Source organism: Nomascus leucogenys, chromosome 7b (assembly GCF_006542625.1).
Source record: "Nomascus leucogenys isolate Asia chromosome 7b, Asia_NLE_v1, whole genome shotgun sequence".
NCBI classification, from domain to species: domain Eukaryota; kingdom Metazoa; phylum Chordata; class Mammalia; order Primates; family Hylobatidae; genus Nomascus; species Nomascus leucogenys.
The window spans coordinates 85,521,097-85,764,889 of record NC_044387.1 but is presented as its reverse complement, the minus strand read 5'-3'; the positions used below and the strand labels follow the sequence as shown (position 1 = coordinate 85,764,889).

At 39.3% G+C, this 243,793-nt stretch overlaps 3 protein-coding genes, 1 non-coding gene and 2 pseudogenes across 7 annotated transcripts; 3 read left to right on the top strand and 3 right to left on the bottom strand.

Moving 5' to 3' along the window:
- The first annotated feature begins 16,229 nt into the window (after window positions 1-16,229).
- LOC101178815 lies at window positions 16,230-16,810 on the top strand (annotated as a pseudogene). Its single transcript, XR_001116062.2, has one exon. The product of XR_001116062.2 is annotated as a histone H2A.Z pseudogene (transcript).
- Window positions 16,811-19,093: 2,283 nt separating this feature from the next.
- Window positions 19,094-34,686, bottom strand: MSMO1 (methylsterol monooxygenase 1). 2 transcript variants are annotated; one of them, XM_003257934.4, is made up of 6 exons: window positions 34,545-34,686; window positions 28,595-28,880; window positions 24,291-24,439; window positions 23,464-23,590; window positions 21,858-22,012; window positions 19,094-20,484 (listed from the first exon to the last, which is right to left on the bottom strand). In XM_003257934.4, the coding sequence occupies exons 2-6, from the start codon at window positions 28,847-28,849 to the stop codon at window positions 20,289-20,291; spliced, it is 882 nt and encodes a 293-aa protein (XP_003257982.1). In that variant the 5' UTR covers window positions 28,850-28,880; window positions 34,545-34,686; the 3' UTR covers window positions 19,094-20,288. The 2 variants fall into 2 exon arrangements, with proteins under 2 accessions (XP_003257982.1, XP_030672156.1); XM_030816296.1 differs by lacking the exon at window positions 34,545-34,686 and adding an exon at window positions 34,177-34,389 and having other exon boundaries at window positions 19,285-20,484.
- A 4,784-nt stretch (window positions 34,687-39,470) lies between these two features.
- KLHL2 (kelch like family member 2) lies at window positions 39,471-154,521 on the bottom strand. Of its 2 annotated transcripts, XM_030816294.1 has the most exons (15): window positions 154,180-154,521; window positions 141,959-142,084; window positions 133,121-133,227; window positions 123,105-123,226; window positions 98,894-99,056; window positions 68,242-68,351; window positions 64,823-64,939; window positions 62,890-63,039; window positions 56,829-56,946; window positions 51,802-51,999; window positions 50,981-51,082; window positions 49,217-49,345; window positions 48,417-48,557; window positions 44,622-44,765; window positions 39,471-40,597 (listed from the first exon to the last, which is right to left on the bottom strand). In XM_030816294.1, exons 1-15 carry the CDS (start codon window positions 154,203-154,205, stop codon window positions 40,569-40,571), a joined length of 1,782 nt encoding a protein of 593 aa, XP_030672154.1. In that variant the 5' UTR covers window positions 154,206-154,521; the 3' UTR covers window positions 39,471-40,568. The 2 variants fall into 2 exon arrangements, with proteins under 2 accessions (XP_030672154.1, XP_030672155.1); XM_030816295.1 differs by lacking the exon at window positions 133,121-133,227 and having other exon boundaries at window positions 154,180-154,383.
- Window positions 69,400-69,585, top strand: LOC115836200. Its single transcript, XR_004031178.1, has one exon. It is a non-coding gene; the product is annotated as a U2 spliceosomal RNA (small nuclear RNA).
- LOC100602690 (glycerol kinase 3) lies at window positions 83,008-84,831 on the top strand. Its single transcript, XM_012508132.2, has one exon. It carries the CDS (start codon window positions 83,011-83,013, stop codon window positions 84,670-84,672), a length of 1,662 nt encoding a protein of 553 aa, XP_012363586.1. The 5' UTR covers window positions 83,008-83,010; the 3' UTR covers window positions 84,673-84,831.
- On the bottom strand, window positions 109,632-109,810 carry LOC115836215 (annotated as a pseudogene).
- Window positions 154,522-243,793: the final 89,272 nt, after the last annotated feature.

Sequence of the window (243,793 nt, the reverse complement as noted above, 5' to 3'; positions counted from 1 at the left end):
ATAATACTGAATGGGAAAAAGTTGAAACCATTTCCTGTGAGAACTGGAACAAGACAAGGATGCCCACTTTCACCACTTCTATTCAACATAGTACTGGAAGTCCAAGCCAGAGCAATGAGACAAGAGAAAGAAATAAAGGACACCCAAATCGGTAAAGAGGAAGTTAAACTCGCTGTTTGCTGATGATATGATCATATACCTAGAAAACCATAAAGACTCATCCAAAAAGCTCCTAGAACTGGTAAACAAATTCAGCAAAGTTTCAGGATACAAAATTAACGTACAGAAATCAGTAGCTGTGCTATACACCAACAACAACCAAGCTGAGAATCAAATCAAGAACTCAACCTCTTTCACAATAGCTTAAAAAAAAATACTTAGGAATATATGTAACCAAAGATGCAAAAAACCTCTACAAGGTAAACTACAAAACACTGCTGACAGAAATCATAGATGACACAAACAAATGGAAACACATTCCATGCTCATGGATGGATAGAATCAATATTGTGAAAATGATCATACTGCCAAAAGCAGTCTATAAATTCAATACAATTCCCATCAATTCCCATTCTTCACAGAACTAGAAAAAACAATTCTAAAATTCATATGGGAACAAAATTCTAAAGTTCATATGGAACCAAAAAAGAGCCTGCATAGCCTAAGCAAGATGAAGCAAAAAGAACAAATCAACATTACCCAACTTTGAACTATACTATAGGGCCATAGTCACCAAACTAGCATGGTACTGGTATAAAATATGTACATAGACCAGTGGAGCAGAATAGAGAACCCAGAAATAAAGCCAAATACAGCCAACTGAAATCTTTGACAAAGCAAACAAAAACAAAGTGAAGAAAGGACATTCTATTCAACAAATGGTGCTGATATTTGGCAAGCCACATGTAGAAGAATGAAACTGGATCCTCATCTCCCACCTTATACAAAAATCAACCCAAGGTAGATCAAAGCCTTAAATCTAAGACCTGAAACCAGGAAGATTCTAGACGATAACATTGGAAAAACCCTTCTAGACATTGGCTTATACAAAGATTTCATGACCAAGAACCCAAAAGCAAATGCAACAAAAACAAAGATAAATAGGTGGAACTTAATTAAACAAAAAAGCTTCTGTACAGCAAAAGAAATAATCACCAGAGTCAACAGACAACCCACAGAGTGAAAGAAAATCTTCACAATCTCTATGTCTGACAAAGGACTAATGTTTGGAATCTATAACACAAAGAAGTCAAATAAATCAGCAAGAAAAAAATAAACAATCCCATCAAAAATTGGGCTAAGGATATGAAAAGACAATTCTCAAAAGAAGATATACAAATGGCCGACAAACATATGGAAAAATATTCAACATCATTAGTCGTCGGGGAAATGCCAACCAAAACCACAATGCAATACCATCTCACTCCTGAAAGAACGTCCATAATCAAAAAAATCAAAAAATAATAGATGGTGGCATAGAAAGTAAACTAGTACAACCACTATGGAAAACAGCATGTAGATTCCTTAAAGAACTAAAAGTAAGTCTACCATTAAATCCAGCAATCCCATTGCTAGGTATCTACCAAGAGGAAAAGAAGTCATCATATGAGAAAGATACTCGCACACACATGTTTACAGCAGCACAATTTCCAATTGCAAAAATATGAAACCAGCCAAATGCCCATCAATCAATGAATGGATAAAGAAAATGTAGTATATGTATACCATGAAATACTACTCGGCCATTAAAAAGAATGAAATAATGGCATTTGCAGCAACCTGAATGAAATTGGAGATTTATTCTAAGTGAAGAAACTCAGAAATGGAAAACCAAACATCATATGTTCTCACTTGTATGTGGGAGCTAAATTATGAGGATGCAAAGGCATAAAAATGATACAATGGACTTTGGGGACTCAGAGGAAATGGTAGCGGGGGCAAGGGATAAAAGACTACACATTGGGTACAATATACACTGCTCCAGTGATGGGTGCACCAAAATCTCAGAAATCACCACTAAAGAGCTTATTCATGTAACCAAACACCACCTCTTCCCCCCAAACCTATTGAAGTAAAAAAGTAAAAAATTAAAAAATAAATAAATTTTAAAAAGTATCTTATTCTTTTTGATGCTATTGGAAATGGAATGTTTTCTTTATTTTATGTTTTGTGATATTCATTGTTAGCATATAGAAATACTATTTTTGTAGATTGGTTTTGTATTCTGCAACCTTGCTGAAACCATTTATTCATTCTAATAGTTTTTTAAATAGATTCCTTAGGATTTTTTAATATAAAAGATTATTTTGCCTGCAAATAGAGGTAGTTTTGCTTCTTCCTTTCCAAACTGAATGCCTTTCATTTCCTTTTCTTGCCCTAGAACCTCCATTACTATGATAACTAAAAGTGGTAAGTATAGACATCCTTGTTTTGTACCTGATCCTAGGAAGAAAACATTCCACTTTTCACCATTAAATATGTTGCCTGGAGGGTGGAGCCAAGATGGCCGAATAGGAACAGCTCCGGTCTCCAGCTCCCAGCCCCAGCGACACAGAAGACGGGTGATTTCTGCATTTCTGCTTGAGGTACTGGTTTCATCTCACTAGGGAGTGCCTAACAGTGGGTGCAGGACAGTCGGTGAAGCGCACTGTGCGCGAGCCGAAGCAGGGCGAGGCATTGACTCACTCGGGAAGCGCAAGGGGTCAGGGAGTTCCCTTTCCTAGTCAAAGAAAGGGGAAGCAGACGGCACCTGGAATATCGGGTCAGTCCCACCCTAACTGCGCTTTTCCAACGGGCCTGGAAAACGGCACACTAGGAGATTGTGTCCCGCACCTGGCTCGGAGGGTCCTATGCCCACGGAGTCTCGCTAATTGCTAGCACAGCAGTCTGAGATCAAGCTGCGAGGCGGCAGCGAGGCTGGGGGAGGGGCGCCCGCCATTGCCCAGGCTTGCTTAGGTAAACAAAGCAGCCAGGAAGCTTGAACTGGGTGGAGCCCACCACAGCTCAAGGAGGCCTGCCTGCCTCTGTAGGCTCCACCTCTGGGGGCAGGGCACAGACAAACAAAAACTCTGCAAGAACTTCCACAGACTTAAATGTCCCTGTCTGACTGACAGCTTTGAAGAGAGTAGTGGTTCTCCCAGCACGCAGCTGGAGATCTGAGAACGGTCAGACTGCCTCCTAAAGTGGGTCCCTCACCCCTGAGCAGCCTAACTGGGAGGCACCCCCCCAGTAGGGACAGACTGACACCTCATTCAACCTGGTACTTCTCTGAGACAAAACTTTCAGAGGAACTATCAGACAGCTGAATTTGTGGTCTCACGAAAATCCGCTGTTCTGCAGCCACCGCTGCTGACACCCAGCCAAACAGGGTCTGGAGTGCACCTCTAGTAAACTCCAACAGACCTGCAGCTGAGGGTCCTGTCTGATAGAAGGAAAACTAACAAACAGAAAGGACATCCACACCAAAAACCCATCTGTACATCACCATCATCAAAGACAAAAAGTAGATAAAACCACAGAGATGGGGAAAAAACAGACCAAAAAAACTGGAAACTCTAAAAAACAGAGCACCTCTCCTCCTCCAAAGGAACGCAGTTCCTCACCAGCAGCGGAACAAAGCTGGATGGAGGATGACTTTGATGAGTTGAGAGAAGAAGGCTTCAGACGATCAAACTACTCTGAGCTACGAGAGGAAATTCAAAACAACAACAAAGAAGTTAAAAACTTTGAAAAAAAATTAGAAGAATGGATAACTAGAATAACCAATGGAGAGAAGGGCTTCAAGGAGCCGATGGAGCTGAAAGCCAAGTTTCGAGAACTACGCGAAGATTGCAGAAGCCTCAGTAGCAGATGCGATCAACTGGAAGAAAGGGTATACTGATGGAAGATGAAATGAATGAAATGAAGAGAGAAGGGAAGTTTAGAGAAAAAAGGATAAAAAGAAATGAACAAAGCCTCCAAGAAATTTGGGACTATGTGAAAAGACCAAACCTACGTCTGATTGGTGTACCTGAAAATGATGGGGAGAATGGAACCAAGTTGGAAAACACTCTGCAAGATATTATCCAGGAGAACTTCCCCAATCTAGCAAGGCAGGCCAGCATTCAGATTCAGGAAATACAGAGAACGCCACAAAGATACTCCTCGAGAAGGGCAACTCCAAGACACATTATTGTCAGATTCACCAAAGTTGAAATGAAAGAAAAAATGTTAAGGGCAGCCAGAGAGAAAGGTCGGGTTACCCACAAAGGGAAGCCCATCAGACTAACAGCTGATCTCTCAGCAGAAACTCTACAAGCCAGAAGAGAGTGGGGGCCGATATTCAACATTCTTAAAGAAAAGAATTTTCAACCCAGAATCTCCTATCCCGCCAAACTAAGCTTCATAAGTGAAGGAGAAATAAAACACTTTACAGACAAGCAAACGCTGAGTGATTTTGTCACCACCAGGCCTGCCCTAAAAGAGCTCCTGAAGGAAGCACTAAACATGGAAAGGAACAACCGGTACCAGCCACTGCAAAAACATGCCAAATTGTAAAGACCATCGAGACTAGGAAGAAACTATAGCAACTAACGAGCAAAATAACCAACTAACATCATAATGACAGGATCAGATTCACACATAACAATATTAACGTTAAATGTAAATGGGCTAAATGCTCCAATCAAAAGACACAGACTGGCAAACTGGATAAGGAGTCAGGACCCATCAGTGTGCTGTATTCAGGAAACCCATCTCACATGCAGAGACACACATAGACTCAAAATAAAGGGATGGAGGAAGATCTATCAAGCAACTGGAAAACAAAAAAAGGCAGGGGTTGCAATCCTAGTCTCTGATAAAATAGACTTTAAACCAACAAAGATCAAAAGAGACAAAGAAGGCCATTACATAATGGTAAAGGGATCAATTCATCAAGAAGAGCTAACTATCCTAAATATATATGCACCCAACACAGGAGCACCCAGATTCATAAAGCAAGTCCTGAGTGACCTACTAAGGGACTTAAACTCCCACACAATAATAATGGGAGATTTTAACACCCCACTGTCAGCATTAGACAGATCAACGAGACAGAAAGTTAACAAGGATATCCAGGAATTGAACTCAGCTCTACATAAAGTGGACCTAATAGACATCTACAGAACTCTCCACCCCAAGTCAACAGAATATACATTTTTTTCAGCACCACACCACACCTATTCCAAAATTGACCACATAGTTGGAAGTAAAGCTCTCCTCAGCAAATGTAAAAGAACAGAAATTATAACAAACTGTCTCTCAGACCACAGTGCAATCAAACTAGAACTCAGGATTAAGAAACTCACTCAAAACCGCTCTACTACATGGAAATTGAACAACCTGCTCCTGAATGACTATTGGGTACATAATGAAATGAAGGCAGAAATAAAGATGTTCTTTGAAACCAACGAGAACAAAGACACAACATACCAGAATCTCTGGGACACATTCAAAGCAGTGTGTAGAGGGAAATTTATAGCACTAAATGCCCACAAGAGAAAGCAGGAAAGATCCAAAATTGACACCCTAACATCACAATTAAAAGATCTAGAAAAGCAAGAGCAAACACATTCAAAAGCTAGCAGAAGGCTAGAAATAACTAAAATCAGAGCAGAACTGAAGGAAATAGAGACACAAAAAACCCTTCAAAAAATTAATGAATCCAGGAGCTGGTTTTTTGAAAAGATCAACAAAATTGATGGACCGCTAGCAAGACTAATAAAGAAGAAAAGAGAGAAGAATCAAATAGATGCAATAAAAAACGAAAAAGGAGATATCACCACCGATCCCACAGAAATACAATCTACCATCAGAGAATACTACAAACACCTCTATGCAAATAAACTAGAAAATCTAGAAGAAATGGATAAATTCCTCGACAAATACACCCTTCCAAGACTAAACCAGGAAGAAGTTGAATCTCTGAATAGACCAATAACAGGTTCTGAAATTGTGGCAATAATCAATAGCTTACCAACCAAAAAGAGTCCAGGACCTGATGGATTCACAGCCGAATTCTACCAGAGGTACAAGGAGGAACTGGTACCATTCCTTCTGAAACTATTCCAATCGATAGAAAAAGAGGGAATCCTCCCTAACACATTTTATGAAGCCAGCATCGTCCTGATACCAAAACCTGGCAGAGACATAACCAAAAAAGAGAATTTCAGACCAATATCCTTGATGAACATTGATGCAAAAATCCTCAATAAAATACTGGCAAACCGAATCCAGCAGCACATCAAAAAGCTTATCCACCATGATCAAGTGGGCTTCATCCCTGGGATGCAAGGCTGGTTCAACATACGCAAATCAATAAATGTAATCCAGCATATAAACAGAACCAAAGACAAAAACCACATGATTATCTCAATAGATGCAGAAAAGGCCTTTGACAAAATTCAACAACACTTCATGCTAAAAACTCTCAATAAATTAGGTATTGATGGGACGTATCTCAAAATAATAAGAGCTATCTACGACAAACCCACAGCCAATATCATACTGAATGGGCAAAAACTGGAAGCATTCCCTCTGAAAACTGGCACAAGACAGGGATGCCCTCTCTCACCGCTCCTGTTCAACATAGTGCTGGAAGTTCTGGCCAGAGCAATCAGGCAGGAGAAGGAAATAAAAGGTATTCAATTAGGAAAAGAGGAAGTCAAATTGTCCCTGTTTGCAGATGACATGATTGTATATCTAGAAAACCCCATTGTCTCAGCCCAAAATCTCCTTAAGCTGATTAGCAACTTCAGCGAAGTCTCAGGATACAAAATTAATGTACAAAAATCACAAGCATTCTTATACACCAATAACAGACAAACAGAGAGCCAAATCATGAGTGAACTCCCATTCACAATTGCTTCAAAGAGAATAAAATATCTAGGAATCCAACTTACAAGGGATGTGAAGGACCTCTTCAAGGAGAACTACAAACCACTGCTCAATGAAATAAAAGAGGATACAAACAAATGGAAGAACATTCCATGCTCATGGGTTGGAAGAATCAATATCGTGAAAATGGCCATACTGCCCAAGGTAATTTATAGATTCAATGCCATCCCCATTAAGCTACCAATGACTTTCTTCACAGAATTGGAAAAAACTACTCTAAAGTTCATATGGAACCAAAAAAGAGCCCGCATCGCCAAGTCAATCCTAAGCCAAAAGAACAAAGCTGGAGGCATCACGCTACCTGACTTTAAACTATACTACAAGGCTACAGTAACCAAAACAGCATGGTACTGGTACCACAACAGAGACATAGATCAATGGAACAGAACAGAGCCCTCAGAAATGATGCCGCATAGCTACAACTATCTGATCTTTGACAAACCTGACAAAAACAAGAAATGGGGAAAGGATTCCCTATTTAATAAATGGTGCTGGGAAAACTGGCTAGCCATATGTAGAAAGCTGAAACTGGATCCCTTCCTTACACCTTATACAAAAATTAATTCAAGATGGATTAAAGACTTATATGTTAGACCTAAAACCATTAAAATCCTACAAGAAAACCTAGGCAATACCATTCAGGACATAGGCGTGGGCAAGGACTTCATGTCTAAAACACCAAAAGCAATGGCAACAAAAGCCAAAATCGACAAATGGGATCTCATTAAACTAAAGAGCTTCTGCACAGCAAAAGAAACTATCATCAGAATGAACAGGCAACCTACAGAATGGGAGAAAATTTTTGCAACCTACTCATCTGACAAAGGGCTAATATCCAGAATCTATAATGAACTCAAACAAATTTACAAGAAAAAAACAAACAACTCCATCAAAAAGTGGGCAGAGGACATGAACAGACACTTCTCAAAAGAAGACAATTATGCATCCAGAAAACACATGAAGAAATGCTCATCATCACTGGCCATCAGAGAAATGCAAATCAAAACCACAGTGAGATACCATCTCACACCAGTTAGAATGGCCATCATTAAAAACTCAGGAAACAACAGGTGCTGGAGAGGATGTGGAGAAATAGGAACACTTTTACACTGTTGGTGGGACTGTAAACTAGTTCAACCATTGTGGAAGTCAGTGTGGCGATTCCTCAGGGATCTCGAACTAGAAATACCATTTGACCCAGCCATCCCATTACTGGGTATATACCCAAAGGACTATAAATCATGCTGCTATAAAGACACATGCACACGTATGTTTATTGCGGCACTATTCACAATAGCAAAGAGTTGGAACCAACCCAAATGTCCAACAATGATAGACTGGATTAAGAAAATGTGGCACATATACACCATGGAATACTATGCAGCCATAAAAAATGATGAGTTCGTGTCCTTTGTAGGGACATGGATGAAACTGGAAAACATCATTCTCAGTAAACTATCGCAAGGACAAAAAACCAAACACCGCATGTTCTCACTCATAGTTGGGAATTGAACAATGAGAACTCATGGACACAGGAAGGGGAACATCACACTCCGGGGACTGTTGTGGGGTGGGGGGAGGGGGGAGGGACAGCATTAGGAGATACACCTAATGCTAAATGACGAGTTAATGGGTGCAGGAAATCAACATGGCACATGGATACATATGTAACAAACCTGCACATTGTGCACATGTACCCTAAAACCCTAAAGTATAATAAAAAAAAAAATATGTTGCCTGTAGGTGTTTAGAACCCTTTATCAGGTTAAAAAAGTTCCCTACTATTTCTAGTCTGCTGAAAATTGTTGTCATGATAGAGTGTTGGATTTTGTCAAATGCTTCTTTCTGCATGTATTGAAATGATCATATGGTTTCTTTCATTCTGTTAATATGGTATATTACAATGTTTGATTTTGGATATTAAACTAACCTTTACATTTCTGAAACAAATTCCATTTGGTAATGGTGTCTAATTCTTTTTATATGTTACTTGATTTGGTTTATTAAATATTTTGTTGTGAATTTTTGCATCCAAACTTACAAGAGATATTGGTCTCTGGTTTTCCTCTCTTGTATTGTTATTCCCTGGTTTTAGTATCAGAGTAATACTGATTTTACATAATGAATGTTAACTGAATTTTAAACAATTGCTATTCTCCATGTTTCTCTGTCTCTGTCTCTACCTGACTCTCTCTTTCTCTCTCTCTCTCCTTATCTATAGGGTCACTGCCAAGTATTTTCACTTTCTCAAAAAGTCTACATACCTATAGGTATTCTGATTTTGGTCAACAATAATTGATGGATCATGTATTCATTCAATAAATACTAAAATCACTTTTCTCTTAAACATTTTTTGTCAGCCTGTCTGGTTTCATTCCAAAGTAGCCATGCTTTTATTTTTACTTAGCTCCTAGGAAGACCCAGTCACTCTGTAGGAACTGAGGAAGCTAAGTGAATAAAACAAATACTATGACACTACCTGAGTAGTTTATAATCTAGTGAAGGATACAGACAAATAAACTGACCTTATAATCTAGGTGCTAAGTACCGTAATAGGGGAAGTAAACAGTGTCATGGGAGTACATCAGAGAGGTACCTCAGCCAGACGTGGAGAGAATGTTCTGGAAAATGATCACCAAAAGTGATATCTGAGCCAAGACCAGAGTATGTGTGGGAATTAGCCAGGTGAAGAGGGCAGAAGTGCACGGAGAGGAAAGACTGTTCTAGGTATCATAAAGAGAAAGTGAAAATGCCAAGAAGCAAGAGAGACACAGCTCTCTGCAGGAACCCAAAGTAGCTAAATATGAATTAGGCTAGAGTGGTGCAAGTAGCATTGATGAAAACAAAGCCTACTTTTGGAGGCCAAGTTAGGTGGATCACTTGAGTTCAGGAGTTTGAGACCAGCCTGGCCAACATGGTGAAACCCCATCTCTACTGAAAAAAAAAAAAAAAAAAATACAAAAACTAGCCAGTTATGGTGGTGCATGCCTGTAGCCCCAGCTACTCAAGTGGCTGAGGCAGGAGGATTGCTTGAACCCAGGAGGCAGAGGTTGCAGTGAGCTGAGATTGTGCCACTGTACCCCAGCCTGGGCAACAGAGCGAGACTCCATCTCAAAAAACAAAACAAAACAAAACAAAACCTACCACCACCACCACCAACAAAAAAAAAAATCTTGTAAACTTTATTTAAAAATATTTGCAACAGTAAACTAAAATATCTACATTAGAACCATGGTAAGCTGGAAGTATCATTAGAAATAATCCAGTTCAGGCCAGCTGTGGTGGCTCGTCCCTGTAATTCCAACACTTTGGAAGGCCAAGGTGGAAGGATAGCTTAAGGCCGGGAGTTTGAGACCAGCTTGAGCAACATAGCAATACCACATCTCTAAAAAAAAAAAAAAAAAATTTTTTTTTAAATTAGCTGAGCATCTGAGCATGGTGGCACATGCCAGTAGTCCTAGCTACTCAGGAGACTGAGAGAGGAGGATTGTTTGAGCCCAAGAGTTTGTGGCTGCAGCCGCCATGATCATGCCACTACACTCCAGCCTGGAGGACAGAGTGAAACCCTGTCTCAAAAAAGAGATATAACCCAGTTCAAATTCATCCTCATTTCATGATAAGTGTTTGAGGTGATGAATGTGCTAATTCCCCTGATTTGATCATACACATCGTATACAACTATATCATGAAATATCATACTGTACCCCATAAATACATGTGATTATTATGTGTCAATTAAAATTCATTTTTAGGCCCGGTGTGGTGGCTCATGCCTATAATCCCAGCACTTTGGGAGGCTGAGGCAAGTAGATCACTTGAGGTCAGGAGTTTGAGACCAGCCTGGCCAATACGGTGAAACCATTTCTCCACTTAAAAAATACAATAATTAGCCCCAGGTGTGGTGGCACACACCTGTGGTCCTAGCTACTCACGAGCCTGAGGTGGAAGAATCACTTGAACCTGGGAGGCGGAGGTTGCAGTGAGCCAAGATTGTGCCACTGTACTCTGGGCAACATATTGAGACTCTGTTTCAAAATAAATAAAATAATAAAATAAAATTTATTTTTAGAAATTCATCCTCATTTTAAGGATCTCTTTCGTTATACACTGACTAAGAATCCTATAGTTGCTGCCTAAACCATCAATGAAGGGGAAGATAACTAGCTCTAATTTTAAGAAAGTTCTTCCAAAGTTTGAATTTTTAAACAGCAAACACCTAGAACTTTATTTCCTGATACACTTATGCTTTCTGGGGCAATAATGAATGACTCACCCTATTTTACATAATTTCATTTCAGACATTTGAACACAACTTTGATATTTCTATTTAGTCCTCTTTGACCAGTTCTGTCTAAGGGAACTTTCTGTAATGATGGAAATGTTCTATAATGTGTACTCAGAGATGTCAATGACCACATCAGCTCATGACTACTGTACTTGACAGAGCTGCTCTAGACCATCCCTCTGTTTCCTTAAATTATTTTGTGTAATTACTGCTAGACCTTAAGCAATTCCTTGCTGGACACAGTGGCTCATGACTGTAATCCCGGCATACTGGAAGGCTAAAGTGGGTGGATCACTTGAGGCCAGGAGTTCAAGACATGTCTGGACAACATGGCAAAACCGTGTCTCTACTAAAAATACAAAAATTAGCTGGGTGTGGTGGTGCGCGCCTGTAGTCCCAGCTACTTGGGGGACTGAGGCATGAAAATCGCTGGAACCCAGGAGGTGGAGGTTGCAGTGAGCTGAGATCACACCACTGGACTCCAGCCTGGGCAGCAGAGTGAGACTCTGTCTGAGAAACAAAAACAAACACAAAACAACAACAAAAATCCTGATTACTCTCTTGTCTCCTGTGGATGCTAGTCATATACGATGCACTAAGCATAATATGCTTTTCCACCCGTGACCAATCAAAGCAAAATAAAAGGAGATTGTCTTCTCTGTAATTTAGGTTTACCTTTAATAATTTAGCTTACGGTTGTCTTAAGTTGTGGGGAAGTGAGCACTTGTAGTCCACTAAAATCCTTATGGCTCTTAGGTATATATTGCTATTAATCCTGGTTATGTTTCCTCTCCTCCATTTGTGCAGCTGAACTTTTAAATCAAGGCAAACATTTTGCAGGATCTTGATTCTGTCCTGTAGCACAAAGTGTCAGCTGCTGTTTTTCCTCTGCCTCAGTATTAAATTTGATAAGCTTGGCATCAGCGGCTTTATCTAGGTTAATGATAAACATGTGTAACAGGACAAGGCTACAGGCAAAGCCTCAAGTCACAACACTAGAAACTCTCCTTGGTCAAGAGAATTCGGATTCAGTTGCTGAACCAGGTAAGACTCTAACTACATTCCTGGTCCAAAGTGGACAATTGACAAAGGAAGTAGTCACGCTCTTGATTGTGTAGTGATCACATGAATGTAACCATTCATCAAGCTGTGCGCTTTTCTGGTGTGTTTGTATGATGTAGTTCCATTAAAAATTAAATACCATGGTATTGTGTCATACTAAAAGCCAGCATTTCAATTTCACTTCAAAACTCTATTACAAAGCCTTTAGGCCACAGGTCCCTTTTCCAACTCTGTAGAGCCACACTTCCCAAGGGGCAGATTTATTCTTTGGAGAAATGGAACAGAAGAGGCTCAGGACTCTCCTGATGCTGAGGAGGCCTTGGGTGAGGTAGGCAGGTGGCAGAAGAGGGATTCTGTGAAAGGGAACCCACTCAACTGTCAGATCCTGTCTCCTCCCACATATGTGATTCCCAGCATGAAAACATATGAGCAGTTTCTGCCCCAGACAGTGATTGGAAGATTTTTTTGAAGAAACTGAACCAAACCCACAGAAAAATACTTAACAAAGTTGGAAAAGATTGACTTGCTGCCTGATCATCTATGGCTTTACAATCACATTTGCAAATTCTATCACCTGGAATGCAAATTATCTGACTTTGGAGACTTAAAAGTTTATTTAAGGCCAGGCGCGGTGGCTCACACCTGTAATCCCAGGACTTCGGGAGGCTGAGGTGGGCGGATCACAAGGTCAGGAGTTCAGACATCCTGGTTAACACAGTAAAACCCTATATCTACAAAAATACAAAAAGTTAGCCGGGCATGGTGGCAGGTGCCTATAGTCCCAGCTACTCGGGAGGCTGAGGCAGAAGAATTACTTGAACCCAGGAGGCGGAGGTTGCAGTGAGCCGAGATCACGCCACTGCACTCCCGCCTGGGTGAGAGAGCAAGACTCCATCTCAAAAAAAAAAAAAAAAAGTTTATTAAAATGTATGAAGCACTTTGCTAAAAATTCCCTCCCCTTTGGGATTTGGTTCCCTTTGAACAGGGCTAGTTTGTTTCCTTTTCCAACTTGAAAATGATTTTCCTGTGACCTAGAAATGCAAGAAGTAGGTAGCTCAGCCTCCCATTCTAATATCCTAACGGTATATTACCTACTCCTGGGCAGTGACCAGTTCCTTACTCTTCTACCTCTATACCATCATGATATTTTATTATTATCAGATAAATTATTTTATAGCAAAAGAAAGCTCAGAGAACCTTCATGGAATACAAGAGGTCTGATTGAAATCTGCCAAGAGACTAAATAGTTCTAAATTTTCTTTATTAGTTGGACACGAACTTAAATGGACATGAATGCGCTCTAATATATAATTTGTTCCCTCAAAGAGCATGTCAAGCTGCATATCCCACAAGAACGTGACCAGTGAAATCAAAGTTTAAGATGCCAAAGCATTAGAATGTAGCCAGACTTCAACTGAACCCGGCAGCCCCTGCACCTGGTTCTGACTCTGGCTTGTATTTCAAGAACCCTCTTCTTCCCTTGTCCTCTCCTTCCCCACCGTTTGCTGTTAATTACTAAAAACCTTCTGAACTGCTTATTAAAATGGCAGCTTAATTACCGCTCCTATATTATGATGCTATTACAATGTCCTTTCTTTGTTTTAATTGACAGATATTTATTGAACTCCTACCATGTTCAAGGCAAGGTGCCAGGTATACATAACAAGGGAGAAAAATACACAGAGTGGGAAGATCTCAGCTCTGTAGTCAGCTTTGCCATGAACTACCTGCGTGCCTTTGACCATATTAATAACATTCACTGGCTGAGGGTTAGGCATGAGCAAATGTGCAGAAGAACAAAAGCACACAGTGCAAAAGAGAAACCTCTGGCTAAAAAAGTGGTAGCAATAAAATTTGCAAACGTGATTGTAAAACCATTTTAAATAATCAGGCAGCAAGTCAATCTTTTCAAACTTTGTAAGTATTTTTCTGTGGGTTGGGTTCAGTTTCTTCAAAAATATCTTCCAATCTCTGTCTGGAGCAGAAAACACAAGGTGGCGTATGCTGAGAGGTGATAGAGATGAGTGTTACAGAACTGTGAGTGAGGGAGAGTGGGAGAGATTTCTCTAATCTGAAGCAGAAATAAGACCTCAGAAAGCAGAGTGGGGCTGATGGAGTGGTGCGGTGAGTCTTGAACCGGATCTTTAAATAAAGGGAGGGAATTTAAAAAAAAATAGCTAACATTCATTACACGCATCGCATACTTCACATGGTGCATCTTACTGAATCCTCACAAACCTCCCCATGAAGTATTATTATCCTCATTTCATAGATGAGGAAATAGCTCTCCAGACAGAGGAGGGGGAAAGGCTTTCCAGGGAGTGAGCCAATCACCAGCAGCCAAGGAGTTTCCTAATGCAAGGGAGCAAGACCGGCTGGCAGTGCACACACCACAGTTTCTCCTGTTACTATCCCAGCAGTGCTGGTTTCAGCATCCTATGCGCAGCTTGTAGGTTAGTTATCCCATGTTCTCATTCCGTCATGGTCCCTTTCCTTTTGTGAGTGCACAATAAGCAGCCTGTGTCCCTGAGTTGAATTACTTATCTTCCTAATAGTTTGAAAGTAACATTTCATATCTTAGATTCTAGCCATACATGTCCTTTTTCTTTAGTCCTTTAGAATGCAACAGACCTCTAAGCATATGTACTAAAGACATTTTACCACGGCCCTCTGATGATTTCATGTAAGAATGTCAACATTTGGCAGTCACTTGCAGAGACAGCATTCATTAGACTAATGGCATGCTACTCTTTCTAACATTGGCTGAAAAATTCTATTCTTTTGCAAGAATGGATTAGGAGCTAAACCTTCAGAAACAAGGTGCTCACTCTTCAGGAAGAGCTTAGATACTATCTCTCTCTATGGAAATACAGAACTTAAATGTGGAATTAAAAAGCCCTAGTAGGCCAAGCGCGGTGGCTCACGCCTGTAATCCCAGCACTTTGGGAGGCCGAGGCAGGTGGACCACGAGGTCAGGAGTTCAAGACCAGCCTGGCCAACATGGTGAAACCCCATCTCTACTAAAAAATACAAAAAATTAGCTGGGCGTGGTGGCAGGCACCTGTAATCCCAGGTACTCAGGAGGCTGAGGCAGGAGAATCACTTGAACCCGGGAGGTGGAGGTTGAGAGGTTGCAGCGAGCCAAGATCGTGCCACTGCACTCCAGCCCGGGTGACAGAGCAAGACTCCATCTAAAACAAAACAAAACAAAAAAACCTACTAGGTTTTATATAAGAGCATGAGAATTCGAAGTTGGGGTAAGAGTCTCCACAGAACCAATCTTGTCCGAAGGTCTAAATGTCGTTAGCCAAATATGTAGCAAAGAGTAAAATACTAGTTAATTATAATTCTAAGCATACTCTACAACTAATTTTTAAATTATAATATTAACTAAACTTTTAAACAATTAGTAAAATCCAAATAGATAATCCAAGAAACAAAGAGTATCTCTTGTCAGCTGGGCACGGTGGCTCACGCCTATAATCTTAGCACTATTGGGAGGCTGAAGTGAGAGGATTGCTTGAGCCAGTTCCACGATCAGGCTGGGCAACATAGTGTGGCCCTGTCTCTACAAAAAATAAACTAGCTGCATGTAGCGGCACACACCTGTGGTCCTAGCTACTCAGGAGACTGAGATGGGAGATCACTTGAACCCAGGAGGTGGAGGCTGCAGTGAGCCAAAATGGCACCATTGCACTCCAGTGGGAGACAGAGCAAGACTCTGTCTTAAAAAAAAAAAAAAAAAAAAAAAAAAAAAAACTTGTCAATTATTTGCTACAGTCAGAGTTATGTACTCCATTTTGTATTCTAGTCTTCCTATTTATTTTATTTTTGTCTAATTATCAAATGCCAGTATAGTTAGAAGCTTAATTTAGGTAATTTTAAAAAGAAAGGTTTGGCTGGTAAGTTAGCTTAAAGTCTGTCTACTCCATACCAACATACCTGTATGTGTCTTACCACTTCCTGGATGATTACTAGTTTAGAACTTTATTTCTCTTCAAATATCACTTTTAAAAGTATTCCCTGGCAGTTTGAATCGCGGTGCGACGAAGGAGTAGGTGGTGGGATCTCACCGTGGGTCCCATTAGCCTTTTCTCTGCCTTGCTTGCTTGAGCTTCAGCGGAATTCAAAATGGCTGGCGGGTAAGGCTGGAAAGGACTCCGGAAAGGCCAAGACAAAGGCGGTTTCCCGCTCGCAGAGAGCCGGCTTGCAGTTCCCAGTGGGCCGTATTCATCGACACCTGAAATATAGGACGACCAGTCATGGACGTGTGGGCGCGACTGCCGCTGTGTACAGCGCAGCCATCCTGGAGTACCTCACCGCAGAGGTACTTGAACTGGCAGGAAACGCATCAAAAGACTTAAAGGTAAAGCGTATTACCCCCTCGTCACTTGCAACTTGCTATTCGTGGAGATGAAGAATTGGATTCTCTCATCAAAGCTACAATTGCTGGTGGTGGTGTCATTCCACACATCCACAAATCTCTGATTGGGAAGAAAGGACAACAGAAGACTGTCTAAAGGATGCCTGGATTCCTTGTTATCTCAGGACTCTTAAATACTCTAACAGCTGTCCAGTGTTGGTGATTCCAGTGGACTGTATCTCTGTGAAAAACACAATTTTGCCTTTTTGTCATTCTATTTGAGCAAGTTGGAAGTTTAATTAGCTTTCCAACCAACCAAATTTCTGCATTCGAGTCTTAACCATATTTAAGTGTTACTGTGGCTTCAAAGAAGCTATTGATTCTGAAGTAGTGGGTTTTGATTGAGTTGACTGTTTTTAAAAAACTTTGGATTTTAATTGTGATGCAGAAGTTATAGTAACAAACATCTGGTTTTGTACAGACATTATTTCCACTCTGGTGGATAAGCTCAATAAAGGTCATATCCCAAACTAAAAAAACAACAACGAAAAAAAGTATTCCCTACAGGTTTTATAGAAGATGCAACTCTCCAGCATAGTGAACATAGTAGCCACAAAAACAGCTTCAAAAGTCAAAGACCAAGCCCGTGACCTGAACCTCTCAGACAATTATCTCATCTATCAAATGGGGACAATAGCATCTACCTCAGAAATTAAATAAGAACGTGCAATAAAATCACAGCACACTAAACATAGCACAATTCAGGACACAAAGTGCTCAATAAATGTGTAGTATGAAGCATGAGTTGGAATTTACCAAGTTGTTTTGAAACGTTTAGCAGAGCTTCCAGCAGCAGGTGTCACTCTCTCCCCAAGTGCTGTCAGGGAGTCACCTTTTATTGCTAATTCAGATGCTAGGCATTCCATGAGTATTAGGGAGTAAAAGGTAGAAAATAAAAGAATTCTTATAGGTATAACTAAACAGCTCTTTTTTTTTTTTTTTTTTTTTTTTTTTTTTTTTTTTTTTTTTTTTTGAGATGGAGCTTCCTGCTCTTGTTGCCCAGGCTGGAGTGCAATGGTGTGACCTCGGTTCACTGCAATGTCTGCCTCCCAGGTTCAAGTGATTCTCCTGCCTCAGCCTCCCGAGTAGCTGGGATTACAGACGCCCGCCACAACGCCCGGCTAATTTTTTGTATTTTTAATAGAGGCGGGGTTTCACCATTTAGGTCAGGCTGGTCTCGAACTCTTGACCTCAGGTAATCCACCCACCTCGGCCTCCCAGAATAACAGCACACTCTTTAAATTGACATACAGTTGTACGTATTTGTGGAGTACACAGTGACATTTCAATACATATAATGTATAGTGATTAGCATATCCATTATCTCAGACATTTATCATTTGTGTTGGGAACAGTCTATCTTCCTTCTAGCTAGTCATCCTACAGTGGTATAGAACATTAGTATCTCTGCCTTCCAACTGTTAATTTTATATTCTTTAACAATTCTGTTTCTATCCCTCTGTGCTCCCTCCTCTTCCCAGCCTCAAGTGTCCTCTGGTCTACCTTTTACTCCTGAGATCAACTCTCTCTAGCTTCCACGAGAACACGCAGTATTTAACTTTGTTCCTGGCTTACTTCACTTAACAGAATGTCCTCCAGTTCCTTCCATGTTGCCACAAATGACAAGATTCCTGTTTTGTGGCTGAAAAGTATTCCATTGTGTATATATGCCACATTTTCTTTATCCATTTCTTTATCCACGCCTACGTTGGTTCGGTATCTTGGCTATTGTGAAGTGCTACAATAAACTTGAGGGTGCAGATGTCTCGTCCATATACCGATTTCATCTCCTTTGGATAAATGCCCAGTAGTGGGATTTCTGGATCGTATGGTAGCTGTATTTATAGCACACAGCACAATTTTAATTGCAGCCAGCCCCAAATTTGTTGCTTGAGGGTTATAACAAATGTACACACACACACACACACACACACACACACACACAACACACACACACAAAGGTGGGCATATGAACCACAAGGTATAAAGCATGACCTACAGACAAAACATTCTCAGTTTTAAGTATCTGAATCCCTTACCTGGACATCTTTACTGCGTAAGGTTTCAAAAAAAGAAAAAAAAAAAGGGAAGTTACCAGATAATGACTCCACAGCTTAAAAAAATAAAAATAATTACCACCATATACTAAGAATTCCCAACCCTTAATGAGTTACAACCTAGATACTTGAGATTATATCAGCCCTGAAAAGTTTAGCTCTATTCTTCAACTGTACAGAAAACATACATTATCTAAGCAGGGCAAAGAGCTGCTTCAATATGTATTGCTTTACTAGGTCAAGACGATTTCCCACAATAGTTAAACCTGAAAAATTCATGTTCAAACAGCCAGGAAACATTTCAGCAAAGGAAGCACTTAAAAAAAAAAAATAGAAACCAATCCTTTTATTGTACAACTTAATAATTTAATAATTTCTATACTTTCAATTTTAAGAATAAAAGGTGACAGTTAATGTTTAAAACTGGAAACCAGATAATCACACAAAAATCACATTTATTTCAAGAGCTCAAAGTGCAAATACAGCAAGTCGGTTCACAAAGTTTCAAGATACAGTTTTTAATGACAATGGAAATTTGATATACAAAAATGAAACGGTAAATAGAAATAAAGCTCCTCAATTTTTTAAAAAATTCAAGTAATTTGAAAAGCCTTTAGACTAAAATACTCCACTTACATCCATTCAGAAATGCCAGTACTGCACTGCAATCAAGAAGGACTCTTCAAAGAGAGAATCAGCTCAAACTGGTCAGCTCTAGATTAGAATGGAAGTTCTTGGTGCTGGCTTTTCTTGATTTGGAAACTTCAGTCGCTCACTGCTATCAATTGATAAGGTTCAATCCATGACATTTTGATCTTTAGGCAAATTCTAAAACATGTTTAAAGTTAAAAAGGCCGGGCGCAGTGGCTTATACCTGTAATCCCAGCACTTTGGGAGGCCAAGGTGGGCAGATCACTTGAGGTCAGAAGTTCGAGACCAGCCTGGCCAACATCATGAAACCCCATCTCTACAAAAATTAGCTGGGCGCGGTGGCGGGTGCCTGTAATCCCAGCTACTTGGGAGGCTGAGGCAGGAAAATTGCTTGAACTGGGAGGCAGAGGTTGCAGTGAGCTGAGACTGTGCCACTACACTCCAGCCTAGGAGACAGAGTGTGGCTTCGTCTCAAAAAAAAAAAAAGCTAAATATAAGGCCAATACGACTATGAAGAATTTTCTGAAATGACCAGTATATATCTAAAAGATTTAAAGACCAATGTCAACTTCAGGCCTATGGTTTTACTGGGAGAAAAGCCATAGATTAATACTTCTAGTACCCAAAACCTTCTTGGAAGCTTAGGAACATGGCCTTTTAAAACTTCCTCATGAAAACTGTACTTAAATATATATTTATTCATTTCTACATATATAGAACTTGTAGGTAAAGTAGAAAAAGTTCCCACTAGGAAGGTAATTAAACGTTGTTAATGTTCTTTTTATCACTTAGTAGCCAGAAGACATGCTTATTTCTGCTCTCCAGAAGCAACGTTAGCTACTAGTTTCTGAATTCAGGAAAACGTTTATCTTTCAGGAAGGTTTACGTGAGATACTTATTCAGTCTTTTTCTCAAACTTCTTCCTCTTTTCATTATAGGCATTATACTGAGAGTCTGTTCCAAACATTCGATCCCACCATGTAAATGTTGAAGCATAGTTTCCAATGAAGTTCATGTGGTGGAAATCATGATGCCGAGAACCAGCATAGAAAGGGATGAGATTTAAAGGGTTGAGAGGAATATCATAACCACTGAAACAAAAATGATAAAGATTATTAGGGAATAAATACATCTCAAATAATTGTTGTTTTTATTAATAATCATGTGTTCACATTAACCAATTTAGATAACATTCCACTTTGCCTAGACCACTTGATTTCTAAGATGTTCACAAACAGCAAACACAGAAAATGGTGTATATTCTAGAAACCACTCTAAGAAAAACAAATCTTAAAAAAATCTATGAAAATCATTTATTTTATGACAAAATATGTGAATGATGGAAGAGAGGGATTATAGTAATGAATCTTTAGACACAGATTTTTAAGAATTAATTTTCTTCTATGTTTTAGAGGAAGCTTTCTCACCATCATCTATAACAGTTGTAAATAAATCCCAAAATACTAAATAAGTTTTTTAGGAAAAGTCACATAAAATTAGTATCAAGTATTAAAAAGGGCAGGCCCATGAATCCCTGTATAGCAACTTCATTTACTTTTTTAGGCAATGACAAGTTGGAATCAAATGTACCACAATTAATCAAAATACCAGTGTACTTTTCCATAGTTGGGAGAAGACAAATGGCTTCAAAAAAGAGTCCCATTTAAAGTATGCTCCTTTATTTCTAACTATATATCTACAATCAGACATCCAGTTATGCTTATTAGAATCACTCTAACCCTCTCTTCCTTTGAGGGGCTTAGAGGAAGGAAGGCAGAAAGAAACAATGGATAGAAAAAAAAAGAAAGAAATGTCAATTACAATTTTTCTACAGAAGAATATTCTCTGCCTGGGACTAGAAGCATTAATTTTGCTACTTTAGCACTTTAAAAATAATTCTTAGAATTTTGATATTCTGCATTCATGAGTACAGAAGTACGTCCCAAGTCAAAATGCAATGAACATATAATTAAAAAATAATGATTAGGATAAGCATTTAAGAAGGCATTCAATATAAATAATTTACCACAAAATGTTTTCCAATCAACACAAAGGATGCATTTGAAATATGTACGTATTACAAGCAGTAGTTTCATCTTGCAAGTGCTTTTATCAGTGCTGAACAGTAGAGATTAGAAAATCTTATTCAATGAAGGCTGAATGCGTTGATATTTTTTTCAAATATGAGTTAGGTTTAGGTTTATTACAGAAGAATAAAGAAATTGCTGGTCCTAAATATATATTTGCCCTAATAACACATTATCACTGTAAAAATTGTAACAGCATAGGCTAGAATGTAAAAACACCTATTATTTAAACTTTTATCCAACAATTATGTTTTCTTAATATAACATTAAGAAGATTAATTTCTACTATTAGTCCACTTAGAAATATGATAATCTTATGGCCATGAAAATAAATATATTCCATTATACTTTATACCTGAACAGAAATCAATACTCACCTATGGACATCAATAGTTTCTAATAAACGAATGGTCACCCATGCCCAAAGAAGAATTACATGATCACACAAAAGCACAATTCCAATGAAAAATCCAGTTCCAAGAATTAGAGTCTCCAAAGGATGTGCATATTCAGCTTCCATTCCAAATGGAGCCTAAAACAAACAGATAAGAAATTCTTAATTTCTTAGCTATTGTGACGGTCAACTTTATGTGTCAACTTGGCTAGGCTATGATAGCCAACTGTTTGATTAAATACCAGTCTAGATGTTGTTGTGAAGGTATTTTTTAGATGTTGTTAACATTTAAATCAGTAGACTTTGAGTAAAGGTGATTACCCTTCATAATGAGGGTGGGCTTCATCCAATCATTTGAAGGCCTTCAGGACAAAGGCTGAGGTTTCCTGAAGAAGAAAGATTCTCAAGACTGCAACACCAACACCCTGCCTGAGTTTCCAACTTGCTGCTCCATGGAATTTGGACCCAAGGCTGCAACAATTCTTACCTGGATTTCTAGTCTGTAGCCTGCTTTACAGATTTCAGACTTGATAGCCCCACACTTGCATGAGCCAATTCCTTAAAATAAATCTCTCTCTGCATATATATACCCCAATGATTTTTGCTTCACTGGAGAACTTCACTAATACATATATTCTATTTATGCATAAAGTTTTACAAAGTTATATTGATTCTATATGTAGTGATGATTTATCTAGTCATACACTTATAAATAATACTAGCAATTCTCAATAAAAATACTCTTTTGGCCTTACTCAACATCAAAAGTCTAGGGATATAAAATCTTGCTTTCTTTGATGGTTTAAGATAAAGGCATTAAATAATTGACTTGAACTCTACTTTTGATTTATGTATTTATATTTGTTCTTCTAATAAAGAGATGCTTGATTTGGCACACCATGTAATCACGGTCAATGCAAAACATACTCACATAACCAGTTTGACAAAGCTACATCAAAGCAATTCTAATAGGCCGGGCACGGTGGCTCACGCCTGTAATCCCAGCAGTTTGGGAGTCCAAGGCGAGTGGATCACCTGAGGTCAGAAGTTCGAGACCAGCCTGACCAACATAGTGAAATGCTGTCTCTACTAAAAATACAAAATTAGCCATGTGTGGTGACGCATGCCTGTAATCCCAGCTACCTGAGAGGCTGAGGTAGGAGAATTGCTTGAACCCAGGAGGTGAAGGTTGCAGTGAGCTGAGATCATGCCATTGCAGTCCAGCCTGGACAACAAGAGCAAAACTCCGTCTCAAAAAAAAAAAAAAAAAAGCAGTGCTAATAAAAGTTACTGTTTTTGTGGGAGTTAGCAATGTGAGGATCTAGCTGTGCCAGTGCAGCACTGTCCACAAGGATGGAAGTCCAAACTTTCATGTAATATTTTTCTTTCAGATCTCAATTTACCATGAAATTTAAATAATGAAGACAAGGTATAGAAATGGCTTGTTTGTATGTGTGTGTGTTGTTCTGAATAATCATGCCAAAGGAAAAGAAAATAAAAACATCACCAACAATTTTAGAAAAATGCTCAGGCAATTAAAATAGACATTTTGCTTGGAACAGAAAGAATTAAATATAACTCTCACATACCTGAAACTCATGATGAACTTTATGAATATACTTGTATATTCTTTTGTGGTGTAAGAGTCTATGCAGAAAATAGTGCCAAGTATCTTCAATGACTGCACAACCAAAGCATCTTGCCAAAAGAAAATACCTTTAAGATAAAAATGTTGTAATGTGTAAGAAATAATTTTTACTTAAACTATCCAGACTTTCAGTTGGGATCAGTGCTTGAGACATTACATAAAACCACCTACCCACTTACCAGGTTGACCTAATTGGATATATTCATAAATAAATTCTCAAAACCACCAGATACAGCTACATAACTTGATATAAGGTTAAAGAGAGTGCCCACTAGACCAATTTCATTTCATTACAACGTTTGCACAACTTGCCTAATGACACATTTCTCAAGAGATATCCCTGTTAAGTGACATGAGTACATATGTGTGTGTATATATGTGTGTATATATATATATACACACACATACATATTTTTGTTTATATAAACACAATTTCTATAAACCTCATAAATGATTCTCATATTTCATTCATTTTAAACTTAAAATGTAATATATTTTTGTCAACATAAGCACTTATATATGTATATAAACATACAAAAGACATTATGGAAACTTCTGATACTAGAAGCTCACCTTCCAATAAAATATTTAAAAGATGTAAAAATGGAAACATTTTAAGATTTTACTATGGCTTACTTTTCTACTATTTATTTACTTCCAAAGTTTAGAACAAACGTTAATTAAAATTAAGAAAATGGGTAAACATTAAGTATAACTTAACTGAATAAGCCACAATTGGGTGTAAAAGCCAAATTTTTATCTACATACCATCTTGGCATTCTTTCCCAATCATAAGGAATATTGAAGTACTCTGTAAAATAATAGGTTCCACAAATTAAAGGCAGCTGGATACAGAAGTGATTAAAGAGAAGAACTTTGAAACACTTCCATTGGTTTTCCCATGTCTCTGGCTTATCCTACGAAGAAAAATCACAATATCTAATATTAGTCTCTGCTATCAGAGTTTAACTTGACCTAATTTTTTCTCTGTTTATGTTGGACCTTAATTCTATGTCAGTTATGTTAACTTTATATAACTAAGACTCAGGAATCTTTGCCTTCTAAATTCTTGACAACTATTATCACTACTTTAGGTGAAGAAACTGTTAACAGATGCACCCAGCCATAATGATCTCAAACAAACTAAGAAACACTATGGAATGAATAACTCTCCAGTCTTTGCTGCCACAGATCATTCACTTCACTTCTTTTACCAGAAGTTTCAGAGAAGAAGAAATATAATATGCTAAGATTACAGTTGGTTGTCCACAGTTGAAGAAGTTGTACACGAAGCATTGGAAGCCTTTTACACAGTAAGTCGATGCTTCCAGGCACTCAGTGGTATTCATTCCAATAAATAAGTGCACTTTTGTTCATATCCAATGACAGAATTATAAACTCTCTGAGTTGAGAAGTACAGAGATGTGTCCTGATTATGGAGTTCACAGATTCAAGTCAAAATGAGAAAAGTTAGATCAACATGAGATGTTCCTAAGACCTCATCAGGATACCCATTTGCTTAGCAAGCCACTATAAAAAACAAAGCAAAACAAAACAAAACAAAAACTAACTAAATGTATTCAATTTATAGGACTGCACTTAAAAAAAAGTGCTTTGGGTTTTACAAAACGATGGTGACATTATCAGTTATTGCTTCGTTTTAAATGTCACTGCTGAAAAATTCAGATATCTGCCGACAAAACTCTTTTAATTGAACCACGATATCCAAAGTACAGGAACTACTGCGCATCAGCAGAAGCCCAAAGAGGTCAACCAGCTTGGCAGGGTCACACATGCAGTTATTGGCAGAAGTTGGACTAACTAAAATCTAGGTCTCCAGATCCAGTTCTGTCTTGAAATTCTTTAAGGGTTATCTTCCTGACAAAAATAGGAAAAGCACTGAACTAAGAATCAATCCAGAGATTTGTGCTCTAATACCAGGGCTGCTACTCACCAGTTAACTAGCTCTTGTGATGTTTACAACTCAGTTTCTTCAACAATAAAATGGGAGGATCTGACAACTGCCTTTGTATTTCTAATCTGAGCATTATCTAACCTCACTCCTCTAAACCTCCACTCTGTAATTGGGGAGGAAATAAATGAAGGATTCAGGCTTCAATTGGCAATAGTACTGTCTCCTACAGCAACTATGGTTAATGGACTTAATTTCCCAGGTAGACTGTGATTATCGATGCAGTTACAGAAATTACAAAGTTAATCAACTATAATAAAATCACATGCTATACCATTTAGAGTATACATAAATTAGTTACAAAAACAGTTAGCAATACAAATTCATACCTAGTGCAATATGAAAGTTTACCATATTTTACTTTCTTTATGCATAACTGTACTTAATATAAAGGAATACCTTTACAAGGGCCACAAACTTCAGAAATATTATTTGTAGTACATTTATCTTTGAGGAAAATTTTTGGAGAATTACTAAGATGTATGATTTTTTTGGAAAGAAATAGATCCTGCAAAGTCTGCTTTACTTTTTCATTCCTGTGAAATTTCCCCTAACTAGCAAGGATGTGCATTAGCTCTCCAGTTGTCTGTTCTGTTTGAAAGCAGAAGGTCTTTAGTACTATTTCATCACCACCACCAACTTCTTCTATTCTTTTTGACAATTTTAAGAATAAAAACATTTATTGCATATGTTAAATATAATTCTCAAATATTTTATCTTAAACAATTGATACCCTCAATGTTAATCAGGGTATCTGCCTTCAAAATGCATAAACCTGTAATTAATTTATACTGATATTTTGGTTTCTTTTAAAACTCCTTTAACTTGTGAAAACTATCCTGATTTAAAATCACATTTTTTATCAAAAATGCTCAAAGCATGAACTTTAATGGTTATGAAACATAAAGACTTGCTGAGTACAGACTTGAAGTCAAATTACCCAGCCTTTCAATCTGTTCATAAACAACTAGCTCTGACCAACTAGACTACAGCTTATTCTTTCCTTTGCCACACTATATTTTAAAGCTGCTCATATACCCTTGCCTGAAAAAGCTCTTCGTCTCTCTGGAAAGGTGACTACTTCTAACCAATGAGTCAGTTGCAAAGCACAGTGACGGAGAAAAAGGATGCTTTTGCCTGGCCAGCCATACAATGAATTACAATGAATGAGCCCTATAAATAAATCATTGGGTGACACATGGCAGCCACAATCACCCTAAAGGTGCATTAGAACTTAGACATCCAAACTTAATTCTGCCTTTCAAAGCAGGTGATTTTCTAAAAAGCACGTTGGAACTTCTGTGACCTTAATTGAGGGTCGCAGAGTACTCTCCTTTGGGTTACATTATTTTTTATTTCCTTCGCCTTTACCCTTTGCTCTTTTCTCCTTTGGCCTGGAGTCCACAGTCATCTGACCCCTGCATTATCCCCAGAGAGGACTAATATTAATACCTGCTTAAAGTGAGACTCTGGGAGAGGCTGTGAAACTAACAGAATGATAACAGAGAATGTGTACAGACTGCCATCCAAAATATACACAGTTGTCCTTTGATATCTTTTGGGGATTGGTTCTGGGACTTTCTGCAAATACCAAGATCTGAAGATGCTCAAGTGCCTGATATAAAATGACATAGTATTTGACATAACCTACACGAATCCTCTCGTATACTTTAAATCATCTCTATGGCACTTATAATACTTAATAAAATGCAAATGCTCTATAAATAGTTGTTATTTTGAATAATAACAAGAAAAAAAAGACTGTACATGTTCAGTATAGACAATTTTTTTCCCCTGAATATTTCTGATCTGCAGTTGGTTGGATCCATGGATACAATAACCCATGGATATGGAGAGCCTTGTACTGAGTGAATGTAAATTACTTTCCATAGATGAATACTCTCAATGGTCTACTTTCTACCAAGACTGTGTGCCCTTGAGTTTTAGTTTGGAATGACTTTTTATGAAAAGTAAACAGCAAACACTAGAAACTATCATCGGCTTACCAAATGCTGACAAATAATTCATCTTTCTAATAAGCTACTCCAAATTCTCACATCACGCTCATAGGCTACATATTAGATTTCACCTTGTCATGTACATGGTGACCTCTCAACATTTAGTGCAATGAAGCAAATAGCCAGAAACGAGGAGCATCACCTCCTTATTTGGGATGATATGAATGCTGCAGAACTACCTACCACATATTTAGGGAAAAAAAAACTTGAATAGCCCTGATCAAGGTCGTAGTGTATTAACAGTCCCTTAGATTTGCTGGAACACAGAGTTGGGGTGAACTGCAAAATATGCACAAATCACCATACCTTTCCTTTCCAGCTAGCTTAAACATTGAAATTTACAAACTTAAGTTAGATAACCATCACATCTACTTAAAGCCCAATTTAACAAACTATTCTTGAAATATTATCAATAATGACCTAGGACTGTGTTGTTCAATTCAGGAGCAACTAGTAACATGTGGCTACCAAACACTTTAAACATGGCTAGTCTAAATTGAGGTAGACTAAAATTAATGTAAAATACACACGGGATTGCGAAGACTTATTAAATATCTCATTAAGTATTTTTTAGAATTTGATTACTGATTGAAATAATAATTTACATTTATTTCTTATTTTTTTGAGACAAGGTCTCTCTCTGTCGCCTATGCTAGAGTATAGTGGTGCAATCCTTCTGCTTCAGCCTCATAAGTAGCTAGGACTTACATCACCATGCCTGGGTATTTTTGTATCTTTTTTGTAGAGACAGGGTCTTGCTATGTTTCCCAGGATGGTCTTGAACTCCTGGCCTCAAGCAATCCTCCTGCCTTGGCCTCCCAAAGTGCTGGAATTACAGGCATGGACCCTGCACCCAGCGATAGTTTACATTTATTGAGTTAAATAATACACATTATGAAATTAATTTCCTTATTTCTTTTTACCTTTTCTACGTATTCTACTAGAAAATTTAAAATTACATACGTAGCTTCACATTTCTATTGGATAGCACTGCTTTAGCCTCACAAAACAAAGCCCTATTTACTTTTAAAACATTCAGCAACATTAATGATAATATTCTATTTCTAGTCCCTTATACTCACCTTTTGAATTTTGTATTTTTTCATATAAGGTATAAATTGAAATAAAAATCCAGGTAAACAGAACAAGAAATAAAGGGCTTCATGAACTATAAGGGATCCCCATGTTGCAATCTGGAACTTTGTATAATTATTCAACATATAGTTCCAAGCATTTTTAAATGGTTCTTGCAGAGGATTCTCAGGTAAAAGTGAGTCCACATATTCCACAGCCAAGGATGCTGAACTAAAGATGCTGACACTTTCATTTGTTGCCATTTTTCAAATCTCTGCAGACAGCCTTATAATTCTGTAGAAATGAATACATATATAATAAGTTAAACAATGAGCTTTCAAAAAATAAAACAGTTAAAAAATGCATCCTCTGATCATTTTAAAAATGATAATTACTAAAGGAGTATAAACTTTTTACCAAAAAATTACTAAAGGAGTACAAATGGTTTTACACCATTTTAAAAAATTTGCTGGATATCATCACCATTTCCATTTGTAGATATTCCTTTAAAAAACATATTGTTTTCAAGAACAATAGCTAAAAGAACAATATGGGAAAAATTTTTTCAAGCTATATTTAAAGAAATCGTCAGTGTGGTTCTCATGGAAAAGCTTCTAATTTAAATGAGCAATAGCTGGGTTTAAAAGTATCACTTAAAGCCAAAAGAACCTATAAAGAAAAAGCCTGCCAAATATGAGCACATACAAATTAAGTACTTCCTACTGGGGAACAGAAAGACAGTCATAAACAAAGTCAAAGATTAAACGACAAACTGGGAAAAATATTTCCAACATTTTACAACAAAGGGCTACAAAGTGTGCTTTAGAAAAAAGACTAAAAAGACAATAGAAAAATGACAAATGCCATTCACAAGCAGTTCACAGAAAAATAAAGGCAAATGGTCACTTCAACAAGGAAGAATCTTCACTTCATTAAATGAGGAAACGCACCCTAAAACAAAGAGACACTTTTAGCCTGAGTAGCAAATTTTTAAAAGTTTATTAGTGCTCAGTGCCCAGTGCTGATAAGAGGGTGAGAAAACAGGCATGACCATACACTGTGGGCAGGGGGGATACATCAGGGTATCATCGGAGGAAAAATTAGCAACACCTATCATAATTCAAAATGAATACATCCTTTGATCCAGCAACTTTCTCATTCAAGGGTACAAAGACAGATACACTAAGACGGAAGGAAGCATTGCTTGTAGTAGCAAAAACAAAGAGGAAAAAATAAAAGCAAAACGCAAATAAGCCATCAGCAAGGTATGGGTTAAATGAATTAAGTCCTTCCATAGACAATTATACAGCCATTTAAAAGAACAGGGAAGATCTATACGCTCTACATAGAAAGATGTCTAAGATACAGTGTTAATCCAAATAACAAGTTACAGCATAATATGTATAGCAAGAGCCCCACTTAAGATTTTTTTGAAAAGGATATGTATTTTATCTATGCCCTTTTATGCATATGTACATACAGAGACACACAGAAACAGAAAATGTACATATGGATACAAAGGGAAAAATTTACAGTGGTGACTTCTAGGAAAACAGAGGTGTGTGGTGGGGTAGGAGATAGTGTTAATGAAGACAGCGTGGTGGGGTAGGGGAGGGTGTTATGGAAGACAGAGCATGGTGGGGTAGGGGAGAGTTCTGGAAGACAGAGTGGCGACTAGGAGATAGTTTTATGGACTAGAGTGTGGTAGGGTAGGGGAGACTGTTATGGAAGACAAAGCATGGCGGGGTAGGAAATAGTGTTATGGAAGACAGAAAAAAAAATCTGACTTATGTCTTTTGCAGAATTTAAACTTTTTAAATGAGCATGTTTTACTTACCTAATAAATAAACTCAATAGGTCACTAACCAAAAAATAAACTTTTCAAGAGTCACTTTCCTAAAAATGTTCACCACTGCTGCTTCTAATTTATGAATTTTTTGGGACCATTTTAAAAATGAGTATTTTAAAGCCTCAGAAGCATTCTAAATAGTGCTTTAGAAGTCCCCTTCCCCAGCACTTGTCAAATTGACCTTTTATCCCATTCTACAGAAGGAATATTGAGAACCTAGCCAACTCCTCCTTCAGGCATCTGAGTTCACTTCATGCCGTCCTTCTTCTGTCCTACTCATCTTAAATGACTTACACCACAGTGACTATAGTGTTCCATCCTGTGTCATTACAAGCCTTAAAATTTCTTTGCTCATTCATTCTTTCCTCTAAGACTGACCAGTCTTCCTGTGTTCTTATCTTACCTCAAGAACTTGTCCATCACTTATCCTTTCTCATCTTTTGTCCTTCTCCCTTCATGGAATCCATTCCCTCAGGTCTAAAAACACATTCACGTCTTGTCTTTTTTTTTTTTTTGAGACAGGGTCTCACTCTGTCACCCAAGCTGGAGTGCAGTGGCGCAATTATGGCTCACTGCAGCCTCGACCTCCCAGGCTCAAATAATCCTCCCACCTCAGCCCCTTGTAGCTGGGACCACAGGCACATGCCACTACGCCTGGCTAATTTTTTTATTTTTATTTTTTGTGGAGACAGGGGTCACCCTATGTTGCCCAGACTGGTCGTAAACTCAAGTGATCCTCCCATCTCAGTCTCCTAAAGTGCGGGGATTACAGGTGTGAGCCACTGCGCCCAGCCTACACCTTCCTTTGTTGATAAACACCTTCCTAGCCTCCATTACCTCTTCCAAGCCACTGTCCCATTTATCTTTCTTTGAACCAACCAACTTCTTTTTCAAAGGAGAGCTCTACGTAAAGATTGCTTAACTCAGCTGGGCGTGGTGGCTCACGCCTGTAATCCCAGCATCTTGGGGAGGCTGATGCGGACAGATCACCTAAGGTCAGGAGTTCAGGTGAATCGCTTGAACTGAGGAGGTGGAGGTTTCAGTAAGCTGCCATTGCACTCTAGCCTGGGCACCAACAGCAAAACTCTGTCTCAAAAAAAAAAAAAAAAAAAAGATTGCTTAACTCACCCACACAACTCACTGAGCTACTTGCAATCTGGCTCCCCACCTGCACCAAAACGTCTTAAACCATCTTCTAAGTTGTAAAATAAGACAACCATCCAATCTTAATTTTTCTCAAGGTGATTAGTAAATTTGACAATAATGAACCAAGACCACTTACTAGTCCTGTCCTGTGACCTTGGGCAAATTAGGTAACCTCTCTGTGATGCAGTTTTATCAGCAGCAAAAATTAAAACAGTAGGTCCTCCAATGAGTCCAAGAGGTAATGCATATAAAGCACTTAGCACAGGACCTGACATGTGATAGCTACAAGAAACTAACAATTATTGGGCACTTTCTGTGCCAAGAACTGTGTCCAAAGCATGCTACATGCTCTCTACATTTGAACTTTAATCTTTACCACACCTTCGTGAGGTAGGTATTATTTTATCCCCATTTTATAGATAAAATAACCGAGGTTTAGAAAGATTAAGCAACCTGCCCGAAGTCTAATGCTTCGGGCATTAACAAATGCTTAATGTTAAGTTAATGCTTAACTTAACAAATGCTAAGTGGGGAAGCCATGCACTCATCCATTGTATTATACTATAATTATAAATAAAACCCATAATAAGTATTAGAGTACAAGGAGAATAATTCCTATAGTTTACCTAAGCCCTATGAAAAGGTATTCCACATGAATTGTCTTTATCTTCTTATTTCCTGTTTATATTCTAGCAACTGCAATCTGCATTCTATTGTCATCACTGTGCTGAACTTACTCTTACTAAAATCACTAAGGAGGCCAGGTGCGGTGGATCACGCTGGTAATCCCAGCACTTTGGGAGGCTGAGGTGGGCGGATCACAAGGTCAGGAGTTCGAGACCAGTCTGGCCAATATGGTGAAACATCTCTACCAAAAAAATACAAAAAAAGTAGCCGGGTGTGGTGGCGCATGCCTGTAATCCCAGCTACTGGGGAGGCTGAGGCAGGAGAATCGCTTGAACCTGGGAGGCTCAGGTTGCAGCGAACCTGGGAGGCTCAGGTTGCAGCGAGCCGAGATCACGACACTGCACTCCAGCCTGGGCGTGAGACTCCGCTTCAAAAAAAAAAAAAAAAAAAGAAAAAGAAAAAATCGCTATGGATCTCCAGCTGCCAAATCCAATAAACCTTTTTTTTTGGAGTTTATTTTATTTGACTCATCTGGAAGATTTGATACTTCTCTTCTTGAAATACTGCCTTTCCTTGGTTCTTGGAACTCAAATGCATTCACTCTGACAAGTATTGTGCATTCATCGTGCTAGCTGCTGCCCTTACCCCTGAGTTCACAAAACATAAAATTTAGTGAGGAAAAACAACTAGTGTCCAAATCATCAAAAATTATGTGATAAGAATAAAGGGGGGAATACACAGTGCTATGAACTTCTAGAGAAAGGTGCCATCTAAACTGAGACCTAGAACAGGAGAGGGAGGTGACAAATTAAAAAACAGAGTGAGGGACAGAGGGTCGAGGGAGGGGTTTTGCATACACAGAACAGCAACTCCAAAGACTCAACCAGGAGATTAGAAAGAATATGAGAATCGAAGCTGGAAAGTTTCCCAATAATGCCTTCCTTACTCCCTTCTAACGATTCCAGATTGTCTTGGGTGATCTTAACTATTTTCTGTTTTAAAAATACGCTGATAGCCATCCTCTCTATCTCTAGCCCTCTCCCCTAAACTCCAGGATATAATTATTCCAAGTTTACTGGTCATATCCAATCAGAGAGTTCAGAGGCACATGAACTCACTCAACAGGTCCAAAGGTTCAGTATGTGCTCCTCGCAACCCCCGCCCAAATACTAGGCCTCCTTTAATGCCCAATTCTCAGACATAACGTTTTAAGTCTCTCCCATCTCTGCTGTCTTAATTATTAAGTCTTCAAACTCTTACCCAATTTAGAAACACTTGGTTTAGTTAACATTCAGGAATTTACTTTTCACAAAGGAGCGAGGAAATGGATACACTGTTGCTAACTGAACAAGAATTAAAGAGGAGAGGGGAAACAAGGTCTTGGAAAATCGAATTTCCTTTTCCTGTACTCATTCTTGGGCAACCTAAATGACTGGAAGCCTGCTCTGGAGCAGGCTGACTAGATAAATTTAGTTATTTGTGGATTCTCAGAAACCTCGTTTAGCTGTCAGCCAGTCTCTGTCCTTTGGCACTTTAACACGGATTTCACCAGCTCCTTCATTTTCTGGACTTGTCCTGCCTCCAAGCTTGCCCTTCTTAAACCTTATCTCTAAGATGCAATGCCAGGATCTATATAAATCTAAACATCAGAGATAACCTCCTTAAAACACTCAAAAGTTCAAGGGAGCGCTTGTCCTAAGCATAAAGATCAAGCTCCACTGTGATTGATGCACACGAGGCCCTTCCAGACTTCTTCACTCTTCATTTCTTACATTCTCGCCATCCTATACTTCACATTTTTGCAGTATCTGATCACTCATGGTTGCTACTGCTTCATTCCTCTCTGCCCACGGAAATATCGTTCCCTTACAGGTGATGTCCTCCCATCCAACTCCTAGTCATCCTTCAGTAACCTTCTCTCGGACGCCCTTCCCAACCCCACAACTCCCAAAGCACATTACATCTTACCTCCTTCTAGTGTTTCCTGCTTTTGTATAACTTTCGCCAGTCTATCACCGTGTGCTGCAACTGTCTTCTACGTCCTGTGTCCCGAAGACAACACTCTTTAAAGGGTAAGAAACGTGCTCTAGCCTAGTTTCCTCAGTTAAGAATTTCACTCTGTTTTCATCCGTTTTCCTCCTTTCTAGCACGTACCTTACCCTAGGCCCACCTTCACTCCAGTCTCCCTCCGCTCCCTCTCGGGTACCACTGCCAGCGTCCCGCCCCGCGCGCGCATCCGCACCCCGAACTCGCTCCCCTCGATCTCACGGAGCACCGGGTGGGAGCCCGCCTGCTCCCCCTTCCTCGCTCACGAGCCACTCCCCCGACCCCCTCACCTGAACGGTCGCGAGATGACTGCCGGCCACCGTCACCCAGGATCGGCCAAGTGTAGCGACCTCGGAACCTGCCTGGCCTGGCTCGGGGGTGGAGCCGGGTGGGCCGGGCGGTCCGTCCTGTCGTTATTGGCCTGCGAGGGCTCACGCCCCGCCTTCTCGGCGCGGTGATTGGTCTGTGCAGTTACCGACATCATGTGACTCGCGTTAACGAGCCCCTGGCGGTCCCAGCCATTGGCTCCGCGGATGGAGTGAGGATAGTGAGACCCGCAGGGCCAGCCAATGGCCGGCGCCGCGGAGCGCCCGGAGGCGGGGAAGCGTGAGAGCGCGTCACGGCGTGAGGGGGCGGGCACAGACGGATGGCCGCCTCGCCCTGCCGCGCGGAGTCGCTTTGGCAATTGAGGTCCAGGCAGATTTCCCAGTAAGATCCTGCGCTGTGCGGGAGAGACAGTGTCGCGCCAGCCGCCGTCCCAGGACTTTTATTTCAAATGTGACCTGTGTAGCAGCCGCAACTCCCAAACCCGGGAAGAAAAGAATGTAAATGAGTCTTAAAATCTATGTTGACTGTTTTGTGTTTCTAGACACCCTTGCCTTCCTTTTTCTGATCTACCTTTTAGATTTAAATCTTTCGTCTCCCTTGTTTCCCCAGCCTACGTATCCTTTAATAAATCCCTGCATTTTGAAAACGGAGAATTGTAAATGCTATTATCGTCATTTTGCAGATGAGAAATAGAGGCCGGGAAAGATTTAAACAGATGGAACATCAAGGGAGATTTCGGCTCCCAGGACCTTGACCTCGCTACATGGGTTGAGGACGCCCAGGTGTTGTTGCAATTGCCGTGCTGGACCATGAGTGCCCGGCGGCGGGGGCGGGGGGGGGCTTGACGCAGGTCTTTGCAGCTCTAAGCTCAGTTTACACCATCTCTCAATGTTAAAATATTGTGTACTGGGGTATAATAATAAAACTGTGTACAGATGTGATAATATACTAAAACTTTCGCTTAACGGAAAAGGTGCCTTTAAAGAAAAAACCGCACAGGGGCATTTGGGCTAGTGAAGGCCCTTTTTCCTCCTTCTTTATTAAGGTATAATTGACAAAAATTGTGTTTACGGCGCACACATGATGTTTTGATTATGTGTATATTGTGTCAAATATATACATCTTCTGAAAACAGAATACTATTGTTTCACTTCTCCATGCTTTTACTCAAACTGGCCCTTCTGCCTGGAATAATCAGCCATCTCCATGCCGCCCCATCAATTCAGGTACTATCTCCTTGAGGAAGTTCCCTCTTGAAAAGTGTCTTTTTTAGATTCAGTGTGTCCTGTACTCGTTCGTCTATCCCTCATGTTTGGCACACACATTCTTTGTAAAGTATCATGACAGAGGTCACGTCAAATGAAAAGAAATGGGATCTGTCCCTTGGTTGTCAGTCAGCCCTGTGTTTAGGATACCTTTACAGTGGTGTCTGAAACGGTCCCTATATACTTTATGAAATTAATCTGGAAAAAGGGGTGGGGGGAACGAAATTAAACCAAGCTTGCAGCACACTGAGGATTAATAATTAGGTCAGCTTGCTGTCTGACCCCTTCCTCATAATTGTTTGCCTATTGCTTCAGAATCATGTAGACTCTGTTACAAGGTTATAGTTTCCCCTAACTGCTCTATAGACAACAACTTGAACATTATGAAACGTTAAGTTTGTGCTTTGAGATAACCTTTCAGGTCCTTCATACTGATGAAACTACTGACTCAGCTGGTCTGAAGGACCACAAGGAGCTGACTAACCAAAGAATGCAGTTCCCACATCCTGATGATTTCATCCCCCTTATCCCAGCCAATCAAGGACCCTAATTTTCCAGCCCCTTGCCCTCCAGGATCCCCTTAAAAGCCCCAGCATAGAACTCCTCAGAAAGATGAATTTTAGGGTCTCCTCCCATCTCCTCTTGACATCACTAGACTCTTTCTCTGCTGCAAACCCTGCTGTCTCAGCGTATACTGTGCAGTGGGCATATGAATCTGTTGGTCCTGTAGTGGATGCCGTGGCACACCACCCAGATCCCCCTCTTCAAGACCTAAGCAGGCATTCCTCCAGCTGCTGAGTACTGCCAAAGAGAAGAACCTCTCCCCACGGGTATACCCCCTTTCTGGGCAACAGCTAGTCAAGTTAACTGGTTGAAACAGGGGCATAAAAGCCTTTAAGCCAATGTAGGGCTACTTTGCTTGGCCATCCCAGCTCCAGAGCTCCCCATCCTATTTGTTGTGTGATGACTGCACTGCCACCCAACTTTTCTCTCTGCCCAAACCTGCCATCCTCTATCAGGTAAGCATCAATAGCACACACTATCAGGCCACACTTAACTTGGCATTTTATTAGTAGTGGATAAGTTACTGCTCTGTCTTATCTGGTACTTCTGTAAAATAATAATACCTACACCTGGAAGAGTTATTTATGATGATTACATGAGATAACGTATGTAAAGCCCTTTGCACAGTCTCTGGCATACAAGATATGATCAGCAAATGTCAGCAATTATTTCTGATCTGGAATTCTACCACAGTATTACATTTTCTAAATCAGAGCAGGTGTAGGTGTATGGAGGGGTCAGATTATTTTAAACCTTGAAGGCTTAGAGCTGGAAAAAATGCTGATGCAGCAGCTCAACTCACTTATTTCTCTATAATGAAGATTAACAGGGGGCTCAGGGAACAATGGCTGTAATTTATTGAGGGCCCTCTGAATTTCAAGCATATTAACATGCATCATTTCTTTCAAACGCAACAATAACCTTGTGACACAGACACTACTATTGCCATTTTAAAAACAAAATAAGGGTTAGAGGTTAAGTAATGTGTTGAAAGTCACAGCTAGCAATTGATAGAGGGAGCTGCAAACCCAGAACCCTTTTGTTTTTATGCCCATGGGCTTTCCAATATACCACACGGCTTTTTTCCTTAAAGCCAGGATTAGAACCCCAGAATCTTGACTCAAAGTATAGTTCCATTCTCCAACGTAGCCTCCTCTCCAAAATGAGACACTGGCAGCCATGGAAGTCAGTAGAAGGCAATCTGCTTAAGACAAAACTGAAACAAGATGGTGTCAGCACACTGCTATGTAATATCACGTGACCCTTTTACACCTCATAAAATAAGTCTCATAACGTATCAGCAGTTAGGATTACAAATACCTAGGTTCTTATGCTATAAGGAACGATAAAGAGATAATAAATACCAGGAATCATATACCAGACTCCGTAAGAAACGGAGAGAACTGATACTCTTCTGACAGTAAATACACCAACCGCCTTAACCATAGTCATCACCGCTTTCAGCCAAGGAGGCATACATCCTAACAAAGCAGGCAGACAAGTTGCTTCACAACGCAGGTATGTGGATCCAGCCTTGAACTCTGCTCAAACCTGGGGCTGCTTCCTTGGCAGGATTTCTAAGACACCTCTCTGCCTTAACTTCTTATTTTTCATACAATAATGGAACAGGCTGAGAACACTTCCATATGCCTTTAAAAAAAATTTCAAACCGGAAAGACAAAGGTTGGCATAGGGGAAGGAGGTATGTTTAAAGTCTCTGAAATCATAGATATGAATCCAGCTACTGACAAACCTTGGCAATTATAGTATAGCTATTAAAGCTTCAAAGATTAAGAAAGTAAAGATAGAGGTATTTGACATGCTATGTAGTTAAGTCTTTGTTACTTTAATAGGCTGAGATATTTTAAGAAAAGCTTTTAAGATTTTTCAGATAAATCTTTAATTGATAGATTCATACAGTTTCATAGAACATTAGTGTTTGGAAGTGATCAGGAAAGACAAGAGACCTCATACATTTTTCTTGGTGCCTCTGTCAGAAACAGCCGACTACTCCAAGTTCATTAGACCTTCAACATGTTTGTTGACAATGATGTGCTATAAGGCCACACTAAGGCAGAAATTCATGTTTTCATCAACTGAGCATAGGCTTTTTCTGATTAAATTCTTTTATAATGGAAAGTTGAACTAAGTATTAAATGTGGTTCCATGTTTAAATTTGAATCGAAATGTTATCATAGCAATCTTTCCTCTTGATTATCAACTGGTCTTAGCAACAGCTCATGCCAACTTTTTTAATTCCTGAGGAATGGTCACAATATCCTATCACCTCCTCCTTCCCCTTCTTCCCTTCCTCTGCTGTGTCCAGCACCTCAGCTGCCTACCTGACTCCACTGTTCTATTTCCTCAATTCCTTTTGTTTTTTGAGACGGAGTCTCGCTCTGTTGCCCAGGCTGGAGTGCAGTGGCGCAATCTCAGCTGACTGCAAGCTCTGCCTCCCGGGTTCACGCCATTCTCCTGCCTCAGCCTCCCGAGTAGCTGGGACTACAGGCACCCACCACCACACCTGGCTAATTTTTTTGTATTTTTAGTAGAGACGAGGTTTCACTGTGTTAGCCAGGATGGTCTCGATCTCCTGACCTCGTGATCCACCCGCCTCGGCCTCCCAAAGTGCTGGGATTACAGGTGTGAGCCACCGTGCCCGGCCAATTCCTTTTATTTGGTATCAAAACCACAGTTTATTTCTCAGTTACTTTGGAGTAGGTATTTTTTTCTTTGCCTTTCTTTTTGGTCTAATGCTACTTGTTTTATCCTTATCTCATGCCCTACCCATATCAGGGACACAAAAATATAAAAAGTTTAAATTTTACCAATCCTTGACAGACCTCTCCTTGATAGTTGAGGTTACTTTTCTTTGGAAAGAGAACCATTTTTATTGACTTCAGTTATTCATTTAATAGTTTGTCTTGTAGAGGTCAGGTCACTTTGGCAATAAATTAAAAATGCAGATTTGTGAAGTGACAAAATACATACTTTATAAAAGAGCAAAAAAACTAACAGGAAACTAACACAAAACTAAATAGATAAAAATCAAGAACACTGTGAAACAAATAATATACAAACTTTTATTCAAAGATAATTCAAGAAAGACATGTTTTGGTCATTTTTAAAGTGAGATTAATTGAAGATCTCAGAAAAACTGTATCTGATCAACACACATGGCTACTCACAGAAAGTTCTCTCTTCTGTTAATAGCAGCTAAATGTATACACACAGAAAAAATTCGAAGACCATGCAAATTCAGTTGACTTCCATACATTCATTATATTCATCAAAAACCTGCAGTAATGTTCATGCCAAAGTGTTAAATTTAAGAAAAAAAAATTAAAAATACACACCAAAACATGACCAAGATTAAACTAAAGAAAATAATAAATAAGCATAATTTATATTGTATTTTAAAAAGTTTGGCATCACACATATTCAAGTGTGTTACACCAGGTCCATTCCTCGGAAGTGGCATTTAAAGTGTTAAGCATTGTTAAATATCAAAAAATACAACTCTGTTTTACAATGTAGTACTGGCATAATTCAAAGTACTGTGCCAATTATAAATAGTATAATCAAGTTTCAAACATCTTTTCAAACATATTTAAAGGAAAGCATATAGACACACATTTATATGCACATAATTTATTATATTCATGTAATCAAAGTCATTTTATAAAAGCAAACAGTTTATCCCTCAACTAGTTTGTATACTTACGTAGATTTTAATATCTGTTCAAAGATTTTCAGTTCCTGGTATACAGATTTTTAGAAGAAATAAAGATAAAATTTAATTTTACAAGAACACACATTACTTCATCCTCCTCCACAAAATAATCTGTAGTCATTCAAGGTTGATAAGAACTAGTCTTTATGAAAGCAACTGTTGTCTGAAGACTACAGATTAAGTCCTGCAGTCCAAGTTTCTTATGAAAATTCAGTCAGCTGCTGCTCATTGCAGAAAAAGCCTACACGGTGCTTCTACCAAAAATAATCTTCAGTATCCGAGGCCTATAAAGGCAGACGATCTTATCTTCTGCTGAGACTTAAAGTGCAGCTACAAGTGGAGAAGTGCTAGATTCTCAGTCACTTCACAAATACTTGTTGAAGGCTGTTTCTCATGTATAAATATGCTGAAAATGTCCTTCAGGCTCATAATGGTTTATCAATAACTGTGACCCCTGAGCAAAGAAATGAAGAGATAAAAAAGAAGTCACAGGCAGCATTCTGTATCTCTGAGAAAACACTCAATTCTTTATTATAATACGAAGGCAGGAGGAACCATACAAATCATGTATCAGAATCTCTTTCTTAAACTTTAGTAGTAGTATCATTTTAATCTAAATGACAGTGAAAACTCTGTTTAGTTATGGACTAGTTAAATATAAGACTAATCCAGAACTAGTCTTTTCCTCTTTGTAACAATTTGGAAAATATACTCAAAAGGGAACACAGAAACTTTTGAGCGTGATGGGTATGTTCATTATCTTGATTGTGGTGATGGTTTCATGGGTATATACTATGTCAAAAGTAATAAAATTATATACTTTAAAAATACAGTTGACCCTTGAACGACATGGGGGTCAGGGGTGCTGACCCTCCACGCAGTCAAAAACCCATGTATAATTTTTTACTCCCGCACAATTTAACTACTAATAGCTTACAGCTGACCAAATGCCTTACTGATACAGTCAATTAACACATATTTTACATGTTATGTCATACATGTTGTGTTATATATTGTATTCTTAAAGTAAGCTACAGAAAAGGAAATGTTATTTAAAAAGTCATAAGGAAGAGGAACTATATTTACTATTCATTAAGGGGAAGTGGATCATCATCAAGGTCTTCATCCTTGTCTCTTCACATTGAGCAGGCTGAGGAGGAGGAGAAAGAGGAGAGGTTGGTCTTGTTGTTTCAGGGGTGGCAGAGGCAGAAGAGGTGGAGGAGGTGGAAGGGAAGGCAGGGGAAACAGGAGAGGCAGACACACTTGGTGCAACTTTAAGGAAATACACTGTAATTCCTGTCTGACTTTTTTGTTTTTTTCATTTCTCTAAAAATGTTTCCACACAATACCAATCCTCCTTCCACCACTGTCTTCAGTTACAGTGCACATATCATAGAAGGGCCCATTTCATAAAATAAGTCATAAACAGTCTTGAATAACCAGAACCCTTTTGCCAGACTGTCTAATGTCAATTTGTTTCCTGACATTGCTTCTACGTCTTCTTCATTGTCTGGCAGTGGTTAAGAAGCACTCATCTCCGTCGAGTCATGTTCTGTTAATTTCTCTGGTTTGGTATCTATTAGCCCTTGAATTTCTCCAAGATCCGTACCTTGAAACCCTTCACCATCAACCTTTATAGCCACATCCATGATCTCTTTCATGATTTCTTTGACTGGCTCTGTCAAAACTCCTGTGAAGTCATACACAACATCTGAACACAGCTTTTTTCCAGCAGGAATTTATTGTTTTGGGTTTGATGACTTTCATAGCTTTTTCTATAACAATGATATATTCAATGGTGTAATCCATCCAGACTTTCATGTTTTCTCTGTTGAGATTCTCTTCCATAGCACTGGCAATTTTTTCCAAAGAGTGCCATGTATAATGAACCTTTAAGGTTCCTATGGTCACTGATCTAGAGGCTGAATTACACACATTGTGTTTAGGGCCAAGTAGACCACTTCTATGCCTTTGGTGTTGAACCCATGGGGTTCTGGGTGGCCAAGGGCACTGTCCAATATCAAAATAAAAGGCAGTCCCTTACTGGCAAGGTACTTCCTGAACCTGAAGCATAGATGGAACCAGTCCAGGAAAAGAGATCTTGTCTAGGCCTTCTTGTTATACAGTCAAAAGACTGGCAGCTGGTATTTATATTTTCCCTTCAAGGACTGGGGGTTAGCAACTTTTTAGATAAGAGCAGTCCAAATCATAAACCCAACTGCATTTGCACAAAATAGTAGAGTTAGCCTATCCCTTTCTGCCTTAAATTCTGGTGCTCGCTTATCTTCCTAATAAATGTCCTTGGTGGCACAGTTGTCTGCATTAAAAACTTGTTCAGGCAGATATCCATTCTCCTCAATAACTTTCTTAATGGCATCTGGGAGCTCATCTGCTGGCCCCTTGGTTGACAGAAGCTGTTCTCCTGTTATCGTGACATTTTTTGAGCCAAACCCCTTTCGAAAATTATCAGGTCATCCTTTGTTTGAGTAGGCTGAGGAAATTCTCCAGCTTTAGATCCTTCACCTTCCTTTTGCTTCAGGTTGTCATATAATGACTGTGCTTTTTCTCAAATCATGTTAGAGTTGACAGGTATGCCTTTCTTACAGCAATCCTGCACCCACCAAAAACCAAAACCAAAAAGTCAAAAATAATAAAAGTAATAAAAATTTAAAAATTAGCTGGGTGTGGTGGCACACCCCTGTAATCTCAGCTACTCAGGAAGCTGAGGTATGAGAATCGTTTGAATCTGGGAGGCGGAGGTTGCAGTGATCTGAGATCACGCTATTGCACTCCAGCCTGGGCGACAAGAGTGAGATTCTGTCTCAAAAACAAAAATCCTGCACCCACATAAAAGCTGCATGTTCAACACAAGATAAAAAGGGATTTCACAAAAAGTGTGAAGTTTTCAAAACTGCTGGGATGGCTGCAGGGATGGCTTCATGAATTTCCTTTTTCCTTTTTACAATGATCCCTACCCTGGATTCATTTATTTTGAAATGGTGGGCAAGTGCAGCAGCTGACCTCAATCCATGGTATATCTCAAGCAATTCAGCTTTTTCTTGTAATGTCATGACTCTTCTCTGCTTCGTTGAAGCACTTCCTAGCATCATCACCAGTGGCACTTTGTATGGGTCCCGTGGTGTTATTGAAGGTTTATGATATTGCAGTAAACATGATGAAAAATAAGGCAGAACCATGAGAGAGAACTTTTTACTGAGATACGCATCGCTGAAGAGACAAATTGCTCTTTCGAAGGTGATTAGCGCCCCACAGCTTTTTAAGTGGATACTCACAACAGCTGAGCTCACCAATACAGCAACAGGAGACAGCTATAAAATTATTATAGTAGTACAGCAACATACTATAGTTAATTTCATGCAGTTATGATTTAATCTTGTATCTTTGTGGTTTGTTCACATTTCTCTGGACTGTGAATGACACCATCTATGGTTTGTGGGTGTTTGTTCCCATAAGAGTTTGTGTGCATGTGTTTTGATAAATTTTAACTTTTTGTAATAGATTTGTGGATATTTTGTAGTAAATGATAAAACAGACTAGTATCTACATATATTTTATGTGTTCATAATCTTAAACTTAATTTTTTCAATATTTCTAGGTTATGCAGTTCATCTGAATTTTTTCAAACTGTTACAAATCTCCAAAAAAATTTTTCCAATTACTGAAAAAAATCCGCATATAAGTGGACATACACAGTTCAAACCTGTGTTGTCCAAGGGTCAACTGTACGCTATGTATTCTGTCAGTTTATACTTCAATGAAGTTGTTTTAAAAATTCATCTAATATTCAGCCATGTTATACTGGAATTCTACTGTACACAGCTCTTCTAAGTACTGTTTTGAATGATACATAAGCAACAGTGATGGTTAATGAGTTTAAACATTTTCTTCCTCCACTATTGGATCAATTTTGTTACAGAAATATTATACTATTAAAAGCAAGATAAATATAATTGAAATAAATAACAAAGACTCGCCATAATATTTATTAAAATTATCATTTATCTTACTAAGACAATGGACCAAAAAATCACATTTTATAACTCAAGCAGTACTATGCTTAAGAAAGAAAAATTATTCCACAGCCTCACTATAATACTATCTCACAGAGCTGCACCACGGCGGAATCCTATCCTATTTCTTGGACATCTCAGGAATTAAAGCCTTGCCACATATGAATTCTTCTCCTCTGCATACAGATTTTAGCTACATTAAATTTTATTATGTGATTTTGTATATCAAAGATTTGGGATTTTGAATACAAATGACTGTAGAATGACAAAAGTATACTGGTGCTTTATTTCAGAATATACACAGCCAATGTTAATCATCTTAAGAATAAGATATAAACTACACCTTGAGAAAAGACTTTATTCTTATAACAGAAAAAGTTCGTTAATATAAAATTCATAATGAGGTCATCTTTTTGTACGGAAATTGACTTTAGAGACAATTGTTACCTGCGTAACTTCTCCCTGTGCTCATACACGATGACACAACTGTCCATTTATCGGTTGTTGGGTTATAATATTCTACTGACGCCAAGTTACAGGAACCATCATCCCCTCCGACAACATATAACAGACCATTAACTGCACAAACTCCTTTAAAAAATTACACAGAGAGAAAACAATTATTTTAAAAATTTGGATGAATATGAGTATCACTGTACATGTCTAGTGAGGTAATCCCGAGACACTAATTTCTTTGAAAGGAGGCAAGAAGAGAAAATAGTGAGCATGTAAAGAATTCTTTTTATATTAGGATAGCCAGGCACCATGGCTCAAGCCTGTAATCCTGGCACTTTGGAAGGCCGAGGTGGGCAGATCACTTGAAGTCAGGAGTTCGAGATGAGCTTGGGCAACATGGCGAAACCCTATCTCTACTAAAAATACAAAAATCAGCCAGGCATGGTGGAGTGTGCCTGTGGTCCCAGCTACTCCAAGAGGCTGAAGCTGGAGAATCACTTGAACCCAGGTAGGCAGAGGCTGCAGTGAGCCAAGACCACCAAGACCACACCACTGCTCTCCAGCCTGGGCAACAGAGTGAGACTCTGTCTCCAAAAAAAAAAAAATTCTTTCTATATTAGGAGACTATAATACCACTTCTAAGCTCCCACTGAGTGTCATTTATGCAGTAGTTACTTTATATATGCATTATTCTACTTAATTTTCACAACATTATAGGTTAGAAACTATTTTGACCCTCATTTTATTTTTTTTAAAAAATAAAAAGTCAAAGTCAGCTACTTAGGGAATCTTAAGGAAGAAAATATATGTTAGTAGAAGGTAAAAATATTCTTAATTTTAATTATCACGCTGCATGGTTAGCTATTTTATCTCCCTTTAAAGAGAACAATATTATTTATCTATTAAAATAACTCTTTTCTTTGCAATAATTCAAAACATCTAGAAAAGTATAAAGAAAAAAAGATGACCTCCAACCTTACGTCTCTTAGAATAATGACCATTAAAATTTTGATCTCTACTCTGGCTAACTTTTCTCTATGCATATATACTCAGATACTTTCTTTTTTAACCCCAAAGTAGCTCACACTACACATGCTACTTTATTAAATAACTTACCCACCCTGGCCAACCAACCTACCTTGGACATTTCCTCAAGTTAATAAATATAAATGTAATTTTTATGTATGATAGTTTATTTAATCATTTTTTTACTGATGGATATTTAAGTAATTTTGATTTTTTTGCTGTTACCAATGATGTTGCAATGAACAAAGATACCCTGAATAGTGTTTTGAATACTTGAGCAATTTTTCTTAATATAAATTATTAGAAGGAAAACTCCTGAGTCAAATGGTAAATGCCTTTAAAAAGCTATTTCAATGTAATTTTTTAAAAGTACATTTAATATCTTATAAAAAGTTCAGTGCTGCTATGAACTTATACTAGAGGGCATCAAAGAATCCCAAAGAATGCTGCCCAAATCTATAAAACTTTGTAGGAAAAAAACTCATACCATTTTAAAGTTGTTCAAATACTTAAAAGCAAGAACCAAATGCTGCTGCCACACAAGCTCCACACAGTAGTTACATGTGTATGCAACACTCTATTTCAGCCTATTGATGGACAACATAGGACTGTGAGAGAAAAAATGATCTCAAAAATGGCCCTGCTATGATGGAAGGCATGAACAAGAAGACTACATTGTCCTAAAGAGTTTTCCCAATTATATCTACGAGGGGCTCACAGATTAAAGAGCATCCCACTGCAGAAAGGGAGGTTGGTCCATACATCCATTTGAATATATTAGCTATAAATTCAGAAGACATCAATTTTACTAACCCACTAACTCACAACACCAGATTCCTTTTAGGCGATTGGAGCCGAATCACTTTGCCAAAAGGATGCACTTTCCTGCAGTGTTTGATGGCTCCAGTTTATTCAGTTTACTTCAACACAATCAAATTCATATTTAGAACCTATTACAGAAGTGCTAGGTATTAAAGCTCTATACATAATCATCTAATTCAAATTTATTTCATTTTTACTCCACTCTTGGTGTCATAATTTACCATACTTATGAAAACTTTTGAAATCTGGCTTGTAAGCTGCTTGCTATTTCAAATTTATATGGATGCTTTCACCTCTCCCCATTTAACATTGAATACATGTCCTCCACTCTTTGCCAGCTTAGTTCTTTCTTTCCAATAATTTAGGTGCTTGGATGAGGTTCTTAGCTTAGGTTATTAAAAAGGAAGAGCTGAATAGATCTTATCAGAAGTTTGTTTCAGACTATTAGGAATATGGAATGAGGCTGAGATTTTAAAATACTCTTATGAACTTAAATAATTTTAAAATAGATGCTCAATTGGATTACATTGTATCTTGTAAATTATAGAAGTAAATAATTCAAATTTTGTTATTTGCATAGAAAATAAACATAATTCATTGAGAAGGAAAAACAAACTGAAAAACAAGCTTTCAGATTTCTCTCTCTTTCTGATTATCAAATAAACTCAAGTAATGTTGTCTAAATCAAAATATGAAACAACTTTTCAACAGAGACTTATATCTTTTTCCTAAATCCTACCCTTTCCCACACAATTTTTTGAAGAACAGGATAATGATAGCTCTATATATACAAATTATCTCTTCATTCTTCTACCTAAATGAGTGAATTTTGATATGAAAACAATTAACACATATAGAGAAAAAATAAGATTAGTCTAACCTTTAAGAAAATATTCATAAAAAGCTCAAATTGCAACTAAATTTCCTAATCCAGGAAGACACATGCACAAATCACCATGGCTTTTCTAACTTAATGTATACTGGAGTCACTTATTCTACTAAGGACCCAGATTTGAGGGTCTTAACATCGAATGAACTGATTACCATATACAACTGACTAGATGACGTGCAAGGCCAAACAGAATTAATTATAAATTCTGGTCTGCTGCTAACAGTATCTGCAGTTCCACACACTTAGTCTCTCTTAGTAATCACACTTCTTTAAAGAGAAATTAGGATGAGCGCTGATGGAAGGGGGGTGTCCAATGGTGTACAGTAAGTTTGAGACTCACCACGAACTTATTTTACACTATGAGAAATGACACGAAGATAATGGCATTTTGAAGAATCCTAGCATTTCCTGAAAGGCTATGTAGCTATCTTGAGTCTATTTCCCATTTGTATTTCCCTTCCTTGATTCTTCTTTGTAAGTGGTTAGTTCCCTAATCTTGCAGTTCTCTACTTTCTTAAAATTATTTGTTGTTGTTGTTGCTTTAGTTTTTCCATTTTTCTGGAAATCCTGAACTGTACTCAGCTAGGGTTACCTTTGCAGACTTCCCCTCTAGCTTTAGATAATCAACTAGCTTTTTAACCTAGTATAAATATGTACTCAACTAGACTAAATTTCCTGAGAACTAGGATCTCCAGTATATGATAGATACATAGTAGGCACTAAAATATATCTGTTGTAAGAATGAATGGATTCAAGTATCATTTAAAGGGTCTACTCCTAATTTAATTAGTCTCCACATTTATCACCAAAAAGTAGCAGCTAGTAGAAATGATGAGTTTACTGAAGTGTCACAACAACCTGTTATGTTCCAGAGACTATGGCAGGCATTCACTTTATAGGATTATTATGTAAGTTTCTGTCTTTAAAGAGGTCAAAGTCTATCAGGGAACCCAGATCAGTAAAAGAACAATGGAAACACACAGTGATACCAGTGAAACTTAAAATAAAATTCAGCTTAAGTTTTATAACCTTAAACTGGCAGATACCTGCATTTCTTCTGCACATGTTCATATCTGCAACCTGTCTCCATGCGTTAGTGGTGGGATCATACACTTCAACACTTTTTCGTACTAAAGGGCCATCATGACCTCCTACAGCATACAATAAATTGTTTAACACACCAACACCTATAAAACACCACCAGCCAAATAGAGGGGCAAAAAGAACAAGAGATTTATATCATATTAGGTTTATTTAAATGACTTGTAACTAAAACTTTTGAAGTTATAATTCATAATAAAAGCAAGCTGATACTATAGCCTACAATTTAAGAAATGGAAATCAATAGAATTGATGATTAAATAAGCATCTCAACAAACTATTATTCTGAAAAAAGAGGCATGTCAAACAGAATAAAAATATTAATAATATGTAGGTGAAACACAGGGAGGGAAAAAGTCCTTTAATGTAATCCTTTTGAAAACAATATCCATAATAAAATAACCCCATATTAAAGCACAAAATTTTAAGAAATATACATGAAAAGACTTGATTATTAAGCAAGTTCCCCAATAAGCACTAAAAACAAAAAACTAAAAGGAGTGCTAACAACGTGAATATATAAATGAAACAGAAATGTCTATGGCACTTAGACATTAAATTTTAAAATAAAATTACTTTGTAATTACTCCCATTACCTGCACAATTCAAAAGACATTTAGCAGTGCCATTAAAATTAGCATATCATATATTTTCAGATAATGTAAAGTGATGCCACTGAATCATTTTACTTTAACTATTTTCCATAATTTTTGTGCTTCAATTGCTGAAACAGGTTCACATGTACCTGCTCCACTCCGCCTGGTGCTCATTTCTGCTATATAGGTCCACTCGTTTGTTGTAGCATTATAGCATTCTACTGTGCTAAGACACTGACGTGATGCTCCATCATAACCTCCTACAGCATAGAGCAAACCTACACATAAAATCACAAAGAAAGCCAAATTTATTAAAAAACAAACAAACAAAAAACACTATTTTTTCAAGCCAGAAAATATTAATATATTTTCCTTCATGGCAGCAGAGTTTCCCCTTAAAGTGCTGCTGATTTTTATGAACTATATTAGGGTCTTGCCGAATGGTGACAGATGGAGTAATCAAATCATATTATGAAGATCTGCAGGGTATAGCTGATGCTGTTAATTTTATACTTTCATCAAGAATCTGATAAAATAGCACATTCATTATATCTTTAGGCAACACTATTTGATAAGTGAACAACATCCTGTAAAACAGAATTAAATAACAAAGTTATCCTAGGAAATCGGAAAAAAGGTTAAATCAAAAATTAATATCAGAATGCAATGCAATATTACTTGGCATTAAAAAGGCATGAAGTACTAATAAATGCCTCAGTATAAATAAACAAATCTTGAAAACATCACCCTAAGCTAAAGAAGTGAGTCACCAAAGATCACATACTGTATGACTAAAATGTTCAGAAGAGGCAAATCTCCAAGTGATAGAAAGTAGATTAGCAGTTGCTGAAGGTTGGGTAAGATATGAGTAAGAGCTAAGGGAAGCAGGATTGCTTTTAGAGGATAATAAAAATGTTTTAAAATGAATTGCAGTGATGGATGCACAATGAACTGTATACATGAAATGGGTGAATTGTATTGCACGTGGATTATATCACAAAAAAGCTGTTTTTTTCTAAGTGCAGAGATTACACCTACGATGAGGAGGGGGTGGAAACTTGCAAATTTGCCCAAGTTAATTAAAAAAAAAACACCAAAAAATAATACTTAGAGCCTTCCTTAACTTTTGTTGGGAGACAAAGTAGGATATAAATAAATAACTGTGGCAATCCATCCCTTAACAGCCAGATATAAAATTACACATTTATGTCACCTGAATTGTTCCCCAAAACAACTGTTAAAATCAGTTGACAGTCTTATATAGCAGCAGTCCTCAAACCGCAGGCCATGGACCGGTACCTGTCTGGAACCTGTTAGGAACCAGGCTGCACAACAGGAGGTGAGCGGCAGGTGAGCAAGTATTACAGCTGAGCTCTACTTCCTGTCAGATAAGCAGTGGCATTAGATTTTCACAGAAGTGCGAACCCTATCTTGAAATGCACATTTGAGGGACCTAGGTTGTGCACTCCTTATGACACTCTAATGCCTGATGATCTGAGGTGGGAACAGTTTCATCCCAAAACCATCCCCCCAACCCACCCCTGTCCATGGAAAAATTGTCTTCCACAAAACCAGTCCCTAGTGCCAAAAAGGTTGGGGACTGCTGTTATATAAGTCAAACACACACAGTTATATAAGTCAAACACACACACATACACACACACACACACACAGAAAGGAGGAGGGATAAAGGGAGGGGGATAGAGAGGGAGAGAAAAGGCCTTCTATAGGTTGATTTATATAGAGAAGCTAATTTTAAAAAGAGGATAACTGAAATTTTACAGTAATTACGACTTTTCTTTTTAAAATGATAATTAGCTTTCCCATTCAGAAAACTAAAGTTGAGCTTACTGGAAGAACCACTCTCAAGGATCAAAAAGCCATATGTACCTGAAAGAACTGCCAACACCTACCTCCAACAACACCCACACCAACACTGCTCCTCCTTGTATTCATGGGAGCTACATGAAACCACTCATTAGACTTTATGTTGTATGCTTCCACAGATGACAAACCTATAATAAAGCAAAACAGTCTTCATTTCCTTCTCTAAAAAAAGTCAATAGTTCATATATATGGAAAAATACTTCAGGTATGTTACATTGGGCTAAAATTAAGAGAAGAAAATGGTGGAATGTAAACACAGCAATTACATGAAAAACAGGCACAGCTTGTTTTCCAGAAGGCTCCTACCTAAGCTACTGACATTTATAAGCTTTTAAAACTTGATGACTGATACTGCTGCATAAGAAAGAAAATTTATATACTCAGCACTCATATCATTTAAGGAAATTCTTGATAAAATTTTAAACTTATCTTTAAATACCAGTTAAAACCTCACATGTTGTAATCCCAGCACTTTGGGAGGTCTAGGCAGGCAGATCATGAGGTCAGGAGATTGAGACCATCCTGGCTAACATGGTGAAACCCCGTCTCTACTGAAAAATACAAAAAAAATTAGCCGGGTGTGGTGGTAGGCACCTGTAGTCCCAGCTACTCAGGAGGCTGAGGCAGGAGAATGGCATGAACCCGGGAGGTGGAGCTTGCAGTGAGCCAAGACTGCGCCACTGCACTCCAGCCTGGGCAATGGAGCAAGACTCCATCTCAAAAAAAAAAAAAACAAAAAAAAAACAAAAAACCTCACATGTGCCCTAATGTTGCCACAATTTATTCCATAAACATGACTACTACGTTAATTTTAGCAGCAATGTAGAAGAGATGAAAAGGAAATTACCTGTACTCCCATCAAAGCCTCCCACAGCGTATAACAATCCATTTAACACAGCAGCTCCCAAAGTGCTTCTCCGGTCTCTCATGTTAGCAACGCTGGTCCACTGGTCCTTCACAGGGTCGTAGGAATCTACAGTGCGAACTCTTAATGAGCCATTAAAGCCACCAACAGCAAAAACAAGTCCAGCCATGTAGACCATGCCTGCAAAAGGAGTACAGCATTTAATGATCAACATGCAACTCAACTACCACCAATATCCAAAGATTGCTTTCTGATAAGTCTATAGCTGTTGTCAGAACATGCTACTCTTAGGAGGAGCCTGATTAAATAAATCCTTGAAAATGCTATTCATTTGCAAGAACATCCAATTACTAAATTGTCTTTCTTTCTAAGATTATTATTATTTATTTATTTCTTTATTTTGAGACGGAGTCTCACTCTGTCGCCCAGGCTGGAGTGCAGTGGCGCCATCTCGACTCACTGCAAGCTCAGCCTCCTGGGTTCACGCCACTCTCCTGCCTCAGCCTCCCGAGTAGCTGGGACTACAGGCGCCCGCCACCACGCCCGACTAATTTTTTGTATTTTTAATAGAGACGGGGTTTTGCTCTGCTCTCGATCTCCTGACCTCGTGATCCGCCCGCTTTGGCCTCCCAAAGTGCTGGGATTACAGGCGTGAGCCACTGCGCCTGGCCTTCTTTCTAAGGTTATTAAAAAATGCAATGGCACAGCCTAAAGTACCATGTTGACTCTTGGTTTTTTTAAATATCAATTTACAAGCTTAAATAATGAGCCATTATTTTCCAACTACTTGAACCTGTACTCACCTCCCATAGCTTTCAATTTTGGATCTTCTAGTGGATATTCTTAGAATGAAACTCTATACGCTTATAAATTTATTTGCATAACGTATTCCTAGTTTATCATGTTAGTGGGCTAAATCAGGGGTCGGCAAATTTACAGCCTACAGGCTAAATTTGGTCCACCAAACTATTTCTGTAGAACCCATAAGCTAAGCATGGTTTTTATATTTTTAAATAGCTGAAAAACAACCAAAAGAGGAATATTTCATGACATGTAAAAAGCTATATGAAATTCAAATTTCACCATCCATAAATATAGTTTTATTGGAACACTGCCACACCCATTCACTTACATATGGCTGGTTTTGCACTATAGCAGTAGATAAGAAGCTGTGACAGAGACCATATAACCACAAAGCCTAAAATACTTACTCTCTGGTCCTTCAAGAGAAAGTCTGCTGATCCTTAGGCTAAAGAGATATTACGGAATCAGTGAATGGAGAAACTGGACTGCTTGACTCAGGTTTCAACCATCTTTTCACTTTTCTCAACTTTTTTCATGCTGCTGTCCTAATCGGACAGGCTCCTATCACCATCCGCTCTGTTCTCTTTAACTCTGAATCCTCAGTTAAAGTTCCACATTCTCTATGATGCCTTCCCTGTCCACTTTAGCCTAAAAGGGATTATGTCCAGCTCCTGAACCCTAGAGCAAATAACATCTATATCGTGTACTTGAGGTTTAATAAATGTACCGTCTATAATATAATTACTTTAAATTGTTCAAATTTTTATTGTTCTTAGTTCTATAATGTTTATGTCCCTGTGCCAGCCTGAGGGCAGGCAATGTGGCTCACAGTTCTCTGAATCCCTGTAGGGAGAACTGGAATCACCAGATATGTTTGACGAGCTCAATGTCTTGCAGATGTTATCAGGCAAGAGATGCACCTCTACCCCTTATTGTCTTACCCTCTAGTGCTTTATTCCCCCACCCCTGTAAAAATACACGGAAACGCAGTCCTCCATATAGCAACAAGACATTTCCAGTTCAGACGAAGTTGCCTGTTTTGGCCCCCTGCTAGCACAGAATTTAACAGACCTCCTAAGAGGGCCTGGAGACTCGTGAGCAGCAACATAGCAGGCAGCATGTTTCGGCATGAAACAATCCTGTATCCCAAAATCATAACTAACTCCAGGGAATGTTCATTGTGGGAATTTTGCCCATTGCAATTTTCATTTTCCTTTCTCTACCCACAAAATAACACTACAAATATGCCATCTCTTAGAAGTAATGTAGCATGCTTACCAAGTTTTAGAGAATTTTAGGTCACAGAGAAGAAGAAAATAAATGAATCAATCTATGAAGTGCCCCCCACCAAAGGCTCTGGGTCTAGAGAAGGGACTGAACTAAAATAAGTATGAGAACCTCCCAAAGTTATCAGGAAACTGAAGTGCCCAGAAGTTTCATTACACAGTTTATTAAAAATTGGCCAAGTTTACACAGTTAAGGACATTGGCTCTAATCTAAAGGAGGCAGAGGGAAGAGGGCATGATGAAGATAAAATTTATTCATAGATACCCAATAAGTAAATAATACATTTTGCAATAAAATGAGTCAAATGACTTATGGCCCCAATGAAAAGGGAACTGTATTAGGAATCAGATATGAATCAAGAAACCAGTTAGTAAATGGCAGACAAGACTCCACTTCCAATAGTAACGATAAAGATAAAATACCTGAAAATAAACTTGCCAAGAAACACAGAGAACTATTGGAAGAAAACGTTAAAAATCTACTGAAGGATATAAAAGAAGACAGGAGTCCTATCACTAGTTTCATAACACAGTAAAACATATTATAAAGCTCAGTAACTAAAATTGGCTTTGTCTTGATGCATGAATAGGCAAGACAAATCAATGGAAGAGAACAGAAAATTTAGAATAAAACCAAGTAAATGTGGAAATTTAATACATGATAAAGGCAGCATTTCATCAAATGAATGGAGACAGATAAGTCAATAAGGGGTATTTGGACAACTGACTAGCCATTAAAAACCAAAATCTATACCTTACATCTTAGACTAAAATACAGCCCAGAAATCTTAGATATATATATTTATAAATAAAACTGTAAAGGTACTAGAACAACAAATGTTTTTAAAATATAATTTTGTCATAGGGTAGAAACCTGGCAGATACCACCTTAACCAAGAGAACAAGGTTACCCTCACAAAAAATAATCATACTAAGTCAATTTAACCATGGAAAAATATCAGACAAATCCAACTTGAGAGACATTCTTCAAAATATTTGACCAGTCCTCTTCAAAGAATCAAGGGCATAAAAGATAAGAAAAGACTCTGGGACTATCTCAGATAAGAAGATATGACAACTAAACGCAAAGCAGGATCCTGGAACAGAAAAAGGGAATCAACGGAAAAATGGTAAATATGAATGAAGTCTGTATTTCAGTTAATATTAATATGCCAATGCTAATTTCTAGTTTTCATAACTGTATCACAGTAAGATATTAATATTGGGGAAAGAATATACCAGAATTCTCTGTTCTATCTTTGCAACTCTTCTGTAAGTAAAAGTATTTCAACATAAAGTTTTTTTGGTTTTTTTGTTTGTTTGTTTGTTTTTTGAGATGGAGTCTCACTCTACTGCCTAGGCTGGAGTGCAGTGGCGAGGTCTTGGCTCACTGCAACCTCCGCCTCCCAGGTTCAAGCGATTCTCCTGCTTCAGCCTCCTGAGTAGCTGGTATTACAGATGCCTGCCACCATACCCAGCTATTTTTTGTATTTTTAGTAGAGAAGGGGTTTCACTATGTTGGCCAGGCTGGTCTCGAACTTCTGACCTTGTGATCCACCCGCCTTGGCCTCCCAAAGCACTGGGATTACAGGCATGACCCACTGCGCCCGGCCCAACATCAAGTTTTTAAAAAATATGTTTGTGTGTGTATACACACACTCACACACACATACAGATAATTTTGGCATATGGCTTTCTATGCAAGAAACAAATTTTTAAGTCCAGAGACAAAAAACGTTGGTATACAGGACTACATTAAAAGATAAAGTTTTTACATGGCAAAAATAGCACAAAGTCAAAAGATAAAAGATTAATACAAATAAATATTCACACTACATATCACAGACAAAAAGGCTACTTTCCTTAACTGTATCTGTGACATCAATAAAACTATTAAAATGGCAAAAATCATGAACTGACAATTCAGAGAGAAAGATATTTAACTTTCCTCATAATTACATAAGTACAAATTAAGGCATTTTTCACCCACCAGATTGGCAAAGCTCAAAACATTTAATTACAAAGTACTGTCAGGAGTTTAGGGAAACTGGCACCTTCATATTTTACTGTTAGTGGGAGTAATAACTGACATATCCTTTTAGGACATCCTTTGAATCAGTAAGTCTAGTTTTAGAGTTTTATCCTGCCAAAATATATTAGCATATGTACGCAATGATGTAGGTATAAGAGATTTGTTGTAGCATTGTTTATAACATTAAGATTAAAAACATTTTTAATGCTCTATTAAAAACTAGTAAAAACTATGTCCAGACCAAAATAAAACACTAGACAGCTCTTACTGAATGAGGTAACTCCAGATATGCTGATATGTAACAATCTCCAAGATGTATTGTTAAAGTGCTACCATCATAGAAATGTTCCATTACATACAGAACTCATTTCGCTATGGGAGACAGAAATTATGGATCCAAGTTTAAGTCCCAGGAAAAATCCCGAGTTTGTATAATAACTGCTTCTTTTGATCACAGCTTTGGCCAAATGAAAGTCTATTTCAACAAATGTTTGTAAAACAGATGCCTTGAAGAAGGCAATTATGCCTTATAACTGAGGGACTTAACAGTACCTTATAGCTGAGGGAATCTCCTAGAACTAAGGGTCCCAACCTAAAGAATTCCCCTCTCAACACTTCCGGCAAATGTAACTAGGAAGTATCCGGCAAATTACTAGCTCCTCCACCTTACACTGAACAATCAGAAAGATACGTAAAGTTGGAGACAGAGTAGCTATCCCATCAATGTCTTGAGAGGCATATGAGGCCCCTGAATTACTGTTTAACTACATAGCTATTTTACTCAAAGCTTTTTTGATATAGATTTTTCTAATTAACAAAATAAGAACTAAAAAAGAAGCCCCCAACGACCCAGGAGTAGAGAATTGACCATGATGCATGATGCTTACCTGCCCTGCACCTCCTGGAAGGCAACTCTGCTACTTGGTGCCACCTTTCTTCTTTAAAGTCATAGCATTCCACACTCCGGATAGCCTTTGGTGCTTGGCCCCCAACCACCACCATCAACTGCAAGGGCAGAAATGTAAGCACTTGAACAAATGACTATTACATATTGAGGATTTAAAATGTCCTACAAAGACACTGGTGTGGGAAGTGTTAGGATGAAGATGATAGGGTGAGCTGGCGAATACAAACATCTAACCATCTAACCAACATTTCATAAACATCAACAAAGGGGGCACATGTTAAAACTACAATTCTATCATCCAGCACATTTAGTCAAAAATAAGGACTTCAGAAACTAAGTTTCTGATCCTTCAAGCAAAAGCAGTTATTTAAGCCAAAAAACAGCAGGTAGTCATTACTGGCAAGGCTGCAGTATGTCATAGGGCTTGCTATAAACTAGATCCTAGTTTTGCAATGACCAGGCATTAGAACTCCACAATCCAGGAGAGAAGATAGAAATGAAACATATGTTACTGGGTAGGTGAAGTGAAAAAGACAGTAAGTATTAAAAGAAAGATGGAAGAAGGAAAAAAAATATTGAAAAAGGAGGAGTAATTGAATTGGAGCTCACAAGAGTACAGATTCCCGAATCTCCAGTAGAGACCTTTCCTGATGCCCCACAAATAAAACAACCTAACAGGACAGGTAATGGAGATGCTGGATATCATAATGAACAAATACATAATAGGCTACTTTTGAGAATAAATGAGGTCTATAAGTTCCCTCAACTCAATCCAACAACTATTTACTAAATGCCTACCGTCTATATGTGTCCAGAACTATGTTAGGTGTTATACATAAGAAATATAAGACATGGTCTCTACCCTTCAGGACTTGATAGATCTCACTAAGGAGACAAGACTTATGAAGTAACTCAAGAACAATACACAATTACATATGATCAAAAAATTATGTGATTAGTATAGACGTAACTGCTACTGCTGATCAGAAAATGAAAAGCTGCTGTAATTTAGTAAAAGCTTCCTGGAACCTGATCTATGGTCTTGCTAAATGGATAGAATTTAGAAATCAATGTGTCTGTCTTTTACTGAGTATACACAGACACTCTCGGGCAACAGTGAAAATACAGCTGTCAAATCAGAATAATGTAAACATTAATGATGTCTCAAATCAAAAACTGTAAAGAATGGCAAGGACCTTCAGGAAAAGATGAGATAATGATTGGAAAAACAGATGTTAGAAAGAAACAAAAAATAAAAACAAACAGAATATGGAGTAACTCATATACACAAAAAGAGGAGATTTGCAACCTTGACTAGGCAATGACCTATCTGTACTTAGAATTAAAGAAAGATGGGTACACAGCAAAAAATGATTGCTGAATCAGAGAGAAAATCCCAAGTTTCCAAAAAGAAGCCCATTTTAGTTTTTGGTAACTGGAGAGCAGAATGAATTTTAAGTCTTAAAAGAAGACTGAACATAAACCAACTATGTAATTTTTTTCAGGCCTGTTACTCTTCTTGCCGGGTGTGGTGGCTCACGTCTGTAATCCCAGCACTTTGGGAGGCTGAAGCGGACAGATCATGAGCTCAGGAGTTCAAGACCAGCCTGGTTAACAGCAAGGCCCCTTTCTCCACAAAAAATAACAAAAATTAAAAATTGGCCGGGCATGGTGGTGCACACCTGTAATCCCAGCTACTGGGGAAGCTGAGGCATGGGAATCACTTGAACCCAGGAGGTGGAAGTTGCAGCAAGCCGAGATTGCACCATTACACTTCAGCCTGGGCAACAGAGTGAGACTCTGTCTTACAAACAAACAAACAGACAACATTTTGGTTGGCCAGGCACGGTGGCTCACTCCTGTAATCCCAGCACTTTGGGAGGCCAGTGCAGGTGGATCGCTTGAGATCAGGAGTTCGAGACCAGCCTGGCCCAGGTGGTGAAACCCCATCTCTACCAAAAATATAAAAACTAGCCAGGCATGATAGTGCGCGCCTGTAATCCCAGCCACTTGGGAGGCTGAGGCATGAGAATCGCTTGAACCTGGGAGGCAGAGGTTGCAGTGAGCTGAGATTGCACTAATGCACTCCAGCCCGGGTGAAAGAGCGAGACTCTATCTCAAAAAATAAATAAATAAAATAAACATAATTAATAAAGAAAATATACAATACCCTCACCTCTGACCACCCAAAAACAGTGCGGGAGCAAGGTTGTAAAAATTACAGAATTGGGATGCATGTTAAGATAAACCTTGTATTTAGGGTTCTGTTCAAAAATTCAAAACTGCCCAAGAGACAATAGTTGAAAGAGTCTTAGATGATATATCTGATGAAGAATAATTTTTCTAAAATTTCAGAAGGGAACACTTTTTAAATTTTTTGAGAAATAACACTGTTATAGATTTCATAATCCTCAAAGTTTGAATATAAGATTTCTATTTCCATGCAATAGTTCACTTTTACACATTAAAATGAAGATGAAAAGGAAAACTGTGCTATTACATACAAAGAACAGTAGTAATATTTGTCCTTTACTCACCCAAGAGAGGGAAAGTGGGGTAAGGATTTGGGTCTCCAGGAATCAGGGATAAAGGAGACAAGGAGAATGTGCAATGGGGGGACAAGAAGGCAGGAATATTTATATAAAACCAAGAGACTGTGTCATAAACCATTGTGTGGCTACCAAAAGAGTTGCTCATAATGCTGACATCCCAGTTATCTGTAAAAGACACAGATATTTGAGAAACACCATACTAATTATGCTATGAAGGAACAAGAAAAGAAGACCTTTTGTAAGGAAAAGTTAAACGTAACATATTTGAAGAGGGCAAGGGGTAGGAGGTTAAGCAAATTCAGTAATCATCCTGAAATGTACGTCAATTAAACTTTGTTCTTTTTATTTTCTTTACCTATTAAATAAATATTAGTTGAAAATTAACTCCTGAAAAATCAAGTTTCCAACTGAAAATTTCAATAAATATACTGGGTAAAAATATTTTTAAAATATAATATATACCCAGAAATATGACAGCACTTATAAAAATATAGATTCCAAAGAGACAAGCTAACAAAATACAAAAGAAGCAAAACACACACAATTTTTATTATGATGTACAAATCCAAGGATGCCTTGTACAATCTGTTTATTGAGAAGCCAAAACTAATGTCTGAGATATGAAAAGAATCATTCATGCAAATTAAAAATCAGAGCCTAATATAAAAAGTACTAATTCACTCTCATGGTAAAATATTATCAAAACCTTGTAATTTCTTCAGCACGACTACCACATTTTGTTCAATTTGACTCATTATTACGATGATAAAAGGCATCATTACTATGAAACAATAAGCATAAGAAATTAATCTTTGCTTCATTCTTACCCAACTCCTTAGACTTAATCTGAACATAACAACTCTAAAATGACAAATGGTGGTGTTGGAAAATTGTTCATCACCAGCACCTTTTCGAAAATATGTGTGGATAAACAAACACACTGAGAAGGGATCATACAAGTAAACATGCAAAGTCAAAGCAACAGGGCTGCTCACTGCTATCCAGCAAGTCTGCTGCCCCTCCCGCCGCCCCGATAGAGCAGAATGAAAGAGAACCTCCAGGGACCCACATACCCAGCACAAAATAACAGCTAGAAAACTGAGAAATCTAAAAGTATAACACAGCTATAGGAGTCCTACTCCAAAACCACCACCAGAGTCCAGAAACAATGTAAACACAACACCACAAAAGAGAAAGTAAGTACTTGATAGGCTTTTACCGAGAACTCTAGAAGGTTTCAAAAATGACATGTTTATTCCAGAAATCAAAAATGAATTCATTTTCACTCTAAAGGTCTCTGCAGCATAGCTAAATATAGGAAAGTTTGAAGATGCCAGAAGAAGGAATATACAAGAAGAAATTCTTTTTTACAAATATGAAGTATTTAAAAAGTATTAAAGATATAGCACATTATTTAGAAGGAACTTGGAAAGACTTACATAAAATAATAAAATAAAATAAACGGCAACCTTAAATTTACTGCCAAGACTGAACAATTTTTATAAATGGATCATTGTGTAAGAACAAAAACTGACACCAAATAAGATGGACAAATATGAATTAATGAAGACTTAAAAGATGGGTACTTATAAAAGCAGGTGTAAGGGTATTTGAGAAATGTAAACACATATAAAATCAGCAGACCTGGCATGAATACTGAGGTATTAAGGGAACTAGCTAATGTACTTACTGAGCCACTTACAATTATTTCTGAAAAATCTCAGAGAACTGAGGATAGATCGGAAAATTTAAAGAAAGCAAATACCAAATTTTCAAACCAGGATAGGCAGTGAACACCCTGTAAATACACTTTGTTAAGTGATAATAATTCTGTGTAAAAATTTAGAAGATTTTGAGAAAAGCATTTGAACTTCTAGGGACCAATAAAATAACATGCAGAAGAATGTTTAAAAAGTCATGCCAAATTTGAATCCATTTGATCCTCAACCTCATCAGATGTTACATGCCAAATTACTTATTTTGGCTTAGATAATAATCACATAGAATGAAACTTTCCACAAATAGACTGTGTCAGTGGCTGGGTACTTCTAACAAGGTGCCACCAAGAGAGTTTTGAGATCAATTCTAAATTAAAATATTTGCTAACCATCTAGAAATTAAGTCAACAGCACCCTGGCAAATCTGCAGTTAGTTTTAAATTGAGAACTGCTGTTAGTAATAGGCAAAACAGAAAAACAATACCAATAGATTTGCAGCAATTAAAAATGTAGACTCCAAAGTAAAACTTAGAAAAATATTAAATAAATGTATTACGGTGAAATAATTTAAAAAACATAATTCAATGGAAAGGAGAGAGTAATAACTAAAGACGACATAAGAAAACAAGAGAGAACAGATTCTTATTTCTTAATCCAGCATTGCCCGAAACATACACAAGAGTTATAAATAAATACATAAATAAAGTCTTTATACTATGAGTCATTCTGATTAGACCACGCACAAAATGGTGCTTAAAGTATTGGTCGTACTATAAAGATGTAAACAGAGCAGAAGGAATTGCCAACAGAGACAGAAATGAGGGGTTATTTCATAAGAAAAATTGAATTGGTAAAATATGAATGGCCACAGCTAAAAAGACCAAGGTAGAATATAAACATTCACATAAGAAAATATGAACACGAGAGACATGGGAAGACATGGGAATGTATGCTGAAATGGCTACATATGATGTGCAAGGAACCATCAAATGGTATACAACAGGGAACAGCAATGAGATGAACTGAACAAGCTATTTTCTCATCCGTAGTTCTAACGTGTAATTCTGTGAAACTACTGGGTTTTCAGTTATTAAACAAATACCTAGCTTACAAAATAAATCTTTCTTTCTTTTATTTATTTTTTTCTTTTTTTGAGACAGAGCCTGTCGCATTGTTGCCCAGACTGGAGGGCAGTGGCACGAGCTCAGCTCACTGCAACCTCCGCCTCCTGGGTTCAGGTGATTCTCTGCCTCAGCCTCCTGAGTGGCAGAGATTACAGGCACCTGCTACCACACGTGGATAATTTTTGTATTTTTAGTAGAGCCACGGTTTCACGATGATGGCCAGGCTGGTCTCAAACTCCTGACCTCAGGTGATCCGCTGGCCTCAGTCTCCCAAAGTGCTGGGATTACAGGCACGAACCACAGCACCCCCGGCCTACAGAGAAACCTTTCTACCTGGTCTGATTTTTTTGGACTATAATTAGAGCTAATAAAACTCAGAGGGGACAAAAACCAGTTGTCTTCTGTTCCAGAAGAGTGACATCATGCAGTTTATAAAAATTAAACGGACCAAACAATCCCCACCCTTAACATATAAAATCAATAGAGGTTGAATTACATATACTACAATGCATTCTTAGGCACATTTTCTCTTGAAGGAAAACTAAAACAAACAATCAATCATGGAAATTCAAATGAGCAAAGTACTAACAGCTTCACTTATAAGCCTTTCGCATGAGGTAATAACAAGCATGAGCAACAGATCCTACTTTGGGAAGGTTCATGGGTGTCCTCAGCCGGGTCCGGACACTCTTCATTAATATACGCTGCTCTGTTGGCAGCAAATGATACTTCATTGCTTCAATGAGGTAATCTTTGCAAGCACTGCTATTCTTGACCAATGCTTCCTCTTCAACCCTCTGTAATAAGAAATCAGACACACCCCCTGAGGGTAGGGCTATTTCATAATTAAATTGCCAAAGAAAAAGAAGTAAAGGAGAGAAAAAAAGCAGTAACTATATCCTTTAGTTTAGTCTAAAAGTACATAAGGAAAGTTTATAAATACAACTAAGAGAAAAATAAATAAAACCCAAAAATGCTCAAGTATCTGGCCTGCAGAGAAAAACATACATAGGTAATAAAAAGAACTGCAATGAAATGATAAACTTCAATGTTAGCTATGGAATATGATGAAGTCTTCAGATATTATATCCACCTGTTTATCTTTAACCTTTAAGCCAAAAAGTAAGCAAAACAAGAAACAAAGCTTAGGTAATGCATCCTTCAGGTGAAGACAATACTAATAAGTTAATGATATCTTTTTCAAACACAAGTGGGCAAGTAAAATATCCCAAAAAGAGATTAGAAATAACCTTAAAGCAATGTACCTATAACACAAATAAATCTTGTACTGCCTAGCCTGACCTCAAACACAGGACAGGCTTTTGGGTTCGTTTTCTTTTCTCCTTTTTTTCGGGGGGGGTGGTGGCAGGCGGGAGAGTCTCACTCTGTCGCCCAGGCTGGAGTTCAGTGGCGCAATCCTGGCAAACTCCACCTGCCAGGTTCAAGCAATTCTCCTTCCTCTCCTTCTTGAGTAGCTGGGACTATAGGTGCCTGCCACCAAGTCTGGCTAATTTTTTGTATTTTTAGTAGGGATGGGGTTTCTCCATGTTAGCCAGGCTGGTCTCGAACTCCTGGCCTCATGCGATCTGCCTGCCTCAGCCTCCCAAAGCGCTAGGATTACAGACGTGAGCCACTGACCGCGCCTGGCCTTTTGGATCATTTTCTCAATACCAGAAGACCCATGATTACACAGATCACAAAAAGTAATGAGATTTCAAGAAATCCTAAAATGTTCAAATCTAATTTCTTAATTAATGATTCTTTCAATGGTTTCAATTATTAAAATAATGCTGAAATGTTCCTAGCAGGATTCTAATAAAAAAAGAGTAAATTTCAAATTATTTGGAGACCACTAAAGAATAATTTGTTCACATTTATTTCAAATAATGTTTTCCCTCAGCTTAGAAATAAAGACAGAAATCAAATGCATGCCACTATTAAATTACGAAGTAAAATTAAACAGTATTTGGGTCAAACCTCAAAATTCCAGGTCTGCAGGGGAATCAAAAGAGACTATCAAAAGAAAAAAACAGTAAAAAAGATGCAAAGCAATGACCGCCACAGGGACATTTACTTACATGTATTTAAATGACCACAAATACTACCTTGATAAGCTCTAGTACTTGCTTACCCAAATCAAAAATAGGGGCAAAAGCAAATTTCTAAGAACGGGGAATGGTGGCTGGGTGCGGTGGCTCACGAGGCCTGTAATCCCAGTACTTTGGAAGGCCGAGGCAGGTAGATCACTTGAGGTCAGGAGTTCGAGACCAGCCTGGCCAACAGGGCAAAACCCCAACTCTACTAAAAATACAAAAATTAGCTGGGGTTGTAGCATGCACCTGTAGTCCCAGCTACTCAGTAGGAGAAGGTACAAGAATCACTTGAGCCCGGGAGGTGGAGGTCGCGGAGAGCCGAGATGACGCCACTGCACTCCAGCCTGCGGGGTCCTTTACTGTCTTCTGTCCTGTACTCCACAGATCTGCATTCTACAGCTCTTATCACTGTTTGACAGGGATCTACATGCTGTCAGGCCAGTGACACAGTGCTGTGTGGATTCATATGTTTTGCATATGCATTTACCTGAACTAAATATTCCCGAGGAAGCAAAGGTAACCGTACATGTTCCATCAGTCGGGCCATAAACTCTTGCCTCACATCCTTATCGTGGTTCACCCACGCTATTACTGCTTCAAATACCTTGCAGAAAATATAGGAGAAGAAAAAACAACAAATGAGTTGTGTATCAAGGCATCTGGATAAAATATGAGACTACATTTTATATATAACTCTTGCTAAGACATCCAAGTTTAATTCACAGCTCAAATGTTTCCAAAATCCTGACTTGCAATGTACTTACAAAGCCATTCACCCCATTTCTTTTCTGTTCTTTTTTTTTTTATTTACCCAAAATGATAAAGCAAAGTGTTATTCTGGAATGAAAATCACGTATTTTTTTTTCTTTTTTTCTTTTTTTTTTTTTTTTTTGAGATGGAGTCTCACTTTTTCACCCAGGCTGGAGTGCAGTGGCTCAATCTCGACTCACTGCAAGCTCCGCCTCCCGGGTTCACACCATTCTCCTGCCTCAGCCTCTCCGAGTAGCTGGGACTACAGGCGCCCGCCACCACACCTGGTTAATTTTTTGTATTTTTAGTAGAGACGGGGTTTCACCATGGTCTCGATCTCCTGACCTTGTGATCCGCCCACCTCGGCCTCCCAAAGTGCTGGGATTACAAGCGTGAGCCACCGCGCCCGGCCGAAAATCATGTATTCTTATAAACAATTCATGTTTGGTTTTTTCTTCAGGTTTACAAACAAATGTTAGACCATACACGTAAATCGAAGGTTTGTACAATAGATCGACTCAGCTCTGTAATAGCAGAATATATTAAAATGTAGTATTTTGAAAATCTTTTTTACAAATTAAAGGGCATTATTTTTTACAATACGTAATTGTGAGAAAGCTAATAAGCTAATATGAAGACACCGTTTGTCTACATAATTTCCTTCTCAACTGATGAATATATCACTTAATAATCTTTAAAAGTTTGCAGGAAATGTTTGACAATATGCAAATGGATAACTGAGACCAAAAATAGATTATTTTGATCCAGGAATAAAGCAAGAAACTAAAAATAATGCACAATTAAACACTCTTCTTTAATTCATTCTGTCAACAAGTATTTATCAAGTGTCTCTACGTGCCAGGTGCCAGAGATTAAGTGAACAATATAGTCGGCCTTCTGGCAATTCTATCTAATATTTCTCAGTTCTGTCTTCTCTCCCCACTGCTTCTATCATCCCACATCAGAACCTACTGCTCACTGGTATGACTTCAACATCCTCTCATCTGGCCCTCACCTCATTTTTGGTCCACACTGCCCACCACCACCATGATAGCTAGTCTCCAAAGATAGCCTCCCAATAAACCACATTTCCCAGATCCATACCCTTATATAGTAACCTTCCACACTGAATCTAAGCTGGCCCTGTGTAACAAGTAGAGTATGGGGGAAGTGACACTGTGTGATTTCTGAAGGTAGGTCTTAAGCAGCCTCACTATTTTTACTCTGCTTTCTTGAAATGCTCATTTAAAGGAAGCCAAATGTCATACAAGAAGTCTGGCTACTTGAAACCATCACACCGTGAGAAATCCATGCAAGTTACAGAGAAGAAAAGAGGGGAGAGGAGGGAGACCTAGAGAGAGACCAATCAACCCTGAGCCCCGGAGCCAGACAAAAGTGAGTGGAGGAGCCACCTTGGACATTACAGACCCATAAGATGCCATGTGCAGAAGAACTGAAGCTCCAGATCTGTGGCTCCAGTAGAACCATGCCAGGTATCTCCAGGCATCTGGGTCACCTTAGCTGAGGTCTCATACACTGTGGACCAGAGACAAGCTGTCCCTATTCTGTATGAATTCTAACCATAGAATTGTTAGCATAAAATGGTTATTGTTTATGCTTTTACATTTGGCCATGACTTGAGTAGCAGCAGAAAACCAGAACAATCCTCATATTTCTATAATGCAGGTTTTAGCATGGTTTTCTCCTCTTGCTTGAAACCCTTTTAAGGCTCATCACTACAATACAGTTAATTTTCTTTAACATAGCTGAGAAGATATTTTATTATATCATCTTCCCATTTTATCTTCCACCAATGTCTCATATTCTAAACTCCCATCATACTGAACACATTGAATACAATTACTCTTTCACACCTCTTTACATTTGTATATTCTGTTTCTTCTACCTGGAATGCCCTCTGCATTCCCACCCATCCCTATTTCTCTGGCAAACTCAGACTCATTTTTAAAAGACTTGAAATATACATCTGAACCAAGTTGAACTACCATCCCCATCTCTATCCCATTCCTGGAAAAGTTAAATGCTCCTAAGGCACCCTTTACAGCATTCTGTAATCAATTATTTACTCTACTGGTTGTCCCACTAGTCTATGAGTAACAAATTCTATTTTGCTAATCTTCTCTTCTCTAGGAGCCCATGGCAGTGTCTGGTACATGGCAGGCACTCAATACATGTCTATTAAGTATGAAAGTAATGTCATCTTCCTCTGTATTTCTAGGATGCTAAGATTATATATGTCACAAATGCTTTCACATTTTTTAATACTGTAAATATTAGAGTAAATGTGTCTTTTACCCCCAGGTGAAATGAATATCCTTAAGAGAATCAGAATTTACACAACTTGAAATGCAAAGCACACAAAGGAGAAACTCAAGTTTCATTTCCTCTAAGCACAGCTTTTGTGCTCTGATTCCCATGTGCTACAAAACCCACCCAAGGAAAAACAGCCTACTAAAAGGAGCTTCTCTCTCCAACTATATGAAAAGTGCAGGTGGATGACAAAGGTAATCCAAAATGTGGAGAGACAAAAGACTACAACCAGAAGCAGTAGCTGCACAGAGAGGGAGGGAGAGAGGGAGGGAGGCAGGGAGGCAGGGAGGCTGAACGGACTGGCAGGGGTGAGGTATTATGTCACAGGAAACCAATCTAAAGGAAGGTGATGATCAAGAATGTTCAGTCTAGAACTACCAAAACTTCGCCATCCTAGGTAACCTCTTTCAACTCAGAAGACAAGGAAACTAATTTAGTGACAAATAGTATGTTCACATCATAATTCCTATAGGCATCGAATTGTAGGAAGAAACTAGTTTCCAAAAAAGCATTTGTTTTAGATAATGTGCGCAAGCTCTTGCTGTGGAGGTCAAGTACAAAACTGTAGTGGCTAAAAATTTAGGGAACCTCCCACAAAGTGAAGACCGGGAGTAATTTACATAGACAATCAACAAGTCCTGAGTTTCTTTTTTTTCTCCTGGAATCTTTTCCTGAAGTAACTACCTGAGTTTCTTAACTTCCAGTTGAAACATCACTGGCTGTCACTACACATACAGGATCACAAAGCTACAAAAAAAAAGTGAAATTTAAAAAAAAAAAAAGGGAAAACATCACTGCACACTGGGAAAAGAAAAATATCCTTACCTTCTCTTCTGAAGAAATGGTAAGTTTGTCGCTTGAGATTAAGCTGCACACTTGTTCGATGCCAAGATTGAGAAATTCTTCACTAAGTACGACATCCGCAAAATGTTGCTCTGTTTGGGAATTAAAAAGAAAATCCACTGACATCAACATTCCATTATCATAGTTTCAAACTGCTTAAAAAAGGTTTTTCTTAATTTAATCTAACTTAAGAATGAGAAAACCAGTTGCACACCTCCAGGCAAGAACTAACAAGACAAACCCAGACAAACTCAGAGACACCTGGGGATGTACCTTCAGTGATTTGTTTACACAACAGCACAGTAGCAGTGCAAGTAGGGAAGCTGCCTTAATATACACGAACTTAGTTGAATCACTCTTGTTTTACATGGTGGTATTTTAGGCCTAAAAAATCTATTCCTTATATGGTATGACACCATCAGTACTTAAATTTGTAAAACCTTTTGATTATATAAATCAGATAAAGAACATGATGTCATATTGTCATATCCTACATGTCATATCATGTGAAACATTAGAGGGTTGTTCTTTATGGAGTAAGGAAAAAAGCCCTGCTTTATTTGGAAACTAAAGAAATCTCAAATGCTAGTCAGTCTGAATATATGACCAACATTTTTTTAAAATAAGAGAATTGGGCCGGGCGCAGTGGCTCACGCCTGTAATCCCAGCACTTTGGGAGGCAGAGCGGGTGGATCACAAGGTCAGGAGATCGAGACCATCCTGGCTAACACGGTGAAACCCCGTCTCTACTAAAAATACAAAAAAAAAAAAAAAAAATTAGCCGGGCTGGTGGTGGACACCTGTAGTCCCAGTTACTCCAGAGGCTGAGGCAGGAGAATGGCATGAACCTGGGAGGCGAAGCTTGCAGTGAGCTGAGATCGCACCACTGCACTCCAGCCTGGGTGACAGACAGAGCAAGACTCCGTCTCAAAAAAAAAAAAAAAAAAGAGAGACAGAATTGGTTTATGATATAGACAGCTCTGAATTCTAAATAAATAGTTTATTTCAGGATCAAATTCCAGGATTTTATGCCTCAACCCATTTCTAGAAACTTGTAAAAACTTAGTAATTCTTAAATACTTACAAATATTTTTTCCCTTGATTTCACAAATATGGCCACTCTTCCCAAGGGGAAAAAAGATCGCTTCTTGGCCTTTTAGCTAAGATCAAGTATAGTATCTGTTCTTATCAGTTTAATATCCGATATGTCCTCCATCCAAGGGGGGAAAAGACTATCAGTGCAATGATTGAAAAACTTACAAAGAACGAATCTTTTACAAAATAACCTTTCTTGTAAATCCACCTCACAAGGGAAGGTGGTGGTTTGGGCTGCAGATTCAGACATACCAGGGTTGAATCCCAGCTCTGCCACATGCTAGCTTGTACAACCTTGGGCAGTTATGTAATTTCCCTAAGCCTTGGTTTTCTCATCTGTAAAATGAGGATAATAAAAATAATAATAAGATTGCTGTGAGGATTAAATAAGCTAGTGGTTTATAAAGCACCTAGAACTGTGTCTGTAGAAAGTAAGGATTCAATAATTTAGCTCTTGTTAATATTATAAATTCTAAAGTAAAATTTTGCTAGAAAATCTAGGTTAATTTCTAGGTCATCACAATGAACCATATTTATTTCACCTTATAAAACTCTTATAAATAGGGTTTATAAAACTGTTTTATAAGGTGAAATAAAAGATTCATTTCAAATATGTATTTCTACATACCACGAAAAGGAACAGTTGGCTTCCCCTTCAATGACATTTGAAAACTAAAATCTGCATTTTCATAAATCTCATGAAACACTATTCAATTTACAAAAGGTTGGCAGGGCATGGTGGCTCACACCTGTAATCTCAGCACTCTGGGAGGCCAAGGTGGGCAGATTACCTGAGGTCAGGAGTCCAAGACCAGCCTGGACAACATGGTGAAACCCCATCTCTACAAAAAATACAAAAAGTAGCCAGGAACGGTGGCACACACCTGTACTCCCAGCTAATTGGGAGGCTGAGGAGGCAGGATTGCTTGAACCTGGGAGGAGGAGGTTGCAGTAAGCCAAGATCACGCCACTGCACCCAAGCCTGGGCAACAGAGTAAGATTCTGTCTCAAAAAAAAAAACAAAAAGTTCACCCCAAGGTAACTATAAAAATAATAAGCAGCTCTAAAATGTTTGTATTTACAAAATTTTTTGAAACTCAAAAATTTTTTGACACACAATTGTTTGAAACTCAGACTTGACCAAGCAAGGAATTGCACTGAAATAAATATGAACTTGAAGATGTAAATGACAAACACAGTTGGATCTCCATATCCACAAGTTCTACATCTGCAGATTCAACCAACTGGTAGTTCAACCAACCTCAAATCAAAAATATTAGAAAAAAATACAATAAAAAACAACTATAGCACATACACTATATTAGGTATTATAAATGATCTAGAGATTATTTAAAGTATATGGGATGCCGAGCACAGTGGCTCACACCTGTAATCCCAGCATGTTGAGAGGCTGAGGCAGGAGGATTGCCTAAGCAGAGGAGTTTGAGGCTGCAGTGAGCTAGGATCACACCGCTGCTCTCCAGCCTGGGCAACTGGGTAATGGCTTGTCTCTTTAAAAAAAAAAAAAAAATTAAAAATAAAGTATACAGGAGGATGTGCGTAGGCTGTATGCAAATACTACCCCATTTTATATAAGGGACTGGAGAACCCATGGATTTTGGTACCTGTTGGGGGTCCTAGAACCAATACCCCATGGATGTAGATACCAAGGAATGACTGCAGATCGACACAACAGAATAGAGAGCCCAGAAACAGACCCCACAAAAACACAGGAAACTGATCTGTGACAAAGAAGCAAAGGCAATTCAATAGAGAAAGAACAGTCTTTTCAACAAATGATGTTGCAACAACTGAACATCCATATGCAAAACAGTAAATCTAGACACAGACTCCACCTCTCACAAAAATTAATCAAAATGGATCAGCGACTTAAATGTAAAACACAAAACTTAGCTTCTAGAAGATAACATAGGAGAAAATTTAACTAACCATGGGTATGGCAATGACTTTTTACATATAACATCAAAAGTATTATCCATGAAAAAAAAATGGTTAAGTTGGACTTCATTAAAATTAACAACTTCTGCTCTGCTCTGCAAAGGATGCTCTTAAGATATTAAAAGACAAGCCACAGACTGGGGGAAAATCTTTGCAAAACACGTTATCGGACAAAGGACTGTTACCTAAAATATAAAAAGAGTGTTTAAAGCTCAACAATAAGAAAATAAACAACTCAACTAAACAATGGGCAAAAAGATCTAAATGGACACTTCACCAAAGAAGACATATACAGATGGCAAATAAGCATATGGAAAGATGCTCAATATTAATTTCATTAGAGAACTGCATACTAAAACATCAATGAGATACCATTTACATATCTATTAGAATAGCTAAAATCCAAAACACTGACAACAACAATTCTGACAAGGATGTGGAATGACAGGAACTTTCATTCACTGCTGGTAGGAAATCAGTTTGGCAGTTTCTTCCAAAATCAAACAAACTCCACCCCCTGGGTTCAAGCGATTCTCCTGACTCAGCCTTCTGAGTAGCTGGGATTACAGGCGCCTGTCACCTCGTCTAGCTAATTTTTCTACTTTTAGTAGAGACGGGGTTTCACCATGTTGGCTAGGCTGGTTTCAAACTCCTGACTCAGGTGAAATTCCAGGCTCAGCCTCCCAAAGTGCTGGGATTACAGGCATGAGCCATCGCACCCAGCCGGATTATAGATTTTAAAAAGCCATCATGATTAATTGCAAAAGTACCTTCTATATCTAAAATATAATCCCACTAATTCCTGACTTTACCAGAAGTTTACATAAAATTAGAAAGTTTTCTTTATATACTAAGAAAAAAGGGGAAACTTTTTCAATAGTTGATTTTGTTTTTTAAAGACTGAACATATTTAAACAAACAAACAAAAAACAAGGTTCTTTATATTAAAGAGTTCCAAAGTAGGCCGGGCGCAGTGGCTCACACCTGTAATCCCAGAATCCTGGGAGGTTGAGGAGGGTGGGTCACTTGAGTCCAGGGGTTCAAGACCAGCCTGGACAATATAGTAAAACACCATCTCTACAAAAAATTAGCTGGGCATGGTGGTGCATGTCTGTAGTCCCAACTACTTGGGAGACTAAGGTAGGAAGATCACCTGTGCCACTATACTCCTGCCTGAGTGACAGAGTGAGACCCTGTCTCAAAAAAAACAAATAAAAAAAGAGCTCTAAAATATTGAGAAATAAATTCATTTTAATGAAAAGCTGGCAAACAGCATATAAATTTAGAAACATTTATGAATACCAACTTAGAAATTCAAACAGAAAACACAGTAGTCACTGAACAAAAGAGAAGCTAACATAAATCTTTCTATCCGTTATAAAAATATTTTCACCTTCAAATGTATGTCTATAGTGATTTTGGGTTAAGCTTCTTCTGTATATTTTAAATCTGAATTGAAGCAAGAGATTGCTGGCCTCCTTATGCTTTTCATGAGGGGAAAGAACTCTCTAGTGGTAGCAAACATAACTGAGAGAACTTTTCTATACTGTGACTACATGTTATCTTAGTCTCTGCTTCACTGATCAGAAAAAAATGGACTTGCTAAAAAGCCAACTTGGTGGTGATTTTTTAAAAGTCAGCAATTACATAAATGTAGAAGGGCACTGGTAAACTCTATCCAAAACCAAGTCTGGGATCTAAATTCATTGTGTATTCTTTCCTAGTGTATCAAAGAAGGTTAAGAGGGCAAGGAAAATAGTCAACTATTACAACTTTACTGACAAAACCATAACACAGCTGTCACTCAAACAAATACCACCCCTTCACCATTTACCAAAAAAAAAAAAAAAAAAACCCCAAAATTAGCCTAAGAGTGAAGCAGAAATGTTCAAATTGAAAGTAACTTTCATTGTGAACATATACATGTTTTTAAATACTTCCAATTCTCAAATACTTTTATTTTCTATTGGAACAATCCCTCCTCCTTAGAAAAATTTTTAAGTATTGATATCTAATGTTTACATTCTTATACTGAACTTTCTTTGGAAAGGATGTAGTTAACACATATGGAGCATTATTAAAATATAGAGGGCACTATTTGGCAACATCTGGAGTAAATTAGTTTACTTTAGGGCCTGCCTTTCTTCTATTTATATTAACTGTATATTCCGTCAAGTGTTCTACAGCATTAACTGATAGGCAATTTAATGAGATTGTTGCTTGTAACACACTTCCTAAGGACCCAACACTTCACACAGTCAGGAAGCACTAGATGACTGGCAAAGTCACTCTAAGGCATGCATGGAAAATTCTACAGGAAGAAAGGCAAGAAGGCTAGTGCAGCTCACCTGTTATTTTATATGTTCTTGATGCAAATCACTATTAGTCTCTCTGGTGCTTAGTTCATGACATTAAATGCTCTTATATTACCACTAGTACTAATAAAAATGATATAACATGAACATTCCTTCCCCGGCCTCAAGCCACAAAACTATGAAGATCAAAGTTAAAAAAAAAAAATGCAACAACCCTATTATGAAACAGTATGCTATTTCATACTGCTGGTGGGAGTATAAATCAGCACAATCTCTACAGAGAGCAATTTTGAAATCTCCTACAAATATACTTGACCACTCATGAAATGACACACTCTGAGTTATTCACTGTAGCACTGCTTGTTATTTAACAACTACAAAAGAGAGTTCATCAGTAGACACTAGTTTAAAACATAGTATATCCATACAATGGAATATTCTACATCTGTAAAAATGAACAAGGAAGCTCATAATATGAAAAAAGCTTTAGGAAATACTGTCAGCTTAGAAAGGACGCAGGACAGATGTGAGAACACATTTTTTCAGTGGCTAGATTGTTTGTTATATGAACCATGTGAATGGATTACTTATCCTCTCCACGCAAGAAAATAAAACAAAACCGAGAAACTAATAATAGTGATTATCTTTAGGGGGGAGAGAAATGAGGAACAAGGGTGAAAGGATGACTGTTTCAATGTATACCTTTCAAATATTTTTAAATCCTCATGTATATGGTAAAATGATCTTTGACAAGAGTGCCAAGACCACTCAATGGGAAAAGAACAATCTCTTCAACAAATTGTGCTGGGAAAACTAGACATCCACATGGAAAAGAATGAAGGTGGATCATATACATCATACACAAAAATTAATTCAAAATGGACTAAGGATCTAAATGTAAGACTCAAAACTATAAAATTCCTAGAAGTAAACACGGGGGAAAGTTTCGTGACACTGGATTTGTCAATGATTTCTTGGAAATGACACCAAAAGCTCAGGCAACGAAGACGAATGGGACTACATCAAAGTCAAGAGTTCAGTGCATCAAAGGACACAATAAAGTAAAAAGGCAACCTGTAGAAGAGGAGAAAATATTTGCAAGTCATGTATCTGACAAAGAGTTAATATCCAGAAGATAAAAATATCTCCTACAACTCAACAACAACAAAAATCAAATAACCCAATTTAAAAGTGAGCAAAGGACTGGAATAAACGTTTCTCCAAAGATGATATACAAATTGCCAATAAGCATATGAATAGATGATAGATGTTCAACATCACTAATCATCAGAGAAGATACAACTCAAAACCACAATGAGATATTACCCCATACCCACTAGGGTGGCTACTACAAAACAAACAAACAAACAAACCAGAAAATAACAATTGTTGGCAAAGACATGAAGATACTAGAAACCTCGTGCACTGTTGGTAAGATTATAAAATAACGCAACTATTATAAAAAAAAAGCATGGAGGTTACTCAAAAAATTAAAAGTAGAACTACTGTATGATCCAACAATCCCACTTCGGTGTATATATCCAAAAGAATGTAAAGCAGGGTCTTGAAGACATATTTGTACACCCATGTTCACAGAAGCATGACTCACAACAGCAAGAGGCAGAAGCAGGTATCCACTGATTAATGAATGGATAAATGAAATTGGTATATACATACACTATATACATACATACAATTCCTTAAAAAGGAAGGAAATCCTGTCACAATGCAACATGGATGAAGCTTGAGAACATTATGCTAAGTGTAGTGAGCCAGTCACAAAAATAAAAAAATACTGTATGATTCCACTAATATGAGGTATCCAAAGGAGTCAAATTTATAGAAACAGGAAGTATAATAATACTTGCCAGGGACTAGTGGAAAGTGGAAAAGACGAGTTGTTTAAAAGGTACAGAGTTTCAGTTTTGCAAAATGAAGACGTTCTAGAGATCTGTTTCACAAGAAAGCAAATACTTACACATAACACTACTGAGTGGAACACCACTTAAAATGGCTAAGGTGGTAAATTTCATGTTATATGTTCTTTACCACTAATACTTTTAAAAGTTTATAACCATTTGAAAACACTGGTGATGAAAATTAAAAAACAAAAACAAAACAAGGAACTAGATCCAACTACTTTACTTCCCCAGTGAGAAAGGAAGTGTTGCTATAGACAGTCAATGCATGTCACTGTCTTGACTTCAGTGGACAAATACCTGCTCTGCTAAAAAAGAAAGATCACTGGGTTAACATCCCTATGTTTGGCCGCTGTCCTACCTTGTCAGCCTCCACACCAGACTTCTCAAGAGCAGACCTTAATTCTGAAGCCTCTGTGTGCTGATGCACACTCACATCTTTATGTTATGGCATAGCCTCTGGCTCAATTTTACCTTGAAATAGTTCTTTGGAAGTCTTTTTCTTGGCATTAGTCCTTCTCAATCTCTCTGCTGATTTTGACCTTAATGGCCTCCTCTACTGGTTAGGATTCTATATATTTTTCTACCTTTCTGACCACTCAATCTGCCTCCTTTACCTCCCTAAAACTAGGTATTACTATGGTCCTACCTGCCTTGAGCCTCCTTTTGATTCTCCACTTGTTCTGTCTTAACTATCTCATGTACATTATTGTCCACAGTTATCTTTATTACTCTAATATTGTTGCTCCCAGATCCAACCTCTCCCCCAAACCCCAATGTTTGAATTTCTAGCTGTTAGTCTCCACATGAATATGATCTAATCGTCATGGCCCTTTTAAACAAGACAGAGCCACCCACACACCATGAAACCAGTACCACATACAAGCAGTCCTCTAGAACCCTCACATTAATTACGACCTTAGGCCACTCACCTTGGCCTGTTTTGAGCTCTATGGTCTGACTTTTCATCATGGTGCATTTTTCCAGTGATGCTTTGCTTCACACTTTGGCCTGATACTTGATAAAGATTCTCTGTATCTGCTGATATTCCTCTCAACATAAATCAAGTTCTTCCTCTGGCCAAGCTGTCTTTGGCTACTGTTAAACATCTTGCCCAATCTGAGAACCTTTAAAATGATACTGCACTTCACTGCTGGCTCTCCCTCAAGCAAACAAGATGAGGATATACCTATATTTCAAACCGTTTCAGTGCCCTCCTCCAGACACCTGATGGACCTCCCGTGTTCCCTTTGTGTCCTAATGGCTTCACTCTGATTCCAAGGCTGAATGAAGTCTTAGTCACAGTCATTCTTGCCTCCCTCCCTCTCTTTTATTATGTGATAAAAACAATAAAATTTACCACCATAACCATTTTTAAGTGTAAAGTTTAACAGTGTTAAGTATGTCCACACTGGGCCAGGCACAGAGGCTCACGCCTGTAATCCCAGCACTTTGGGAAGCTAAGACAGGTGGAACACCTGAGGTCAAGAGTTCGATACCAGCCTGGCCAACATGATGAAACCCCGTCTCTATTAAAAACACAAAAATTAGCCAGGGATGGTGGCGGGAGCCTGTAATCCCAGCTACTTGGGAGGCTGAGGCAGGAGAATTGCTTGAACCCGGGAGGCAGAGGTTGCAGTGAGCCGAGATTGTACCACTGCACTCTAGCCTAGGGAACAAGAACAAAACTCCATCTCAAAAAAAGTAGTATATTCACACTGTTATGAAAAAGATCCAACATTTTCATCTTGCAAGTATGAAATTCATTAAATAACTACCCTTTCCCTCGTCATCTCACTTTTTTAACCCCTAATGTGAATTGTTTCATAAACCCTGTTAATTCTTTCTCAGTAATTCCATAAAAATCATAAGATTTAATGGTATAAGGGATCTGAAAGGTCACCTGACACATCTTCTATATTATGTATGCGTAACCTCAAAAATTTTCACAATAAATGGTTATCTGGCTATAGTTTGCACACATCAACAGATGGCAAGACAGTCATATCATCCTTGAACACTGATAAGGTTTGGCTCTGTGTCCCCATCCAAATCTCATCTTGTAACTCCCATAATTCCCATGTGTTGTGGGAGAGACCCAGTGGGAGATGATTGAATTATGGGGGCAGGTCTTTCTTGTGCTGTTCTCATGACAGTGAATGGGTCTCATGAGATCTGACGGTTTTAAAAATGGGAGTTTCCTTGCACAAGCTCTGTTTGCCTGCTGCCATCCATGTAAGATGTGACTTGCTTCTCCCTACCTTCCACCATGATTGTGAGGCCTCTCCAGCCATGTGGAACTGTTAAGTCCAATAAACCTCTTTCTTTTGTAAATTGCCCAGTCTCAGATATGTCTTTATCAGCAGTGAGAAAATGAACTAGTACAGTAAATTGGTACCAGTAGAGTGGGGTGCTGCAGAAAAGATACCCAGAAATGTGGAAGCAACTTTGGAACTGGGTAACAGGCAGAGGTTGGAACAGTTTGGAGAGCTCAGAAGAAGATGACAGAAAAATGTGAAAAAGTTTAGAAGTCCCTAGAGATTTGTTGAATGGCTTTGACAAAAATGCTGATAATGATATGGACAATGAAATCCAGGCTGAGGTGGTGTCATATGGAGATGAGAAACGTGCTGGGAAATGGAGCAAAGGTGACTCTTGTTATGTTTTAGCAAAGAAACTGGTGGTATTTTGTCCCTGCCCTAGAGAACTGTGGAACTTTGAACCTGAGAGAGATGATTTAGGGTATCTAGCAGAAGAAATTTCTAAGCAGCAAAGCATTCAAGATTTGACTTGGGTGCTGTTAAAGGCATTCAGTTTTAAAAGGGAAACAGAGCATAAAAGTTTGGAAAATTTGCAGCCTGACAATACAACAGAAAAGAAAATCCCATTTTCTGAGGCAAAATTCAAGACAGCTGCAGAAATTTGCATAAGTTACAAGGAGCTGACTGTTAATCACCAAGACGATGGGGAAAATGTCTCCAGGGCATGTCAAGAGAACTTTGCAGCAGCCCCTTCCATCACAGGCCCAGAGGCCTAGGAGGAAAAAGTGGTTTCATGGGCCAGGCCCAGGGTCCCTGTGCTGTGTGCAGCCTAAGGACTTGGTGCCCTACGTCCCAGCCACTCCAGCCACAGCTGAGAGGGGCCGACACAGAGCTTGGGCTGTAGCTTCCAAGAGTGCAAGCCTCAAGCCTTGGCAGCTTCCACGTGGTGTTGAGCCTGTGAGTACACAGAAGTCAAGAACTGAGGTTTGGTAACTTCCACCTCGATTTCAGATGTATGGAAATGCCTGTATGCCCAGGCAGAAGTTTGCTGCAGGGGCAGGGTCCTCATGGAGAACCTCGGCTAGGGCAGTGCAGAAGGGAAATGTGGGGTCGGGGCCCCCACACAGAGTCCCTACTGGGGCACTGCCTAGTGGAGCTGTGAGAAGAGGACCATCTTCCAGAACCCAGAATGGTAGATTCACTGATAGCCTGCACCATGTGCCTGGAAAAGCCGCAGACACTCAACACCAGCCCCTGAAGGCAGCCGGGAGGTAGAAGCTGCCCAAGACTGTGGGAACCTACCTCTTGCATCAGTGTCACCTGGATGTGAGACATGGAGTCAAAGGAGATCATTTTGGAGCTTTAAGATTTGACTGCCCCACTGGATTTCAGACCTGCATGGGGCCTGTAGCTCCTTTGTTTTGGCCAATTTCTCCCATTTGGAATGGCTGTATTTACCCAATGCTTGTATCCCCATTGTACCTAAGAAGTAACTAACTTGCCTTTGATTTGACAGGCTAATAGGCGAAAGAGACTTGACTTGTCTGGGATGAGACTTTTGATTGTGGACCTCTGAGTTAATGTTGAAATGAGTTAAGACTTTGGGGGACTGTTGGGAAGGCATAATTGGTTTTGAAATGTGAAGATATGAGATTTGGGAGGGGCCAGAGGTGGAATGATATAGTTTGGTTCTGTGTCTCCACCAAATCTCATCCTGCAGCTCCCATAATTCCCATGTGTTGTGGGAGGGACCCAGTGGAAGATGACTGAACTATGGGGATGGGTCTTTCCCATGCTGTTCTTGTGATAGTGACTGGGTATCATGAGATCTGATGGTTTTAAAAATAGGAGCTTCTTTGTATAAGCTCTCTTTGCCTGCTGCCATCCACATAAGATATGACTTGCTCCTCCTTGCCTTTCACCATGATTGTGAGGTCTCCCCAGCCATGTGGAACTGTTAAGTCCAATAAACCTCTTTATTTTGTAAATTGCCCAGTCTCGGGTATGTCTTTATCAGCAGCATGGAAACGGACTAATACAAACACTTACTATTAGAAGTTCTTCTGTACGTTGCTCTAAAATCTTTTTCACTCTTATTTTGTAACACTGATAATTCTGCCACTACAATAAACAGAACAAGATTAACTAATCTGTCTCTTATGAAATTCCTCAAAATCTTACAGAGAGCATTATATTTTCCCAAATTGTCCTTCAATGGTCTGTACAGTCCTATGTCCTTCAACCACTGCTTGCACAACATGATTTGGGGTCTTCATCATCATCCTGGCTATAAATTCAGGGCTCTAGTGCATCAGTCTCTCTCAAAACACTGAAGCTAAAAGTAAACTCAATTTCATAGCTATGGTCTGATCTGAACAGAACAGAACAGGATAATCACCTTACGCCTTTCTGGACACGATTACCTAATTGGTTCCCATTGAATATGCCATCAACTAAAAGCCTAACATCTTTGCATTAGTTTGGTTAATATAAGCCTAACACAACACAGCCAAAGTGAAAAATTCTTCCTTTTCAGTGAATGAATTCTTTCTCAGCCTACTGTATCTCAGTAAGGTACAGTAAAAATCAGCAGCTACTGCACACTGGCTATAAATATGCACACACTAAAATGTACCCACAAAGAATTTACCAAAAATGTAATGCTAAAAGGCAGGTCATCTCAGAGTTTCATCTGTTTCCTCTACTTATACTCAGAGTTAGTTCCCATACCTATGATCTTGCTTCATTCACCTCCTCTCTATGTTCATTACCCTAGTTCTAACCTTATTACCAACCTCAATTATTGCTTCCAAACCTTTCACCCACATATTGACAGGTCATTTTGTTTATGGATCATAGCTTGTGACATTAGTAGTTTACCTTCAGTAGTTCACCACTGGCCACTGAATAAAGCCCAACATAGTTATACTGACATTTAATCATCAGTTTCTTCTCTCTAAACAAATACCGTAACTGCAATAGGGCACAATTCCAGGTAGTAAAGACTACGCCATCAATATGCTATATATGTTAAACACATAAACTACACACACGTAATGTATAATATACATATGCATCCTTCCATATATGTATATGGAATATACATTCCATTCCTTCCATAATGAGCATATATGCTCATTACTCTCTAAAGCAATTGAATTTTTCTGTTTCCCTCCAGGAAATAAAATAAGCTAATCATGAAATGAAAGACAGTCCCTAGAATTTGCCATACCAGGTCAAGAGAGAGCATCAGGGCTGGGAGCGGTGGCTCAGGCCTGTAATCCTAGCACTTTGGGAGGCTGAGGCGGGTGGATCACAAGGTCAGGAGATCGAGACCATCCTGGCTAACACAGTGAAACCCTATCTCTACTAAAAATACAAAAAATTAGCCAGGCGTGGTGGTGGGTGCCTGTAGTCCCAGCTACTCAGGAGGCTGAGGCAGGAGAATGGCGTGAACCCGGGAGGCAGCACTCGCAGTGAGCCAGGATCGCACCACTGCACTCCAGCCTGGGTGACAGAGCGAGACTCTGTTTCAATAAAAAAAAAAGGCATCAGGTTAGGACCCTCATCCCAAATAAGTGTAATAAAATCAACAACATAAGTCTCAAGTGTTATGTTCTGTTTTGTATCCTGTAATAAGGTACAAAGTACCCTTTGTATTTGATTTCTAAACACCAAGTACCTTTTGGAACAAAATTAAAATGCCATGATGGGTCTCCACAATTCCTCTATACTCAATGCAGAGTCCCATTTGAGAAGTGAGGGCAAAAGTATGAATAACAATAGTATCTTAGATCCACAAGCAGCTCATCCCTAACAGACAAAGTGATTTTGGGAAAATAGAAATATCTCTGGTCTTCATTTTCCTAATTAATAAAATGAAAGTGTTAGACTAGATAACTGCGAAGATTTCCTATAACATTAATACTCTGTGATTCTTTGACTTTCAACACTATTAATCTTTAGGAGAAAAAAAACCATATATGTCTCCAGCAGTTCTATTAACATAAGGCAGTTTTAATGAAACCTGAAAACACTTAACTCATGTAAGCTAGAAAAAAAACCTGTCAACAAGGCACAGCAGAGACTGCATGTAGTTTACTAAGGAATAAAGAGGATCATAATGAATGCATGAATATACAAATAATTAACTCTTTCAAGAAGCATCATTTGAGTTGGCATGACTTCAGCTAAAAAGTGCTGTGTATCAAGTGCTTTCACAGTTCTCCAAAGGAAGAATCTTCTGTATCAGTAAATTAACATTGCAATAGACCCTTGAATAATCAGCATCTATTCTTTGGCATGCATATTCCATGGCTAAGGCTAGTAATACTATTATTAAAACCACTCACTCAACACAAATTTCTTTCAAGAGGGCAGCATTCAAATCATGAGCTTATTCTAACCGATGTTTATTCCAAGGAGTGATTCCTAGCCTAAATTATAGAAAGGTGGGCAAATGATTGAAGTAAATTTTCTGTAGAAGAAACTGTTATAAAAACTGGTTTTACAGAGAATAACGCATATTCCAAATATACTTAGTTAGGGTGTGAGTTTATTGTTACTGGACTATAAAGTTAGATTATAAGCAAGGGTTAAATAGTACTGAGCCTGTTATCTGTCACCCACAACAGTGTGGGCAATGCCAGGCACATAAAGAGGATAGCTTTGAAATGACTGACTACTGGGTCTAGGCTGAACGGCGAAGAGTTGGCTGGAAGAACAAGGGCCAAAGAGCACAGATTTATGAAGAAATACAAGAGAATGAGAAGGCACACATCTAGTCCGAACCAAGGTGGGGACCCCAGAGTTCTAAATACCAGAAAGGTCCAACAGACCCTGGAAGTGTAGTCTAAGGTGATGAATGGGTTTGTGGGGGGAAGATGATGGTCACAAGGAGCTATGAAGAAGGAGTCTCACGTGAGCCAACAGTATAGATTCTGAAGGCGTTGATGGCAGGAGAAACAAAATACACAGGGAAAGATAATCTCAGTGTTCAAGACAGAAGTATGCCTGGAGGCCAAGAGAGAAAATGAGCTGCAGAGAGAATGCAGTAGCCTGCCGGCCAGCCGGTAAAGAAGTGAGGCTGGTTCAGCGGACGTGCGCGGCCTCGCTCTTTGGACTCGTCACCCGCCCCTCCCCCTCCCGCCGCCGTCACCCAGGAAACCGGCCGCAAACACGGGCTGACCTGAAGCTGGTTTCATGGCAGCCTCAAAGAAGGCAGTTTTGGGGCCATTGGTGGGGGCCGTGGACCAGGGCACCAGTTCCACACGCTTTTTGGTTTTCAATTCAAGAACAGCTGAACTACTTAGTCATCATCAAGTGGAAATAAAACAAGAGTTCCCAAGAGAAGGATGGGTGGAACAGGACCCTAAGGAAATTCTACATTCTGTCTATGAGTGTATAGAGAAAACATGTGAGAAACTTGGACAGCTCAATATTGGTATTTCCAACATAAAAGCTATTGGTGTCAGCAACCAGAGGGAAACCACTGTAGTCTGGGACAAGATAACTGGAGAGCCTCTCTACAATGCTGTGGTGTGGCTTGATCTAAGAACACAGTCTACCGTTGAGAGTCTTAGTAAAAGAATTCCAGGAAATAATAACTTTGTCAAGTCCAAGACAGGCCTTCCACTTAGCACTTACTTCAGTGCCGTGAAACTTCGTTGGCTCCTTGACAATGTGAGAAAAGTTCAAAAGGCTGTTGAAGAAAAACGAGCTCTTTTTGGGACTATTGATTCATGGCTTATTTGGAGTTTGACAGGAGGCGTCAATGGAGGTGTCCACTGTACAGATGTAACAAATGCAAGTAGGACTATGCTTTTCAACATTCATTCTTTGGAATGGGATAAACAACTCTGCGAATTTTTTGGAATTCCAATGGAAATTCTTCCAAATGTCCGGAGTTCTTCTGAGATCTATGGCCTAATGAAAGCCGGGGCCTTGGAAGGTGTGCCAATATCTGGGTGTTTAGGTGACCAGTCTGCTGCATTGGTGGGACAAATGTGTTTCCAGATTGGACAAGCCAAAAATACATATGGAACAGGATGTTTCTTACTATGTAATACAGGCCATAAGTGTGTATTTTCTGATCATGGCCTTCTCACCACAGTGGCTTACAAACTTGGCAGAGACAAACCGGTATATTATGCTTTGGAAGGTTCTGTAGCTATAGCTGGTGCTGTTATTCGCTGGCTAAGAGACAATCTTGGAATTATAAAGACCTCAGAAGAAATTGAAAAACTTGCTAAAGAAGTAGGTACTTCTTATGGCTGCTACTTCGTCCCAGCATTTTCGGGGTTATACGCACCTTATTGGGAGCCTAGCGCAAGAGGGATAATCTGTGGACTCACTCAGTTCACCAATAAATGTCACATTGCTTTTGCTGCATTAGAAGCTGTTTGTTTCCAAACTCGAGAGATTTTGGATGCCATGAATCGAGACTGTGGAATTCCACTCAGTCATTTGCAGGTAGATGGAGGAATGACCAGCAACAAAATTCTTATGCAGCTACAAGCAGACATTCTGTATATTCCAGTAGTGAAGGCCTTGATGCCCGAAACCACTGCACTGGGTGCTGCCATGGCGGCAGGGGCTGCAGAAGGAGTCGACGTATGGGGTCTTGAACCCGAGGATTTGTCCACTGTCACGATGGAGCGGTTTGAACCTCAGATTAATGCTGAGGAAAGTGAAATTCGTTATTCTACATGGAAGAAAGCTGTGATGAAGTCAATGGGTTGGGTTACAACTCAGTCTCCAGAAAGTGGTGACCCTAGTGTCTTCTCTAGTCTGCCCTTGGGCTTTTTTATAGTGAGTAGCATGGCAATGTTAATTGGAGCAAAGTACATCTCAGGTATTCCATAAAACCTACCAACTCATGGATTCCCAAGATGCGAGCTTTTTCCATAATGAAAGAACCCAGCAATTGTCTCTTTTGCAATGACACCATTCATAGACTTTCATTTTATTTATAAGCCACTTGCTACATGACCCTCCAAGTAGACCTGTGGCTTAAAATAAAGAAAATGCAGCAAAAATAATGCTATAGAAATATTTGGTGTGTGTGTGTGTGTGTGTGTGTGTGTGTGTGTGTGTGTGTGTGTGTGTGTTTTAACATCCACAGTTAAGGTTGGGCCAGCTACCTTTGGGGCTGACCCCCTCCACTGCCGTAACATCCTGCTCCATTCCCTCTAAGATGTAGGAAGAATTCTGATCCTCACCATTGGAATCTTCCATCAAACATACTCAAACACTACTGGACCAGGATTTGAGTTTCTGCATGACATATACTTGATTAAAAGGTTATTACTAACCTATTAAAAATGAGCAGCTCTTTGCTTTTAACAGGCACCCCAAAAGTCTTCTTTTCTACATAGTAGAAGATGGCAACACCTTCACTGAATTTTTGAATAGAAACCTCTACTAAATTATTAAAATAGACATTTAGTGTTCTCATAGCTTGGATATTTTTCTGAAAAGTATTTGCCAAAACTGAAATCCTTCCGATATTTTCCATGGTCCCACTAATCATAATGACTTTCTGTCTGGATCTTATAGGAAAGGATACTTTTTATTTCTTCCATCTCTATTTTTTACTTTGTATGTATAACATATATGCCTATATATTTTATACACTGAGGGTAGCCCATTTATAAATTAAGAGCACATTATATTCAGAAGGTTCTAATAGGGCTGGTCTTAAGTGAACCACTATGTATATAAATATGTTGGAAAACAGCTGTATACATTTTTGGGCAATGGTTATGCATAATATTTACCAGGAGAATTTTTTTCTTAAAGAGCCAACATTTAAAATTTATGTTTTATGTCCATAAAATATACTTTATTGTGACTTCAACTATATTTCTTATCCCTTACATTTTTATTTAATTGTCTTAGCCTAAAAAAAGAAGAAACTGCGGAATATTACAGTAAATATTGTTTTCAAGCACAAGCAATAATTCAAATAGTTATTTTTCTTTTGAATTAATTTTAGACATATTTTGGATCCTATTGAGGGGATAAGAGGATGTCAAAAAAGTTAAATACCTAAGTAGAAAAAAATATAGAAATAAAGCCAAGAATCTCTTTCAGTTCAAATGTTATCAATTGTTAATAAGAAATTGCTATCTGGGATGACAGAATTAGCTCTGCTTAGTATCTTAACTGAAAAAAGGTTTATCATCACAAATGCCTTCCAATGAAACCAAGAATTTCTCAAAATATTTAATGTCACATATTATAAGAAGTTACCTAATCTAGCTTCTTAACGTCAATTTTAAAAAATTTCTTAAAATTACTTTGTTAGTAGTAAACAGTGAAAAAAAAAGAGTGAGGCTGACGGCAGTGAGAGAGCAATGGTCTGGAAGTGGTACCCTTCTACCTAGGTTCCCAGTGAGATGTGGGGAGCGATCCCTTTGAGAAGTCTGCCCAGGCCATACAGGTTTGGGGGAAACAAAAAGTTTCATTTACAACAAAGACAGAGGGGACACACATGAAAATAGCTGCGCATATAAAAAAGTTTGATCATTTTATAGGCCTAGTGGAAAGGACAGAAGCTGGACAGTGAGGGGTGCCTGAACAGGCCTGGGTAAAGTAGTTACTACCACCGGGGCCTGGGATATATAAACTAATAACAGAGTTAAGAGCCAAAGAATGGAAAATAAAATGAAAGCACATCAGTAACTGGAGGACGTTTTTTTTTTGTTTTGTTTTGTTTTGTTTTGTTTTGTTGAGATGGAGTCTCTCTGTCGCCCAGGCTAGAGTGTAGTGGTGTGATCTCAGCTCACTGCAACCTCTGCCTCCTGAGTTAAAGTGATTCTCGTGCCTCAGCCTCCCGAATAGCTGGGACTACAGGCACATGACACCATGCCTGGCTCTTTTTTTTTTTTTTTTTTTTTTTTTTTTTTTTTTATATATATTTTTAGTAGAGACCAGGTTTCACCATGTTGGCCAGGCTGGTCTCGAACTCCGGGCCTCAATCTGCCCATCTCAGCCTCCCAAAGTGCTGGGATTGCAGGTGTGGGCCACCATGCCCGGCTCCGTAGGAATTCTCCACAGATAGTCCTGTTACCGAGGACTGCTGAGTGCTTACCAAGCCCAGAATTTCAGCTACAGCTCTAGTTTGAAAATGATAGTCAGTGAGAGAATTTCAGCTACAGCTCTAGCTTGAAAATGATAGTCAGGCTGGGTGTGGTAGCTCATGCCTGTAATCCCGACTCTGGGAGGCCAAGGCAGGAGGACTGCTTAAGGCCAGGAGTTCGAGAACAGCCTGGGCAACACAGCAAGAGCCTGTCTCTATTTTAAAAAAGAAAAAGAAAATGATACCACAAACTTCCCCAAAGATCAGTTAGAACTAGTATTAAGTAGTTTCTCAAATTTTCAGTATGGGAAGTGGTGAGGTATAGGAATGACTAAAAATCTGAAACAATTTTTTTCCCCTTAAATGTGCTTGGCTATCAACAAGAAATACTGAATAAAATTCATATTTCAAGTTATAATTAAAATCCAATTTCCAAAGAGTCTTTTGCTAGAACTATTAAAATGCATCTAAACTGATGAGTTCAACTTTTATCTCCTCTATATTTTTGGCCTGCCAAAAATGCTAAAAATGAAGGTGCTAATGATTTGAGAAATGGTTAAAATATAGATACCACCCAAAAAACATGAGAAGAGTCCACAAACCAGCACTCTCTGAATAAGTCAGTACTCTTGGGGTTAACTGAGAAAAATTTCATTTTTAGACATGATACAAAAAATAATTTCATACAGCTTGTTAAGCTAAAATAAAATAAATCTTTCAGGAGTATAACAAAGGCTGACCATAGTCCAGAACACCATGCTTCAGCACGCAGGCCATTTAACCTGGGTGGTCTGGTCACACTGAGCTGTCACTCCACGCCTTGGAGAAGCAGAGTGGTCAGTGTGATGGGCTGTCACTGCCAGTGCCATGCTGCTGAAGCCATGAGAGCATCTCAGGGTGAGCAGTGTGGATTCCACATCCTCCCCTGCTCTCACTCTCTAACCTACCCATTTGGTTCCTCACATTTTTACTTTCCCTAAAGATACTGATGTTATTAAAAATAAGCATGAGTTCATGGAAGAGATCTCCATGGAACACTGTTAATTTTTTCATTATACCGATACAATTTAATTTAATTATAATGCATTCTAGAAAGCTTGTTTCCAGTGGGCAAGAGAAAGAAATGAAGCAGTTCTTATGTCCAGAATCTCTGGTGAGTTTTCAAAGGATAGAGAGTGCTCTTCTTATGTGCACCATGGACCAGACAATACCCCGAGGTCCTGGAGGCTTTCTCTCCTTATCCATCCTTTTCTCCCTTAGCTTCTTACTCCTCCCTTCTGCTTTACATGTATATATGTATGTATGTATTGAGTCATATATTGCTATTTATTTCTTCCCTTCCTTCTTTTCTTTCCTACCTAGAAAAGCCTGTCACAAGTCCTACTGCCTATGATAGGGAAAAGAAAAAGAAAAAGAAAAATATTAACTTTACTGCCACTGTGTCCCGTCACGCTCTTGGAGTTCTTCACAACCTATGTGATATGACTTGAAAGTAATTTGAAGGTTTGGGTAAATTTTCTGGACAAATAGAGTGCTTTAAAGACAAATCACCTAAACAACAATTATTTGTTTATGGTAGAAAAGGAGCTAGAGACATCTTACTGCATGGACTCCTTATCTCCCCACCTCCTGTTTGCTTAAATGTCAACAATCAGATAGTTTCACTATGAAGAATGTGGCTTCCATGTGGCTGGGGAGGCCTTACAATGATGGTGGAAGGCAAGGAGGAGCAAGTCATGTCTTACATGGATGGCAGCAGGCAGAGAGAGAGAGCTTGTGCAGGGAAACTCCCATTTTTAAAACCATCAGATCTTGTGAGACTTAACTCACTATCACAAGAACAGCAAAGGAAAGACCTGCCCCCATGATTCAACTACTTCCAATTGGGTCCTTCCCACCACACATAGGAATTCAAGATGAGATCTGGGTGGGGACACAGCCAAAACATATCAAACTGTTTTATAGTATTATTCTGGATTATTTTGGAAAGTTTGTTGCAACTAGTTATCAATACACCAAAGATATGGAAATAGCTTCATTATACAAGCATGGTCTTTGTAATGGCATTTGTTTAAAATATAAGGATGAAATACATAGGTAAAGCATGACAACTGCTTCAAGATAATATAAGAGGATGTATAAAATTCCTCAAGCTGTAGACATGATTTGTGTACTTTTCTATATGTACATTAGACTTCAGTAAAATGTTTGCATATAAAAAAAGGGAAGGGGAGTAATGAGGGTTATAATTAAAACAAAATTGTCCCTGAGTCGACAACTGTTGAAGTTGGATGATGAGTACTATTCTATTCTTGTACATGCTTGCAATTTTTCATAATGAAAGATGTTTTAAAATGTTACCTAAAACCTAAGAAACTCAAGCAAATACAAGATTCAGAAGCATGGTATAAAAGCAGTACATCCTTTAAAGCTAGATTCAGATGCAAAATATAGTGCATTAAAAATGAAGAATCAATGCTTCTTTATGATTTTACTGGAAGTGAATAATTTTTCATGAAAAATTCTTGGCATAATTACAAAGGAGGACTCTACAAACTAAGAAACAGAAGTGTTCTAATTCTGGTGGAAAATTTTTTATATTTTGTAGTATACTAGAATAAATTTAAGATTTTAAATAAGAAAGATTTTTAAAAATCTAATGATCTCCTAAAAACACAGTAAATGAGTTGCTTCTGACATAAGCAAAACTAAGAGTTCTAGTACATCATATGAACTATGTTTGGATATCCTGTGCATTAATCCTACTTTATTCATTCTCTCCCGAGGCACTGACCCTCCTCTCCCCATTAGCAGTCAGTAACATTTATCAAGCACTTTAGAGAAAACTGGCAGCCTAGGAAAGACAAAAGGTTAAACAGTGATTGTTTCATGCAGCAAAAAATATCTAAAAATATGAAAGCTTTCTTGGTTTTCCTAATAGAAGTCACTTATAACAGGTGCATTAAGTCTAGCAGTTAATGGAATCTGAATTTAGAAGTAATATTTTCTACTTAGTTAAACAGAATTGGTTGCATTGGAATATACCAATAAATTCATATTTGTCTTTGGTTTTTCATAAAATGCTTCATTCTATTCAAAAGTGCTGCATGAATATTGTTACGCACTACAGACATTCCCCAACTTACAGAAGGGTTGTGTTCTAAAAGCTCATCTGTAAATCGGCTTCCTAGAACTCAGACCACATTTTTTCACTGAAATAATTTTCTAAAGGGCAGTTAGGCCATCAGGCCACCCAACAGAAATCAATAAAGTCTAAATTTATTGGACCTACTGTGATTTAGTGAAGCACTGTGGTTTTTGTTTTTTCAACTAACCACTTTGAACCATTATTTATTTGGTAAATGAAATAGGGATTCTAGGAATACTACTCTCCAACACTCTGTGCAGGCAGACACACATATATATACGCACATGCATTCTCCCTTACCCAGATCTATGTACCAAAAGCTTCCTTACTCATCAGAGTAAGCACACTGAAGCAGTTTAGACAAAACGCTCTTGCATTTGAAAGCTGGGGAAGTTACAGTTCTAGAGCCTATTAAAGGAGCAGTGAACATAGAAGCTTCCATAGGAACTATTCCTATTGAGTCTCATAGATGCAAAGCAGAGTCTTGCAGGCAGTTGGTGGATTGTAACTTCTACCAGATTTATCTTCCAGAAATATGGTTTAAAAACAAATTAGCAACTTTCATAAGTCCTAGACAGAGTAATCAGGCAAAAGAAAGAAATAAAGGGCATCCAAATTGGAAAAGAGAAAGTCAAACTATCTCTGTTTGCTGATGATATGATCTTATACCTAGAAAGCCCTAAAGACTCCTCCAAAAGGCACCTAGCTTTGATAAATGAATTCAGTAAAGCCTCAGTATACAAAATCAATATACATAAGTCAGTGGCATTGCTACACACCAACAATGACCAAGCTGAGAATCAAATCAAGAACTCAATCCCTTTTATAATAGCTACAAAATAAAATAAAATAAAATACTTAGGAATATATTTAACCAAGGAGGTGAAGAACTCTACAAGGAGAACTACAAAACACTGCTTAAAGAAATCATATATGACACAAACAAATGGAAATATATCCCATGTTCATAGATTAGAAGAATCAATACCATGAAAATGACCATACTGTCCAAAGCAATCTACAGAGTCAATGCAATTCCTATCAAAATACCATCACTCTTCACAGAATTAGAAAAAAAAAAAATCCTAAAATGCATATGGAACTTTTTTAAAAAGGCCCAAATAGCCAATGTAATCCTAAGCAAAAAGAACAAATCTAGAGGCATGACATCACCTGACTTCAAATTATACTAATATAAGGGTATCATAACCAGAACAGCATGGCACTGGCATATAAGTAGATATGTAGACCAATGGAACAGAATAGAGAACCAAGAAATAAAGTAAATATTTACAAACTGATCTTCGACAAAGCATACAAAAACATAAACTGGGGAGAACAAAAGGCAGCAGACAGCTTCTGCAGACTTAAACGTCCCTGTTTGACATCTCTGAAGAGAGCAGTGGTTCTCTCAGCATGGCGTTCGAGCTCCAAGAACGGACAGACTGCCTCCTCAAGTGAGTCCCTGACCCCTGTGTATCCTGACTGGGAGACACCTCCCAGTAGGGGATGACAGACACCTCAAACAGGGGGGTGCCCCTCTGGGATGAAGCTTCCAAAGGAAGGATCAGGCAGCAATATCTGCTGTTCTGCAGCCTCTGCTGGTGATACCCAGGCAAACAGGGTCTGAAGTGGGCCTCCAGCAAACTCCAACAGACCTGCAGCTGAGGGGCCTGTTAGAAGGAAAACTAACAAACAGAAATGGCATCAACATCAACAAAAAGGACATCCACACCAAAACCCCATCTGCAGGTCACCAACATCAAAGACAAAAGGTAGTTAAAACCACAAAGATGGGGGAAACCAGAGCAGAAAAGCTGAAAATTCCAAAAACCAGAGCGTCTCTTCTCCTTCAAAGGATCGCAGCTCCTCGCCAGCAAGGGAACAAAACTGGATGGAGAATGAGCTTGCCAAATTGACAGAAGTAGGCTTCAGAAGGTTGGCAATAACAAGCCTCTGAACTAAAGGAGCATGTTCTAACCCATCACAAGAAAGCTAAAACCCTTGAAAAAAGGTTAGACGAATGGCTAACTAGAATAAACAGTGTAGAGAAGACCTTAAACGACCCGATGGAGCTGAAAACCACAGCAAGAGAACTTCATGACACATGCACAAGCGTCAACAGCCGATTCGATCAAGTGGAAGAAAGCATATCATTGATTGAAGATCAAATTAATGAAATAAAGTGAGAAGACAAGATTAGAGAAAAAAGAGTGAAAAGAAATAAACAAAGCCTCCAAGAAATACAGGATTATGTGAAAAGACCAAATATATGTTTGATTGGTGTACCAGAGAGTTATGGGGAGAATGGAACCAAGTTAGAAAACACTCTTCAGGATATTATCCAGGAGAACTTCCCTAACCTAGCAAGGCAGGCCAACATTCAAATTCAGGAAATACAGAGAACACCACAAAGATAATCCTCAAGAAGAGCAACCCCAAGACACATAATTGTCAGATTCATCAAAGTTGAAATGAAGGAAAAAATGTTAAGGGCAGCCAGAGAGAAAGGTCGGGTTACCCATAAAGGGAAGCCCATCAGACTAACAGCTGATCTCTTGGCAGAAACCCTACAAGCCAGAAGAGAGAGGGGCCAATATTTGACATTCTTAAAGAAAATGATTTTCAACCCAGAATTTCATATCCAGCCAAGTTAAGCTTCATAAGTAAAGGAGAAATAAAATCCTTTACAGACAAGCAAATGCCAAGAGATTGTGTCACCACCAGGCCTGCCTTACAAGAGCTCCTGAAGGAAGCACTACACATGGAAAGGAATAACCAGTACCAGCCACTGCAAAAACATGCCAAATTGTAAAGACCATCGATGCTATGAAGAAACTACATCAATTAACAGGCAAAATAACCAGCGAACATCATGATGACAGGATCAAATTCAAACATAACAATATTAACCTTAAATGTAAATGGGCTAAATGCCCCAGTTAAAAGACACAGGCTGGTAAACTGGATAAAGAGTCAAGACCCATTGGTGTGCTGTATTCATGAGACCCATCTCACATGCAAAGACACACAAAGGCTCAAAATAAAGGGATGGAGGAAGATCTACCAAGCAAATGGAAAACAAAAAAAAAAAAGCAGGGGTTGCAATCCTAGTCTCTGATAAAACAGACTTTAAACCAACAAAGATCAAAAGAGACAAAGAAGGCCATTACATAATGGTAAAGGGATCAATTCAACAAGAAGAGCTAACTATCCTAAATATATATGCACCTAATACAGGAGCATCCAGAATCATAAAGCAAGTCCTTAGAGACCTACAAAGAGACTTAGACTCCCACACAATAATAATGGGAGACTTTAACACCCCACTGTCAATATTAGACAGATCAACGAGACAGAAGGTTAATAACAAGGATATCCAGGACTTGAACTCAGCTCTGGACCAAGCAGACCTAATAGACATCTACAGAACTCTCCACCCCAAATCAACAAGATATACATTCTTCTCAGCACCACATCGCACTTATTCTAAAATTGACCACATAATTGGAAGTAAAGCACTCCTCAGCAAATGTAAAAGAACAGAAATCACAACAAACTGTCTCTCAGACCACAGTGCAATCAAATTAGAACTGAGGATTAAGAAATTCACTCAAAACCGCACAACTACATGGAAACTGAACAACCTGCTCCTGAATGACTACTGGGTACATAATGAAACGAAGGCAGAAATAAAGATGTTCTTTGAAGTCATTGAGAACGAAGACAGAACGTACCAGAATCTCTGGGACACATTTAAAGCAGTGTGTAGCGGGAAATTTACAGCACTAAATGCCCACAAGAGAAAGCAGAAAAGATCCAAAATCGACACCCTAACATCACAATTAAAAGAACTAGAGAAGCAAGAGCAAACACATTCAAAAGCTAGCAGAACACAAGAAATAACTAAGATCAGAGCAGAACTGAAGGAGATAGAGACACAAATAACCCTTCAAAAAATCAATGAATCCAGCAGCTGGTTTTTTGAAAAGATCAACAAAATTGATAGACCGCTAGCAAGACAAATAAAGAAGAAAAGAGAGAAGAATCAAATAGACACAATTAAAAAATGATAAAGGGGATATCACCACCAATCCCACAGCAATACAAACTACCATGAGAGAATACTATAAATTCCTCTGTGCAAATAAACTAGAAAATCTAGAAGAAATGGATAAATTCCTGGACATATACACCCTCCCAAGACTAAACCAGGAAGAAGTTGAATCTCTGAATAGACCAGTAACAGGTTCTGAAATTGAGGCAATCATTAATAGCCTACCAACCAAAAAAAGTCCAGGATCAGAAGGATTCATAGCCAAATTCTAACAGAGGTACAAAGAGGAGCTGGTACTATTTCTTCTGAAACTATTCCAATCAATATAAAAAGAGGGAATCCTCTCTAACTCATTTATGAGGTCAGCATCATACTGATACCAAAGCCTGGCAACAGACACAACAAAAAAAGAGAATTGTAAGCCAATATCCCTGATGAACAACGATGCAAAAATCCTCAATAAAATACTGGCAAACCAAATCCAGCAGCACATCAAAAAGCTTATCCACCACGATCAAGTCGGCTTCATCCCTGGGATGCAAGGCTGGTCCAACGTACGCAAATATATAAATGTAATCCATCACATAAACAGAACCAATGACAAAAACCACATGATTATCCCAATAGATGCAGAAAAGGCCTTTGACAAAATTCAACTGCCCTTCATGCTAAAAACTCTCAATATAGGTATTGATGGAACGTATCTCAAAATACTAAGAGCTATTTATGACAAACCCACAGCCAATATCATACTGAATGGGCAAAAACTGGAAGCGTTACCTTTGAAAACCAGCACAGGACAAGGATGACCTCTCTCACCACTCCTATTCAACATAGAGTTGGAAGTTCTGACTAGGGCAGTCAGGCAAGAGAAAGAAATAAAGGGTATTCAATTAGGAAGAGAGGAAGTCAAATTATCTCTGTTTTCAGATAACACAATTGTATATTTAGAAACTTCATTGTCTCAGCCCAAAATATCCTTAAGCTGATAAGTAACTTCAGCAAAGTCTCAGGATACAAAATCAATGTGCAAAAATCACAAGCATTCCTACACACCAATAATAGACAGAGAGCCAAATCATGAGTCATTTCCCATTCACAATTACTACAAAGAGAATAAAATACCTAGGAATACAACTTACAAGGGATATGAAGGACCTCTTCAAGGAGAACTACAAACCACTGCTCAAAAAAATAAAAGAGGACACAAACAAATGGAAGAACATTCCATGCTCATGGATAGGAAGAATCAGTATTGTGAAAATGGCCATACTGCCCAAAGTAATTTATAGATTCAATGCTATCCCCATCAGGCTACCACTGACTTTCTTCACAGAATTGGATAAAACTACTTTAAATTTCATATGGAACCAAAAAAGAGCCCACATAGCCAAGACAATCCTAAGCCAAAAGAACAAAGCTGGAGGCATCATGCTACCTGACTTCAAACTATACTACAAGGCTACAGTAACCAAAACAGCATGGTACTGGTACCAAAACAGAGATGTAGACCAATGGAACAGAACAGAGCCCTCAGAAATAACACCACACCTCTACAACCATCTGATCTTTGACAAACTTGACAAAAACAAGGAATGGGTAAAGGATTCCCTATTTAATAAATGGTGCTGGGAAAACTGGCTAGCCATATGTAGAAAGCTGAAACTGGATCCCTTCCTTACACCTTATACAAAAATTAACTCAAGATGAGTTAAAGACTTCAATGTTAGACCTAAAACCATAAAAACCCTGGAAGAAAACCTAGGCAATACCATTCAGGACATAGGCATGGGCAAAGACGTCATGACTAAAACACCAAAAGCAATGGCAACAAAAGCCAAAATTGACAAATGGAATCTAATTAAACTAAAGAGCTTCTGCACAGCAAAAGAAACTATCATCAGAGTGAACAGGCAACTTACAGAATGGGAGAAAATTTTTGCAATCTACCCATCTGACAAAGGGCTAATATCCAGAATCTACAAAGAACTTAAACAAATTTACAAGAAAAAAACAAAAAACCCCATCAAAAAGTGGACAAAGGATATAAACAGACACTTCTCAAAAGAAGACATTTATGCAGCCAACAGACATATAAAAAATGCTCATCATCACTGGTCATCAGAGAAATGCAAATCAAAACCACGGTGAGATACCATCTCAGGCCAGTTAGAATGGCGATCATTAAAAAGTCAGGAAACAACAGGTGCTGGAGAGGATGTGGAGAAATGGGAATGCTTTTACATTGTTGGTGGGAATGTAAATTAGTTCAACCATTGTGGAAGACAGTGTGGCGATTCCTCAAGGATCTAAAACTACAAATACCATTTGACCCAGCAATCCCACTACTGGGTATATACTCAAAGCATTATATATCATGCTACTATAAAGACACATGCACATGTTTATTGCAGCACTATTCACAATAGCAAAGACTTGGAACCTCCCAATGTCCATCAATGATAGACTAGATTAAGAAAATGTGGCACATATACACCATGGAATACTATGCAACCATTAAAAAAGGATGAGTTCATGTCCTTTGCAAGGACATGGATGAAGCTGGAAACCATCACGTTGTGCACATGTACACATTTTACATATGGTGAGAGATCCCTATCTCTCACCATATATAAAAATTAACCCAAGATGGATTAAAGACTTAAATCTAAGACCTGAAACCATCAAAATTCTAGAAGAAAACTTAGGAAAAACTTCTGGGCATCGGCCAAAACAAAAAATTTATGACAAAGACCCCAAATGCAAATGTGACAAACACAAAAATAAATAAATGGGACCTAATTAAACAAAAAGAACTTCCACAAGACCAAAGAAATAATCACCAGAGTAAACACACAACCTATAGAATGGGAAGAAATATTTGCAAACTATACCTCTGACAAAGGACTAATATCCAGAATCTAAAAGGAACTCAAACAAGTCAGCAAGAAAAAAACAAATAATCCCATTAAACAGTGGGCAAATGACATGAACAGATATTTCTTAAAAAGAAGGTATACAAATGGTCAACAAACATGAAAGAAATGCTGAACATCACTAATCATCAGAAAAATGCAAATTAAAACCTCAGCGAGATACCACCTTGTCCCAACCAGAATAGCTATTATTAAAAGTGAAAAAACAATAGATGATGGTGTGGATGTGGTGAAACGGGAACGCTTATATGCTGCTGGTGGGAATGTAAATTCGTACAACCTCTATGCAAAACAGTCTGGAGATTCCTCAAAGAAATTAAAATCCAATACAGCAATTTCACTACCGAGTATCTACCTAAAGGAAAAGAAATCATTATCTCAAAAAGACACCCAGACGTGTATGTTTATCACAGTACAATTCACAATTGCAAAGATATGGACTCAACCTAAGTGCCCATCAGCCAATGAGTGAATAAAGAAAATGTTAAATATATATATACACACACACACACACACACACATATATACACACATACATATACGTAGACATATATGTATATACGTGTGTACATATACAAATGTGTATATACGTACGTGTGTGTGTGTGTGTGTGTGTGTGTGTGTGTGTGTATTATGGAATACTACTCTGCCATAAAAAAAGAAAAAAATAATGTCTTTTGCAGCAACTTGGATGAAACGGGAGGCCGTTATTCTAAGTTAAGTAACTCAGGAATGGAAAACCAAAAACTACATGTTCACACTTATAAGTGGGAGCTAAGCTATCAGTATGCAAAGGCAGACAGAGTCGTATAATGGACAATGGGAGACTCAGAAGTGGTGAGGTTGAGAGGATGGTGATGGATGGAAAACTACCGATTAGAGTACAATGTCTACTACTCAGGTGATGGGTACATTAAAATCCCAGACCTCGTGACTATACAATTCATCCATGTAACCAAAAACCACTTGTACTCCTAAAGCTATTAGAATAAAAAAAAAGGATGTAATAATTAAATGAAAGCATAAAGAAACTAAAAAAAGAAATTTCCTAATAATCACTTTTAATATATATTTTTGTTTATAAACTCAAATAAAATATAGATTACATTTGTGAACTATGTGTGTGCATTCAAAGCTATAACAATCTCCCCTCCCCAACTGCAGAGATGAGGGGCCTGAAGGACCTGAACAGCAGCTAAAGCAAGGGCTCCTTGAAAACAGTAACAGGCCCTCCCTCTGCCACAGGGAGATGCCAGCAGTAGCAGTAGGCCATGGAACCAGCATGCAAGGAGTGGGCTGCTTCTATTGGTGGTCTGCTTTTCTACTCCACCAAACTTATCTATATTTCACTGCTTTGAAGATTTTTTAAGCCACAAAATTGTTTTCATGGATGCAAAAAAAAAAAAAGAATGTAAAAAGTCAGAGCTAAAATAACTTCACATGCATACACTTTCTCATATGCCTATTCATTTAACAATTTGAAAGAAAAATACATACAGCTATTCTTCTTAAACCCTGGAGACGGAGGTTGCAATGTGCCAAGATTGCCACCACCACACCACAGCCTGGGTGACAGGGCAAGACTCCATCTCAAAAAAAAAAAAAAAAAAAAAAAAAAAAACCTAGCTATTCCTAGCTATTCTATTATTCAGGCCCAATCCCAATGTATAGTTGCTTGTCTTTTAAGTTCAGAATTTTATGAGTATGCTTCAGTTATGCAGTGTGACCATTATAAGATTTTAAATGTATTTTTATAAAGCCCAGATCCAGAAATACAACATAACTTTCCAGAGACCACTGTAGAACCATATCAAAAACCAAGCAGTTTCCTCCCAAATTCAGCTGAGGTCTACTCCACTTGCCTGCATAGGTGTTGGCCTTGTTCAGAAGGTCGGTGCATGCATGCATATCAGCAAAAGCCCGGATTCCTAAGCAGTTGACAGGGTGAAGCTGGGATTCCAAAAATTCACAACAAGTCTTCTTCACATCCTGTAACTGTAAGAGACCAGCTGCTGGGAGAAGTACCTGCAACACACACATCAATATTCTTAGGCACTTGGCTGGAAAAACACTGTCTCTTTGACTACTTCTACAAAGGACACAAGATGTTCAGCCATAGTTTATTGTCTGCGTCCATACCCCCATATTCCCCAGAAAACAAATATAAAAATTATTTTCAATAACAATGATGAATCTTCACATTCCTCATAATTTCCATGTAATCTTCCAAAGGCCTCTTCTCCTTGGTCAGAAGAATATGAGATATCAGATCTTATTAGATTAATGGTTTGTTTATAAGCACAAACAAAATGTTCCTTTGACTTCTAAAAACACAAATTCTTGGCTGGGCAAGGTGACTCACACCTGTAATCCCAGCACATTGGGAGGCCAAGACAGGAGGATCACTTGAGTTCTGAAGTTTGAGACGAGGCTGGGCAACATAGCAAGACCTCATCTCTACAAAACATACAAAAATTAGCCTGGTGTGGTGGCACACAACTGTAGTGCCAGCTACTCAGGAGGCTGAGGTGGGAGGATCACTTGAGCCTGAGAAGTCGAGGCTGCAGTAATCTGCGATCACCCCACAGCACTCCATCCTGGGTGACAGAGTGAGACCCCAACTCAAAAACAAAACAAAACAACAACAACAACAAAAACCCATAAATTATTAGGATGCTAGGGGGTGCTATGATTCAATGAAAATGGTTTTGTTCTCTTAGTTCAAGCAGTAATGCGCTTCAGTGATTTGTGGGGAAGGAGTGGCCCCAGAGTAATCCATATCACAACAAAGCCTCATTTTGCCGAAGGCCCGTTTTTCACTGTACGAGTATCATAACAACTGCTTTCCTTACAGGGTAGAACAATTTAAAGTTCAACAACAGTCTCTACCTATAAGCAGACAGTTTCTCTAGAATGTAATATATGTGCTAACAAGGAAAATGTAATAGGTGATTATCTAATAACTTTTTAATTTGCATTTTTGAGTAACTCCAAGCAATTTTATATTAATTATAGGTTATTCTGTGGGATTGAACCACTATCTTCACTATAAATACTATATCCAACACTACAAGTGCTTTTCAAATAAGTCAATAATAGAAAAACATTTTTCCTTGTAAGTGAATTATTACAGTGCTATATAAAGGACCATATTTGAAAGTCAAATTAAGGAGAAAAACTTCAAAAAAAGGTTATCAAATATCTGGTGATCCTTTATAAAAGCCAAAGAAACCCCACAAAAAAACCAACTATTCGAACAATGGTAAATTTTAGAAAAGACTACATTAGCATTAAAAAAAGACCTAAGTTCCTTCAGAAATTGACTTTCATATATGCCACATTGCAGCCCAAAGACAGAAAAATAATACTGGTTTATGACTATATGTTATGACTTTCCTAAATATATTCAGTAAGTCCTAAACATAGAAAAGAAAGACATCATTCACATCTCTCTGTAACAAACTTCTTACTTTCTTAAAGGAAGCACAGAAGCTTTAACTCCTGAACCTAAAGGCTCAAGAAAAACCAGAAACAGTACCTAGACATAAGGCCTTTTCCTTCTGAGTTTAAGAAAAATAGGTCAGGTGTGGTGGCTCACGCATGTAATCCTAGCACTTTAGGAGGCCAAGGCAGGTGGATCACTTGAGGTCAGGAGTTTGAGACCACCTGGTCAACATGGTGAAAGCCCATCTCTACTAAAAATACAAAAATTAGCTGGGTGTGGTGGCACACACCTGTAGTCTCAGCTACTCAGGAGGCTGAGGAAGGAGAATCACTTGAACCCTGGAGGCAGAGGTTGCAATGAGCCGAGATCACACCACTGCACTCCAGCCTGGGTGACAGAGAGAGACTCCGTCTCAAAAAATAAAAATAAAAATAGAAAATAAAGTATAAATAACGTTACAGCCAAACTTTTTGCATGATATGTATAGTAGGTTGCATTATGAGAATGAATATCCACAGAAGGCTTTAATTTGTTGATAATTTTCAAATTGCAGGTTTTTCCATGCCAGTGTAATTGCGCTCTGAAGCAACATAAAGTGCGTTCCAAGATGCTTAACAGTACAGCCATTTAATTCAGCAAATTAAATTTCTACATATAGTTTAGAAAGTGGTCTTCAGTGTAATATTCAACCTCTGTGAAATTGCACAAATAGTATGATCACCCCTCTAATTAGCATTTTCCTAGCTAGAGAAAACAGTGTAATACTTAAATTGTTTGCTCACACAGAACGATGAGGAAAAAGTGGTTGGCAGAAAACAGGCTCACTTACACATTGCTGGTGGGAGCACATACTGGTCTAACCTCCGTGAAGAACAATTTGTTTATTTCAAATTCAAAATTACAAATGCACATGTTCTCTGACCCAGCAATTTAACCTACAGATATGCTAACATATGCACAAAATCTCACATGCGCAAGATATTCATTACAGCATTATTGTGGCTAATAGAAGCTAGAAAAAAACCCTTTAATGTCCATCATAAGGAGACTGATTAAATAATTGGAATCATCCATTCAATTGCAGTCATTCAACGAAAGAGGAAACTAATAAATGAGATAATTTCTAAAATATATTCCTGAGTGAAAAAAAAATTAGTCGTTGGTATATTATGCTAACATACACACACACACACACGTGTGTGTGTGTAGCAGGCTTTTTAAATTTTATTTTGCTTTATTGATTTCAACCTAATCATTACCAAGTTCAGATCTACCTTATTAACAGACCAAAATTCATAAAATTGTAGATTCTCCTATCTGGAAGGGGCATAACAAGTCATCTAGGTAGAAATATAAAAGTTATTTCTACAGTGGTCCATGTGGCTAGATTATATTCACATATAATTTTTATTGATGACAGTGAAAAGTGGTTACATGCTTGACAAATATATACTAAACACAAAATAAATGTAAGTCAAATGTACAAAAAGTTTGTTCATATTTTTCTTTTGTCAGTAAATCTTTTGAAATTGCCTTGGTTTCATGATGTAATTTTACTAGGACTAAACTTCAATAGCTCATAATTATGTAATTAATTATATACAGCTTCAAAAGCAATTACTAATTGACCCAGCTTGCTCACATGACGCCTGGTGACCATCAGTCACTCATAATGAAAACAGGAAAACAGCTGGGGCCACATCAACTCCTAGCTTATTTTGTGTGTCAAATAGCCACTTAAAACAAAATTTAAAATGCTCTGACTTCAGATGAACCACATCCCATGATCGAAACCATTCAAACAGCTGGCACCCTGCAAGTCGAATGTCTTGAGATCAAATCAAATCAAACCTTCTAATTTGTGTGATGAAGAAACCACACCCTAGAGGGGTTAAACGGCTTGACCAAGTCATACAGCGAGTCATGGAAAGCTAGGGATATAATCAAATTGGTCAACTCTTTGGTCTACTGTTCTAATACCTTCAACCCCAAATTTAGGTGCAGAATGGAAGTATTTGTATAATTTCTAAATCTCCAACACTGTCCTTTTCATGAAGAATAATAAAGACAACAACCACTTCCACAATGCATTATTGCAGTTGCTTCCATTTACTGAGTAATTACTACATCAGGCACTGTGCTAAGCACTTGTCAGACAACAATATCTCATTATTTCCATCATACACAAGTGAATACAGAGGGTGGGAGAAGTTGGGTAACTTGCTAAAGGTCACACACCTGGTATTGGGCAGGCCAAGCCTGCTATGAGAGCAGTACTAACCAAAATGTGCATAATGATTTTAGATGACATACAGATAAACTTCTTGCATTAATAGTTAAGAATATAGGTTCAGGGCAGGCTTGGTGGCTCACACTTGTAATCCTAGCACTTTGGGAGGCTAAGGTGGGCAGATCATTTGAGGTCAGGAGTAGGAGTTGAAGACCAGCCTGGCCAACATAGCGAAACCTTGTTTCTACTAAAAACACAAAAATTAGCTGGGCATGGTGGTGTGCACCTGTAATCCCAGCTACTTGAGAGGCTGAGGAAGGAGAATCACTTGAACCCGGGAGGCGGAGTTTGCAGTGAGCCAAGACAGCACCACTGTACTCCAGCCTGGGTGACACAGTGAGACTCCATCTCAAAGAAAAAAAAAAAAAGAATATAGGTTCATAGTTAGAAATATATTTTTTAAAGTTATTTTCCATTTATTTCAATAATACGATAATATAAACATTCCTTCTAAAGTAAACTTATTTAAGCAAAAATTGACTCACTGTAGAGAAAAACATTAAAAATTTAACAGCATCAGCACTTGTAGAATATAGCAAAATCTTGAAGCTGGCCCACAAATGATTACAAGTGATCAGAATTTGGAAAACCCTGATTTAGGAGATCAGATTTAATATTCTAATCTTTCAATATCTAATATAATGCTGATCCCGTGATTTTACATATCACTGAAAAAGAAGAATGTGCTTTAATCTGGAGCTATCATAATCCCATGGCTTACTTTCTACTGAAGTGCATAAATTGTACTACTGGTAACAAATGTGAGAAACACCTAGCAATGTAAAGAGCTGATTTCTTAATTTGCTATTTAGGTCACAAAAATATCTTGGGCATTGTAACTAAAAGGTCCAATGAATAAATTTATGTCTTTGAAACTTATTTTCTGAGCTCTCTGAAGCAAAGGAGCAGTTGAACAGTGCTGCTTCTCCTATGAAGTAGAATTACATTGATACAATAAACCCCCAGCCACCATCAAATGGAAATTTCCATCTAGTGCGGAGTTGCACTAGTGTTAACCCTGAGATTGATTAAAAATAACCCCAAGGCACTCTATGATCCTGAAGTACATTCCAAAACATCAAAGATGGAGCAATTATAATTTGATATATATTTTGAATGTTAATAATATTTCCTAAGAATCTAAGAGGGATTAAATTCCATATAGTGTATATACGGAGGGAAGGCCACACTCCAAAAGCCAAAATATCTCTCTTGAGTACATCTGCCTCTAGGAAAAATGTAAAGCAGATAGTGAATGTAAAGAGGCCCTCGCCCCTCCTTCCTACATCCTTCTCCTTTAGTTCTATTCCATCAACCCAACCCTGAGTCTCTTCACTCTCAGTTTATCTGTGTGCCATCTAAAATCATGAGAATCCTGGTGTTCTCACCATGGGCTCAGTCCCTTTCAAGTCACTACTAACAGCACTGCTTCATTTCATTTGCTTCACAGCACCTACTGCTGTCAGCGCTGATGTTATGTATTTGTTCCCATGTTTACTGTCTTCCTGCAAAGAAATGTAAGCTCTGTGGCAGTAGGATCACGTCTGTTACCCGCTGCCACATCCTCAGGTCTTAGAATGTGTACCTCATAAATGAATCAACCTGAACATAATTTTATGACTCCCATGTGTATTTGTATTTTAAGAGATACAATTCTGCATGTCCTTTGAGACAAAATTACAAACTGTTTCTAGGAATGTATATGTACCAGACACTTCTTGTATCCTACTACAAATCCTTGAGGCCTTACTTCTTGCCCAAGCCACCACTGCAGCAACCAGGCCCAAGCATGCTTTGACCACCTTTCTGAAGATGTAATGTAACAGGGCCTCACTCCAGCCCCTGGCCATACCTCTCTCTGGCTTCCTATCCTAGGACTTCAGTGATGCACTGGGCTCATACCCACACAGTCTGGAAGCATGAGGGAAATAATGCTGTGGGACCACCCTTGACTAGTGGAGAATGGATCAAAGGAAGATAAATACTTCCCCCTGGTATTCTCCTAGAAGACAGTTCTGAGACATATTTCATAAGGCTTTCAAAGGTCCTGTCACATGTAGCTATGGCCAGATCTGTACTGCACCTACGAACCGGTTTTCCCTCCTTTCCAGCTCAAGTCCTCCATTCACTCACTGTGGCTCCTTGGGATCACTTCCCAAATAAATGAACTACACATAAGCCTTGCTTGCAGAAGGACCCCAAGCTATTATATTACACAATGGAACAAACTGTGAATGTGAATATACTTAGCTATAGAACTATTAATTATAGTGCTGTTTAAATTATAAAAAATTGAGAAGAACTTAAATGTCCAATAACAAGAGAAAAATGAAGTCAATTCTATAATATCAATGAAATTGAATATTTTGCAGCTCTTAAAAGAGATATAGTAGACAAATATTTAATGACTTGGAAAAATGTTTCTAATACATTTAGTATAAAAAGCTAGTTTCTAAAAGAATCTACAGTATGACCCCTTTTTTGGGTAAACACATGTGTACATAACAACAGACAGTACTAGAGGGCTATACCACAATTGTTAATACGGTTTATCTCTGGTTAGTGTGATATGAACATTTCCTATTTATTTTTACATATTTGTTAAATTTTATGTATTTGTTAAGTGGTGCATTTTCTATGTACCATTTAAATGGTCAAATATTATTTAAAAGAAAGTCAGGGAGAAGCAAGTAAAGGAATGTCTTTCTGGATCTCTACAATGCTAGTAAATATAACAAGGGTTAAGGGGAGCTATATACGGACTGTGGCTTCTCCGGGAAATATTACCCACCACTCACTAGAGATTGCCTCACTTTGGCGTGTTGAAAGGCCTTTGGAGTCTGAGAGGCCTTTGATCATCAAGCCAGTGTTTTGTAGAGCAGTAACCAGGCTCTACACGTTACTCTTCCTGTTCGGTGAACAGCAACAGTTTTAAGTGTTTGGAGAAACATGAAGTAGAAGGACATAGCCCCTGATTAAATAAATCTAACTTAAAATGTTGTCATTTTGAAAAATAGGGGAAAAAAAAGTTGTATTTGTATATGTTGATTTGCAACCAATGGAGACAAATAAAAGGCTGCACATTTTTTACTGTGGAGATGCTGTCTGCAATGAACAAAGAAACCAGGGGGGAGAAGCCACCACTGATTAGTGAAGACACTGTAGAGCATCAGAAATGGAAGACACCCAAGCCAAACAATTAGCATCCGTGTGACACTCTCACACCAGCTGCACATTTTAAAGTAAGATGCTTTCATCCTACTTCACATTGTTTGACAAGCCAAATTACATATAAGATGTTTCGCTTAGACAAGTATACTCCTCCTGCTTGGCTATTAGGATCTGTAGTTTATTTTCAGCTTGGGCATTTATTCCATAGGGGGAAATAATTTATGTAGTATGTCTTTTAAATCCTGTGCCATTAGCAGTTTGTTTATTAGGAAGAGACTACCAAAGGGTCCGACTGCTCCATATATATAACTTCTAGATATCTAAGAAAACATGCAAGCATGAAAAGACAGCTTTTGTTGTTGCTGTTGTTTTTGACTAGGCTAGCCGTAGCTATCTTGCAAGGTGGAGCTTGGGGAGGAGTGTGGGGAGAAGGCAGGCAAGGGGGACGTGTTTAGAAGATGAAACGCTTAGTGACAAGAAAGGCAGATCTGGGTGGAGAGTCATGGTTGGATGCACATAGCAGAGGGCTGGGTTTTGCGGCCAAGGCGTAGGGTTTTGAGATGTAGAAGTATGAATAAGGAGATGGCAGGATACCAAGGACAAACATTTCCTATGTCAAAACTCTGCACCGGGCCAGCCCCCTACATCCCAGAAAGAGGAAGGAAACTTTCTTCCTCCTTCTTTCCTGTACCCCACATGCAACCTCGCCTGCCTCCTCCCAACACTCCACCCCTAGGAATAGGTATGTCCCACAGAGTTTAAAAAAACAAAAACAACAACCTCCCCCCACCAAAAAAACTGTCTTATTAGCTCATATGAATGGCTAATAACACAAGATCTTCCAGAATAAATCCCTTCTAGGGGTTTTTAACATTTTAAGAGAGGTTGACTCTTAAGCAGACTACAACTGCAATTGGTGGAATCTCCAATGTTATAATTAATGAAGTAGAAAAGCAAAGGTAGTATGGAGAGAAGAAAGTTGGGGGCAAAGTAGCCTCAGGCAGACTGAAAGCCATCTCTCCTAAACTATCCTTTTTCCAGTTGCTACCTCTACTACTTTTAACTCAAGGTTTTTCTTAAAAGTCCAACTTATTTGACAGTGGCTCAAATGGATAATGAAGACACCACCTACCTTTCAGGGTTGTTGAAAAATTAAATGTCAGTCAACCATTTAACACAATGCATGGCAATGACCATGTAGCACATCAACTGTGACTCAGGGCTTTTTTTCTTGGATTGAACATTCTACCCCATGAGAATGGAACAGCAAGATTTACTCTCTCCCGCATAAGATGATGTTTTATCCCAGATCATTCACAGTATAGGTAGCTTCCTTTTTTGATAAAATATTCTCAACATAAAAGATGTAATCAGGGAAAATTTGCAAAAGAAGAAACATAGCATACAAAAATGAGAAATGTATTTGATGCCTCATTAGTTATCAAATAAATATAGAACCATGAGAGTGCATTTTATAACAATACAAAATGTTTTTAGTTTTCTTTCTAGCACCTCCCAATTCAAACAACAAAATGTTTCCAGACAATATATATTCAAACTAAAGTACAGTAAGCCTTGGCCCTTAGCATATTTTTGCTGTCACTGTAAACTAATCAACTCTCTTAGAAAACAAATAAGGAACATTGATCAACAGACACCAAAAAATATAAACGTTTAAAACATTTGACCCTAAAATTATGTTTCTGAAGATCCACCTTGAGAAAAAATTTCAAAAAATGGAATAAGATACGTAAATGACTTTTACTTTAGCATTACTTATGAGAGTAGAAAAAAAACCAGAACCAACTAAAGATCTAACAATATGGCAACAATTAAGTAAAATATGATAAATCCACATGATGAAATGTTATAATCAGTAATAATAAAGACTAATAATGGCTTTAAAAATAACTAACATTTCTAAAGTATTTGCTGTAACAAACAATCCTATTATAAAACTAAATGGACTTGGCACACAGCTTTAACCTATCATCATATTAGAACAACTTAATGGACAACAAGCTCCTCTGATGTTGACACAAACAGAACGAACTAGTGAACGCTTCCACACCAAGTATTTTTAACACATAGTGGACAGAGTAAAGAAAGTGTTCTACTGATTTTTTAATGACAGCTTGGCTCCTGCCCTCGCATCCATCCTTCACTCCTACAGCTGGCAGCACTGGATCTGGATCCCATCCTGTCTCTAGTCAGAGAAGACACATGTCCATTAACATGCTAAACTGTAATAAACCCTTACAATGCAATACTCATCAATAAACAGGGACGACTACTGAAATACACAACAGCATAGATGACTCTCACAAATATGTTATGAGGAAGAAGTCAGCCTTAAAAGAAATACATTCTGTATGATTCTATTTATATGAAGTTCAAGAACAGGGAAAACTAATCTATTATAATAGAAATCACATCAGTGGTTGCCTGGAAAGGGAGTGGGAGATTTATTGGGAAGACACCTGAGGTTATAAATGCTCAGTACCTTCATTTGGGTGTGGATTGATAGATGTGTACATTTGTTATAACTTAGCAAACTGTACAGTTAAGATCTACGGTATGTAAATTATATCCCACTAGGGGAAAAACAATCAAGTACAGTCAACCCTCCATGGGATTCAACCAACCTCAGATCAAAAATATTCAGGAAAAATAGTGCATCTGTACTGATTATGTACAAACTTTTTTCCTGTCATTATGCCCTAAACCATACCATATTAATGATTATTTACACAGCATTTACATTGTATTAGGTATTGCACATAAACTAGAGATGATTTAAAGTATACAGGAGGGGCCGAGCATAGTGCCTTACATCTGTAATCCCAGCACTTTGGGAGGCTGAGGCGGGTGGATCACCTGAGGTCAGGAGTTTGAGACCAGCCTGGCCAACATGGTGAAACCTGTATCTACTAAAAATACAAAAAGTAGGCCGGGCGCGGTGGCTCACGCTTGTAATCCCAGCACTTTGGGAGGCCGAGGCAGGTGATCACGAGGTCAGGAGATCGAGACCACGGTGAGACCACGGTGAAACCCCGTCTCTACTAAAAATACAAAAAATTAGCCGGGTGTGGTGGCGGGAGCCTGTAGTCCCAGCTACTCGGAGAGGCTGAGGCAGGAGAATGGCGTGAACCCGGGAGGCGGAGCTTGCAGTGAGCCGAGATTGCGCCACTGCACTCCGGCCTGGGCGACAGAGCGAGACTCTGTCTCAAAAAAAAAAAAAAATAATACAAAAAGTAGTCAGGCATGGTGGCGGGTGCCTGTAATCCCAACTACTCAGGAGGCTGGGGCAAGAGAATTGCCTGAACCCAGGAGGAGGCAGAGGTTGCAGTGAGCCGAGATCGCGCCACTGCATTCCAGCCTGGGCAACAGAGCGAGACTCCGTCTCAAAAAAAATAAAAAATAAAAAAGTATACAGGAGGATGTGCATGCGTTATATGCAAATATTAATACTATGTATGCCACTTTAAGTCAGGGACTAGAGCATGCTTAGATTTTGGTACCCAAGGGAAGTTATGGAACCAACCTCCCACTGAGGGACAACTGTACCTTAAATCCATACTAATAGATTAACCAGAGGTCAACAGACAGCATTTATAAGCCATGAAATAAATTTTCAAATAGAAAATAATAATCCTACCTGACAGAATCCAAAATAAGAGGCAACCCCACAAAAATGCATTTACATGACCAAATTGCTACACTAGCATTGATAAACTTATTTTAAAGCAGTAGCTTGTGCATCCGTGTCAGTGATATAGCTATATTCTATTTTCACAAGAAATAGTTTTCAATTAGCAATAATCATGCCCCAGATAAACTTCATTGGCTACGATACTGCCACTGTACAAAGCTAGAAATAAAGTTTTCATAAATTATATAGCCTAAGAAAAGGCACAATATACTTAAAGCAGATTATCAGAAGCACATTAATTTTACTAACCTAACAATGAGATTAAGACATTAAGGTCCAAGAGGTAATATTTTTAAGACTATATGTCAATAATGCTAGGGTTTATAAAACCTTTGGCTGGTGTCAAACCAAACATGCCAGAACCACATATAATTTAACAACTCTAGACGGTGACCACCTGGACTGGATTGGAAAGGCATACCCTGAACACTGGCAACTAGCCTGATACAAATGTGCTATCCCACACACAGGCTCCATACCTAAACAACATCACAAATCAAGAAAAAGAAATCCACTTTGAACTGGATTTATTTCTAATAAGGACTTTGATTTGTTTCTATTTTTCTTGTTCTAGTTCAAATTACAAAGATGCTGTTATAACATGCTAAATCATAATCAAGATGGAGTCATTTTTTGTTCATCAAGATAAATGCTTTTATGTACCACATGAAACTACTTAAAACATGAATCTCAAAATGATTCAGCTGTGGAGACATCTTCAAGGACCATATATTTTAATAATACAAAGCCACAAGTAACTCAATTACTAACGCTTCTAGAGTACCTAGCCTTGCTCCGAACAATAAATTTTTTTAAAACCACTTTGAGTTTCATATCCATCTGGTTTTATAAGATGCTCTTATACTAAGGTTTCTAGGTTTTCTCAAACTAGCTGACCTCAATGGCCTTTCCATATTAAATTTTAAATATGACTTTTTAATTCTGTATTCTTATATTGAATAAAAATAATTTAACTAGAATGGAGAATGGATGTTCTAGTTGGTCTAATGTTTTGATTAAAACTATGAGGATTACCAAATTCAGACTTAAAATATAATAAAATACAATTAACATCAAAGCTCAAATGGTAAATAATTTAAATTTTTATGCCTCTGGATAATAATAAATTAGTACTAACCAGGTAAAGTGATAAAATATCAAGGTAACTGATTTCTGGGTGCTAGAATGTCAGATAAAATTCATTACAATGATATAAGTACCCATGGTTATATCATAAACAACCACTAATCCTGAAGGTTTGATTCAGGAATTTATGTATTTTTTTTTTTAAGTTTTAACCTGTGTTTTCCAAGCACATCATCTGCCAAACCCTTTTACTCACAAAGGACTTCTATCTCATAAGAGAAAGAAAACAGAAATGGAAAAGCAATAAGCCCTCCATAGACACTGCTGGGAGATACATAACTTTTTCTCTAACCACTACATGTCAAACCAATGGAACAGGTGATTCTAAATCAAAGATTTAGCATGGTACTACAATCACCCAAGTGTGGACTCCATGCCAACTCAAATGCACAAGAGGGAGAGAACTCTATAGCAAATTAGGGACATTTTTTATATGACCTGATTCAGAATATAAAGAGGGAAGGAAAAGTCATATGAGCTATTTTCTACCCAGTGATCCCAAATAATTTTAATGAGTTATTCTTTTTCTTGGTCTTAAGTCTTTTTATTCCTGCCCATCTCTTATTTCTGCTCAACACTTATAGAGCATTTAGATATTTTTGCAAGCTTTAACTGGTATATTTTTACACCATTTCAATGCAGTGGCAAAGCACTGTTGGCCTCATTTAATAGCTGAGAAACAGAAAGATTAATATCTTACTCAAGGCCCTTCTTGAAGTCAGTAATAAATTCAAGATTTGAGCTCTGAATTTTAGTACGATAATTAGCCAAAGTCCACTGGGCCATGAAGTTTACTAGCAGAAACCCAACCTAAGGGTTCCTTACTATTTTCTGAGTTGTTCCACATTAATGTAAATGTGCAGCATTATATGTGTAATTCAAATGATTTTACCTTGAGGATTTATTAACAACATTTTAAAAAACTGCTCAGTAGATGTTTCTGTTCACCTTGAATGAAGATGAACTTTCTACAGAACTCCTTGCTACTTGGCAACTTCTAGATGTGTGGCTACGAATGAAGCATGGTCATCCGCTCAAAATGGGTGGAGGGCAGTGTTGGAGGAGCAGATCTGGAACATGACTGTAACAAAGCTCAAAACATAATCAAATATATAGTGATAGTCTCTGTCTGAACAAACTATTTTTTTTTTTGAGATGGAGTCTTGCTCTGTTGCCTAGGCTGGAGTGCAGTGGAGTGATCTCGGCTTGCTGCAAGCTCTGCCTCCTGGGTTCATGCCATTCTCCTGCCTCAGCCTCCCTAGTAGCTGGGACTACAGGAACCCGCCACCACACCCGGCTAATGTTTTGTATTTTTAGTAGAGACGGGGTTTCACCGTGTTAGCCAGGATGGTCTCAATCTCCTGACCTCGTGATCCACCCACCTTGGCCTCCCAAAGTGCTGGGATTACAGGCGTGAGCCACCGTACCTGGCCAGAAGAAACTATTTTTAACATGAGGTTTAAAATGGTCCACATTATTAAATCTCCACAAGGAGATGAATAAGAATTAAAAATACCAGGGCACCTGCCCTCTAGTTGAGAATCTCTGTGTCAATGAACCACTGTGTCTGCTGGAGTTTGGCACATCCTCAAGTGCTTGGGGACAGAAAAAGACAACTACCAGATAACAAAAAAATTCAGAAATGGGTTATCCAAAGAGCAATTATTTGTCAGAGTTTTCCCAGTACCATGAAAGATAGGGAGACACTGGATTTCACAGTATGTAATCAATACTCAAATCACTAGAAAGGTATATTTTGCAGTGGGATGCCAGTTTAGTAGGACTTTCCATTATCCCTTTGAAGTAAATTCCCTTTCCTTGTGATTCCCTGCTCACCAAATGAGGCTCTGATTACTAATTCTATCACTTAGGTATCTAGATCCTGAGAATGATGCACACCGGATAATGTAAACACAGTCCCTAGAAACACCTGTTACCCCACTGAAAATTCATGTTCTACATGAATTCATGTATTAGTGTTCTGATTTTGGCTAGTCTGAGCTATTTCCCAAAAGTCTGATCAATTCTGAAGGAGCTAACAAAATAGTTTCTAGACCTGCAAAGCCAAGAAATAGACTGGGCAAGTGATGTCTAACCCCCACTGTGACGTCACCTTCATTGCTCACCATCTCAAGCAGGTCCATCTGAATCTCTGTGCCCTGTTCCAGGAGCTGCACCACGAGCCAGCATAGAAAACAAAGTATACTTTCTGGATTACCAGTGAGTACCTATGTCTTCCTGATATCTAAGCAGTCAACATCTATTAGTCATCTATTGGGCATTTCCATGCTAAAGAATACAGTCTAGAAAAATAAAATATATACACAAATAACATAAAAATCACTGTATTTATGCATAATCAATAACATATATTCAGTCACATCTCTACTATTTATGGATCTTTTCTCTCCCACACTCCAAGTAACTTACAGCTGAATTTTCCAATTCTTTTGACCACACTGCATAGTAAGACTTTTTACCTCACAACCTAGAACTCAAAGTTTCACAAAACATGCAGACTTGCTAGGATCTGCTATTTTCTTCTGAAACAGACCTTACGCTTGAACAGCATTTCCTACTCTTGTCTCTAATTTTTCTTTTAAGTGCTAATAACGACCTACTAAGTTTATTTCTTGACCCATTAGTTGATCGTCATCCACACCTGAAAAACAAAAATGCTGCTTTAAGGCCTGGAGATGCAGCTCCCCATTGCTACTTCCTTTCTCCTTTCTCCAAAAACCCCTGCTCCTTGGAAGCACATGTCTGCTCACCTTCCTCATTGGGACTATCTAACAACACCTCAGTCACTCCTACTCATTTACAGATGATTTTTTTTACTTGGCCAACTTCGCCTAATATACTAAGATGGAACAGGTGGTTCTAAATCAAAGATTAAGTATGGTACTACAATCACCCCAGAGTGTTGTCGTCACGCTAACTCAAACACACGAGAGAGAGAACTTTTTAAAACCTAAATCACCATTCTCTCCACTACAACTTCTGACAATTTTTGATGACATAAACATCCAAATAGAACATCTCAGTTTCCTGAGTTCCAACTACCACTTCCTCCTCCACTCTTTCTCAACTACGCACTCATGTAGTCTTGTTCTAGACTTTCTTATCCCAGAATAATTTTTAAAACATGGTGTAGAGCCAATCACCCAGCCAACCTCAGCCTGGATTAGTTGATCCTCAGCCAACCTGCAAATCCATAAGAATAAATGATTTTTTATTAAGCCACTGAGTTTCGGCATACTTTGTTTTGTGGCATTTTTGTGGCAATAGCTATCTAACACATTCATCATCTCTATACTAAGTATAAGTGGTTTAACATGGCTGAAGAAAATCACGCAACCATTCTACCTGATATTTATGACTGCAAATCTCAAATGAGCTCCCAATATGGCCTGACAATTCGACTACACTTCACTAGTAAATTCACCTACATCCTTTGCAAGACAATGATTTATCATCTTTAGTTCAAATCTCTAGCATCCCTTTTCCTCATCTTCCTTTTGGCTGATTACTTGCCACAGCCTTTATAATTATATGCAAGCTGATAAAATACCTACCTTTCCACCATCCAAGCCACTAACTTGTATCTGACAACACAGTCTGCCTTCTCTCTGGTTAACAGAGAAGTCTTCCTGCTCCCATCTAAGGTAAACCCCTTCATTTTGTTTTAGATGCCAACCTCTCTCACTTTTGCAATTATACCCTTTGTTTCTTTCTCCCCTTTATCACATCAACTTTTGCTTTTCTACTAGGTTATTCTAATTAACATAAAAACTTGCTTTAAAATATTACCCATCAAAAAACAAAACAAAACAAACAAACAAAAAAACACCCTTAAACTCATCATCCCCTTCAGCCAGCACATTCTCTCCCCTTTCATAGCAAAAGGCATCGAAAGAACTTTCGGTACTCTCTGAGTCCACTTATTCTTAGTCCACTCCAAACCAGTTTTCATTCTCACCATCACCTCTAAATAGCTTTTCCCAAGGTCACTAATGACCAGTGTGACCATATAATTTATCATCCACATTGGAACATTTCTGAGTAAAATAAACACTAATCAGACAAGACACCAGATTAACAGGCATAAAATAGGACTGTCTCAGGCAAATGAATGTAATGACATCTACACTGATATGGCTCAATTCACTTTCTTGACCTATCAAGAACATCTGACACAGCCAAACACTGTCTCCTTGAAGCACTTTCTTCTCTAGAACTAGCATCCTGTGACACCACATACACCTGCTTTTCCTCCTACATCACCAGTACTCCATCTCCCTCATCTGCTCATCTAAAATCTGGAATGCCCCAGATTATGTCTTTGGCTTGCTTGCTTTCTCTATCTACACTACCTCTTAAAGTGACCTCATCCACTTCAATATGCCACCAATATGCCAAATCTACCTCCCTAACCTGACCCCTTCCCATCACAGAACCAACCTATTCAGCATCTCCACTTGTAAGTCCAACTGGTAAAAGTTAACATAACCAAAATAGAACCATTAATTCCCACCATCCCGAAAATATGTCCCCATCCCATGTCTTCACCATCTCAGACAATAGCACTATAATCCACCCAGTTGCTCAGGCCAAAAACGCAGGAGCCATTCTTGATCATTCTCCTTCCTCCATCCGTCATGCAAATCCATTAGTAAATTCCATTGGCCCTACCTCCAAATATCCCCCAAATCTATTGTTCACCATCTCACGCCAACAACCCAGGCCCAAGCCACTAGTCTCTCACTTAGCCTACCCCAACAGGTATCTAAAGGGCCTCCAACTTCTTCTACTGCCCCCACAGCCCATCCTCCACCTAGCAGATGGGAAAGGGGAACAATCTGTCTAAAACATGAATTCCCTGCCCAAACTACAACTGGAACAAAATCAAACCTCCTTATCATAGTCTACAAACCTACTTTGGCCCTATTTACCTTTCTAATCTAATCTCATCTTCCTGCACTCTCTCATCATTTACTCTCCTCAAATAATAATTGTCCTTTTCTTTCTGGCCCATAGAACATGCCAAACTTATTCACATCTCAGGTCCTTTGCTCTTTCTGCTTGGAATGTTCTCTGCCTTTACTTTTACATCACTCCCTTCTCTTCATTCAAGTCTCTGCTCAAATGACTCCTACCCAGAAAATAATGTAAAATTTACCTGTTTCTCTATCTATGGGTATATTATTTGTCTCGTCCCTACCCCTCCTCTACAATGTAAAGCCTTTCAAGACAGGGACCTTATCTATCCTGCCTGACACCAATGGTTGGAACAGTGTCTGGCATAGAATAGATACCCCATAAATATTTAGTAAACTATTGATTGAAAGATGGAATTCATCAGGATCAATACTGGCAGTGAAAAAAACAGGTAACCTCAACAGCTTAGATATAGGGAAGGGAAAGAGCAAGCCATGTATAAAAAGCAGTAAAGTGGTTCTTCATCCATACCTGATCTGGCCTGATCCAGCTACAGGTCTTAAAAATCTTAGATCTTCACGTGCAGTTCAATTCGGTCCTAAACTAATCCTGACCAATACCACAAAGCTTATTGGGCACCATGTCAGTGTTTACAGTCTGGCGTTAATCTTGCTGCCCTAAACATGATGTGCTCCCCCAAGTACCCTCATGCTTGCCAAGCCACAGCGTGACTCCTAATGCCCCACATAACAAGCCCCAGATCCTGGGTTTGCTGCCCAGTTTCCTATGGGAATGCAGACCCTCCACAATCTCAAACTTACTTGGTTGTGGTCATTACAATTGCCCAGCCCTTACCAAGTCTCTTTCTAGACAAGCCAGAAATATAAGAGCTGTAGGCTTGAGTGTTCACCCAGGGCAGCTCTTCCTGGATAAAGGCACTGCCATCAGCCTAAGAGTATATGCCACCACCACTACCAACACCACAAAAGTCCTGCTGCCAGGATCTCTGCAGCATCTCATTCAGACCTGAATCTGTAACTCACCTCTAAACATTTCAGTTTGGACTGCATGCTACCCTCAGTTTTTTTGTTGTTGTTGTTATTTTGAGATGGAATCTCACTCTGCTGCCCAGGCTGGAGTGCAGTGGTGCGATCTTGGTTTACTGCAACCTCCACCTCCCGGGTTCAAGCGATTCTCCTGCCTCAGCATCACGAGTAGCTGGGACCACAAGTGTGCACCACCATGCCTGGCTAACTTTTGTAATTTTAGTAGAGATGAGGTTTCACCATGTTGGGCAGGCTGGCCTTGAACTCCTGAGCTCAGGTGATCCACCTCCCTTGGCATCCCTCCCAAAGTGCTGGGATTACAGGTGTGAGCCACTGTGCCCAGCCTACCCTCAGTTTCAAAATTATTTTTTGAAAATATCAAAAAAAACCACACACACAAACACAAACACAAAAAAAATACTTGTTGAGTGCTTGCTCCGTCAGGTGAGTGCTCCTACGCCTAGCCCTATTCATCTCTGGCTCAAGCTCCAATGCCAACCAGAGGTTAAGCAACTTAGGCAAGGTCACATGGCATTTAAACAGCAAAGCCAAGATCCAAACCCAGTCTAAGTATAGACTCTATTCATTACGCTTTGTTCCCTGTTCATTTTTTTTGTTTGTTTGTTTGTTTTTTTGTAGCACCAGGACCGAGTACTTATCAGATATTCCATCAATGACTGTTTAACTGATAGGGTATCAAATATTTTTAAGACAGATTTTTAAAACAAATCTCCACCTAATGAGAATTTCATTTCAATGTTTACCCACACAATATAGAAATACACAAAGCAAAAGCACTCTTCACCAAAATCCACTTTACCTACTCACCTGATGAAACAACTCTCTCCATGCCCTCAGTAAGTACACTCTACTGTGCTTGCACACGTCTGTTCCTCCAGCTGGGATGCATTTTACCAACTCATACATGTTGGATTTGCTCCCACATCTGTTTATGACACTTGCACTTATTGAAATTACACAATTTAAGTAAATGAATTCAATGAAATGTGAATGTAAAAAGAGCTCTTTCTATGAAAACTAAGTTGGCTGCTTTGAAGTGGCTTGATCAATGTGTTACTGGAAAAAAAATAAATGTTTTCAATCCAATTAGACATGGGAGGAATGAAAGAGAAACTGTGTAATTCAAAGAAGATTTTGCGTTGAGATTTCAAGTGTCTCAGTTCTTGCTGCACTTAAAGAAAAAAGCCTGGAAATTATAGTTGGTGCATGATTATGGTGTGGTTTGTGCAAAAAAGGACATGTGGCTCTCGAAACAGCTGACCATACTTAGTTTTACAAACAAAGATTGGAATACAATTGTAAACTTACATGTTTGAGGTTAAAATATTGAGGGTACACATGTATTCTGTTTTGGTGACTTCTCTACTTTGGCAGGCTTTTTATTGATTAAGCCAACTTAAAGCTTTTTCAACTATATCAACAGGCCTGGTACCATGTAACAAGCCCCTCCACGTGATGTCCTCCTTTTGGGAACATGCAGAGTAAAACACTATCTATACAGCATACTCCTAGCAGTTCTGGTTTGAAGCAAAACAATAACAACCTGCCCTATACCACTAATCAAATGGACACACTATGTTGAATTTTCTACTATACTGAGACTGTGTTAAACATCTAGTCTGTTTATTACCAATAATTGATTTTGGATGTCCCTTGAAAAACTCTCATTTAAATTTTGTTTCATTTCTAAAGAGATAGAAAGTTTCTGTCTCAAATAAGTCCAATTCATCCAACATATGTTTCATGAACTTTTTAAAACCCATCCATTCAAAATTATCAGACGTTTCTCAAATTCTTCTAGATGATAACAGTTCTAATATAGAAAATATCTGTAGATGAGTACTTATAATATTAATTTAGGAATGAGAGCATTTACTTTCATGGGCACTGTTTATTAACAGCATTACCTTTGTTTTTAACACTTACATCAAGTGAAAAACTCTTACCTACTTTTAGGAAGCCAAAACAAATAACCAAAGGCAGAGAAGTCAAACTCATGTAACAAAACTACAAATTTAGCAATGAAGTAAATGCTTTAAGAAGTTCAAGATCCTTTAGGATTCTCCAAAAGTGTTAATTAACACATCTAATGACATAGCATATATCTTGAATAATTTTTGGATCGTGAAAAAAAATTTTCAGTTATAAAGCTATTTACATTTTTGAATTTATAAACTCTCTTTGTAAGCAATACTAGTTAATGACGATTTAATAGTTGCTGTGTGACGTTGAGCAAATTAACCTTCTTAAGCCTATTTCTTCAATCACATTGGGGTAACACCTATCTTATATGGAGGCAAAAACATCAAATGAGCTACATATAAAATGCTTAGTATATAACTAGAGATATACCCATGTGAAAATCCTTCCTACACGCACATACACACACAGACTCACACACACTTACATATTTATATTTTTTATATCTAAAGCCAAGTATTCTTGGCCAGGAGTGGTAGCTCATGCCTATAATCCCAGCACTTGAGGAGGCCAAGGTTGGCAGACTGCTTGAGCTCAGGAGTTCAAGACCAGCCTGGCCAACATGGCGAAACCTCATCTCTACTAAAAATACAAAAATTAGCTGGGTGTGATGGTGCATGTCTGTAGTCCCAGCTACTTGGAAGGCTGAGGTGGGAGAATTGCTTGAACCTGGGAAGCGGAGGTTGCAACGAGCCAAGATCACACCAGTGACCACAGCCTGGGCAACAGAGCAAGACACTGTCTCAATAAAATAAAAAAATTTAAAAATAAAGCCAAGTATTCTTAACAGTGGAAGGTGGGGCAAGCAGCAAGGTACACGGATTCTCTGAAAGTGTATTGAAAATGTATGCAAACTTTGTGTAGATAAGCTAATGTGCCCTTTCCTTAGAAAAGGGTTGACAGTTTTTCGTCACATTCTCAAAGGTGTCCATAACCACCAAATGTCAAAGAGCATACTTTTCAATAGCCTTTGGCTGTATTTTCTATATTTCCCAGATTTATGCAGTTAATAAAGTTTGCTTTGAAACTCTAGACATAAGTTAAATTTTAATTCACTCAGCAACAACAACAAAAAAGTTGAATTACAAGTGTAGTCATAGGTAAAATATTGGTTCTCCTTTTATCTCCCTTTAAAAAAAACTGTAAATTCATTTAGCTCAAATTATCCTCCAATTTTGCCATAAATAAAACCAAATATCCAAACTTAAAGCCAAAGTTTAAAAACCTAAACAAACAAAAAAACAACAGCAGCAACAAACACACAAAAAGCTAGGAAACCTGGAATGGCGAAGAATTAAAGCCCTATTGCTTGTATAAATCAGAAGGGACTATAATAACAATAGTCCCTTCTTTGGAGTTTATTTTTTAAATTACTCATTCCCTCATTCTGACTCCAAGTTAACAACCTTCACTTCAAATAGCTATTATATTGTTTAAAATTAGTGTAATAAGGAGACCATATGGTATCATGGAAGAGACCCTACACTAGTAATCTGGGAAACCAGGGTTATAGCCCTGTTCTGTTGCCAACTGACTGCCAAAAGATGGCTGGACCTCAGCATTCTAAGGCACAATGATTCTACATCAAAACATGCAACCCCAAAGATACTTTCTAGCCCCATATTGTACTTTATTACTAAAACAGAAACTTACAAAAGGGAGGTCACCTGGTAAAAGATTTGAGTCTAGGTCCAGTGAGAAAAATATATCACCAACAAGAAACATTTTAATTACAGAAACTTCTGTTCCCACTGTCAGCACCTTCAGGGCATGTAAATTCAGAGCAGGGCTTCCAGTTATGGCCACTTAAAACTTCAGCTTAATATTAATAACACCAGACACCTTCTTCTTTAAGGTGGACAGCACTTTACAAGAAAGATTTAACATAATATAGATTGACAAAAAATATACAAAACAGGAAATAGGAGTCTGGTGTATCTTTATATAGTATAGTCTTATTTTTTTCTTTGAAAAACACATGTTACGGAAAAAGTAGCTACTTTCAATCTAATTTATTTCTCAACTGCCTTTTCCAAAACAAGTATTTTTCGACTGAAAATAAAAGAAAGCTTTACAAACCAGGATAGCCCTATGCTGAAGAGATATCCCTCTCCCTCTTAAAAACAAAACAAAACTATACAAATGTTAAGCATTTAATAAGCCTGCCAAATGTACCCCTTAGAATGTATTCCTGCATATTTTAAAAGCTAAGCAATATAATACACAAGAGGCAAATTAGGATGGCAAGAGTTTTCTGAAAGGCTGTGATGACTAATATTTCAGGACTGGAACATGATAGTTATTGAAAGAAACATGAGAGGCGTTCTCCTGATTCCTAATAGGCCCATGTCCCCACCACAAGAACTACTACAAACAACATTTAGCGCTGAATTCACACAGTTTAGTCTCTAAGGCCTAAATGATTTTTCTCAATTTTCTCCCATGTGGCCCATTATGTGAATCAAAGAAATTAGTAATTCATTTGTTGAAGGTCAAATATAAGGGCATAATGGGGCCCATGCACTAAAATGAATAAAAAGAATGAACAAAAAGAAACCAAGATAAACTCTTGTTGAAAACAATGCCCCAGAATCTAGTAAATAGTCTAAATGTACCAAAAAGACCAGAATGAGATGACATATTAGTACAGTGATCTCATGACATACACCACTTTCTTCCATGTTAAAAAAAAATGTTCATCTAGTATCTGATGCATACATTTAGAAACAACCCCAATATTGACCACGGTTTTTCAAATGCCTTACCTCATAACTAGAACTTCCAAGCAAAGGCTAATGAGGCCACCTGGGAAAGATCACCAGGAGGCCTTACTACTGCCAATATTTCGCATGGAACAATCAATAGCATGTCTTAACAAGCGCAAAGATTTCAGTCACCGAATTCATTTTGTAGTATATTTCAACTAGTTAGCAGGGATAAGGATTGAGCCAACAACTTCCTATTTGTGCAAGTAGAATTTAAAGATTATTTCTTAAGAATTTAGTCCTAGTTATTTTTGTTGTCCTCAAAACACAGTGTCCCTGTTAGAAGAAATATAAATAAACACATATTTTCAGATGGCAATTTGGCATCGCTATCAAAAAATTAATATACGCATGTACTCTTTGATTCACCAATTCCATTTTGAGGAATCCAGCTTATAAAATTTGGAGATTCGAATATAAAAATGTCCACTCATTGCATTGTTTCTATAAAGGTGAAAAATCATACATACATGTATAACTGATAAACATGAGTTAGACTCATATACACTAATGTGTAAAGACCCCTAAGACACTGTTCAGTTCAAAAAGCAAGTTTCAGAACAAGTAGAGTATTTCTTATGTAAAAAAATTGTGTGTATACGTGTGTGTGAATAAATGCATGTAAAACGGTCTGAAGGGATTCACAGTAGATAACAGAAGCTACCCTCTGGGGAAGAAGAAGTGAATCAATGTATGTGGACTGGGGTAGGTTCGAAGAGAAGGGCAGTTTTCTAAAGAGGAATTTTCACCTTTTACTCCACACCCATCTGTATTATTTAAACATTTAGGTAACATACATAAAACATTTGTTCTTTATAGAAAATAAGATGCAATATCAACTTTTAGCTAAACTCCAGAATCACTTAAAGAGGATGCTCAAATAGTAAAACAAAGAATAGGCTGGGCATATGGTGGTTCACACCTATAATCCCAGCACTTTGGGACGCTGAAGAGGGTGGATCACTTGAGCCCAAGAGTTTGAGATCAGCCTGGGCAACAGTGAGACCACTCTACAAAAAAATAAGAAAATTGGCTGGGCATAGTGGCACACGCCTGTAGTCCCAGCTACTTGGGAGGCTGCGGTGGGAGGACCGCTTGAGCCTGGGAGGTCGAGGCTGCGTGATCCATGATCACGCCACCGCACTCCACTCTGAGAGACAGAGCAAGATCGTGTATCAAAAAAAAAAAAAAAAAGACAGAAATAAAGAATATTGGCAGTCAAAAACGTTCTTTGTAGAGTATATCCTTCCAAGGAATAAAGAAAAATTGTGGGCTTATCAATCAACAGTTATAAATGAATATGACAGTGCTTTCATGAAAGAACAAGCATCATTCAGAGAACTAAAGGATTTGTATCTCAGATCTTAAAGAATATAAAAGATACTGAACTCAGAAACATTACTAAAAAGGTGTAATCATTCCAAATATTTTTTAGAAATACAATTTTCACAATGAATCCTATTATTTTGGTGCAAAATGTATACTGTGTGGGTATGCTTTTTTTATTAAAAAAAACTGTATGCATAAAGGGCTAGATGGTGTGAAGTGTTTATTCTTACCTGTACATTTTCTTCTGTAACCTGAATTTCTGCAGTGTAAACGTAATCAATTAGCATCCTCAGGGTCCAGCCATCTACCTCTTTTATTCTAACTCTCTTTGCTCGGCTCTCACTCATCTCACCTAAAACACAAAGGAATAAGAGTGATGTTACAGCAAGACACTGCTGTGGAAGTTCCAATGCCAACACAGATTGATACATCTTCTAGCCACTCACTGTATTCAATAGGCAGCATAATCAGCCACTTTTTGCAGGCCGAAAACACTCTCCTTCCTCTTCCAAAAGCTTACCTGAGCAAATCATAAAATGTACTTTTGTTACCCACTTGCACCTGAAAATCGTATCACAACAATGAATGTGCCATATGTCCAGCTGCATGAACTATTCTTGTGGCTACAGGATCAGTAGCAGAGGCTGTCCCTGCTTTTGGGCATTTGTTGTCTTTATGGATTTCTAGTCATGACTAGAAGAGTAACGATGTTACTGCCTTTGGCTAATAGCAATGAATGGCTGCTGAAAAGGACCCACCTGGTTAGCATTACTCCTTCAACAAACACACAAATGCCTGCAGGGGCATGCATAGCCTGCACCAGACACAGAGGCTCCACCCTCAGTGAGAGGTCACAACCCTCATGCCAGAGACAACAAGAAAACAAATTACTTATGATGCTTAGAGAATACAAGGCATAACAGGGATCACAATAATAACAAAGGGTTAGTCAATAACAAAGCTTGTTACAGAGATCTTCTAGCTCAGATTCAGTTCCTGTTTGTCATCTGCAGCAACTTCACACTGAAGTCATTTCCATACCAGCTTTATTACTAAAACCAGGTATCCTTCTACAGAACTGCCTGCTAAAAAAACAGTGCAAGACTTTCTTCCTAATACCCACTTATGGAAAAGAAATAGGGAAGGAGGAAGGCGAAGGGATGGTCCCTAAGCCAAGGAGACTTGGGGAGAGTAGGAGGCAAGTTTAAGCACCTAGGTGTGACAACATAAGTGAACTATTATACACGGAGACACAAGCAATTGAATGGGGGTGGGGAGGGATTCAATTAAAAACTAAAAGGACAGTCCAAGAATAATGCTGAGGGCCATGGGCAAAAAAGATTTGGCTCTAGAATTCACTAACTTTCAAAGATAAAAGAAGCATGAGAACGTGCCACCATTCATCACCTTCACTTTAACCCAGCATCTCTTATTAAAACATAACATGGCCTCAAGATTTCTTGAAAGCTCACTTCTTTTTCTGATGCACTGTCAGCGACCATAAACTATCAGAAAAGTCTATGGGAAATCATAATTACACAAAATTCCTTTGTAAACAAAACCCTGGGAGAAGAGAAATAACAATAGTGGTGTACATTTAACTGCGTGCTTCCCTGGAGATTATCTCTGACAAGATCTCAGAAAGAAGCTGTTCACCACAGAGCTAAAATATCCCAAAAAACTACCCTGCTACTTCCCAGGAAGAAAAACATCTCTTTGTATGACAAGGGAAGTAGGAGAGTTAACGAGAAAGATGCACCTATACCTACATAGCAGGATGAAAGGGGACTGAGTTGTATGTCTGGTGCTACAGCAAATGTTTTTCCCCTGCTTACAGAAAGGGGGAAAAAGGAAGGTCAAGGAATACAGAAAAATAAGTCTTCAGCCACATATAAGGCACCTTCCTCTATCCTATTCTTGCTGGATCCTGTGGATAGTTGGGGTATAAACTGATAGTTTGCATAAACTGAAGCCTTTTTTGTGCCAAAAGTTAAGACATTCTGGTGATTCCCACTCGGACTTGAGACAAAGGCCATAACTGATTCACCTACAGGGCCCCAATAATATGCAAAGCCCTTCAGGGCCTGGGGCCACATGAGCACAAAGCCAAACAGCCAGTACTCAGTTAAGCGTGACTTACCTTAGGCAAAACCAAGTGGGACTTTAATTTACATGTATGACTGAAAAATAATTAGTTCTCTGCCAAACAGTTTTTAATATTATAGTTTTTAAGGTATTGCTATAAGATGCATTTTGCTAGTTCAAATATCTGTCATTTTTAAGATTATTTTTCTCCCCAGAAAACTGTATCTCCTTCCAATAAATTCAATTTCAATTATGTACTGTTTTGAAAACATTTTAATATTTTTATATTAATTTTAAAAAACAGTAAAAAACCAAAAAATGTGCCCATGACTGTATTAATGGTTTAAAAATTCTAATTACTATGAATCAAAGCCTATACTAAAGAGTATTGTAAAAGTTATTTATATCTAATTGCAGTTGTTACATATTACCTTAGTTTTTGCCCTTTGCTGTGTTTTCAGAGGAAATCTTTAAACAGTATGGCTTTGTGAGATTTATGATTGCTAATGCATTTTAAAAACTATCAATGAGAGTCAGGTGCTGTGGCTCACTCCTGTAATCCCAGCTACTAGGGAGACTGAAGCAGGAGAATCACTTGAGCCCAGGAGTTCAAGACCAGCCTGGGCAACACAGCAAGACTCTGTCCTATTTAAAACAAACAGAAAAAAAACTAGGCTATCCAATGATACTGTACATAGTTTATCCTTACCATTTGTAACCTCCCATAGTCTCTGTAGAGATTATAGTTTCTTGTTTATGTTTTGATCACATAACTCTGAGGTTATATCAGAACTCTGAAGCTACATTATGCTGTACATACAAACACCTATACTAAAAACCTGAGTGAGAGTCATCCTTGATTCTCTCCTCTTCCTTACCCATCAGTCCCACAGTTCACTAAAACTTGCAGAATTAACCTTGGATAGATCTCAAATAAATCTTCTCACCTTCTCATCATTGGGGATCCTATAATCTCTTGCTAACATCAGTGTAGCCACCTCCTAATTATTTTCCTGCCTCCAGTACTGACTCCACAAATCTGAGCACGGAGTTCAAAAATCCTTTGGTTTCTCCCAGTCCAAGCACACATGTCCAGCCCCTGATTCATTATCTAGCCTTCTCTCTCTCCTCCCACTATTTCTAAACTTGAAATACATTATTGAGAAGCTGTTTGTTGTTTTCTACAGACACCAAGCAATGTCTTACCCCTGATGCTCTTGTTGAACATTGTCCTCTCTGTCTCCCCACCCACTCATTTCCCAGGCTAATCTCCACTGGAACCTCTCTAGGTAGCCTTATCTGTTGGTGGCCCAAGGCTGGATTAGGTACAGTTGTGTACCTCATGCAAATCCACTCTGTCATAATCAACTCTTTATCTAGTTCTCCTCCTCTGAATTCTTAAGCTCACTGAGAACAGGGATGAAGCCTTTCTTATCTCTGTATAACATGTCTGACATCTAGTAGATACCCAATAAATACTGGTTAGATAAGTAAATGACTAGATGAATAAAAAGTAAAGCAAGTGCCAATTTAAAATGTAGCATTTTGACTGGGTGCAGGGGCTCACACCTGTAATCCCAGCGCTTTGGGAGGCCAAGGCAGGCGGATCATGTGAGGTCAGGAGTCCAACACCAGCCTGGCCAACATGGCGAAACCCTATCTCTACTAAAAATACAAAAATTAGCCAGGCATGCTGGTACATGCCTGTAATCCCAGCTACATGGGAGGCTGAGGCAGGAGAATTGCATGACCCCGGGAGGTGGAGGTTACAGTGAGCTAAGACCGCACCACTGCACTCCAGCCTGGGTGACAGAGCAAGACTCTATCTCACCAAATAAATAAATAAGTAAATAAATTAATTAACTGAATAAATACATAAAATATAGCATTTTTACTTAACATAACTAATGGCACTTTAAAATTAGTCTTAAACATGGATATTCTAGCTATGTAGGATTTCAGTCAACAAACATTTATTGAACATCACTATACATTACAGAGTGAGCCAAGCACTTTCACTAGTAAATACCACATCATCTCTACCTTTTTTTTTTGAGACAGAGTCTCATTCTGTTGCCCAGGATGAAGTGCAATTGTGTAATCACAGCTCACTGCAGCCTTGAACTCATGGCCTCAAATGATTGTTCCACCTTGGCCTCCCAAAGTACTGGGATTATAGGCATAAGCTGCCACACCCAGTCTCCTATCTACTTTTATTGAGAAAAAAAAGAAGTCCTCCAAATCATGAAAGTGTAAGAACACATATATGGCTAAAAACATTTCCATCTCGCATGCCTATAGTCCCAGCTACTCAGGAGGCTGAGGCAGGAGAATCGCTTGAAACCGGGAGACGGAGGCTGCAGTGAGCTGAGATCATGCCACTGCACTCCAGCCTGGTAACAGAGCGAGATTCCATCTCAAAAAAAAAAAAAATTCCATCTCAAGGATCTTTAATCAGGACTTCTGAAGCCCAACATAAACTGGTAACTTCACTTATCCACTGCAAAATGAATTTATCCAATGAATAAATGAAAAGTGAATAGGTTTTAAAAAATAAACGCTAAAATTCGTTTCATTTTAAAAATTCTATGATTCTAATTTCAGTTATTTAGCACACAAAACATCTGGAAAAAAAAAAAATAAAAGTGTAACGCAGAAACTCTATGCTGAAACCCTAAGAAATAAATAACAAATTTATAGCTATGTTTAATAAACAAATTTTATTCCATTACTTTGCAAGTTCCACTTGTCATCTACTCTAATCACTACCACCTTTTTGTTCTTGAGTTACAAAGCAGTTACTGACACACAGGCATTTTCAGTTTGGCAAGCTGACCCGGGTGGCCCACCAGCCACTCTCTATAATGGTCAGAGTATGTAACTCTCCAGTTCTACAGCAAATCTAAGGCCAACATGGTAACTGCATTGCCCTGCCAGTTTTGGTCTGGTTGGGGTAACTTCTGAGAAAGGTTTCTTAGCTCCTAAAAGAGAGAGTCCTCCTTCCTTGAGATGTTGGGTCCACTCTGTAGGCATCTTTCATTTAGGAGGGGAACAAACCTTAGGATATTTTTATTGAGGATAGAAGGGTAGAGAGACAGAAGAAGAAGATTCTTGATGAAATTTTCAAGCTGTAGATCCAATCACGTCTGGTGCCCAGCCTGCTTTCTTACTATTTAAACCAGTTTGAGTGGAGTTTGCTGTTACAGGCAGCCTAAAGCATTCCAACTTAAGTTCTTTGTGCAACATTCTATTTAATTTTTTTCAGAGCCATCATCAATACCAGAAATTATCTTTTGTGTGTTTACTTACTGTCTAACCTTTCTTCTTCTTCCTAACTAGAATCATGAGAATAGGAACTTACCTGTTTTATTCATCACTCTAGTTCCCAAAGCCCAGGACAATGCCTAGCAGAGAAGATGCTCAGTAAATATTCCTTGATGAATGAAAGCATGAATCTTAGACAAACATAACCATGTATATAGCTTTTTAAAATCTTACTTCTTAGTCACTCAAACAATAATCTGTCTTTTCCTATTCTAATTTATTTTACTGAATCATGTTCAATATGACAAAAGAAATCAAAAAGCACACCAAAAAAAAAGGCTAAAAATAAAAATTTAGCATTCAGTACTTCCCACCAGATTTCAGAAATGTTAGCCTGTGGCACAAATAAATCTCAAAGTATGTGTTAGGCAAACAGTTTTCTAAATGCCACATTTGTAACCAAGAAGTAATCTAAAAACACAAGAACCCAATTTGGTGTGTTCTTTCTTAAGTAATAGTTAAACAACTTGGCCTTGCTCTAAATAGGCCCATACTTCACAAAGTAAAACCCTGTGACTACATCACAGAATTACTTTTCACTTCCCTTCTCTACTCAAATACTTGGAACTATGATGAGTAACAGAATTATTTCTTAGGTGATATAATTTAAATGAAAACTTCACCTACAGTTTATGAGATTAAAAGTAAGACCCAACAAAGAACATCTGCATATTCCCCATTTCCTAATAGGTTAGTCACAGGAAAACAAAAGAAGAGTAGGGAAACTCCCTGTCCCTGAGCAAGAGAATGTAAATGTACATGATGTTTGGTGGAATGAAAGCATCCAATGGTCTACTTGTTAACCTCACCACAATTTTTACCAAAAAAAAAAAAAAAAGCTTAACAGGGCTTCAGACCATGAAAAACAAAGAAATAAAGTACTCACACTCTGGCGAATACCTAAATGAGTCCACATACACTAAATTACCTAGGCCCAATTCCCATGTCTTCTTTTTTTTTTCCTTTTTTGAGACAGGGTCACATTCTCACTCTGTTGCCCAGGTGGAAGGCAGTGGCATGATCTCAGCTCAGTGCAACCTCTGCTTCCTAGGCTCAAGCGATCCTCCTGCCTCAGCCTCCCCAGTAGCTGGGACTGACTATACAGACACACATGTGACCATGCTCGGTAAATTTTTTAAAAAATCTTTTTAGAGATGAGATCTCCCTATTTCTACCAGGCTGGTTTAGAACTCATGGGCTCAAGCAATTCTGCCACCTTGGTCTCCCAAAGCGCTGGGATTACAGGCATGAGCCACTGCGCCCTGCCTTTATCTTTTTTTTTTTTTTTTTTTTTGAGACAGAGTCTTGCTCTGTCGCCCAGGCTGGATTGCAGTGGTGCTATCTCGGCTCACTGCAAGTTCCACCTCCTGGGTTCATGCCATTCTCCTGCCTCAGCCTCCCAAGTAGCTGGGACTACAGGCGCCCACCATGACGCCCGGCTAATTTTTTTTTTTGTATTTTTAGTAGAGACAGGGTTTCACCGTGTTAGCCAGGATGGTCTCGATCTCCCGATCTCGTGATCCACCTGCCTCAGCCTTCCAAAGTGGCCTTTATCTTTTTTATCTAATTTCTGCCAAATTGTTGGCTAAACAGTAGATTCAAAAGTAGAAGAAAAAAGAAACAGTACAAAGATTGCTAGAAAGTCAAATAACATCTACTGCTGAAAAACCATAAAAGTTTAGCCTAAATAATAAGCACATAGAAAGATGCTTGACATCATTGGTCATTAGAAAAATGCAAATTAAAACTACAATGCTATACTACTTCAACACCCACTAGAAGGGCTATAATTTTTTAAAAAGCGGTAGCAAGTGTTAGCAAGGATGTGGAGAAATAGGACCTTGCTAGTCGGAATGTAAAATGGTACAGTAACTTTGGAAAAATAGCTTAGCAGAATTTTTTAAGCATAAATTTACCATGTGACCCGGCAATTACTCTCCTAGATATCTACTCCGAAGAGAAATAAAAATATATGTCCACACAAAGAACTGCGCATGAATGTTCATAGCAGTATTATTCATAATAGCCAAAAACTGAAACAACACAAAAACATCCATCAACTGGTAAATGGGAAGTCAAAAGCAGTCTATCCACACGGAATGCTATTTAGCAATAAGAACAGCAAACTTTCCTTTGAAACATCTACAACACGGATGAACCTCAAAAACATTACGTGAGAACAAAAATGTTCTAAAATTGATTTATGGTGATGGCAGTATAACTCAGTAAATTTACTAAAAATCAGTGAGTTGTGCACTTAATATGGGTAATTTTTTTTTTCTCACTCTGTCACCCAGGCTAGCATGCAATGGCACCATCTTGGCTCACTGCAACCTCTGCCTCCCAGGCTCAAGTGATCCTTCCACCTCAGCCTCCTGAGTAGCTAAGACTATAGGCTAGTGCCACCACACTAATTTTTTATATTTTGATAGAGATGGGTTTTCACCATGTTGCCCAGGCTGGTCTTTAACTCCTCAAGCAATCCACCTGCCTCAGCCTCCTAAAGTGCTGGGAGGCTGTAGGTGTGAGGCTACAGCCTCACCTGTAGGTGTGAGCCATTGCATCTAGCCCTGAAATGGGTAAATTTTATGATATATAAAATATGCCTCAATAAATTAGTAAAAAAAAAAAGTTAGGTACTCAATTCACATTTTGTATATGTGCCAGAAATTAACATAGTATTCCTATTTTCAACTACTTTAGGGCATAGCAATCTAAAATTTGACTAAGCATAAAAGGTATATTCTCAGACAGAAACCAGTTGAACTGCAAAAGCACCTACCTACTAGTTAGTTGCAATACACTATAAATACTTAGAAAATCAGAATGTCTTTAATGCCTCATTCCCTTCATTAGGCAAAGCTCACATATTCATAAACCACGTGTCAGCTAAATCATGAAACATAAAGAACCGTTAGACAAAAACAGAAGAGGGAAACTGAAATGCAGTTTAGATTATAAAGCAAACAGAAAAGAGAGCTAAAGACATAATAAGCTCTCCTATCTCTACCTAGCATCCATTTCACTGGATGTCTAAGGCTCAAGGAGTTTGGAGACACTAAGTCTCCAAAGCCTTTTGAGGGGAAAGGAAACTAACCTTGATCTTACAGGTATAAGTTAATCACTCTATTTTTGTCACTCTGTGGACAAGAAAACATTTATCAAAAAAAAAAAAAAAAAAAAGCCTAGCTTAAAGCTTTCCAATCTTGTACAGAATATAAAGAAATTTAGGAAGTTAGAGTAAAAAAGAATGGTGATGATGACCATAATAATTACCGTCAAAATTAACTGATCATTTTCTATGTGTCAAGTGCTAAGAAATTCACACATATGATCTCATTTAATCTTTACAAAAACTCTAGGATATGGGCAATATTATTATTCCCTTTTTCCAGATGGGGAAACTGAAGCACAGATTAAGATTTCCAAAGACCTAGTAGTTCCAACAAGTAAGTGGCAACAGCAGTGTCATCTGAAGGAAGGCCACCAAGGGGACAGCACTTCACAAGGGAATTCCTAAAGTAGCCCAACACATTCCAGATCGAATCCTTCTCTTACAAGCCTTAGAGACTCTCTCCCTCTAGAAAAGTGTCCAGCAGTAATAAATAAGATGTAAATCAAGAGACTAGAGTGAACCCCAAGACATAAAAATCTGACTAGTCTCACTTCACGGGTATTGACTTTTCAGATCAACCTCAGCTCTCAGCTGAAAGGCAACCCTCCCAAACTTGGCTAGAGCCCACCTGCTATCCTTCTTCATTCCTGATTATTTAACTCTGTTCTGGAACAGCAAGATCATAAAAGGCTGAAAACCAAGCGGGGCTCTGGTCTCCTCACTACTCCCAAGACACCCAGAGAAGTTTTCACTCAGTCCATCTTCTCCATCTGACCTTCTACACCCATCTTCATCTGTGTAAACCCCTCAGTCCATCAGGTCTGGGGAAATCCTTCTCTCAGTGCTGCCCATCACAGCCCTCAATGTCTGACCACTGCTATGAGCACTCAGATCTTCCATACACTATTACCTATTAAAGGGTGCACATCCATCTGCCTAGCTACACAGGAAGCTTTTGGGGCAGAAAGCATGTTCACATTGTTTTTGTATGCCTTGAAGTATCTAGTAAAACAGTAGCACCAGAAATACTTAATAGTTTCTAAAGTAAAAAGAGTTTTGTATTTTTGCTTTTTGGTATAACTACATTTCTATTTGTATTTTCTATTTGGCATACCAATACCCTAAGATTATAAACTCATTGATGTAACAGATAAAAACTTCATTTCTTTGTACAGTATATTTTAAAAAAGAATGAAAGTAAGGGATTCAAGTGTGACAGACATAAATTACCTCTTTTCCAGAAGTACTAAAATCATTCTATATATTTTCACAATTGCCAAAGTAAAACCTAAGCTTGTAGATAAATCGTTTTATTTTCTTATATTTCCAAATGAAGGATATTAAATAAACATCTTTTTGTTCAATGTACCACTAGATGAAACAAATGTAAAAATCATTTTAAAAAATGTAAAGTGGTTTTTTTTTGTCAAAATAATAAAGTGTCAAAAAGCTATTACAAATGGCAGGAACTAATATACGTAAGTATAACTTACAGGGAGAAAGTTGAGCATAAAATTGTGAGTGTACCTATGTATAGGCTTACTGACCCCCAACAATGAAAAACAAAGATGAGGAGGAATTTGGAACAAAGCAAGAACATTTTCTTCCATTATAATTCTTCATTTCATAAGAGTAAAATGTTAATAACAAAAGAAAATGTGGTAAGAAAAGCGCAGATCTGAATACATTTTTTAAAATGCCCATAACTAAAATATTTCATACCTGTAAACATGGCATGAAAATAAGGACTACAGGCGGCCAGCACCACTCTATGAGCAGAGATTTCCATGTCTTCTGCTACAATCGTGACATCGCATAGCAAATTTTGACTGTGTAAAAAGCAGAGAGAAAAAATTTAAATGATATCAACAATGAATGTATTGAACATCCTATGTAAAAATATTACAATAAAGCCCACTTTTATCAAGTGGAGACTAACGTAAAAGACAGCCATCCTTTGGGACATGATCCCTAAACATGAAGTACATAGAAAATAGCTGGGATAAAGGCCCAACATGCCTTGGACCTTCACTAAGAATCCTGCCTTTGAAAAACACAGTCATCTTCCCAAACTTGATTATTGATTTTTCAACCTAAAGGCAATTACTGGCAGCAAACCATCAATGGACTGCAAAAGAAGAGGCTGTCTGAATAAGAAGTAGCAGGTGTAGTGTGACGTGAAGATGAAGAAAAACACATGCCGAAAACTAAATTGGGTCAAATACCCACCCCCTCCCAAAAAAAAAAAAAAAATCTTAAAAGACTCTAGTTCATCAAACAATGGTAAAATTATATTCAATTACACTTGCTGCTTAAAAGGCTTTGTGCATTTGAAGCTTAACTTAATCACAACATTTTACCAACGCAAAATATCTCATCCCTCAAGGCCAGAAAATATTACATCTAAAGTTAAAAAACACTTTGGCCAGGTGCAGTGGCTCATGCCTGTAATCCCAACACTTTGGGAGGCCAAGGTAGGTAGATGGATCACTTGAAGCCAGAAGTCTGAGACCAGCCTGGCCAACATGGCGAAACCCAGGCTCTATTAAAAATACAAATATTAGCCAAGCATGGTAGACCACACCTGTGATCCCAGCTACTGAGGAGGCTGAGACACAAGAATCACTTGAACCTGGGAGGCAGAGGTTGCATTCAGCCAAGATCGCACCACCGCACTCCAGCGGTGGTGACAGAGTGAGACTCTGTTTCAAAAAAAAAAGCGTTCTGTTACCTCAAAACCATTATTCAGCAACCATAATTATTATATCTCTAATTTTAAAACATCCATTGTAATTCACTCAAAAACATGTGGTGAGCATTTTTGACATGCAATATGTGGTGCCAGATCATACTCTCCAGGTAATTAATAATGTCACAGACTATTTTTAACAGAAAACGTTGCTGATGCTTATTCTAGAACAAGCAAGAAGGCTCCAAAGCCTAAAACCTGCCTTGCTGGTAGTCATACTATGAATGACTGAAACAGGTGTGGTGAAAGCAAATGTCCCTTCCACACCTCACACACCCAAGCACTGAATTTATGTCTATGTGCATAGTGCATGCAGGTCACACTTGGCACCCTCCTCTACTGTTCTATTTCCTAAAACGGTGGACTGCTCACTTCTGTAATTTTCTAGTAGCTTACAAGCAACATTTTCCATGAGCTTGACCAAGTCCTTGAAGTTTTCCACCTGTCCTTACAAACTTGTTCCCATGAAGTTCATGCCAAAACTTTTTGGAGAGCCTACTGGTAACTATTCTCCTTCCAGTTCAGGAGAAATGGAAGAAAAAAAGAGTACCCCGGCATCAGTGATGACTGCATCCCAAGGCCTCATTGCTGATGAGATTGCTATGCCATTTAGATTATAGTATGGCTCGTGTGCTACCAGTTTAATGGCTCATGATGCTGTATGAGACATAAGGCAGGTCCCATATTGGAGTCATAAAAGGTGGCACAGTATCACTAATTTATAATTCCTCCAGATCATTTTAGAGAACTGACAAAGTTTACCATCTGCTCTGAGAATATAAAACCATAAAAGCAATTCTATGAATTCTATGGGTTCACATATAACTAGGATGGAAAAGTCAGTGGTGTCAGTGGTGTTTTCAGGAAGGTACTATGCAAGTGTTTTACCTGCATGTATTATTCCATTTAGTGCCCACCACAATGTTATAAGGTATTATTTTTATCCCCAAATTTATAGCTGGGGAAACCAAGGTTAAAGTCCTCCAACTAGAGGCAGTGCCAGGATTCAAATCCACAGGCTGACTCCAGAGCCTCTCGACCACTACACAAAACCTAAAGCTATATGGTTTTAAGATCTGTTAAAGTTTGAATAAAACAAGAAAGGGAAATAATAAATAAATTATAAATAACAACAATTTATTTTTTGACATACTATATACTAGAAAGTATTTTTAAGTTCTATATATAGCTAATAAAAGCTCCAAATTTAGTGGGTTTTAAGTACACCTCTACAGAATATTTTTAAAAATCAAAGTTTGTTCATTCATTCAACAAAGTACTGCGAGACCATCTCTGCCCTTAACAAGACCAGCAGAAAAACATTGGCAACGCAAAAATTATAGGATAAAGTGGAAAGCACCGTAATAAAGATGTTATGGAAAGGCTGTTGGGGGGGCTGCATTTAAATCAGACTGGGGATCAGAAAGGGCCTCCTGCAGCTATTGGCCTTAAGCTGAGTTCTAAAAACAAGTAAGAGTTAGCTGGATCGAGAAGGAGCAAAAGAATCCCAAAGAGAACACGATGTACTATCGCATGGAGACCTGAAGCAGCAAAGTAGAATGCAGAACTGTGGGCCGAGAAGAGTGGGGAAAGAGAAGGGTGGGAGCGAAGAAACTCTGGAGGGAGGTAAGCAGGTCAGCAGAGCATGCGTGGTCTCTCTAGAATAAAGCAATCCAGGTTTCTCTTTTGTGACCTGGGGATTTGAACACAATTCAAACATGAGTCAAGTGCATCTTTATGCCTATTTTCCTTTTGTCAGTAATCCCTCCTAGTGCTTTAGTTTCAAGATGGAACACAAGTGGAATTACACCTGAACACCTCAAAAATCACATAACTAATTATATTTGGCTTCAATTACAATTATTCATTGATCCAAACCTTCTAACATAATACTTGCTGGCTGTCACTTACATAATTAACTTGGCCTTACTGACTTATTAGTTGATGTTAGTTAACTAATAAGGTTAAAACACTGCTAAAATATTATGCAGCCGCATCCTGGGTTAGGTCTCAGAGCCACTTTACAAATTAAGGACAGGCTTAGTTTCAGTATTCAATTTTTTCTCTGTCTTCAGTAATAACATATTTTAAAACAGTATTCAGAGACGAGAGCTAACAAACTTACTAGTTTATGTCACTGAGTATACAATGAGTGTATATCAGTGTGTGTACATTGAGTCTGGCCCTTACCTCTTTCCAAATTTGCGTGCTTACAAGAAGATGAATGACTTTTGAGTGAGAGAGCTACGAATGAAAAGTCTGGCACTAAAAATAAGAAAAACTTCTTTTAGCAGCCCATATGCAAAGTCTTCCATTGTGAATTTCTAAGTTTATGTTCCTATTACTGGAAATATAATGAGGGAATAAACTGTAGGAAAAGAAGGCCTCCAAAATAATGGTATAAGTAAGTTGTTATTTAGCAAAATTTGCATTTATTCATTCATTTATCAAGGACTGTGTGAGCTTACCAAAATAAACAAGATTAACAGCCATGACAGTATGAAGTTTACAGTCATGTGAGGGAGACAGACAAGGAAATAAGTGATTGTAAAATGAACCCGTGACTTTAAGATGGGGCAAGTGTGGGATATTTGGAAACACACAGGAGAAGCTAGGCCCAACCTTATGGAAAAGCTTCAGAATGAAGTGGCTTCTAAGCTAAAATCTAAAGGGAAAAGAACAGGAGTTAGATAGGCTTAATGTAAAATTCAAATAGCACAGAATAAAGAAAGGCACTCCATCTCCTAAATAAAATTATATCATGAAAATTGGTCCTTCTCAGGAAAAAAAAGAAACTGCTTTGAAAAGGTATGAAACATGCCTGAACATACTAATGCATCCTTGGGTCTTCTGATATAAAATGAATGAATTCCTAAGACTGAGAAAAACCTGTCACTGCTTTTAAAATGCACGGTGTCTATCTTCTTAAAAGTAAAATATGTCTCACAACGGGGTGATTATAGTCAATAATAATTTAATGATACATTTAAAAATAACTAAAAGAGTATAACTGGATTGTTTATAACAACAGGGATAAATGCTTGAGGTCATGGATATCCCATTTACTCTAATGTGATTATTATACATTGTATACCTGTATCAAAATATCTTAGGTATACCTGAAGAAAAAGGGAGACTCACTTAAGTTCACTGTTTAATTCACTTGCCATCTAAGTAACAAAGTATGAATTCATACAATAGCCACAGTAACAATTTAGTCAAAATTCAACAGCCACAAATCAAATGTTTTTATGGATGCACAACAGATAATCTAATCCTAGCAGTGATATAGGTCCCATGATGCCTAAAATCCTGGAGGAAAAACACAATAACCATTCCCTTAAGAGGGCATGTCAGACTATTTTGCTTAAATATCTTCTGGAATGTTAAGAACTGCTGTTATGAATGAACAACTCAATATTTATGAGTTATACAGGATATAAAGGTGAACATTTGAATTGCTTCATACGATTCATCCTTACTGAACACTTTCAACTCCTAAATATTAAGGATCAAACTTATATTTCTTGTAAATAAAGCTAATAGGTTGTACCCCCACCACTAATACTCATTGAAATTGTTAAAGCTCAAGTACAGTCTTATCCTATAGCCTAAAAAACAGTAGTTTTTTTTTTTTTTAATTTATTTTAAAGACAAAATGCCACCTTTCGACAGTTGCTCTTTGGTCCTCTCCAAAAGCTAGCAATCTAATTTTGTCAATAAAACTTATCTGGGCCAGCCTGGCCAGCATGGCAAAATCCTGTCTCTACTAAAAATATAAAAAATTAGCTGGGTGTGATGGCACGCACCTGTAATCCCAGCTACTTGGGAGGCTGAGGTGGGACAATCGCTTGAACCCAGGAGTCGGAGGTTGCAGTGAACTGAGATCACGCCACTGCATTCCAGCCTGGGTGGCAGAGTGAGATTGTCTCAAAAAAAAAAGAAAAAGAAAAAACTTACCTGGGGTACAGTCTGCTTCTCTATCCCCTCTATAAACCTAATATAGTGTGTCGCACATTATAAGCACTCTGTGAAGATCTATTGGGTTTATTTTGAAAATGTTGGTGTTTTGAAAAATTTCCCCCTATCCACACTTGGGAAATTTAGAGTTACGATCTGAATTTCCCACCAGAGATGCATTGCTGACCTAAAAGCCATCCTTTCACAACTCCAACATCATCATTAATCTTAGCATGATGCTCCGTTTCTCAAAAGCCTTCACTGAATCCCACTGCCCAGAGGATTAAGTCCGAATTCATCACACTATTTAAGCCTGCCACAATTCTGCCCTTGCTTCCTAAACTTTTCTGCACAGACTCCCCAGGATGAACCCTTGATTCACTTTATCCAACAGATGATGTTTATTCCCTCCCTGGCTTGTGCAATTAATCGTACCAGCAAAGACCTTCCCACTCCACTCCATCCCCTCAGTGAATCCTGCCGCACTCCCATCAAGGCCCAACTGAAGCCCACCTCTGTGGGCTATGTGAATTTTCCCCATGAGAATCCTTTTGGGCACCCACGATTTGCACACTTTTTCACTGCCTCATCCTCCTCTCTGTATGTGTCCAGCAGCTCTCTAGGCACTCAAAGGTCATGGGCTAAGTCTGATACTGTTTTTGGATCCCACACAGCCTTTCAGGCATATTAGCTGATTAGGTGCTCACCAATACTTGTTGAATACATTGTTTACATATGACTGCAGGGTTTTTAAACCAAATAATTTTAAGATATTCAAGCTCTTACCAGGCTGGGATATAAAGCTAGGTCTCTGGGCCTCCTGTCTAAAAACAATTAGTTTAAGAAAACAATAAAATGTCAAGTACTTTTTCTATCAAACAATTTTAATTCTGTAACTTAAACCTTACAGAACTCCTGTCTTCCTATCCCCATTCCCACAACCACACCTTACATCAGCCATAATTGAAAGTGACTTTTACTCCTAAAATTTTGCTTCCATCAGCCAAAGGTTCACATTAACATTCTTCAGAGTACAGCTGTTGTTCTACCACTTTGAGGTTAGAGCCCAAGGGCAGAGTGGTGAGAACAAGGAAGTTCTCCCTTCCCAGAAGTCAGGAAACCACTCTCAGCTACCCTTTCTGGGCAAGAGGAAGTTGACGCAAGGACAGGAAATAATTAATGATTTTCAGCTGTACAAGGAATAGGCCTCTTCGAGATTTTTTTTTTAAAGAATTACTCAAAATGGCTATAAGATTTAAGAGTGGAAGGGAATGACATTTTTATAAAGGTCTGATGAACCCCAACAACAGTGCATTTTTAAAAATACTGTTGTTGTTGGCGCTTTCATTAAAACAATACAGGTTATAGGCCTGGCAGCCAACACTCTGGCTATTCAAAGGTCATTCTTTGTTCTGAAAATCAGCATCAACTACCAGCCCAGTGACATACTAGCTGCTGAAAGGGTGCCACACAAAGAACAAGAAGGTACTATCTCACAGTTATAGAGTTCATATCCAAAAAGGGGCAAACAGATGAATGAAGACTGGAGCTTATAAATAATCCTAGGGCCAGGCAAGGACACCACAGGGCTTGCAGGTAAGCAGGAAAAACATCTCTAGGCTGAGAATGTCAGAGCAGCACTGAACCTTAGACACCATCCTGTCCATTCCTCTCATTTTATAGTCAGGCTCAAACAAGTAAAACAATTGGCTCGAGACCAGAGTCTGTCCCAAAACTCAGGTCGTTCACCTCAAAGGAAGGAGCCCTTGGTGTTACCTCCCTTGCAGTTTAGTGAGTCATGCTCAGGTCAACAGAGACCCACTCACATTAACACCAGCAGAAAGCCAAGGCTACCCATGCCCCACCCATAGGAGTGCAGAAAAAGAACATTTGAATAGTCCTATTAAAAGTCAGTCTTTTTAGACTTCTCGAAGGAAAAAAGAGCCATTAAAGATCCCAGTCTTAAAACAACCAGACTATTTTTCTTACTTTTCTTGCAGTTCCACTTAGTAACCAATGCATTTTACATTCTAATAACTACTGTCAAAACAGGATTAAAAACCTGAAACAACACCCTCAGACTTGCTGGATTATCCCAGCTATATATTCTCCCAAAGAATAAGCGAAAACCCACATTTCGAAAATGTTGTCAAAGCGGTACTAGAAAGCAAATCAAATGATCCAATATTCAGTTTAACTTTCTCTTATCTCTCTCCAACCCATTCTCCACCCAGCAGCCAGTGTGTTCAAAATATAAATCTGATCAGGTCACATTCCTGCTTAACACTCTCCACTGGCTTCCTCTCAAGGCAACTCTTGCTCAAGACCAAAATATCAGGACCTCAGTCCAATGGCCCCTCCTACCAACCCAGCTGCCTCTTCTGTGTGATTCCACTGCCATGTGCACTGCAGCAACATTGTCAGTTCCTCCAATGAGGCCAGCTCCTTCTTACCCTAAGATGTGGCACAGCATTCTCCATGCCTGGAACACTGTTCTCTCTCTCCTCACTCCCATCCTGACTTTATCCCCTTATATTCTTTTCCTTCTAGATATCAGCATAATTATTCCTGTCTTCTCAAGAAAGCCTTTCCTGACCACTGTTAACCACCTTTCTAGCACCAGCAGCCCTCCTTTGCAGCACTTACTGTCATTACAGTAAATTATTTTTGTGATTCTTTGATGAATGCCTGCTTCCTGCAGTCAGCTATGGGCCCACAAGGGTGGCATCCATATTTGTTCTTGCTCACCATTGTACCTACAGTACCTGGCAGATAAATATTTATTGAATCCCTAATTTAATTAAAGAAGAAACAAACAAATGATGGACCTAAAAGGGAGAGCTTTTAGGAAGCACAGAAAGATTAAGGGAAGGTTTAATCCCTTCTTAGCCAGGCTTTCAGCATTTCAGATAGATATACGTAGAGTACTTTCACAAAGGGAATGGTGGGAAAAAGCAGATCTTTCATAAAGTGCTAAGAAAATAAAACCAAGACTCTTAATACATACATTACCCTTTTAATTTAAAAAAAAAGCTACTCATTTTTCAATCAACTTTTAATACTACTTAAAAGTTGCAGTGATCCTTAGTACACTTGAGAATTACCTCAGCAACAGGCAGGTCACTGCCCCCCAAAACTACCACCACTCCCACAAAAAAAATGGTTACATTTTTCTCTAAAAGTTTCTTTCCATATTCTTTACCACGGTAAGTTAGAAGCCCTAGACAAACACTGTCCAATATAAACATAATGCAAGTCACAATTTTATAGTAATCACATTAAAAAGGTAAAAAGAAACAAGAGAAATTAATTTCAATAATATATTCTCTTATTTTTAACTTCAACAAAAAGAAAATATGGACAAAGTCTCACTGTGTTGACCAGGCTGGCCTCAAACTCCTAGCTTCAAGTGATCCTCCTGCCCTGACCTCTCAAAGTGCTGGGATTATAGGCATGAGTCACCGCACCTGGCCTACTATATTCTTTTTAACTCAAAATATCTAGTATATTATCATTTCTACATGGAATCAATATATTTAAAAGTATTAATAAAATATTTACATTTCTTTTTTCTGCATTTAGAAATCCCCTGTGTGTTTTTCACCTCCAAACTATCTCATCAGACTAGCTGTACGTGGCTAAGTGGCTACCACACTAATAGAGGAGCCCCACACCATCCACACTTCTGATAAATTATTTGTTCTCTTCCTTTAAAAAACTTGCAGAAAAAGCTTTTAATGTCCTGTGTACCAGACAAAGCAACAATGGAAGGTTGATTATATATTCACTACAAACAACTGAAAAATAAAGGGACGAAACCAATGGTTGCATGTACATTAGTATAATGATACCTTCTTAATTCGTTCATGACTTTGAAAGCTTTCTTCATATGCCAAGGATTCACTGTCACTGGGCAGTGTTTTTCGGTATTATCATCTTTTGAATCGAGAGGCTTCTGATGACCCTGCTTTGTGCATCTGTACATAAAAGAAAAGAACAAAAACAGAGAAAGATCTTATTAAAGATAATTTAGTTCAGCTTATCAAGCTACAAGAGAGACAATGAATGTCTCCTTCCCCTACTTATTTAGAGGAAGTCTCATGGACAGAATATCCCAACGTAAGGTTAAGACAACTGAGAACAGTTTCTGATGGACACTATGGTTTCAATTAAAAAGTGGGTAATTACCTCCCTGGTGTCAAAGTTCCGTCAAAGATCAACACAGAATATTCAGTAGAAGTGACTTAACAGATATCTCCAAATAAAACTGTTGAGAAATGATCTTCTCCATTGGAAATTAACTTGCTTTTACAAACTTCTATAGTAATACGTTATTAACAAACCAAGACAGAACAGGATCATATTTTACACAAACTTCAGAAACTTAGAATCTGATTTAAATTTTGCTCTCTACCTGCCAGGATATATTTATCCTATATATTTTGGACCTATACGAACAAGAGATTAATCGAGATTAATCATGTGAGTTAATAGTTATTGAGTATTTACCATATGGCAGCCACTGTGCTGAGTAGTTTACTTTCGTTATTTGGTTAATCCTCACAACAACTCTCTGAGCAAATTACTGTTATTATCCCCATTTAATAGATGAATAGTTTGAGTAACGTGGTAAATGGTAGGGCTTGGTAAGAGTATGGCCAGTCTGATTCTCCATCTTGTTCTTTTCACTAATATTTCAGTACCATTTCCTACACTGAACAGTGAATATTTAAATTTACATTTTGTAAGCACACAAGGCTATACTAGCATTGCTACATGAATTATTCTTTCAAGACTTAGGACCATAAAATTAACCAAAAAAATCAGGGTCCCATGAGGAGGGGGGCAGAGAATTAACTGCAAATGAATGAACACAAGAGAACTTCTTGAAGCAATGGTTATAAAACCTTATGAATTTAATAAAAATCATTGGATTGCACAATTATAATGGGTGGATTTATGGTATGTAAATTATACCTCAATAAAGCTATTACATAAAAAATCAGGGCACCAATTTTTTTAACCAGGCTTAAAAAATGAAGTCTAAAAATATCATACTTGTATATATATCAAAGAACAAGCAAACATCATTATTAATTGCTGCACTTCTCTTCCTTTCCTGACCCACTTCTAAAAGGATGATTCATTTTTAAACATTATCATTCATTAATTCATTCAGCAATTTTTTTAGTGCCAACCATGTACCAATCACTATTCTTAAGGCACTTGGAATATACCAGTGAATAAAACAAAGATCCCTGTCCTCATAGAGCTTGGAGTCTGGTGGGGGGAAAGGGGAAGACAACACAAGTTAGGGAAGCAACTGGCATGTTAGGAAATGGTGTTACGGAAATAGAAAAAGCAGGGCAGGGTGAAGAGAGTGAGAAATGTGGGGATGGTGGAGGGGTGTAATCTGCAGTAAATAGGGTGCTCAGGGAAGGCCTAGTTGAGAACTGAGATTTGAACAAAAGACTAGGGGGTGTGGGAACGTCCGGATGGAAGTAGTAACTACAGCAAAGGCCAGTATGTACCTGGTATGTTCCAGGAACTGTGACCCATGCAGCTTTGGCAAAAGGCTGGCGCTGAGCAGGAGAGGGGAGTGCAGATCACAAAGGGCCTTTTAGGATATCCTAAGGCCTTTCACTTTGAGTGAAATGAGGAGACACTGCAAAAGAGTGACACAATCCGACTTATGTTTTCCAAAGACCACTTTGGCTGCTGTTTGAGAACAGTCTACACGGGTCAAAGATTAAAAGGGGGCAACTATTTAGTGGTCTATTACATTAATTCAGAAAAAGATGACGGGGCTTAGGGAGGATAGTCGCAGTGGAGGTGATGAAAATTGGCTGGGTTCTGGACATTTTGAAGATACAGCCAACAAGATCTGTTGAAACAACCATATGACATGTCAAAGAAAGTCAGAATGACTCCAAGTCTTTTGGCCTAAACAAGAGAAAGGACTCAGTTTCTGTTCATTGAGATGGGGAAGGCTGCAGGTGGAACTGTTTGAGATAGGAAGAGATCAAGAGCTGTTTTTATACATACTGGTTTTAAAACATCAGATGTCCAAATGAAGGCATCAAATCATCAGATAAATATTGGAGTCTAGAGTTGGAGAAAAAAGTTTAGCTGGAGGCAGAAATGTGGGAATCACTGGTTACATGGATGGTACATGAAGCCATGAAACAGGTACTCAACATTAATATAACCTCTAAAATTAAGCAAACCCCAAACCCCAGAATCAGCACTAGTTGAAGCACCTGACTCTCTGAGGGCTTGCCTACTACAAGTGCACATCAGTTCTACTTCCTCACCACTTGAGACTTTTTAAGGGTCCTAACAAATGAATTAACCCAAGGCTTTACCTCTACAGGGAAAGCCCACAGCTGGAGTGGGAGAATAAGGAGGTGCCACTCTACTCCCTATGGCCTCTTGAAGGTGTGTGTGTAGGGAATTAGTTACACCCAGTCTAAGAAAGGAAAAGCACTGATAAGTCTAGAAGCCAAAAAGATGGCAGAACATTCACGTCTGGAGGGAGAGGACTGCAGAAACACTTTATAGTATAAGACAGATATTCTCATTCTACCTATAAAGGAAACAGTAGGAAACCAGGGAAAGTGAAAACTGTGTAGATATATGCAACCCATGCAAACTTTCTAACCATGTAACACTGCATGTCCATATATGATAGCAAGGTAATATTTATTCTATATTTGCTTCTAGTTTAATAATTTAGAAGGTGCAACAAAGGAAGACTGTTATACTGAGGATTGGCAAAACTATCATAAAAGAATTTTCCATGCTTGAAAGTGGAAGCAAAAGCAACTCTGCCCCAGAAAGAATGTCATGATTTAAGAGTCAGGAGTGTTTATATTTGCTTAAGAACTTAGGAATTAAAATTCCCTGCATTGGAGAATTCACTTTAAGACAGCTGCCATACAACAATCAATGCCCACATTGGTCCTCTCTTAAACCTATTTTCAGCTCCTCCTTTTTCTGATGTACTACAGAAACTCTGCAAAGACGACTTTATTCAAAGGCTTAAAGGAATAAGTAAGAAAAAACACTGAATTTTGTTAAGTGTTCTCTGTACTGAGAGTCACTTACAAATACATCACCCCTTCTGCACACGTCCATTTTCAAAACGAATGCCCTTTCCATAAATTTCCATTCCCTGTATGGCTTTGTGTTAGATGGCTTCTCATTCAGAAGCAGAACAGAAAATGATGCATAATGTCTAAAACTATAGATGTGAGATATATATACATATATATGAGTATATATATATGTATATGTATATACATATACATATATATGTGTATATATATATATATATATATATATACTAGGAATAATTAGTTAAGTGAGAGGTAAAGGTTTACCCTTTAGGTTGTACCACATTAAATGAAGAATTACACCTTTGCCCTGCTTCCCTTCTGAAGCAAAGTGCTAGCCTTTTCCAGAAAAGCTTCTCATTCTGAGAACTGTCTTCCTTAAAATACCTGAAGAAGATATTTTTCCAAGTTCCTTTCACCTTTAAGTCTTTCCCCAACTCTTAGACTCAAGTAGTCTGGCAATTATCCAATAGCCTATTGTTATCAACACATACTCTAAAATAGTTGAGGTTTCCCAGGGTTTGGATCCCAGCATACTGCTATGTTTTATCATAGATATCCTAAAGCCTTCCTTCAGTGACTGACTTCTGCAAATTCCCAGCTGTGGACACAGGTGACTTCTCAGATGAGGTGACTTTCTGACTCTGCCTAAGAATACACTATTGATGATAACTGAATTCTCAGACAGGAAGAAAATAAAGACTCTAACAGGGCTGTCTCCTTCAAATAGTCAAGGTTTCCAAACCAGGCAAAGGTTTAAACCTACTGTAACAATTCTGAGAACACCACAGAAATGAAGTAAAACTGCTTTAGATATTTATTATTGGCTTTGAAACAATGGTTTTCAGCAGAGTGAAAGAGAAAGATCAGAATCACCCAAGCAATTTTTTCAAGCCACAAATAACCACCCCTTCTCAAATGAAGAGTCACACAAGCCCTTTTTAGAATTAGCTATATGTACATGATGGCATCTCCAGGAGTATAGGGTAAAGCCAGCAATGCGTGATTTTTAAAAATAATAATAACAAAAGTCATGTAATATGTCCTGCCACCAACTTACCTCCCACCTCAGAATCATCCCAGATTAAAAACAAATGCTTTAGAAAATATGTTGCATTTTTAGAAAAAAAAAATGCAACTATTCATGTGAATGACGCAGCTGCAAAGTTTAACAGGCAATCAAAGACATTTTGACATTTAGGACATAAATACTTGGCCCTTGGGTGGCCACCATCACTGTTTTCCCCTTTGCCTGTTCACCTCAAAAGCTGCAAGACTCCCCCGCTTGCAATGAGTCACCCACCATTACTCACAAATTTCTGCCAAGTTCACATCAGCAGCTGTTGTTTTCAAAGTCAACATCCATGCTGTACTGTTTTGAGGTTTCTCCATTACTTTATAATATTTCTTATATTTCTCTGCTGTCTTCTCAGCTAAACTTGCATTCAGAAGCAGGCATCTTACTAGCATTGTTCTCATACACAAATCCAGGATATCAGCAGTACAGAGTCAACCATAACTAATATTTTAACTAAAATTTGTTATGTCATTCTACAGTTTCTCAACAAAATACTCTCACATCCTTCAAACAAATAACCACTATATTACTTAGAGGCTGTGAAGGTAGAAGACTTTCTCAATTGGAAACACGTTTGGGTCTATGGTAGGGTTGTGATTTCAATTTTTGCAGTTAGCTAAGGCGAAGAGACACACTGCAAATCTTCTCCACATGTCTGGAATTTAAACTTTTATTAGGTATGGAAACAGTAGACTAATCTACAAACATATGTTCATATTACCAAATAAATATAGCTTTTTAAAAATGTTAACATTTGACCTATAGACACGTAAGAACTTGCATTAGGTCTTCAGTATGTAGAACTGAATATGAGGTATCTTGTGAGATAAAAACTTCGATCTCTTTTTTCTTTTTATTACTAACTTTCCAAGAAAAAAAAAAAAAAAACTTCTGATCTTGCATCAAGTCACAGAATGCCTTTCAGACAATATCATAATGCCACTGAATACTTTAAATATATATAGTTAAAAATTATTTTTCCAATTTTCCAGAGCTGAAAAGGAAACATCTAGAAAAGCTTGAATTGCCAAACTTTACTAAAATATATTAGCAGTTAAAAAGCAGAGCCCTGAACTCACTGAAGGGCAGGGGGAGGTATTAAAGAGCACCCTATTCTCCCAGGAGAACTCGGTTGTGCGGCTGTATGTTAAGTGTGTGGGGAAGCAGTGGCAGGAGGAGGAGGGTGGGATGTCTGAGGTGGATGGAAGTTGGAGTATAATTGCTCTCTGATAGTAGAACAATAGAGCTGTAAAAAGCTCTGCTTCAGTTCAACTCAGCTTTCTCTCCCTCTTTCCCTCCCACCTACATGACAAACAGAACACAATCAGGCACTTTTTGTCCCTGACAGTGACTATTACCAGGAAAAGGACCAGGGTAAAAGCATGTCTTATGCAAGATCAATCTCCTAAGGAATATTTTATAAATAACTAACAAAGCATTGTCAGAGTGGGATATTTGTGAGGTGCTAAAATAGGGAAAAGGAGGTCGATGATCCATTTCAAACATTTCCATTTATTTTATCACTTATATTTCTGACTTTTCTTTTGCCCCTCTTCCTAGTATTGCCATCACTTGCTTGGTAAGGGGGCGGCAATATGACTCCGCAATTCAGTTGACTGGGATACATTTTCTAGCACTCAAATGAAAAGGTACTAGATGAGGACCAGAATCAGAAAGAAGCCCTAAACTGTAGTTCTGTCTATGCCAAATACTAACCAAGAGACCCCGGATTAGTCACTTAGCCTCTCTGGGCTTCAGACTACTTATAAAATTCATTTCGCAAATATGTCTGATGTGAAATGTAATATGAAAGTCAAAGATAATAATACCTCACCTACTTATCTCAGGGAGCTGTATAGGCACTAGGCACTATATGAATGTAAACAAAGTTTAGAAGAAAATTGTTGAGTTCAGGAGCTAAACTGTATATGCAGATACATTTTTATGGATCTTATTGGCCTTCATTTTTAATTGCAACATTCAATTCAAAGTTAATAGCAATATTCAAAATGACCAAAGCTAATAAATTAAGTATTTAAGTGCTGCCTAGATGCCCACTGCATGCCTTGTACTAAGAAGGGTAAGAAGCATTAGGAAGCCTGAATTGAGATCTTCCTCCATTTACCATCTAAATGGGAAGGTACATGGGAAACCACTAAGGAATGGCACAAGTCAGTACATAGGTGCAGTGACAAACACTATAGGAATGCAACGACGAGCTGGAATGAGTTGGAGTAAAGAGGAAAGACTTTGTGAAGCAGATAGGGCTCCAGTGGGCCTCCAATGGGGCCTTGGAGGAACTTCAAGTTGTTATAACAGGGGAGAGAAGAAGAGAAGCATAGGAAAAGGCTGGAGAATCCTGGCTTGTGGACAAGGAAGAGTTTTAAAAGCACATGATGATCTTGGATATGTAGGATAAGATAAAATGATGGAGGGCTGTGACTGCCTGAGGCTCCGGTTTTGGTAAGTCACTTCACATGACTCTAAGATGCTGGAGGGTTAAAACAGTGTGGGCACTGAAGGATGGGGAGAGAATACATAGAGCTCAATAGGAGAAAGTGAGTGAAAAAGTTCAGGTATCAAGTGATGAAATCCATTCATCAGAATAGTGGCAGCCAGAATGGACACTTGAAACCAAGACTACAGTTCCTGGGGACTGATAAGATGTGGAGGATGAAGAAAGAGAGAGAAATCAAAGACTATTCCAATGTTTTGGTTATCAGGAACCAGAAGAATGGTTATCCCATTGAATAAGTGGAAATGTTATAAAATGAAGTCAGTTTGTGAACAAACATCAGTTTTGGATATATTGGGTTTAGAGGCATGAGCTAAGAGTAGAGCCGTGAGAAGTTCAAAATTCCACATCAAAGCACAGACCTAGAGCCCAGACTTAAGATACAGATGAAGCCAGAACTCAGAGATTAACAGTTGATTGAAAAGAACTGGCCAAGGCCTACTTCTGTGAGGAAATACTGCCCACAGTGGTAGAAGAGAGGCCACGCAAGACAGAAAAAAGTGATTCAACAGAGAGATCAGAATCCCACTTTTTCTAATACTTGATAAGCTTGATAAGCTTATTTATCTTCAGTTGATAAATAAGACACCTACCAGTATAAGGTTGTTGACAAGATTAAGTGAGATTAAGTGATAAAATATGCAAGTCACATTTAGCAACCTAAAAACCAGAGAAGGAAAACAAGAAAGAGAGCTATCATAAAAAGCAGGGGCTTGTTTTTCAAGGTAAAATCAGAGAATGGAACTGGTCAAAGGAATATTTTAGCAAATGCCAACAGTCCGAAATGTAAGAAAGTACGGTGCATAACACACAAAAAGTATACTGACCCACTCACTGCAGCAATTATCTCATCAGGGGAAGAATTCAAGAATGCCTTTGCGCTTGCTATTCTCTCTACCTGGAATGCTATTCCCCCTCTGGATTGTGCTAAAATACCACCTCGTCAAAGACACCCTGACCCTATCTGAACTATTATTCTTATTATTCTCTACCCTTTTATCCTGCTTCATTTTTATTTACTGTAATACAACTAACAATATTACATATTTGTTTGCTGTTAGTTTCAATCATAGGAAAAGGAACTTTGTTTTCTAAGATATCCCCAAAATCTGGCCATAGTAGGCACTCAATAAATATAAATTAAAAACTCAAACTACCTCATCATAAAGAGTAAATGCATTTGGATTTGGTAGAACACTACAGAAATGCAACTTAAAGTGAATTTCCTTCTCTGGATCACCTTGAAAAAACCTTCTGCCTGATCTTAAGAAAGAAGTTCGATGGTCTTCATAAGCACTACTAGTGTAAATCCGTAACAGCCATAGATGAGTAAACTTACAGTCACCTTCAGAAAAGCACATTTACTAATATTTACTGAATGCCTACCATGTACATCAGAAACAAAAAGTTTGGGACATTTTGCAGGGAGTAGGTGGAGTGATTTCCCAGCATCAGAAATTTTTTAAACTACTACATAAATGCTACCTATTTCCAGAATTCACTTCTCAAGTTCCCAAACGCACCTCAAAGTTGTCCCTATATGTAACACTTCCTTCGACACACATTGATCCACATGTCTTCTTTCACCATTACCTTGTTTGTGGGCCATTATTACTCCTAAATATTTTAAACATCTTTGTCTGTCACTGGGGAGATTCACCCGTGATATGAGAGAGGCCCAACGTACATTTAATTAAACAAAAATAAGAATACACTCCAATGCACTATAACAGACAAACAAATGAATACTGGGTAACCTGTAGCAAGGTTCCAAATTCATAGCAATTGAATCTTAGAAAAAACATTAAAGGTCATCTGGTCCAGTGGACTGCAAATGTCAGGCTTCAATGAACTTTTTACTGATCTATGTCAAAACGAGGACAATGCACTAAGTTTTCATAAGGCTACATTTTTTAAATTTAAAGACAATCCTTTAGTCAGATTATATCCTTCCTTATATTTGAGAAAGGATATTAAAACGTTTTTTTCTTTCATAAAAAGATGGTGATAGTTGATCATTGTTGTTTTATAAATAATTCTTTTACTTAGCAAAACAAAAAATTTAGCAATTGTTAGACTTCAATTGTTTTTTTCTTTTTTTAATTTTACAGGTCAGTGAAATTCAAAAATGTGAGAATCTCTGCTCTAATCCAACCAATCTTCTGCTGCCTAAATGCCTTAGAACATGGTCAACAAGTTGTTTATCTGCCTATGCATGAACACCTCTGATGACAAGTCTCTACTAATGTGGAACCATCAACTGAAAAAAGATATGGTTCTATCTGAGGAATGTTTGCTTAGTTTTGTTAAGGAAAAGCAAAAAAAATCAAGGCTTATAGAGAGTAAGCCGACTTGTGAAAATGAAGCCAGTAAAAAAACAAGTGCCAAGAAAACTGATCAGTAAGAGATCAGAGGGATGCACTCAGGCCTATACCTCACAGTCTTCCTTCAACTTATTATGAAAATCCTTTATACAAATAACTATAAAAGCCAGACTGTGAAATACATTCCTGAGGTCAGGGCTGGTCAATTTACATTTCCTTTTGCACATCTCAGTTTACCACCTGAAATTCCTTTACTAATCTACATCTAAACTGCATCTCTCAATTTACTACCTGAAATTCCTTTACTAATCTACATCTAATTTTTTAATTACACATCCTTCAGGTTTGATCAGAAGCAAATGTAACCCACAGTCTCGATATCACCCAGACCCCAGAATGCAACAGAATCTAAATGCCACATATACTCAAGTATGCAAAAAACAATAAGCAGAAATATATAGTCCAACGACAATTTTTAATTATATGAGAATTAAAAAGGATGAGAAGTTGGAGGCAAGGAATAGAAAAAGCACAAGAGATCAGAAGCTAATTTCAAGGAGTCCATCCTGAAGGAAACAGGAATGGTGGGTACAGATGCCTGACATCCCTCCAAGACAATATGCCAACAGGCCAATGGAGAACAAGGTGGGATCTGAGAACAATGTAAATTTGGATGTTAAAAGAGAAACACAAGCAAAAGCACCACGCACAGTGCCAGGCAGAGATAGGCATTCAAATATTTGCACATTTAATGAATTAATAAATAGACACTTAAAGAGAATCTGGGGCCGTGCTTCCAACCACATCATCTAAGGCACTTTAAGTCCAGGTCAAACATCTTCCTTTGCCTTAAAGCTCAGGCTAAAAATCTAACTTTATGAAAAGCTGAGTCTTCCTAATAGTTTCCACTGGCCTCTGTCCTAGCCCAGCTCTGGCACTGAGGCCCGGTAAAGTTCCTTCCTAAAGACACTGCCTGCAAGTCTCAAATCCGGCACACGGGATCCATGGTGGAGGGATGTTAATGGGAGTGGAGGCAAACAGGCCAAGGGGTGGCAAGGAAAAAAACTATTTCTGATCCACCGAATGGCAAATAACACCATAACGAGTTCTTGAATTAGGTTTAATCCTGGATAGAGCCAAATGAAAATAAAAACCTATTTGTATTTATAATTAAATAGAAACAATGAAAAAGTCTCACCAACTTTAGCCACCCATGATTGAAAGGAGTTTTAACAATTCTTTCATCCATGCTGGCATTCCAGGTTTTCCATTATATCCAGCCTCTCACTGTTCCAGCACTATTGATGGAATCTCAATGCCAAAAAAATGGTGCTGGTCATCAAAATCATGATTAGCTGATCTACCATAGAGTCAGTTTATCAATGTTTGAATGCATACATCAATTTCATTTTTTATTATTTCAATTTAAATCATCTGTGTCTCTACTCCCTCCCTCCAGAGCCTGCTTTTTCACACCCTTCTTTTCACCTGCATTCTAAGATTCCCTTGTTCTTTCCTTTAGTTCCCTCTGTTCCAAAAGTAAAAAGGAACTGCAGGAACTTATATAGAAGGCAGGTTTACTACAGATAACATACCTACATGTTACATATTATATACCATATGTTGTCTAAATACAGCTAGCATATCCTGCCTTAAGTGCTTCTGAGCCTCGGCAGACCCCCGTGTGCTCATGCTGCTGACGTGAACCATCCACCATCATATTTCCTAGGGGTTCAGGTGCCTTCCTCCAGCCTGCTGAAGAACATGACCAAATCTCAGAGCCCTCAAAGTCACAGCTATCGAGAGGTGACTAAGCCCCTGCTTCTGTCAGCCCAGGAAGGCCAAATCAAGTCTTATCATCTACCCCCTAGATTTCCACGACCTGTTCCACTCAAGCTAAAAATTCTGAAACGCACTTTTAGAAACTGTCGTTCCAGAATCCCATTAGCTCTCCTAAAAGGGCTGAACATCAAAAAATTATTCAACCCAAGCCAAGTATCCTTATTTTGGCTGGAATTCTGCCAAATAACCACAAGAGACTGGTGCGGTACAATTGGCATGGAGTGAAGCTTGCCAAATCGGACGGAGAAAGACAAGCCTCCATGAATAAGCTCTCATGAAAAGGTACACCATTCTTCAGGATGAGGTTTGTCTGCGATTTGAAAAGTCAGATTCAAAGGACCCTTGTTCCTTCCTAAGAGAAGAGGGAACCAAAATTGAAATTTTCGAAACTCCTGGGTATTTACAGTTCACTTTTACCAAGATGTTTTTAAAACTAAAATTAAAAAAAAAACCCTTGTTCTAAATAATGCAATAATGTCTTCTATATAATGTTTCAGCTATTATTTCTAGAAAGTAATTCTGTTGCCAGTGATCTTGAATGTACTTGGGTACCAAAGAAAAAAGACACCTGTGCCTGGCAGGTCGATACGCTACTAATTTGCCCGAGGTACGAAGGAAACAGAAGATGCTCTGATTTCTGGATAAAACGTTCTGCAGTGCCAGGTAAAAGAGGTCACATGCCCTGAACGGCCGCCGCTCATTTAGAGTGATGCAAAAGCTCCTCAGATATTAATTTTGTTAGAAATTCGGGGAATCAAGCAACCTAAGATCAATTCATTTAGACAGCGGGTGACTGGTACTTTCCAGTTTCCTTTTTTCAACGGACTCAGTGCATCCTAGCCTGATCTCTTAGAAAGGGGTAGGCAAACTGGGAACCAGGTGCCCATGCATTTCAGGGAGGTACACACAGGACCTGCAGGGTCACCCATGCACAGCCCCACCCCGAATCTTCTATCCGCCTGAGATGGGGAAGACCCTTCCCCAGAAATCCTGGGCAGCGTTTTAAGTCACCGCCTGGCCAGGCTGAGTTTCCGTCCGCGTCCGCTCAGACTGCGGGCACTGCGCCTCGTCACGCCCCGCATCTCCCACATCCCGCCGGCCCCGGCGGCTGTCCCCAGAGCTGCGCCCGCGGCCGGCGACACGCGCCGCAGCGGCGCGCTTATCCGCAGCGGCGCAGCCCGCCCGCCCGCTCACTCACGCGGGAGGCAGCGGCGGCGTCTCCATTGTGGCTCCTCTCGGGCTTTAGAACGCAGGCACCGACCAACACCGCCAGCACCATTCCAGCCGCGGACGCCGGCACTGCCCGCCCGCCGAGCCGCGTTCCATCCGCCCCGGAGGGGGAGCCGCGCTCTCCTCACCGCGCGCCACCACCTGCGGCGGCGGCCCCCGCGGCCATGGCCCGCTCGGCCGGGCGCGCTCCCTCTACTGCGCGGCTCCCGCGCTCGCCCGAGTGCGGGGCGGCGGCGACGGGACCGGCGGGCGCGCGGGCTCGGCCACTTCCGGGTTCGGCCCCGGCCGGCGCCGACGCTGTGACGGGACTGCGATGCGGCCTCCCGCGGCGGCCAAGGACCCCTCCCTCGGCGCCTCCCCTTCCTCTTGCTGCTGCTGCTGCTGCCGCTGCTGCTTCTGGAGGCGAGCGGGCGGGCGCCAGCCGGGAGCGGGGCGGGCGTGCCCAGACGCTGGCCCACAGGCCGGGACGCGGGCGGCGGCCGCCCACAGCGGGTCTGTGGATCGCCGGGACGGGGGTGCTGGAAAATGGGAGCGGAGGGGGTTCTCCGTGCAGAAAAAGGGCGGCCGAACGCACAGCGTGATAATGCTCGGTATCCACTTGCTGCTCTGTTTCGCGGGCGTGTACACGTTATTCTTTTCATTTGTGCCTGTACCCAGGGAGATGGGAAGGGTAGGCATAACCAACCAGTGTCCTTACAAATGGTGGAACTGAGGCAAGAAGAAATGATTTGCCTGTCCAGTGTCCCAAGCAAGAAGCGGGTTCTCCCTCCTCAGTATGCTATCCATTCCTTGGACAAGTGAAGTGAGCACCTGCTAGGCAAGGTTTTAGTGCTGGGGATGTGACAGCAAAACCAAGTCTCTGTGCTTGTGGAGCTGTCCATCTAGACGTGGTGACGGAAACAGTAAGTGATGCTTACCATGAAGAAACATAAATGAGGATGAGGAGAGGGAAAGAGATTTTAGAAGGAGTGGTCAGAGAAGGCCTCTCAAAAGGCATGAGTTAAACAGAGATGGAGTAACAGGGGCTTTGAGTAATGCAAAGAATGCCCAGGGCAGAGGGAAGAGCAGTGTGGAGACTGCTAAGCAAGATCCTGCCTTCCTTGTTGAGGAACGGGAAGGAGAACAAAGCAGCTGGTGGTTCTCCAAGTATGCCCGCTGGAAGCATTAGCACCTGCGAACTTGTTAGAGATGCGAATTTTCCAGTTCCACTTTAGACCTACTGAACCAGAAACTCTGGGGGTGGGGCCTAGCAGCGTGTGCTTTAACAAGCTTTCCAGCTGATGCTTGCTGGGGCCGCGAGGGTGGGAGACCCTCTAATGAAGCAGAGTGAGGTCAGGAGGACGGCGGCAGGAATGGGTGTGGCGGGGAGTAATCACACATCACCCAGGCCTTGCAGGCCATGATAAAGGACTTGGCTTTTACTGAGGTTAGAAGCAATTAGAAAGTGGTGAGTAGCTTGATCTGTTCATTAAAAGGATGGCTTTTCTGGGATTTGTTTGAAAATATCCCACAAAAAGAAGGACAGAGGTCGGGCGCCGTGGCTCACGCCTGTAATCCCAGCACTTTGGGAGGCCGAGGCGGGCCCATCACCTGAGGTCGGGAGTCCGAGATCCGCCTGACCAACATGGAGAAACCCCGTCGCTACTAAAAATACAAAAAATTAGCCGGGCATGGTGGTGCATGCCTGTAATTGCAGCTACTTGGGAGGCTGAGGCAGGAGAATCGCTTGGAGGCAGAGGTTGCGATGAGCCGAGATCGTGCCATTGCACTCCAGCCCGGGCAACAAGAGCGAAACAAACTCCGTCTCAAAAAACAAACAAAAAAAAAGGACAGAGAAATGAATAGATGAAGATTTGCAAAATGTTAATTTTTGAGGCTAAGTGATGGGTGCATAGGGGTGGTCATCATTTATGTGTGTTTATGTGTATGTTTTAAAAGATAATAATGGGCCAGGCGCGGTGGCTCACGCCTATAATCCCAGCACTTTTTGGGAGGCCGAGGCGGGCGGATCATCTGAGGTCAGGAGTTCAAGACCAGCCTGTCCAACATGGCGAAATCCCGTCTCTTCTAAAAATAGCCATGTGTGGTGGTGGGCGCCTGTAATCCCAGCTACTCGGGAGGCTGAGGCAGGAGAATCACTTGAACCCAGGAGGTGGAGGTTGCAGTGAGCCGAGATCAGGCCACTGCACTCCAGCCCGGGCAACAGAGCGAGACTCCGTCTCAAAATTCATAAATAAATAAAAGTTCATAATACAAAGTTTTTTTTTTTTAAAGATGACTGATTGCTGTATGGGCAACATGCATAGCGAGGCAAGAGAGCAAGCAAGGAGATTAGCCTAGCTGGGATGAAAAGTAAGGATGGCTTGGATTAGAGTCCGAGTGATTGAGAAAAGTGAACAGGTTCTGAATCTGTTTAGAAGGTAAAGTACGCAGGAACTGCTGGTAGATTAGCATATAAAATCCTAAGGGTTTTGTTCTGAGCTCTGGGGAGAATGGAGTTGCCCTTTACTGGGATTGGGGATATTGAGAAAGAACAAATATTGGAGGGTGGGGTGGAGATTGTATTTGTAAACTCTGATTTAGATATGGTAAGTTTGAGATGTCTGTTAAACATCCATGTGAAGACAGGTGTAGACAATTAGATATATGTATCTGGGGTAGATGTAAATTTGGAAGTTGTTAGTATACAGATGGTATTGAGATCAGCTAGATTATGTAGCTAGAGAAAAGAAGTAGACCAAGAAGTAAGCCCTGGGGCACTCCAACATTAAAAAAGAAGAGGAGGAGGACTCAGCAAAGGAGATGGTAAAGGAACAACCGGGGAAATAGGAGATCCAAGGCAAGTGTCTCAGCAGCCTAGTGATGGGTTCCAGAAAAACAAACAAACAAAAAAACTCTTAGTACACTTTAGCATGAGCTAACTTCTCTGTATGATGGTTCTGTTCAGAGCCATAATAAAACTTCCTACTTTACAAGGTTGTTTTAAGAATTAAATGAAATAATTGATGTAAAGTATATAGCACATAAATGTATAATGGAAGCACTTAATAAGTGTTAGTTGCTGCTATTATTTCTGTACATTTCTGTGGCCATCAGTTATACCTGACTCTGCTAGGAACTGGGTTAAGTCCTAGAGCCAGGAGATACTGACTTAGGTTTTACCAAACCTTTGGCCTGACTTCCTTCTGCATACAACCTCAGTGAATAGGGCTGACTCATCTGCCATTTCAGGAACTCCTTTGAGGCGGGGGGTGGGAGGTGGACTTTTTCTATTGCTTTTGTATCTTCCCACCCAAAATAGTGTTATGTGTACAAATAAATACTAAAAAATTAAGATGTGTCCATCTGACAGCTAGGCACCTAACTTCAAACCATAGCCCCTCTCACATCCTCCTCTGGGTTAGTTTTGTCTATCATAATTCTTTGCTTAAGGGGTTCGACTCATCTAGCATGCTAAATGTCAACCCAAACCTTTCTTTTTTCACAACCACCCCCATTTGTAGGCTTCACAAGTAGACTGGGAAAGAGTACATTACCCACATACAATTCAGCCTTACTTGGAGTTAAATGTCACACCAAAACTGGTCCTCAGCCAGATACAGCCTCCACCCTTAACCTGTCTCTCTGCTCACAAGAGAAAGTAAACAAAAATGCCTGACAGGCTGAGCCCAAATCCAACATTACAGTGGGGAAGAAACTTTTTAACACTTCTTCCTTTGACTCTCAGTTTCACCATCTTCTCAAGTGAAGGACACTAAGGATTAGGAGCAGCTACCTAAGACCACCAAGCTCTTCTCTTTTTCATTTCCCTTGACATAAGGTCTGACTGAACATGCAACGGTGTTGACCTCCCCTTGCTTAGGTTATTACCTCCACCCACGTTTTCATCATTCTTTAGCTGAGCCCTTCACACCCTTGGCAGAGGAATGAGATCTTACAAAAGTCCATCTGCCTGCTATGCTGTTGAGATAGAACAATTCCTTAACCATATTAGTAACCATAATCTAAAGGTAATGTAAGTAATTGGAATGTATCAATTGTAAAGAAAATGGAATCACTCAGATGAACAAGTCCGTGACAGTGGCTAGTGGCAAAAATCCGTTAGATTGAGCTGAAGTCAGATGTTGCAATAGAACTAATGACATGACATGGCAGGCACAAACATCTCATGGCAAGTATCCGGGAGGTAAGAATTGCTCCTATAAAGAAAAGACTTAACTTCACTAAAGAATACAAAACCATTAGATGCTATATTTGTAATTCCTTCCAGTGCAAAGATGGCAAGTATGAAAAGATTCACTCATTCAAAATTAGGTACTAAAGAAGATAAAGGCCTTCTAAAAAGTCGCATTTTCTATCCTAAAGACTTAGTTTAAGTTGCTTGACTAATTTTAAATTAGGGGTTTTGCTTTTAATATTTTGACTTAGGAGAAACTTAGCAGTATAATATATTAAGAAGCATTTCAAAATGTTCTTTTGATACTTTGCAATTTAGCAAATGGATCTATCAATACATTAAGATATGTATTACAAGCTTTATGGTGTCAAATGGGGTGATGTGCATCTTGTGCTCCAGATCAATAGAAAATCCTTAACTGCTGGAGTCTGTTGTTTCCATGAATCCAATTTACTCTTCAAATGCTTGCCTCCTTGTTTGTGTAGTCTGTAAGATAGCAACTTTACTTCCAGCACAGCATACCTCCCATTACCCTGTATCTGAGCTTCCCGGAGAAATGAATGCAAATTGTTTGCTGCAAAGTTTAATTGAAAATCTGTTGGAATTGGTACAGGAAGTATCCAAAAATAGGTTTCACACTAATGTATATCAGGTAAGCAGTTTCTCTGTGCTTTAAAGGAAATTTACTTAATCTATTTTTACTTATATATAGCTTTATGGTATCTATTTATGTAGTCTGGTGATGTAATCCCTCATTATAGAATTATCTAGGACTGAACATCTTTCTACACAGTCAGCAGTGCTGGGGGGAAGAAAAAGCAAGTAAAAAATTCTTGATAAATTATGCAAAGCATTATTAGGTTGTTATCATTCATCTGAAATTATGCATCCGCACATACACAAAAACTTCTCCCCACAGCTTCTGCTGTCCATTACAGCTGACTGTTAATAGCACAGGCCCTAAGCAAAATTGTGAAATAAGTTTGCTTTGGCATTCTCATTTTTCCCATTTTCTTCTCTTTTTTCATGCGTCAATACATCTCTCACCTTTGACACCATCTACAGGTCTCCAGTGTCCTCTCTCCATCCCTAATCAAAACTTAGAAATGATCAGACATCAGCCAACAGAATGATTAGTGAACTACACTTTAAAACAAATGGCTTTTAGACATGGGGTAACCTCATACTGGTATTATTTGAGCTGAATAATATCTTTATACCCTACCCCATTCTCCTTCCTAGAATGCATTCCCATGTCATCTATATTATTTTAATTACAAAATTATTTACAAGTTGTGATGTTTAAATGTGTCTTTCATTAATAAAGGTATTACTGAATAACACTGTGAAATGAATGCTTTACTTTGATAAGGGACAATGCCGAGTATAGGAGATAAAAAATATTCTTCTTAAACTCTAGACCTTTTGAGACCATACCTCAGGGAGTTTGTATTACTTGTTCAAATTGTTCACATGCTAATACAAAAAGATAAGTCTTGAATTTCCACATAAATCCTAAAATTTGAGCTCAGCCCAAGTCTTGGAATTATTTTTGCAAGAAAGGGTCCTTTGCCAAGAAATCCTTTCTAGTTCTTAATCTGGTACTAGTCAGCTTCTGGATGCAGAGAAGCATGTTTAATGCAGGATATAAGTGGTTAGTCAATTCCTGAGGCATCCATATTTCTTCATTTTCCTTGTTAAGATCTTGGTAATAATCCAACCCAAGAAATAGAATTAAATCCAGGCTGCATATGTATGAGAACTATTCTTCATTGAACTAAAAATGAACCTGAGCTGCCATTTTGAAGTCTTTGTTAAAAGCCAACTAAAATTAAATCATGAGAAAAATATTCCAAGTCATATTTTCTGAGGCAAACTGATTCAAGCCAATCTTGATTGTATTATATTTAGATATACATATCAACTTTTTTTCTATGTCACATATGGAAAATACTGACCACCCTATTTTAAATTGCAACTAGCACTCCCCCTGCACCCTCAACACTTCCTGAACTTATTTTCGGATTTGTTTTTTCCCCCAGCACTTATCACAATTTGACCAACTCTGTGTCTTACTTATTTATTTCATGTATTGTCTGTTCTCTTCTTTGGAATGTAAGCTCTATGAAGGCATGAATTTTAGTCTGTTCAGTCCCAAGGCCTAGCAAAATACCTAACACATATTATACATTCAAGAAATACTGTTGAATGAATGAACTGGCAACAACCAAAATGTTTACCTCCAGGAACATATATTCCAACTCAAAATTCAGGCAATGTGCATTTTAATAGATATATGGCTACATCAATGTATCAAATTAATTCTTTTTTACTTTTGGAAGCATATAAACAATGGTCCCCAGAAATAAAGAAGGTACAGAGAAATTTTCTTTGATTTCAGTGAGTCAATCAGCCAATAAATTTATTGAATGCCTTCTTTGATGATTACACTGTGATAGGTGAGTCCGTCCGGGGGACCAGTTAGGAATAATATGAAACTTAGGACAAGGATTCTCCCCTTAAGATAACTGTAATCATCTTCAGTGATAAAAATAAATCCAAATTTTAAATAAAACTAATTATCCCGGCACTTTGGGAGGCTGAGGTGGGAGGATTGCTTGAGCCTAGGAGTTCAAAACTGTTGTGAGCTATGATTGTGCCACTGCACTCTATCCTGGGTGACAGAGCCAGACCCTGTCTCTAATAAATAAATAAAGCTAGGCCAGGCACAGTGGCTCACGCCTGTAATCCCAGCACTTTGGGAAGCTGACGCAGATGGATCACCTGAAGTCAGGAGTTCAAGACTAGCCTGGCCAACATGGTGAAACTCCGTATCTACTAAAAATACAAAAAACTTAGCCGGGCATAGTGGTAGGCTCCTGTAATCCCAGCTACTTGGGAGGCTGAGGCAGAAGAATCACTTGAACCTGGGAATTGGAGGTTGTAGTGAGCCAAGGTGGTGCCACTGCACTCTAGCCTGGGCGACAGAGTAAGACTGTATCTCAAAAAAATAATAATAATTTAAAAATAAATAAATAAAACTAATTAAACAAAAATACCAGACAACAGAGTCTTCACAAGTAAGATAAACTCTGACTTGAGCACTTAAGAAAGAGAAAGGTGGCCAGGCGCAGTGGCTCACGCCTGTAATCCCAGCACTTTGGGAGGCCAAGGTGGGTGGATCACGAGGCCAGGAGATCGAGACCATCCTGACTAACATGGTGAAACCCTGTTTCTACTAAAAATACAAAAAATTAGCTGGGTGTGGTGGCGGGCACCTGTAGTCCCAGCTACTGGGGAGGCTGAGGCAGGAGAATGCCGTGAACCCGGGAGGTGGAGCTTGCGTGAGCCGAGATCGCGCCACTGCCCTCCAGCCTGGGAGACAGGGCCAGACTCCATCTCAAAAAAACAAAAAAAAAAAAAAGAAAAGTACATAGTGGGTAAAGAGAATATGTTCAGTGGATAGTAAAGGAGGATTTTAGGCAAATAATCCAAGAATAGAATGTTAAGAAATAAAGCCAAGCTGTTAATGTTAACATCAGATTCCATAAATCCTTTCAGGCTTTATGTGGAATAAGCAGACAATTATTAGAGGGGTAAGTCCGTGTGTGTGTGTGTGTGTGTGTGTGTGTGCGTGCACGTGCATGTGTGTGTGTGTCCAGGTTGTAGAATAAACAAACTCTACTTGTAAGAGTTTTAATCTGGCATTGCTTTACAAAATTAATGACAGCTGGGAGAGACTGAAAACAGGAAGATTCTTTGGGAAACTATTACAAGAGTTTATCTGTGGGCCAAGTGTGGTGGCTCAGGCCTATAATCCCAGCAATTTGGGAGGCTGAAGTGGGTGGATCACTTAAGGCCAGGAGTTCAAAACCAGCCTGGCCAACATGGCAAAACCCTGTATCTACTAAAAAATACAAAAATTATCCTGGTGTGGTGGCACACACCTGTAATCCCAGCTACTCAGGAGGCTGAAGCATGAGATTCACTTGAGCCTGGAAGGCAGAGGTTGCAGTGAGCTGATATGGTGCCACTGCACTCCAGCCTGAGCAACAGAATGAGACCCCATTTAAAAAAAAAAAAAAAAATTTTATCCATGGTAAAAGCATGAAGTAGTGCAGTGTGGCACAAATGAAAAGAAGCAGCCAAATGGCAATGGTGGAATAAACATGACTCAGTGACTAATTTGATATGGGGGGCAAGGAAGATGAAGTAGCCTGAAAATATGATGATAGAGTTGGTAAAAATAAGAAAGTCACATGGGATAGATGATGATGTGTGTGGTTTTAGGCCTACAGAGTTTGCAGCAACCTCAAGATATCCCAGTAAAATGTCCGGCGGAAAGCTGTAGATTAGCCAGATCAAGGACACCTGGTACAAAGATAGATTCACTCTCATAAAGTTATTGGGCCCTGAAGAAACTGGTTATGCAGCTTTCTGTGGTCAACTACATTGTTCTTCACACTGCTCTGGGCATTGGCTAGCGTCCCAGGGCTGCTTTCTTGGTTGCTAATTTTTAAAATAATTCAAAGCCAATAATACATGATTACATTCTTTTTTTTTTTCACAAGGCTTTACTGGAAATAAAATGATTACATTGTTATAGTAAAAATTCAAACCATAAAATGAAAGTTCTCATTGACCTTTCCCTTAATCTCCTCACCAGAAGTAGCACATGTTAACAGTTTTAAGTGTATCTTTTCAAACATTTTTCTGCGTAGTTGCATACATATGTGGTACACATGGAAATAGGTGGGTTTGTATTTGTTTCATGTAAGTGGAATCACACTGTAGGTACCTTCAGCCCATTAGCAGCTGCTAAGGAAGGCTTACTGCCAACTTGCTGTAGCTGTGGGAGACCCAGGCAGGGAGAGCTCAGCTGCCAGTTGCCAGTACATCTACGAGTTAAAATGATACAAGTTTCAGGGAAAAACTTGAATATTAGAAGGTTGACTAATGCATTAGGCTAAAGAGTACCTAGTGCCAGGTGGGTACTACATTGCATCTTAGTACCACAGACAACTTCCTCCTCCATTCTGACCAAAACACAGCCACTCTTTTGGAAATCTTATTTTTCCTCTAATCCTTAGGGAGATAGATTCAAAGCCACTATTCCTCCAGTAAAGATTCATTTTTTAAAAAAATTGGATTTTACATTGCCTGAAGTTCTTAATATTTCTACATTCTCTATTTCTATTTTTCATATCTTTTGTTCCAAATTTTACTTTTTCTCTCTATGATTTTTCATTCCAGTTACCTCATCTAGGAAGACCTGGAATGAGGGATTAGAGAGCAGATTTACGGTGGATAACTATTCATTGTATTTTGGTCAAAAGCTGCAGAAATTTTATTCTTTTGTATTTTAGTTCCCAGTTAAACCTTCCTAAAGCCATAGTAATTACATACCTACTTATAATAATGATTTACTTTAAAGCATATTTAAATATTGCAGCAACATGCATTTTATTTAACACAATTCATTTTTAAAGTTCTAACTGTGGGAAGCTATATGTGTTCATAATTACAGTTTATTTGAATGTGTAATATTTTTGGAACAGTGAAGCACCATAGATTGGGGGGGGTGAAATGAAAATATTTTATGTATTTTTAAATGAATCAAAATTTTTCTTAATGTTCAGTATCTAGGATAATTTGAAAATTCATTGGTTCAGTTTTGTATCATAAGCTATGAATAAAAATATCTTTATACAATGGAACCTCACTTATGTGGTTTTCAAAATCCATCATGTGACCACCACCAACTACTTTGATACTTGTGGTGATTAAATCATCTTTGAGAGATTTTTCTCTCATACCTTATTCCATACCAAATAATTTTTGTGAGTAAGTGGAGGTATCTTTCACAGGGCCAGCTGAAAATGATTCATACTTCATCGATAACTAATTATAGTTATACACTTAGAAAAATATGGCTGAAGCCTCTTTGAAACTCAGTTAGTCCATTTACCTAATTTCAAATGGGAGTATAACCGATTTTAAAGGCATTCAGGGAGTATTCAAGAACTTTCTCCAGTAACTCATTGTACAATTTTACAGTCCTTTTCAAGATTCAGAACTTAGCACTATGTTTGCTATGGAGGCAGATTCAAAATATAACCTGCCCAGAAACAGCTTGCCCACCCCGAGGAAATTTTAGGATATACATACTAAAATTATAGAGGAATATGATTTATGGGTGCAATGATAATTTGGGGGTGGGATTATTCCAGTAACACTTTCTGGAAGAGGTATAATTTGATCTGGACTTCAGGGGACATATAGGATTTAGATTAGCAGAGAAGAAAAGGGAGCAGCTTCCTCATGTAGGGGGAAAAAAAATAGAAACGTTGGACCTGGCAGAAATTATAGGTCAGCCCCAAGTGGAATTGAAGAGCGGTAAGTGAGATTAAAGAAGTTAAGATGAGATATTTTCCCTGGGCCTCCCCCCACAGCCCCAAAGCTTTTAAATTTATCTAATAAGCTAGAAACCACTGAGACTTTTTAACAAGGGAGTACAATACTCAAGTATGGTATTTAGTGAGATTTATCTGGCTGAAGTAGTTAGACCTAATTAGGAGTTGGGAGATTTGGGAAGGAAGGACATTGATTAAGGAGTCATTACATGTGCATCAAAATTTTAAAAATAGATGTATCCTGTGATATAGCAATTCCACTTCTAGGAATTCATCCTAAAGACATAATCATATGGCCAGGCATGGTGGCTGAAGCCTGTAATCCCAGCACTTTGGGAAGCCGAGGCAGGCAGATCACTTGAGACCAGGAGTTCAAGGCCAGCTGGCCAACATGGTGAAACCCAGTCTCTACTAAAAATACAAAAATTAGCCAAGTGTGGTGGCACACACCTGTAATCCCAGCTGCTTGGGAGGTGGAGGCAGGAGAATCACTTTAAACTGGGAGGCAGAGGTTGCAGTGAGCTGAGATGGCCCCACTGAACACTAGCCTGGGCAACAGAGACTCACTTTCAAAAAATAAAAATAAAAAAAGAAGTATTCATACATGCACATGAGTCAGCTACAAGAATATTTAGTGCAACTTATTTATATAATAATACATTGGAAAACCAAATTGGCCCACAGGTCACTGGATAAATATTATTATAAAACCACCATATAGTAGACTACTATGGGACCATTAAAACTGACACAGTATAAGAAAACTTAATGTCATAAAAAGATGACATATTGTTGGAAGGAAAAAGTAAGTTAGAAAATACTACCAGCCTGGGCAACATGATGAAACCCTGTCTCTATAAAAAAAAATAAAAATAAAATAAAAAAAAATATTAGCCAGGCATGGTAGCATGCACCTGTAGTCCCGGCTACTCAGGAGGCTGATGTGGGAGGATCACCTGAGTCCAAGGAGATCCAGGCTCAATGAGCCATGATCACGCCACTGCGCACCAGCCTGGATGGCAGAGTGAGACCCTGTCTCAACAACGACAACAATAAAAAATACTGCATACAGTATGAGCCTATGTATGTAAAAGAGAAAAAGTGTCTCTGTGTGTGTGGTGTGTGTGCATCTCTGTGTGTAATTGGTAAGCTGAATAAATATGACACATTTTAATTGCACAGAAAAATTCAATTTTTGCTTCCATTGTCCCTTTCCACACGTATTCATTGGTGTGATCTTTTTCTATCCTAAGATGAAACATTGAACAGGCCCGTGACTCTCAGATAATAAAAAGTCCCCCAGCCACTTAGTCCTAAAATGCCACAACTCAGTCTTGAGTAATAGTTAAAATTCCAAATTTAACTTTGTGTTCATTTTTCTGCTCCTCCCAATCGTTGACCTACTTCAGTCTAAAATCTTGTACTGAGGAAAGTGAGGAAGGGGGTGAAATCCCTCTGCAATACCCTTTAGACTTAAGGTAGCTAAGGAGGACATGTAAATTCTAGAACCACCACTACACTCCAAATCTGTTAATTAACCACTTCAATTTTTCATTACGTTGTGTAAAAAATGGAGCCAGTAATACTTGGCCTACCTACATCTTAGATTTATTATGAACATCAAATTATATCATAGAAGCAGAATTATTTTGCAGAGTTAAAAAGTGTTTTAGTAGTGTATTATCAAATACAACGAACTAGACTAGAGATCCACAAACCAAATCCATGCAGGAGGCCAGGAAGGTAGCTAAATAACTAATCAGGCTAGGTGTAAGGTGATAAATAGCAACTGATATCTGACCTTAATGTTGAGAAGCAATACAGAGAAGTAGGGAATATGGTGAATTAGAAATGGAGAGCTCATGCCTCAAATCTGAGCTGCTTATGCTATGTAAAAATGCAGGACATTTTGTTACATCTTTTGATATTTCAAGGGAAGCTAGAAATTCTGATTTCTATGTAAAATATTTTAATATTTCCATTTTTTTTAGATGAAGTTTCCCTCTTGTCACCCAGGCTGGAATGCAATGGTGCGATTTCAGCTCACTGCAACCTCTGTCTCCCAGGTTCAAGCGATTCTCCTGCCTCAGCCTCCCAAGTAGGTGGGATTACAGGCATCCACAACCATGCCCGGCTAATTTTTGTATTTTTAGTAGAGACAGGGTTTCACCATGTTGGCCAGGCTGGTCTCGAACTCCTGAGCTTAGGTGATCCACCTGCCTTGGCCTCCCAAAGTGCTGGGATTATAGGCATGCGCCACCTCACCCGGCCTAATTTTTCAATGTTGACATCCGATTTAAATATCAAACACTGTGTATACCAATAATTAACTAATAAAGTCTTAATTAATGAGTAATAAATAATTGATAGGAATCAATAATTATATGATTGATAATATATGATAATTAACAATTACTAAAGATTATAAGCAATTTGAAGGCAGTGACATTTTTATTTCCGTGGTCTCAGTACTTTATACAATGTCTGACATATTTGGTGCTTAATAAATGCTGGTAAAATAAATGGAGTCATGTTGCTAAATTGAAAGACTATTTCTATAGGTGGAGATATCAAACAAGTCAACACTGCCTTTAGTGTAAGGCTTCTTTTTATAAATTTCATCGTGATGCATCCTCCTTTTTATTTTTCGTAATGATTCGAAGTAGAAGAAAGAAGTAGAAGAAAGATAAAGGAATAGATGCAAAATAGGAGGCTAATGGGAGCAAAGAGATAAATAAGTTAAATAAATAAAACCATAAGATGCTTAGTTATTCCTGGTTCTTTACTTAATCTCTTGGAATGAGGTTAAATCAGTCTAATTAAAGTGGATGGATTTAGCTAAATAGGAGGTAGAAAGAAGAGGATTGGCACCTAACTTAGGGTAGGTAGGTGTCTGTTTTGGGGACAGCAGGTAGTCAAAAGACTTCCTGGGGATGTGATGTTTCTATTTAATTCAACAAACATCTACTGAATATTTACTATGAAATGTATCAGCAAACAAAAACATCCCCAATGCTCATGGAAATTTTATTTTAGTGAAGGAGACAGATGATAGACATAAGAAATTAGAAAATTATATAGTATATTAGAAGATGTGATGGCCAATTTTATGTGCCAATTGGCCAGGCTATAGTCCTTAGTTATTCAGTCAAACACCAGTGTAGGTGTTGCTGTGACCGTCATCCTAGAAATCCGGATGGGCCTGATCCAATCAGGTGAAAGACCTTACAAGTAGAGCTGCGGTTTCCCTAAAAAACAAATAATTCTGCCAATGGACTGAAGCCTTAGCTTGTGCTTGGGAATTCAGTCTGTTTTTTCTGACAGCCTGCCCTACAGATCTTGGTTTGCCTAGCCAGCCCCCACAGTTGCATAAGCCAGTTCCTTGCAAGGATATATATATATATATACACACACACACACACACACATCCTTCTGTGTATATATATTCATATATATATATAATATATATATATATATATATATATATATATATCCTTCTGGTTCTGCTTCTCTGGGGGATTCCTGACTGTTACAGAAGGTGATAGAGTAAAAGGGAGAGTGAGAGTGTAGGGTAACATTAGGGAGCAGGTTACAGATTAATAGTCAGTTTAGGTTTCATTGAGAAGTATTTGAGCAAAGACTTGGAAAAGGTGAAGTAGTTAGGCAAGTGTGTTCTTTTAGGACAAGCATTTCGAGCAGAAATAACAGCTAGAACAAAATCTCTAAGGTAGGATTTTTGAGAAAGAACAAGAAGACTAGTGTGGCTGGAGCACAGTGAAGGAAGGAGAGAAAAATCAGAGAGCTAAGGAGCAGGAGTGGAAGACTCAGAACTTGCAGGACTTGTGAACCATTGCAAGGACCTTAGGTCTTACTCTGAGTGAACCGAAGAACCATTGCAGTTTTGATTCTCTGTGTGGTGATGTGATCTGACTTATATTTTTAAAGGATCATTTCCATTGAAAAAAATGACAACCATGTTTAGAGCAAATAATGGGGTAAGGATGGAGAGATGTAAGAAGAGAAGCAGAGAAATCTGATGAGGTATTACAATAATTCAGGCGACTGATGATGGTGATGCTTCATCAGAGTCTTGAAGGCAGACCTGATATTTAGGTGGTACACACCTGATTCTGATTTATGGTGCCCATGCCATACTAATTATCAAATATTTTAAATATCCCCCTTCTTGAGGGACACATAGGAGGTAGGCAGTCAGTGAATGCATTTTTGGAAACTGTAATCATATGCAGAGGCATGGAAGCATAAGAAGGCTCAGCCTATTCAGGAGTTTCCAGGATGACCCCTATGACTCAAGCTAATGATAAATAATAATAAACAACTACTGACATACCAAATGTCAGACACTTTTCTAAATACTTTGCATGTACCAAGTAAAAACTCACTTGTCTTTCTATCAGTTAACTATGGCTTCATAACAAATCACCCCAAAACTTAGTGACTTCATCACCATTTATTAGCTCAAGATCCTGTGAGTTGGCAATTTGACCTAGCACAGTCCATCTTTTTGCTCCATATAATAGCTGGAATTACTCATGTATTTGCAATCACTTGGCAAGTTAGCTGGGGCTGGCTAGTCCCAGATGTCCCCCAGCCCACATGTCTCAGTTGACTTGGGGGATGGAGTCCATTGAGACAAACATCTCTCAGAATCCAGCAGGCTACCCTAGGCTTTTTCAGGTGGTGGCTGAGTTCCAAAAACCAGCAAGCAAATGAGTACAAAACTCAACGTGCAAGCACATATCAAATATCTGCTTGTGCCATCAGCCAAAGCAGGCCACATGGCCAAACCCAAAATCAATGTCAAAGGGGACTTCGCAAGAGCATGGTTTCAGGCATGATTCGCTGGGTTTGCGATTATTGCAACAGTCCACCCACCGTCTTTATAAAAACCCTGTGATGTAGGTAACTGGACTAAGATCCCCATTTTCCAGATGAGGAAAATGAAGTCCATATGGTGTTAAGTAACCCATAACTTATAAGAAAAAAAGCCAAGATTTGGACCCAGACACTGACTCCTGAATCTATGCTCCTAACCACAATGTTACATATGAGAAAGAGCCATGGGAGGTGAGACTGGGTGGGTGAATAGGGGCTGATCATGATGCACCCTGAACACTGTCAAGGTCCCATACTCCAGATAAGTGCAGACTGCAAGGGCAGGGTACAGGCAGCAGTGGGTGGAAGACTTGTGGGCTGGGATTCCTGGAGAAAGAAAAAGGAAACGCTTTAGCGGAAAAATGGAGTCAGAGTCATGAGCTAAAAGAAGATGATCCCTGAGTCAAACTGCAGAAGGCAGGTGGAGGCATAAATAGAAGTCAGTATCTCAGAAGTCAGCCCCGAAGGAGGTCAAGAAAATGAGTAGAAACAGAGTGTTCTACACATTGCTGCTGAAAAACTAGAAGTTAATTTTGTATCTTTGGGGTGAGGTACACCTAGAAAATGATGACTAGTTTTGTAGCAATTTATCTGGAATCATGATCATGACAGCAGAAATAAATTCAGTTTTACTCCTTTTTTGTGAGGGTGCGGGTGTATGTAAAAACCGGGAATAGTGAATGTGCTGAAATAACAGTGAGCAGCTTTGAGCAGCCTCTGAGTATATTTATAGATATCAAGCACACGAAACACGCCCACATCATACACCCTCTCCCCAGGAATCCAGGATGTATGAAGAATAATACAAGGTGTACGTTTGACAGTCTGTACCACACACAGGATGTACTGGGAGTAATAACTTTCAGATCCTTTACAGTACCTGACCAGTGTTTCATCAAAACTGTAAAATGAACTATTGGAAGGCATGCAGACAGAATTATTTCGAATGTAAGATTTTTCTTTTTTCAAACATTGGCAGTGATGTAATCTGTCTGAATCTCTGAAGGTCAGGATTTTATCAGCAATGACCTCTGGTGAAAGGGATCAATGATAGGATGGCAAAAGATTGCAGCACTCCTCCTTTTTACTCTGTACGGTTGTCTACAATCACTTTTTAACAATAAAATGTATGTTTTTAAGATCAAGAAACTTATTTAAAAAAAAAAAGCAATAGGCTCTCTAGGCAGAGCTGTCTGGCTCATTAATGTGAAACGGGCCTATGAGTGGGAACAAGAGGAAGAGGTATTTCAGCCAAATGTGGACCTCCCCCTACCCCTGAGCCTAGCTCTCTGCACCCCAGAGATTTGGGAATGAAATTACTAAACTCTGAGACCGAATTCCAATCAATAATAGTTGCTAGGCATGAAAAATAGGAGTCCTGGAGGTCTTTTGATGTAGCATCTTTAGAGGCAGTGGAGACATACATCATTTACCAGAAAAGTCATCACTTTTTCACTAGCACACACACACAAAAGGCAAGAAGTAACTGTGAAACCCAGGCTTAGAACAGATAGTACAAAAGACTAAGGGCATCTGCTTTTCTGTCACCAATTTGTGAAGTATGAAGAACCCAGAAGATTGGCAGAGATTCAGAAAGGCTTGATATGAGAGAGAACTAACATAGGCACATGGTTGCCTTTGCTATACCAAGTACAGCTCAACGCTTTTAATGCAGCAAACATCTTCCAAGCACCTACTCTGTGCTGCTGAGCGCTAAAGGGAATTCACAGGTAAAATAAAACACAGCTCTGCCCTGAAGGAGTTAAGAATTTGACCAGCTGCTTTGCTTTCCAGAACTTTGCAGAAACCAAAACACACCCTCTCTAGTTCTTGGAATTAGATCAGCTGATGGTTTTATTTTGTTTTGATCTCATCACTGTTCTACCATTAGTTTCTTCAGATATTTGATAGGCAGTGGACTTTATTTTAGATTTTTAGTCTCTCACATCGGATTTTCTAGGAGAAGAAAAAGATTAACAATATGTTATCTGTTGGGACATTTTCAGTGACTCACTCCTGGGGTTTCTAAATTCACAAGTGCTCACTGAGAGGAAAAAAACATCTTTATTTCTGAGCTGTTAATTTCTCCTTTAGGTATAAACCATCTTTTTTACTTTTAATGTAATTTCATAATGACTACTCTTTTACCATCATCATAATAATAGCAAAAGTTTTAAATCCATCCTTTCTTACTTTGAAATGATCAGTTAGCTACCATACATTTGACTAATTTGGTCCTGTGACCCCACACCACACTAGCCCAGTTTGGGCTGCATTTGTACTACCTGACTGTCACTCAAAGTAGAAAGCAGAGAAAAGCTGACATCATCTGGCCTTTGGTCTACCAAAGGTCCCTAGAATGTATTTATTTACTGGAATCATAATATGGAGGTAATAGAATGCTCTGAGGAGAAACCCTAAAAAACTTACCTTCTGGTTTCATAGGAACAGGGAGAAATAAAATAAGTAGAATTCATGAAGGTCATTTACTGAAAAAGAGAAAAAAATGATGAGGTCAGGGTACATTTCATTTTTTCTCCCTGTTCTTTTCTCTCCAGCAAGAGGATACGCTATATTGAAGGCCCTCCCTGCCTACATACTCATCAGTGAGCCTCTTTCTTTGAGTTCAAGCAGCCTGCAACAGGAACAGGATAGTAAGCCAGGAAAAACAAAATAAAACTGTTTTGCTTTTAATTTCAGACAGGGCTAAGGAATCTGTCCATTAAATGGTCTTGAAATTTATTTATTTATTTTTGGGACAACATCTCACTCTGTCACCCAGGCTGGAAAGCAGTGGTGCCATCATAGCTCACTGCAGTCTCTCCTGGATTCAAGTGACCCTCCTGCCTCAGTCTCCTGAGTAGCTAGGACTACAGGCATGTGCCACCACACCTGGCTAATTTTTTATTATTTGTAAAGACAAGGTCTCACTACATTGCCCAGGCTAGTCTCAAACTCCTGGGCTCAAAAGATCCTCCCGCTTTGGCCTCCCAAAATGTTGTGATTATAGATGTGAGCTACTGTGCCTGGTCCATTCATTTATTCATATCAACAAAAGTTTATCATTGTCACATATATGGTGTATACAGTCTGAAGACTATGAAAGTTAAGACATTACATACAAATGACCAAAATATAAGTAGAAATTGTTACATAAACACTACTAAAATCTGCAGAAATTCAGAGGTGAAAGAGATCAGGAGTCAGGAAAAACAGGGAAGTGTGTAACAGAGGGTGGCTTTTGAATTGATCTTTGAAGGATGGGTAGGATTTCCATCGCAGAGATGACAGATAAAGAAAAATAATGACTTACTTCTGCTCTGCAGTAAGCTTGTAACTCCATCTCCCTGAGATTCAATTTTCCTCTATAAAATGAAAATTTGAAGCTCTCCTGCCTACACCGCCCCCCCGCCCCCCGCAATTCATCTCTGTTCTAGCATGCAGTATAGACTTCAGTTGAACTCATCTATGTCCTAGCATGCAGTACAGACTCCAGTTGAACTTTGGCTGACATTTGCCTGGATCTTGACCAAGATCTTTTCCACCTATCTTGCCTTTATAACACTTCCTTTTGTCTTAATTTCTTCCCATTTACCTTCTTTAAGTTAATAATAAAATGGTCACCACTTATATTTTTGTCAGCCATTGCCATGATTATGCTGCATTTAACTCCCGCCTCCATGGTTTAGTGGCTTTGACAGTACTTCTCACATTCACAGGTTTCTAGGGTATCCAACTGGTATGGTTTGGCTGTGTCCCCACCCAAATCTCATCTTGAAGTCCCACATGTTGTGGGAGGGACCTGGTGGGAGATAATTGAATCATGGGGGCAGGTCTTTCCTGTGCTGTTCTTGTGATAGTGGATAGGTCTCACAAGAGCTGATGGTTGTAAAAAGAGGAGTTTCCCTACACAAGCTCTCTTCTCTTGTCTGCTGCCATGTGAGATGTGCCTTTCACCTTCTGCCATGATTATGAGGCCTTCTCAGCCATGTGGAACTGTAAGTTCATTAAACATCTTTCTGTTGTAAATTGCCCAGTCTAGAGTATGTCTTTATCAGCAGTGTGAAAATGAACAAATACAGTAAATTGGTACCAGTAGAGTGGGGTCCTGCTGAAGAGATACCTGAAAATGTGGAAGCAACTTTGGAAGTGGGTAACAGGCAGAGGTTGGAACAGTTTGGAGGGCTCAGAAGAAGATAGAAAAATGTGGGAAAGTTTGGAACTTCCTAGAGAGTTGTTAAATGGCTTTGACAAAAATGCTGATAGTAATATAAACAATAAGGTCCAGGCTTAGGAGGTCTCAGATGGAGATGAGGAACTTGTTGGGAAGTGGAGCAAAGGTGACTCTTGTTATATCCTAGCAAAGAGACTGGAGGCACTTTCCCCTGCCCCAGAAATTTGTAGAACTTTGAACTTGAGAGAGATGATTTAAGGTATCTGGCAGAAAAAAATTTCTAAGGAGCAAACCATTCAAGATGTGACTTGGGTGCTGTTAAAGGCATTCAGTTTTATAAGGGAAGCAGAGCATAAAAGTTCAGAAAATTTTCAGCTTGACAATGCAATAGAAAAGAAAAATTCCATTTTCTGAGGAGAAATTCAAGCTGACTGCAGAAATTTACATAAGTAACGAGGAGCCAAATGTTAATCACCCAAGCAATGGGGAAAATGTCTCTAGGGCATCTCAGAGGTCTTCACGGCAGCACTTCCCATCACAGGTCTGGAGGTTTAGGAGGGAAAAGTGGTCTTGTGGGCCAGGCTCAGGGTCCCCATGCTGTGTGCAGCCTAGGGACTTGGTGCCCTGCATCCCAGCCACTCCAGCCATAGCTGAAAGGGGCCAATATAGGGCTCAGGCCGTGGCTTCAGAGGGTGCAAGCGTCAAGCCTTGGCAGCTTCCATGTGGTGTTGAGCCTGCCAGTGCACAGAAGTCAAGAATTGAGGTTTGGGACCTCTGCCTAGATTTCAGAGGCTGTATGGAAACTTCTGGATGCCCAGGCAGAAGTTTGCTGCAGGGGCAGGGCCCTTATGCAGATCCTCTGCTAGGACAGTGCAGAAGAGAAATGTGGGGCCGAATCCCCCACACAGAGTCTCTACTGGGCGACTGCCTAGAGGAGCTGTGAGAAGAGGGCCACCATCCTCCAGATTTCAGATTAGTAGATCCACCAACAGCTTGCACCATGCACCTGGAAAAGCCACAGACACTCAATGACAACCTGTGAAAGCAGCCAGGAGGAGGGATATACCCTGCAAATCCATATGGGCAGAGCTGCCCAAGGCCATGGGAGCCCACCTCTTGCATCAGCTTGACCTGGATATGAGACATGCAGTCAAAGGAAATTATTTTGGAGCTTTAAGATTTGACTTCCCCACTGGATTTCGGACTTGTGTGGGGCCTGTAACCTCTTTGTTTTGGCCAATTTCTCCCATTTGGAATGGCTGTATTTACCCAATGCCTGCATTCCCATTGTATCTAGGAATTAACTAATTTGCTTTTGATTTTACAGGCTCATAGGTGGAAGGGACTTGCCTTGTCTCAGATGAGACTTTGGGCTGTGGACTTGTGAGTTAATGCTGAAATGAGTTATGACTTTGGGGACTGTTGGGAAGGCATGATTGGCTTTGAAATGTGAAGATGTGAGATTTGGGAAGAACCAGGGGCAGAATGATATGGTTTGGCTGTGTCTTCACCCAAATTTCATCCTGAATTCCCATGTGTTGTGGGACAGACCTAGGGGGAGGTAATTGAGTCATGGGGGCTGGTCTTTCCCATGCTGTTCTTGTGATAGTGAGTAAGTCTCACAAGATCTGATGGTTATAAAAAGGGAAGTTTCCCTGCACAAGCTCTCTTCTCTTGTCGACCACCATGTGAGACGTGCCTTTCACCTTCTGCCATGATTGTGGGAGGCCTCTCCAGCCACGTGGAACTGTAAGTCCATTAAACATCTTTCTTTTGTAAATTGCCCAGTCTCAGGTATGTCTTTTTCAGCAGTGTGAAAACGAACTAAAACACTGACCCAGCCTGGACTTTGCTGGGTGGCCTGCTTCACCCTTCAACCTTAGTATGCTGTGGTTTATTCTCACTGTCACTTTCAACTGATGATTTGGATCCTTACCTTTGTCTACACCATCTCCCAACATGTTGCTTATGAGGAAAAAGATGCCGATAAATATGCATTAGACAAATAAACACTAAATCCACAAAATTTTCAGAATCCTGTTTAATGTTAAAATAAATGTCCTAGAAATAGCTAAAATCAAACCATAAGGAACTGAGGTCTGGAATGTTTTCCACAAGGTTTATACACATGACACAATTACTATTCCTGTGTGATAAAACTAACGACGAGGATTCCAGTAAAATCTCATTAAATAAACAGTATTTAAGAAGCTGAGATAATTCTAGCATAGGTAAGATCATGATCTTTGTACTTTTTCTAAGAAAGTGTTTGATAAATAAACTATAAATGAGAAAAAAATCACTAGGGAACTATTAGCTTTCCTTAGGAAGTCCTTTCAGGCACTCTTGAAATTCTGTAGCAGCATTTATTTGCATATAAATGATGAACTAATTAAAAATGATTTTTATCTGTTTGTTAATACAGGTCCAAAAGGAACTCTCCTTGAAAATTTCTGAGAATCAGCTCATATTCTGAGAGAACTTAAAAATACATTTGTAGATATCAAAAAGAATTTTATAAATCAGATTTTAATTCACTTAAGACTTTCAGATAATTATTCTGAATTAGAATTTTCACTGTGTTAAGCTATTTTACCTACCTACTGATAACTTTTAACAAAGTGTTTTGGGAAGGATAGCAAATGGAGAACTACTTTGAATATTTTAACCCAGATAAGTCAGCCCAGACAAACCTAGTTGCATATTATGGGACCAAACTGCAACACACTGCCTGAAAAGAAAGGTCGTGAAAAACACAAAAAGATAGGAGCAGTATCCTTCTACAAGTGGCTCTGCCTATGTCTTGAAATAAGTCTTCCTCCGTGGAATACAGGTAGAATGCCCCATTTGTTCTCTCAGGAATGTGTTTCTTCTCTAAGAGTTCCGCATAGTTATTTTGAAACAGATGGGTATAAATGTGAAAATGTTTGTGTTTCCTATGTTATTTGCTTCCAAATTATGTATGCTTTTGATTATTATTTTGTAATTCCAGTTTCTGGCAGCAATAGACTTGTTATCCTAAAATGTTAAATCCCTGTGCATTGTAGTGAACAGCATTTTCTACTTGTTACCATAGATACAATTTTATGCTGATTTATTATTTGTGATCTTGTGGTTCTTTTTAAACTTAAAAATCAAGTACATTTTTCTTAATTTTCTGTCTCTCTCCAAGTGCTCCCTCCACCACCTTCCTTATTACCAAATCTCTCCCTCTTTACTTTCCTGGTCACCTCCAGCCCCAATCAACAAAACCCGTGAACTTTTGGAATTGCCACTTGGCAAGGGTAATGTTTATGTTTCAGTTCTGAAATTCAGTGCCAAATATTTCAACTTAACTCAGCCTTTAATCGAGCTAATCAAGTCACAGATTAAGCCATCCAAATTCACAGCTTGCTAATGAACTAGACAAGTATGGAATGGAGGAGGAAACTGGAACAGAACACTCTGGGTACTGTATGATCCTATTCGTCCCTCTGTCACCTCTTTCACCAAGAAAATTTTCTTTTTTTTTTTTCTTTTGAGAGAGAGCCTCACTCTGTCGCCAGGCTGTGGTGCAGTGGCGTGATCTCAGCTCACTGCAACCTCTGCCTCCCAGGTTCAAGCAATTCTCCTGCCTCAGCCTCCTGAGTAGCTGGGAATACAGGCACACGCCACCACGCCCAGCTAATTTTTTGTATTTTTGGTAGAGGTGGGGTTTTACCATGTTGGTCAGGCTAGTCTTGGACTCCTGACCTCGTGATCCACCCGCCTCTGCCTCCCAAAATGCTGGGATGACAGGCATGGGCCATCGTGCCCAGCCGAAAATTTTCCTCAGCTTCCATCTAAATGACCGTTTATTTTACATTCTCCTTCCTTTACAGTAGTTAACAATATTTGCTAGTGCTTCTCAATCATTTTCAACATATACACACAGTTTTTCCCTGAAGTTTTGCTTTCTACAGTTTTATTATAAAAACCAAAGTGTTTCCTTCAAAAACATAAAAATATAATACTGAATTATTTTCCTCTCATCCATCCTGAGGAGTGGAGGGGTTTGACTCTCCAATTTCCAACATGGCCGTCTTTGAGAATCACCAGTCCAACTGTACAGTTCTTTGGAACTTGACTAGTGAACTATCAAAATTGAGAAAGAAATCTTAAAGAGAAGTTGTTATTGTTGTAGATATTCTAAATTGCATTAAACCAAGAGTTTGGGCTATAAATAGGGATGTAGCTGGTCCCTGGGGAAAATGTTTAAGTTCTAAGTTGATACTAGAAATTTACAATAATGACTGTAGATTCTAATAAAAACTAGCAGCCCATGGTAATCCTTGTGCTTCCATCCATGCTAAAGAAAATTTAGAGAGCTGTTTGACTAGTTGAAACAAATTTTCTGTTTTCAATCTCTTATTCAAAATATGTGGTTCTGCATTGTAGCTTTCATACTAAATTGGCCTATACACATTACTGGGAAAAAAAATAAAATCCAGAAGTCAGTGACGGCCTAATGGATAAAGCTGAACAAATTGAACAATGGAGTAAGCTTGACTCTGTTCGCATTTCTCTGACTTTGGGAACTTTGAGCTTTCTAAAACTAAATTTTTTTTTAATCTTCCTTGGTGAGGCACGGAGCTAGGATTCATCTGTGAACATGAAATATTGAAAATATTTAAATTTACACGTTTTTCATTGTGGAACTATATTTTTCCTTTTAGTTATCAATGTACAATAAGTTTATTCATAGTATTTTTTTCTTTTTGATCAAAATAAATTATCAATATTATCTCATTATAACCCTACTGCTCCCTGTGGAGTACAGTAATGTTCTCTTTTTTTTTTAATTTTTTTAATTTGGCTGACAGAATCTAGAAATAAAGAAGTTTGTTCAAACTAAACAGTGTTACAGTGCTGCAGGTAGAAATATAATTCAAGATGACGGGGTCTAAAATTTCTCAATCATGTTTTAATACAATAACAACTTTATTGACTCTATATGGTTTCAAGGAAACTTAGTAAAGACAAAATTTTCTTTAGAGGATGTCTGTTGACATCATTATAAAAAAAACCCTCCTAAGTAAGCATATGTAAAATTTATAAGAAATATAAAGGACTTTTTATTGCATTCAATATTGCGGAGATCTTGCCTAACAGATGTTGGCATTCAAACATGCTTCAGGTCAGGGAAAATCAGATGAAATCTACTTCTAAATGTATTCAGTTCTCTGGAACATAATAACCTCTTGAAATATATTTGATAGTTCAATTACCAATTCTTGTTTCTTTGCCAGAAATATGTTTCTGGCAATGATGTGCAATGTACTTGGCCTTGCCATAATACTATTTTTTGGCTTCTGGCTGCAGATATGTTTCTTTCATGGGAGTCAATGATGCTTTACAATAATGCCTTTTCTGGTCTTGTGATATATTACTTTTTAATATTTCACCACAAGAATGTCTGCAAATTCAAAAAAATTAAGTTTCTGAACACTGAATGTCACTTTTGAATATAAATGTGATATTTTGGTGGTAGAATGTTTCAAAGGGATGCATGAAGCCAGGCATGGTGGCTCATGCCTATAATCCCAGAACTTTGGGGGGTTGAGACAGGAGGATTGCTTGAGGCTAGGAGCTCGAGACTACCCTGACCAGCATGGCAAAACACCATCTCTACTCTAAATAAATACATAAATAAATAAATAAATAAATAAATAAATAAATAATTTCTAAAAAGGGATACACGAATGCTACTTGAATTCTTCGAGGCCACATTTTGGGAAATGGAGTTATCCGACTCTATATGAACCACCTTTTTTTCCAGTGTACTATGTACCTTCCAGTATTTCCTCTAGCCACCAAGCTGTTTTTACATTTTCCTTTAGGACTAAGTGTGCTTTTAGGGGAGAAATACCGTTGACATGGTCATTGCTCTCATGTCTGTACAAGACTGCTAACACAGGCACTGCCATGTTGAAAGGAGCCACGTGTAGGACAACATATTAAAACCAACTTACTGTTTTTTAAATACAATGCATGCTCAATGTAAACAAAATCTCACATAACAGAAAAGTACAGAAAAGAAAGTAAACATATATCTAAAATTCATCACCACAGAGAAAGCTTGGTATCAGTGTGGTGAATATTCTCTAGACATTTCTCTATGCAAATACACACATTTATAGACAAACACAGTTTCACATAAATGAAATCATGCTGTACTTGCTGTTCTGAAACACGCTTCCTTTCAGTCCACCATTTGTCCCAGACATCTTTCCATACCTATCAGTACAGAGCTACTTTTCTCTTTTACAGGCTGCAGTGTGTTCTACTGAATGCATGTAACATAATTTACTTAATTATCTGGGCTGATTCTGAATTTCTATTATGAACAAAGCCACAGTGAGTATCCTTATGGTTCCAGCTGTTCTCATGTTTTCAGTTATTCCTTTTGTATTAATTCCTATATGTGGCAGTTTGGGTTATTTTTATGCATATTGCCAAACTGTCCTCTAGAGGTATTATATTAATTTACATTTACACCAATAGGATATGAAAGTATCCATTTCCTGAAATCATCTCCAACTCTGAATGTTACTATCTTTCAGAATATTTAGCAATTGGACAAAAAAAAATATTTCAATGATGGTTTTAATATCGTTTGACTGGTCTTTGGTTCCTAATAAACTAGAGCATCTGATATATGTATTGGTCATTTGGATATCGTCTTTTTATAAATTTTCTGTCCATTGTCTTTTGTCATTTTTCTCTTGTTTGTTCTTCCTTGTATGTAAGATATATTTTTATTTTCAGCCCTTTGTTATAGATCATGCTGCAAAAACATTTCTCAATTTGTCCTCTTTCTCTTCCTTCTTTGTAGTGTGAGTTGTGAGTTTGTTTTTTGTTTGATCGTTTGCAACACAGAACTTTAAAATGTCAAAGTTATCAATTTTATTCTTTTTGTTCCTGAATTTTTGTGATATTGTTTTAAAAGGCCTGCCATCCCCTAAAGGAAAAATGTCCATTATTTTTCTTCTAGCACTTCTGACATTTCATCAGTCACACTTGCATCCATGATCCATCTAGAAGACATTTGTGTGTAAGGAGTCGAAATCTTTTTTTTAATTGACAACTAAATATATATATATTTATGGTGTACAACCTGATGTTGTAAAATATGTATATTTTGTGAAATGGCTAAATCTAGCTAATTAGCATTACCTCACATACTTATCATTATTTTGTGTGTGGTGAGAACACTTAAAATCTACTTTCTTATCAATTTTCAAGTATACAATACATCAACTATAGTTACATATTGTACAATAGATCTCTTGAATTTATTTCTCCTGTCTAACTGAAATTTTGTATCCCTGGACCAAGGGCTCCCCACTCTACCCCACCCCTGGCCCCTGATAACCACAATTCTACTTGGGAGTTGAAATCTTGATCTGTTTTATTTTTTCCAGATAACTGACCTGTTGTCCAAAACCCTTATGGAGTAATCAACCTTTTTACCATGTTTTTTGAAATGTTATCTTCATCATATAAGTGAATATGTATAAATATATCCACAATGATGATTAATTGTGCTTGGAATCAGACAGAACTCAGTAAAATTTGATCATTTTCTTTTTTTCTTTTTTTGATACGGAATTTCACTCTGTCACCCAGGCTGGAGTGCAGTGGCACAATCTTGGCCCACTATAACCTCCGCCTCCTGGGTTCAAGAGATTCTCATGCCTCAGCCTCCTGAGTAGTTGGGATTACAGGCGTGTGCCACTATACCCAGCTAATTTTTGTATTTTTAGTGGAGACGAGGTTTCATCGTGTTGGCCAGGCTGGTCTTGAACTCCTAACCTCAAGTGATCCACCTGCCTTGATCTCGCAAAGTTCTGGGATTATAGGAGTGAGCCACCAGCCCAGCCCTGATCATTTTCTTTACATAACCCTTCTTGTCAAGGTTTTCTGATGTAAGTTACATTTTAGTTGCTATTATAAATTAGTGTGTTTTCTGACAATATGTTTTCTAACTAGGTAATTTTATTATGTATAATCAGACTATTAATTTTGTATATATAGTTCAAAAATCACCTGAAAAATAATCCTTTTGTGGCCTCCACTCCAGCTCTTAGTTGATTCCTTCATTTAATATATTAGCAGCACCTCTATTTTATTCCTGACATTAATGAGTTTTAAAAAACCATTGAACTGGCCAGCCTTGGTGGCTCACGCCTGTAATCCCAGCACTTTGGGAGGCTGAGGTGGGTTGATCACCTAAGGTGAAGAGTTCGAGACCAACCTGGCCAACATGGTGAACCCCATCTCTACTAAAAATACAAAATTAGCTGGGCTTGGTGGTGCATGCCTGCAATCCCAGCGGAGGCAGGAGAATCGCTTAAACCCGGGAGGTGGAGGTTGCAGTGACCCAAGATCATGCCATTGTACTCCAGCCTGGGTAACAAGAGCGAAACTCCATCTCAAAAAAATAAAAAAAAAAGAAAGTAAATGAATGCTTGCTATAACCAGTGAGTACCAATAAAAAAAAAAAAGAATGCTGAATTTTATTAAATCCATGTTTGGCATCTATTATGATGATCATATGGTTTCTCATTTTTGACTTATTAATATGGTGAATTATATTCATAGTTTTTTAAAGCTATAAGCCATATTTACATTCCTGGAATAAATCCTACTTGGCCATGGAGTATCAGTCTTTTATGTGTTTCTTGTTTCTGTTCAAGATACTCAGTATTATTTTTATATTTATAATTCAGTGGTAAACAATATATCATAACATTTAATTCTTCAGTCTCACCATTTTTTGGTCCAACTTCGAAGAGTAAGTTCATAGTCAATTAACTTAAAATATTGTATGTGTTATAAAATCGAACAACTATCACATGTGAATTCACCCTTAGAGAGTGAAACAGTCTACATGACTTTGTTTAAACAGTAGTGTAGCTAGAACAAAATTTTGAAGTCACAGGTGAATAACCAAGAGAATTGAAAACATGTCCATGTAAAACTATGTTCATAGATGTTCATAGCATTATTCATAATAGCCAAAAATTGGTAACAACCTAAATGTCTGTCATTTGATGACTACATAAACAAAATGTGGTATATCCAGACAATGGAATATTATTCAGCAATAAAAAGGAATGAAGTACTGACACATGCTACAACATGGATAAAAATCTTGAAAATATATGTTAATGAAGGAAGCCAGTCACAAAAAGCTACACATTCCATTTATATAAAACATCCAGAACAGGCAAATCCATAGTCACAAAGCAGACTAGTGGTTGCCAGGGACTGAGGGGAGGGGAAATAGGGAATGACTGCAGATGCGCATAAGATATCTTTTGTGTGTGTGTGTGTGTGTGTTTGTGTGTGACAGAGTTTTGCTCTTGTCACCCAGGCTGGAGTGCAGTGGCGCGATCTCAGCTCACTGCAACCTCTACCTCCCAGGTTCAAGTGATTCTCCTGCCTCAGCCTCCCGAGTAGCTGGGATTACAGGCACCCACCACCACACCCAGCTAATTTTTGTATTTTTGGTAGAGACAGTGTTTCACCATGTTGGCCAGGCTGGTCTCAAACTCCTGACCTCAGATGATCTGCCTGCCTCAGCTTCCCAAAGTGCTGGGATTGCAGGCGCGAGCCACCACACCTGGCCAAGATTTCTTTTTAGGTTGATAAAAATGTTCTCAAATTAGATAGCGGTGATGGTTGCACAACTCTGAATATACTAAATATCACTGAATCACCCACTTTAAAAGACTGAATTTCATTATATGTAAATTATATCTCAATAAAACTCTTATTAAAAAATTATATGGGGGAAAGGAGTCACAGATGGTGTTTTAGTCGGGATTCTGCAGAGAGACAGAACTGATAGCAGACACATATACAGAGGTATATAAGAAGAGATTTATTAGGGAATTGGCTCGCTTATGGAGGCTGAGAAGTCTCACAACAGGCTGTCTGCAAGCTCGGAAGCCAGAGAAGCTGGTATCATGGCTCAGTGTAAGTTGGAAAGCTTTAGGACCAAGAGAGCTGATGTAACTCTCAGTCTGATGCTGAAGTCCTGAGAGGCTGTTAGTTTGAGTCCCAGAGAACGTCGAGTTTGAACATCCAAAGACAGGAAAAGAAGGGCATCCCAACTCTGGAAGAGAGGGAGCAAGAATTCATCCTTCCTCCCCTAACCCCTCTTTTAGAAAGAGACTGGGGTCTTACTATGTTGCCCAGGGTAGCCTCCAACTCCCGGGCTCAAGTAATCCTCCTGCCTCAGCCTCTCACAACATCCAGCCCATTCCTCCACCTTTTTGTTCATCTGGACCACCAGCTGATTGGATGCTGCCTGGTCACATTGAGGGTGGATATTCCCTCATTCAGTCCACTGACTCACAAGCCAGTCTCTTCTGAAAACACCCTCACAGTCACCCCTGGGGCAGCCTAATCATTCTAATCAAAAGCAAACCTACTTGGGTTTGCCTCTCAGAAGAAAAACAAGCTCAGTGCCTACTGAAGCATTAAGAATGAATAATGCGCTAACATAGTGAAACCCCATCTCTACTAAAAATACAAAAAAATTAGATGGGTGTGGTGGCAGGTGCCTGTAGTTCCAGCTACTGGGGAGGCTGAGGCAGGAGAATGGTGTGAACCCAGGAGGCAGAGCTTGCAGTGAGCCGAGATTGCACCACTGCACTCCAGCCTGGGCGAAAGAGCGAGACTCTGTCTCAAAAAAAAAAAAAAAAAAAAAGTAATAAAAAAATTTAAAAAAGAAAAGAAAAAAAAAAGAATGAATAATGCTTTACCAGCTGAGTATCCCATATTCCTGTCAAATTGACACCGAAAATCAACCGTCACAGATGGGAAGTAGTTACTCCTTTTCCTCCCTCTTTCCAAAGGCTAGCCTAAGAATTTTGAAATCCTCTGTTAAAAACAGAAGTTTTGCTTCAAAAGGAGCAAAGAACACTCTAAACCTCTTGTGTTATGCAAGCTGAGAAATGTATGGGGGTTTCCAGCCAACAACCATGGGTTAGCACCAGAGAATGACAGACTAATAATATTCTTGATCTGTACAATTTTGCTAACAAAGGACTTTACATTTTGGAAAACATAAACTTAAAATACATTTGCACAAGTCCAGTGGATTCCCTGTGTCTTTCTGACTACAAAGGTAATGACAAAACCACTGGCAGTGGGTTGGGAGGTGGATAGGTAGGAAGGATATGCAAAAGGCAAAAGAAGGCATGTAGGAGAACAGTGATCTGTTTGTCAGGGAAAGGTGTTCTCACCCATAAAAGTGTTGTCCAGGCTTCACACCCTTCTTAAGAAGGCTGCAGTTCCTGTTGTCAGAACTCCAAAACCATCCTGAGACAGTTATTCCTCACTGCAATCCTTAAAAAACCACACCAACTCACGCAAGTCACCAGTCAAAACCCAAGTTATCTTTTTGTTGTTGTTGTCTAAAAGATCATGTTGTTTCAGGCAACCAGTCAGAGTCTGGTCTAGGGATCTTTTAGAAAAACATAATCAAGTCTGTGTTTAATACTGAATTCCCAATTCAGTAGGGTGTGTTAATGAACACTGACTAATTTGGAAATTATAATACTGTAGGGCACAGTAGCACTGATTTGAATTCTCACACAGGAAAAATTCTACCTCTGTGTTTGCCCTCACCTGCAATCACTGTGTATGCAGCCATATGTCTTTGAGAAACTTGGATTTAATTTTTGAAATATCATTTTAAGTGGTTTTATGATCTAACTGTTGTGATAGGTCAGTATCTGCCTTACAGGACTGCTTTGAGAAACAACCACCACATGAAGAATGCTTGTTTTAAAAAAAAAAAAAAATCCAGAACTATATTATCACTACTTTCAGGCTATATTACTGGTAGTAGTAGTAAAATGATACTTATGTAGGGCTAGACACATCCTTATCCAATACCCTTGAACTCTATAGTTCATTACCATAGAATTCCTGGTAATCAATCACAAAAAAGGTAGCATTTCTTATAAGAACAAGAATCACAGAGGGGGAAAACTTTATCAAATATGTCCTCAAGGATGAAGATATCACTATTTATTTACTATTAATAGATGTAAATTTTTAGATTCTTTCCTATAGTAGGGATGAATTTATACTGACTTATTATCCCTTTCTTGCCAAGATTTTCTCATGAGGGAAATATTTGTGTGACGGATGTGACAGCTGAAATATCATGTCTTATTAATCAGAAATGGGTCACACGGACACACAGAGGGTACTGGCTGGGAAGATTGGGGTTGTGCTTTGGGTTGGGTCTGCCAACTAACAGGGATGGGAGCTTCACCATCCCTCCCCTCATCCGTTTCTAACTTCATTGAACTCAGTGAAGCTCAGTAATAGGAAAAAGAACAGAGATGGTTTGAGGCTCATATATAGAGAAGCGTGCTTATTTCCCAAATTACCTAATAATCAACTTTTACTTACAAAAGCTTAGGCTTGAAGGAGAAAGTGAGAGGGTTTACCCTACCTGCTTTCAAGACTTACTATAATATTACAGTAATCAAGAGAACGTGATATTGAAATGGGGAGAGACATATAGATATAGATGAATAGAACAGAATAAAAAGTAAAGAAATACATCCACATGTATACGGTCAACTGATTATCAACAAAAATGCCAAGGCCATTTAGTTGAGAAAACATGGTCTTTTTAACAAACAGCATTGGCATAATTGAATCTCTATATGAAAAAAACCCATATACACCATAAACAAATATTAACTTGAATTAATGTGAAAGTTAAAACTTCTGGAAGAAAATGTAGAAAAAAATATTTATGATCTTAGGTTAGGCTAAGATTTCTTAGAATACAAAGAAGGTGCAAACCAAAACAGAAACAAATTAATAAATTGGAGTTCATCATAATTAAAAACTTCTGATGTTTAAAAGATACAGTCAAGAAAACAAAAAGGCAATACACAGCAACTATTAGTTTCCTTTCTTGCTGGTGATCTGGAGGCAAGATGACAGATGATGGATGAACAGGCAGCAAGGGCGAGAAGAATGAGGTCAGTGAAATGCTGGCCAGCTGCCCAAACCAACTTGAGCTTGACCCACTTTTTATTTGATGGCATTCCCCATCATAACAAATCTTATTTTATTTATTTATTTATTTTTGAGATGGAGTTTTGCTCTTGTCACCCTGGCTGGAGTGCAATGGCACGGTATCAGCTGACTGCAACCTCCGCCTTTTGGATTCAAGCAATTGTACTGTCTCAGCCTTCCCAGTAGCTGAGATTACAGGCACACCATCACACCCAGCTAATTTTTGTATGTTTAGTAGAGACGGGGTTTTGCCATGTTGGCCAGGCTGGTCTCGAACTCCTGACCTCAGGTGATCCTCTCACCTCGGCCTCCCAAACTGCTGGGATTACAGGCGTGAGCCACTGCACCCAGCCCATAACAAATATTTATGAAGTCTCTACTGTGAACCAGGTACTGGCAGGGCACACAGAAGGACAGAAATGGAGCTGAAAGCAAACAGGCAATTGGCTGGCACAAAGGGAGAAAGATGAATGGCTGATTTTGTGAGACTAAATTAGTTCTTGATTTCAAAATGAGATAAGGAAGATTCAAGGATTTAAAAATTATAGGCCTATTTTGCTTATAAACCTAACTAAAATGTTAGCTATCTAAATCCAACAGTGTATTTAAAAATTAATGATCAGTTGGTACAGTGTACACTGCTCAGGTGATGGGACCAAAATCGCAGAAATCTCCACTAAAGAACTTATCCATGTAACCAGATATGACCTGTTCCCCAAACACTATTGGGAAAAAAAAAAGATGCTGCAGAAATGAAAAAAAAAATTAATGATCAGGCTGAAGTTATCTTAGGAATGCAGGGATAGTTCAACATCAGAAACAAAATATAGTATAATTTACCACATTAGTAGACTTAAGGAGAATAATGATATACTTACCTACATTAATATAGAAAAAGTATTTGATAATGTTCAACAGCAGTTTATGATTTAAACAGCAAAGCAGGGATAGACAAAAATTTCCTTAGGGTTATATGCCAATCTATAGCAGTATTTGGTAGACGCATTGCCTTTGGGTTCAAGAATTAGAAAAGAGGCCACGTATGATGGCTCACACCTGTAATCCCAGAACTTTGAGAGGCTAAGGTGGGAGGATCACTGGAGCCCAGGATTTCAATACCAGCCTGGGCAACATAGTGAGACCCCATCTCTAAAAAAAAAAAAAATGAGCTGGGTATAGTGGCACATGCTTGTAGTCCCAGTTACTAGGAAGGCTGAGGTGGGCAGATTGTTTGAGCTCACGAGGTTGAAGCTTCAGTGAGCCGTGATTGTGCCACTGCACCCTAGCAGAGCAGCCTGGGCAACACAATGAGACCCCGTCTCTTAAAAAAAAAAAGAATGAGAAAAGAATGCCTACTCTTGTTGCTGTTTTGCTGTTTAACAGTTCTGGAAGCCCTGGATAAAGCAAATGGAAACAAAAAGAAGTAAAATGAGACAAAACTGTCATTCTTTTAGGTAATACAAATACTTACAAAAAAACAAAATGTATAAATTATTAGAACTAATAAAATAGATTCAGTATGGTTACTGTATACATAATTTTCTAAAATCAAAATGATTTATCCATATCAAAAAACAATTACAAATATTGGAAAAATTAAGATACCATTCACAACTACAACAAATCTATAAGGCATCTAGGAATTAATTTAACAAAGAACACAAGACCTCTATAGAGGACACTTTTAGACTCTAATTATAAACATAGAAGATGATGGATTAAATGAAGATAAATTCTACATGCTTCGCTGGGACAATGTTTTTATATATACACGGATATTTTCCCTAAATAAATCTATATATTTAGGGCAACTGCAGTTAAAATTCCGGCTGGATATTTTTTGAGAAATTTAATAAATTTATGCTACCATTTGGATGAAAGCATAAAGGTCCAAGGAACAATGGAATACCATACTGCAATGGAAAATTTAAAATTACAGCTACTAAAACAAAATGGATCACTTTAAAAATATAACGTTGAATACATTTATACGTTCATATACTGTTAAAAATAGCAGTTCTATTACTTAGGAATTGATATGTGGATAATAAAACTGTAAAGGAAAGCAAAGAAAGTATCACTATTAAAACTATAAGAATGGCTCTTTGAAGGGAGGGAGAAGTTTATATTTGGGAAAGAATACTGGAGAAATAATGATGATTTCTTTTGACCTAGTTTGGTTACACAGTTGTTTTCCTTATAATAATTTGTGAAACTATATTTTTGTTTTATGTATGTGTACATTACATTTTAAAATATACTGTTTTAGGCCAGGTGCAGTGGCTCACGCCTGTAATCCCAGTACTTTGGGAGCCCGAAGCGGGCAGATCACCTGAGGTCAGGAGTTTGAGACCAGCCAGACCAACATGGCAAAAGCCCGTCTCTACTAAGAATACAAAAATTAGCCAGGTATGGTGGCAGGTGCCTGTAATCCCAGCTACTAAGGAAGCTGAGGGAGGGGAATCTCTTGAACTTGGAAGGTGGAGAATGCAGTGAGCCAAGATCACGCCACTGCACTCCAGCCTTGGTGACACAGTGAGACTCCATCTCAAAATAAATAAATAAATAAATAAAATAAAAATACACTGTTTTAATTTTTTTGTAATTTTTCCAGTAATCTGCTTTTTAAAAATAAAGAATAAAAGGGAGCATTTTCCCCACCAGATAACAAAATATACTAGAAAACTATAGGGGTTTTAAAAAAATTAAAGGAGAGAGACTATTTCTAAATAGTGTTGGAAAACTGCTTTGCCAAATGGAGAAATATAAAACTGGATGCCTGGCATTGCATACAAATATGGACTCCAGATGGACTAAAGACCTAAATGGAAAAGGTAAAAGCTATAAAGTTAGTAGAAGAAAAACCTATCTTTGTAATCTAAAAATAGGAAAAAATATTCAAATTTTAAAAGCAAGAATTATAAGGCAAAATATTGATAAATTTGATTACAAAAAAGAACAGATTTTTACTTTAAAAAAGGACAAAATGGGCAGCATTAACAGACACATAGCAGACTGGGAGAAGATAACTGCAATGCTTAATGCAACAGGGTTTAACCTAGAATAATTAACTTAGAATCTTCAAGGAACTCCTGTAAATGTACAGGAGAAAGAATTAATCCCAGTCGAAAAATGGGCAAAGAATACGAATAGGGAATTTAGAACAGAGAAACCCAAGAGGTTAGCAAACATATAAAAAGCTGTTTAAACTCATTAAAAACTAAAGAAATGTAAACTAAAACAACTATGAGGTATCACTTTGCACCCATTAGACTGGCAAAAATGAGAAAGCTGGATAATAATTTGAAGAGATTATAGGACTATGCACTATGGATGTGAGGTAGGTTCATGTACATTCTGAAGAGGAGTCTGGCAATGCTTAGTCAAATTAAGCACATGTATAGTCTATGGCCTGGCAGAGTCTCCCTCTTGGGTGTATATCCCAAAGACATCCTCACACAGGTCCACGAATGGGCATGTGTCACTCCATTCATTGCAGTACTGATGATGATGGAGGTGGTTGGACACCATCTGGATATCCATCACTGGGGAAATAGACTAGCAAACTAAGGTGGATGCCTAACTTGAAGTATCACAGTTGGAAGTAAAAAGTCAGATATATGCATAACGATATGGATTATCCCAACAACCAGTGCTGACTGAAAAGAGCAAGAAACAAAATGACACAAATCACACATAACACTATGTAAATAAAACATATATGCATCCAAGACACATGAACTCATACAAACAAAAGGACATACCTTAAGCACATTAGAAAGCTTTCCCAGGTATTTTTACGCTAAACCTTTGGCTAACTTTCTCAAAACCTCCTCCTAATAAGCAGATGCTATCATTCTTTGGCCCTCCAGAAGGTCAACAAGCAAAATGGCTTGAACATCTAAAAACAAACTATTGTCATGATTTTTGCTCTTGACCCACCCACTACTGCTTTGACTGGACCACTTCTGCCTCCTGGTAGCCATTGCTTTGACTGTGCTTTGTCTCTAGGACCACACCAGTAAAGTGAAAAATTTCTGATCTACAAAAGACAATGTCAAGAGGACGAGAAGACAAGTCACAGACTGGGAGAAAATATTTGCAAAAGAATAATATGTAACACACAATCTGAGACCTCATAAACATAACGCTGAATTATAAAAGGAAGCTGCAGGACATTAGATACAGTGAAATACTAAAAATGTAAACTAAAAAAAAATAAAGCGATACTATATTTTTGAGGTAATAATAATAAATAAGTAGAGCGTATATAGGGCTTATAGTCTATGTGCCCTCACTATTCTATGTGCCCTTCCAAATAGTCTATTTGTTTAATTCCCTAGCCCTCTGAGGGAGGTACTACTTTTATTCCCTGTTGCAGCCATGAAAATGTGCCACTCAGATCTGCTGCTGAGCACGTAATTAACTGATCACCCAGCTACTGTACGCTGAATCCACCACTTCCTTCACTCTGAGACCATACTTCCCACATGCTGCTTTTGGCCAGTGACTGAATATTGCAGGGCTCTAAAGGTAAGACTCTTCTGGTGATATGGAGACTCCTCTGATAGGTGACTTTGGTCTAGCAGCCTAGCTAAAATATTATTAAAACTATGCTTCATCTAAATCTGTGCCAATTCAACTCTTCTTCCTTTCCTCTCCCCTTCACAGTGATCGGACATACGTCACTGGCTGTCAGGTCTTCCAAAGTCCCTAGCTCTGTGGCAGGCAGCGTCTGAGACAGCCTCTACCTCCTGGTAACCATATCCTTGTGTAACCCTTTCATTGAGTGTTAGCTGGACTTGCTTCTAATAAATAGAATACAGTAAAGAGGTAGAATGCCACTTCTGAGAGTCAATTTCAAAAACACTGTGACTTTCATCTTAAATGCACTCACTAGTGCTTAGCTTTCTCCTTAACTATGAGGTAAGTTGGGCCGGGCATGGTGGCTCATGCCTGAAATCCCAGCACTTTGGGAGGCCAAGGCAAGTGGATCAGTTGAGGTCAGGAGTTCAAGACCAGCCTGGCCAAAATGATGAAACCCTGTCTCCACTAAAAATACGAAAATTATCCAGGTGTGGTGGCACGCACCTATAATCCCAGCTACTCAGGAGGCTGAAACAGGAGAATTGCTTGAACCTGGGAGGCAGAAGTTGAAGTAAGCTGAGATCACGCCACTGCACTCCAGCCTGGGCAATGAAGCAAGACTCTGCCTTAAAAAAAAAAAATATTGCGAGGGAAGCCAGCTGCCATGCTACAAGCTGCTCTTTGTAGAGGCCCAAGTGGCGAAAAAATGAGGAAGGACTTTGGACAATAGCTAGTAAGGAACTAAGGCTCTCAGTCCAATAGCCAATGACGTACTGAATCCGGACAACAACCATGTAAGGGAAACGAGAGGTGACTCCTCCCCACTCTATGATTCAGAAGAGACAAGAGCTCTGACTGACATCTTGATTGCAGCCTTCTGAGGGATCTTGAAGCAGAGGCACTCAGCTAGGTCACTCCCAGTTTCCTGACCTACAAAACCTCTGAGATAATAAATGTATATTGTGTTAAGCCACTAAATTCCAGGGGGTAATTTGTTATGCAGCAATAGACAATAAACCTCATCCTCTTTTTCTCTCACAAGTGTTTCCCCAGTAAATCCTTTGGGTGTCTAATGTCATTTTAGAATATACTTTTTGGAGGACGCAATCTAATGCATCTCCATTTATAGACACAAAAACTGAGACACAGAGAGGTTCAAGAACTTTCCCAAGGTAACGCAGCTGGAAAGCGGTAGAGCAAAGACTCATGTCTCAGCTTCAGGGCCAGTGTCCTTAACGGTCATGTTATAATTCTGTATGTGCATTACAAATATATAGTAATTAACTGGAAATACACCATATTCATTATAGCAGTTATGTCTGGAAACAGAGGGAAAAATAGAACTGGAGAGAGGAAGACAGGAGCATTTCATCATCACCTATAAAGTTTATTTCTTAAAAAATTCTAGGCGGGACACAGTGACTCACATCTGTAGTCCCAGCACTTTGGGAGGCCAAGGTGGGTGGATCTCTTGAGACCATGAGTTCAAGACCAGCCTGGGCAACATGCTGAAACCCCATCTCCACTAAAAATACAAAAGAATTAGCTGGGCATGGTGACACATGCCTGCAGTCCCAACTATGCAGGAGGCTGAAGTGGAAGAATCACTTAAGCCCAGGAGGCGGAGGTTGCAGTGAGCCAAGATCACTAAACTGCACTCCAGTCTGGGCAACAGAGTGAGACCCTGTCTCAAAAAAAAAAATTTTTGTTATTTGTTTGTTTTCATCTGGTACAAATAAAACCATCTTGGGTAGCAACAGCCTGGATATTTGCTATTTTATATTGCACAATTTTGTATTGGTTAGTATGTAAATAATCAAAAAGCAGTTCAACATTGTTTTTCCCAATTCACTTTGCTTATTTACTCTGAAGAGCAGTAGTAATTGGGCCTGTGTCTGTGGATCTATTCTTGGGGCGTTAATAAGAACTCATATTTCCAGTGTGCACTATGTTCCAGACCGTGTGCTACATTATTAATATATGTTGGTATAAATATTCTCATTTTACTTAATAGGAAATTGTTGCTCAGGCAGCAAAAATCCTTCAAACAGGAGAAATCTCACTTAACTCTGAATTCATCAAATGGCATGTTCTGTCTTTCGTAGCTTCTTAAGCATCTTCATTTATTTTAGTTATAGTTGATTTTCATTATTCATGGTAGTTATGTTCTATAAAGTAGCTACTGAACATTGAATTAGCAAATATTGAGCCATTGCTCCTAGGGGAAATATATACTGAGCCATTGCTTCTAGGGATTGGAGGGGTGTGTGTGTGTGTGTGTGTGTGTGTATCTCACATCATGTATAATCTTAAAACCTGAAAGCAAAGCATTCTGATAGATCCTATTTTCTTTATTTTACAAAAGATAAAACAACCACTTTGCACTCAGTAGGATAGCTGTTATTATTTTTTAAATGGAAAATAGCAAGTGTTTGCAAGTACATGGAGAAATTGGAACACGTGCATTTCTGGTGGAAATGTTTTAATGACGTGGCTGCTGTGGAAAACAGTTCTGCAGCTCCTCAAAAAACTTAAAACACAAAATTACCATATGACCCAGCAATTTCACTCCTAGGTATATACCTAAAAGAATTGAAAAAAAAAAATTCAGAGAATGTGTACATCAATACTCATGTCGACACTATTCACTATAGGTGGAAACAATTCAAATGTTCATCAACAAATGGATCGATAAAATGTGGTAATGCATACAGTGGAATCTTATTCATCTGGAAAAAGGAATAAAATTCTGATACATGCTACAACATGGATGAAACTTGAAACATTGTGCTAAGCAAAATAAGCCAGACAATAGACAACTATTTTCTAATTCCATTTGTATAAGTTTTCTAGACTAGGCAAACTCACAGAAAGTAGAATAGAGGTTACCAGGGGCTACAGGGAGGAGGGGATAGGGAGTTACTGTTTAATGATACAGAGCTTCTGTATGGAATGATGAAAAAGTTCTGAAATTGGATAGTGGTTATAGTTGCAGGATTTTGTGAATGTACTTATGCCACTGAACTGTGCACTTAAAGATAGTTACAATGGTAAATTTTATGTTACGTATATTTCAACAAAGTAAAAGAAAATCATGGGGGATGGGGGAGAAAGAGAGAGAGAATGAGAATGTAGTTCAAAAGTGTTAAGTGAGTTGCCTGAGGCTGCTTCACGAATAAGCTAACAGATGCGAGTTGGGTTTCAAACTGGTTCCATCTGGCCGCAGAGCTGCAGCTTTCATACTACCCTGCACTGCCGCGTCCTCTGGCCATCACCATGAGCTCGAAATGAGGCAGAATTGCCTTGTGTGACCTCAGCTGGATTTGTTTGCGTTAGGCGACAAATTTTTCCATGCTCTGCATATGTCAACAAATGACCATGAAAGTGCCACAAGTGTTGATTTAGAGGGATTACAAAGTAAATTTTAGCAAGTAGGGGAATGCGCAAATATAGAATCTGTGCATAATGAGGAGGATCAACTGTATTTACTAAATTGTAGTTTTAGGTTTGGCAGGGTTTGGAAGTGATCCCCCAATAAGATGGGTACACATTTGGGTAAGGGGCATAGTATCATTCTGACTTTGCTTGAATGTACACTTCTTCAACCTGCTTGGAAAATGTTTCAATGTTCACACTCATTCATGCACATAAGAATTACCTGGGAACCTTGTTCAAATGCAGGTTCTGTGCCTCCGCATAGGTTCAGATGATCTAGGGTTGAGCCCAGAAATCATTTCTTTTTTTTTAAATTTTTTTTATTATTATACTTTAAGTTCTGGGGTACATGTGCACAATGTGCAGGTTTGTTACATAGATAAACATGTGCCATGTTGGTTTGCTGCATCCATCCACTAGTCATTTACATTAGGTATTTCTCCTAATGCTATCCCTCCCCTAGCCCTCCACCCCCCGACAGGCCCCAGTGTGTGATATTCCCCTCTGTGTGTCCATGTGTTCTCATCGTTCAACTCCTACTTATGAGTGAGAACATACTTGGTGTTTGGTTTTCTCTTTTTCCTGTGTTACTTTGCTGAGAATGATGGTTTCCAGTTTCATCCATGTCCCTGCAAAGGACATGAACTCATCCTTTTTTATGGCTGCATAGTGTATGTGTACGGTGTATGTGTGCCACATTTTGTTTATCCAGTCTATCATTGATGGGCATTTATTGTGAACAGTACTGCAATAAACATACATGTGCATGTGTCTTTATAGTAGAATGATTTATAATCCCTCGGGTATATACCCAGTAATGGGATTGCTGGATCAAATGGTATTTCTAGCTCTTGATCCTTGAGGAGTCGCCACACTGTCTTCCACAATGGTTGAACTAATTTACACTCCTGCCAACGGTGTAAAAGCGTTCCTACTTCTCCACTTCCTCTCCAGCACCTGCTGTTTCCTGACTTTTTAATGATTGCATGAGATGGTATGTCACTGTAGTTTTGATTTGCATTTCTCTAATGAACAGTGATGATGAGCATTTTTTCATGTTTGTTGGCTGCATAAATGTCTTCTTTTGAGAAGTGTCTGTTCACATCCTTCGCCCACTTTTTTATGGGGTTTTTTTTTCTTGTAAATTTGTTTAAGTTGTTTGTAGATTCTGGATATTAGTCCTTTGTCAGATGGATAGATTACAAAAATTTTCTCCCATTCTGTAGGTTGCCTGTTCACTCTGATGATAGTTTATTTTGCTGTGCAGAAGCTCTTTAGTTTAGTTAGATCCCATTTGTCAATTTTGGCTTTTGTTGCCATTGCTTTTGGTGTTTTAGTCATGAAGTATTTGCCCATGCCTGTGTCCTGAATGGTATTGTCTAGGTTTTCTTCTAGGGTTTCTATGGTTTTAGATCTTACATTTAAGTCTTTAATCCATCTTGAGTTAATTTTTGTGTAAGGTGTGAGGAAGTGATCCAGTTTCAGCTTTCTGCATATGGTTAGCCAGTTTTCCCAGCACTATTTATTAAATAGGGAATCCTTTCCCTATTTCTTGTTTCTGTCAGGTTTGTCAAAGATCAGATGGTTGTAGATGTGTGCTGTTATTTCTGAGGCCTCTGTTCTGTTCCATTGGTCTATATATCTGTTTTGGTACCAGTATCATGCTGTTTTGGTTACTGTAGCCTTGTAGTATAGTTTGTAGTCAGGTAGCGTGACGCCTCCAGCTTTGTTCTTTTGGCTTAGGATTGTCTTGGCTATGTGGGCTCTTTTTTGGTCTCATATGAAATTTAAAGTAGTTTTTTCCAATTCTGTGAAGAAAGTCAGTAGTAGCTTGATGGGGATAGCATTGACTCTATAATTACTTTGGGCAGTATGGCCATTTTCACGATATTGATTCTTCCTATCCATGAGCATGGAACGTTCTTCCATTTGTTTGTGTCCTCTTTTATTTCTTTGAGCAATGATTTGTAGTTCTCCTTGAAGAGGTCCTTCACATCTCTTGTAAGTTGTATTCCTAGGTATTTTATTCTCCTTGTAGCAATTGTGAATGGGAGTTCACTCATGATTTGGCTCTCTGTCTGTTATTGGTGTGTAGGAATGCTTGTGATTTTCGCACATTGATTTTGTATCCTGAGACTTTGCTGAAGTTGCTTATCAGCTTCAGGAGATTTTGGAGCCCAGAAATCATTCCTAAAAGCAGGTTCCAGTGATTCTGATGCATTTAGAAAAGACAATACATAGAAATTCTGACATACACAGAAATATATAGAAATCTGGGCCTGCCTCTCATTGATGAGCTGCAGCCAAAGACCACCAATAACACAACTACAGTCAAACAAATCTGAGTTCATTGGCTTGGCCCATTGCAACCAGGGAGCCCACACACCACGGGGGGAACTTTGACGGCATTGCATTAAGAGTTAGAAAAAACTTTCTGAAGGAATTCAGCTTGTTAAGTATTATGGGGAAGGATTCAAGAAAGTGGGCATTAGCTATGGATTGGGTGCTGTCAAGAAATGAACAATTCCATGACTGGGTATCATGATAATTTTCATCTAGAAGGCAGGAGAAATTAAGAAGGGCTAAATTCAATTGGTAGAAAACTGGCAGTTACTCTTACTGGGTGAGTTGGCGTCTTTATGGTTTTACAGAAGCCTTCGTTTTTTCTGTTGCACTCAAACACAGTTACGACGTGGTCTTCTTTTTGTTTCACTTCATCATGGACACAGAGTGATCTCACCTAATATAGGTGCTCTAGGAGATTGTTTATGTTCAGCAGGAGGAATCCATGGCTTAGCTGCAAGTGCCGTCAGCGCTAAGGCCCAGTTGCTAGTACCAGGTCAGCTCCCAGCTATTAAGAGCTGTGTTTTTCTTTCATTTTTCTTTTCTTTCTTTCTTTTTTTTTTTTAATAAAGAAATGGGGTCTTGCTCTGTCACCCAGGCTAAAGTGCAGTGGCGCAAGCATAACTCAAGGGATCCTCTTGCCTCAGCCTTCTGAGTAGCTGGGATTGCAAGCACATGCCACCACATTTAGTTATTTTTTTTTTTTTTTTTTACTTAAAAAAACTGTATTATTATCTCGCTTTTTTCTTTCTCGCTCTTGGGCATCAGTTGTTTGTCCTTTTCCTCCTTCTTCCACGGTCCTACCACACGTCCTTTTTCCATTTTTGCCAATGTTTGACCAGTTTCAAGTCACACTGCAGACACTGGGAGGAACAGCCTTTGCTTATCTTTCCTTTCACAATCAGCTTATCTAATATGTGAATAAAATGTCCCATTCTCTGACGGATAGCAGCTCCTGTAGTTACTGCTAATACATATATGTGTGCACATGTGATAGAGAAAAACAGCTCCCAAATACCCACAATAAGATCAAAGTAAGGTGATACTTTAAGTTACTATTAGGTTGGCGCATTGGTTCTTTTAATGGCAAAAACCACAATTACTTGTGCACCAACCTAATATCTCAAGAGAAGAAATTTTGTCTTTTATGTAGTTTTTGGCATATCATAAATGTTTTGTAAATATGAAAGGTGACATTGGTTGTAATCTTGGGGAGTAAAAGGAAGTCATGATATTAAAAGGAATCAGAAGTAGTTTATCTCATTTTAAGTCCTCAGAAAAGCTCTAAACATCTCTAACAAACAGCTCTAAAAGTGTTGCAGTAAAAAAGATGTAGATTTAGTGGTCAAAAGGGCATTAAGACAACCAAAACATAGGCTGGGCACGGTGGCTCACTCTTGTGATCCTAGTACTTTGGGAGGCCGAGGCAGGCGTGATCCTTTGAGGTGATGAGTTTGAGACCAGCCTGGCCAACATAGGTGAAACCCCATCTCTACTAAAAAAAATTAGCCAGGCATGGTGGCACATGCATATAATCCCAGCTACTTGGGACACTGAGGGAGGAGAATCGCTTGAGCCTGGGATGTGGGGTTGCAGTGGCCCAAGATGGCGCCACTGTACTCAAGCCTGCGCCTCAGAATGAGACTCTTTCTCAAAAAAAAAAAAAAAAGAAAAAGAAAACCAAAACATAGCTTAGATACTGATTGTAGAAATACAGAATCTACTACTTTTTAAGAATCTTAAGATGGTCAAATTAGATTTTCCCTTGCTTCTGAATCTGCCTTGGATGCTGACTAAGACTGATGGGTTTGCAAGGTCAAGCAAATGGTTGGTGAAACTCAGATCTTTGTAAATAGAGTGATGATTACTATAAATATGCTAATTGTCACTAACTAGAAATGCTTAAATTTAAGCATTCTCAATATACTTTTTTTTTTTCTTGAGATGGAGTCTCACCCACTCTGTCACCCAGGCTGGAGTGCAGTGGCATGATCTCCGCTCACTGCAACCTCCGCCTCCCAGGTTCAAGCTATTCTCTTGCCTCAGCCTCCTGAGTCGCTGGGATTACAGGCTCATGCCACAACGCCCTACTAATTTTTGTGTTTTTAGTAGAGAAGGGGGTTTCACTATTAGAGAAGGGGGTTGGTCAGGCTGGTCTCGAACTCCTGGCCTCAAGTGATACCTCCACCTCAGCCTCCTAAATTGCTGGGATTATAGGCATGAGCCATTGTGCCCAGTGTCTCAATATACTTTTACTTGCTTAGAATCCAGTAATTAGAGGTGTCAAGTATTTATATAATTAAAAACAAACAAACAACAAAACAAAGCAAAAACCATGATTTACCCATTAAAAATATTTCTGTCCCAGCCCGGCATGGTGGCTTATGCCTATAGTCCCAGCACTTTGGGAGACCAAGACAGGCAGATCACCTGAGTCCAGGAGTTTGAGACTAGCCTGAACAACATGGTGAAAACTGTCTCTACAAAACATACAAAAACAAATGAGCTGAATATGGTAGTGCTCGCCCGTAGTCCCAGCTATTTGGGAGGCTGATGAGGTGGAAGGATCACTGGAGCCCAGGAGGTTGAGGCTGCAGTGAGCCATGTCATACCACTGCACTCCAGCCTAGGCGACAGAGTGAGATCCTTGCACCACTGCACTACAGCCTGGGTGACAGAGTGAGACCCTGTCTCAAAACAAAGAAAAGAAGAGAAAAGATTTTTGTCCTTATCATATATTTGGGCAATGTTCCCCATTACCCCATCAACAAATTTTAATTAAAATTTTTGAATTATTATGCCAATAAGCCAAGTCTCTGATAGTTCAAAATAACAAAATGAGCATTTTAGTGCCTAAACAAGAAGATCTACTGTTACCAAAAAAGGGAAAGTAAAGAATTGGGATGAAACCAGCTCAGGGGAAAAAGAGAAATCACATCAACTTGGCAGATGAATGATTTCTAGATAATGTATTCATAGCAGCTCTTCAAATTCCAGGTGATCTTAATTCCTTTCTAAAACAATACACTCTTTCAAAACTCTAGTTTAAAAGGAAAAAAAATCACATTGCCAAATGTAGACTACATCATTACCCTTTTACTGTCATTACCTCTTAATTTCTTTACATGTTGTCTGGGAATAGAAAATATGTGGAAAGAGAGATATAAACATATAGATTATACTCTCCTTTTTTGAGGCCAATTTTATTTCAATCTTGATAGTCATATTGAAGCACATGGTTACTCTGCAAATGATCCAAGTAAAATATATGTTTTAAGATCTTTACTGATGTGTTGACAATATATACCAATAAAACAGTTTTATAAAAAGAAGCCCAGTAGTGGGCAAATGTAAGCGTATTTTAGTTTGCATCAAAAACTAAAATAATAAACTTGACTGTTTACAACATTTTAAATTGAAATGTGTACCACATAGTTATTTGCCAACCCTCATTATAAGAGTCGGAAGATGGAAAATATGTTCCTTTCACTCCATTTGCCTTTAGTTCCATTTTAGAGACATACAGGAAAATTAAAAAAGAAAAGTAGTCACCAAGCTTACCGTTTAAGAAAATTAAGTTTAAAGAAAATCTAGGTGGATCTAAAAACGAACGTGCATGGCCAAGTACAGTGGTTCACACCTGTAATCACAGGCCATTAGGAGGTCGAGGTGGGTGGATTGCTTGAGCCCAGTAGTTGGAGACCAGCTTGATCAACATGGTGAGGCTCCATCTTTACTAAAAATACAAAAATTAACTGGGCGTGGTGGCACGCACCTATAATCCCAGCTACTTGGGAGGCTGAGGTGAGAAAATCTCTTGAACCTGGGAAGTGGAGACTGCAGTGAGCCAAAGCTGTGCCATTGCCCTCCAGCCTGGGTGAAGAGTGAGACTCCGTCACACACACACACACACACACACACAAAAAAGAGAGAGAGAGAGAGAAAAGAAATGAATATTCCTAGAACTAACAAGGCAGAGGTACACAGAGGTAGGATGGATAGAGACATTTGGAAAGCATGGTTTTATCTGCCTCTGTCCAGCTGTCCAACCATACTTAGACTTGGTCTCTCTCTGACCCTTGAAGATCTTGAGCTTCTTAACTTTATACAGCAAACTAGAGTTCAGGTACTTTATTGTTAAAATCTAGATGATCATATGACTCTGATTATAACCCTTATTTTCCTGGCTTTTAAAGCCAGGTGAATTATTTATGTAATAGTTAAAAACAGAAAAATCTCTGTGGAGTTTACTCAGTGAACAACAACCAGAATAATACCAAAGAAAAAAAATTCTAGTTAGGAGAAGAATGAAAAGGTGTTTCGATGTCATGAATGTGTTGAATTTATATATACATGTATGATTTAGGTTTATTTACTAAATTAAACCATCTTCTCTGCAAGACACACATCTGCAAGAACTTTTTAACATGTGATGAGATCTCACAATCATGAGAATGGCATTTTAGGTGTGCTCTCTTTTAGGGTGAATGCACTACACTTTTACTCAGTCTGTTCATGTGTTTAATTGCCTTCTGTTATTATTTTTTATGCAAGAAATCTAGCCAGAGACCAGTGAATCAAAACAATTATGTTTGGCTTGTGTGCCTTCAAATGAGAACAGATCTTACCAATTGCAGCAAAGTTCACCCTTAACCTGAGCGCCTCATCCACACCTGTGCTTTCAATAATCTGTCTCAGATCATCTAGTCAGGCAGAATGGAGGGATTAGGGCATTGTTCAGGTAAATCAAGCCCCCAAAAATAACTTGGAGGAAAAAATATATTTTCTAAACTACAATATGGTTACTAATTTACACCAATTGGTTTCAAATATGCATTTTATTCACCAGAAAAGCAATTGCTCAACATTTTCTCTTAGCTAGGTGGTTAATATTCACGTAACAATGTGTGTATGATACTAGTTATAGATATAAAAACAGTGGTCAGAAGCCAGGTGCGTTGGCTCACGCCTGTAATCCCAGCACTTTGTGAGGCTGAGGCGGGCGGATCACGAGGTCAAGAGATTGAGACCATCCTGGCCAACATGGTGAAACCCCATCTCTACTAAAAATACAAAAATTAGCTGGGCGTGGTGGCGGGCGCCTGTAGTCCCAGCTACTCAGAAAGCTGAGGTGGGAGAATCACTTGAACCCAGGAGGTGGAGGTTGCAGTGAGCCGAGATCATGCCACTGCACTCCAGCCTGGCAATAGAGTGAGACTCCATCTAAAAAAAAAAACAAAAAAAACCCACAGTAGTCAGAACTACATGGAAAAGATTGAAACACACTGAACTGAGTCTCAATGTTCAGAGAATCATTGTAATATTTGAGCAGCAAGACCACTATTTTCATATGACCACTGACTAGCATGGAGATGGGGCCGGGCGTCGTGGCTCATGCCTGTCATTCCAGCACTTTGGGAGGCCGAGGCAGGTGGACTGCTTGAGGCCAGGAATTCAAAAACAGCCTGAGAAACATGGCAAGACCCCATCTCTACTAAAAAAAAAGCAAAACAAAACAACAATTGAATGGAAATGACAATATAATTCAGCAAACTTATAAAATGAACATTTTTGTCTTTCTGATATTATCATGTTCACAAAGATGCAGCCATGGTGGGAAAACTAGAATGGAGGTCATTTCCCCCAAATCCTTGATAAAACATTATCTTCTCTTTCTGCAGTTTTTAAGCTCTGATTGTTCTAAAGCATTGCTGGCTTCTCTTACACCTCTCCACATTAGGTCCCCTCTGTGATTGGCACAACAGGCTGTCCAGACCAGCTTACCCAGAACTCCAAGAGAGGGTTTCCAGACTGGTTTGGCAAATGCATGCAGCTACTCCTGGGCTAGAGTTCCTTCTCTGCAGTGATGCTGGCTTTATTCTTGTTTTTCTCACTGTTTTTCCTCTAAGTACATTTATTTCTAAAATATTACTTGTATTCATATATTTTAATGTCAATTTTCCCATTATTTAACTCTTTTCTATCATCAGTTCCTAAATTCATTTATTTCACATCATTGTTAAATTTTATCTTCTTATAAAAAAGGATCTACTTGGGATTTACATTACATTAAACTTTTTTTCCTTATCTTTTAGTTAATTTACTTTCCCACTCTCCGGTACATTTTTCTGTTTAATAGCATCTTAGCTACAGTTTTCTGTTCAGTTCATCCATTTAGTATCATCCCGCTTTCTACAGTATATTCTCACTTTTCATGTGTATCTTTATCCCCTGGAAAAAGAAGGTACATTTGCAGTTTTAACTTAGAGGTTAAAAAACTCACATAACTTGGGTAACTCAATTCTCAACACTTTGTGGGCAATTTTGGAAATAGGAATGAATTACAATGACCTTTTAGCATGGTTTGAGTTATCCTGACCTTTGTACCTATCAACAGATAGTCAAGGTTGTTGTACAAACTTGGACTTGGGAATTGGAATTCAGCATCAAAACTACCTTAAAGTAGATGAATATGCAAAGAGAATATAGGAAAAAGTAGAAGGGAAAAGCAGCTTAAGAGGAGAAGACCAGAGAAGTGTTGTTGTTTTTTTTTAAATAAAAGTTTCAGAACCAATAATCTACTTATCTGATATTATTATCCTTATTTTATTATGATTTTAATTTTAATAGTTTTCAGGGAACAGGTGGTGTTTCGTTGCATGGAAAAGTTCTTTAGTGGTGATTTCCGAGATTTTGTTGAACCCATCACCCGAACAGTATATGCTGGACCCAGTGTGTAGTCTTTTATCCCTCACCTGCTCCCACCCTTCCCTCCAAGTCTTCAAAGTCCATTATATCATTTTATGCCTTTGCATTCTCATAGCTTAGCTCCTGCTTATAGGTGAGAACATATGATGCTTGGCTTTCCATTCCTAAACTACTTCACTTAGAATAATAGTTTCTAATTCCATCCAAGTTGTTGCAAATGCCATTATTTTGTTCTTTTTAATGGCTGAGTAGTATTCCATGGTATATATATATATGTATACCACATTTTCATTTTTTGTCTTGTTTGGTTTTGTTTGTTTGTTTTGAGATAGAGTCTTGCTCTGACACCCAGGCTAGAGTGCAGTGGCACCATCTCGGCTCACTGCAACCTCTGCCTCCTGGGTTCAATTGATTCTCCTGCCTCAGCCTCCCAAGTAGCTGGGATTACAGGCGCCTGCCACCACACCTGGCTAATTTTTGTATTTTTAGTAGAGATGGGGTTTCACATCTTGGCCAGGCTGGTCTCAAACTCCTGACCTCGTGATCCACCTGCCTCAGCCTGCCAAAGTGCTGGGATTACAGGCATGAGCCACCACCCCTGGCCCCACATTTTCTTTATCCACTCATTGGTTGATGGGCATTTAGGTTGGCTCCATATTTTTGCAATTGCAAATTGTGCTGCTATAAACATGCATGTGCAAGTGTCTTTTTCATGTAATGACTTCTTTTCCTCTGGTTAGATACCCAATGGTGGGATTGCTGGCAGTTCTACTTTTATTTCTTTGAGGAATCTCCACACTGTTTTCCATAGTGGTTGTACTAGTTTACATTCCAACAAACAGTGTAACAGTGTTTCCTTTTCACTATATCCATGCCAACATCTGCTATTTTTAAATTTTTTAATTATGGCCATTCTTGGAGGAGTAAGGTGGTATCTCACTGTGGTTTTGATTTGCATTTCCCTGATAATTAATTATGTTATTTTTTCATGTTAGCCATTTGTGTATCTTCTTTTGAGAATGCCTATTCATGTACTTTGCCCATTTTTTGATGGGATTATTTGTTTTTTTCTTCCTGATTTGTTTGAGTTCCTTGTAAATTCTGGATATTAGTCCTTTGTCAGATGCATAGTTTGTGAGTATCCTCTCCCACTCTGTGGGTTGTCAGTTTACTCTGCTGATTATTTCTTTTGCTGTGCAGAAGCTTTTTCATTTACTTAGGTCCCATCTACTTATCTTTGCTTTCGTTGCATTTGCTTTTGGATACTTAATCATGAACTCTTTGGCTAAGCCAATGTCAAGAAGAGTTTTCCTGATGCTATCTTTTATAATTTTTATGGTTTCAGGTCTTAGATTTAAGTCTTTGATCCATCTTGAGGTGATTTTCATATAAGGTGAGAGATGAGGATCCAGCTTCATTCTTCTTCATGTGGCTTGCCAATTATCCCAGCGCCATTTGTTGAATTGCGTGTCCTTCTCCACTTTTATGTTTTTGTTTGCCTTGTCAAAGATCAGTTGGCTGTAAATATTTGGCTCTATTTCTGGGTTCACTATTCTGTTCCATTGGTTTACATGCCTATTTTCATACCAGTACCCATGTACTGTTTTGGTAACTTTAACCTTGTGGTATAGTTTGAAGTCAGGTAATGTGATGCCTTCAGATTTGTTCTTTTTGCTTAGTCTTGCTTTGGCTATGAGGGGTCTTTTTTTGTTCCATCTGAATTTTAGGATTGTTTTTTCTAGTTTTGTGAAGAATGATGATGGTATTTTGATGGGAATTGCATTTAATTTGTAGATTGCTTTTGGCAGTATGGTCATTTTCACAATATTGATTCTATCCATCCATGAGTATGTGATGTGTTTTCATTTGTGCTGTCTATGATTTTCAACAGTATTTTGTAGTTTTCCTTGTAGAGATCTTCCCCCTCCTCGGTCACCTATACTCTTAAGTATTTTATTTTATTATCTTTAATTAAGTGTCTATTGATTCCATGTACTCTGTTGGCTGCCTATGTTGTATTTGTGGTTTAGTTGCTGAGGGAGAATTTTCTGGACTGGGAAGTGGTCAACTTGCAGGTTGGTAAAAGAAAAATTACCAACACAGTATAGGTTTGAAAAAAGAAAGTTTATTAGAAAGAAAGAACAGAAGAGTGCAGTCTTCTGCAGCTGGGGTGCCTCAGCAAGAGGAGTGAGCACCCTGCAGTGGATTTTTCCTTAGGAGCATTTATGGACCTTAAGGCCGGAGCTCAAGGGTAATTTGAACCATATTAGCCACACAGGTCATGATAAATGATTACATTTGTAGACATTTTAGTGCCTTAATTTCAGCAAGGGTTGCACAATGAGTTTCAGCATGGAATTCGGAGATGTATAGAAATTCTAGTTACTTATGCATTTTTGGGAGGAAAGAAATTTGGAACCAGATGCCTGCTTTAGATAATAGGGAAATCTGAGGCCAGGTGTGGTGGCTCATGCCTGTAATCCCAGCCTTTGGGAAGCTGAGGCGAGTGGATCACCTGAGGTCAGGAGTTTAAGACCAGCCTGGCCAACATGGTGAAACCCTGTCTCTACTAAAAATACAAAAATTAGCTGGGCATGGTGGCACATGCCTGTAATCCTAGCTACTCGTGAGGCTGAGGCAGGAGAATCACTTGAACCCAGGAGGCAGAGGTTGCAGTGAGCCGAGATTGCTCCATTGCACTCCAGACTGGGCGACAAGAGTGAAACTCTGTCTCAAAAAAAAATAATAATAATAATAAGAAGAAGAAGAAGAAGAAGAAGGAAGTCTGATTACTTCCAATTTCCCCACATAAGGAGTTTTGCCTCCAGATGCCCTGGGTTGTTTGCCTGTTTGTTTTTGAGACGGAATCTCCCTCTGTCCCCCAGGCTGGAGTGCAGTGGTGCGATTTCAGCTCACTGCAGCCTCTGCCTCCCGGGTTCAAGCGATTCTCATGCCGTAGCCTCCGGAGGAGCTGGGACTAAGGCATGTGCCATCACACCCAGCTAATTTTTGCATTTTTAGTAGAGACAGGGTTTCACCATGTCAACCAGGCTGATCTCGAACTCCTGGTGCCTCAGCCTCCCAAAGTGCTGGGATTACAGGTGTGAGCCACCACGCCTGGCCCAGGTGGCCTGTTTGATGGTCACCAGGTGGTCTTTGCTCACTTCTAAATTTCTCAATAAGGAGTTTGTCTCCGGGGCCTGTTCAATGGTCAACAGGTGATTTTCGCTCTCCTTTCTCCCCAAGTTGTCATTAAGAGTCCTCTCTTCAGGGTGGCCTCTTTACTTTTTAAATACCCAAGTGCTTCCCAAATGGGGCAGGGGAAAAAACAATAATAAATCAATCAATAAATACTCAGGTGCCTCTGAAAGTATTTTTGCTTTCTGGAAAACAAAACAAAGATTCCAGGCTCATCTTAATTTTTCCTACCCTAAGACATAGGATCAGATCTTTTGAAAAGCCCTTGTTTATTTTAACTGAGAACAATACTGGAGAAAAAAGAAAAAAATCAAATTGAGCACTGGAGTATATGAGATTGTTTTACACAACTGTTGGAAGGAGGCAGAATGACATCAGAGAAGATACTACTCATTACTGCAGTAACAGCAGTAACGTCCTAAAAAGAACAATGATTTCACATTAATGTTTTCAATTTATCTCTTCTTAACTCTTTTGTCTTGCTCTATTAAAAGAAGTTATTTTTCTACTTTCTATTTTACACTAATTTAGCATGCTATATTATAGACTGTCATACTGAACCATGTGTCTTAATTATTGTGTTATACCTTAAAACTTCTTAGAATTCTTCTAAAAATTCCTAGAATTCTAATTTTTTAAAATCCTCAACCCAGGTATTCTGAAATTGCCTCCAACATATGCCAGTCCAGGGAGATCTTCCTGTCCCCTTATCAGCATTATCAGAAACTCCATCTATCTTGGAAAGATAAGCAAACCCATCCTCCCTCACGAACACAACCACAAATCCAAACCAGCCTGATAAGCAGAATCAATCAATGGACAGTTAAAGAAGATAATAACATCCAATGGGCAAATAATTGGTTCTCCAAGTTTGTTCATTTGTTTTTTTTAACAATGCTTCTCTAGCCTTCTCCTTTTGAGTTGATTTTTCCTCTTTTTTTATGCTTGTGCCAAACAATATGCTCGTTTGTTTGCATATTCATTTATTTTAAGGCTGTCTCAGGGCTGAATTCCAATTTTAGAAGTCCTTGGATACCGAACTATTATCTTTTTGTTGCACAAACCCAATTATCCAAACCAGGCAAACTAATCTGAAAATAAAACTAAATTATAGCCAAAATCATTAGAAAACTTTATTAAATGGAATAGTTAGATAATTCTATTCCTAGAAAGTTTATTCGGAATAATTGTTTTATTTTTGTTGACTCTGCTGTACTCCATAGAATTACTTCATAAGAGACAAAAGCTCAATTGAATTATATCATACTTTCATATTCAAATTACTGCTAGTTATTCACCTAATAGCATTACATGCAATTCCCAGACACCTTGGCCCATCTATAGGGACTTATAGTCCAATATTTTTTTTAACTCAGCAAATTATAGCTACAGAAAGTTTTAGTGGAACTCAGCCAGATTCTTGATGGATTAAAACACCCCATGGCTATACACCAATACAGCAGTCTATGATAAGTGCCCAGTTACCAGAGAGATAAAACACAGATTTGTCTATAAAGACCCTAGCCCCATCTCCAAGAATTTGATTATATTAAAATTATTTTAAAGAAAAATAAAAAAAAAGAAAAAAGTATTTCATTTCAATTGGAAGCATAGATAGGGAAATATCCCAGCTAAAGAAATACGCACAGTGGCTCACCCGTATAATCCCAGTACTTTGGGAGGTGGAGGTGTGTGGATTACTTGAGGCCAGGAGCTCAAGACCAGCTTGGGAAACCCCATCTCTACTAAAAATACAAAAAAATTAGCTGGGCTTTGTGTCAAATACCCTAGTCCCAGCTACTCATGAGGCTGAGAAAGGAGGATTGCTTGAGCCCAGAAGCTCGAGGATGCAGTGAGCCAAAATCACGCCACTGCACTTCAGCCTGGATGACAGAGTAAGACCCTGTCTCAAAAGGAAAGAAAGAAAGAAGGAAGGAAGGAAGGAAGGAAGGAAGGAAGGAAGGAAGGAAGGAAGGAAGGAAGGAAAAAAAGAAAGAAAGAAAGAAAGGAAGAGAGAAAGAAACAAAGAAAGAGAGAGAGAGAGAGAAAGAGAGAGAGAGAGAAAGATGCTTATCTTGAGTTTTAGTGTACCATACATGTCAAACATCTTTTTGATGATGGAAGGATAGAGGTTTACTCCATTGTAACCAAATGGAAGAAAGAAAAATCGAAGGTCCATATAGGCAGGTGTGTAGCTTTGTGTCAGGAAACTGAGGAAGTTGAAGTCTGATGGTTTCTGTTTCCTCATGAACTATGATTTGCCTTGGGTTGTCCAGAGAGATAATCATATTAATTGCAAAGAGTGATAGGGTTGTCTCTCTTTTTCCAATAATTTTACCTCACTTACTCTGCTTGTCTTATTGAATTGGCTAGAATATCCAGTAAAATGTTGAATAGTACTACTGATTATGCAGGTTCATTTCGGTTCTTGACTTCAGCTAGAATATTTATACTATTTTACTATTAAGTATGGCACTGGCTGTGGTTTTCTGGTATATTCTCTTTATTAAACTAAGAAGCTTTCTTCTACTCCTAGGATATTAAATTTTTTGGTTTAGTTCTTGCTTTAAAATCAAGAATGTCTGTTACATTTTATCAAATGTTTTTCGTCATTTAAAAACATATGTTTTTCTACCTTAATCTCTTTATATAATGGACATTATTACATTAAAATGCCAATACTATTTCATACAATTCAACAAATTTTTTTAGTATTTTCCATGGGCCAGCTCCTAATGTAGATCCTGGATATTCAGTGGTGAACAAAACATATATATATATGTGTATATATATATATATATATATATATACACGCACACACATACACATATATATATTATATACATATGTATGTTATATATATATATATATATTTGTTTTAGTTTGGTTTTGGTTTTCTTTTTTTTGAGGTGGAGTCTTGTTCTGTTAACCAGGCTGGACTGCAGTGGTGCGATCTTGGCTCACTGCAACCTCCGCCTCCCAGGTTCAAGCAATTCTCTTGCCTCAGTCTCCTGAGTAGCAGAGATTACTGGCACCCACCACCATGCCTGGCTAATTTTTGTATTGTTAGTAGAGATGGGGTTTCACCATGTTGACCAGGCCGGTCTCGAACTCCTGACTTCAAGTGATCTTCCCACCTTGGCCTCCCAAGGTGCTGGGATTACAGGCGTGAGCCACCACAACTGGCCCAAAACATATGTGTTTTTAAAATCCCTGCCATCACCAAGTTTATATTCTAATGGATGCATCTAACCTAGCACTTTTGCCTCTAGGAATTTGTTCTACAGATCTATGCTTAAATGTACATAGTCAAAAGGGTATTTGCTGGAGCAAATGCAGCCATTAAAAGATTCAGATAGACACATGTATTTTCACATAAAAAGTTCTATAAGATACATTAATTTTTTTAAAAAAAAAGCACACATCATAGATCCATAGAAGATGTATATGTTCATAATACAGATTTATAGAAAACAAAGTGAAGGTTATGAATCAAACTGTAACAGTGGTGGTTACCGTTGGTAAGGGAATTAGGAATGGGAGAAGGGTGAACAGAAATCTCGATGTTACTCTATAAATTTTTCTATTGTTTGAACCATTTGCAATGAGAATTTATTTGTATATTATTTGTGTAATTTTAAAAAGACAGAAAGAAAAAAAATAGCATGGAACTGCTGTGAAACCAGCAAAATTTTGACAGATGGTCTGTCAGAACTAACAGGAAAAAATGCAAGCATTGGGAAAATAACAGAGAAAAAATATCAGGTCAATATCCTCAGTTAATTAAAACTAAGAGAGAAAAGGAAGAGAGACGTAGAAAAACAATCTAAAAAATGGGAATTTAAAACCAAAGTAGGAGATGAGAGAGACCTTGAGGAGCCATTAACTGTGACCGCAGCACATTACATCTGTGATTTATGAAGATTATTTTATCAAAATCAGAGCATCACGAGTCTTCCAGCTCTATTTCAGAGAGGCTGGAAGGCATCATTTCATTTCAACACCCAAGAGGAAACGATCAAGAGCCAAGAAAGATTTAAATATCTTCAGAGACAAGAGTTTTGCTTGCCAACTTTTAAGCAGCCAAGATTCCTTGTCATGATGAACCAAGACTCTGAGCAGAGAGCAGATTCTTAAGAAAAAGGCAGGGACCAAGCAGAATGACATCTGCAAGTCTGATGTTTTTTATTCAAGAGTCTTGTCTTTTTTCTTATTAAAGAAAACTGTAGGCCAAGCATGGTGGCTCATGCCTGTAATCCTAGCACTTTGGGAGGCTGAGGGGGGCAGATCACGAGGTCAGGAGATCGAGACCAGCCTGGCCAACATGGTGAAACCTCATCTCTACTAAAAATACAAAAATTAGCGGGGTGTGGTGGTGGGCATCTCTAATCCTAGCTACTTATTCGGGAGGCTGAGGCAGGTGAATCGCTTGAACCCGGGGGGCGGAGGTTTCAGTGAGCTGAGATCGCGCCACTGCACTCCAGCCTGGGCAACAGAGTGAGACTCCATCTCAAAAAAAAAAAAAAAGTAAATTAAAAAAAAATTTGGTAAATGCTGCTCCAGACAAAGTATTGCACCCAGCAGTTTTCTGAATATTCAGCTGTCCATTTCACTGACCATCCTTAATTTTGCCTATTGCCCAATGGTTTATAAAACACTTTCTCACGCATTATCTCAGGCTGTTCTCCCAACAACAAACCTGGTCCTGGTACCACTGATCTTATTTTATAAGTGAAGAATCCAAGCTCAAAGAAGTTGCTTCAACAAGGTCACACAAGTGAATGGCATAGCTGGGATGTAAGTCTATGTCTGCTGACTCATATGTTCCTCATCAAAATAATTGCCCAGGCAGAGAAAGTTAACGTATTTGGTTTTTCCTTGGATAATCTTTGTGTGTTGGTACAAGAGAAGGCAAGTAGGAAGTTTTGCATGGAGCAGAAGACCTGGGATAGAAAATAAACTCGGGGATGCATGTAAAAGAGGAAGTGAATGAGCAGTCTTAACATAGTTGGAAGGTTTTTTATCTGTTATGATTAGGCATACAAAATGCCACTATGGAGCTCTGCAAAGGGAAATGTCATGATGAAAACTGTGTTTAAGAGAAATTATTTGAAGAATTCAGCATAAAAGGAAATGAGAAAAAATGGTGTATTAGAAACAAGGAGTCTGGGTCCATACATCAAAAAATGATGAGATTGGAGACATCAAGCACAGGAAGATTCTCAAGGCCCAGGAAAGAAGAACCATTCAAACTGTGAATGAAGAATGAGTCAAAAGAGGTCGGGCGCGGTGGCTCATGCCTGTTATCCCAGCACTTTGGAAGGCCCACGCGGGTGGATCACTTGAGGTCAGGAGTTTGAGACCAGCCTGTCCACCATGGTGAAACCCCCGACTCTACTAAAAATACAAAAAATTAGCCAGGCGTGGTGGTGGGCGCCTGTAATCCCAGCTACTTGGGTAGCTGAGGCAGGAGAATCACTTGAACCCAGGAGGCTGAGGTTGCAGTGAGCTGAGATCGCGTCACTGCACTCCAGCCTGGGCAACAGAGTAAGACTTAGTCTCAAAAAAAACCCAAAAAAACAAAAAGCAAAAATAAAACAAGAATGAGTCAAAAGATATACAGGAAGGCTTTATATCAAGTACACCAGACTGACAGTGATGCTAGTAACTGGTGGAGATGTTGAGAGGGTGACTAAAGATGACCCAGCCAATGACTGATAAGTAAAGCTTCAGATGTCGATAATCGAGACTCCTGTAAGAAATTGGTGGCACAAATCTGGAGAAAACTGAGAAATGAGTGCTAGACCTTTATAAATAGTCATTTATTTAGGTGATCATTAGAGAATAGAGGGTTAAAAGAGATGAGAAAACAGAGAATAGAGAGTTGATTTTGTGTAAGAAAAGAGGTCTGGACAGGTCCACCCAGATGTAGCCAGAAGTGAACCTCTGGCCAGGCAGGAGGGATCAATCAGGTAGCAAAGGTTTCAGCAAACAGAGCATCAGCCAAAGCAGGAGGGTGAAATAGGGATCGTTAACCTACTCAATAAGTTCTGCAACTCTACAAACACAGTTTCACGAACCATGGTAAATTCTCATATCACAGCAGAGGTTGTAATCAAACAAATATCCTTTTTGCTTTTGCTACCTTCTTATTCAGTGGAGGCAATCCTACACTTAAAACTACTTATTATGCCGGGTGCGGTGGCTCATGCCTGTAATCCCAGCACTTTAGGAGGCTGGTGGGCGGATCACCCTGAGGTCAGGAGTTCGAGACCAGCCTGGCCAACATGACAAAACCCTGTCTCTACTAAAAATACAAAAATTAGCCAGGTGTGGTGGTGCACACCTGTGGTCCCAGCTACTCGGGAGGCTGAGGCAGGAGAATAGCTTGAACCCAGGAGGCAGAGGTTGCAGTGAGTGGAGATCATGCCACTGCACTCCACCCTGGGTGAAAGAGCAAGACTCCATCTCAAAAACAAAAACAAAAACAAAAACAAAATAAACCCTGCTTATTATGAGCCAAGTGCAGATCACACCTGTACTCCCAGCACTTTGGGAGACGGAAGCGGGAGGAACGCTTGAGGCCAGGAGTTTAAGATGAGCCTGGGCAACATGACAAGACCCTGTCACTATAAAAATAAAAAATTAGCCCGGTGTGGTGGTGCATGCCTGTATTCCCAGCTACTGGGGAGGCTGAGGTAGGAGGATCACTTGAGCCCAGGAGATTGTGGCTGCAGTGAGCCATGACTGCAGCACTACACTCAGCCTGGGTGACAGAGTGAGACCGTGTCTCAAAATATGTATATATATATATATATATAAAATTCATTATGACTATGAAGAGGTCACTGGAGGAAGGCAGGGTGTTGGAATAACTCTTTCTGAAGGTGATTATGAAAGGGACCAGAGCCAAAGACCACATTTAAGAGACTGCTCACTATTAAAGAACAGGAGAAATTTTAGTGAAGAAGAAAGAGAGAGGAAGAGAAAGGTAGAAGGAAAAGAAAAAATAATAGCATGTTAGAGCTCAGGCTAAGGTAAAGTGAAAAGATAAAAATGTTATTAAAGGTAGCTAAAAGATCAAAAAGGATGAGAACACATCAAAAAATGACTTAAATTATTTAATACTCAGGAAATCACTGGTGATGAGAAAGAGTAATATTAGTGAAGATGTAAAGATAAATGCCAAGTTGCTGGGAAGAAAGGGTGGTTGATGCTGCTCAAAGAAATCAAAGATGACACAAACAAATGAAAAAGCACCCATCCTCACGGATAGAAAAAATTGGTATAATTAAAATGGCCATACAGCCCAAAGCAATTTTTGGGTTAAAAGCTGTTCCTACTAAACTACCATTAAGATTCTTAACAGATCTAGAAAAAAAATTTAAATTCATATGGAACCAAAAAAGTGCCTGAATAGCCAAGACAATCCTAAGCAAAAAGATCAAAGGTGAAGTCGTCATGCTACCTAACTTCAAACTACTACTATAGGGCTACAGTAATCAAAACTTCATGGTACGGGTACAAAAACAGACCCATACACCAATGGCAGAACCCAGAAATAAGACTGCACACCTACAACTATCTGATCTTCAACAAACTTGCCAAAAACAAGCAATCAGGAAAGGATTCCCTATTCAATAAATGATGCTGGGATAACTGGCTAGCCATATGTGGAAGATTGAAACTAGACCCCTTCCAAACATCACACACCGGGGCCTGTTGTGGGGTGGGGGGAAGGGGGAAGGATAGCATTAGGATATATACCTAACGTTAAATGACGAGTTAATGGGTGCAGCACATCAACATGGCACATGTATACATATGGAACAAACCTGCATGTTGTGCACATGTGCCCTAAAACTTAAAGTATAATAATAATTAAAAAAAAAAAAGAAACTGGACCCCTTCCTTACACCATATGCAAAAGTTAACTCAAGATGGATTAAAGAATTAAATGTTAAGCCCAAAACTATTAAAACTCTGGAAGACAATCTAGGCAGTACTATTCAGGGCATAGGCACGAGCAAAGATTTCATGATGAAGACACCAAAAGCAATTGCAATAAAAGTAAAAACTGACAAATGAGATCAAATTAAAGAGTCGCTGTACAGTAAAAGAAACTATCAACAGAGTAAACAGACAACCTACAAAATGGGAGAAAATTTTTGCAAACTATGCATCTGACAAAGGTCTAATATCCAGCATCTATAAGGAACTTAAACAATTTTACAAGAATAAAACAAACAACCCCATTAAAAAGTGGGCAAAGGACATGAACAGACACTTTTCAAAAGAAGACATACATGTAGCCAACAAACATGAAAAAATGCTCAACATTACTGATCATTAGAGAAATGCAAATTAAAACCACAATGAGACACCATCTCATGCCAGTCAGAATAGCTATTATTAAAAAGCCAAAAAATAACAGATGCTGGCGAAGTTGTGGAGAAAAAGGAATGCTTTTACACTGTTGGTGGGAGCGTAAATTAGTACAACCTTTGTGGAAGACAGTGTGGCAATTCCTCAAAGACCTAAAGACTGAAATACCATTCAACCCAGCAATCCCATTACCGGGTATATACCCACAGGAATATAAATCATCCTATTATAAAGACACATGCATGTGTATGTTCACTGCAGCAGCATTCACAATAGCAAAGACATAGAATCAACCTAAATGTTCATCAATGATAGACTGCATAAAGAAAATATGGTACATATACACCATGGAATACTATGCAGCCATAAAAAAGAATGAGATCATGTCCTTTGCAGGGACATGGATGGAGCTGGAGGCCATTATCCTTAGCAAACTAACACAGGAACAGAAAACCAAATACTGCATGCTATCACTTATAAGTGGGAGCTAAATGATGAGAACACATGGATACATAGAGGGGAATAACACTCACTGTGGCCTATCAGAAGGTGTAGGGTGGGAGGAGGGAGAGAATCTGCAAAAATAACTAATGGGTACTAGGCTTAATACCTGAGTGATGGAGTAATTTGTATAGCAAACCCCCATGACACAAGTTTACCTATGTAACAAACCTGCACATGCGCCCATGAACTTAAAATAAAAGTTAATGAAAAAGGAAAGGTGGTTGATAAGGCTATTGGGATGGCCATGGAGAAGAGTAACCCTGCAAGGTAGTAAAATTATAGATTGACAACTGTTACAGAAAGAAGACTAAATTTAATTGAAGAAACACCTAATGACTATTTACTATGTACACAGCACCATGTTAGGTGCAAAAAATAAAATAAAATAGAAGTTTTAAGAAAAGAAACTGGCCGGGCATGGTGGCTCACGCCTGTAATCCCAGCACTTTGGGAGGCCGAGGAGGACGGATCATGAGGTCAGGAGATCAAGACCACAGTGAAACCCTATCTCTACTAAAAAATACAAAAAAATTAGCCGGGCACGGTGGCGGGCGCCTGTAGTCCCAGCTACTCGGGAGGCTGAGGCAGGAGAATGGCGTGAACCTGGGAGGCGGAGCTTGCAGTGAGCCGAGATCGTGCCACTGCACTCCAGACTGGGCGACAGAGCCAGACTCCATCTCAAAAAAGAAAAGAAGAGAAGAGAAAAGAAAAGAAAAGAAAAGAAAAGAAAAGAAAAGAAAAGAAAAGAAAAGAAAAGAAAAAAAGAAAAGAAAAGAAAAGAAAAGAAACGGCTAGCCATGGTGGTGCACAACTGGAATCCCAGCTACTCGGAGGCTGAGGCAGGAGGACTGCTTTAAGCCCAAGAGTTTGAGACAAGCCTGGGGAGCACAGCAAGACCCTATGTCTAAAAAAATAAGAAAAGAAAAGAAATAGACCAGGTGCAGTGGCTCACACCTGTAATCCCAGCACTCTGGGAGGCTGAGGCAGGCGGATCACTTGAGGTCAGGAGTTCGAGACCAGCCTGGCCAACATAGTGAAACCCCATTTCTACTAAAAATACAAAAATTAGTCAGCCATGGTGGCAGGCACCTGTAATCCCAGCTACTTGGGAGGCTGGAGCAGGAGAATCACTTGAACCCGGGAGGCAGAGGTTGCAGTGAGCCGAGATTGCGCTATTGCACTCCAGCCTGGGGCACAGGAGCAAAACTCCGTCTCAAAAAAAAAAGAAAAGAAAAGAAAAGAAATAGTCAAAGGAAAGTAAAAAAGGGTAGGGGAGAGGACATGAGCAAGACAGTTCCCATAAGGCTGACAGAAAGAACCTAGAAGGAGTGACAAGTGGTCAGCTAGCTGCTCAGGTATGGTGGAGGAAAGGTGGATGGCAAGCTAAGAAACGACCAGCAGGAGCAGAGATAAACTAGGCCTTAAAAGGGGACCAGTAATTACTAATCAAGTACAAAATTGGCAACTCAGATCAAATTATTTACCAACGTGTGGGTGGGGCTTCAGGGAAAATGGATCATATACGAGGGTCTACACAAAGAAAGTGTGAGAAGTGGTCAAATGCTAGAGGCAGATCAGCCCACGTATAGGAGCATGTTGGTTTTGAAGTTAAAACAGATCTGGATTTGAAATATGGTCCTGTCACCCTCTAGTTGTGTGATGGTGGAGAAGTTACTTAACTTTTTGGAGCTCCAGTTTTCTCTCCTATAAATAGCAACCTCATAGTGTTATTCTAAAAATTATATGAAATAATGCCTGTAAAAGCAAGTGCCTCACATTCAGTTAGTACTTAATAAATAGCCAATATTATTAATATGAAGTTTTATTTATTTATTTATTTATTTATTTATTTATTTATCTGAGACAGAGTCTCACTCTGTCACCCAGGCTGGAGCGCAGGGGTGTGATCTCGGCTGACTGCAACCTCTGCCTACCAGGTTCAAGAGATTTTCGTGCCTCAGACTCCCAAGTAGCTGGGATTACAGGCATGTGCCACCATGTGCAGCTAATTTCTTTTGTATTTTTAGTAGAGATGGGGTTTCGCCATGTTGTCCAGGCTGGTCTCGAACTCCTGACCTCGAGTGATCTGCCCGCCTCAGCCTCCCAAAGTGCTGGGATTATAGGCATGAGCCACAGCTCTGGGCAGACACTTTTAAATTTTTTATTGGCCATTTGTTTTTCATGTAAAAAATTTTAACACTTCTTAAGGTAAAATATGACAAACACAGGAACCTATTTTTAAGTACCGTTACTAGAACCCCAGAAATAATGCTTTCTGCAAGAGATGGCTTTTTTCTGTTTTCTTTTAAGCTTATGGCTGGGTAATGGAGGCATTTGGCTTCAACTCCCAATGGCTCTTCATTATTTAAATGATGGGATGGAAAACTAGTGGATATCTGAGACTGTCAGTAACAGAGCTTTCGTTATCTTCTCCTGATTGCTATTTCCTAATTAGTTTTCATCACAGTTCATCCAAAGGCTAGTTTGAATAGACTATATATTGTATATTTTTCTACCATGTGTGATTAAGTTCCACTGCTTTCTTCAACTTTGAAAGAAAATATTGGATATGAGAAGTGTAGATGGGAGTTAATTTCTTGCTTTTTTTTTTTTTCCTGGCTAGTGATGGTTAGAGCAGGGAACTGTAGGAATTTCAAACAGTAACAATATTATTTACATGAATAAGACCACAAAGATCAAAGGTGACCGTAGTGAAAATCTATTTGATTGTCCAAATCTCTCTTTCTCTGGGAACTCTTTCCCACTCTTACCCTATCTAAAAAGTCTATCTAGAAAGAATCAGCAATGGATTGGTCCTACTGTGGACAGCTGTCTCCAAATGGATCAGTCCCAATCCTTGGGAAATGGAAAATGTTGTCACTAGGTGGCTGAAACTGTAAGCTAGTAAAAATGTCGGAAGTTTTGGCAGTCAACTTTTCTGCCGCGTGCCTTGGGAAACAGAAAATTGGTCAGCAAGTGGAGAGAAATGGTTCAGAACCATTTCCTTGCTCACAAGAACAGTTCTTGCGTGACAATGCTGTAGGCTCTCGTTCCAGTCTGTTTGGGGCATGCACCCCTGCATCTCTCTCTCTCTCTCTCTCTCTCTCTGTCTCTCTCTGTCTCTGTCTCTCTGTCTCTCTGTCTCTCTCTCTCTCTCTCCTTAGTGCAGTGCGGGCCAGTTTTCATTTCTACTGCTTACAGCCAAGAGCATTTGAAATAAAACACTCAAATCCCTTTTTCTATCATGCTACCTGAAAATAAATAACTTAACTATTTCAAACTGTTGAAGAAAGGACATATTTTCTCCCTTACTGCCCTTATCCCATCTGTTCTCTTTTCTTTAGCAGACAGACCAAAATACTTGCAAACCATTTACTATTACTTATATATACAATCACTTTAATCATAAACCTGATCAATTCAATTAGTAAATATAATCAATTTAATTGCAGGAAGATGTTGTTTTGTGATTACCTTGGATACTCCTCTTACTCAAAAGAGTTCTAAAACTTCTAAAGGACATTTTGACCTATTTTTCATAACTAGGCACAATCTTACAGGGTAGGTTTTAAGACATAAATATTTGAAATATGTTTTCTAAAAATAGCTCCCTATTTGGGATGATGAAAAGATTTTGGAATTAGTGGTGATAGTTGCACAACTTTGTAAATATACTAAAAAACCACTGAAGTTTGAACAAATTCAAGATTTGGTTAAAAATTTAGGGTATTTTAGGGTATGTGAATTCAAAATCAATAAAAATTAATTTTTAAAAAACAAAAACAAAAAACCTGGCCAGAGTGAGTAATACATGTTCAAGTTGGTTGTAATAATATCAATGTAATAAAATTAAATTTGATGATCATATATTGCAGAAAAGAAAGAAAATCGTTTTCCATCTGGGATGCCAAAATGTCCCTAATTCTATTATTGGAGAAATTGGTCCTTTAATTAAGGCATTGCCACTCCCAGAAACCCTGTTAATAAGCAAATACATTTATCTAAAAAAACAGTATTGGTGGCTGGGTGTGGTGGCTCATGCCTGTAATCCCAGCACTTTGGGAGGCCAAGGTGGGCGGATCATCTGAGGTCAGGAGTTCGAGACCAGCTTGACCAATATGGAGAAAACTTGTCTCTACTAAAAATACAAAATTAGCTGGACGTGGTGGCGTGTGCCTATCATCCCAGCTACTTGGGTAGCTGAGGCAGGAGAATCACTTGAACTTGGGAGGCAGAAGTTGCAGTGAGCCGAGATCACACCATTGCACTCCAGCCTGGGCAACAAGAGTAAAACTCCATCTCAAAACAAAACAAAACGGTATTGGCCATTCACTCCTTTGGCTAACTAGTCTGGTGAGCAGCAGTCATCTGTTAGGGCTTTGAGGAGAGAAAATGTGACGGAAAAGTTCTCCTCGATGTAGGTGGTTGATGAGTGAAGAAATAGTGGTGAGAAGGTGGGCAATGGTCAAGGAATGGGATATGTCATGCTAAGTCCTGTAGCATCAGTGCTTGGAGTCTATGATACAATGGTAAGGGGTCAGATTGTAGAGTAGGGAGAAGAAAGGAGAGGAGAGCAGCTGAGTGTCAAAGAGGGATGGAAGTCCTCGGAGAGTAGAAAAGTACTCACGCCACGTTACCTCCCTTGTAACTGCCCTCAAAGTGGATCGAGGCTGTTACCCTCTTTCTAGAATCCTGCACTTTCTCTAAAAATTGATATCAAAGACAAATACTAGAACAAAGCTAAATGATTAATGGTCCCTAAAACAAAATGGACCTTCTATCTCTCTGACAACACACTATTCTTCTTTGCTTATTAACTGCTGAACACACAGCTTACGTTTCTCTTTGTTCTCCAAGTGGCACATGAAGAACTTTTTGAATTCTTGCCACATTACAGAATAACAGGATGGAGTTTCCTAAGTGCAGTGTGATGGGTAAGTCTGAGTTACACTTCTCAGGCAGCCAAGTACTAAAGTTCTCATTAAGTCGGCCCCTATTCCAGATAAAGAATCTTTTCAGAAAACACAATGAAAATGAATTATTTAGAAATTATGTTTACTGGCCAGGTGCAGTGGCTCACACCTGTAATCCCAGCACTTTGGGAGGCTGAGGCAGGTGGATCACCTGAAGTCAGGAATTCAAGACCAGCTTGGGCAACATAGTGAAACCCCATCTCTACTAGAAATACAAAAAACAACCGGGCGTGGTGGCGGGTGCCTGTTGTCCCAGCTACTACAGAGGCTGAGGCAGGAGAATCGCTTGAACCTGGGAGGCGGAGATTGCAGTGAGCCAAGATCACGCCACTGCACTCCAGCCTGGGCGACAGAGCGAGACTGTCTCAAAATGACAACCAAAAACCAAAAAAAAAAAAAAAAAAGTTTTGGGATAAATTTGTCCTAGCCTTTATCTTTGCCCATGTAAATGACTGCCTATGAGCGATGATAGGTAAGTGGAAGTAGCTACTATTTGAGTTAAGACCAGTTATGTTACTGAATGAGATGGTTATGGTTAGGTACTAAGATACAGTGCTAATAATATTAGCTGAAATGTACTGAGTGTTTACTGTGTACCAGAACTGGTTCTAAGTGTTTTACATTTATTAACTCATTCAAAGTTTTATAACCCTATGACATAGGCATAATTAATACCTCCATTTACAAAATGAGGAAAGTAAGGTCCTAGCCTGTTAGTGGCAACAGTAAAAAAAAACTGCAAGGGGACCCCAAATTTAAAGTAAAATTGATAAAAGCAAGTGGGCTTAGTTACTCACCTCTCCATTGAGATTCTCCTTTCAGTGTTAAAATCAAAGTTCTGGGTTTTGTCTCATTTTGTCAATGTTAAGGTATGTTACTATAAATGCCTTGTCCAAAGGCCCCAGGACCATCATAATTCTCTGTGAATTCTGTGGATGTAGATCTAGAATCTCTCAGACGAATGTATATTCTGATGTTCTACTCTTGTTACCTAAAAGCCATGATAAGGATTTCTGATTGTATTCAGAGCGAGATGGCAAGCCACTTGAGCACTTTGAACAGAGGAGTGTCCTGACTTGGTTTTTGATTTTCACAGATCACTCTGGCTGATGTGTATAAAATAGACTGGGGCCTGGGTGCGGTGGCTCACATCTGTAATCCCAGCACTTTGGGAGGCCGAGGTGGGCGGATCACTTGAGACCAGCCTGACCAACATAGCGAAATTTCGTCTCTACTAAAAATACAAAAATTAGCTGGGCGTGGTGGCACATGCCTGTAATCCCAGTGCCTCAGGAGGCTGAGGCACGAGAATGGCTTGAACCCGGGAGGCAGAGGTTGCACTGAGCTGCGTTCGCACCATTGTACTCCAGCCTGGGCAACAGAGTGAGACTCCGTCTCAAAATGAATAAATAATTTTTAAAAACCAGAATGGGATTAAGATAAGGATTGAAACAGAAAAACTAATTAGAAAGCTATTGAAATAGTCCAGGTGAGATGTAATAATGGTCTAGATTAGAAGAGAAGTGGGAAACAGGTTTTGTTTTTTTTTTCGAGATGGAATGTCGATCTGTCGCCCAGGCTGGAGTGCAGGGGTTTGATCTCGGCTTACTGCAACCTCTGTCTCCAGGTTCAAGTGATTCTCCTGCCTCAGCATCCCGAGTAGCTGGGATCACAGGCATGTGCCACCATACCTGGCTAACTTTTGTATATTTGATAGAGACAGAGTTTCACCATATTGGCCAGGCTGATCTCGAACTCCTGACCTCAAGTGATCCACCTGCCTCGGCCTCCCAAAGTGCTGGGATTACAGGCGTAAGCCACCGCGCCTGGGCTGGGAAATAGGTTTTTAATACATTTTACAACTAGAGTCAATAGGATTTGCTGTTGACTTTAACATGAGTGATCTCCAAGTTTCTTGGCCTTAGAAACTGGTTGAAAGGTAGGTTTTCTAGCCAATGATAAGGAGTAGTCAATGGAGGAGAAGGATAAAAAAAATCAAGAGTTCTGTTTTTGATATTTTAAATTTGAGATGCCTGTTAGACATTCTAGCAGGAATATCCTGTAGGCATTTAAAGATATGATATTAAATATATATATTCTTTATTTGATTTTATTTTGGTTGCCTTTTTCTACCTATTTTATTTTGGTTGCCTTTGTCCACACATTCTGAGAACCTGTAATTTGGAGAAGAAGAATCTTCATTTTTGTATCTTCTCCATGCTCTTAAGCAAAGATTTAGTGAACTAATTCACATAAAACTACAAATTGTGATGGTAATTTTAAACATTCTCCTCTTAGAAATAGTTTAATTTCAATAAGGAACAAAGTGCTATGCCATTTTCTGACAGTGAAATTTCAGATATTCATGTCACTCCACTTTTGGGATGAATAAAAATGGCATCTCGGTTAGGGACAGAGGCTCATGCCTGTAATCTCAGCACTTTGGGAGGCAGAGGCAGGAGGATTGCTTGAGGCCAGGAGGTCAAGACCAGCCTGGGTAACATGGTGAGATTCCATCACTAAAAAAAGGAAAAAGAAAGAAAAAAAAGGCATCTAAGTACTACTTGAGCCAAACAACATAGGCAGCTACACATAGTACCTGTAAGATCAGTTCTGTGATCATCTCAATATTAAAGAAGTAGATATACTTACAGAAATGTCAATGAGAATCTTTTTTTTTTTTTTTTTTTTCTGAGCAGAGTCTTGCTCTGCCGCTCAGGCTAGAGCGCAGTCATGTGATCTTGGCTCACTGAAACCTCCACCTCCCGGGTTCAAGCAATTCTCCTATCTCAGCGTCCAGAGTAGCTGGGATTACAGGTACACACCACCACACCAGACTAAATTTTGGGGAGTATTTTTAGTAGAGATGGGGTTTCATCATGTTAGTCAGACTGGTCTTGAACTCTGGGCCTCAAGTGATCCACCCGCCTCGGCCTCTCAAAGTGCTAGGATTTCAGGTGTGAGTCACCACGCCCGGCAGAGTGTCTTGATCTTTTACTACTTTGCAAAAAGAATTTCTTAGATTAAATATGTTTTAGTTAAACACGGCTGATAAGATTTGTCTTTTTTTGTTCTTTTTTTTGAGATAGAGTCTCACTTTGTCTCCCAGGCTGGAGTGCAATGGCACAATCTCTTCTCACTGCAGTCTCCACCTTCTGGGTTCAAGTGATTCTCCTGCCTCAGCCTCCCAAGTAGCTGGGATTACAGGCACACACCACCATGCCCGGCTAATTTTTTGTATTTAGCAGAGATGGGGTTTCACCATGTCAGTCAGGCTAGTCTCAAACTGCTAACCTAACCTCAAGTGATCCACCCGCCTTGGCCTCCCAAAGTGCCGGGATTACAGGCATGGGCCACTGCGTCCAGCCAAGATTTGTCTTAAACTTACTTCCTAATACTCAATGAATGTCATTTGTTTTTTAATATGGGTGAGAGAGAGAGAGACAGCTAATATTTCACAGGTGGAACTTTATAAGGAAAGACATAAAGATATGAAATCATAGCACCATACCATTATATGTGAGAAAAATATAGTATATAAAAAACATTTTAGATGGGGTGGGGCACACATAAAATTTTTTTTTAGTGTTTTAAAGTCATACTTTTTTTTTGAGGCAAAGTCTCACTCTGCTGCCCAGGCTAAAATGCAGTCATGTGATCTTGGCTTACTGCAACCTCTGCCCCCTGGGTTCAAGGGATTCTCCTGCCTCAGTCTTCCAAGTAGCTGGGACAACAGGTGCCGGCCACCACACCCAGCTAATTTTTGTGTTTTTAGCAGAGACAGGGTTTCACCATACTGGCCAGGCTGGTCTCAAACTCCTGACCTTTAATGATCTGCCCACTTCGGCCTCCCAAAGTGTTGGGATTATAGACATGAGCCACTGGTGCCTGGCCTAAAGTCAGACTTTATTTATATGCAAAAAAGCCATGTTATATTTGTAAACTGTACTTAAAGTTAACTATATTTCTCAATAACTAAATTTCTTTAATTGGATTTGTAGCTGGAAAGAAAGAAAAATTTCACTAAAATAGTCCAACAGAAAACATTGCTGAAAACACTCTTACTTTATTTTTATGTTTTTATTTCCAAATGTTCTTCAAAATAAAAATGCTTATCTTATTATATCTTGCACCAAATTTAGAGTGTTATGTTTAACTAACATTTCCAAGACATACTTTACAAAATATACTTACACATACATTGTATTTATTTAATTGGTCTCTGCAATCTCTTGGAGCAAGTGTTATTGATGTCCCCCTTTTGCAAGGAGAAAATTTGAGGCTCAAAAAAGTTAAGAAATATGCCTAAGATTATGTAATCAATTAACAGCTTTAAACCAGGTTTTAGGCTAGTTCTTTAGATTCCATATCATGCTGCTTCTTTTCCATTTTTCCTACTCCCAACACACAACATCCACTCAAATTTTATTCATTTTTCTCTGCCTTGAAACAGTAACTTTTCTATCAACAGAAGCTTTCTCAAGAAAATACACACTGCCCTTCCCAAGGTACTTACCCTTGCCACCATGAAAGGACAGTCAAATGCTTGCTGTGGACCTGACAGAGGGAAATGAAGAACTTGTCTGTGTATGTCAGTTGCCCTTCTTTCTCCCCTGTTTCCTTCTCCTTCTACAAATCCTATCCAGATCTATTATGAGAATATTTTCCTTTATCTCATTGAGTATAGTTACAATAGCTGCTTTAAATTCTAACATCTGAGTCATCTCATAGTTGACCTCCGCTGATTTTCTTTCCCTCAAGGATGGGCCACATTTTCCTTGTTCTTTATATGTCAAGAAATTTTGGCTCACGCCTGTAATCCTAGCATGTTGGCAGGCCAAGACGGGTGGATCGACTGAGATCAGGAGTTTGAGACTATCCTGGCCAACATGGCAAAACCCCATCTCTACTTAAAAATACAAAACTTAGCCAGGTGTGGTGGTGCACACCTGTAGTCCCAGCTACTCAAGAGGCTGAGGTGGGAGGATCACTTGGGCCTGAGAGGCGAAGGTTGCAGCGAGACGAGATCACACCACTGCACTCCAGCCTGGATGACAGAGTGAGATTCCATCTCATACACACAAAAAAAGAAATTTTGGGTTGTATTCTGGACATTGCGCATGTTACACAGATTCTAGATTCTACTATATTTCTCTCAAGAATGTTGATAGTTTTGTTTTAGCAGACAGTTAATTTGGTTAGAATCAAGGAGCAAACTTTAACTCACCTACAGTGGATGGCAGCTTAATTCTTAATCTGTTCTTTATCTTCAGCTACACTTCAGCTTGGAGTCTGACACCATGCATGATTCAAGAGTCAGGCCAGATTAGGGTAGGGCAAAGTTTATGCACAAAATTTCTGGCTTCCTTCTTAGTATTTCCATCTCATGCCTCAATTGTTTGCCATAGGTTTATTCTTCAGACCAGAAATATGGCTGTCTTTCTGCTGGAGTTGTAGCTGCTCTGTGCTGTGCTGTGATTGTGCCCTTCACTAAAAACAAAGCTGCAGATAAGAAACCCACCCTGTCATAGTCCCTTCCTCTAAGTTTCAACTCTTCTCCAACAACTTACTGCTTTTTTTTCTTTTTCCTCAACATGCTTCACAGAAAAGTAAAAAATGTATTGCTTTTGTTAATAGTTGTTTTTTGTATTATTTCCAGAGTTTATCATTGTTATCTGCAGGAGGTTTGCTCTATTAGCTTATATACTAGAAGATGCTTCCAGTATAATATAGCATCTAGTATATTAGCTTATATACTAGATGCTTCTAGTATATAAGCTAGGTCCATCTGGATCTTGGTTCAGTTGCTATTGTAACTAACTACTCAAAACTTGATAACTTAAAATAACAACAATTTATTTGCTTAAAAATCTGTAATTGGGGCTGGACTGAGGTAGGTTGTTCTTTTCCTCTACACAGTGGCTTGATGCTTCAAAAAAAGTGTTCCAAGAGCACAAACCCTGGTGTACAAATACCTAGCCTCTGCTTGCATCACACTTGCTAACATACCATTGGCCAAAACAAATCACACATCGAGGCTGTCACTGTGGGAATGGACTACACGAGAGAGACGTGGCTCATTGTGGCCACCAATGTAAACGTCTACAATACTCTCCTAGGCTCTCTCCTACATTCAAGATATAGGTTGCTTCTCTTTTTACCTCAAGGATCTTTCTCAATCAGTTATTGCTCAGTGTCCTGCATCCCCAACCTCTCTCTCCCTATTGATCATCAGCATGTAGGTGAACTCTGTGTCATCTTCTTTCCTTCTTGAGACAGAGTCACCCATGCTGGAGTGCAATGGTGTGATCTCGGCTCACTGCAACCTCTGCCTCCCAGGTTCAAAGGATTCTCTCACCTCAGCCTCCCAAGTAGCTGGGATTACAGGCACCTGCCACCATGTCCAGCTAGTTCTTGTATTTTTGTAGAGACAGGGTTTCAACATGTTGGCCAGGCTAGTCTCAAACTCCTGACCTCAGGTGATCCGCTCGCCTCAGCCTCCCAAAGTGCTGGGATTACAGGCATGAGCCACCACGCCTGGCCTCTTCCTTCTTAAAACAACAACAAAACTTTACTTCAACCTAATACCCTGTCTATCACCCTTCACAACCGAACTTCTTAACTGCTTGTGCCACTCCATTGTCTCCAGTTCTCTATCGTATGGTTATTTTCCTCCATCAGTCATATGGCTTTCACTCACACAACTACACTGGATTGCTTTTGTCAATTTCAGTGGCACCTCTTTGTTGCTAAATACAATAGATGTGGCTCAGTTCTTCTAATTAAATTTCAGCAGCTGTGCACAGTGTAGACCAATCGTTCCTGAAGCTCTCTTTTACCTGGACTCAACTGACCTTACCTTGATTTCCTTGACAGCACAGTTCTCTGTTGCTGCTTTTGTTCAATGTTCATTTTTTAAATATAATTTTTAATTTTTTGAAATACAGATGGGGTCTCACTATGTTGCCCAGCCTGGTCTCAAACTCCCGGGCTTATGCAATTCTACTGCCTTGGCCTCCCAAAGTGCTGGAATTACATGTGGGAGCCACCACACCCAGCCTCCATGTCCATTTTTAAAATATTGCCATTCCTAAGGGTTTATCCTTGGCCCTCTTTCGTTTTGGCTCTAAATGTCCTCTCTTGTCATCTCATCCTTTCTTTCTTTTTTTTGAGACAGAGTTTCATTTTTGTTGCCCAGGCTGGAATGCAATGGTGCAATCTTGGCTCACTGCAACCTCCGCCTCTTGGGTTCAAGCAATTCTCCTGCCTCAGCCTCCCAAGTAGCTGGGATTACAGGTGCCGGCCATCATGGCCAGATAATTTTTTTGTATATTTAGTAGGATGGTGTTTCACCATGTTGGCCAGGCTGGTCTCAAACTCCTGACCTCAGGTGATCCACCCACCTTGGTCTCCCAAAGTGCTGGGATTACAGGCATGAGCCACCATGCCCGGCCCATCTGATCGTTTCTAATGGTTTTAGTTGACATCTATAGGCTGATGCCTGCCTAACCTAAATCTCTAGCCCAGATCACTCTTCCTGAGCTCCAGAAGCATATATCCAACTGCCTCCTATTTATCTCTTCTTGATTTTCTCACCAGTAACCAAATTCAACAGGTCCAAAACTGAAGTCATTTCCACCCTTCTCAAAACTATTCCTCTTCTTTTGATCTCTTTCTTCATGACTGACACCATCAATGGCTCCTGTCAGATACCTGAATATCCTTTTACCTCCCTTTTACCCATCCCTCCTCCATCCAACCAATGGTACTCATCCCAGTAGATCAGCCACCACTTTCTCGCATTTGCACTTTGGCCATAGACTCCTATCTGACTTCCCTGAACACATTGTTGTATTTCCTGCCACACCCTGCCCATAGCCTACTACCCCATGCACACACATGCAAAATCTACTCATTAGAGTAAATCCAGAGAGATCTTTCTATATTAAATTTATTTACTTCAGGCCGGGTGTGGTGGCTCATGCCTGTAATTACAGCACTTTGGGAGGCTGAGGCAGAAGGATTACTTGAGGTCAGGAGTTCGAGACCAGTCTGGCCAACACGGCAAAACCCCGTCTCTACTAAAAATACAAAAATTAGCCAGACATGGTGGTGCATGCCTGTAATCCCAGTTACTTGGGAGGCTGAGGCAGGAGAAGTGCTTGAACCTGGGGGGTGGAGGTTGCAGTGAGCTGAGATCACATCATTGCACTCCAGCCTGGGTGACAGAGAGCCAGACTCCATCTGAAAAAAACAGAAATTAAAAATAAATAAATTCACTTCAGTGACTACCCATCACTATAGGATAAAATCTCAGGTTACAACTTGACAAGGCCCTTCCTGACTACATACTTACCTCTCAAAATTCATTTCTTATCTCTCCTCAATCTTCCTTTCAAACCTTCCTCCTTCACTCCTTTTGTCTTGCTTCCTTCCCAATTATACACAATCTCACTCACCCTGGCATGGAAATCAAACATGTATTTGTTGAAGTTAGACTAACTGGCTGTTCTGCCACTCACTTATATGTGAGACCTATGTAACTTCTCTGAGCCTCAGTTTCTTATCTGTAAAATAAGAATAGTAATAGCAACTACTTCATAAAGAATAAACTGAAATAGTCTGGGTGTGGTGGCTCACGCCTGTAATCCCAGCACTTTGGGAGGCTGGGGTGGGTGGATCCCTTGAGGCCAGAAGTTTCAGACCAGCCTGGACAACATGGTGAAACCCCATCTCTACTAAAAATACCAAACAAAGTTAGCCGAGTGTGGTGGTGCGCACCTGTAATCCCAGCTACTTGGGTGGCTGAGGTATGGAAATCACTTGAACCTGGGAAGTGAAGGCTGCAGTGAGCCAAGATCGTGCCACTGCACTCCAGCCTGGGTGATGAAGTAAGAGTAAGACTCTGTCTCAAAAAAAAAAAAAAAAAAAAGCTAAAATGAGGTCTTTAGGGTGGGTCCTAACCCAATATAACTGGCATCCTTATAAGAAGAGAGTATTTGTGCCCATTTGCACACACAGAAGATCATGTGAAGACAGAAGATGCTATCTGTAAACCAGGAAAAGAACAAGAAGAAATCAACTCTGCCATCCCCTTGATCTCAAACTTCCAGCTTTTAGAACTGTAGAAAAATCCATTTCTGTTGTGTAAGCCACCCAGTCTTTGGTAGTTTCTTACGGCAACCCTAGCAAACGAACATACCAATACACTAGAAGATGTCTAGCATGATGCCTCGCAAACAAGAGGAACTCAAAAATCCTTGATTCATGAAAGTGAATCATCCCATGTTCCTCCAATACCATAAGGAAATGTCCTAATGAATTGGAGCAACACTAACTAACTAAGCCTTCTTTCCCCAACTAAAGATACTGCAGAAATGTGAGATTAAACCAAAATCTAAATATAGACACCATGTTTCAAATGCTTGCAAATCATTTCCCTTTCCTTCCCCTTTTAGAAACAGATGGCAGGAAATCTTAAAAGTTGTTTCATAAATAGCTGAAGCAAAATTAGAACATTTACAATACCTATATTCTACTTTGCTTCTGGTTGATTTCATCACTGTTATTGAGTTCATAGGAGTAGGTACTTGAAAAGGTCATCGGAATTACTAGGGATATCTGTAACCAGGTGTTACATACCCTCAAGTTTGTCAGGTGCCCAAATTTGGCATGAAAATAGTGGAGGAGAAGGAAATATTCCGATAATCAGACAGATTCTCTTGAGGAAACAAGTTTCACTCCCTCCTTAACCTTCTGTTCATAGGCTGAAGAAAACCTGAAGCGGAGAACCAAATGAAATGATTCCTTCACAATGTAGGTAGGAATTGAGCACAGAATTCTCAGATGTAGCAGTGAAAGGTAGCTCAGAAAATTATTTATTTTTCATATTGGCAAAGCTTAAAATGTTATAGTACTACAGAAACAAAGCAATAACTTTCATTTAAAAAAAAAGAGAAATTATCCTCCTATCTCTATTATGCTGTTATGTAAGCATGTAAAGTTCATTTAATCTCTTTCCTTGGAGCAAAAAACGAAACTCCCTAAAATCTGCAGACTCACTGAATATGATATCTGCTGAAAAATTAGAAGAATGAACTGACTCAAACTCTGCAATGAAACAGTTTTATTGTTGCTTCCCATTTAGTTTAAAATTTCCAGTGATCTAACATTTCTATAAAGGCAATATTGAAGAAAATTGTTTTAAAAAGTGTGAATGTATAACATCAATTTTTTTGACGACACAGCAATCTTATTCGAGTTTCTCAATCTTGTAATTTTAAAATAATTTCAGAAAACGAAAAATTATTTCCCACCAGAAACATCTGCTTTCTTGTTGTTGTTGTTGTTGTTGTTGTTTTTGAAACAGAGTCTCACTCTGTCACCCAGGCTGGAGTGCAATGATGTGATCTCAGCTCATTGCAACCTCCACCTCCCAGGTTCAGGCAATTCTCCTGCGTCAGCCTCCCAAGTAGCTGGGATTACAGGCGCCCACCACCATGCCCGGCTAATTTTTGTATTTTTTGGCAGAGACGGGATTTCGCCAGTTGGCCGGGCTGATCTCGAACTCCTGACCTAAAGTGATCCACCATCCCTGGCCTCCCAAACTGCTGGGATTACAGGCGTGAGCCACTGCTTAATGAGATAACCTTTATAAAGCAGCAGCATAATATCTGATATACAGTGGCCATGTAGGTATTTAATAAATATTAATATCCTTTCCCTGCTCTCCTTCTTGAGAAAGAGAAAATAAAGGCACCTAGAATGTCTCTTTTCAAACTCACAGTTAAAGAATTTTGGTTACGCAATGTGGCTTCACTCTCCTATTCCCTGCCCAAAGAGGATTGTATACAGGTATACAGCAAAAGCTTAATGTTGCACTCAAAGATCTGGCATTAGGGAGGAGAAGAAGGAGGAGGAGCACGATGATGATGATGATAGTTGAGGTACATTAGTCCAGGTCTCATATCTTAAATTCAGTTTTTGGATATTTAGATATATCAATCTCCTAGCACAATGCCTGAAACATACTAAGTGCTATTCGAATAATACCTCACTTCGCTTCTTTCGTATTCGCTATAAAGCCTTTTCCAATATGTCACTAAAAGGAAACATGAACATCTATGTCCAAGTGCTTAGCCAGAAACACTAAATATTTGTCCTATTTGATGAGAAAAGATGATACTGAGTCTGCAGTCTCCCTCTGACAAACAGCTGAAGCAAAAAAAGAGAAACAGCGCTACCCAGTGGGAAGTCTGAGAACTGCACCTCTGAATGCAAGCACGGTTTGGGGGACCTCACAATCAAGCTGTTCAGCTAGTATGAGGTAACCCAGCTCCTAAGGCTTCTAGACAGTTTGCAGTCCCCAAAAGCATAGGGACAGGCATTGCATCCTGCCCAAACCTCATTGCTTACTCCAGGGAGCAGCTGCTAGAGTGGTGCAGGGGATGTGGTGTGGAGCAGAGGAGAAGGAAGGGGCAATGAGATGGAGAAAGTCTCAAGCCACAGAATACTTTCTCCTAGGGAGATCTCTGAGCTTGTTTGAAAAAAACATTTGATAGTCTGCTTGGAGAAAAGGGTATAGGTCGTCCAGGGCCTGCTCAGGTAACAAAAGATATAAGCATTAGCCAGACATGGTAGCACATGCCTGTATTCCCAGCTACTTGGGAGGCTGAGGCGGGAAGATCGCTTGAACCCAGGAGTTTAAGACCACACTAGGCAACACAGTGAGACTCCCTATAAAAAATGTAAAAATCAGCCACGCATGGTGGTGTATGCCTGTAGTCCAAGCTGCTCAGGAGACTGAAGTAGGAGGATGACTTGAGCCCAAGAAGTCAAGGTTGCAGTGAGCCGAGATCACTCCAGTCTGGGCAACAGAGTGAGACACTCTCTCTCTCTTTAAAAAAAAAAAAAAAAAAAAAAGTTAAGCCACCAGGAAAGAAGAAGGCCCAAGTTCTCAGAAAATCCTGCAGAATCTACAAACACCTGGTGTAAACTGTTTCCTGTGGAAATCAGGGAAGGGAGGAGGGCAAGAAGATCACAGCTATCATCTGGGTTCCTTCTGAAAGCCTCACCTCCATAGCTGCCCCTCTCTTCCTGTCCTGTGAGGTGGCAGGTGACAGTAATGAGTGACACACTACTTCTTCAGGCTCTCTGACTAACCCCAGCTTCAACACTTCCCTGTCTCTATGTTCCGTAACTATGTTATTGACCAAAGGCCCTCAAATTCAAGCATCTGACTGTCCAGAGGCACAGAAGCAGAGTTGTAAGACAGGTGTGAGAATTATCCTCCCAAAATTAGAAAAAGAAAAAACTAAAAGAGAGAGAGAGAGAATTATCCTCCCATCTTGGAGAAAAATGAATTGAAGCATCGTTATATGATTTGCCAAAACAACACCCTGAATTTAGCATTGGTGCCATCTGAGCCTCTGCCAAGGAAAAACATCTAATCAGAGCGATTGAGCAAGGTGCTTTTCGCCTGCTATGATGCCGCTGAACTTAATCAAAAAGCACTTATCAAGTATTTAATTACATGCAGTGCTGTGATGGATACCCACAGAGAGAACTGTGTGTGCCTGACCTCTTCTCTTCTGTAGTTTACAATACAGAAGTGGGAGGGTTGGAGACAGGAAGGAAGGTAAGATTTCATGAGTTCCTAGAGTAAGGGATTTAATCCTTACCATCACCTTTTGAGATAAGTCTCATTTTGTCCATTGTACAGATAAGGAAAGTGAGGCTCATAGGAGTAAGTTACAGGAGCTGGGACTCAAGCTAAGTTTTCTGACTCCATGCTGTTTCCCTGATACCACATCGTCTCCGGGAGAAAGAGAGGCCATTATGGGCAAATGTGCTCAGAATAAAAGGACCCCCTAAAATAATAAGTGATGTCCAAGCATTTAGAGATGGAAAGCAGAGATAGCTATATCATATAATTTGGGATCAAAGAAAGTATGTTCTGTAGACATTCTGAAAAGGATTTAAATTTTTTTGTTGTTCTTTTTAAGAGATGAGATCTCACTATGTTGCCCACTCTGGTCTCAAACTCCTGGCCTCAAGTGATTGTCCTGCTTCAGACTCTCAAAGTGCTTGGCCTCTCAAAGTGCTGGGATTACAGGTGTGATCCATTGCATCTAGCTTAAAAAGGACTTTTTTATTCAGACCCTAAAATTTGGGGTGAAAACATTTTGTTTTGCTTATTATCTCAGGCTTGAGGTATACCATCAAGTAGTGGCCTGAGAAGCTGTTTTTCTCTCTTCCTTCTAGACGATTTATGAAATTCAGAGATTGCTATTGGGATTGAATGCTTGTACCCTGGATGGGGAATCATCCACAGACCCAGGGGTGTTATAGGAGTAAAGTGGCAAGGCTCTGACAAGAACCAGAGCAAACCTGCTCAAATATGAATCCAATGCCATTGCTGGTCTGGTAACATGACAGGAGCCTGTCACCCACGTGGCCACGTGCTCACCTCTTGGAATCAGCGTGCCACTCACTGTCAGCATGGATGTTTGAGGATGTGGCTGGTCCTCCCCTACCTTGCCTTGGGCATGCTGTACTATTCATTCTCCTACCAGCCCTGTTGGTGTTTCACACAGATCCTCCCGTGGACATCTTGATCTAATTCATGAAGACCATGAGTGCTGGCCCTTCACTGCCCCTCAGCCTTCTCCTCACTGTTCCTCCACACCTCTTCTTTCCATCTGTCTCTTTCTGTCTCTCTCTCTCCTATTTATGTATTTATTTTAGAGATAAGGTCTTGCTCTGTCGCCTAGGCTGTAGTGTGGTGACACAATCATAACTCACTGCAACTTTAAACTCCTAGGCTCAAGAGATCCTCCCATCTCAGCCTCCCAAGTAGCTAGGACTACATTAACAGCCACCACATCTGACTAATTTTTAAAAATGTTTTGTAGAGACAGAGTCTCACTATGTTGACAAGGCTGGTCTCAAACTCCTGGCCTCAAGCAGTCCCCTTGCCTTGGCCTCCCAAAGCATTGCGATTACAAGTGTGAGTCACTGCATCTGGCCATATCTCTCTTTCTAAACTATCCTTGCTTTGTTTGATTTCACTTCCTACCTTCCATTAGTATCTTATTTTTACACCTTTTCCCTTGTTTTTCTTTGAGTCCAATTCAACACCATTCGTTGTGTGTTCAATGCTGGGCTGTGTGTGTTGGGTTACACCTTAGAGTATCTACAGTTTGGTTGAGGGGAATGAGGCAAAATGATGAAAGTCTTGGTGATTGCAGGAAATAATTATTATTAGGGGCCAGACAGAAAAAAATGTTGCAAACTAGGATTTAAATAGATGAGAAAAACTCTTAAAGTTTTAAAGGTCTTCTTTTAGACCATGTAAACTCTGAATCTCTAGCTTAAACATTGTTGATTTCTCATTAAAAGATAAACATCAGTTAAAAATGTATAACGTATGAGAAAAAATACTTTCTTATTTTGATACAGAGTTTCACTTGTGTTGCCCAGGCTGGAGTACAATGGCATGATCTCAGCTCACTGCATCCTCTGCCTCCCGGGTTCAAGCAATTCTCCTGCCTCAGCCTCCTGAGTAGCTGGAATTACAGGCGCCCGCCACCACCTCTGGCTAATTTTATATTTTTAGTAGAGACAGGGTTTCACCAGGTTGGTCAGGCTGTTCTCAAACTCCTGACCTCAGGTGATCCGCCCGCCTCAGCCTCCCAAAGTGCTGGGATTACAGGTGTGAGCCACCATGCCTGACTGAAAAAATGCTTTCAAAGAATTTATGATTGTTACTTCACTAGTCAGTTTCTCCAGAGGAACAGAACTAATAGGCTACATATATATGAAAGGGCGTTCATTAGGAAGAAGTTGACTCACATGATCACAAGGCAAAGTCCCACATTAGGCCACCTGCGAGCTGGGGAAGAAAGCAGCCAGCAGTGGCTCAGTCTGGGTCTGAAAGCCTCAAAAGTAGAGAAGCCAACAGTGCAGGCTTCAGTCTGTGGCCAGAGGCCTGAGAGTCCCTGGCAAACCACTGGTGTAAATCCAGGAGTCCAAAGGCTAAAAAACTGCAGTCTGATGTCCAAGGGCAGGTAGCAACCAGCACAGAAGACAGATGAAAACCAGAAGACTCAGCAAGCCAGCTTATCCCATCTTATTCCACCTGCTTTGTTCTAGTCGTGCCAGCAGCAGATTGGATGGAGCCCACCCACACTGAGGGTTGGTCTTCCCCTCCCAGTCCACTGACTCAAATGTTAAGCTCCTCTGGCAACAGCCTCACAGACACACCCAGAAACAATACTTTACCAGCTATCTAGGCATCCTTTAATCCAATCCACTTAACACCTAATATTAACCATCACAAGTTCACCCCTTGTCAACTTGAACCCACACACATCTCCTGAAATCATACTTAGTCTCCAAATACAGACAATAATAACATTGTAATTATGCCTAATGTAATACAGCTATCCTTTGTACAACTGGAAGCATGCTAATGCTTAACCTAAATGCTATTATATAAAGTTAACAACACTTAAATGCTGATATGAAGTCAATAAGTCTTACGTAACATGATAAAGGAAAAAGAAAGGAAATAAAATGAAGATATTTCCTTTGTACAAGTGTATATATGCACAAACATGTTCTTAACAAAATAAGGAGGAGGCCAGGCATGGTGGCTCACAGCTATAATCCCAGCAATTTGGGAGGCCGGGGCGGGTGGTTCAACTGAGGTCGGGAGTTTGAGACCAGCCTGACGATCATGAGGAAATTCTGTCTCTACTAAAAATATAAAATTAGCCAGGCGTAGTGGCGCATGCCTGTAATCCCAGCTACTCTGGAGACTGAGGCAGGAGAATCTCTTGAACCAGGGAGGCAGAGGTTTCAATGAGCTGAGATCGCACCACTGCACTCCAGCCGGGGCAAAAAGAGCGAAACTTTATGTCTAAATAAATACATAAATAAGGAGGAAATATGACAATTACAGTCCCTGTTTCTGCAGCTGGTCACGTGGTCGTAGCTGGTATTGATGACTACCTTCTTCTACTGCCCATCATGTATTCCCTTTGTCTTCAGCAAGCACCTGGGCTGGTTGTGTTTTCTTACCTGGTGGAGTGACCCAAACTTTCATTCCTGAAGGGTCTGGGCCATTTGTAGTTCTGCCTTGATTGGGTTGTTGTAGTTTTCCATTGACCTTCATCATGAGAGGTGACAGCGTGCTGGCAGTCCTCACAGCCCTCGCTCGCTCTCCGTGCCTCCTCTGCCTGGGCTTCTACTTTGGCGGCACTTGAGGAGCCCTTCAGCCCACCGCTGCACTGTGGGAGCCCCTTTCTGGGTTGGCCAAGGCCGGAGCCCACTCCCTCAGCTTGCAGGGAGGTGTGGAGGGAGAGGCGCGAGCGGGGGCGGCACTTGCGGGCCAGCTGGAGTTCCGGGTGGGCGTGGGCTTGGCAGGCCCCGCACTCGGCCCCAGGCAATGAGGGGCTTAACACCTGGGCCAGCAGCTGCAGATGGTGTATTGGGTCCCCCAGCAGTGCCAGCCCACCGGCGCTGCGCTCAATTTCTTGCCGGGCCTTAGCTGCCTTCCCATGGGGCAGGGCTCGGGACCTGCAGCCCACCATGCCTGAGCCTCCCCAACACTGTGGGCTCCTGTGCAGCCTGAGCCTCCCCAGTGAGCACTGCCCTCTGCTCCACAGCGCCCAGTCCCATCCACCACCCAAGGGCTGAGGAGTGTGGGCCACCGCACGGGACTGGCAGGCAGCTCCACCTGCAGCCCTGTGGGATCCACTAGGTGAAGCCAGCTGGGCTCCTGAGTCTGGTGGGGACGTGGAGAACCTTTATGTCTAGCTCAGGGATTGTAAATACACCAATTGGCACTCTGTATCTAGCTCAAGGTTTGTAAACACACCAATCAGCACCCTGTGTCTAGCTCAGGGTTTGTGAGTGCACCAATCCACACTCTATCTAGCTACTCTGGTGGGGCCTTGGAGAACCTTTGTGTCGACACTCTGTATCTAGCTAATCTGGTGGGGAAGTGGAGAACCTTTGTGTCTAGCTCAGGGACTGTAAACACACCAATCAGCGCCCTGTCAAAACAGACCACTCAGCTCTACCCATCAGCAGGATGTGGGTGGGGCCAGATAAGAGAATAAAAGCAGGCTGCCCGAGCCAGCAGTGGCAGCCCACTCAGGTCCCCTTCCACACCGTGGAAGCTTTGTTCTTTCACTCTTTGCAATAAATCTGCTACTGCTCACTCTTTGGGTCCACACTGCTTTTATGAGCTGTAACACTAACCGCGAAGGTCTGCAGCTTCACTCCTGAAGCCAGCGAGACCACGAACCCACCAGAAGAAAGAAACTCCGAACACATCCGAACATCAGAAGCAACAAACTCCAGACGCGCCACCTTAAGAGCTGTAACACTCACGGCGAGGGTCCGCGGCTTCATTCTTGAAGTCAGTGAGACCAAGAACCCACCAATTCCGGACACAATCACAGAGCATGGTAATATCAAGAGACACTCTAAGGAATCTCCTATATTCCATGCATACTCTTCCTTACCTCCACTGTGGAGTGGTAGACTGATTTCCTTTTGATAGTTGGGGTCGATCACCTGGACAATCAACACTGTAACTCTGTACGACACTGTAACTCTGTAGAACACTGTAACTCCCTTCTTAGTCTGTTGACTTAGAGGCAGGAGGAGCCTGAAGTGGCCAGCTGGCAATCTTGACTTCCTGTATAACGGAATCATTGTTGTGTCTCCTGGTGGCAGTGTTCCTCCCTCTGGACCTAAGACCTCCAGGCAAGCAGAATGTAATGTCACAGGAACAGGAAGCAAAAATTTTACTAGTGGGTCACTAGTGGTGATAGTTAGTGGTGCCACTTCCCCAGTTACTTTCAAGTGCTTGGAGAAAGGTTACCGTTAGGACAAAAGGGGGAGTCGGCATTTTGCAGCTGCCTGTGAGCGTGTGGACCGGCATAGTTTCTGATGAACAAGTTCGGCCAGTCTCCCTGAGCCACGACCTGCTCAAGGCTGAGGAAACCTTCACTCTCCAACTCCACTTTGTCTGGGGTCCCTGAGGATTCCGCTCCATATTCCTGTTTATGTTCATTTAATTTATTTCTTCTGTTACAAATCCCCAAGTTTGATTATATATATGTAAAATTCAAAAATTGGGTGAACACGGTGGCTCACGCCTGTAATCCCAGCACTTTGGAGGCTGAGGCAGACGGATCACATGAGATGAGGAGTTTGAGACTATCCTGGCCAACATGGTGAAACCTCGTCTCTATTAAAAGTACAAAAATTAGCCAGGTGTGGTGGTGCGTGCCTGTAGTCCCAGCTGCTTGGGAGACTGAGGCAGGAGGATCACCTGAGCCCCGAAGGTGAAGGTTGCAGTGAGCCGAGATCATATCACTGCACTCCAGCCTGGGCAACAGAGCAAGACTCTATCTAAAAAATAAAAAAATTAAAAAATACCAAGTGTCAGGCACATGGTCTATGGGGTGGATTTTGTCTTTTTATTTTGTTTTATTTTATTTTATTTGGCTTCTTTCCAATGACATGTAGAGAGACATCTTAATCTTTTAAATATATATTCTATTTATATTTTTGGTTACTTATATCTCAAAGAAATTTTTCTACTAACTTCCCAAAGCATTCTTCTTTTTCAAAGTATTTTTAATTGTAAAATAATGTACCTATTCTAGAAAAATACCTCTCCATACGCACCAAGAGGGGTAAGTGTATACAAGGAAGTAAAAGTGCATTTATTTATAGCATTTATTGTAATATCAAGTGGCTGAGCAGCCTAAATATCCATTATTTGAGGACTGATTTAACTATAGTATTCATAATTTAATCACTATTCAACAGTTTTTAAAAATGAGGTGGATCTATATACATTAGCAAAAAACCAGCTCTACAATATAGGAAAAAATAAGGTTGGGCATGGTGGCTCATGCCCATAATCCTAGCACTTTGGGAGGTTGAGACAGGAAGATCCCTTGAGCCCAAAAGTTGGAGATCAGCCTGGAAAACTTGGTGAAACCTTGGTGCACTCCTGTAGTCTCAGCGACTCAGGAGGCTGAGGTGGGAGGACTGTTTGAGCCTGGCAGCGTAAGGCTACAGTGAGCCAAGATCATGCCACTGAACTCCAGCCTGGGTGACAGAGCAAGCCCTTGTCTAAAAAAATAAATAAATATATATACATGTATATATATATGTGTGTGTGTGTGTATACAAAAACAGCTATAATTTTATTCATGAAAAAATGTATGTGTAATAGAAAAATCAAATATTTTAACATGAAACTATATGCTATAAAAGTATACAGAAAAAAGTCTGGAGGAATACACACACCAAACTGCTTACTGTGTAATCGTGATTTATGCGTATAATTAAAATTTTTTAAATAAAGTTTGAAAAGTCACACATGGTAACAATCTCAGAGTGCAGAAAAATTTAAACTGGAACGAAAATATTTTTCTACATTTTCAGTCCTACTCAGTAGAGATAACCTTTAATGGTTTTTACATATTCTTGCAGAAAATTTTCACAAGTATACAAAAGCAAATATATATAATTACAAATTAATTTTGTAACTTAGCTATATCTTTTTGCAGCACATATAAATCACCGAATATAAATCTATTCCTGTGTTTTCTGTTGTTTTTGTTGTTGTTAAGACAAAGTCTCACTCTGTCGCCCAGCTGGAGTGCAGTGGCACGATCTTGACTCATTACAGCCTCTGCCTCCAGGGTTCAAGTGATTCTCATGCCTCAGCCTCCCAAGTAGCTGGGATTACAGGTGTGTGCCACCATGCCCAGGTAGTTTTTGTATTTTTAGTAGAGATGGGGTTCCACCATATTAGTCAGGCTGGTTTCGAACTCCTGACCTCAGGTGATCCACACACCTCGGCCTCCCAAAGTGTTAGGATTACAGGCGTGAGCCACCGCGCCTGGCCTATTCCTGGTTTTTTTTTTAATTCCTATGCTCTTTAATGACAAGCTTCATTGTTACTATATATATATATATAGCTCTAAAATATACATATGAATTATATATAATATTATATATAATTATATAATATATATTATATAGTATGTAACTTTTTGAGACAGGATCTTACTCTGTCACTCAGGCTGGAGTGCAGTGGTGTAATCATAGCTTATTAGTTTCCATCTGCTGGACTCAAGCAATCCTCCCACTTCAGCCTCCTGAGTAGCTGGGACTACAGGTGTGTACCACCATGCCTGGCTAATTTAAAATCTTTTTTTGTAGATAAATACGTTTTTATAATTTTTTTATTTTTTGATGAGGGTCTATGTTGACCAGGCTGGTCTTGAACTCCTGGCCTCAAGTGATCCTCCTGCCTCTGAAAATGCTGGGATTACAGGTGTGAGGCACTGTGCCTGGCCTTTTAATTTTAATTAAGTCCGATATACTTTTTTTTTTTTTTGGTCTGTTCTTTTGGTGTCATATTTAAGAAACTATTGCCAAATCCAAGGTCATGCAGATTTGTCCTTATATTTTCTGCTAACAGCTTTATAGTTTTAGCTCTTAAATTTAGATATCTAATCCAGTTTGACTCCTTTTTGTATGAAGTATAAGGATAGGGTCCACCCCTTGGCGGCTCCAGGTGCAGCTGTGGGACCTCGGACCGCGGCGGGGCCGGGGCCGGGGCCGGGGCCGGGGCGCCATGGCCGAGTCCCAGCTGAACTGCCTGGACGAGGCGCACGTGAACGAGAAGGTTACCTAGGCGGAGGCCGCCTTCTACTACTGCGAGCGGCGGCGGGCCGCGCTGGAGGCGCCAATGGGCGGCGGCTCAAGGAGGAGCAGCTGCGGGACTTCCTCTCCAGCCCGGAGCGCCAGGCCCTGCGGGCCGACTGGAGCCCCTACGAGGACGCCGTCCCCGCCGCCAACGCCCGGACCAAGAGCAAGGCCAAGGCCCCCGCGCCGGCGCCTGCTGAGTTCGGCGAGTCCCTGGCCTACTGGCCCGACCGGTCCGACACCGAGGTGCCTCCTCTGGGCCTGGGCTGGAGGGACACTGGTTTCTACCGCGGCGTGAGCCAGGTCGCGCTCTTCACTCACCCCCACAAGGACGAGAAGGCGCCGCACCTCAAGCAGGTGGTCAGGCAGATGATCCAACAGGCCTAGAAGGCTGGAGTGAAGCTGCATGGCTCGGCTCGCTGTAGACTCCCTGCCTCGGACTCCCGTGATTCTCCTGCCTCGGCCTGCCGGGTGGCTGGGATTGCGGGCGCGCACCACCACGCCTGGTTGGTTTTGGTATTTTGGGTGGAGGCGGGGTTTCGCCATGTTGGCCAGGCTGGTCTCCAACTCCTGGCCTCGAGTGGTCTACCCGCCTCGGCCTCCCGAGGTGCTGGGACTGCAGACGGAGTCTCGCTCACTCCGTGCTCGGTGTTGCCCCAGCTGGAGTGCGGTGGCGTGGTCTCCGCTCGCTGCAGCCTCTGCCTCCCAGCCGCCTGCCTTGTCCTCCCAGTGTGCTAGGATTGCAGCCTCTGCCCGGCCGCCGCCCTGTCTGGGAGGTGGGGAGCGTCTCTGCCTGGCCGCCCATGGCCTGGGATATGAGGAGCGCCTCTGCCCGGCCGCCCACTCTGGTAGGTGAGGAGCGCCTCTGCCGGCCGCCACCCCGTCTAGGAAGTGAGGGGCGTCTCTGCCCGGCCGCCCCGTCTGGGAAGTGAGGAGCGCCTCTGCCCGGCCACGCCGTCTGGGAAGTAAGGAGCGCCTCTGCCCGGCCGCCCTGTCTGGGATGTGAGGAGCGCCTCTGCCCAGCCGCCCATCATCTGGGAAGTGAGGTGCGCCTCTGCCCGGCCGCCCCGTCTGGGATCTAAGGAGCGCCTCTGCCCGGCCGCCCATCATCTGGGATGTGAGGAGCGCCTCTGCCCGGCCGCCCCCGTCTGGGATCTGAGGAGCGCTCTGCCCGGCCGCCCCGTCTGGGATGTGAGGAGCACTTCTGCCAGGCCGCCCATCGTCTGGGATGTGAGGAGCGCCTCTGCCCAGCGCCACCCGTCTGGGAAGTGAGGAGCGCCTCTGCCCAGCTGCCCATCGTGTGGGATGTGAGGAGTGCCTCTGCCCGGCGGCCCCATCTAGGAAGTGAGGAGCACCTCTGCCCGGCCGCCCCGTCTGGGAAGTGAGGAGCACCTCTGCCCGGCCGCCCCATCTGGGAAGTGAGGAGCGTCTCTGCCCGGCCGGCCATCGTCTGGGAAGTGAGGAGCGCCTCTGCCCGGCCACCCCGTCTGTGATGTGGGGAGCGCCTCTGCCCGGCCGCCCCGTCTGGGAGGTCTACCATGGAGGCCAGACACAGTGTGGGGGCTGGACGTGGTGGCTCACGCCTGTAGTCTCAGCACTCTGGGAGGCCGAGGCGGGTTGATCACTTGAGGCTAGGAGTTCGAGACCAGCTTGGCCAACATGGCGAAACATATGAAAAATACAACAAACCAACCAACCCAGCAACAACAAAACAGGTCTACCCTGGAGTCATACTCTAATTTTTCCTATTTTCCTCCCTTTCTGATCCTTTATCCCACTTCTTTTTCTTCCTCTTCCTTCTCCTTCTTTGTCAAAGACATAGAGCATTGAGTTATTATCATTGATCATACAAAGTCCCTCTCTCATTTATTTTCTTTCATTCCCACCCCCCCATTTCTATTCCCGGTCTTCCCATGTGCAACCTTCCTAATATGTTTGATATGCATCTTTTTGTTTGTATGTAT

Bases quoted from the DNA above. Each gene is read 5' to 3' on its own strand.
- MSMO1 (XM_003257934.4), bottom strand. From the start codon at position 28,849: ATGGCAACAAATGAAAGTGTCAGCATCTTTAGTTCAGCATCCTTGGCT. The intron at 24,440-28,594 runs GTGAGTATAAGG...TTTTCTTCGTAG, and splicing joins AAAAATACAAAATTCAAAAG to GATAAGCCAGAGACATGGGA. The intron at 23,591-24,290 runs GTATGTAGATAA...TTTATCTTAAAG, and splicing joins TGGGAAAGAATGCCAAGATG to GTATTTTCTTTTGGCAAGAT.
- LOC100602690 (XM_012508132.2), top strand. From the start codon at position 83,011: ATGGCAGCCTCAAAGAAGGCAGTTTTGGGGCCATTGGTGGGGGCCGTG.
- KLHL2 (XM_030816294.1), bottom strand. From the start codon at position 154,205: ATGGAGACGCCGCCGCTGCCTCCCGC. The intron at 99,057-123,104 runs GTAAGAATAAAC...TGTGTGTTGCAG, and splicing joins TTACAGAAGAAAATGTACAG to GTACTTCTCCCAGCAGCTGG. The intron at 63,040-64,822 runs GTAAATGCATAT...TTCTTATTACAG, and splicing joins CTCGGGAATATTTAGTTCAG to AGGGTTGAAGAGGAAGCATT.